Source organism: Plecotus auritus (genome assembly GCF_963455305.1).
Source record: "Plecotus auritus genome assembly, chromosome: 5".
Taxonomy (NCBI): domain Eukaryota; kingdom Metazoa; phylum Chordata; class Mammalia; order Chiroptera; family Vespertilionidae; genus Plecotus; species Plecotus auritus.
In genome coordinates, this window is record NC_137776.1 from 9550116 (window position 1) to 9787989 (window position 237874).

The window sequence follows — 237874 nt, forward strand, 5'->3', positions numbered from 1 at the left end:
AATGACTGCAGAAGCCCTCCTGGGAGGAAAAGCCATGTTTACATAATTATTACTGAGCTGCATTCCCAAGTCTTTGTTGTTTTAGTTGTCTGTTTTAAATCACAGAGAATGGGGAGGAAGTACTTGGAGAACCAGCTGAAAAAGAGGAGTGAGTGGCATGGCCTCACGCCCTGGTTCCCAGACAGTTGGGTTTCCTGGACCAGCAATATGGCAAAAATAAGTTGGGGAACTAAGAGGCAGTTACTAGCTTTTATTTTGTCAAGTAAGACATTAAAGCAACAATACCAAGTCCTATTGTTCACTACCACCAGATCCTCATAAAAGGAGCAACATGGAAATACCAATTAAAGCAGGAAGAACATACTCTTGGAAGGAAGGACTGTTCTTCCAGAGAAAGGAGGGTTGGCGACCCTAAAGAGAGGGAGAGGGAGAGGATAAAGAATGTTTTGTTAATAAGGATATTAAAAGACATATTTATGGGTGTTTTTCTTTTCCTGTATTTATCAGAACAGATGTATTATGAAAAAGTAATGCATGACATAAATTCTTGTTATATTAGCATAAAAATGAAAAGTAACCACAGGAAATGATTACAGTATAAGTATGCTTATAAATTTAATATTTTCTTTGTAAAAGATGAAGGGCATGATTTTTAGTGGGGGAAAAACATGTTTATTTTATGTCTGAAAATGGACTTTTTTAGTATAAAAAAGGACAAAATGTCATATCTGAAAATAGACAATTTTTTTTGGTATAAAAAGGAAAAATATACCCAGGACACTCAATGTGATTAATAGAATTACAATTAGTCAGAACAACTGTCCCTACTGCTCTGAAGCGCTCGCCAAAATGTAACAGAAATGCCACATCTGATGGGCTGTAAATGAGAATAGCCCTGTCCCGCCCCCCCCCAGGATTGTTCTGGAAGATAATACGAGCCAGTAACATGTGCAACAGAGGTCTAACCTGCACCAGCTTAGGGCTTTTCTTTCCAATGACGTCAGCCCTCTGGCTGTCAAGGCCCAACACCAATCACACAATGTCTGTAGGAGGAGGGGTACAAGGGTCTTGGGTCATTGAAAAAGATGGGCGTACACATCAGAGTTTGGATGGAGGTTGGCTGACCGTTGGAGATGTGCCAGCTTTCTGCCAACGGGCAATCCAGGGCACTGTGCAGGCAACTGTGGATGGAAGAAAGATAGCCCACAAGAAAATGAATCAATTTGTAAAAAGAAAGAAACAGCCCAAGGGCTTGAGGCAACAGCTCACATGGCTCCTACCCTGGCTGACAGGACCAGAAATGTCAGAGGAGGTGGAGAGGAGAACTGAAGGCCAGAGCCCTGGGGGCTGCGCCTTGGAGAAGAGAGCTGGTGAGAACTGAGGAGGAAGCGTTGAAAGAATGACTTTCTCAAACACTTGGTGCTTGAGGAAGCTAGAGAGGAAGAGAGGCCCTCAGGAGGCTTCTAAGGGCTGTAAACTGGATTGTAAAATAAAACCGTGCATTCACCAGAAGGTATAAGTTCTTTCAGAAGCACAATTAAAGATGTGAGTGGCTCTTTAATTACCTGTGGGTGCTAGACTGTTTTTTGGATGATCTATTGAGTAACATGGAAGCTGTGGTGTTTAATCAGGTGCTTATTCAGGTACTCTAGCCATAGTACCTCTTGATGGCATATATATTGTCTGCATAATAACATATCACTGACAAAACTCAGATGAGAGATCTAGTGAGATTTTAGTAATGAGACCTACCTCATGTGCCTGAAAAAATTCTTGAAACAACAACTAGAAACTCTTTTGGATTCACACCATGATGTGGAAAGCAAATGGTTGTGTTTTCCACATGAGGTGAGTCTTTCTCAGGAGGCATACAGTATGTTCTAGTAGAAATTCATGTGAGTTGTGAGTGTTTCTATTTAGTTCCAGTGAAACCACAGACTTTTTTTTTTTTTTTACTTTGGCTAAGTCATCCTCTCTGACTCTTTATAACTCTCCCCAAAAAATGTAGTCAAGAGAATAAATCAGATTATCATTTGTATCTCTATCATTTGTGTCATATGAACATTTCAACAAAATGAACAATATAATCACAAAACTGGTATCTTAGTCAAGGTTCTGGGTACCACATAGCCCAGTCAAGTTGACAAAATGAACCATCCCAGCTGGGTTTTTAAAATTATAAATAAAGCCACGTTTTCAGGGGAAAGAGGACATACGTAATACTTTCAACAATGAAGATTAAAGTAAATGAAACCATGCTTTCATCTGATAGAATGTAGTGTGAGATTGTCTCTACTTCTTTGCCTGAGAAGGAGCCAGGAATTCATTGTTTTGACCAAGGGCCTGTCTGACGTTCAGGGATTCCCATCACAGATGTTTTCCTACTTTGAGCGTCGCTCCGGAAGGGCCAGCCTTCCCATGGGTTGAAGTGAATGGATGGCAAATGCAGAGTCAGCAGCAGGCTGGGAGCAGGATGATCAAGGGGCCAGTTAGCTCCTACAGGGGATCCCGTATGACCTTCCCAGACCTCACACCTCCACACCAGAGATCTAAGAGCTGGACCACCCTTTGGGGACATAGAGCTAAAGGAACACGAGTTTGCGCCAAGAAAAAACAAAGGGAGCTCTTGGCTGATTGTTGAACTCATGTGTCAGCCCCTGAGAGCCAATTTCTCTGCTTTGCTTTGTCTCTCTGAGTTCATTTTGTTTTGCAACCAGTATTACATTTCAGCTTAAAACCATATCTGAGCCGCTCTTCCCTCTCCTATATTAGGGTGCACCAACTCTCCCCAAGCCTTAATCAGGCAGTGGTGTGCCTTGCATCCAGATGAGGAATCCTCAGTGAGTATCATTCTGGAGTAATAGCTTCTTTGTAATAATGACTTCTGACTAACTCATTACCTTCTCACCAGCCAAAACTGTGCACTTCTCCAGGGCATATCCACATGACAGTGAGTAAATGTGGGAGGAAAGAATCAACTGCTTTCCATGGAAATCTGTACTGATTTCTCTTCATGGAAATTGGTTTGACATACTGATAGTTCTGCCCTGACTCTTCAATAGATAAGTGTTCTCAGTTAATTCATTCTCATCCTATATATAAAGAGGTAATATGCAAATTGGCCATCACTCCAACACACAAGATGGCCACCCCCATGTGGTCAAAGATGGCCGCCCCCATGTGGACACAAGATGGCCACCACAAGATGGCCAGCAGGGGAGGGCAGTTGGGGGGGGGAACCAGGCCTGCAGGGGAGGGCAGTTGAGGGTGACCAGTCTAGCAGGGGAGGGCAGTTGTGGGGGGTGACCAGGATTTCAGGGGAGGGCAGTTGGGGGTGACCGGGCCAGCAGGGGAGGGCAGTTAGGGGCAACCAGGCTGGCAAGGGAGGGAAGTTAAGGGTGACCGGGCCAACAGGGGAGGGCAGTTGGGGGCAACCAGGCCTGCAGGGGAGGGCAGTTGAGGGCAACCAGGCTGGCAAGGGAGTGGTTAGGGGCAATCAGGCAGGCAGGCAGGCAATTGGTTGGGAGCCAGCAGTCTGGATTGTGAGATAGATGTCCAACTGCCCATCAAGGGATCCCAGATTGGAGAGGGTGCAGACTGGGCTGAGGGGAAAACCCCCCCCCCTGCACAAATTTTGTGCACCGGGCCTCTAGTAACCAATAAGACCCTGGCATACTAGCTCGTTGGCCAGTCCTCAAGCTAGAATTAATTTCTCATTTTTTCCCCTCAGCATATATTTGCACATCTCTTTTGTGGTATAATTATTTAGGTATACTTTTTGTCTTTCCTACTATGTTGTAAGCTCCTTAATCTTTCTGTGATCCATCTTTATACCTTGCACAACACTTAGCACAGTACTTTGCTTTGGGTATGTTCCCTATGAATGTAATCAACATAATAAAAATGTGTATTTGCCATGCAAAAGCCAGTTATTACTTACTGAGCAGCTAGTAAGTAACCAGTATTGTGCTATTCCTATGAAAGAAATGATCTCCAACACAGAGGAATTTAAAATCATAGTGGTGGAGCCCAGACGGCATGGCTCAGTGGTTGAACATCGAGTTGACCTATGAACCAGGAGGTTATAGTTCGATTCCCAGTCAGGGCATATGCCCTTGCTGCAGCTTGTTCCCCAGTTCCTATTACCGTTGATAGTGTATCCTCTGGGCATCATGTGAAACATCATAATCTTCTGTTGGACCTTCGTGTTTACTTCACTAAGCTTTTTAATTGCTTCCTCCATTGTCTGACATGGCAGTCTGGGCATTTCAACTTTATATAGACCATCACTTTTTCCACATTACTGGGAGCCATATTAATAATAGGCTCAAACTGTCTCCAGAAGTCCCTTCCATCTAGTTAATTCTGTATCTTGAGAGAGTGATCTCAAATCAATAAATTCTGCCCTATCTAATCTTATGTTCCTACCTCCTTTATCAAATTCACCCATAATCTTTTGTTGGACCTTCATGCTTATTTCACTAAGATTTTTAATTGCTTCCTCTCATCCCAGGCATATGCTCCTTGCTCAGACTGGTATATGCTTGCTAGCTCTTGTAGCTCCTTTAGGGCATGGTCTAATTGTTTCCCTGATGAGTCTCCTAAAGTTCTCTAGTTGGTTAATATTATGAATTCACCCCAATTATAGGCTGAGTGGTCATGAGAGAGGGTTAAGGACAGATCCTGAGGAGGTACATGCTGTCATGTGGGGGAGAAACACTAAATTGTCTCAAGGACAGGGGAGTGTATTAGTCCTTAATAGGGAGGAATGGGGACTTGAGAAAACTCAAAGGGTTCAGGAATCTGCCACTCAAATTTTAATGAGTGACTCATCCAGATACCTTCATGCCAAAAGTGAGACCCCACTTTTCTTCAAATCGGGCCTGACCTTGACATAGCATACCTGTCTTGGTTGGATGTTTAACCTTCTCTGGGGCTTGGTCACTGCCAGGGCCAGCCTGACAGGTTGAACCGGACTGAGGTAGGGAGGTGGGAATTGAGAAAAGAAAGAAAGACAGGAGAGCGGGATCGGGAGGACTACAGGTAATCGAGAAACTGCAGCAAGTTTATTAACTGCGTAATGCCTTTAATACAAAAAACACTGAATAGGAGGTCTATTAAGAGGAATGTATTCTTTGTTCCTCTTAATCTCTAAGGGAGAGAGAGCAGAAGGACAAATTCTCAGTACAGCAAATCTCAGTAAATAGTTACAGACTTCTTGGTAAGCTATGAAAGGTTGCTCTCATTCTACTGATAACCGCCATCCAAACAAGCCTGGGAAAACTGTGTGGGTAGGGGACCCAGCCTTGCTAGTCCCTTCAGGTGCAAGGACCGTGTCAGCTTACACCTGGTCTCCAACAGGTCACTTGATTAATTCTTGTGCCTGGGGCTAGTCTTCAGCTTTCTCTGCCCCTCTGCTATGGGAGATGAGAGCCCCTTTGTAAGTTACCAGGGAAGGCCTCTGTTTCCATACCTCACTTTTCAATTGCCAGTTCATCATTTACAGCTTTCCATAATCTTTTTTTAGGGCATAAACAGTATTTAGCAAAAGCCATACAATCTCACTGCCCTTAGAATTTCTATTTTCCCACACACTTCTCAACTGTCTATGTCACACCGCTAATACTTCTGGTGAGAATGTTAACCACTGGAGTGCCACCTTCAGTCAGGAACTCCTCCTACCAACAGTGATGGGAGTCTCATTACCAAAAGGGAGGTATGTGATCCAGCTCCAAAACCTCATCTTTATCACCCATTTCCTCTAACTACTCCTTGTACTAATTGTCTCAGATTGGGTTACCTCTGCAGGAAAAATGGGGGTGACAAAGGGGAAGAGCAAATAGATTTATGGAAATGACCAGCTAATGCTCCTGTTCTTGAGTTGGGTGGCAGACTCGTTGTTGTTTATTGTATTATCTCGTAATTTACACATAATCTCTTGGCTAAATATACTAATATTTTTTAAAGATTTGAAGGCAAAAAATAAATTGTTTATTAATTATTTATCTTGCACAACATCTTATGCTACTATAATTAGAAAATTATGAAAAAGCATTACTACATTTAAATTTTTTCTTCTATGCTTATAAATACTTTAAAGCAATACATGTTATTTTGCTGTTTAAAGTATAAAGTATAATCTGTTGGACTTAACTAATAGTAGTGATAGTTCATTATCTTTGTTACTTTTTGTTTTAATCTTGGAAATTATTTTGAATAGAAAAACGGCTCATTTAACTTTTAATGAATATAGTATGCTTTAGCTTTTAACCAATTAATGTTTTAAGTCTCCATTTTGAGGTATAGGTTATATATCTCTATAAGAAATCAGAGTTTTAACAAGGCTCTGAGATAACACTCTCAATGTAATAAAGGATAGTCTCCAAGGTCAAGTTCTACTAAATTGTTTGTGTTGATCTTGACTCATTAAGTTTTATCTTTCAATTAACCTTGTTGCAATATTAATGTAATGATTCTCAATTCTGTGCGTGATAGAATCCTCAAATATTGACAAGATTTTGCATGGAGCAGAGTTATGAGTAATCAACAAAAATCTTGGATGACTTTTTTGTTTTTTAAGCAAGGAAGTAAATGATCGTATCTGTGTTTTTAAAAAAATATATCTTGATGTTCTTAGACTAGGGAATGGGAGAAAAAAATGTAGAAAAGGCAGGAGAGTGACCACTGAGGACTCTTACCGAAGTCCAGGTGACAGAGAGTAAGTGATAATGGAGAGGAAGAATGGAACCCCAAGAGACCTTTGGGATATATCCTAGGGAAGGACTTGGTGCTCAATCTGATATAGAGATAAAGGGCAAGAGCTAGTCAAGGGTGACTCAAGTTTCTAATTGGGTGGACTGGGTGGAGATCGTGCCATCAGCACAGTTTGGTAATCATGGAGGAATTGATAGATTTGGCAAGGACAGGATTAACCCGAGTTTTAGCCATATTGATCTGAGAGGTCTATTGGGCATAGTGGTAGAGCCCTCAGGGATTACCAGGCAGTTACAACTGCCAAAGAAATACTTTGTAAGATTTTAAAAAATCTTTTAAAAACTTCTTCTCTGCCATTTACCTCAGTCTTTTCTTTTTTTTAAATTTAATTTATTGAGGTGACATTGGTTCACAAAATCATACAGGTTTCAAGTGCACAGCTCAATAAAACATCATCTGCACACTGCATCGTGCGCCCATCACTCCAAGCAAAATCTCTTTCAGTCCCCAGTTCCCCCATCTTGGCCCACCTCCACCTCCCCTGGTTCCCCTTTGCCTCAGGCCAACACCACACTGTTGTCTGTGTCTATGTGTTATGTATATATGTCTTTGGCTGTCAGTTATGCCTTTCTATTTTCCTAGAGGAAACCAGATGCAGCTCCTGAACCTGTGGGAAGGAAGAAAAGACAGCCACACAGAAGCAGCCCTAGGCCAATCCCCGTACTCAGTGCCATAGAGGCCTAATATGGAACTGAGGGTTTCTCCATATTACTTTAGATTTTATTCTTTTTAAAATCACAGTACAAAATATTTTTGAAACTGTGTAAAGTTCAATTCTTTGTAAGTTTGGAACATACAGCCCATGTTAAAAATGAATGATAGAAAAAATATGTTGGGAAAAAAAAGAATGACGATACACTGACAACCACAGGATCCATAATTCCCAGTGGGAACAACACAGAAATAATCAACATATAACAACAGGCCTACCAAATATCAATATGCAGCAACAAGCCAACCAGATCTTTTATAAATGGGATATATAAAGCTTTAGCAGCAAGCCCACTTTGGGCTTTTATTTTTAATTCAGCATAGCTGACCTTTAAATGGATTTGCATTGGGAGAAATGTAAAACCTCCTCAAATATCATACTACTTAATTCAACACAAGCTGTGGGGTGAGGGTGGAGGGTTCTATCTCTGGAGAGACTTTTTATATCCTAGTAACTATAAAATAAAGGTTAAATACTAAGCTATTTCTCTGAATTTTTCATAGTTTAGTGAAGTTTATAAATATGTCTTTGGGCTTAATAACAATGCCACCGAGTGGTGTGACCCCCTCACCTCTGGGACTAGATATTTGGCATCTACCCTCAGGATGGTTGTTGTCTCACTTTGAGAGCTATTTCTTCCATTTTGCTATGATGCCACCAGAGGGTGATAAAAAATATACTGAGATCAAACTGTAGACGCTGCACCCCAACCATGCAAGATGGGCGGGCAACTAAAGGGTTAATGGACACCTCTTTCCCACCCATGATTTTAGCTTTTGTAGTCACAATAATACAAATACATTGTTGTGAGCAAGTCTTACGTGAATGAATTTGTTTTCTGAAACCCCAACTTCTCTTCCAGCCCTTTACCAGCCCAGGTATTTCTTCCAACTTCTTGCCCAGTGTCAGTACCTGTCTCTGCTTTCAACAGCAACCCCAAGATCTGTCTATTTAGTAGGTGTCAAGTTTTTCAAATACTGTGTCAGTTATTCTTCATATCCATCTGTGAATAGGAATTGCTATTATTCTTTCACTGAGTATAGTAAGACCAGGGGAAACTATGGATCTAGGCGATTAAATAATTTGCCTGAGGTAACCCAACATATTGAAAATTTTATTCAACACTGGAAAATTTTAAACCAGGCCTAACTTTAAAACCTCAGAAATTATACTAGCTGACCTCATATGTAATCTGTCTGGCTCTTCCAAGGTCTTTAGCGGAAGGGAATCCTTTTGGTGAGGAAAAGGAATTTCCAGTATGCAATAGTTTAGGAGAACTAGAAGATCTCAGAGGATGGAGATTTTTTTTAGCTGTTTTTCTACTGAGCCCCAGATGACATCTTGGCCTACTTGATTCAATTCAACCAAAATTGATTTAAGGCCTCTGTGTGCTAGTAAGTGCTCAGTGTTAATAGCAGAAACAAAGATAAATGAAGCCAAGTGCTACCTCCCAGGAAGCTCATGTTTCTCTCCATCTTTGTCTACCAAGCATCACCGGATGGCATGCTAGTCTCACAGAATTTGTCTTAATCCAGGCAGCAACAACCTAAGGTTTATCAGGTGAGATTAGTACATAGCCCAGGACTTACCTGGATGCATCCCAAGTCCATACCTTCCACATAATATCAAGGAACACATTGAGTAACAGAGGAAGAGTATAAATGGAAAGGAGGAGCTGTTGTTAATCTCCTACTTGTGTTTAACACCGTAAGAGTTTTATGGACCATTTACATGTTGCAGTGTGCATCCTTTTATTTATCATCATCCCTTCCTTGGAAAAATCTACCCCTTCCGTGCATGGTTAGATTCTGACAGAGCTATTAATCACACAGCCCTGCCTCCATTGGCCATAGGAGTGGGCACAGGACTCCTCAGATTATTCAGTGCTGTCCCTTAAGGCATTGTGATTGGTCCAGAGGTGTACATGTGCTTCAAGGAGAGCCAATCAGAATTCTCTTTGGAGATTTATATATGGACCCCAGAAGAAGCTCTTTTTCCCACTGTGATATCTAACCATGGACCGTGGGAAACTCGCCCACCATGTGGAAAGAGACTGCAGCTGGAATAAAGCCAAGAGATGGGGAGAGTCACAGGCTCCTGATGACATCATTTGAACGCTCGGATATGTTTCTTAGACTTTCAGTTGTATAAAACACACACACACACACACACACACACACACACGCAAAACATTTTGTCTGTCCATTTGGGGGGGGGTGTTTGTTTGTTGGATGTAACTGAATGTTTAAGAAGCAGTATGAGAAGTTAGGTTGAGAGTATAAGTATAAGAAGTTCGATTGAGTACCTGTTGCCTAGAACCAGGAATCCTGACTTTAAAAAGAAAAATCGTAATTCATAATTCCCTTAAACCTGGCATGGTGGAGCTGCATCCTTACATCTCTGAGGGTAATGAGGCGTGAAGTCAAGGGCCTGCAGACGCCCTGCTCTTCACAGGCTGTACCCCACACACAGCTCCCTTGGGCCTGAGTTCACTGTGCTCCCGAGGTCTCTTCTAGAAGGCTTTGGAGCGATCTGTCACTCTCGTCAGTATCAAGGATGTCGCCGAAAGCAGCATCTTGAATCCTAAGTATCCAAGGCAGCCTTCACCCCATATCAGCAATGTGAGCTGCCCGTCATCAGGTCTTCGGTCTTGACCCTCCTTTGCTCTGACTCTGCAGATGCTCTGACTCTGACCTGAGATCCCTGATCTATGGTCTCGACCTCCACAGAGAGAAATAGTTCAGCTCATTCTTCCTAGTGATGAACAAATGGGCTTCCAACTATGAGTAATCTGAAAACAGGCATTTTGTGGGCCCTCGGTGGCCACTGTTAAATGGGTAAGTCATTAATCAATTTCAGTTCCCTGGCACGACGGGAGGATGAGGTCTGGAAACGGATATCGGGTCTATAGTGCCCTGGTCTGGAATTTGGCTACTGAAACCATAATATGCAAGAAGTAGCTGAGGTTTCAGCCTCTCAAGCTCTGATCATTTACCGCTAAAAATAAACGTGCTCAAGAGACGCCTACTATGTAAACAGCCGCAGAAAGGTTTTCTCAGCATCTGCCTGCAGAAGCTGCCATCCAATACCCAAGGACGCCGAGGGCACCGCTCACAAAGAACGCTTTCTCTTTGGGGGAGCCGGCATCTGCCGAGCATGAGGGAAAGGCAGGACAAAGAGTCACTTCTCCAGTTCAGGCAGGGAAACCAAACGTGATTCATTGTCTGTCTTAAGCTGTTGACGGTTCCATAACTGGGCTGAATATTGGAGTTTGCCTTTCATGAAACACGCAGCGCCTATCCTTAGCATTGGTGTTGAGCTACCAAATACCTATTGGGAAGCTGAGAGGCCAACTCGCCTTGTTCTCACTGGGTACCCTGTGGTGTGTCCAGCGTGCTACCTGGCACTTAGTAGGCACTTCGTAATTTGTATTTCTTGCCCACCTTTCCAGTAATGCCTACTTTAGGCAAACACAATTTGTAAAACTCAGATCTATAAGGCAGCTAAACTAGAACACAAAAACCATAAGATGAAAAGATTCCTTTACCTCACAGTGATTTTAAACTGAAAGTCCCCTCACTCAGGGTGCATTTAAAATGCATAATTTACAGCAACTTTTCAGGGACACTTTTAATGCGCAAGAAGCAGGGCACACATTTGTGCTTGCCGGTTTGCCTCCATCAGGGTTTGCAAAGGAAAGGCTAGAGGAAGAATTGGCCAAAAGAACAGCTGTTTCAGGAGGCAGGAAGTTGAAATTTTAAAAGCTTTGACATTGAAATTAGGTTTGGGGATTATCGGAGGCCTTTAAATATGCATACGATTTGTATTCTTCATTTTCCCTGGTTAGAGAGGCTGTGCGGTGCTTGGGAATTTACTGCCCGGCACTGTGGCAGGAAACTCCCCAGTCATTAATGCACGGATTTCTGGGCTTTGAAGATGAATTTTTGCCATGGATCACACACTCCTTGTGATGGGGCCTTGCTTTGGACAAGCTGAGTGAGATGCAGAAAACGCTGCCGAGGTGAGGAGGGGTGGGGAACAACACCTGGATGGGAAGGAGCTACCCCCTACTGGATATGCTGCTTCCTCAGCTTTTCTGTAAGTCTGAATGCCACACCTGCCCCAGCACAGATCAGTCTTCTTGGAACACACTAGCCTCCCCGCTGAGCCTAGTTCCTGCCAGCCCCCCTCACCCCCCAGCCCCCGTGCGGTAGGTAATCACATCTGCGCTGGACTTTGTAGTGAAACCCTAGCTCCACCTAAACTTGAGGGTCTCTCCAGATGTCTCTACAGTTATGCTGATGGTTTCGTTTCTTTTCTCTCATTTTGAGTTTGTTTCCGATTTTGTGGTTTTATATAGTTACCAATACACATAACGTTATCTAGGGAGGATTGAGGTTTTCCATGATTCCTGGCGACTTGGGGCCTGATTCTCGCTTTCAGCATTTGCTGAATGATGGCTAACGTTTCTGACTACCAGCCAGCTTCCTTCCATTCTTGTTCCTCACATTAGAATTTATAAAAACACATCACCAAATTCTAGTGCTCAGTAAATCTCTCACGGGGACTCAAGATCGGAAGCCCAGCATTTCAGAAACAACCCAGTGACTAATAATGGACTCTAGAGGCTTGAACAAGTTCTAGACTCCAGGACCATGGTGATGATTAATTTTAGGTGTCACCTTGGCTGGGTCACAGTGCCCAGATATGTGGTCAAATGTTATTCTGGATGTTTCTGTGAGGGTGCTTTTGGATCACTAAACTTTGTGTAAAGCAGATTGTCCTCCATAATGGGATGGGCCTCATTCTATCAGTTGAAGGCTTTAAAAGAACAAAAAGATCAGTCATTTCAATAATATTCTTTTGGTTTTGAATTTCTGCCAGTGATCTAAAAATTGTTAAAGAAGCCCTTTTGATTTTATTTTAAACTAGAGGCCCAATGCACGAAATCCATGCAAGCATAGGCCCTCACAGCCTTGGCTGCCTCGAGGCCCCGCCCCCTGCCCATGGGTCATTCCGGAAGGTCGTTCCACCATCCAGTCTAATTAGCATATTAGCTCTTTATTATATAGGATATGAATTCCTTTTGACTTGATTACCTGTGGCCCCTGGCTTTAATCTGAATTGAATTCTGTGTGAATTTGTAATGCCTGGAAATAGTAGTTAAAAATATAAGCATCAACAACATACATGCAACTACGATCAAGTTAAAATGCTTACTATTTATGCATGTGATTATATATTATTTTAAGCACATAAGCCCTCCCCTTGTGGCTCAGTGGGTTTGGTGTCACCCTACGCACTGAAGGTTGCTGGTTCAATTCCCAGGTTCATGTTTCTTCCTCCCTTCCTCTCTCTCTAAAAATCAATTTAAAATAATAATACTAATAAATATTTTAAGCACTTAAATTTTTTTGTCTTCATATAGCTCTAATTTCCCCTGGAGTTTTAATTTCATTTTCAAGCATATTTACACACTGTTTTAAAAATGGCTTAAAAAAACCCTACATAAATATGTGACTGGAAATTTAATATCTCTTTACATTTATTATACAACAGGGAAAGAAAGGAAACTAACATTTATTATGTGATATGTGCTAATTTGTATGCTAGGTTCTCTCATATATATATTCCCTCTCATTTAATTATAGACAAAAAGCTTATAGTAAAACAAAGGAAAAGTGTAAATGAACTTTAAGGATTTTGCAGAAATATGATGATTTTACTGAATTCCTGAGGATTTTTTCAATGTCTACTTTAAGTTCAAGTTGAATAATGACTATTTGAACTACCTAAGAATATCATCTCTAGTGTATAATTAAAATGAAACCTTCTGGGCTCGCTCACCTTGATAACTAAAAATCTGTTCAGCAATTTGACCCTTCTATTTCTCCTATTCTGTCATGTTAGTGTAATATTAAAATTACATTTTACTTAGTCCCTCTTTGTCCAGCTTATTTTCTAAGAAGTCTGAGAACAGATTTGCATTAAGTGTGATAGGGTCTTCACTGGGATTTCATTTGTATCTAAGAGGCTTCATTGACATAAATTAAAGTAAGACATTTTTAGGTTACCTCTAATTCAAGTTTTGGATTGTTCATGAGTCCTTAGCAAAAATAGCAATTAAAAAAATAGCACTTAAATAGACCCATTTGTACCTGTATTCTGAAATTGTCCTAACATGTTATTGTGAAATAGAAATTATTGGAGAGGCAAACCTTCTTTTAGCCTGATTAGCAATGAATAGTCACTGAGATAGGAGATGTGAAAAATTCATCCTTAGTGTGAAATGCATGTGTTCCAAGAGAAGGAGTGGGAGGAGAAGAGGCAAAGAGGAGAGACACGGTATTCTTATTGACCACTGAGTTTTTGGAATTTCCCAGATCTGGAAATATTATTGTAGCCTGTCTAGTCAAGCTGATTTAAGGTCAGAAAGTTAGCTAAGGAGAAAATCTGAGGTCAGCTTGGAATAGACTGTTTGTGTCCCGCTCAACATTCATATGGGGAAACCTAACTCCCAAAGGGATGGTAGTTGGAGGTGGGGCCTTTGGGAGGTGTTTAAGTCATGAGGGTGGAGCCCTGGTCATGGAATTAGAAGAGACCAGAGAGAACACGGCAAAAAGATGGCCTGCTGTGAACCAGAAAGCAGGCTCTCACCAGACACCAAATCTGCTTGCACTTTGAGCTTGGACTTCCAGCCTCCAGAACTGTGAGAAGTACATTTCCGTTGTTTTTAAGCCACCCCAGTCTATGGTGTTCTGTTACAGCAGCCCAAACAGTGTAAGACATGCAGGACCTGGGGCGGGTGGGGGGGGGGGGGATTGAAGTTCATGTAGTACCATTTAGGATCCAGAGAACACGGGCATCACCTAGTTGGGGAGATCATCCAACCCATTTCTGCCCGGGACACTCATGACTTTGTTGGCACAGGCCCCTGGAAGCTTTGGGAGATGGTCTGAAGGCGCCATCGCCAAGGATACCAGCAGCGGAGGCCCTGAAAAGCTGCCTTCTCCAAGGGGTTGGCAAATAACTGCTTTTCTCACAACCTCAGAAAGGCAAGATCCTAAGAACGGAGCCACCTTGAGATACCACCTGGGGACTTCCAACAGAGGAGGGGGCGGGGAAGAAGAAAACTCAGGGCAATTTCAATGGGGAACAGGGCTGAAATCTGGGAGCAGTATAGGTGGGAATACATGTTATTAATAAACATAACCTCTTCGTGCTCACAGGCTGGTGAGTACTGAGGACGTTCAAAGGAAAGAAATTTTTAAAATGACAGCAATCTTAAGAATACAGATTGCAAGCACTCCATCTTGTGATGGGAATAACTTGGTTGTTTTACTATTAGTCACACACCATGAGTAATTCTAATTGATCTCGGCTGCTTGCAAACGGCCACTTCAACCAACACTTGTTACCAGGCGTGGACCTCCGATGGAAACCCACAGCTCTGGGAGTGTGAAGCATCAGGTGAGCAGGTTTTGCTGAGCTCAGGTTCACTGAGTTGCAGGGGCCATTTTCCCTCCTCCAAGCACATCCTCTTCAGCCCATAAAGTCCACCTCTTTGGTAGTAATGGGGAGACTGTGTCCTCATTCCACTTCACTCCTCTTCCTCAAGGAGACAGAAGTGGTGTCTATAACTGATGAACTTGGAGAAAGAGAGAGAAATCAATGATGAGAGAGAATCATTGATCGGCTGCCTCCTGAACGCTCCCTACTGGGGATTGAGCCCGCAACCCGGGCATCTGCCCTTGACTGGAATCGAACTCAGGACCCCTCAGTCCGCAGGTCGATGCTCTGTTCATTGAGCCAAACCAGACAGGGCAGTTCTTTCTGCCTTTGATATGGCCAGTCCTCAGGAAAAAAATTCTCTTCTGCTAAGAAGGGGTTTGCCCTCCCCAGGGAATATGTTGTATGGTAGTAGTTGGGTGGGTAACAGAGTTCAAAACCATTTACTAGTAGCTGCTGTTTCAAAACACATTATCCCATCAGGGTCCTAATGGAACAAATTTATATTAGGATCATTTGAGGAGGGTATATTTACAAAGGAACAGTTTACAAAGATGGGAGCAGAGTATAGGAAAAGCTCAAGATATTGAACCAGGACAGAGCTCCCCAATGTGGAAGGCCATCATCCAATCCAGTGAGGTCCTCAATGGAACAAAAAGACAAAGAAGCTTGAATTTGCTCTCTGCCTGGCTATGTGGGCTAAGCAATGAGTCTCAGGGGCTTTTAGCCCAGAGCTCTTGTAACTCTTTGCCTCATGGATTTCTCAGGCCAATAGGATCTACTTGCCCTGCACACAGAGCAGCTGAAAGTGCCAGACAGTTGCTTCTGAGAGCACCACTCAACCAATAACTGATGGGAGTTGGAGGATAGCTACCTCAGCCCCTTGTTCAACAATTTCCAGGTATGTCCTACACTATCTTCCAGAGTTTACCAGTAGGGTCAAGGCCAAGGGTCCAGTGGCCATATGCTTGATACCATACCCTCTACTGGGCTCCCTGCCCTTTCCTGTCTCATTTCCCCAGTTCCTACCTGTGCTTCTAAGGATTATCTCCTAAATAAACTATTTTACTCACATCCTTGATTCAGAGTCTATTCTGGGCACGCCCAAACTTCAACAGTAGTGCATCCAGCTGCAAGAAAATGAGATAATTACCCCAGAAAGCATTTAAATAGATGGAGCCCCAAATAACTCTACAAATCTCGACCAGACCCAAAAAGTCTAGCAAAAGTTAAAAGAACTGAACTGAGATTTAAACATTCATCTAAGAATCGGAGTTTGAAATCTGAGTGTAACCAAGTCAATTGCACACTGTCTTGGACAGCCGAATCTCTGGTGCCTAAGAGACGCCCTTCTGAGAGAGCTCAGAGTGACATCCTTACTGACAGGCTACTGCTGAACATGTCCTTACCCCTCGTCACCACGCTTTTTATCACTCGGTCTTAGCATCTGCCAGGGTGGAGGGGACCATGCACACATTTGTCTGTTTGCCAGTGACTGAAGGAGATTTTGGAATTGTAACTGACTGACCAAACCAAAATTTGAACGTGAGAGACAGTAGAAGAGAGTCAGGTAACTGGTAGCAATTGGAGCAGAAAGCAGCTAACGCACCAATATAGTAGAGCACTAGAATAGGGTTAGATACCAATTTCTGAGGCAATTTAAAAAATTGGGGTTTTGAAAGCTCAATTTGAACCAATTTTCAAGGAACTCTCTGAGGCTTTGTGCTCTATCCTCATAAACCTGAGGAAACCTGAGCAGACCTCAGTTCCTCCCAGCCTTCAAATACCCAATCGCATCTTTCTTCCAGTTAAGTGACAGGCATGAAAGGGAAAGGAAACTCATTGCCGCACACAATTGAACAGTTTTGAAGCGTCAAGGGAAGTTGATCTAGCGGTTCAGTTCCATCACCAAGGACTTACTTTCTCACTGACCAGCCCTTCTGCCATCTACAGTGTTGGCTTCATTTCCAGGTTTCCAAGAGAAGCTTTCTTCTCCTGGTGGCAGCAATTTCAGCCTTTTCAATTTTTTAACCCAGCGCTTGGAGAAGAAACTTCTGGTGGTTCCTGCCCACGTCTAAAGATTCACTCTCTGAATCAACAATTCATGTCATATTCCCATTCTTGAACCAATCTCAAGGGTCAGGGGCAGTGAAAGCTTATTTGTCCATGTTCCATACCTGAAGTTAGAGGTGGGCTCAGCTTTTAGGAAACTACATGACTTCCCAAAGATTTGGGAGGCTATGGAGAATGGGATGAAAGGAAATGGATGCTTGGAAGCAACATAGATCTACCTATGTCTACTGCCTAGCCTAAAATGGCCCTCAAAGATAGCCATTGACTTCTTGAGCCCTGACATGCCACGCTTATAAGGTTTTTTGGTTAAGCCTTGGTCTTCCCCTCGTGGGCAAGTATCCCTGTTAATACATTCAGACATAATCATCAGTCCTGGGCAGATTTAGACTTGAGGAAGGGAAAGAGCAATTGAAGCCTAAGAGCCTTGGATGCTTAGAGAGGAGAAGAAACTACCAGAAGGGGAACTGGAGGAAAGAGAGTGAGGGTGCCATTACAAATTGTGTCTCATTTAAAAGGTGGATACTTTTTTAATGGTTCAAAAAGAGAGGATCCTTCCCAATACCAACAGTAAGACGCCTCTCGGCTACACTGAGCAGGCTGAGAATGCCCATCTGTCACCTCAGACCTCAGAATGGCTTTAGGACTTCACAGGCCAATGCAGACATTTGAGACATTTTTTTATCAAACTCTGGTGGGCCACTCCAAAAGGGGAAGATGGGACTTTTCTCTCTACTAAACTAAAATAAACAAAATCTGTATTTAACGACCCCCTTTGGGCCTCCTATAAAAATACACACACACACACGCACACGCACACACACACACACTGTTAAAGATATTCCATTCTTGCAAGGGTCAAAATCCACACAGAAAAGATGCTTCATGCAATAACACTGGAGGTTCCCTAATGTGCCAGTTCAGAGTTCTGAGCATTTTAGTGAGGTATCAATTAGGCATATTTGCCCCTGGTTCATACCTACCCTGCTTCCCATTATTTCTCTCCCACTTGATAAGGCCCCAGAGCTCTCTGGATTAAAGCAAGCTTATAGAACTCAAACTTTATAAACTGAGAAACCAATGGGACATGAGACAGGGATAATGTTGATTGATTTTTTTTTTTTACTATAAAAATAAAAAAGTTAATGTGACACCTCAAAAATTGGTTAAGTAGAGAATACATTTACATAACTTTCATTGCAGTATATTGTTATAATTGTTCTATTTTATTATTTATTGTTGTTAATCTCATACTGTGACTAATCTGTAAATTGACTTTATTACAGGTTTATATGTATAGGAAAAAACATTGTATATACTAGTATAGGGTTCAGTACTATCCGCGATTTCAGGCATCCACTGGGGATCTTGGAACACGTCTCCCAAGGATACGGGGGACTGCTGTGTAGAAGGAGAACGGGACACTGGGAGCGCCAACATTTAAGAGGCAGGAGAAGGAAGACACGCCAGTGTGAGACTGAAAAGAGGCAATCCAAGGGTTTGGATGAGAACGCAGAGGGTAGCATGGAGGAAGAGAGCATCTTCAAAAGGATGACAGAGTCCAGTAATTCAAGGAGGCCCTGGAAGACAGGGAGTGAATAGTGTCCGCTGAATGTGGCAAATAAGAGGTCTCTAGTGACTTCGGTGAGAGCAGTTTGCATGTCATTGTAGAGAGGAAGCCAGACACCCACGTGTTTATATTCTTGCCTTGCACTTTCATTATTGTAGAGAAGCAGTTGGACATTTGAATCATTCCTTCTCGGACAAGACTCACAGCACACTGGAACAATCAAAAAATTGCATTTGTGTATTGAGACTTCTAGCTCTCACTTATCTGCTCCCCTCTTAATATTGATCAGAATTCATGGCAGTCGTCACTTCATTGTCCCTTTTCCCCATCACTTACTAGTAAGCCTCTCGGCCCTTATGTCTTTCTAGCTCCATCTCTCCCCGTCAAGCCGCTGGAAAGAGCGGTCCATGCCCACCATCTCCGCTTCCTCACACCCCCTCCTCTCCTACCATGTTTAGGCACCAGAATACAGTCCTGACATGATGGGGGTTTGTAATGCTAGATAAAGGGGAGCCTAGAGAGTTTGACCCCTAGACGGTAAGATGCCAAATGCGATTGACTTTCCAGGTGAGAACCATACTGACATGTCCGAAACCTTCAGTCCCAGGGCTGTTCACACTTTAGTGTAATGACCGTCTGGTCCCTACCCTGAGACGGCCCCTTTCTGCCCCAGCTCCTGGCTGCTGTCTGTAGACCCTCTGCTACCCTTCCTGTGGCTTACTGGCAAAGGGAATGCTTGGTGGGAGGCTTTCGGGTTTGGATTTAGGTTGTTCTTTCTTTCAGAGCAGTGTTGCTGGTTTGGCTTGTATCTCCTGTCCTAGTCTTAGTCGCTATTCTTCTTCCCTTTTCCCCTTCCTTGTCCTAGAATTCTTGGAACAAAATCCCCGTCTCCATTTCCTATCCCTTAGCACCTGGCTTCTTACTTGGTGATATCAGATGAGAATTTCAGTTGGTACTGAAGCAGGGAATAACAGTGGCTTCAGCAAGATAAAAGCTTAATTTTCTCTCATGTAGAAACATCCAGAGGTAGACAGTCCATGACTGCTATGATGGCCCTTCGTTGGTGAGGGACCAGGATTCTGGCTTTCTTTCTGGAACAGTTTCCTTAGCACTCTTTCTATTTTCAAAGTTGTCATGTGGCCCAAATTGTTTGTTGAAACCAGCCAGCATTGCTGTCTTTCAAGGGAAAAGCTGGAGGCCAAGGGAGCACAGTGGATTTTGGGTAGACGACGAGCAGTCTCTGAGCTAGCTGCTCAGCTTAGAAATGTTTGCCATTCGCATTCTATCCTCCCTCTTGCCCTGTACCAGCGTCCCACCTCATCTCTCTGACCCTAATATCTGCTGATGGACTTCTAGGAATCCAACTAGATGGATTACCCACCTGAGTCTCCACATACTGCCTGCTTCTACAGTTTCTATTCCTATGCTGTGTCGACACCCTGGTTTAAATTACTGGATCACCCCAAAGGGCCTTCCATGCTGTTGACACTAAACTCGGACTTCTCTATAAATTCCTGGTGAATGGTACTTTCCAATATTGCCAAACATGCTTGGAGGTGCTTAGGGAGAGAACGATGAGCACATTGCACAAGGGGCAAGGGTTCCCAACGATCTTGTGGGAGAGAAGCACATCTGGTCTGAGGCCAGCAGCTCCCCCTTGTGAATGGCACTATCTCCCTCTTCTCCTTCCTCTCCTCCTCTAATCAGCCAGCATCTCTGGGATATGCCCCTACATCCAAGGCTCTCATTCCCGGTTAGTAACTAGATGGCTTCCTTCTGAGATGTTTCCTCTCTCTGTCTTCCTTGGCTCAGAATCATTTTTCTGGCTGTAAGTCTTCAGTCTTAAGATCATCTTAGAAATTAGGTTTTCTTGACTACTTTGCCCTTCCCCTGTGCAGGCTGACACTCATTCTCACTAACATCATCTCTAGGCTCTCCCCCGAGACTGCAGGCAAACAGTTTGTTGGTTTATTGCCAGGAGTTTGCTGGACCAGGCTCACTCTAGCTTGAAAGAGACAATTGTTAAATATAAAAATATATTAAAAACAAAATAAATACAAATGTAGAACCTCTTGTTGAACTGTTGGTAACTTGAAACTGGGCATGGTAGAAGTATTTATGGCATGGAAATTGGCAGATGCTACAAATCAGGAACTTTTTTCCCTGAAAGGTGGTTTACTAGCACACTATTGTTTATTTTCCCCCATAATTGCCCTCTGTGCACACGCGTGCATGCACACACATGGTCACACACGCACCACGCATGCACAAGTACAATTCCAACACCAAGTCCTCCTCTCTCCATCCACCTTAGCTTCTGGCTGCAGATAACCCTTTCACACTCACCTGTGTCCAGTGAATTGACAATTTGGCTCCTACCTTAAAACATTCATTTTTTAACATTTGATAATTTGAAAATACATTCTGGACCCTAAATAGATGTATCCACAAAACTGCTGACCACACATTCTGAAAACTGCTAATTAGCCCCTTTAACTTCTGTGAGTTTAATATTTGGAGGAAGAGAGCCAATTAATTACTATAGATATTTCAGAAAACCTGGTGCAAACTGCAGTGATAAAAATGCATGAGCCACCAAAATTATCAAGTTGCTTTGCCTTTGACAAGAATCATTTCAATGCAGATCATGCTGTTACCTTATGTCGATTGGGAGCTCTGTTACATATGTCTTTGATTAAGAAAAATGAATTATTGTTTATTGCTGTATTTTAGCAAATAAAATCATTCAAAACATGGAAGGAAAAATATAAAAGACTAGAGGCCCAGTGCATAGGTAGGGTCCCTAGGCCTGGCCAGCAATGAGGACTGATCTGTGAGGCAACTGGTGGGGCAATCGGGGGGCCCCTGCTGGCACCAGCCTTGGCTGGCCTAGGGCCTGTGGGCTGGGGGCAGTTCCTCATTGAATGTCTGACCCCTGGTGGTCAGTGCGCGTCATAGTGACTGGTCGTTCCACTGGTCATTCCACCGTTCGGTCAATTTGCATATTAGGCTTTTATTATATAGGATAATGAAAGGCTAAGAATCACCAGTCTATGAATTTCTAAAGAACATGCCAGTTTCTTTTATTTTAAAGAGTTAATGTTTAGAAACATGTAGAGGTTGTTAATATAGTGACTAGAAGCACAGGCTGTGGAGACAGACTGTGTGGGTTTGTGTGAGAGCTTTCCCCTCAAGTTACTTACTGCCTCTATGCCTCAGTTTGTGAAATGGAAATAAAAGCCTCTCTCTTACATGATTGCTATGAAACCAAAATAAAATAGCACATAAAGTGCTTAGAATGGTGTCTGGCATGTAGCAAATAATAAAGAAATATTTGCCATCATTTTCATTATTAATGCTCTTTTTGCAGTGCTTATATATTGGGCCAGGAACTGTGCTTCAGGCTTCTCTTCCAATCTCCTGTCACCCCATGAGGTAAAAATTAAGCCTTTATGGGTAAGGAAATAGCCCCTCCCTGAAATGATGCAACTTTTCCAAGGCCTTGTGGTTGGTAAGTGGAAGAGCTTGGCTCAATCGAGTTTGGGAGTTTTAATTTCACTGAGAGAAAGATGCAAGACCACGGCTTGTCCTGGAATCCAAGCCACCCCGATATTTGGTATTCCACTGGGAAATCCTTCCTTCGCAGCCAGCCGGGCCCTTGCATGCTGCAGCATAAACTGCCCTTGTTCTGTCTCCAGCAGCGACAGGAAAGCTCACCAACATGCCTGCGTTTCCACTTGAAGACTCTTATTATGTTGCCCTTCTGACGTGTCTTCCCCAGGTTTTAAACACGCACAACTCCCACAGGTCTTCTCATGAACTCTACTTATTAACCAAAGAATGAGCTCCACAGATGGATTTCCGCTTTGTCTAACTCTACCTTTTAAATTAGACTCTAAATCTCAGGCTCGTTATTCATGTAAGGAGGGCACAGGATCCTTTGGCTGAACTTGCTTCGTTTCTAAAGCAGCTGAATATCAGGGTGCTTTTCCCGGCTGGACTTTTCTTACTCCACCTTCCCATGGAGGAGCTGCTGCCCACAATGTGCCCCGATAAACCCAACAAGGACTGCTCCCGTTTCAGATGTGCTTGTCATCTTGTTTGCCTGTGCGAGTCTAGGTTCACTTCTATGTGGTTGTGCGATCTGGAAGACAAATAGCGGTGTGGACTGCATCCTTTCCAAGGTGAACCTTGTTTCGTTGTCCATCAACCATTCGTTCCCCTTGTCTGGACCAGGCACTGTACTAGGCATCAGAACAAAGGACACTGTCCCTGCTCACAGGGAGTGCAGAAGTCTCCTCGGGGAGATACGTGCAGAATTACCTAATCATGGTGATAGCACAGGAACAGGAACATTCTGGAATCACAGGAACATAGGAGAGGCGGTCAGGGAAAGCACCCTGGAATGAGGGTCTGATAAAAAATCCTGGGTAGCCAGCCAGAGACCCAGGCTCTAACCTCACTTTTATTATTATTAACTTCGTCATTAAGGTTGAATTGTGTCCACTCCAAAAAAATATGTTGGAGCCCTAACATCCTCATACCTCAGAATATGGCCTCATCCTATCTAATGAAGAGGGGATATGCAAATTGACCATCACTCTATCACAAAGATGGCAGTGCCCATAGCCACAAGATGGTGGCACCCAGTCCCCTCAGCCCCACTGGGGGGTGGCAGGCACATGGTGCGGCCAGACCCGCCCTCAGCCCCCAAGCCACTCAGGGCCGGCCCAAAGCACAGGCAAGCCTCGGATGGTGGCTGCCCTGCTACCCAGGGCAGGCCTGAGGCTTAGGTAACCAGGGACGGCCGAGGCTTGTGCTGCCAGCAGTGGCAGCAGCAGAGGTGTGATGGGGCATCGCCTTCCCCTGACCGCCGGGTCGCCTCCCGCCCCTGAGGGCTCCCGGACTGTGAGAGGGGCAGGCCGGGCTGAGGGACCCCCCTTCAATGCATGAATTTTCATGCACCGGGCCTCTAGTTTTATGATAAGTTCAGTAAAATGAGCTCACTAGGGTGGACCTTAATCCAATGCAGTTGGTGTCCTTATAAAAAGGAGCAATTTGGACATGAAGACAGATGCATGCAAAGGGAAGACATGGTGAAGAGATGCAGGGAGAAGGCAGCAGTCTGCAAAGCAAGGAGAGAGGCTGGGACAGATCCTCCCCTCACAGCCTCTGGAGGAGCCGACCCTACTGACCCCTGACCTCTAGGTCTCAGACATCTAGCCCCAGGACAGTGATACAATACATTCCTCCTGAAGCCACCCACTCAGCCTGCCGTACTTCGCTATGACAGTCCGAACAAACACATACTTTGTTTCACTGTCATAAGCATATCTCCCATCTCTGGTTCCACCCCAGGCAAGATCACGCCCACATATGGGAAAACTTGGGCAAAAGCACTCGGGGCACCACCAATGAGAAAAAAGTGCTTGGATCCGCCTTCGACTCATTCATGTGCTATGACCCAGAGGATCCTTAAGGTTTTTAAAATAGTGAGTTTGGGTACAGAACAAGATTCCTTTATCCTCTCTAGTGTGGTATCCAAAAGCAACACAGGATGCCTTTATTTAAAAGGTAAATAATACACAATAATATGGGAATTTTAGAGTACAAGCTATACCCAATAGATAAAACAGAGCTCTCTGGTAAGTAACTGATCAACATGGCACTACTTAAAATAAACGGTTAATAAACGCAGGAGACGATATTCTATCTCACTAGAAATCAGATTTGTGATAAACAGAAGATGTTAATACACACCAGCGAGCAACTGAACACACGCATCCTGAATGCACGATAGCCTATTCACCTAGAACACACACCACTGCCATTAGTCTTCCTGTTGGCACAACTAAGGTTGAATGAACCTGGAATTATCTTCCTAGAACACACAGTGACATGCAATCTTTAAAACAAAACAAAAAAACAAACAGAAACAAAACAAAACAAAAAAACTTCCATTAGGTACAGATCATTTCAGGCACCCGCTTCTGAGAAGGTTGCAACCTAAAACAATCAGAGGCAGTAATATTTAGTTCCTGTAGAGACTATGCAAGTTCAGCCAAAGGACATTGTTTGGTTTTTTTGTTTCCAACATGATTGCCCTCAGGCCAGCAAGGTTATCCTTTCTCTTCTCACCCCAAGCCTTCGTCTTTTCTGGAAAATTTCCAAGCAGAACCCTGGTCCCAGTTCATAACAACTCGATCCGCTGCCACTGGAACTGAGACAGTGACTCATTCCTTTGGATGTGTCTCAGCAAGTCTTCAGCTCGTCTTTGTTCCTCTGCCCATTCATTCCTCAGCCCCCGGCACTGGCCAGTGTCCACAATGGGCTTTTCTTTCCGTCTCTCTTGACTTCTGTGCTTTTCTGTTTTGTTTTCAAATTATAATGATAAAGATGATGTACAAACGGGGAAAAGTGTACCAAGTTAAAAATAAAAATCCCTCACCCCAAGGTTATCACTGTCAATGGTGTCCATTCCCTCAAGAGACAAAGACTTCTGCCTCCCATCCCACCCCCTTTTAGAGCACATACTGTATATATTATTCTCACTTGCTCTTATCACTGAAAAATATATCATTAACACTCTTCCATGCCAACAAGTACATCTCTCTCTCATTTTTAAACAGCTATTATTATTCCAGTGTATATTTATGAAATGTATTTAACCATTTCTCTATTCATAACTGTTGAGCTGTGGTCCAATTTTTGGGGGGGCTCATACAAATAATACTACAATTGACATACATGTAAATATATCTTGGCACACTTTGTCTTTCAGTTGACTAGATGACTTTTAGTGGAAATGCCTGGTCAGCGTGTAAATGCAATCTTAATATTTACAGATACTGCAAATTGCTTTCCTGAAATGTTTATCAATTCTTACTCCAGTCAGTTCAGTATGAAAGTTATTTTTATACATATTCACAAATAGTTGATACTAAAACATTTTTTTTCCAATCCGATAAGTAAAAAATGCTATCTTTTTATTTAGACTCTGATCATTGGTGAGGTTGAGCGCGTTTTTATATGCTTATTAGCGTATATTCTTTGAGAATCACCTCTTCCTATCCTGTGTTCATTTTCTTATTTTACTGCTTCTCTTTTTTTGTCTTCATTTCTAGAAGCTATTTGTTATTTTGCATATTAACCCCTTCCTGTTGTGTATGTATGTTGTATATATTTTCTCCCATTAAATAACATTGTTTGTCATACACTTCACTGTAGAGAAAAGTCTCGGGTGGTGGTTTTTGTTTTTTGTTTTTTTTTTAGTCAAATATGTTTAATCTTTCCTGTTATAGTTTCTAGAGTTTTAATCGTGATATTTCTAACTAGTATTAGAATGATAACCAATATTATAATAGAATCTCATATTTTCTTTTAGTCTTCTATAGTTTTCTTTGTTTAGATTGTTAATCCCTCTGTTTTTTTCCCTGGAATATGGACTAAGATAGTGTATCAGTTATGCTTAGCTCAACAGGTTTCTTTTGTTTGTTTGTTTGTATTTTTACTAAGAAAACATTTCAGTGTGGGTGTTCAGCAAGAGGACACCCCCGAGTTACTCAGAGATTCGGGCCCCTTCCAGCCTGTGTTTCTACCCTCCTCTAGTTAAGGAGTCAACATATTACTACACTCAGAACACAAACCCACTACCTGTTTTTGTAAATAAAGTTTTATTAAAACACAACCATATTCATTTGTCTATGAACTTTATAGTGTCTATGACTGCTTTCCTGTAAAACAGCATAGTTGAGTGGTTGTGATAGAGACCAATGACCCAGAAAGCCTAAAATATTTACCCTATATATAGTCCTTTAAATAAAAAGTTGGACGTCTCAGAGACCTCAATTTCCACATGGCTGATGGAGAAGAGAGATCACATAGGAGGCTTTCCGTGGGTGGGGACTGGAAGTGGAGTACAAAGCTTTCGTCTACATTTCATTGGTCAGAATTGAGTCACTTGGCCTCACCTAATGACATAGGAGGCTGGGAAATGTGAATTCGTTGTGTATCCAGGAAAAAAGAGAAACAGATCTGTACAATTATTAGCCGTTCTGGGCCACAGTGTGCCCTGCAGTTATTTCTTTCTTGCTTGCTGCCTATTTTTAATTAGAATAGGCTATGCTGCAGAAACAAACAACCCCTACATCTCAGAAGGTGAGAACAACCAAGGGTTATTTCTCGTTCATACTGCACGTCCCTAAGGGACAGCAGGGGCAGCGCCGCCCATGGCTGTCATTGACCCAGTCCAGTGAGCAGCCACCACCAGGCGCACCTTGTGGGCTGCAGTTCCAGAGGGAAAAGAGAAGGGGGTCCCTGCACCAGGGCTTAACTTCTCCCCACCTTTCGAGGCTGAAGCAGGTCGCACACTGTGTGCATCATGTGCTTCAAAGGAAGCCGAGCTGGAATATCCGGGAATAGTCCTAACGCACACCGCACTCACACGCAGAGACCACATTGCTCTCCTCCCTCAGGGAGACCACCCAGATTCCACACCGTCCCGGCACCTAGCCAAAGCCAAGGAACTCTCCAAGGGAGACTCTCCACAGGTCTGAAGGGTGGTCTGGAGCCTAGCAAGTCACTCTCTGTCCCCACCGCTGATTCAGATGCCAAAATTCTAATTCAGGTCACAGCCTAAAACAGGCCTCTGAGATCTGAGCGACTCCCAGGGATGTGAGCCCCGCTCTGAATGACCACACCTACAGAATCGGAAGTGTGGCACAATCTAGGGGTGGAAAGGAGAGAGAAGGGCATTTTGCTGAGATTGGGACGGCAGGGAAATAGCCTCATCGGAGGATATGTCATTGCTCCCCCATGCTCACAATGAATAAAGAGTATTGGTGACAACATAGAGGAAAGCAGCAGACACAGATTTAAAAAACTATATGGAGACCCTGCCAGGGTAGCTCAGTTGGCTAAAGTGTCCTCCTGATATGCCCAAGTTGTGAGTTCAATCCCTGGTCAGGGCACATAAAAGAATCAACCAATGAATGCATAAATAATTGGAACAACGAATCGGTGTTTCTCTCTCTCCTTTGTCTCTCTCTAAAAAAAAAAAAATCAATCAATAAAAAAATACCTATATAGAAATATTAAAATATATAAATTAATATTTTGTTTTCTTAAAAAGACCCTCACTTTTCTATTTAGTTTTGAAAATAGTAAAAAGAGATTTGTGTATTTTAATAATGGAGAATTATTTTGAACAACAGAATCATACTACCATTAAACAGATAACCTCCTGATCAAAATTTCAAGTAATGTAATTTTTCAAATATATGTTCAGTATCTGGTGCCAACAATACATAAGCATTTTAAACCCTCTCCCTCAGAAACAGAAATTTTCATTTTTTTTCCAGAGTAAATTAAGCAGAAAAAGATTTGTTTGATTTGAAACTCACTGTCTATAAAACTTTCAAAAGTCTGATTTTTTTTTTTTTTTTTTTGCTAGGTCCCTTAGCTAACGCTTGAAAGCTATAATTATTTCTTTTAGTAACTTCATAATTGTTTTTGCATGGGCCAGGCCTCCATCCCAACAGAGATTAGTTTTAGTCTAGTTTGTGGAACAATGGTTACTACTATATCCCTCTTCTCTGTTTTGTTTTGTTTTTTAATAAAGGAATTTTTTAACATTTTTGCTCTCAACACACATACCAGTTATTCTTATGTGTGGTACCCACTAACCGGGAAATAGCCTTCACCTATAAAGCCATGAGTGTAGTTTCAGAAGACTCTTCTTCCTTGTGGTCATGTCTCTTTCAGACTTGATGAAGAAGCAAGTTAGATTTGGAGTCCCGGGAAGATTGTGAAGTTGTAGAAGAAAGAAATGAAGACTTGAGTTCAATGTTATTTCCAAAACCCTTCTTAGGAAAGCAATAATTTATTCTTTATTTTGGAATTCTAACTATGGGGCGAATCAAAAAAGCTAAAATTATTTTGCCAGAGAACCTAAAAAGCATATCAAATTCCAAGTCAAATTGTTACGAATGATCTTTTCCACCTAAACTTAATAAGCAATAGGATGATGTTTATCCTTTATGCTTATATGTTACGTTAGTTCTGGAAAGCAGGTTTTCCTATCTGCAGCCTCGGCAGACCTAGACATGTAGGTGCAAATCCTCCCTCCACCATGTGCCAGCTACGTTATTTAACCTCTTCATGCCTCAGTTTCTTTATCAGGGGAAACGGACCAAAAAAAAAAAAGGATTGCTTGAAGTATTCATAAAGCTAGTACTTATAAAGCACTTACAAATGCTCGTTACGTAGATCATAGGACCCAGGCACCCATCCAGTATAACAAGAACCACCAGCACAAGTCACACAAGAAAATGCATTCCTTGCCTTTCAGCCCCTCTCTTTCTTATTGTGGCTGTGCTTTGCCAACTGGGGCACATTATGTTAGCAGATCTGAACTTTGCCAGAAAGGTGTTTGTATTTTATTTCAAATGATGACTCCCGAACATCCGGTGATACATATATCATTCCGCCGTACTGCTCAGGAGCCCCTCCAAGGCTGGAGCGTGAGAAGCCTAACTCTGGTCTGATGTTTGCAAGGGGCTCTGACCTCCAAAGAGCCACCGAGACACCGTTATTGGCATTCCGGAAAAGGGAGGCAACGAAGTCATCCTTTAAAAAAATAAAATAAAAATAAACTGAGTTGGAGAGCTGCCTGCATCTCACTCCACTGCCTTTGGAAGAGCGTGTTATCTAAAGCACGTCCATCATGAATAATGACTGAGAAACTGCCTTTCCTCTCCCGGCTGCTTACTCCTAGGCAGAAGCCCAGGGCCCATGCCCAGGTGCCAATGTGGAACTTGGTGATCGCACACCTTTAGGGCGACCACCTTCCAGAAGCTCAGCGTGCACAGGCAGCGGAAGGGCCCGGGTTGGCGGGGTTTCTAAGGTGGGACCCCAGCCCAGCACTTTCCCGCGCCTGGGTCTTCAGGTCCCTCCGGAATCCGCTCCCTTTGTTTACGTTCGGAGCTTGGCTCAGCACTAGAGAGCATTGCTGCCTCCTGCACGGAGCAGCATCTCGCCTCTGTACACAGTGCGGGGGGCGGGGGGCGCGGGGCGAAGTTCACGCTCCTGGGTGTGGGGGATGCCTCTCCGCAACACGTGTCGGTGGTGACAAAATCAATAACGGAGGCAGTGTGAGGCGGAGGCTCGGGGAAAGGCGAGGTGGCTGGTGCGGGGCAAGCAAGCAAAGTGTGGAAGCGATTCTTCTAGAAAGTGGGGTGGGAGAGGAGCTGGGAGGGTGTGTGGAGGGAAGGGATCCGTGTCAGAACGTGCGTGTGAGCGGATACAAACCCGAGAGGCGTGAGCAGCGCCGGGTGCGAGCGGAGCGAGGGGCGCCGCTGGGGAGTGCGCGCCGGGTGAGTGACACGGGGGCGGGCGGGCGGGCCGGGGGCGGGGGCGCCGGCGAGGGGCGGGAGAGCCGGGCGCGGCGGGCCGACCGAGTGGTGTCAGCGAAGGAATCCAGCCGGGGCCGAGCAGGCTGCGCCCTCCGCCGCGAGCGCCGGCAGCTGGGCGAGCTCGGGACGGCGCGCGGCCCAGCCAGCGGCTCCCGCCCGCCCGCCCGCCCACCCTCCGCGCCGCAGGGGCCGCCACCTCCGCGGAGCCTCCCCCGCGACCGCGCCCCCGATCCCCGGTCCCCGGTCCGGGACCGAGTGCCCGGCGATCGGCAGAGAGGTAAGCGCGGGACCCCTGGCCACCGCCTCCGGGATTCCCTCCCCACCCGCCGGGCCCGAGCCCGGATGCGGGACGGGGACGGGCGTGGTGGGGCCTGCGCGGCGGGACGGGGGCTGGGTCCGGGTCGCACGTTCGGCCGCCCGAGCCGCCCAGCCCCCGCCGCCTCCCGGGGCGCTGGGTGTGGCCCGGCTCGGCGCCGACGCCGGCGGGCGGCGCGGACCGGACGCGGAGGTCGCCGTCCTTCCTTTCTCCCGCCCCGCACGGCGCGATCGAGCTGGCGGGAGGGCGGGCGGGAAGAGGAGCCGGGTCCCCCGCACGCCTGTGCGCCCTGAGAGAGCTGGTGGCCGCCGCGCTCCGACGTGGACCCGCCCGCCCCGGATCTGAATCGGCCGCCGTCCCCGCTCTGCCCTCCCCGGCGCGAGCGCCCCCTTCCACTGGCGGAGCGGAGTGCCACCCACCCCGCCCGCCGCCTGCTCGCCCCCGCTCGCTGCCGGTGAGGAGCTGCCCGCCCCGGCGGGACCACCCTGCCCTCGACCGCGGCCCTGGGCACCGGTGGGAGCGGGATGCAGCGGCCCCCCATGCCCGCCGACTCGCTGCGATTGCAGGCGGGAGGACGGAGGAGACGCCGAGCGACCGGCCGCGGGACGCAGCGGTTGTGCCGCGGTGTCCGGGCGGGTGGACCGGAGTCCGCAGGCGGCGGCCGAGCGCGGGACTGTGCAGCGGACGCAGCCCCGGGACAGCGGTCGTTCCCAGGTGCAGGAGGGTCCGTCCTGCTCTCCGCACCCTCCTGCCCGCGCGCACTCTGCTCGGTGGTTAGAACTCACTGCACACGCAGGAGAGGAAGGGCTGAGACTATGCCTGGACCGGGATGCGACCGAAGCCTCGCATCCTCCCGAGCAGAGGTTTCCTGTTCTTGGGGGTTGGTGTGTGTGTTCGTGAACTTCATAAGCTTTCAATTCCCAGCATTCCTGATTTTAGTGGATGCCGAGGGTTTGGAGACCTGACCCTGTAGTGATTCTTTATGTACAGTATTTTCCATGGAGTAGATTACAGAATCTGTGGCTTGAGAACTAGGGAACTTCAAACACAGCCGATCTCTACATAAAATGTTGTGGAACCGTTCCACTTGCTTATTTAAAATGTTTAAAAAGTGTATTAGAAACTTTTACTCGTCCCTTCGCAAGTAAGAAAAAACGACTCTGAAATTTTAGAACCGATGCAGAGGGAGAGGCTGGGTGCCAGTATTTGAAAGAGGAAGGTCGTGTGACCTTTATGACATCGTTTTAGTTCATCTTACAGGAGTGATTCATTGCCGTTCTGATTGATTATGTTTTCTAGAGATAAAGCTGATTGCAATATGGCAGGAGAAAAAAAGGATAGGAAGTCAGAAATTGCTTCATTAAGAAAAAAAAGAATAAGTAACAAATTTGGTTATTTTGAAAGATGCACTGAAAATAAAGACTTAAGTTGCTTTTTGGGTAAAGTATTTCATTGGCCTCAGACAATTGTATTACTTCACCAGAAAGCAGTGTGCTGTGTGGATGGGGGCAGTGTTATCAAGTGACTGTAGTGTTTAAAAATACCTGTGTATGACCGTATTTGTTGGCTCTTTAACTGGGGGGAAATCAACTTTGGGAATGATTTTCTATTTGGATAAGGCATTCATTGCCGCAGTCTCTAATTAGAGTTTTGGATTAAACTCAAGCTTTGTTAAAACCTATTTTATGGAGCAGCAGAACAGAAAGCATGTAAAATTCTGTATCTTTGCAGCTTTAAACACACACACACTCACAAACTAGACTAGCCCCAAAGATAATTTGCATAAAACATGCAATCACTTGAATGCAGAGAATATTTAAGAGGATAGTAAAAACTCAACATCTGGGAAAGGAGTATATTAATTGGCAATTTTCTTTCCTTCTGTAATCCTTGCTTCTGAAAATATTAAATGATTTCCTAGGAATCAACTTCATTTCATATACTTATTTGGACAGGCAGAGTGATCAAGACTCCTTTTGTATTCGTTTTGTTTAAGGGAGGCCCTTAATAAAAGTCCCGTAATCGGTTCTGTGTGCCCACTGATTTTCAAGTGGCCATTGTGGGTATAGGTATCCGTGGGCTCGGAAGCTGCTTTGCCATCTCGGTAATGATGAGGGAAAGAAAGTGCTTGGGCCACATCATTGCAGTCTTTGAAGCACTGCCAATCACAAGCAGCTCATAGGTCACTTTTGCTGTGCAAACAGAAATACTTCTCCATCAGAAGTTAATCTTGAGATATGGCTCATTTTTGGTCCTAAGTGTTATCAGTATCTCAGCTTCTGATCCTAGAATTGTGCTGTCCTTAGCAATGAATATTCATTTATGGCTTTTGTGTTGAAGGTGCAGTAGGTGGTCTTCATTCTACTACCTTTGCACAGTTTTAATCAGCATCTTAGGAGGTGAGCCGGGGCAGGAACTTCTGGTTTTGTTTGATAAAATGGGAGACTCTGAGATTGCTCACGGTAAGATCTAAGCTACCACCACCTGTCTCGCCATGTAAGAATGGGGTGGGTTCTGTGTGCATTAAACAGATACTGCCTGCTCACTGCTCCCTAGTATTTCTTTCCTGTTCTGCAGACCTGTTACTATTGTTTGACTGTGCCAACTGCATCAGAAGACTGCTGTAATTTTTGTACACAGAACAGCAGCTTTTATACCGCGAGGGCAGAAATATAATGTGACAGAGTGATGGAGTCTGTTTATTGATCTCTACCTGATTGTGCATAATTCAGCTAATCAATTCATGCCATCACTGTTCTTGCCGTGTAATCACACAATTAAAATATGATTTTCATGATACAAACAATTAATGACCCAGTACACATAATGATGGAAGAAAAACAAGCCTTTCTTTCTCTCCCCTTTTTGGAAGTAGTCTGCTGTGAAGGTGTTCATTCCTTGACACATCAAAATGGTTATTTTGGAGTTGCGACGCTTGTTATGTAAATAGGCCATATGTTGAATTTCTACAGAACTTCATGCGTTCAGTGTTGTGGCACTGGACAGGATCCACTAAGTACCACATCTAAGAAAAACCATCGATTTCTCTCTACTCTATCATTCCCATTACCTTTGTTTAATTGTATTTCTAATAAGAAATGCTTAATTGTGATGGTGTCATCTGCCCTTGCATCATCCAAATCTTTGGTGCTGGCACAACTATCTGTATTCATTTATGCGCCCGTTTAACAGACTTTTCCCAAGTGGATGGCCTGCTGTCAGGCTAAAAGGCCTTTTGCCTGATAACAAACTTTTCATGTTCTTTGCTAACCCTTTTCCTTGCACAGCGAGAAGACCTGCCTTTTATTGATAGGCTGAGCATTCTCGTCCTCACCCAGACTGGAGACCTAGGAGCCACCCTGACTCCGCTTTCTGAATCCCTCAGTAAAACTCTGCATCAGGTCCTGTTAACTCTTCCTTTGTAACGCTTCCTCGGAGCCAGCCCCACCTTTCCTCTGGACTCTCACTTTCCCTGAAAGCCAGGCCCTCAGCATCGCTGTGCTCTGCCCCCTTCTGCTCACTTCCGTCACATGGACCTCCCTGAACTCTTCTCCAAGAATTGTCTCACAGGAAGGCTGTGTTGAAGTCAGGTTTATCTGATTGATTCTAAAGTGCTCTTTCTATAGTTAAAGTCTTTCCATGCCCTGCCCCCCAAGTTGCCTTTGACATAAAGTCTAACCCCTCAACCTATTTTACGTACCTCATGGTCTTGCCCCAATTTAACTTCCTTCTCTCCAACATGAACCTTTACTCCTACTAACTGGATATCACTGGCCTTCAAAGATGACTTTGTACCCTTTTGTTCATGATCTACATTTTGTTTTTTTATTTATTGATTTGAGAGAGAGGAGGGAGCAAGGGAAGGAGGGAGAGAGGGAGAGAGGGAGGGGGGGAGAGAGAGAGAGAGAGAGAGAGAGAGAGAGAGAGAGAGACTAGTTGTCCCACTTACTTATGCATTCATTGGTGGATTCTTGTATGTGCCCTGACGGCAGATGGGACCTAAAACCATGGTGCATTGGGATGACGCTCTAACCAACTGACCTACCTGGTACGGTCCATGATCTACCTTTTAGAGTGCCTTCCCTTTTTCCTCCGACCTAACCACAGTCTTTAAGTCCAAGTCCACCTGCCCATTCATGTTGCCGTCATCCGTTTCTTTCTCTTCTGCCCTTTTGTCTGCATCATTCCTTTAGACCAGTGGTCGGCAAACTGCGGCTCTATTGACTATTGAGTTTGCCGACCACTACTTTAGACCCGTGGTCGGCAAACTGCGGCTCGCGAGCCACATGCGGCTCTTTGGCCCCTTGAGTGTGGCTCTTCCACAAAATACCACGGCCTGGGCGAGTCTATTTTGAAGAAGTGGCGTTAGAAGAAGTTTAAGTTTAAAAAGTTTGGCTCTCAAAAGAAATTTCAATCGTTGTACTGTTGATATTTGGCTCTGTTGACTAATGAGTTTGCCGACCACTGCTTTAGACCATCAGGTCCTCTCTTATACTCTTGTGTTCTTGATTTTTTCTTTCCTAACTAGATTGCAAGTTCCCTGAGGGCACTGATGTATCGTGTATGCTCTCTTTGAATCACTTACAGGCCCTGGGGCATAGCAAGCACTGGACAGCCAGACTTTTTTTTTTTTTTTTCTGTGATGGGGTTTGATACTGTGTACTGCTCCCAATTGTGTCCCCAGAGCCTAGGCTGCAGCTTGACACCTAGTCCTGACCTCCATACGTATTTGTTAACATGGAAATTAATGTTGACATTGGGTCAGAGGGACAGACAGGCATTTGAAGGAGGCATGTGTCAAGGAGTTTTTCCCATTTTTCTTAGTGGTTCTAATCAGCATCTTTACTCGTCAGCTGTGAGGATTCGGAGGCCTGGCATTTTCCAGAGTGGAGATAACGATGGAGGCTGGCAGTTGTGAGTTGGAATTAAGGAGGTTGTCATTATTTTAAGGGGAGTGATGGGTCCCATTTGTGAGCAAAATAAAGACAAGCAACCAGTATTTTATACATAAAACAATTTAGACTAGAGTTATCAATTGTATAAAAGTTCAGCGAATCGGCCCTAACATCCTAGACTTTTATCACTGGGTTGCCCAATCTTTTCATTTAAAAGCTTCCTTGTAACGTTAAAAATAAATTTATCTGGGGATCCATCTGGGGATGAATGTTGAGGTAGGGAAGAGATGCCACACCCCTCCTATTGTGTTCAGGACAAAACTTTAAACTTTTAATAAGACTCACACAGTACATGGTACTGTTTCTGCCAGGAAGGAGTTTATAGTCAAGAAGGAGAAATAACATGTATCCCAGAAACAAGGGTCTAAGAGAGCTCCGAAGGGAAAATTCCCTTTTTCTGGTGGGGGGCAGGGGTGTGTGGCAGGGACCTGCTGAAGTGTGATCATTGTTTGAGCTGATTATTAACAGGATTGGGGTAAGACTTCAATAGCTGTTACTGGAAATACAAGGGCAGGGGAATGGGGGAGGGCAGGGGCAGTGCCGGGCAGGCAATGCAGAGTTTTTGACTCTACCCTCGGTCGGATGCCAGGGCTCTCCTGGGCGTTGGTGGTCTGCAGGGTTCAATAATGAAACTTTAAGGATATAGTGACACCTGCAATAATTACTTTTGGTGCCAAGTGCTGAACTGACTGTGACATAAAGCTCAAAATAAGTCTTGTAAGCAGTGTAACCAGTACATTCCCGGGTAGCATCCAACTTGCTTAGAATGCTCAGAAAGGCCGCCTGCATCATGGAAACACCGCTGAAGGCTGAACTCTCCCGGTGATGTAGAGAGGGAATGTCTGCCCGATGGTGCTCCCAAGTGGACAGCCATATGGACACTGCCCAGTGCACCTAGCAGAGCTCAGTAAGTGGGCAAACATAGTGTTACAGATAGAACCCTAGCTGTGAGTCGGTAGAACTACCCCCATGGATGTGAAACTAGGACCGATGGGTATAAGTTTCAGAGAGACAGATTGGGGTCAGTGGAAGGAAAGTAGTCATATGATGGACTGCACTATCTCATTAGATGACTGAATGCATTCAAGCATAGGCTATACCACAGGCAGTGTCTCCTTTAAATACATGCATTATCTCATTTCTTCCTCAAAGCAGTACTTTGAAGTATATGTGCTAATTACTCCAGGTTTACTGAAGAGCAGTACTGAAGCCTAGGAGGTTGAGTAAGTTATAGAGCAGGTGCCAAGGCCAGGCCGTCTGAGGGCAGGGACTGAATATGTACTGGATGAAGAAAGGATGCAAACATCGAATGGCCGGTAGGATTTTCAAGGGCCCTTCCTAACAGGATTGATTCTGAAGTTCTCCTTATGGATCCAGGTGCTAACTGTTGCAAAGCACGCATTCATTATCAGCACACCCAATTCCTGCAAATCAGAACACAGTGACTACAATTATCATCATCATCATCATCATCATCATCATCATAGTTAACATGTATTGGTCATCTCATTTAAACCTCACATGATCTTGCAAGGTTGGGATTATGTACCCTTTTAAGAAGGGGACACAAGCTCAGGGAAGTCAGATGACTTGATCGAATCAGCAGAGCTGAGAAGTGGCAGATGAATCTGTTTGGTGTCTGACCCCCCAACCCCAGCTTTTTTCTTACCCTACCCTGTGAGGTAATGCATGGTGACATTGAGAATATTTACTCATCAGTTCAGCCATGGACACCAACCAATCAGAGAGGCCACTCGCTATAAACACCCACGGTGGCTCTCCGGGGTGATGACTGTCACCTGAGGTGATGTTTAGGTGAAGTCAGTCCAAAGGTGTGTGAAAGGCTTGGTAATATTCCAGGACTGCAGCTCTGGAGCTCCATGAAGCTAGTTACATCTACTGACTTTATCCGTAACACATAGAACTATTAAAGGAAAACCATGCCTTCATGTATCATTCTATTTCATTTATATTTCTACGCAAGGAAAATTAGTTTTGCAACGTTAATGTTATATCTTCCTTAGAAATGACCAGCTCTTCCCCACTGCTTTCCTTTCCTGCACCTTCTTCCAATCTGAGGCTAATCTCTCTGGACGCCATCCCCCCTTGCTTCCTCAGGGATCTTGCTCCTTTAATCTTCCTTTTCTTCATGGTCTCAACCAACCCTTTCTCTCAGCGCGTGAGCATGTGTAAGTCCTTCTCATTTTTAACAAAACAGAAGACAAGACAAACAAATCCCCTTAGCTCCTCCTCTCCCTGCCTGGTTATGTTCCATCTCATTCCCGGCCTCAGAAGGCAGCTCCTTGAAAGATAAGTCCTCATGCAATGCCAGCTCCTCCCACCTCATTCTCTCCAACCCTCCACAATCCTGGCCTTTCCTCATTGCCACCTCTGTCCTTCAAACTGCCAGATCTGTTGTCCAGGATTCTCCTTTAATTCTTGACCTGTGTTGGTGTTAATGACCTCTCCCTGCCCCTTGGAACTTTGCCCATCTGTCTTCTGAGACATTCCTCTCTCTTTGTTTTTCCCTGTTGCCCAGTGTTCTGTATTAGTTCTCTGTTGGTTCCTTTCCTCCTCCCAAACCTCAGCATCCTCCAGAGTTCACTCTTCAGCCCCTGCTCACTCTTCACATTTGCCATGTTTTCATCTGCTACCACCAATATGCCATTGATTCCTTCATCAACCGCGAACTCTTCTGACCTCTGCTCCAGGAATCTTAAACTCAGCGAGTTCAAAACTCCACTTGCACAAGCAGCATGTCTTTTGTGTTCTCTTAATTAATGGAACCTACTTCACCAAGTTTGAAATCTGGGAGTTGCTCTAGATTCCTTGCTCTTCCTCAATCCCTACGTTTCATTGATCACCAAACCCTGTGGAAACTACCTTCTCTAACGGTCCTGCACCTGCCCTCACCTCTCTAGACCCGTGGTCGGCAAACTGCGGCTCGCGAGCCACATGCGGCTCTTTGGCCCCTTTAGTGTGGCTCTTCCACAAAATACCATGGCCTGGGTGAGTCTATTTTGAAGAAGTGGCGTTAGAAGAAGTTTAAGTTTAAAAAATTTGGCTCTCAAAAGAAATTTCAGTTGTTGTACTGTTGATATTTGGCTCCGTTGACTAATGAGTTTGCCGACCACTGCCCTAGACCGTTGCCACCATCACTGCCGTGGCTCGTGCCCTCGTCACTCCTCTTGCGGATCACTGCGGTAGCCTGCGCGCTGGTCTCTGCCTTCTGCCTGGCCTGCCTCCAATCCACTCCCCACACTGCTGCCTTTCTAAAAGGCAAATGTAATCACGACTCTGCTGTTTAATCCTCCAGCAGAGTCACTGCTGCTCCGGGATAAAATCAGAGCTCTCTAGCCTGGTACAAAAGCTCCTTGTGATCTGGGCTCTCCCTTCGGGGGTGTATTACAGTCTTCTCTAATGACCCTGGTCCCCACTGTCGGCCCCTGCCTATATCATCCCACTAAAGAGCAGGAGTCATTACAGGGAATAAATGAGAGGAGGGATGGGAGCAGGGGACTAACCAGTACCATAGCCACCAGCTGGATCTGGCTAGTGAGCTCTTGACGTAAGTCTAGTCCAAATCGAGATATGCTGCAAATGTCAAATGCACCATGGGTTCAAAGACTTTATAGGAAAAAGAGAATGTAACAACTCATGAACAAATTTTAATATAGTACAGGTTGAAACAGTAATATCTTGGGTAGAGTGAGTTAAATAAAATGTATTATTGAAATTAATTTCACGTTTCTTTTTTTACTTTTTTTTAACATGACTGCTAGAATATTTTAAATTACCTGTGTGGCTCACATTCAAGTCCTACTGGACAGCATTGTTATAGGACATCTCCTCATTCCCAGGAGATGCTTCCTGCCAGAGCCACGCCCAGGAGCTCTCTGAATGATGATGTCAGCCCTACAGGTATAGAGAAGCAGCAGCAGCCGCCCCGTCTCTTAAATCCAGAGACACAAAGTGCTTCAGATCAGATTCAGAATCGGGGAGACGGACTGTGCAAGCGCCAGGCAGGAGAGCTCCATGCAGCGCTCACAGAGCCGAAGCCACGATGAAAGCACATCTGTCTCCCAGTCACGGCCAGGAGTGGGGAGCAGGGATGCTCGTGTGCCAGCGGGAGGATCTGAGACCCACAGGAGGAGCAAGGAAGGGCACGTGGAGTCACAGCCCGTGGGCGCTCCCAACCGTGAGGCACCAGGCGGGATGCTGAGCGCCACGTCTGTGCCTCTGAGCCCTCCATCCGGCCATTGATCCTTCCCAGTGGCTAAGTCCCGGCTCCCCCACTGTCTCGCTGTAGGATCCTGAGCAAGTCAATGAATCGATGGGTCTTGAGCCTCGATAATATGCACATCCCATGGCCATTGTGTGTCAAACAAAATGCCATGCCCAACAACTGGGACGTGCCCTGCAGACGCGAGGCATGCCTCCAGACCTTGAGGGCGGGCGGCGATCTGCAGCCCTTAGCCCCCGAGGCTTTGAGGACAGGCATCGGGGCCGTCAGAAAGGCCCAGAAGACGTGTTGTACCTACGAGACACGCAGGTTTGCATAGTGGAAAAACCGACCAGTGACAGGGAAGCAGAGCTTATCGTTTGGAGCAGGAGGCAGGAACGTGGAGGTGAGGGGAAGAAGCCAGGACCATCTCGAGAGAGGCTCAGCAGGACCCGGCTCCAGGGAAGGCTGATGGGCAGCGTGACTCGGCGCCCCTCAGCGCGCTCCCCCGGGAGTTTGCATGCCGTGATCTGTTGAACCCTTCGCTTCTGAGCGGTTGTGTTTCTTCGCTTTCACCTGTTAGGCATTCATCTAAGATTCTGTTAAGGGGAAAGATTCTGTGCTCCAAATAAAAAGTATGGAAGTCACACATCTATAGAAATGGCCTGCGAAAGTGGGGGCCACCTGGTGGGATTATTTCTCCCCCACTTGCAGAATCTGAGAGCGGTTTAGGCCCCATGCAGGCGCCTCACAGCTCCCTTAGTGACTGTCCGCCCTGCTGACGGTGCAGCTTGCCTTGCCAGACCATTGACCTGGGAAGCCATAGCGGCCTCATTCTTGGGTGACCAGGTCTTCCCATTGTCTCCCACATTCCCAAGTCCCTGCTTTGAGTTCTTGCACAGCAATCCCAAATTGCTTGGGGATCTCCACGCCTTCTTGGACAGTGGTCTTGCCCCTGAGCCGCAAGGCCTGCCACTCCCTGCTACTCCCTGCGAGGCTTCTTCAGGCCTCCAGCGACGGGCAGGGAACTCAGTTAGTTTAATCATTAGTTTCACAGCTTGCCTGGATGCTGGCTGCTCCCTAACACCAAACACTGCTCACTAATTGGCAGCTCCACTGGTCTGGAGGTCCCATTTGTACCATATGTGCAACTTGGGGAGAAAAGGGAAGGCACATATAGGGCTGAATTTTTCTAAATTGTGATACAGCTGCTGCTTTGTCTCCTGTGGGAAGGCCAGGCTCACGTGTGCATAAGAAAGGCGGCTGCCTCTACGACGTGATTTCAGAATCCGCACCACTCAAAAGGGCGCTTCAAATGTCAGCGCTTCCACTTTCCTGCTCTCTAATATGGGAAACGGTTTATTACAAAAATGCTGGGCTTTTTCCTAAGACCAGTACAGTTTAGAAGAAAAGGAGGACTCATTTGGTCCTTGAATGCCCTGGTTTTGACTCATGTAATTGGCTGGCTCTATGAACTCGAGCAAATTACTTAATTAAGAAACCTCAGTTTTTTCATGTATGGCATGGGACTAATACCTATTTGTTTTGTTATGATTTTACTAGAGGCCCGGTGCACGAAAATCATGCATGGGGGTGGGGGGTCCCATCAGCCCAGCCTGCACCCTCTCCAATCCAGGACATCCCTCTCACAATTCTGGACTGCTGGCTCCTAATTGCTCACCTTCCTGCCTGCCTAGTCACCCCTAACTGCCCCTTGATGCCAGCCAGGTTGCCCCCAACTGTCCCCTCCCTGCTGGCCTGGTCACTCCTAACTTCCCCCCCCCACCAGCCAGCCTGGTCACCCCTTACTGCCCCCCTGATGGCCTGGTCGCCCCCAACTGCTCCCCCCTGCTGGCCTAGTCACCTCTCACTGCCCCCCCCCGCCAGCCTAATTGCCCCCAACTGCCCCCCCGCACCAGCCTGGTCACCCCTAAGTGCCCCCCCCCCCGCTGGCCTGGTTGCCTCTTACTGCGCCCCCCCTGCTGGCCTGGTTGCCCCAACTGCCCCCTCCCTGCTGGCCTGGTCACTCCTAACTCCCCCCCCAGCCAGCCTGGTCACCCCTTACTGCTCCCCCTGATGGCCTGGTCACCCCCAACTGCTCCCCCCTGCCGGCTTAGTCACCTCTCACTGCCCCCCCTGCCAGCCTAATTGCCCCCAACTGCCCCCCCGCACCAGCCTGGTCACCCCTAAGTGCCCCCCTCTGCTGGCCTGGTTGCCCCAACTGCCCCCTCTGCTGGCCTGGTCACCTCCAACTCCCCCCCCCCCCCCGCCCTGCCGGCCTGGTCACCCCTCACAGCCCCCCTGCCAGCCTGGTTTTCCCACGCAGCCTGCTGTTCAGTCATTTGGTCATCCCTCACTAACCCCCCTGTCGGCCTGGCCATAGGCAGCCATCTTGTGAGGGCGTGATGGTCGATTTGCATATTACCTCTTTATTATATAGGATGACTAAATAAAACAGGATAGAAAGTGCCCAGCAGCAGGGCCTAGACTGCAAATGCTATAGAAGCGGTAACTTAGGTCCTTAGGATGAATAATTGTATAGACCCTTCCCTGGGGCTGGTCAGGAAGAAGAGAAGGCATCTGGGTCGAGGGGCCCAGGGCTTTACCCATCCAAGGGCACAAAAGGACCAGAAGGAAATTGCCTTCACATTTTGCTGGAGGCCAGCCTTGCCTAGTGGTTTGCATTTGTGGAAATATTCACCTGGGATTATGAATACCGCATGAAGCCATGGAAAAAAGGCATGTTTACATCTTCTGCCAGGAAAATGTAAGAACAAACAAAGCAAGTTTTTGAATCTCTGAATAGTCAGGTACACCGGCCATCAAAATAAACTTTCATTTCTATTCTTCGCTGACAAATGACAAATAAAGGACGGCACTCAAACACCCGGAAAGGAGGACTCAGACACAAATCAGGTACCAGGGACAGACTTCACACTTATTTTGCCGGAGCCGCTCTTTCTCTAGCTGTGGGTGTTTGGGAAGTTCTTTTGTTGCAGCTTTTGTTGCTTACAGGAAGGGGGAGAAAGCTGTAGTGTACTGAGGAAGAATGGTTTTGATTGGAGGCAATATTGTTCTCAGTGTGGGCTGACTTTCATATATTGCAGTGATTGCTAATACATAACTGAGAAAACCCATTTACGGAAGTGCCATACAGCGGTGAGATGGTCGGATCTGCCACTCTGCCACTGCTGATCAACGAGGGTTTTTTGTGGAAATGTGGGCCGTCCTGTAATTTGTAAAGGGGCAAGTGGAGGCTGTTACGCTGGCTATGTGACTACTGCCAATGTCCCGGCCTGGAGGGTCTTTGTCCTTCCTCAGTCATTCCGCCTGGGGAGGGTGAGTGGTGGCGGGATTCAGTACAGGGGTTGACTCCCCCACTGTGATACCGTGGCCTTAGCGTAGTGCCATATTGAAATTGTGAGCACGCAAGGAGAAAGTGTAAATTTCCTGCCTCCAAAATTAAAAATAAAAACACTAAAAAGCTTATTTAGTGCTGGTTTGTGGCATTGAATATATAAACTCGGTTATTGTTCTGGTAGTCCCAAAGCAAGAACTCTTTCAGCTGTAATGGATGATATCAACTTAGGTTACCATGACAACATGAATTTATCATTTCTAAACTTTGGTAGAATTTGACTCCCGGTCTCCTCTGGATCGCATTTAAATGTAGTTATTTCTCCTTTATTAAGGCCAGGCATATTTAGATATTCCTAACATAAATGCCCTGGGAGTATCTTCAGGGACGTTTCTGATGTGAAGTTAGAAGCATAGACTGTGGGCATTGGACAAGGGTAGTGGATGCTGGGGTCTAAGATTCCCCCCAAATGCATTGTCCAAGTCAGCCAGCTGCCATTTGTCTTTTGTTTGTTTGTTTTTATCATAGTGTTGAGAGTGTTACAAATGTCTCCCCGTTTCCCCTTTGCCCCCCAGCCAGGTGCCATTTGAACCCTGCCAGGGACGAGGAGCTCGCAATCTGGTGACGCCGAGGAATTTTGCTGACAGAGCCTGCAGGGCTCCCAGGCCTTAAGCCCCTTTGGATGTGGTTGGGCCAGAGCTCACTAACCAGCACAGGGAGACAATCACATGGACACCTGCCTCCCTGAGCTCCCCCACTGGCCTCCCGTCACCCTTTGGGGTGCCACGGAATAGACACGTACCTCTGTGTAGCGGCTCTTCACGTATTGGGTCATAGCTATGGTATTTCCTACCATATGTGGTCCCAGGTCTTCCCACAGTTCCCCAGCCTGTTAACACCCCTCCAGGCACCCGCCACTCTGCCTGTGCCCTTTACAAACGAGGCAGCTTGCCCAACCGGCGTGGCTCGGTGATTGGGTGCCCACCTATGAACCAGGAGGTCACGGTTCAATTCCTGGTCACTGCACATGCCTGGGTTGCGGGCTCGATCCTGGGTAAGGGGCGTGCAGGAGGCAGCTTGTCAATGATTCACTCTCATCATTGATGTTTCTATCTCTCTCTCCCTCTCCCTTCCTTGCTGAAACTAATAAAAGTATATTTAAAAAAATAAATAAAAGGGAGTTCCCCGAGGGGTAGAAAGGCAGAGCTGCTGTTGACTGCCTTATTCAGGGCCCCCTTTTATTAACCTAGTCAAGTATTGTGTTGGCCTCCATTTGAATCAGCGGCAGTCCATTGTTAGTTTATATCTAAAGTCAAACAAAACCTCCCCAGTCTTTTTCCGACCAAGTGCTCCTTATCCTGTCCTTGTGCAGTTGGTTCCTGCGTGAACCTTGTCCTTGTTACATTTTGTCTCTTTATGTAGAATTTTTGAATTCTAATCTTAAAAATCCAATCCGTTAGTGGTACGTCTTTGACTTATCAATTACACTTTTGAGAATGGTACTTTCTCTGTCATTGATAAAATGCTGGTCACAGCACAAGCCCTTTGACGTTCTGGAGACTCCTTGACATCCGTCTGTGGGTTTTGTTAGTTTTTTTGACGAACTTGGTAATCTTTGACTTGCGCTTATTTTCCCGTCCCCAGGTTGTCTAAGAGCCAGGAAAGAGTGAGTCAGATGCTTAGTAAAGCTATCATTGTTGATCCACTTATTGCCAATTGTAGATCCTGGCCTATGAAGTGAAATGAGATTAATTTGGAGCCACTGTTAGAATGCATTAATTTTTCTTTAGACAAATTTACTAAAAAGCTTACCCAAACAACCTTATTTTCAGTTTATTTAAAAATAATCTGATGAAATAAATTCATACCTTGCCTATCAGTCCAGTTCCTATGAACCTGTTTGGTTCAAAGGAATTGCCTTTTGGTACATCATTCCGTTCTCATGTGGAGTCATTGCTGTGACATGATTCGGTGGTGTGACAGGAGATCACTCCTCAGGTGTCACTCCGGCACTTCATTATTTTCAAACTCCTGGGAGCGACCACAATCAAGCTGAGGCAGGTCCAGACAGTGCGCAGGTCTCCGCAAACAGCTCTGACAGCATCGCTACATGGCCATGACGGAGCATGCTCTGAGGGCAGTGTCCCCGACGGAGCGTGCTTTCTCTACCTGGAGACTTATATGTTACTTGAGAAGGGTTATTTTTCCCCTTCACACTAACCCTTTGGCTTTTTATATTAATACTAGAAGCCCAGTGCACAAAATTCGTGCATGGGTAGGGTCCCTAGTGGCTGCTGGCTGGGGCCTTCCATTGTTCCGCACCACCCGTTGGTGATCAGTGCACATCATAGCAAGCGATCGAACTCCCGGTCGAACTCCTGAGGGGACATTTTGCATATTAGGCTTTTATATATATAGATCAAATGTCTGTCAGATATACATATGGTGGTTTCTGTACTTATTCATGTACAAATTAGTCCTTTTTTTTTTTTACTTTGGACTCAATGGGAAAAATAATTTAGAGGAATAGTACCACTGAGAAACCCAAATCTACAATAAGTCAAAGGATAAACTGTCACAAGTACTCTCTCACATTTCCTTTTTTGAATAAGATTTTTTTCTAGTTGTGAAAACAATGCACACTCATTGAATTTGGGAAAAAATAGCTAAAATTTCACCACCCAGAGACTGTCATTGTTGGCCTCTGTCATTTATTCCTTCCAGATATGCATGTGTGTGTTGTAGGTATGCGTGTATGTGTACGTGTGTGTGTGTTTAAACAGCCTTACGGTGGACCCAGATGTCAGTACTGAAGCGTCAGTGTCACGTAGTTGTTAAACATGCTCTGTAATCAGACACTTTGAGATTCCAGTCCTGGCTGTGCTACTTAGGCAGTGACTGTAAATCGCGATGATGAAGACTTCAGTTTCTATTTCTGTAAAATGGGGATAATAATATGCATCTAGTAAGTTTGTTGTAAGAATCAGTAAGATAATGCATGCAAAGTATATAGCATGCTGCATGGCTCATAGTAAATGCTCAGTAAATGTGAGCTGTTATTATTATATAGGTTTTCTTGTCTGTTTTCCTCACTTAAATTTTAGGGTAGCAATTTCCCTTGTCATAAAATATGATTTGAAAAATATTTGGAATGACTGCATATATTTCAATATATGAATATACCTAAATGTAATCATTTCTCTATGCTTAGACCATTTCCAATTCCTTGCTATCATAAAGAGCACCACCGCTAATATCCTCTACATTATTTGGGTGCATAGACAACAGATTCAAAATGAAATACTGATGGCATTTCACAGAGAGGCAGAAAAAGAATAACAATCCCTTAGTGTCTACTGATGTACCAGGGTATGTGGCCGGTTTTTTACAGCAGAATTCTCACCAAACTCTTCCACGGCTCTGCTGTGGTGCATCTGTTACCCCCATTTTTCAGATGAAAAGCTCCGAGGGGAGATCAGTAGCTTGCCAAGGTGACGGAGATAACGGTGGTGGAAATGGTGTTTGACCAGCTGTCTGGTTTCAAAGCTTACGCATTTCCATGCTGGCAGGCCGTCCGTGCCTATCTTTTCCAAGGCTGGAGGAATGAATAGTGACCATTGTGCATTTTACAGAATGTCACTCGGTGCCACGTAGAAGATAGGACACTTGGCTGGAACTCCTGGCTTGCTCCGCATCGTACCTTTTGTGTGCGTATGTTCTTATATGTTTTGGAACCGAGCCTCATTAGCATAAGGTGTGAACCAAAGGAAATGAAACATGATGAAAGCAAACCTCAGGGAAGAAAATATTTATTTAGTCAATCACACAAAGTCATCTTTGTTTAGTTGTATGAACTAAGCCAGAATTACTTACCTCCCTCGGAATAGAGAATTTCACATAGATCAACGCAGGAATTAAACAGTAATAACAGCCAGAGTACATTAAGGCGGCCAAAAGGAGTTTTAAGTTTCACTACTTGCATGTGAGGGTTGAAAGGGAAAATCTTTAGCCTTAGCTATCAGGTGATACACCAGTGAAGAGCTGTAATAATTGCTATAGGTCTAAGTGTAGGTATAGGGGAGACATGAGGTGTACTGGGAGGAACCCCTAAAGAATTACTTGGTGAACTGTCAGGTTGTCTTGAAAAAGTCAGCCATTTGGAACATTTATCTTGACAGCTCTCAAGGCTGACTTACAGCAGGTAATGTGGCAATCAATTTTGTAGGAAAAATGCATAATTAACATGAAGATGATGGTATAGGCATTGCCAGTCAGTAGCTAACACAGTTTCTCAGAACAAAGGAACAATTAAAGGTGTCTTTTAATAGGATAATCCTGGTTTGTCATTTTGTAGGTCTCAGTTCTTAGTAAAAATAAAAGAGAAAAAAACCCTAATGTGCAATATTTCGTATCCAAGAGGTACTCTGTTGCATTTTCTAACCAACTGCTGTCTCATCAGGAAAGCTATCTTTGATTTTTGAGTTCTTGAATTTTTATAGCCCTTGAGCTTATCCATTCTTGTCTTTGAATTGTTCTCGTTTCCTTCCGTCATTTTAGTTCTTGCAAGGGAGGGACAGTGTCATTCAAGCCTTCATAAGAAGGCGTGGGATCCTGATAGAACATGACCTGGACCCGTGGAGGGTATGTCCCGCCAACTTTTGCAGGTGGGAAGGGCACAACCAGTTCCATCCGGGCTGTCTGTGCAACTCGTGCGTAGCTAGACCTGTGAGCAGAGACCTGGACGTGAATCTGCAGCCTGGACTCCAGACGTGGCTCCGTTGCTTAGTCTAATGCTGGGCAGTGCTGTGCTATCTCGGAGCCTGGCTCCCTCAGCCCTCACATGGAGATAATGACGACTGCAGTCAAAGGTCATATGGGGGATTACATGTAGTGAGCAAACCACTTGGCTAACTCAGAAGTGCTCATTAATGGTCACTGGTCATCCCTCTTGAGGAGAAGCGATTTACCATCTAAAATATTTTCAAATGAATAATGGGGATATTTGTAAAAAATATATGTATATGTAAAAATACACCACTCCTAGGGCTAAGCTCACCAGACCCTGCTAACCCTTTGCTTACATGGTGTACAGTAATGCGGGGACTGTCTGCCCGACAGCCCCTGCGGGCTTGGAGTCTCTCAGATGTCACGCCCGTGGCTATTCCTCTGATGTGGGGAGGAGGTGCCAACAGGTGGTTCCTTTGAACACATACCTTTGTTAGAAAGCAAGATGTCTCCAGAGTTGGGAGAAGGGAGATGTTAAGTACGTAGTGATTTTTGTTTTTTGCTGCACATTTTACAATAAATTGTACTACATCAAAGTCTATACCAATATTCATTTACGTAGCAAATCCCTTTATAAAGAAAATTCCTGTTAATCTATGATTTGGGCAACATCATCAGAACATAGTTTCCATACAGAAGACTGGACAATCCCTTGGAGTGAGCTAAAATGAGATTTGACCTATATATCAAGCTTTTCATGGTTTTGATATTTTTCATTTCCACATGTCAACAAATACCTGGCTGGATATTAAAGCCAGGTAAATCAATATTTCTTGCTGTAATCAAGGTACAGCAACCTATATCCAAGGGCAACATATCCCCCACAGCCATATTCTGTTGAGTACAGAGATTTATCAAAAACCTCACTGATTTAACTACTCTTGGATGAATAGGTTGAAAATATCAATATAGCCACCATGAAAAAAGAAAAGCCATAGAATCTATAATCTTGTCCTTCCCCCTTCGTTTAAGCAACATCATAATTTATTCTGCCCACTTTAATCATAGGAATGATATGGAAAAGATCTTGATTGTGGTAGCTTGTGGGTCTGCTTTAACCCTTCTCCCAACTCCCATCCAACCAGAGGATGTCTGAATATAGAGCAGCATAGTAGCAGGTACGAGTGAATCCAAGTGTCTCATCTGTGGGAATCTAATAATAGTGATGACTAGGAGAAGGGGGTGGAGCCTATTCCTTCTTACTCCTTTTCTGAACTTTTAACTGTTAGAAGATTTCTGTTAAAAACTCATTCGCTTCTATAAACAAATGGCCTGAAGCATCTATATATATAAAAGCCTAAGCCAGGGGTCCTCAAACTATGGCCCGCGGGCCACATGCGGCCCGCTGAGGACATTTATCCAGCCCGCCAGGTGCCGCTGCCTGTCCTGCTTAGCCGCCGACTCGTCCCGGGCCCGCAGTGCGCATAGGAATTTGTTCATAGTTTTTTTTTAAACTATAGTCTGGCCCTCCAGCGGTCTGAGGGACAGTGAACTGGCTCCCTGTTTAAAAAGTTTGAGGACCCCTGGGCCCTAAGCCACCGAACGACTGGTCAACTGGTTGCTATGACGTGCCCTGACCACCAGGGAGCAGAGGTTCAATGCAGGAGCTGCCCCCTGGTGGTCAACGCACTCCCACAGTGGGAGCACTGCTCAGCTGACCAATGGGCACCAGACGCAGGGCTCACAGCTGGCGGCGCGAACCTCTCACGATCGATCGGGACTGACTGGGCGTGAGCCCACAGCAGGTGCAGCCAGGCTGAGGGACCTCACTGGTGCACGAATTCCGTGCACCGGGCCTCTAGTCAATTTATAAACACCAATGAGTTTATTTACTGTTATCAGAGAAGCCTAACTTCTCCTCCCCATGTACTATGAATAGAAAAGTGATTTATTTATTGGGCCCCTACTCTGTGCTAAGCACTAACAGTATCTCATCTGTAATAGGTGAAATGTTGCTTCAAGGGATGCGTTATTATTTCTTTTTCATGTGCAACTCAGGCTGCTGAGCAACTTATGTGAAGACACCAAGCTAGAAAGGATACAAGCTGGGATTTGAGCCCAAGCTTGTCTGATTCCAACGCCTTTTCACTTTTTACATCAGGCGATTTTCCATAATATAGCATAAGATTGAAAAAACAATTGTTTCAAATTGTTAAAGTCACACATGCTTATAGGAAGTTTGGGAAGCAGATAAAATTATAAAGAAGAAAAGGATCACCCATAATTTTTCAACCCAAAGATAATCACTATTTAAATTTTGATTATTTTCTTTCCAGGCGTAAGCAAGCTATGATTCATATATCCAAGGAGTATTGTTCCTCACATTTGTCATCTTTGAAGTTTATGCATGTGCTCCAATAATGTTGCCATTGCTTAAAACATTTTTAGAATTCCTTTCAGAGAAATTTAGGAACCAAATTCTCTATAGACTCCCATGCACAGGGTGCTTGGACAGAGACAGTATGTCCATTACCTGATTGCCTAGCAAGATAACACATTGTTATATCTTCCACCACTTGGTGCCTTCTAAAGTTATATGCTGCCAGAATTTAACCATCTGTAAAGAATATCATCATTGCCTCTCTAAGAACATAACCATCTTGCACTGACTTTTATTGTGGTATGAGATGGAATTTATTAAAATGGAACTTTCTCCCATGTCAAAGATTGATGGACATTTTGGGGTATGTTGTAAAGTCTTTATTAAAAATTAAATCTATACATGTTTAATATCTCATCTGACAACTCGTGTATTATTTATGACATTGCCAACACAATATTTGCCGTTTGTAGTTCATAATATCAGAAAATTTTGTTTTTCTAAAGTTTGAAAAGCATATTTTAAAATCAGTTTCTTGTTAATGGAAGTATTATACTCACTGAATTAGTCTCCTCCAAGGAGTTTCTGTGAAAGCAAATATATCTAATGTGATGAACTGATCTTTAAGTAAAGTTGGTAGCATCTTGTGTTGAAGTAAATGTTTCTCAAAGGGGCAGTATGTGTGTACTCACACATACAGAAGAAAGATTGCTATCAAAATAGCCAGTGGCACACTTCATTAAGGTCGAGAAAGTCAAGTAGTTATCTGCCAGCTGAGTTCTCATCTCTGAGTTGTTGCATACAACACTGTTGTTACTTTAGAAAACAAATCCAACCCTCTACCCAAGCATCTCACTGGTTGTCTGTTTCTGGCTTGTTTTCCACACACACTCTTTTTTTCTTTTTAATCTTTATTGTTGAGATTATTAAAGAAGTCTCTCTTTTTTCCCACCATAGCTCCCCTCCACCCAGTTCCTGCCCTGCCGCAGGCCCTCCCCACCCTATTGTCTGTGTCCGTAGGTAATGCATACACATGCATATTAGATTTTTGTCTAGTCTCTTCCCGCCCCTCCCCAAACCCCTTCCCTCTGAGAATCATCAGTCTGTTCCATTTCCACGCCTCTGATTCTATTCCATTCACCAGTTTATTCTGTTCATCAGACTTTTTATTTGTTTGATTTTTAGATTTAATTGATGATAGATATGTATTTGTTGCAACTTTGTTGTTCATATTTTTTATCTTTATCTTTTTCTTCTTTCTCCTCTTCTTAAAGAATACCCTTCAGCATTTCATATGATCCTGTTTGGGTGGTGATGAACTCCTTAACTTTTTCTTGTCTGTGAAGCTGTTTTTCTGACTTTAAATTTTTAATGTTAGCTTTGTTGGAGAGAGTAATCTTGCTTATAGGTCCTTGCTGTTCATCACTTTGAATATTTCTTGCCACTCCCGTCTGGCCTGCATAGTTTCTGTTGAGAAATCAGCTGACAGTCCAATGGGCAGTCCCTGTAGGTAACTAACTGCTTTTCTCTTGATGCTTTTAAGATTCTCTCTTTGTCTTTAGCCCTTGGCATTTTAAATATGATGTGTCTTGGTGTGGTCCTCTTTGGGTTCCTCTATGAACTTCCTGGACTTGTAAGTCTATTTCTTTCACCAGGCGGGGGGAGTTTTCTGTCATTATTTCTTCAAATAGGTTTTCAATATCTTGCTTTCTCTCTTCTTCTGGCACCCCCATAATTCGGATATTAGTACACTTGGAGTTGTCTCAGAGGCTCCTTACACTATCTTCATATTTTGGGATTCCTTTTTTTTTTTTTTTCTCTTCTGATTGGGGGTTTTTTGCTTCCTCATATTTCAAATCATTGATTTGATTCTCGGGATCCTAGTCTACTTTTGAATCCTATATATAATTCTTTATATCAGTCAGTGTATGCTTAATGTTTGACTGGTCCTTTTCCTCCTTTTTTTTTTTTGGCATTCTCACTAAGATCCTTAAAAGTCTCACTAAGTCCCTTGAAGGTTTCTAGGAGATTCTTGATTAAAACTGTGATTTTGAACTCTATCCAGTAGTTTGCTTTCTTCCATTTCTTTCATTTGTGACTTGTTTCTTTGTCTCCACATTTTGGCTGCTTTCCTGGTTTGTTTCTATGTATTGGGGAGAGCTGCTAAGTCTCCTTGAGTTGGTAGAGTGGCCTTGTGTAGTAGGTGTTCTATAGGGCCCAGTGGCTCAGTCTCCCCAATCATCTGAGGTGGACATTCTAGGTGCATCTCTTTGAGGGCTGTGTGCACAGTTTTGTTGTAGTTGGGCCTTGATCCTGTTGGTGTCACTGGGAGGAATTGGCTATGAGGCCAGCTGTGACTACAGTGGGAGAGCTGCTGTGCAGGAGACACCCCTATGGAGCAGGACTTGCTTCAGTGGGACTTTGGTGCTCACTGAGTCTGCCCCTTGAATGTGTCGCTTATGGATGTGAAGAGTTGTAATCTGGTATGGTCTGACACTGACCACTAGGTACACTGGCTCTTGGGTCTCCAGGGAGGTGCAAAGTCAGCCACTGCCTGGGGCCATCCAGCAGGAGCTACAGAGAGATCTGCAGATTCCTCCTCTTTGTAAGGGGTTTGGAAGTGCCCAGATGAGGCCCAGCTGTGAAGCAAGGCAGGGTGGTGCTGGTGCTGGGTCTTGGGCCTTTTATTGATAGGTTTGGGGTTCCCTGACCCAGCTGTAGCTTGTTTGACAGGTTTAGTCTGAGCAAGGACAGGCCCTCCAACTGCTCACAGCTTGGATAGTTGTAAATTGGATGGGGCGGGGTCTTAGGGAATCACCAGGGTGGAGCAAACAGAAATGGCTGCCAGTCAGTCCTGGGACCAGGAGGTCCCAGTGTAGGAACAATGATCCCTGCAGGCACCTCTGTCTGGGAGAAAGCCGTCCTGAGTTCCTGCCCGGATGCCAAACGATCCAGTCCCACCTCTTATGTGTCTGGGTCCCCCAATTAAAAAAGCGGCCCATGTGGGTGCCGGACCAGCTCGGTCCGTGCCTCCTCGCCTCCTACCAGTCTCTATTGTGCTTTCTGCTTTACTTCTCTAGACTGCCATTCAGCCAGCTTTCCAGCGGTTCTGGACGATGGTTGTTCTGTGTTTTAGTTGTAATTTTGATGTGGTTATAGGAGGCGGCGAGTACAGGCATTTGCCTAAGCCGCCATCTTGGTTCTCCCAGACATTCTTATCTGTCCTGTCATCTTAGCATGGCATCCCTTCCCCAGATTGCTGGGCACCTGGACACCAGAATCCTGGATTGGGATTGTTACAGACCTGAGGGCCACTCTCAGGGTTCAGACTGGGCATGCTCAGTTGTCCTCAGGATTGTACTCTTCCCCGGTCTTCTGATTGCCAAGATTTCTTACGATAAGATGTCATCATACTCACAGAGCTAATGACAAAGTGAAAAACGAGTCTTCCATGGATATCCTGGGTGCTGTTCACAACGCCTGGCACTGTGTTCAATGCTCATTAGATAAAATAAGAGTTATTATAATACATTCTCTCCAAAGTGGATTGCTGGGAGGAAAAGTTGGTCTGATCGAAAGTGTCAGAATAGGATTGTACATTAGAACCTCAAAGCTGAGGGGCCGCTAGGCCAGCCTTCTCATTTAATTATGAAATCCAGAAGTCAGTTCACTAGAGAAGGTCACCCAGGGAGCTAGTGCCAGAGGCAGGCACAGCATCCAGAGTCTGGGGGTCCTGTCCCAGCCCTTCCATGCTCCCTCCCCGTTGTTGTTCTCCAGTTGCTTCATGGAGGTTGATGTGAGTCTGTGGGATTAGTGACCAGAGCACTTGAAGCCCCACACAGTGCTTCACAGGGCATCTGACACTCAGGCATCCTCAGGGAACCCCTGAAACCATCGTTGACTTAGTGAGTGACTGGTTGGTTTACTTATGATTCTGGCCCCTGTCTCTATGCCCAAGTGGTTCCTAGCTGAACGGTGAGTTCCCTGGAGCTGTGTGGTTGTGTGTTAGAGCTGTATGGTTATATATTCTAGGAGAAGGGAATATTATAACAACAATAACAATAACTAACACTTATTAGTCATGAATTAGGCAGGATATCATTGTGCTTTAGAATCCAGTCTCTGGGGTGAGATGGTCACAGAAGAATCCCTGAACCACCACTTGCCCTGTGTGGTTTGATGAGACAGGTGATTTGACTCTTTGATGCCTCATTTTCTCCATCTGCAGAATACCAGCGTAATCGTGCCTAATCAGTGTTGAAGAGTTAGCCCAGTGGTCGGCAAACCGCGGTTTGCTGCTCTGTTGACTAATGAGTTTGCCGACCACTGTCATATACTACCCTTTACCTCTTTGCACACAATATGCCACAATTGCCTAATCCTCACAGCTTCCAACTACATGGTAACATTTAGTCTAGTCCAGTGGTGGGCAAACTCACTCGTCAACAGAGTGGCAAACCGGGGTCGCGAGCCGCATGCAGCTTAGCGAGGACATTTATCCGGCCCACCGGGTGCCGCTGCCTGTCCTGCTTAGCAGCCGACTCTTCCTGGGCCCGCAGTGCGCATAGGAATTTGTTCATAGTTTTTTTTTTAAACTATAGTCCGGCCCTCCAACTGTCTGAGGGACAGTGAACTGGCCCCCTGTTTAAAAAGTTTGAGGACCCCTGCCTAGAATAATACTAGGCACTTTCTAAGCAAGCCACAGATGTTAGCTATCACTATGATTAAACTATGATTATCGTGTGCTCAATTCGTTGCAGGACTTCTTTAATATCCAGTCTTCACAACAACTCTGCTAGGGATGTAGCATTGTCTTCCACTGTACTATTGAGTAAACTGAGTCACAGAGAGGCTGCTCTGCCCACACAGCTATTGTCACAAGTAAAGGCAAATTCCACGTCTGACTGATGCCAGAACCTCTAGCTGGCTGTGGGTAGGATGGAAGTGGGTGGTGTGGCTGCTAGCTGTGAGGTCTGACCTCCCAAATTTCCTTTTTCCTAGAGCACTCCAGAGCCCAGGCTGCATTCAGGAACACCTCTGTGGATTCCCAGGTGAGTAGCCACGGTCCTTCCCTTCTCCATACCCTCCTCCCGTGCACATGGCCAGCTGTCCTTGCACCTGCAGCTGACTCCCGAGGCCTGGTCACAGCCTGGCCAGCCTTTCAGGGTCTCAGCGCCAGAGTTCCTGTTCATAGGTGTGTAGCCTGAAGTCGCTAGTAGTGGAGTATGGGGGAGGGGCAGTGGAGTATGGGGGAGGGGCACATCTGCCTCATTTACATTCCCCTTCTCCACCCACATTAACATTTCTGTGGGTTTTCCAGGGTAGTGTTATGCATGTCAAATACTTCAAAGTTCCGAAGGAAAGTATTATACAATGTCCCTGTGCTGTAGAAAGGAATTACGGTTAAGAGTGGCGGGCTCTGGAGCTGGACTGCCTGGCTCTCCCTCCTCAGTGATCGCCTCGTCTGCTGTTGTTGACATTGTCAAAGGTCTTGCTCCGGTGACTCTAGGAGTAGGACTTGCAGTCTTCAGGGCTCACTGGGCGCTGGGCGGGAATGGAAAGATGTGGGCATTTGAGCAAGATGCCCGGGGCTGGCTTTGCATCCTGCTTCTGCTGCCGAGAAATCGTGCAGTCTTCCAGGTCACCTGCTTCTCTGAAGCTCCGTTTTCTTCCCTCTAAGATGGGGATAATCACAGCCATCTTGCGGAGTTGTCGGGATGTTTCTAGCTCATGGGCACAGAGGGGCCTGCACGACACAGACTCTCAGTTAAAGGGTACTCACTGTTATCAGTTACTAGTATTTGAAGGGGCTCATCAGAAGTATTGGCTGGGCGGGAAGCCTGTTCTTCCCGGTTCATCACATTTTCCCTGAACTGAACTATTTGTACCCCCACCCCACCCCCCAGGTCGTTTTGCTTGTTTAATTTGCTTGGTGAGCCATATATTTATTGTGAAAAGATCATCTCTGGTTTAGACCCTGTCAAATGATTATAAATTCCAAATTGAGGTAGTCCAAATTAATGGGGTCTCATGGCACCTGTATATTTCCATGAATGTTTAATCTAAACTTGATTTTTTCCCCATAACCCTGAAATTTTACTGGTACGATGACTAACTTTGAAACCATTAATGTTGGTGGGAGCTGGTTTTTTTCCATGAATGGAATAGAATATTTTACTTCCTCATATCTGAATTCTGAATCACCATGAAAAGACTTTATTGTTGTTCAAAGAGGATTATTACAGAAACTCCTGGTCAACCCCTATTCTCTCTCTCTCTCTCTCTCTCTCTCTCTCTCTCTCTCTCTCTTTCGCTCATGCATGTGCACACACACATGCATATACACTGCTTCGTTCTTCTTTCTGTTAGGCAACTGAAGAGTTAGTATGTATATTTGGCAGCCTTCTGCCCATCAAACACGCAAGGGCACAATCAATTCCTGTTTTCTCGGAATGTACCAAATAATCAGAATCTCTGATTATTCTGCTGGAAGGCTTGAACAAACAGCTTGATGGAAAGATGTACCAATTGAAACCAATTCTGATCATATTTCTGTCGGGAGAATGAGAGGCCTCCAGCTGTCTGTCACTAATCATATTAGAGGTAGGAGGCAGGAATGTTGTGGCCTGCGACAGATTGCTCTAATCGCGCGTCGGAACACGACTTCCCTGACTGCTTCTCCCCGAGCAGGAAAGGGACGGCCGTCTGTGAATCCTCTTGCCCGTGGGTGGTAGCCTCCAACATATGTCCTGTGAGCACACTTAAGGAATTTTCTAATTACAATTCAAAGGCTTTTCTTTTAGATTTTTATACTCACTCCGCAGACACCCCTGACTGCAATGATTTCTCCCTCGGCACAACCCTAGTGCCAGCACTTACCAAAGAGTGATGAGATGGCAGATGAGACTCACCATCACTGAAGAGGTGTCCGGATTCAATTAGGAGGAGGCCGCTCCCGTGTGGACGCCTAAACCATATAAACCCGTTTTAATCGTGAGCTGTGGTGCTTATCTGGCCGTGTTTATTTTGGATGCAAGTGCCAGAGCTGGATTTAGACCAGAACTCCACATCTTCGAGCCCTAATGACTAATTTGGGTATCCGTGGAATCCCTTAATTCATTTCTTAATTAGTTCTCTCAGAGTTAGAGCTGCTTGGTTACAATCATTTCCACAAAATATTCGTAAGTGAAAACAAATGTACATAGAGGCCCCCCACCACGGCTCGCACCTTTTGCTCTTGTCTTAAAGAGCTATGCTTACTGTTATCAAAACAGTAACAACCATGACAACAGCAAAAGACGAATGGGCTGTGCAGGCAGTGCAGTGGAGTCTGAGCTGTGACACCAAGGAGTTTGGTTCCCATTTCCAGCACAGCTCCTAACAGCCGTGGGATCTTGGTCTAGCTACTTTCCCTACCTGTGCCTCGGTTTCCCTTTGAAAATGGGAAAAATACCCAGACCTTCCTCCTAGGGCTGTTCTGAGGATTAAACAGCATTCTAACACGCGCTAACATACAGCAAGCTCTATGATAACTGTTAGTTATTAAGTTCCCTATCAATGAGACAGTGGGTGCCCACTGAGGGGTTTCACCGCTGCCACCATGTTGTCGCCCATGCATGTCCCATTTGTGTAGTCCCTGTGCAGATCACTCATGGCTATAACACCGGGAACCCCGAAGTTGGAGTTACCTTTGTCATTTGTATTTGTATTTGGCTGCAGGATTAACATGTTTAGCTTTTCATGCTTGATCCATATGAGGGTTAATTGGAAACTTTTTGCTGCAAAATGGCTTTACATTTTGAGTGGACATTTCATTCTCTCAGTGGACCTGTATTGGCCCTCATTAAAAGGAAAAACTGTGCTTACGATGTAAAAAAAATAAATATGTGGGGGAGGAGATCTGGGGCAACTGGCTTCAATAAATTCAATGGAAATTCTCAAAGTATTTTTTAACACAGTTAATATCATAGTTCAAATTTAATGAATGTGCCAGGCGTGGAAGTCTGGGGAAAGATAAATCTAGTAATTTAATGAGCTCGTGGCTACGTAAGAGTTAGTTAATGTTAAAATTGATTGCCGAGAGTCAAACTAAGTTAGATGGGACCCGTCAATTCCATTCGCCCACACTCGCGTGCACGCACGCACATGTGTGTGTGTGTGTGTGTGTGTGTACATTTTAAAGAAACATATACTCATGTGCATCCATAAATAGGTGCGCAGTGTTCCTAGCAGCATTGTTTGCATTCACCTCAAATTAGAAACATCCAAAATACCTATCAGTAGTAGAATGGCTGACTAAATGGTGGTGTTATCATAGGATAGAATACCATACAGTGATGAAAAAAGAATACCCTAAAAGCTACCCATAACACAGATGTATCTTAGAGATGTAATGCTGAGAGGAAGAAGATACAAAAGAATACATAACAAAATTCTTCTATTTATATAAAGTGCGAAAACACTAAAAACTAAACTCTGTTGCTGAGGGGTGCATACATAAGTGGCTAAAACTATAAAGAAAAGCAAGACATTTATTACCGGAGGAATTAAGATAATGGCTACCTCTTAAGGGAGGGTGTGCTGGGAAAGAGAAAGACCTGGAGGGCTTCTGAGGGTGCTGGCACTGTTCTGTGTTTTGACTGGGCTGCTAGTTACACGGGCAATATCTGTATCGTCTGTTGCATCCAACATTAATGTTTTCTGTGCTTCTCTGGTTGAGTTATTGTTTAAAATTTTTAACTTTTTGTTTAAAAATGCACTGTCGCTGTCTTTTCAGCCAGGGTTGGTTGGTTTTTGTTTTTGTCCTGCATAGTTTTAGGCCTAGAGATTCCTGTGGTTGACATTGGCTCCGGAATTGAGCTACTGCCTTGCTGCACGGCAGAGTGGCCTCCAAGGAGGCATGTGCGCCCCTAGGAGCTCCTGGGACTGACTTGGGGGAAAAGAAATGGGTTAAGACTTGCATTTCCATTCGTTTCATCAGGAAGCATTATGGTAACTGGTGTTATCATGATAGTCAACAGTGACTCCTGACACTGGCATCGTCCCAGGGTCCACATGCCAGGTGGTCGGGTGGCGTCACCTGGAGGGAGAGAGGTGAGGCCTCCCTTTCACCCCGACTTCCCCTCTGGTTCCTCTGCTTTGGTGTGAAATAGATCACGCCTGTGTAACTGGATTTACAAATTCTAGGTTTTAGTTTTAGCAAACCCTCACAAACTAGCAGTTGCTTAAAAAGATTCTGCAAAGAATGCCCATAAATTAAAGGTAACTTGAATATTGCAATCTACAAGAAAATGGCAAAAATTTAGTGTGAACTCTTTGTCAGCCACATTATGAGGTAATGACAGTGACCATTAAATCAGGTCTGGCAAGAAGCTGGCCACAAAACTCTAAATTATCTGGATGACATATGGATTTATAGCTGCTGTGGTTAATTAATCATGAACCTCATCCTGTGTGTATTTGCCTTGAGATAATCATGATTAGCAAAACAGTACATCAATTCCTTTACTCTTTTCCATTTTGTTCATGTTTTTTAAAGGTATAAAAACATGTATATGAATTATGAACAAAAACACAAACATATTTGAGGATACATGCTCAAGACATGTAAGAGGGAAACATTTCGGGGCACCCCTGGCATGCAGTTCAAAGGCCACTCCTTGCTAATAGGGAAAATGTGCAGAAGCTGGCGAACTTCTCTTCATATCTAAAGGAGGCACCTCTCAGCCCTAATTTCTTTTATTAGCAAACATCAACATGATGGCAATAATATACATGTTGCACTTTATTAAAACTTTTCCCAGCCGCTGAGTTGGAGCTGGCGAGTAAGAGATAGCAAGTCCTAAACAGAGTGTTGTCCCCTTTGGATTATCCTCCTATCTAATAAAAGAGTAATATGCAGATTGACCATCACTCCAACACACAAGATGGCTGCCCCATGTGGTCAAAGATCCTGCCCCCATGTGGACACAAGATGGCCACCACAAGATGGCCAGCAGGGGAGGGCAGTTGTGGGCGATCAGGCCTGCAAGGGAGGGCAGTTGGGAGGGACCAGGCCTGCAAGGGAGGGCAGTTGGAAGGGACCAGGCCTGCAAGGGAGGGCAGTTGTGGGCGATCAGGCCTGCAAGGGAGGGCAGTTGTGGGCGATCAGGCCTGCAAGGGAGGGCAGTTGTGGGCGATCAGGCCAGTAGGGGAGGACAGTTGGGAGGGACCAGGCCTGCAGGGGAGGGCAGTTGGGAGGGACCAGGCCTACAAGGGAGGGCAGTTGTTGGCGATTAGGCCAGCAGGGGAGGGCAGTTGCGGGGGACAAGGCCTGCAGGGGAGGGCAGTTGGGAGGGACCAGGCCTACAAGGGAGGGCAGTTGGGGGCGATCAGGCCAGCAGGGGAGGGCAGTTAGAGGCAATCAGGCTGGCAGGGGAGTGGTTAGGGGGTGATCAGGCTGGCAGGCAGAAGTGGTTAGGGGCAATCAGGAAAGCAGGCAGGTGAGCAGTTGGGAGCCAGCAGTCCTGGATTGTGAGAGGGATGTCCAACTGCCCGTTTAGGCCCGATCCTACTGGGACATCCCTTGAGGGGTCCCAGATTAGAGAGGTTGCAGGCTGGGCTGAGGGACACACACCGCCCCCCCGTGCACAAATTTCGTGCACCGGGCTTCTAGTTCACTATACAGCTATAAAGAGTGCAGAAATTCTTAGTTTTTCAAGCACGTCCACATATGAAGTCACCACATCCTATACTGTTAATGAAAAAGGAAATGTCTTAGAGCAGGTGTACCTCGGAAGAAAGAGGTATGGTCATAGCAATCATTATTTTGCTTAGCCTCCGTTTTCCAAAGTGCTGAGTTCTAACGTCATCTACAGTTCATACTTTTGTACCAACTCTCAATACATTACCAACCCGGCGCCTCACCCTGGTTACAAGGATGATTTATCATTCGTTAGACTTTAAGTGCTGACTCATGGAATGCTAAACTTATATTGGCAGCTGTTGTCCAAAGGTCTGCAGATGTCCCGACTAACGCTTTGAAAGACCAGCATTAGCAATAAATCACTGCATGCATAACTTTTCAATAAAGTAATGGAAAGGATGTTGTATTCTGGGTCCTGTAAGCTTTGGTATTTGGAAGTTACTTCACGTAGAAAATTCAAGTAAAGGGGTAAAATCTTTTCAGGCTTTAACCCTTGACCTTTGGGCCAGCCATAGTCAATAGCAAAAGCATCTTGGTAGCTTTGTTCTAACCCTGAGCTCTCTCGGCTCTGAAATCTGACATAATGCCAAGCGTAGGCCTAATTGCATTCCTTGTTACTGAGAAAGAAGAATCTCAAAAGAATTTTCCTTTTATTTCAAGGGGTACCTTGAGCATTACCATTTTCTGGAATAGCAAAATTGTTTACAAGACTTTTGCAAAGCTTTCTGAAAAAGGAGCGTGAAGAGGGCTCCAGCGGCCAATTAAGAGGCATGTGTTGCTCACCTAGAGCAGCAAAGTGTGAGGGCGATGAATCAGAGGAGTAGGAGAGATGGGGCTTTGTACTCTACGAGCTTGATTTCTGACTAATGAGCTGATGTCCTCTTTCCTTCTTTCTTTATGGTCCGCCCAAACACTTAGCAAGCTAGTTCGTGATATATTCTGCTAGCCCCATAACAGACCACTGACTGTCCGAACGTAAGTTCTGCTCACCAGTAACCCCCCCGCCCCCCCCATCGCCCCCCAGTGTTGTGCCCATCGCCTGGTACGGAAGATGTTCAGTGAGGACCTGCTGAGTGAAGGGATATATATATTCAGGCAGATCTTTCTGTGATCTGTACATTAGTGAATTATACATTGGACCAGATATACTCGGGGCCAGACTAACTCTGATTAAAGAATCAGCATCAGACTCTAGGATCTTCCAATACAGGAGCCGGTGCTCTGGTAACAGGTGAGTAAACGCAGTAAGTATAGCTAGTGATAAGAGAGCCGGAAGCCCTCAGCAGGCTGCGGGCTGCGTGCTGCGATGGGGACCCTGGGATTGGAGAAACCACAACCTAGACCAGTGTGGGAACTCAGCAGAACAGAAGGAATTGGTATAACCTCCCAGGAGGCTTCATTTACCCCAGAAGGTAGCGTATCCAGCGGAAATGTTCAGCTTATCGCAGCTTTTCTTCGTGTACATAGGTTGGCAGAGTTCTGACCATACTGACAGTACCACTTTCGACTTTAAAGGAATTTGCTTTTAACACATCAGTTGGCTGGTGCCTGGTGCCAAGGCCAAGGGTGAGCTTTCTGCTTCACTTTCCTTCTCCAGGCTGCAGCTTCTCTCCCCAAGCCAGGCAGCTGTCTCCCAAAGGCATGCTGTCCGTCACAGAGGGAACCAGGGGCCCAAGGGAGGCGCTCGGCACAAATCTGTCGTCAAAGCTGAAAGGGGAAAAAAGAACCTCAACGCGAGTGCCCCGCTGACTGTGGTCAGAGTGATGTCTTTGTTTCTCAAGGACAGGACGTTTGGTGAAGATTTGGTACGAAGTGCACTTCCCGCTCCGGGCCTGCGGAGCTGTGTCCACCGGAAGGCTGTTCCTTAGGGCTCACAAGTCCCCTTTTTCCTAAATGAAAAAATACGAGTGTGAACTCCCGACTCTCAGCAACACATGATATTATTGTATGTGGGCCAAGGAGCCCATAAGACGCGTACTTGCCTAATGACACAGCAGTTCATTTCGACTCAGCAAGCTGGCCGTAACTTTAGCTTGTTTCCTTTCTCCATGCTTTGTGGAAATGGGCCACAGTCATTTTTGCTTCACTCTTCTTCATCACCTTCTCGCATGCTTCCTGTTTATGCCATTAAGAGCTGTTTTTAAAGACCCCTTTAAGGGATATCCTTTAATACACTCTTTTTAAAATAATTACTCATCTATGGTTCCCACTGAGAATATCTGAGAGTTTAGGAATATAGGAACTTCTTAAAGAGAGATGCCTAATCGTCTGCCTAATCGTCTATGCAGAGTATTGCCAATCTCACACCTAGTTCAGTTCACCCAAATTATATTTAATCAGCCATTCTGGAAAAGCAGTAGATATTTAAGAATAGATTCAGAGCCAAAAACCCACCATTTTGCATTTATGTATAGTGTTTATAGATAAACTTCTAGGAGTAGTAGTTATAGATGCAAAAAAACTGTTTGCAGTAACATAAAGTCAGTTCTTAGGGACTCATAATAATATGAACAGCATGTCTTGTTGGGGCCTGAAAAAATTCATGCGGGACAGAAAATCCCTGTTATAAAAGTTCTTTCTCACCTTCAAAGTGTGACAGGTGTGATCTGTTAGTTGTGTCCACACCCTCGGCCTGCAGAGCTGGGCTGACAGCAGTCCGTAACTGGAGTGTCAGTGGTGAGCATGTTTCTGTTTCAAGTGAGATTTCCTCTTTCCCATGTAACTCCTGTGTCCTACCCCGAGTTCCCCATGTGGGCTCCTTCCCACTGCACCCGACTTGAACTCTCCCGCCCACGCGGTGCCACTGGAAGCAGCTTCCGTGTTGCTCTAGAAGGAAGTTTCGTTTCTAGAAGGAACCTCAGCCCCCATCACATCTGAGCTCTACGGATGCACCAGGAGCCACGGCCAGGCCAGCTGCCAGTCCCCCGCGTGTCCTGCTTCACATGTGTGGTCCTCTGTCCCACCTGCTGTCCCACGGCTCCTCTGGCGTGACACTCTCTTTGCTGCCTTGGTATCTTCCGCAGGCTGGTCCTTTTGGGGCAGTTATTCCAGCCGCCTGTGGTCTTTCTGCCCACCTGGTTGGTCCCTCTGTTCCTCCCGAACCTCCCAACACCACATTCTCTGCGCATCAGCCTCCTTTTTGCTCCCACAGCCACACACACACCAACTAGACATTTCAACAAGCGCCAGTTACATTCCTCTGCGGGTTTCCCACCGCCCTCTCCCCTGGGTGACACTGATCTTCCCACAGCACTCCACAGGGGCCCCCATCTTTCTTCTCCTCTCCTCATAGGAGGTGCATGTGCAGGGTGTGGGAGAGCTTGGGGGGGGGGGTGGTTTGCTGGCCCTGAGAAGTGCTTTGCTGTCCACATGGAGGACCAGGCCACGAGCAGCAGACCCCCCTCCCCCCGCCAGTCACCATGAGCTGCACAAATATTACTGCCATTTAGCTTGACCTTCCATTGTGCTCCGAAATGACTGAAAATACTTAAATCACGTGCAGTATTTTTCTGGAAGCGAAAAGAATTGGGGTCCTTTTAAGAAGCCACACTTGAACTTTTGCCCTTTTCTGACTTTTTGAGTCATTATATCCAGTTCAAGTTTTCCTTTTGTGAGAAATAGCTAATTTCTCTGTTGATGAAATGATGAATCATAGGAGCGCAGTAATTGTTAGAGATTAAGGATGCCGCACCGGCTTTCAAGCACTTAGCTCTGGGAACTGAGTCTTGCAAACATTTCTGAAGAGTTTACTGTATGCCAGGCTCCGGCCGACTAACATCCTAGTTCTTTAACTGATTTAATGTATTCACTAGTCCTCACAGCAGCCCCGGGAGGTGGGTCGTATTGTCCCTTGTTCTTGCTTTGTGATGTAGGCACACTGAGGCGGAGTGAAGTGACCGGCCCAAGGTCACTGAATGACCAGTGGTCAGGGCCTGGACTTGAACCTCGGTGTCCGCTTCCATGCCCACGTTCTCACCACCCCGCAAGCCGCCTGAATGACTCAGGTGCGCTGAGGACCCTCGGGGAGAGTCAGCCTTACTAAGTTGTGGTGAGGATCCAATAAAATAGTTATTTGAAAGGGCTCGGTAGACTGTGAAAGGGGAACCTCTGGCGACCTGTCCACACGCCGTTTCCTGTTAGCCAGGGGCCCTTCCTGCGGAGCCTGGCCCTTGCTCCTTGGCTGCACTGCCGGCTCAGATGGAAATGGGCATGTGTGCGTCTGCAGAACATGGGCAGGTCTCGGCATCGAACGTGTCATGTGCCAAGCGCTTTAATGACATTCACCCCCATTCATGTAGCACTTAACACCCCCTCCCGTTTTCTCTAAATCACAAAAGGTTACTTCCTGCCAAGTGTCTGCTCACACATACTGGGGACCTGGCCTGAAGTGCCCTTCAGTGTGTCATATGGGGTGTGGGATCATGTCTTTTCAGCATGCGACCCCGAAACAGAAATGATTTGGGGATTTGGGCAAGATTTTGAGCAATGGAATGGAGGTGGAGAAGAGTCCAAAGGTGAGGACTTAGCAAGGCCACGCACTAAAAAGAATCATGCTTCCACATGCGGGATAGGAGACCAGCGCCGGCCCCTGCGGTGTGGTGGGCGATGCGGGCAGGAGGCCTGGGAAGGAAGCGCAGAGGAGACTGAGGAGGCCCCGTGGGCCGGAGGGAAGGCCCGTCGGGGTTCCATTGCAGCAGATAGTGAGAGGCACTTTCCCGCCCCCTCTGAGGCTGGGCCTGCTTTCCCTGCTCCCGCGTCCTGGCACTTTCGGGTCTCACAGGCTCTCAAGTCAGAATGTGGGAGATCTGACTTCCTCTGGTTCCTCCGGGGAGGTGAGTAGTGCAAAGGCTGACTTTTTTGGATTCTCTGGAGCTTTTTTAATGCAGCCTAGAAATTGAGTTCTTCCTGGGTTTTTATGGGTCTGGTATTGCATCCCCAGGGACTCTCTGTTGAGGGGGTCTTCCAGGCAGGATTTGTGATCATAATGAGCTATTTTTCCCTCTTTTCTTCTGAGAACAATATCCTGCCATTCAGTGTCCAAATATAGCAGGCAGTTATGATAGAAGAATATCCTTATGTTAGGAAAGAAGTTGGCAGCCTCAATGATGTGAAAATGTCCAATTTAGAAAACACATTTAAAAAGAAAAGCTCCTTTAAGTCCTTTTTTTTGGAGTCAGGTGGAATAAATAAAACGCTCAAAAGGCAATGTGTGGTCTGACAACACAGTCCACTTCCTGTCCTGAGTCTTGCAGGTACTTGTTGATTTTGCCTGAACTTCAGATGTTGTTTCTGTCATTTCACTAAAATGTCAAACTGCAAGCTGGTTCTGGCATCTAATCGGGAGCATGATTCGCATGCCAGATTTCCTAGCTGGTGCCCGTAATCAAAGCACTGGGAGCATGTTACCAGGGACTGACCATCTCCAGGGGTGGGCAAACTTTTTGACTCGAGGGCCACAATGGGTTCTTAAACTGGACCGGAGGGCCAGAACAAAAGCATGGATGGAGTGTTTGTGTGAACTAATATAAATTCAAAGTAAAGGAGCGGAGTGGAGAGCAAGAGAACCCTCCGCTCTTTCGGCTCCGCGGGCCGGATAGAACAGCCGAACAGGCCGGATCTGGCCCGCGGGCCGTAGTTTGCCCACGGCTGATAGACTTTTTCTGAGAATGTTGTTAAGTAAGACTGCATAATACAGGGGAGGGCAAAAAAGCATCAAATCCCAAAGGAAGAGTCCGGATGGGACGTGTACGTCGGTTAATGGCTGGCAGTGTATAATCAGGGAGCTCCTCGTGAGCCGGTTGTTTTCCCTGAGCAGGATGAAGGGTGATTTCTTCCCCGGGTTCTTGTCCAAATGAATTCAGAGGATGAAGCCATGGACAAAAGGTGGTAGGTGGAAAGAGTGGAAATTTATTGGAAGCAAGTACAGACTCCCACGTGGGAAGGGGTCCCCAGGGGATAACCCCCCAAGCTCTCTTTTGCTAAGGTTGATAAAGGCCGCAGTTCTCTGTCTCTTCATGCTGCCTTCTGATTGGTAGAACATCAGCTTCAAAGCCCTAACCCCAGTGGTGACTCTCTTTCCCCCTTCTGGGGTAGAATTCTCTACCTCCTGTGAAGATCTGTTCTCTTTCTCCCATTCGTGGGCATGTCTCTGTCCTCTGTGAAAGTTTGTTTCCTTTTCCTCCCCATACCCTGTGCTTTTCCCTATCTTCTGTGGATGGATGTCTTCCTCTCCCCTTGTCCTGGGGCACTCTTTGTTTTCCTTGGTGAATGTATGCCTTCTGGCAACTCCAAGCCCTCACCTCTGCCTTCCTCCCCCATGGACCCTCTTTATTCCTAAAACTCCCTAAACCTGCCTATTTTATCCCTAAAACTCCTCCACTAGTATAAACTCACTTAGTTGATGAAGGTGTCTATAGTTAACATTCATCAGAAGTATAGATGTAAGCATGTCTGTCACACTTGGCCAACCCCAGTGAGCCTCAAGGGTTTCTCTTCATGGAGTGCTGAACCGACCAGTACAAGTGATGTACATGTAACTCAAGCAAATTGAACGCTATGATTCCCATGTAGAGGGTAGTTTGGCAATGTGCTTTTTTTTAATCCTTTAAAATGAGTTCACTGTTCTGTCACAGGAATTTTATTTATAGGAATTTATGTTAAGGAAGTAATTAAGGATGTGTCAGGTTTTAGTCATAACGTTTTTAATCACATCATTGTTTATAAAGGGGTAATGAGGAAAGTGCTTACATGTACAATGGCAGCTGAGTGAAATATATTACGTTACAGTCAAATACGAAATACTATCCAGCTATTATAGGTGATGTAGATAAACACTGATAATGAAAAGATGTTCACTGTATATTGTTAAATGATAAAATCATGTTTAAAGGACACACAACAAGTATGCACAGTACGCTCACATTTTTGTTAACCTGTAGGTGTATTCCTAGAAAGTGACTTGGAAATATAGTTCAGGTTTTTAAAGTGGTTCTCTGGCTTGTAAAACCGTGGGTATTTAAAATGCTCTCCGTTTTTTGTTTATCTCTGTCTTTACTTTTCCTAAGAAAGAACCCACCGAGTTTCTTTTTCTTGGAAAAGGAAAACGAGCCCGACCATCTGAACGTGAGTGAGTCTGGATAACCTCACGGGATGCTGAGTTCTCAGCTGGGCACATTTGCAAACAGATTTCAGCTGGCGTGCCCTGACTTCAGAGCAGTGACTGCTCTTTCATCCCTGAGGTAGCAGAGATTATTCGCGTTCTTCCTAATCTCTGCAAAATGCAGCAACTCCACTCATCAGACCCTCCCTGGGGTTTCTTCCTACTCCCAAACCCCAGGCCCACACTTTCTGGATTTACCTAGAGGAACTGCTGAGTGGGGTATGTCCTGCCTGTCTCATATTCACAAGCTGCCAAGTGATGCATGTATACGAAGAAGAACCCATCTTATTATTTGTCGTGCGCTCAAACCAGCCACTCTGCAAGATTATCCTTGCTTCTGTTTCCTGCCACTTCTAAGAGAGGCCTTTATATGATCTTGTTTTTCCATCACTTGTCGAGTACCCTAGTTTTGAACTTTGGGGGAGAGCTATGGCGAGTGCAGTACGTGGCTGAGAAGTCCGTGTTTCAGGGGAAGGTCAGCAGTAAGTGGGAAGCAGTTGAAACAGTGACAAGGAATTCACTTCCATTTGAAGGAAAGGTCCGAACAGCTGCTAAACCCTGGCAACCTCTTAGCCCCTTCCTCAGGTACCAAGGAGGCCTCTGTCTGTCCACAAATCCTGGGCCCGGTTTAGTTCAGTGAAGCAAGATATACACCGAGTGGCCAGATTATTATGATCTCTCAATGCATAATAATCTGGCCACTCAGTGTGTAAGTGTGTGTGTGTGTGTGTGTGTGTGTGTATGTGTGTATTAGAGGCCCAGTGCATGAATTCGTGCATGGGTGAGGTCCGGCCAGCCTGGCCGGGGGGAGGGGACATGGGTGGTTGGCCGGCCTGCTGATGGTCGAACTCCTGGTCAAGGGGACAATTTGCATATTAGCCTTTTATTATATAGGATATACACTGAGTGGCCAGATTATTATGCGTTCAGAGATCATAATAATCTGGCCACTCACTGTATGTTTTTCCTCATTAATCACTCTTGGCCCATGCCATGGTTTTATAGTTAATTTCTCCTACCTTTGAAAATATAATTTCAGGATGAATTTGCAGTCAACATAGAAGTAAATCACAATACACATCTGGTAGACCAACTTCCTCATTCTGTAACTTTGGAATGGAAATTAATGGACAGAGTATTGCATCACGAGTTAGGAAACCTGTATTTGGATTCTGATTCTGTCATGAACTTGTAGAACGTTAGAGAGGTGACCCATCTTTTAGGTCCTAATTTCTCCTCTGCAAAGGGAGAGGGTCAAATTCAGTGATTTTCAAGCTTCCTTCCAGCTCTGAAATTGTGTGAAAATTACCCACAAAGGATAATTTTATTGTTGCCTACGTAACTCAGGGCTGGAGGCAAAGCCCTGTGAACAGTCCAGCCTTGTGGCCCCTCTGCTTATCTCTCTTGGTCCAACAAACCACTGTTTTCTTGTTTATCTTCCTCTTCTCATGCCACACTAAGTAATTTCAGAGAGAATCTCATTTTAGCATTCTCTATATCCTCTAACGAATGATGTGTCTTTGTGACTAGTGAAAAAAATTCTTAAAAGCAGCTATTTCCATTAATCTCCAACTTTAAAGCTATCCCCCTGGGAAGTAAATGTCAATTCGAAGATACCTACATTTATAACCATTTCTAACCTAACCTGGAGAAGCCGAAGGCATAATTCGAAGCAGAAAAATTCCTGCCCTGAGACAGTGGACTCATAAATATGGAGTGTGATTTATCTCTATAATTTGGGAAGAAATTAGGATATTTAACATTTTTAGCAACATTTTTTTCAGTATCTACACTGAGTATGCCAAATTGGGCTGCTGCACGTGCTTGCCAATCCCACGTTTTTAATTGTAGATACCGCATTTTAAAATTGAATAATAATTTCAAATGAATTTATTATAAAAGAAAAATCAGATTACCTTAATGAAAGATTTTACAAATCAAATACTTGTGTGTGTTTGCTTGGTCTCATACTATATTTATAGATCCTGAAATATGTAATAACTCTCTTACAGAACCTAACCCAAACAGGTCACAAAAGAGACTATTAATTGCCCATCCAATACCCATTCTTTCCTCTTCCTTCCTAACACACTCTGATTTTATTCAGGGAGGCAACATGCCCAGCCAAAAGACTGCATTTCCCATCCTCCCTTGCAGCTAGGGGCCAACAGAGAAGTGGTTCGTGGGACTTCCGGGAACTCTCCTCAGTGGGAGTAGACTAGGTTGTGCATTTCATGACTGCTTCCTCTGGTTCTTCTAGGTTGGCCCTTTCCGAGCTCCTCACGTTCACAAGACGGCTGAGGCCATGTGAGTCCCTCCATCCCCTTCATTAAAGCCTAACAAAGAGAAAGTCCAGTTTCCTTGTAGTCAAACAAAGCCCCAGACTTGCTTCTCCTTGGCCTGCTGTCCGTTTGGAGCTGCCGCGAACCCATAACTGAGACACATGGAATGATGTGCTGGTGGTGCATCCTGGTCACTCGCCCCACCTGAGGCCCATCCTGGAGGTGTCTTCTCTGGCCCCTCCAAAGCAAAATAGAGCTTTCGTGGCCAAAGGAAGTAGGTGGATAAATACCGGATGATAAAAGCACCATCATCCATCACCCCAGCAAGTTTACCAGTGTATTCTCCAAGTTATTACACTCCCCAGTAACCAGGTAAATGATCGTTTGGTTTGCAAAATTATACTGAACAATGATTTGGTCATTGGATTCATTTAGGGTAAGTGAAATCGAAGTCCCAAGCCCACACCATTGACCCAGGTTAGATATCAAAATATATATCTTTTAGTTTTCCAAACTAATTCTTGTAATAAGCCATATAACTTCTCTTCCTCATTACCACACTGTATATGGCTGTCTGAAAGGGTAGAATAAAAGTTTGCCAACAATTTTTTTAAACCCCAACCAACTGTATTCTCCAATCTAGCTTGTTGATGCTGCAGAGGATATTGTGCGTAAGCATTAAGTTGTGTAACAAGTTAGAGCTAGATGAAATTTAGGATGACTTGCAGTAAACCCTGGAAAAGTGGTACTTTAAAATAATAATGTCAGCAAGCCACCTGTTAGGTAGCCACAGTGCCAAGTGCCCCGAGTTTAGACGGAGGAGCTACCGTGCAATGACAAAAAAAGATTGTGTGGTGTTCTGTTCTGTGTGGTGAGCATGGAGAAGTGATTTGGAAGTGATTTACTGCAGAGGCATGTTGGGACATGCTATGCACCAAGACAGATGATAATGGTTACAGTTCTGAAAATGTTCAGATGGCTTTCAATTAGCTTTGGGCAAGGCTGCTTCTCGCAGGAGCCAGTATTGATTTTTGAGACTGCCTCCTAGCTTTCCAGCTGAAGGGCCAATCATGTCAGTCCTTGGGAGCCACAGGAAAGGGCATTGGAGGATGGACTGCGAGAAAGCTTTCTGGCTGAGGCCGGGGGGACTGGCTGGCTGAGCGCAGATCGTGGTCTGCCGCTGGCCCCTCCATGGATACCAGTAGATCACTTAAGCTCTTGGAGCCCCATTTCCTCATTTATGAAATGGGGTACATGAGAATCCGATGAAGAAAGACAGGCAAATCTTCTGGCCCCAGTGCCGCAGACCTACCTTAAGTGTTCAGTAAATGTTAACGATTATTCTGTTTTCAACGTTGACCTTAAAAAGAGAGAAGAATGTTGAGTTTTTCACGCTTTTCTTTTCCTCCTGAGTTTCATTAAGAAAATAATAATGTGTGAAAGAAAGAAGTTGGGTTGGCTCCACCTGGCAATGCTTCCGCTTTGTTATGTGGGGAAATGGAGAGTTGACAGGGGTGTATCGTGGGTGCCTCGGGGTGCTGTCCTGTGCTTGGGGGGGAGGGCTGTTGCGAACAGCCTTTGTGGAAGAATGGCGTCATTGCATCGCCTCTCAGAATGGCAGCCACCTGCCAACAGGAAACCGAGATTAGTTTACCTGTTAACTACTGTCCCTCCCTCCGGAATGTCAACAGCCTTTCCCCCCACCTTTACTTCTCTTCATACAAGGTCCTAATGGACCCACAGTCTAAGGAGTAATGTCTGACCAGGGCTGAGCGCAGTTAATTTTACTTACTTATTTAATTATTGGGGGTGGGGTTGACTTGAGGACCTTGGCCTGGAGTAATACAGAGAATGGGTTCAGGAAATCTCAGTTCTTGTGTGTGAGGAGTTACCCTCCGCAAAGAACACACCATGTGGCCAGTGTCTGCCAAGAACCTTCTGAGAGACAAATCTCAGGTTTGCGTTATCTCCAAAAGTCAGCCTCAGACGTAGCTCACACTCACGTGGAGGGAGGGGTTTTAAACGTGAAATGCTCCGCTATGAAGTCATGGACGGAAACCCACGAGAACTCCCAGGGACAGGCAGGGAGCTGTTCCTTCAGCAGCAGAGCACTTTCGGGGAGGAAGTGCCAAGCATCGCTCCGTGTGTGTGTGTTCCTAGATGCGCTGAGCGGCGTGTACACTTTCCTCCCGGTGCGTGCGTGCGGAATGCGGAGGAATAAATGTTTGCTAAGTAAATAAACTTAAAGCACGGTGGGGGATTTCTGACTGCAGCAGCGTGTTTGCAGTACAAACAGTTGAAGGCAAGATGCTTGTCAAAATCCCGAGAAATAAAAATTCAATGAATGGCCCATATTTTATTTTCCCAAAACTAAAATTTTCCCTTAAAGAAATAAATATATTAGCCCATCAGTAACTTTTCTCCAACACCTGACATATTTTCGTTAATACTGCATTATTCCCGGTGTTGACAGGCATAATTGTTACCAAAGGGATTCACTGATACTGTTTTCGGAATTGATGGCTGACTTACACAGCCTTAAGATGAAGGATGGTGCATTAAAAGTTTTGTACTCACTTCCCCCAGTCCCTCCAGTGAGGGATTATGAACTGAGCTTTTACTCTGATGCAACTACCGTTCAGCCTTGTGAAAGCGTAGCTAACAGTAATGCAGCCCTTAGTGTAAGGTGGTCCTGTGGCCTTTATTCAGGAGGTAGTGGATTCTAGAAATAGCTGGGGAGTTTGGTTATAAATCCCTGCCCCTGGACATAGTTCTTCAAGGGGGGTGGACCTAATTCAGTATCATCCTTCTAATGGTTGCCTTCTATTGCCTTGAATGGATTCTGAGAATGTTGTTACATCTCTTCTCCCGTCTGTCTGGCTACCTTTCTGGTTTGGGGAGTTTCCCATTTCAGTGTCCATCTCAGTTTCGTGTTTATGTGCTTGAAGAAAGAACCAGAGACCAAAGCGGTTCTGTGTCCCACGCTTTCTGTTAATGGCCAGACCACGTGGTTTACAACCCAATGCGTGCTGCCTTTGTGTTCTGAGTCGGCCTTCTCGTGTAAGCAAAGCTGATGGTTTAAGGACCGTAGGAAAGGGCATGCACTTGAAGACATACAATGCGTTTGGCAAGCTCTCTATGAAATAGAAAACATTTTGCTTTGAAGCCACTGTGTAACCAGCAGAAGTTAAAAAATAAAGGCAAAGGCAAAGGGGCCATCTTTCTCTCCCACATCATTCCAGATAACTGGTTGGACTGGTCTCCCACTGCATTGAATGCTCTGCAAACCTGCAAACCGGCGCCCTTCTTTTCTCTCCTAAGCCCCGGGCTTCAGAACGGCTGCATTTCATGGCAGGGGGCTCAGCCTCTGTCCCGAAGGCCTTTCCCTCCCACTCCCTTGGAGAGGGAGGCAGGATTAATGTCCCCCGTCCCTTTTGATTATAGGAAAAGCCGGCTGCACCGTAATTCAGCGCCAGCGCACCTGAACTCAGGGGGCAGCTCCTGGACAATTGCACTCTTGTTCCTTAGTCTCCCGGGCCCGGGGAGCGGTGAGGGCGAAAGGGTAATGAATTCTTCTGGGTGGTGATAAGAGCCACATTCCAAGAGGATTAACAGCACAAAAAGACCTGCTTCTAGAAGGAAAAAGAAACACTGAGAAAGCGGGGGAGGGGGAACACCCACATAGACACGCACAGTGAGCTTCTGAGTGTGTGCTCACAGCCACATTCCACGTTTAGCTTGACCAGAGCATCTACATGCTGCGCATGGCAGGAGCGGTCTCAGGCTGGGAGCGCCTGGATCAGAGGAAGGGGGGTTGGGCTGCGGCCTCTGCCTCGCTGTAAGGATGCCATCTGGCCTGGCCGCTATCAAGTACTTCCCGGATGAAGACCCAGCAACATTTTCAGAATCCCTGGATTTCAGACTTTGCAAAGAAGAGGGGATGAAAAAGCCCATTGTGATTTGTTAGCCACATCTGAGAACGGTTCTGCAAATAGAAATTTGGCTCCATTTAAACTTTCCCAAAACAGCATGAGCACCGCATTGAAATGTGGGATCTTGATTGTGCAACTCAAGTGGAGGTCCCTATGTGCTTCGATGGATATATTTGGTGAGACGTAAAGGCAGTCTCATTCCTGCTAATCAAGGGCCAGAACCAACCCACACACATCTGCTTAGCTCTGCCTTGCTGCCTGTTCGGAAAATAACCTCTCCTTCTGCAGAGAAGTCACTACCCGCACGGGAGAACGAGAGCGCGTGGATGTGGTCCCTGCACCTTCTCACCTTCTTCCCACCCTCCACCACCCTCAGCCCAGGGCTGCGCTGCCCGGCTCTCAGACTTCACATCTCCACACCCCTTGTCTTGCCACACCCCCTCTTTAGCTAAACCCTAAAACAATAATTCTGAAGGTGTTTCCCACTCGGACACATTGTTCTTGAGAAATAAACACATGATCATCTCTCGCTGAAACAGTGACTTTTACAAGTTCTGTGCTACGGTCTAAAAAAGAAAATTGCCAGCCGGTTGTAGGGAACTACAGCTTTGACGTCTTCTTGGCCAAAGACTGGTTTTCTTTCTAGCCAGAAGAGAACATCCCACAGATTTCGAAGTGGGCCTTCGGCAGAGACCCTGATCCACAATCCACGGCTGAGCCCATCGCAAAGCCACCCTCTCGATGGCAGACAGGCTGACTGACGTTAATCATTTCCCAGGGAGTTTGTTTGTGAGAGGAGTCGCTTCGGGAAAGGCAGGTTGGAGCAAACCTTTGCTTAGCTAACCATGAGTAATTATTTGCCTATGTCCATAATTTTAACAATGTGAATTATTAGCTCAGACCCTCTCTTTGATCCCAAATTGGACAAGATCCATTGGCCAAGACCATGACCTTGAGGGAAGGCTCTTTGTTCTTAAGAGAAGAGGCTGTTGATGATCTTTGTGCGGTGAGATGACTTTAGCTTCAGCGTCCGTGACCCCGGAAATGGAGCCACGGGTTTTGTGCAGTGTAGCCAGCTCTGGTAGAAAAGGGGGACATCTGTGATATTCTCAACAATAAAGATAACTTTAAAAAATAATAAATAATAAAAATAAATAAACGGATTAAATTTTAAAAGTCCCGTTGGTCCATCTCCACCTGGCGTACCTGCTTCAGTCCCGTGCCTCTGAAGCTCTCGCCAATGGAGGAGGCCAGTCACTGCCAAGGGTTCTCTTTACGGTCCTTCCTTCCCATTCGGAGAGGGGGTGGGTTGTTTGTAGAAAATACAAGTCGCTTTTGACTGTCCGGGGATGTATTTTAAAGTGCTTTCTGGGATACGCGAGAAAATGCTTTTCGATTTACGAGAAAATAGCCGCGAGTTTGTTAGTTATTTGCTGTGACCAAACAAACCCGGTTTTAGCAACAAAGGCAGTACCTTGACGTCTTGCCAGGGTTGTGTTTCGTAGCTAAACATGACATTTAGGAAATGTCAACTGTGAATGACTTTTTAAAAAATCGTAATAACGTATGGCTGGGTATGCGTACAACCCCCGACTTACAAGAACTTGACAAACAAGTCTCCAGTGGACATAGAAGGCCGCCCTTCCTCCATCCGTCCTTTTCAGGATCCCTTTCATGTCTCCTCGTGGGCCTTCCATCCCCCCTCCCATCCCCGGCCGTGCCAGAGCGGTTCGGCAGCGCCATGGAAACTGCCCGTGGAAAACCTCGGCTCTCTGGGAAAGCTGGTTTCCAAGGCAGGAGGGGACGCTGTGTCCAGCAGGCGCAGTTGGCCCTGACCCCAGAGATGGCTCCTGAACAGGCCCAGCTGGACTCCCCAATATTTCCTCTAAGGCAACATGATTCTTTTTAACTTCGTTTACTTTTATTCACTTAGACTTAAAAGTATCCTTTTTTTTTAAGATCCCATGTCTGTGAGAGAGATGAGGAAAACAACCCTTGTTCATTTACATGTACATGTGAATGGGTTGAGGTATGGTGACCACAGGCACACACACAACCCTCCTGTATGTTTAGTCTTTATATCTCACTGTTACATAGGTGTCCACACACACTCTTCACCTTTACCAGTGGTGCATCTGGGACTCAGAGAACTTGAAATATCTGAGCTGCTGGAAGCAGGACTAGAAATTCAACATTTCATTCTGGATTGAGTTCTCCTGTTATTCCATGGTACATTGTGTGTGCATATTTTTATATGAGTGTTTTTTGTATGTACACACAAATGCTCATATCTCCGCCGCTTTAAACAGTGAAGCAAAAACATTTGCAGATGATTGGCAAACAGTGTAATTCAGAGGGTCTCAGACCGTCTCTGACTTCAGTATCCTGCTATTCAAGACCCTTGAGTCTGGAAGGTGAAGATTAGATGACTGGATCTTATTGCATAAGCTTTAGAGATTGAGGGTCCTGTGTGTGCACCTATATAACACACTTAGAGACCTGAATGGTAAGATATTACACCTTGGCTGAGAAATATCTACGTAGTGGTTGATTAAATGATTAATAAAATTCATGAATTATATTTCTGTTCATAGGCCTAATCCCAACACTAGTAGCATATTTCCATCTGTGCTTTGGACTTACTAATAGTAGTCAGTCCATTCTTAGTAAATGGGTATTATCCATATCTACAAAGTATATTTGAATCTCATATCAAAAAGCTTATTTAATATCATTCGATCTTTTCATGTGGAAACCTTTTGGATCAAAGCTTAAATAACACAGTTCTGATAGTGAACATGATAAACATGTACATAAGCACATTTTACAGCTCTGTTGATAGTAATAATATTGATGGCTCTAGGCAGATTGCTCACGGGCAATCAACACACAATGGGAACGTCATACGAGATGAACTGCTGCTGTTTTCCGAGACAGAAAATTCTCACATTTTACATAAAGCCTAAAGTTAAAATGGCTCCAAGAAAAAAACATGTGTTAAGAATTATAAGTGTTTAGCTTAAAAAGCGGGGGAAAAATTGGGTTATCACAAACATTCCTTTTTTTTTTCTCCCAACGTATAGAAACAGTTTCCATCCTCTGATCCCATGATGTCATGCTCTGAATAAGAAATGGTGAAGGAAATGGAATTATGCAAATGAATGACAAACTTGGTATCAATTAGACTTCATAGCAATTTAAAATTTGAAACAAGTTGGTAAATATTTAATAATGCCTTAAGGAGCATAGAATTATTGTTTGCTAGAATCTTGTTTATGGTTAAAATTGTATCAAGTTCTACCTGCAGATGTTCTCACAAACAATAACTTCATCTTCCAACCTTCTCCTCAGATGTTGAATGTTGTTCCATTCACGTTTATCCTATGGCCAGAGTTTTCGGACACGTATGCACCCTGCTGATCTGCCTCCTTGGGATGGGCTGGCACTGTTTCTGAGGGCCACCTCATGGGCAGTGTCTATGGAATGAGGCTTTGGGCTCCGCTGCAGCCTTTAGCGCTGCTGGCTAAGTGAGGCCCTTAGAAAAGAAGCCAAACCCACAGCTCACAGACCCCAACACTCAGCTCAGCCTTTCATGTCGTTGGGGACCGGGAGGCAGTTCCAGGGACCAGCAATTCCTGACTTATGAGAAACTGGGAAAGGGGGAAAAGCAACTATGAACCGATGTGACTTTTTTCTTCATTGAATGCCTCTTTTCTTAGTTTAAACAGGATGTGAAAAGCCAATCCATGCCACGTTACTTTTTCCACACTTTAGTACACCTTGGCTAAGTTTTATTTTATTTTTTCTTTCATTTTACTTATCCCAAGAATGCAAGGATGACTTATTTTCAAGGTATACAAATAAGTCAATATGATACACTACATTAATTTAACAAAGGATAAAACTACATGGTTATTTCAGTAGATATGGAAAAACACATTTGACGAAAGTCAGCACCTGTCATAATAAAAACAGCAAAATAGGAAAAGAAGAAATAAACATCATCACCCTGGCTAAATTTTAAAGCATAGTATGTATCCTATATCATAAATAGGTAATATGCAAATTGACCATCATGCCCTCACAAAATAGCTGCCTACCACCAGGCCGGCAGGGGGGTTAGTGAGGGACAACCAAATGACTGAACAGCAGGCTGCATGGGGCGACCAGGCTGGCGGGGGGAGCTGTGAGGGGTGACCAGGCCAGAAGGGGCAGCAGTTGGGGGTGATCAGGCCAGCAGACAGGGGCAGTTAGGGGCAATCAGGCTGGCAGGGGGGTGCAGTTGGGGGCGATTAAGTTGGCAGGGGGGGAAGTGAGGGGCAACCAGGCTGGTGGGGGGGGAGGGGGCAGTTAGGAGCAACCAGGCCAGCAGGGAGGGGGCAGTTAGGGGCGACCAGGCCGGCACACAGAGGCAGTGAGGGGCGATCAGGCCAGCAAGGGGAGGCAGTTAGGGGCGACCAGGCAGGCAGCCAGGTGAGTGATTAGGAGCCAGCGGTCCAGGATTGTGAGAGAGATGTCCAACTGCCGGTTTAGGCCCTGACATCGGGCCTAAACCAGCAGTTGGACATCCCCCAAGGGGTCCCGGATTGGAGAGGGTGCAGGCTGGGCTGAGGGAACCCCCCCCCCGCCTCATGCACGAATTTTGTGCACTGGGCCTCTAGTGTTATATAATGAGAATAGGGAAATTTATTCCCATTTTGCATGGGGCTCGGCTTAGGTCCATTTACATTCAAGTAGACCATGATAATGTCAACTGTGAAATAGCACTGGGTTTTAAAGTTTTTGTAGTTAATTTTAGAGCATCGGTATATGTACAAGAGCAGTCCTCGTCCCAAGTGCATTGCAGATGTCATCTTTGAGAGATGACAAGGATAATTGGTTTGACTTCATAGCTGAAAGCACTCAAGCACACAGACTCTGGGAGAAACTTGCTTAGCCACTGAGACCGGGAAACTGCCCTCATGTCACGCAGCTAATGTTCTGTCACTTGCCAGACATTTCTGCTACAGGTTCATGTTCTGCTATTTTCACGAACCAGCTAGATGGACAAACTGTGTGGTCTCGATTAAATAATATCTGCCTGAAGGAAGGAAGTGAAGTTAGCCAGAAGGCCAGATGGCAGCTGCATTTTCTACACAACTCCATTTGGAAAGTAAGCTTTATGTGATTTTTGGTCATTTCTTACCATCGTGGGAGACCATTTTCAGAATAAGTCATTGAGCACACAGGTTTCAAAAAATGAACGACACAGACATAGATACATCATGTGTCCTGCCCACAGAATTATAGTATAGTTATATGATGAAAATGCTTGGGTTTCTTTTTCTTCCAGCATAATTATAACCTACTCCTCTAGTCTATCTTTATTATTTTGCAGCTGACTCAATTATCCCAGAGCTAACCTTCATAGCTTATAGGACCATGGAATTCACATATAGGAAAAACGTGGCTGAAAAGGTCATGAACTTATAACCAGTCCTCAACTTGTGGTTGACTAGATTGTTCACCTGCAGGAAACCAGAAATTGTGACCTGCATACACAGAAACACAGTGTTTCCTTTCTTTCCAAAGCAGTGTCATTTCTAAATTGCATCTTCCAGCAAAGTAAGCCAGTCATAGCTTGGACTCCTAAAGAGTTAGTTAGTCCATGTTCATGTTTAAGAATTTTGAAGTTAGAGGGTGAGCCCCAAGCTTTTAAATAAGCTTTTAAATAAGCGCAGAGAAACACCACCTCACACTGAGGTTACTTACCTTGGGAAATCAGGAGGGAGGGTCATTCTAAGAAGTCAATTAAGGTTGTTCATTTCCCAAGTGATGGGACCATCTCTGGGCATATTTGGTTTCTTCTCCTTCTCCCTCCATATCTTATTGGTTACCAAGGCTTAATCATATTTTTCTCATTGACTTTTAGTTTCATACTTTCTCCTCCATTATCACCTCCATTACTCTAGTCAGATTCCCAGACTCTTCAGAGCTGCTCAAACCCAATTGAAATGTCATTCCATCCAATATGCATCCTACTCCCAGTCTAATCTTCATCAAACATTGATATTATGATGGTGTTTATATCTTAAAACTTTCCATGGTTCCATATTTTGTTCTACAGCAAATCAGATCCAGATACCTCTGCCTAGATTTCATGGCCCAGGGAAACCTGCCACCTTCTCTCTTCTCTCTCTCCTCCAATAAACAACTTCATTTCCTGCCACTCTGCAGTATGTTGGTGCTCAAGTCAGTGTCTGATGAAAGCCATCCTCTCCCCCAGTTCTGTGATGTCTGTCCTTGGAATAAGATATTCCCAGATAAGGCTCACTTAGAGTCCCTCTCCCTTTTCCTTCTGGCTCGATAAACACACCTTTATCCAGGGTTGACTCAGTTCTCACCTTCTCTTTCCAATCGATTCAACACACACTTACTGAGTACCTACCATTACATTGAAAATCACCTTCCAGGGTGTGGTGAGGAGTGCAAAATTGTGCGAAACAGGGTCCCTGCCGTAGTGCTGAGTTGTCTGGATTGTTCTGGACCTCCAGGTCCTTTTCTTCTAAGTGTCTACAGCACTTGAAGTCTAGACCAATGGGTTACAGAGTGGAGTGCTCAAAATAATACACTGGGTGCAGGAGGAACATATTGGAATTTCTAGTTACAATTTTTGTAATGTTTTCAAATTTATTTTAGAGTATTTTTATAAAGTATATAATATATTAGTACAAAGGTACATGTTTAACATTTACAAATACATAATATACATGCATTGGATGTCCATGTGCAAGCATTTTTACTAATGGAGTGAATGATCAAAAAATATAGACAGCCTCAAATTCAGAACAATTTCATCAGGCCTTTAGGTCAGCAAACAGATGCAGCCAGTCTATGCATTCTTTCATTGATTTTCGTTGATAACTTGTTACAAATCCCATACAGTTGAAGTAGAAGCTTGACCACAGGAATGTCTTTTGCTACCATACAGCTGAATTAAAATAGGTTTCTGGGTGAAGTTTCCAGACCAAGTAGGTTCACTATAAACCAAGATCACACCTGGCTGGAGTGGCTCAATGGTTGAACATCAACATATGAACCAGGAGATCATGGTTTGATTCCTGGTCAGGGGCACATGCCTGGGTTGTGGGCTCAATCCCCGGAGGCAGCCAATCAATGATTCTCTCTCATCATTGATGTTTGGATTTCTCTCTCCCTCTTCCTTCTTCTCTGAAATCAATAAAAATATATTAAAACACACACACACACACACACACACACACACACACACACACACACACAAACAAGATCACAACTTTGCTTGTATTTCAGGATACTGAAGTCATGCTCCCTCGTTGCCCCTTGATCTATGTCATCCTATTAGTCTAAGGTTTCCTACACTTTTCTGAAAGAGGCAGTGATATATATTTGGAGTTTGTAATGATAAAAATAAAACTTTTTAAATGCTAGTGAATGAAATTTTAAGTTTAATAAAATTGTACTTCTGCTATCTTGCAAGATCTGCATTACTTTAAGAATGTTCTAGGAAAATAACCATAAAAAAACACATTGCTGATTCCGGCGTTACCCATACTCCATTGGGGACTCGCATGCTGTATTTGTTTACTTGATTAGCCAGGCGTTTTTTCCTGTTAGTGTCCACATTCATCTTTTTCAACTGTAACCCTGGTTTTCATCTCAACCTGACAAAACCAACCTGGATTTTGACAGTCAACACTGATGTTTATCTATTTAAACTGCTGGGAGCAAAATCTGATTTTGTGCCTGGCTTTTGTTATTGAAAAAAAAGTAATAAAAAACCAAGGCAGAATTAGATCAGGGACATCCTTTATTTTAACCAGGAACAAAAATAAATAAATATATAGCTCTACCTGAAAATTGGATTAATTTAAGTATATAGGGGATGCAGAAAAAATTGCGTTTGAAATTTCTCAGCTGATTATTTATTTCATAGACAAAGTTAACATTTCTATTGCCTGTTGTGGAAACATTAATATAATAATGATGAAAACTCTCATTTGTTGAGTGGTCAGTACGTATCTTCCTTGCACTGATTTCTGTGGTCAAAGCTTCCACCTCCACTCAGTCCCACCCGCCCTGGAAGGCTGCGACACAGCAGAGGAAGGAAAATTGTGGGAGATAAACAATAGGTTCTACTTCAGTGTATTATTCCCATTTGAATAGAATGTGCATTCTCAACAGGGTATATTGCACCCAGATTGAAAATTGGTTTTTGGAGAGCGAAAAAAATCAGATCTTCTGGCTGATGTCCGAGGGAGAGGGAGATGTGACCGTGGGAGACTGGTCAGGGGGATGCTGCATTGCTGGCTTTGAAGGTGGAGGAAGGAGCACCAGTGAAGGAATGCGGACAGACTCCAAATCTGAGGGGACGGGGACAGACTCCAGAATCTGAAAAAGGCAAGGAAACAGATCCTCCTCTGGAGCTTTCAGAAAGGAACGCAGCCCCCAACACTGTGATCGTAGCCCCGTGAGCTCCACGTTGGATTCTTTGAAGGCAGCAATAGGAAACAAATACGCTCAGTTACACCTCTCTTCTGTAATGAGAGGAACAGAACGATATACAGCCAGGAGTTTTGTAAGCATTGCGATAAATAATCTGCGAGGAGAACGGAGGGAGCAGTGACTTGCCCTGCCTTGGCAGTGTTCAGGTGGACAAGGTTGGCACTCTGAATGCACCTTGCCCAGTTTAAGTTGGTGGTAGACTTCTTTCTTCATGTCAGTAGTGATAACAGTCAAGTTTTATGCTGGCCCTGTCACGTTAAGGGGACTTTGTCAATTTCCCCTCAGGTTCATCAGATATTGATTTTATATTTCAATTGTGGGAGGGTCCTTTTAGTGCCTTCCACGTACCACCAACTCTCAGTTCCTCCCCCAAATCTATTCTCCCCTTATGGTCCCTCCTTGCCTGTCTCCTGCCCTTTCTGGGAAATGCCTGTAGCCTTGGCCGGGGGAGCGGGAGGGAGGGGGGGGCGCTGTGGAAAGGTGGGGACCCAGGGAGCAGAGAGGAGAGAAGGGCCAGCTGCCAAGGCCCCAGTGAGGGAGTGCAACCCGCGGGGCTGCCGTTCCATTGAGAGGCATTGCACGTTAGAGCCGCCCTGGGCTGGGAAGAAGGAGCTCCGGGTATTGTTTTATTTTTAACTTAGGCAAAGTGTGTGTGTGTGTGTGTGTGTGTGTGTGTGTGTGTGTGTGTGTGTGTTCTTGTTTTCTTAAGTGACTAAGAAAATGTCTCCAAAAATGAGAATCTCACAATGTCCCATCGCTGACTTGCTCCATGAAGTCAGCTGGGTGGAGCCTGGTGTAAATGAAGTGAGAGCCACCGGTTTTTCTCTTCTTTGTTGTCAATTATTTTCACAGAAAACAGCTTCTGCATGGTCACAGGAAAAGAAACCAGCAGAATCGTATTCCTACTACCCAAGTGCTAAAATATGTGCGCTTACATATGTTACCTTTTAATCCTCCCAGCATGGCTGTGAAATAGACATGATTATTCTCATTTCCTGCTGGGGCAGGGGAGCACCCTCCCAATACCACTATGAATAGATTAAGAGATATCATTACCCCACTTACAGCGTAGGACCCCCCGGCTCAGGGAGTGTGGCAGCTGCCCTGGGCCGGCTGGGGACACCAGGGTGGCCACGGACTGGGCTGCTGTAACTGGTTACCTAGGCCGGCAGGACTTCTCGTTTGAGGCAGCGATCCATACAAAACGTTCAGTCCCCGAGGCCCAGGCATTGGACTTTTCCTGTGAGCTCAGAGATGCTCACATCTTGCTGTGCTTTGTTCAGCTAACTATGTTTTATGTGGCCGGTGGATAAATCAGAAAGTTCATTTCTTGATTCTGACTTCCCAAGGGCCAGGGCATCCCCTTCCCTGTATTAACTGTGTGGAATATTTGATAGGAAAATAAAAGGGAAAAAGGAAACCACTAACATGCCAGCATGTGTGAGTGTCAAATGTAACCATTGCAGTAGCTCACACATCATGTCCACTAGGCCAGTGGTCGGCAAACTGCGGCTCGCGAGCCACATGCGGCTCTTTGGCCCCTTGAGTGTGGCTCTTGCACAAAATACCACGGCCTGGGCGAGTCTATTCTGAAGAAGTGGCGTTAGAAGAAGTTTAAGTTTTAAAAAATTGGCTCTCCAAAGAAATTTCCATCGTTGTACTGTAGATATTTGGCTCTGTTGACGAATGAGTTTGCCGACCACTGACCTAGGCTAACTCCATGGAGAAGGAATCCATGCCAGACTGCAAGATTGTATTTGAGCGCCTACGTTATGGAAGTTGCTTCCTTCTACCCATTCCTAAGGCTTATTATCATAGGAATCATAAACCCTTGACCATGTCTCAGGTACTCTTGCTAGTAAATGAAACATGTTCAGATATTTCATTAATATATGTAATAATCTAATGTAGTAATTTACTAAGACATTCTATAAGTGTTATTAATTTCTTCTAAAATTTGCTCTACATTTCCTGGTAATTGTGACTAATTCAAAATTTGAAGATAGACTAAAAAATTTTCACCAATTACTTCTTAACCTTACTGCAAAGTCTTGATCAATATTATTGAAATGATGTCCCTAATGGGGAAAAATATCAGTATTGGAAGTAAACTCACTACAAATGATTTTGATTCCCACTTCTTAATTGAAAGTTTTCTGGCCATTGCCAAATTTCTTTTCTTTGGACAAAACTGTATTTGGCCTAGTTTGTAGGCTAATTAGCATTAGGGTTTTTGGTGTGTTTTTTTTTCTCTCCATCATTTTCATGTGTTATTGCTTACTTAGTAATCCATGATGATCTCTGACCTCCTGACTCAGCAAAGCTCACTTCTAGGTCAGATGGCCATGACCTTGTGTGGACAGAGCATAGTCTGTTAGCAGCACATAAGGAAAACACCAAAGACAAATGGATGTGTTGTTTCTCTTCTGACAAGTTACCATGAGCTCAAATCATGGCCAATGAGAATGATTTGATGACTCAAATAATTGCTACAGAAATTTTGATAAAAATCTATACTTTTCAAGAAAATAAGAGCATCTCTATTTCTTATGGAAAATAAATTATGGTTTATTGGGGGACAGCTTTTGCATTTGATTATAGATTACTTAAATTACTTTGCAGAAAGTAGATTAAATAAATTAAGAAAGGAATGCTTATATTTACGTATGTCTTAGTATTGAAAGTGCATTCCAATTTTCATGCTACTTATGGAGTATATAGACATCTAAATTAAAGTCCAAATCCTATTCGGTTGATCATCAACTCTTCATGTTGATGACCAATTGAATAATACTATAATTTTGGCTATATTCTTTAAAAATGTAAATTATTTCCATCAAGATTAGTGATTCTTAGTGGTGGGTGGAAAGGGATGTAGTTTATAACAATATAATACTTTATTTCATAGCTCTGATTTTTTAAGTTACTGGACTTAATTTCTTAACTTGGCATTTCAAAAAACAGTATAATAAGAAAATTTTTATTACCAAAAGACTGAGAAACCCTGTTTTAGCTAATCTGCAGTTACAGAAAAGGTTGGTCAGTGGCAGAATTTTTGACAGAAAAGAAACAGAATAAATTGGGTTATTCCGGTGAAGCAGGAATTGAGACATTCCAGGATGCAGAAGTGTGGGTATCCAAAAACCCGAGAGAGGGCACACTCTTGGTGATGTTAAAAGGAGGAAGAAAAAAATACAGTGCCCAGAATAGTTTCTTGCACATAGTAGGTACTCAATAGATAGTTTGGAGTAAATAAATGAACTCAGACCACCCAGCATATCAAGCATTAATATAATTTGCTTCTGATACAGCATACCAAGTGACATGAAGTCATTATTAGGTCTTATGAGATGCTTAAGCTATGTGGGCCTCTGCTAGATGTTTTTGTTCATATTTAAATGAAAATAGGGTCTCAGATACTGGTCTACCTCACTGACATATTCATCTCTAAGAAGCTAAAGGAAATTAAGGGAACTGTTATTTTGGATCTAATTTTAACCAAAAAGAGACTGGTTAGTGAAATAGAAGTGGAAGGAGACTTATCCTTTTATTCAATAAGTATTTTTGAATGTCTGCTATGTGCCAAGCACTTGGAAGATTGTGCCATGTCATCATAGCTTTTGTGATACTCAAGGAACAGATGGTGGATACAGCCAGATAGGTATTACCGTCTTCTGGAGGGAAATTTCAACTGTCCAGAGAAGTAGATGTGATTCTATCGACTGAGGCTCTAAAAGAAGATGACTAAAGAAATGAGAAGACCAGCCCTTTAGTTCAGATTAGGACCGTTTCTATGTGCCCCAGAGCTCCTCAAACCTCCCTTGTCAAATTCGATATCATATGGGATCATAAGTGCCTTTGTACTCATCTCAATTTATACTGAAACTGTAAGCTTCAAGACGGCAGTGCTGCATCTATCATGTTTATCTTTGTGTCCCAGCAAATAAGACAATACTTAGCACATAACTGATATATGCATTAAATTACACACACACACACACACACACACACACACACTCACACACACACACGTCTAACAGTCCACAATTTTTTTAATGATTAGAATTAGAGGTATGAAAGTTCTAAAAACCAAAGAAGACAGAGGGTTATAGTAAAAAGGGCATGTTCAAATTAACTGAAATATAAAAGACCATTTAAAGAAGAATGCAAGGAGAGGCACATAACTAAGAACAAATAGCAGAGAAAGAGATAATCCCATTAGAATGATGTCCGGAAGCCTAGAGTCCAGAGTGAGCTGAAGTATGTAAAAAATGCTGAAAACAACAAACAGGGACTTAAAAGCTGGCAAGGAACAATCCTCCAGAAAATGAAATTCTGCAGGAATGAATAAGCCAGACAGCGAAAACTGGAAAGCTCATGAGGTCAAGCGTATTGGTCCCATTTTTTGGATAATAACATAGTTATAATTTTTGTCAAGACTGAAATACTATATTTATCATGTCTTTTATTGTAGAATTTATTTACTTTTTTACTTTTGTAGGAAATAAGAAACAGGAAAGGGATAGGACCTGTGATGGGAAAAAAACAAAGGACTATTCATCTCTTCTTATTCTCGCCTTGTAATCAAGGACCATGATCTCCCACCTGGGGAGCGTAGAACAAAATGTGAATATTAAGGAATTGTGGCCCACAGAGGCATGATGCTGGCTCCTTAGCCCTTCGTCAAGGGTAGGGCTTCCTGGCCCAGATTATATCCACAGGCCTGAAAACCTCACACCTGTCACTCTCCCAATTCAGCCAGCCATCTGGGGATTTCAGCAAGTGGAGAAATCCCCCAAACCTGACAAAAAAAGAAAAACCATGAAATCCCAGCAACATTCTAGAATTTATTTGCAAACTTTTGAGAACACTTAGAAATAAAAAAGTGATCATCATTAGACAACAATGAGAAGTCAAGTAGGACTAAATGATTTTCCTGTTCAATAAAGTAACTGAAATGGAAGACGAAAATGTAGAGATGATGCATATGAGTTTCATGAAGGCAGTTTTCACAATATCTCAAGATTTCATTGTGGATTTGATGGGAAAATAGGGACTGAATAACTGAAGAGTTAAGTGGATTCACAGCTAGGTTTGCATAACCAAACCCAGAGTGCTAGTGTGTCAAACACTTCTATTTCTCTGTAGTGTGTATTTAATTCTTACAGCCATCCTATACAGTTGACACTTCTAACTCTACTTTATAAATGAATAAACTGCCGGAAGAGGGTTTAAATAACTTCCTCAAGATCACAGTTCTCAGGTGCCAGAGCTGAGATTCAAGCCCAGACTGTTCTCTTAATGGCGTAGTTATATGAATGATATCCATCGATTTCTGAATGACCAAGTGAAATGCACAGCTAAAGTGGAAAGTTATAGATTTGGTATTAAGAGAACTAATAGACTGGAAAATTCAGCCAAATTAATGAGGCAAAATTAATTGAGGCAGATATAAACTCATGCACTTAAGTTCCAGTTGGAAAAGGGAAGACTGAGGAAGCAGGACTTACTTATAGGTCAAATGAGGAAGTCTTAAGGAGTTCCTTTACTATAGGCTTATTATGGCTAATGTATAGTGTGATCTGGTTGTCAACAAAATGCAGCCTTATGCCATAGAATGAATATATATGTATATATACATATATACACATATATGGACTTACGTAGGGTGAGAAGACACGACACTTTGCCATATGAGGAATGAGTGGACTCTCAAAAATAAAGTTCTGAAGGCCTGACAATACAAATGAATGTCTTAGCCACAAAATAATGTAGGGATCTATGAAATCCTGTTGTGCTCTGAAGTCCTGTGATTCAGTGAATGGTTTTGTACTAGAACAGACAAAGCATACTTAGGGCAAATCCATTTTGCAAGAGTGGTTAGTCCTGGCGTGTCTGGAGGCAGAACTAGGAGCATTGCACGGGATGTTGTAGGAAGGCAATTAACTCCATTTCATCTAGAATTTACTCACAATTGCTCTTGTGCTGAAGCCACATTGGGGGGCAGTGAGCCTCCATCACGGAACTTGTTTGAGCAGAGGCTGGATGGCCCTTTAGTGAGGATGTTGGAGATGAGATGCGCTCAGAGGTCAGGAAGGTGGGAGACCTCTGAGTCCTTTCGTAACTCCAAGGTTCCAGAAGAGTGGCAATTACTAGACTCTCTCTCTGAATCGAGGGGTGGACATGGAGTTGTGTTGAAGCCGCACCAGCTTGGCAGGACGGTGGGCACGTGGAGACCTGGAGATGCTTTCCATGGGAGGTCCATGGAGTTCTGAACCGAAGCAAACACAAAAAGCTAAGTTATAAGATACTGCTTCGTGCCTTCCTGGTGACAGTTTCTTTAGATTTTGCTTCAAATGGCCGGTCACAAAGCCATCCATTCATCAGGAGACCTTTCCGGCCCTGCCTATCAGCAAGCTCTTCCGGGACTCTCTCAGATTCCTAGGCACAAAAGCCCAAGGGGATAACTCCCGTCTAGGAGTATGCCAGACATCAGCGAGACCTCACATGGTTGGTTTCCATTTCAAACTTTCAGACAAGGCATGAGTCAGACAGAAGGAGAGCACTCTGGCTGCTCCATGGGGAACTTACACACTGAGGAAAGCGACACACCTCATTGTCTCCCTTTTGGAGTCCTGGAGTTAGGAGGATTGTGAGTGAGTCCCCCTTCCAGCACTCCATCCAGCCTCCGCTTGAACCAATTCTGTGACTCACTACCTCCTCAGACAGCGCCTGCTGTCTAGAGACACCAGATGTAACGGGAAGCAAGGGAGGGGAGCATGGATTGCAAGCAAAGGGAAGGGTGAACAGAATATGGAATGGTTTGGGAATGTGTATTCCACAGGGGCTGTCCTCACTGGGAAGATGAGAGGAACATTTAAAACACGGACATAATCTTCTTCTTCCCACTGATCATTTCCCTGCCCCATGTGGCTCTTTGCCGAGCCATCTTTCCATTTCTGATTCCAATTCTCATGAATGCTAAGATTGCTCAGTTGAAATGAACCCACTAAACAGTTTTTAGGCGATCCCCTTTATTAGCATTGAACCTAAACGGACAGCAGACTAGTGGAATGGCATAGCCTGGGACTCCGTTTCCGGGGTCTGAGCCCCTGCCGTGCCGCTGTCTGGCTCAGGCGCCCTGGCCTTGGCCTCAGCTTCTGTTCTCCTAGTTCCCCCATCTATACAATAGAGATGGTAATAGCTACCTGTGAGGACGCAGTGAAACAGACAGACAGCGATAAAATCACCCAGCGCAGTCCTGAGGGGATTTTGTTTTGCTTACTGTTGTATCTCCAAAACCTAGGACAGTGGAGCTGCTTTAAACATTAGTTAAATTAACACTGGATGGATGAATGAATGAATGAATGAATGAATGAATATGCTCAGTATATAATAGCTCTTGTTAAAGGGATGGTAGTGTATCAGACATGAGAGTCTCTGTAAAACAATAGGCTGATTATTCAGAGGCTTGAAGAAGGAGAATACTTTGTCTTAGCTACATTCCCACCCCCACCCCCTGCCATCATGTAGCATAGCTTTAGGATTTTTAAAAAGTTAAACTAAAATTGTGACCATTATGTAGTCTTCGTATTGTTTCCTCAGTCCTTACCCTGTGTTTCCCATGAGGTATCTAGCATGGTCTCATTTTGTCTAGCCGTATTGTTTGAAAGTTTAAAATGAAAAATAGTGAAATAAACCAGTCAGAGAAAGGTAAGTACCACATGATCTCACTCATATGTGGAATCTAATGAGCAAAATAAAGTGATGAATAAAATAGACCCAGAGACATAGAAGCATGGAACAGACTGTGGAATCTGAGGGAAGGCGGGAGGGGAGGATCGGGAGGGGAGTGATTAATCAGAGAACTTACATGCACATATGCATAACCAATGGACACAGGCGATAGAGTGGTGAAGGCCTGGGAGCGGTGGGGAGGGGTAAAGGAAGTCAATGGGGAAAAAATTCACAAACAAAGGGGACATCTGTAATATTTTCAACAGTAAAGATAAATTTTAAAAAAGAAAAACAAGTTAGCCATTCAGAAATAGGTTTTTTTAAGTAGATTAATTTTCAAAGACATTTTCCCTCACTAATACTTCCTCATATTTTTTAAAGGAGCATTTAGTAAAACAAGAGTATCTTTTCAGTTTCTTGTTGTCTCTATTTCAAGACTGAGTTTGGTAATTGTATAATATTAGCTATTGGTCAATGCCCAGGATGTAAAACCAGGTAAAATAAAACCAAATGAAATCTTCAGTGTAATTTATGAATTGCTTTCCTAGAGCTCAGTGAAACTCAGGTACTTGGTTTTATTTGTTTGGGGGCCTCTGATATCAGTCAGATTATAGCATGTTTTCGCAAAACTAAAAGGACAAAGAATCAAGTTGCATCAAGTTGAAATGGTTCAAAAAAAAGATCCAGTTTTCGATTTAGCATTTCAAGAATAACAGAGAAAGTAAGGTCTAGTTTCAGAACCTTGTAAGCAACAATGACAGTGGGTAACGCAAAAACTGGGTGGGGTGGGGGTGAGAAGGAACTCTCCCGTTTGCTAAAAGGAAAAAGAAACAAGGGCGTTATCTCTTTGCTTCATTACGAACAGGACAAGCGTGTAATTGAAACCACACCATCTAACACCTTTCACATACTGCCTTCTGATGTCAGCTAACTGCTTACTGCCTGCTCATCTTATCTCCCGTCGATCTGGTACTGCATTATAATTAGCTACACACACTGCATGGAGCCAGGACACACAGTGCACTCCCAATGAATATTTACTGACTGACGGTGCACTAGGCAGGTAGGTTTTCTTTCTGGCCTCACACGTGACTTGTTTCTGCCAGAGAGGTTTCAACCTTGCTCTTCCTCTTCCCTGGAATGCCATTCCCATCACTGCCTCTCAGAACCCCACCCTAATTAAACCCATCTAAACTGAAGCCCTCTCGCCTCTCTAGAAGCTCCTTTTATAGGCATGGTTAGAGTCATTTCATCATGATTTGTTTAAGATTCAGCCACTGGCATTCTTATTTCTCTTGGTTCTGACACACCCCGTGCCCACAATATACACTCCCAAGAACAGGCATGTATTCAATGGAATGTTACTCGGCCATAAAAAGGAATGGAATCTTACCATTGGGGACAGCATGGATGAACCTAGAGGGTATTATGCTAAGTGAAATAAGCCAGACAGAGACAAGTACCATATAATTTCACTTACACATGGAATCTAAAAAACAAAATGAATGGACAAGCAAAGCAAACAAACCCCAACCTGCCATATGGCTCAGTGTCCAGAGAACATTTTGATGGTAGCCAGAGGGGAGAGGGTCGGGTGGCTGGGTGAGAAAGGGGGAGGGATGAAGAGCATGATGGGGATGTAAAGGACAGCATAGGGAACACACTCTAACATTGTAGTCCTATGTGTGGGCACTAGACTTATCATGGGAGATCACTTCTCAAGTTACATTAATGTCTACACCCTATCAGGGGTCCTCAAACTTTTTAAACGGGGGGCCAGCTCACTGTCCCTCAGACCGTTGGAGGGCCGGACTATAGTTTAAAAAAAAAACTATGAACAAATTCCTATGTGCACTGCGGGCCCGGGACAAGTCAGCTGCTAAGCAGGACAGGCAGCGGCACCCGGCGGGCCGGATAAATGTCCTCGGTGGGCCACATGTGGCCCGCGGGCCGTAGTTTGAGGACCCCTGCATGTAGTACACCAAAATTAACATAATATTGTATGTCAACTTTAATAGAAAAAAAAATTCAATTATTAAAAAAGTTAATTAAAAGAAAGAAAGAACAGGCATTGAGTCTTACTTCCCGTAGGGACACATACACGGATGCCCCTCCGCATGCGGTGTCCGGCTCACAGGGAGCACACTCCCTCACAGACGTGTTCTGCAGCGGGATGACGAGATGTTCAGCCTTAGTTAAACAGTCAGGTAGCACTGCTGGTTTGTCTCCTCTCAGCCTGCCAAGAACGGCTATTCATGGGATCAAGGCTGTGAGAGATGGATCTTTTATACCAACAAGTGATCAAAACCTAATACATTCCCACCTCAGAACTGCTTCCAGGTAGATTGGACGACTAACCAGAAAGTCTTCCAAAGGGAAGTAATGTATGGTGTTATATTTATTTGAGAGGCCTGTACAATGGTTGTACGAAAATAGTTTTGAGTTACTCAATCTTTGGAGGAGATTAAACTACATATCGCTAAGGCTTATAGGCCATCCTAAGCATTGGATACTTTCCGAACGTCCCGCAGTGTGAGTGGAGCCATATGGCAGGTTGGAGCTCAGTGCAAAGTAGAGGCTGAGGTGTCTGCTCCTGGGCCTTTTCTGCTGTAAACCAAAGGAGAAGGCAGCCAGGCCAGGAGGTTGACTGCGAACCCATCGCACGCACGTGTTGTCCACAGCAATAAAGATCCATGTGAAGGTGAGATTAGTGGTTAACTATGTTTAGCAGTGGGTTGGAAACCAATTATTTTTTGTTTTCTCATGCTCCATGGAAAAGGTAAAATTTCAGTCTTTCTGTTGTGAACAGAGCATAGGCTAGTCTAGTGGTTGGGTTCTCCTTAATGCAATGAAGGCTCTGCGTTTAGAAATGAAATAAGTAGAAGCAGTTGGGGAAGTTACCTGGTTAAAGATAAGGACCCATGGGCCCTAACACAGGAAGATGTGGGGGGCTTCGGGGCTCGTGTTAGACCTTGACTCTGAGAATGACTAAAACTTTCGGGGCTGGAGACATGGGGGAGGGAGAAAGGGAGAGGGTTGGAGGGGGTGTAGGCTAGGACAGCATTTGACAGCGCTGGTTTTAAATGGTGGCGTTTAGAATGGTAATCCAGTATTAGGTGTTGAAAACAGGAGAATAAATTATTAAAGACTCGTTGCAACCAAGAAAGGAAAAATAAAATGAGAGGACATTTTATTCCTCTTTTCCCACATGTCTTTATTGAACACTTAATTGTCAAAGGGATTCTACTAGGTACGTAGGAAAAGAGAAAGAAGAGGTGGAATGTATTAGAGACAGGCTTTTGGAAAGAAAGGAATTATTTTTGTATTTTAGTAAATCTATTAATATCTTGTATATTTGAAGCATTTTAAAGTATTTCTTTATTTCCCCCAAATAGCATATTTCAGGTGGCAAATTTCATTTTGTATTACAGTGAGAAATTGAAATGCAATTCACTTAAGATAGTAAATAGGACCTCTCGAATTTTGAACATGTCATAAAATGGTCGAAATGAGTTTTCATTACCTGTGATTGCATTAGAATAAACTCGAGGACATGAAAGTCATGTTAATTCTCTCTTTACCCATCTAACACCAGAACCTGAAGTCAGAATGTGTGAAGAGACTCAGTCGTGTTTAGGTGGTTCTCTTAGTAGCTGCAAAACGTCATTTGAACTTTGCTCTTGTCTTCCAAAGGCAAGCACCTTCGCTATGACGTTGGTCGCTAGGGACTGATCACATCTGGGAGCCACAGGCAGGAACCCGTGAGCTGGCCCGGGTTTCCGAGCCGGTCTGCAGGGAAGGGGGATCGTAGCTTTGCATGGACTTTGCTTGTGCCCGATAAGTTTTCGGACCTTGGGAAACCAGTGACCCTGTGGACACGGCCCTGAGAGTGTCTGCCCGCCTGGCTGTGCGCGGTGGGGAGGAAAGAGCACAGCCGGCGGAGGGTACCTGTAGTCAGGGTTATGTGTCCAGGGCCACCTCCATCACTGCCCAGATGCAGGACCATCAGTCTCGAGGCTTAGTGTCCCGTCTACAACATGAGGACGGTGGGCAAGCAGCCCCACAGGCTGTGGAGCATCTAAGGAGAATGGTTCTCTGCTTCTGTTGTAGCACTTGCTGCGTGTCCAGCACCGTGTTAACCGCTTTACAGATGTGAACTCATGTTATCCTCATTACCACGCTATGCAGTGGTTAACATGATTGCTCTGAGTTCACTGATGAGGAAACGGAGGCATGCAAAGGTTGAGTAAACTTGCTCAAATCCCGAACGTAGTAAGAGGCCACTCTGTTGGGATTTAAAGTTGGTTAGATTGAAATTACTTCTTTTCTATCAGATAAGATAAGGGAGGCTCTAAATAGCAGAATTAAATAGGCAATGTTTCCTTTTTGCCATCATTTCAGGGCCCAAGATACTATGGCTTTTGAAAGAGGCACCTTAATGAAAACGGATGCTATAGGGACTTCCTGGCTGACTTTGCCCGTAAGTGGTTAGTGAGATGGGGACTAAGGGAGCCCTGGCCCTACAGAGAAATACCGCCTGAGAACATGTTGAACTTCCATGTTAGTTTTTAAAACATCAAACCAGAACACAAGTGACATATATAGGTCTAACTTGCCGACATTCCACCCCTCAATCGTTATCCCACCCCCATGCTCCTCACACTAGCTGTTCAGTGGCAGACACTGGACATTTCACCATGAGAACTTCATTCCTTTGAGTGAGAGCACGATCCCTAACACAATGTATACAGCCCTGGACATGGTAGGACATTACCCATTTAGTGCAAAGTCAGCCAGCGGATACTTCCAGGGAAGTCCAGACAGGAACAGGTTTCGGAAGAGCGAGCCTCGGGGTGCCGTGCTCGGAATGTTTGCTAGTTGATTGCGATGCCTGTACTGGTGTCACCGGAAGATTACACGCCCTCGGCCAAGACCACACTCAGAAAGTGACCTTTGGAAGGGTGACTGCAGTCCCAGCCTGCACTATCTCGGCCTCTGGGGCAGTCGATGGAAAGGTTGCAAACTCACTCTTAAAACCGTGGCTCTCCCAAGAGAAGAAGCAGAACTGGGCATTCACTGACGGGCCTGCAGACAGAAGCACTGGCACTTTTACAAAAAGGAAGCGAGCGGTTTCCCTTCAGGTGAGTCCCTGAGCCTCAGGTGGCTGAGGCCAGCAGCTGGTTGCTCAGCCACACCCAGGATCCTGCCACCCATCCAGGTGCCTGACTCAGTTTGCGTCACTTCTAAGATGACTTACTGGTCACCGTAAAGGCAGGTTGATAAAGGAGGCCAGTTGGGGGACAAGGCTTATTTTCCTGTTGGGAAAGCCAGTGGCCGGGCCGTGCACTGAGAACTCTGAGTTGGAGCTTCAGGAAACCTTAAACAGTGAGTTGAAGTTGATTTTGTTGGGAAATCTTAGGCGGCACAGTAAGGGGTGAGCAAGAGGCAGGCGGGGGCTGGCTGCCGAGTTCTCTGTCGCTGGATGCCCAGGCTCTGCCTCATCCCCTAGTATTTCTTGCACCGGGTGAATTAGTACATCATACACTGTTTGCATTCAGCAGCGCCCGTGGCATTTCAAGGAAGCAGGAAGAACCCGGCCCGCTCTGCTGCTTTGAGAAAATCATTAAATGCTTACCAGGAGACTCCTGGCTTAATGAATTAGGAATGCTGGGAGCTTGTTGAAGCCAGAATATGCTGTGAAGAGATGAGGGCTTTCTCCAGCACGTGTTTATTCCATAGCAAACGAGCCACCTTCCCCAGAGCTGGCTCTGAACCTGTCACCTCTGTTTACCAGGTTCTCTCAGGATTGTTCCTGGCCAGTCCAGAGATCCACTGCAGAACCACAATGCATGTTTTCTTTGGAGATGAATGTGCAGTGTTATCCTTAAAAAGGTGCTACAAAACGTTTTTTAAAGCAGACAGCTCTCCCCCCTCCCCGACCCCCTACCCCCGCGAGCCTGCCTCTAGCCCTGGGCTGTACCAGGTCTCTGTGATGAGACTTGCAAGTTGGGCAAATCACAGCCCCGTGTGGCTCTGTCCAGAACCTTGAGCCAGGTCAATTCCAGCTCTCGTTTCCTCAGTCCCTTCTGTGCTTTTCTGTACATATCTGTCTCCATGCGACATAGGAGCTCCTTGGGGGCAAGAGCCCTGGACCGGGAGGACCAGCTCAGTCCTCACCTTAGCATCTTTCTAGCCGTGGGACTTGGGGAAGTACTCAGCTACCTGTGCTCCTGTTTCTTTTTCTATAAAATGAGGTAACGAGCTTCCTAGGGTGATGAGGAGAATTAAATGAGTTATTACATGGACAGGGCTCCGAGCAGTACGGGTATACAGTCAGAGCTCAGTAAGTGTTATTTTGTAACCATTGCCAGAACTCCCGGAGAGCCTGGCCCATTGTGGGTGTTCGGTAACTGAATGTCAAATCAGAGGAAAAATCACTGCCCTTTCTGTAGGAACGGCCCGAGCTAGCTGGGGAGCTGGGGGAGGGGAAGGAAGGGGCGTGATATCCCTTCTTCAGCGTCTGGGGACTTTGTGGTGAGATGCAAGGAGAACTGTGCTTGGTCTTTTGTCTGGACCCCCATGGGACTTGGGATTTGCTCGGCGGGTGGGGGTCTGCCTGCCTGTTATGGTTGCTTGGAGAGGGTGGGATTTATTCTCCTGAACCTCCCAACGTGGCCACTTCACCTTTCCCGAGACATGTCTAAGCACAGCCATGCCTTAGAGACTTGAGCTGACATCATAGCATCTTGAAAGAACTGCACATAATTGAATTGCTGATACAAGTGGCTACTTGCCCCAGGCCCGGGTCGCCCCCATCTCTATGGAAACACGTGTTTGCTTGAAAGCCCGGCCATCAGAAGCAGAGTCAGCGTCAGGTCACTTAAAAAAAAAAAAAAAAGACATTTATTTATATTCTCAAACCATCAGAGACCTACAAAATAAAATAATTTCAAATTAAATAGAAAAATCATGCTGTGGAAGAATGCGAATGGAGCCTCCGCCCGCCCGCCCCTCTGCACGCGGTGTGAGATCCGTGCATTTATTTTCGCTGTCCTTTGCTCTTTCGCTCCCATTTGCATTCTGCTGCCGTGGGGAGCCAGTTTGTCACTTTATGCAAAAATGGTTAATCTTCATTCATACGCACTTGGCAGCACTAAGATGGAAAATTCAAAGCGGGCCTGCCCCGGTGTGCTCCGAGCTGCTCTCGGCCTCGGTGTGGGCGCACACAAGGGCGTGCCGTCCGAGGGCTGCGCCTCCCGCCCCGCACTTAGAGCTGTGCGTGAGGACTTGCTCCCAGAAAGGTCTGAAGCCGCATCAGCACGTCTTGCCCTAGATGTGCTCCAGTGATATTCTTAGTGATTGGGAGCTTTTATCTGGCCCTGGAAGCAGGCCTTTTCAGACCAGTATTGACTGTTAATGACCTGTTTAAATAAAACATTCCATTTTCTTTCTCCCCTCCACAAAGGACTTAGTAGGCAGTGACATTTCCAATCCAAACGCTAACCCTTCTTTTCTAAAGAGGCAGAGCCAGGGCTTTCAAATGGGAAATTTTTGTCTGACATTTGCCCTTAAAATGCTTTTCCGTGAAGTTGTTCTAACAGTGGGTTTGGTGCATTGAAGTGTCTTTGAATAAATATGCAACCTTGAGATTCTCCTCCCCACCCCCCGCCCCCCGCCCACTCCCCAAATAAACAAAAAAGTTTAGGTAGATATCTTTATGTGAAAATCGTATTTCAGTCATCATGCTGTGTGTTTCATGGTTTATGTGTCCTCATTCCTGATAATGAAAGCAACTTCCCTCTACGGAGCAGGCAGGCACGGCACAGGAACTTTTATTAAAACGGGGACTCAGCCCCAGAAGAGTGAGCTGGAGCTCTTGGAACATGAGACTTCAGGACTTCAAAGACCAGACAAGGGACAGCAAAGGCGTTGAGGGGAAGGGAAGGAGGGGGTCAAATAGGAGAGAGATTAGGCAATGAAAAAGTTAAGCAACAGAAAACCTACTTGATGTTAAATTTAGACAAAGCCCCAGTTTTACAGAAGGACGCTTTCTGTCTCAGCTGGCACGCAAGCACCCACGGCGGTGCGAGGTGACAGGACATTCAGTCCTTGGCCAGTTTCAAGGTGATTGTACAGGTGTCAGCATAAAAAACAGCCAAACCCGAAGAGAGTCTGTTTGAGTTTATTTGAGCCAAACTGACAACAATTGCCGGGAAGCAAAATCTCAAGGGCTTGAAAAAAACGCTCCGTCCAGAGAATGGCTGCTTCCTTTCTACATCAGAATCAAAGGAAGAGACATAGGAGGGAGGGAGGAAATCGATGGGTGGTGGATTGGGGAGGTGGGAGAAAGCAAAGCGTGGAAATCTCCAGGAGTGGACGAAGAGGAAACCCGGGAGACACACAGATAGGTCTTCTACCTGGGTGGCTACAGGGTAGTTAGCAATTAACGTTTACAGCACGTAGAGGTGGAATTCGGGAACAAGATAACAGTGAGGTCCAGGCTCTGGGTGCAGTAGGTGTGCCCTGAGGGGTCTGGAACAGGGGATTACTAGGGCATTCCAAAGGTGATGTTATCTTACACGCGGGAGACCACAGGCAGGCTCACTTAATGTAAAACTTGGCCTTTGTCGGGGAAGCTACAGGCCTGGGACATGGCCCGCTTTTGGTTAGGAATGTTATGTTCAGGCCAGCCTATGCGGTAACCTTTGGTCTCGGAGTTTGTAAGGCTCACCAGGCTCCCCCCCAACCCGCCCCTCTCCCCCCACCCCCCGCCACCCCCCACCGCCCCTGCCCGAGCCTGTCAGGTTTAGTATGTGGTCTCTTTTTCGTCCACACAGAGAAATAGCCTAGTGCATGGGAGACAACACCCACACCTTCTATTTTTTTAAGTTGAATTTTCAGCTTTTTGCTACCCCAGTTGCCTGGCACATTATAAGTGCTCCATACGTTTGGCAATTGCTATTTTAAATCATTATTTTAAAATGTTTTCTTGTGTATTTCCTCTGGTTTCATAATTCAATTAAAGAAAAGTGATGTAATACCTGAGAACAGGAAAGTGAATCTAAGAGCAGTAATAGGTTCCAGAGAAACAAAAGCGAAACTTTATCACTACCTGCATAATAAAACTCGAGGAAAAACAGTCATTGGGAAGTCATCAAGCAATTTGGCATTTCAGTACATTGTTTTAACTTTTTTATATTTAAGTGATTGCATGAGAAATATCAATTTATATGTTTTTTTAAACTGTTAATCAGATTGTCACATATATAACACCTCACTGAATTGTCTTCATTAGAAATGCTGAAACAAACATATTCGCCAGAATTGGTATTATTCAGTTTTAGTTTTTATAAAGAATATTTTTCTTTGTCATAGACTAATAGATTTTATGACTGGCATTAATGCATATTAAGTAAGTTCTTTGCATAATGAGTAGCTCAGTTTGCATAACTTTGAGCATGAAGTGATTGGTGGCAACCGTATTTGTGCTGTATTAATTTTCCACTGGAGAAGTGTATAGATGATATATCGGTGATAAATGGTGAAATTCTTTTCTTTGGAATTGATTTTTTTTCTAATAAGTTTTTGATGATGGAAGATATATATCTAGAGAGAAGAGATTAATCTGTTATTTCATAAATAAAATTTCAGTCAACAATTTTCTTGATCTTTATTTTTCTCTAGGATATATATACATATATATGTATGTATATATCTTAGATGACAGCTATATATGTTGGTAATGTTATTACTGAAAAATAAAGTATAATTTAGAGGGAAAATATTTCAAATAATACCTAAGCTACTGAAATGTTGCATGAGTATCAGGACTTACATTTCTGGTTATTTAATTGTATATTGATTTTTTTATGTGCCTGGAACATGTATCATGGCTTTGAATAGTTGGGCCTCAGTAACTGGTTGGTTCCAAGAACAGTTTTAAGTGATAATGGGAATTAGAAACCATGTTCTTTCCCGAGAAGGCAGAGGCCCTTCTTGTGGGGGATGTGCAGCTCTCGCGATCCAGCTCTGTTGGGATATGGGCATCACTCACGTCCAGGAGTGACACTCTGTCCCCTGTGGTGACCAAGCACGATGGGAGGGAACAGGAGTCTGTTAGGCCCGAACGTCTGTCACTCACAGCCTTACAGGTTTCTGGGGTTCACAGGTTTCTGCGCCTGAGGACTGGGCTTTCAGGTTGCTGAACTTCGGGCCTGTCCGTTTGGAAGGGGTGACAATACGTTCCCGAGAGGCAGAGTTCCCTAACTGTCTAACCGTGAAGATTCAGACTGAGTTGATCTGACTGTCCCGATATAGCTCATGGTAGACAACTGAATCCGAAGGGCACAGCACAGTTCACACACAGGTTTGTTGTCACGAGGCGCAAGGAGCACGCAGCGCTGTGCTGGTGTGAGGGGCACTTTGGAGTGTTCTTGAGGGGCTAGCGCCCACACAGGGCCACAGACCCCAGCGAGCCCCTTCAGCACACTGCAGACCAACCTCTCCTGTGCCATAGTTTCCCTAGCATTTGTCCTGACCAGTAGCACCCAACTGGACTGTCTGGTCACTTAAATTCCTAATTCTTTAAGGCAAACCCAATGTATGTTTTGTTTACGTTAAAATCCTTCACCTCGTGTCCACAGCTGGAGCGGATTTCCCAGGCCTCTGTGTCCCTGCCTGCAGGAAGGCTGGACTGCAGAGGGCATTGGAGGTCATGGGGAGGCGGGGCCTGGAGAAGCAGTCCTCCACGCGGGAGAAGAACATTTAAGGGAGTAAAATGAGCAAAGAACAGCTCCCGATAATTATTTTTTATCTTATCTTCCCTGTAATAGCCTCATCCTACCCTCATAGCCAGCATTTTCCTTCCACACACAAAAAAATAATGTTGTAATTAATCTTACTGGTATCAGTGCCAAAAAAAGAGCTTTCCCTGAGTCAGACGTTGAGGTTAAAGAGAAAGAGAATTGCCAAGGGAACATGTGTATATTCCTATGAATAATATATGTGTACATACATTGTTTTGCCCTATGACTATAGCTCACCATTCAGTCCCTCCACGTCCTCAGATCTCAGACATTCCTCCCGGATTCCTCTGTGGATTAAAACACTCTGGCTTTAGAAAACGCTGCACACCCAAATCCTAGACATCAAAGCAAAAAACAAACAAACCAAAACCCACAAAACTTCTCTCGGTTCTCCCAGACCTATAATGGCAAGATTCGATGTCTCCAGGAGATTTAGCCAATCCAGGCTAATGAAAGGAATGTGGCTCACAGATCCATCCTAAGAGATAGCGCCAAATCCAGCCATCACCTTCAAACCTTTATAGGTCATAGGTATCTCTCTTTCATTTGCTCCCTCCCTCCTTCCATCCCTCTCTCCCTTCCTCCCCCATCTTTATTCTCTGTCACACCCACATACCCTATAATACACAGAAAAACACCCAACATATACAGCGTACTAGTACACAGGGTGCCTAAACTCCCGTGTGAAGAAGCAAATCAACCACCCAGATGTCATCAGACAGCACGGCTGCAGGCCGACTTGTGGGCAGGGTGGTGACTGACCGGAGGTTTCGCCTTTCATGTGTGGCTTATAAACAGAAACACCTGGTTCTTTGTCCCTGTGCCTCATAGCCTCTCTGTTCACGGTGACAGATAATCAGAAAATAATCCTGTTGACTTTTACTAGTAACTCTCAGGGGCAGGAATAAATGAGGATGAAATTCCACTCTTCCTTGCCAGCTCGTGTTATTTACTTCCTCCCATATGTCAAGTCAGAGGATAGGAAATGTACCATTTGGGAGTTGTTGACATGGGAGGTGTGTTGAATGGGATGGGCACCCTTAGCAGAGCGTATGGGAAGGAGCTGCCTTAATGCGGATCGGGCGTGAAGGTCTCTCCGGCCACCGTGCCCACGTGTATGTCTGTCAGTGGCTCTAGCATGTGGAAATTATAAAAAGAAAATCCTACTGCTTCTAATAGTGGGTAATATGTAATAGTATACCTGTAAGGATTCCTATTTGAGTGTTACTAGTGTTAAGATGATATATTGCGAAGCTTTCATCCTAAAATCAACAAAAGGTAATGAATCGGAATTTATAGTTTGTTTAAGATCCAGTTTTAAAAGAAAATTATGAGGCCCTGGTCGGTGTGGCTCAATTGGTTGAAGCGCCATCCAGTGCACCAAAAGGCCGCCAGTTTGATTCCTGGTCAGGGTACATGCCCAGGTCGTGGGTTCAGTCCGCGGATGAGGTGCAACCGATTGATGTTTCTCTTTCACATGGATGTTTCTCTCTCCTTTCTTCTCTCTAAAATCAATAAATATGTCTCCGGTGAGGATTAAAAAGGAGCGAAGGAATAGGGAGAAATCCAAGAATTTTTGCAAGTTATCCCTAAAATGTACCAACTCTAGATACACTCTTTGTCAAAAGTCAAAAAGAATATAGAAAAGCGTTTCAGTGGTTCTTGATTTACAAAAAACATAAATATGCAAGTAGGTGGTGTATTGATATCTTAGCCTGTCGAGCTGCTAATCTGAACCAATATGTTCACTCATTTTAAGTCATTTATATTCTGTTTCAAAAAGAGATTGAAACTCTTAAAGACCTAAGATCTAGCTTCCATAATAACAGTGAACGACTTAGAGCAGATGAGAAGGGAAGAGAACACCCGAGCTCAATGTTAAGAATAGACATCTCAGCACGGGCCATTTCCCAGAAAAGATTGGACACCCAAGGCAGGAAACTAAGAGTTAGGGAAACAGAAGGATTATGGGCAGTTGTAAGGATCCATTTGAAACTCAAGAGCACGAATTTATGGTCATTAAAAATATAGTAGTCCTAGCCAGTTTGGCTCAGGGGGTAGAGTGTCCACCTGCAGACTGAAGGGTCCCAGGTTTGATTCCGGCCAAGAGCACATGCTTGGGTTGCAGGCTCAATCCCCAGTGGAGAGCATGCAGGAGGCAGCTGAACAATGATTCTCTCTCATCACTGATGTTTCTATCTCTCTCTGAAATCAATAAAAATATATATTTTTTAAAAATATGGTAAAGGTATGGATGTTCATGATATGTTGGTAAGTGAAAAAGCACGTTTTAAATCTAGTCTATGCATTGTTTCTTATATTTGAATCTGGAATCATTTCTCCTGTTTCTTCCTCGAGTGCATGAGGTAAATACATGCAGGAAAGACTCAATAAATGTTTGTCATATTACCTCTATGCTGATAAGAGCTTTGGGACAGTAAGGGTTGTAATGACAATGCGTAGTTAATGTAGGTGCACCTTTCCTCCTCTCACTGCTCTGACCACCTTTCTTTTGCATAATAAGAAGAAACTCAGTTTGGGTGCATAGCCACCTGTCTTTGTCATTTTTCACGTCAATACGGTATGAATAAAATATTGTGCGTTGTCTTCTAGAGTTATCGTAACATGCTTTTAGAACATATATAAGACAAGTGCTTCGCTTGAAAGTATTTTTACATTCCAAATGGTATTTATGATTATGTCAGTGAAGTTGTTTACTAGGTTGGAAGAAAGCATAAAAATAACATATTGGGAAATCAATTTTAAAACTTTAAAGTTAATCTTTTTTCCCCTGCTTTACAGGGCTCATTCCACTGGAACCAAGATGGCTGAACTCAATCCTCATGTGAATGTCAAGGAGAAGGTAAGATCAAGTTGCAGAAGCTCCACACTGGATGACATAGTCTCTAGCTGGTGCAACTTCAATTGCAATGGAAGAAGGGAAAATGGTTTTGGGGGGCGTGATATTTAATAAGTTTGACACACTAGGAAACCAACAGAATCCTAAGTCCCATTTACTGAATTTTTGGTAAGCATATTAATTCATTTTCTCATTTAAGCTTGACCATAACTCCATAAAGTTAATACTGTTATTATTCTTATTTCACAGAGGAGGGACTGAGACACAGAGAAGTAATTTGTCTAAATTCACATAGGTAGTCATCGACAGAGCTGGGACTTGAACTCAGGTGGTGCCGCTCCACAGTCCATTCTCTTAACCATCATTCTGGTTGCCTCTAAGAGCTGGAGTACTATGCTGCATCTTCAGAAATGGTCTCGTGTAGAGTTATCCCAAGCCTCACCTAGGGGTTGTGCTGTGTGTGTAGCCTGTGAAGTTTTTCAACACTGAGACTTCATGACCAACATTCCCCCTCTGCCGGGGTTCTTTTCCCAGCCTTACAAAGGGTTCAGCAATCAGGAGAAAGGGGCTGATGCGTAGATTCAAGAAGGAGTCCAAAGATGAAAGATAATTTTGAAAGGCATTGGGGGTCAGAGGATCTTCAGCTAAAGGAACTAAAGACTACTTCTTTGTCTAAGGACCCCATGCTATTTATTTAACACAATTTGTCCTAAGGCAAGGTGGAGATAATACACTTCAAAGGGTAGGGTACAGAAGCATTGTCAGTTTGGGGAATAGCCTACAGCTATTCAGGTGTTTGGCCAACAGGAGGCAATAAAATGCCCTGAGCTGTCTGGCAGCAAGCGATTATACTATTCAGGTTTGGGGGAAGTGCTGTTTAGCCATTCCAACAGGTAAACTACATATGTGGCTCACCCTTGTTGAGCCGCCCAAGCTTCACCAACATTTGGTAAAACTCTTGTAATTATTACATGCTGGAATTGGTTCCCGGCACCCCTCCTCATTTGTTGGAGGCTGATTACATTTCAGAGTCCTGCCAAGTCTTGACCTCCTCTGTGAACTGTCTTCCACTTAGGGTCACCAGTCACAACCCCTCACTTGCCACATAGGCTACTGTGCACTGTTAGCTCTTAATGATCATCAACCATAGACCATATAAGACCATACAGAACCCGCTCATCAGGGGACGGAGGCCCTAGAAGAGATTTGCCCCTGGTCATGCAGCAGAGAGAGACAGTGTGGGCGGGAACTCTCTCTGCCTTCCAGGTGGCCATTTCCCGCCTCCACTGGTCTGTAAACTACTTAAGGGTAGGAGTTTGTCTTTCATCTCTTTGTGCCCCAACAGCACCTAAAGCACACAGTGAAGGATGAGAGGAGTGACAGTTGTGGGGTTCTTACTATTTTTCCTTTCACTTAGCAAAGTTGCATCAGACCCCCACTTTGTGCCAGACACCGTCCTCGATGCTGGGACATGGCACTGAGCATGGAGATGAGTCCCTGCTTCCGTGGAGTTCACTTTTTATGGAGGGAAACAGAGAATAAGCACAAGAACATGTATGAACACAGTCATTTCCGATAGTGATAACTACCATGAGGAAAGCAGGGTGGCGGACGATGGGGAAGGGTGGCCACTTTAGATGGTGTTGGTCGGGGCAGCCCTCTTGGAGGAGGTGATTGTTGAGCTGAGATAAGGACAACAGGAAAGAAACCATGCACAGATCCAAGGGCAGAGCGTCCCAGGTAGAAAAACCAAGACAGATGGGCAGGTGGACTAAGCTGAATGTGTTTGAAGAGCAAGTGGTTGGTGTGGCCACCGTATGGTAGGCAGAAGGGATGGTGAGATGAGATGAGGTGAGATGCGATGAGGTGAGGTGAGGTGAGGTGAGGCGAGGTGAGGTGAGAGAGGGAGGCAGGAGCCAGTGCTGGGAGAATATTGGCTCCTTATTGTGCTCCTGGACCGCTAATGGATCCGTGGGTGGAATTCAGGTTCTGTGAACTTTGATGGGAAGAAATACCTTTTCATCTTCACTAACACCTAAATGAAATTTAGCATTTCCTTCAATCAGGAACATAGGCAAAGGAAAAATATAGCCCCAGTAGTGGCAGGAGTCCCTGTGACTCTCGCAGCTGGAAATCAGAGGTGTCTTCACAGCCAGTTACATTTGCAGCAGATCTCCTGAGGACCGTTAGTGCATCACCACTTCACCATCACTGTGGTTATGGAGCCTGCACTTCACCGTGTTATTGGATGTGGACATATTACCGCAGCATAAATTTGTTTTTTCATTAGTATTTTAACTTTACTGCAGCAGGAGGGGTTTCCTTTGTAATCGGATGTACTTTATTTCGCGAATTTTAAGGCATTATTCTTAGAAGGACCCCGCAGGCTTCACTGAGTTCAGAGCCTGAGACACAGCCACGAAGGGCTTTATTCGAAGGGCAGAAGCAGCTGTTGGAAGGTTGCAAGTAGAAGGGACTCGGAGTGAGATTTTCTAAAAGCTCATGCTGGCTCAGCTAAACGCTCTGTCGGCGGCTCTGCGGCATGTTTTCTAAATCTTCACAGTAAGTGGGTTTCCTGTTTGGGGAGGTCACAGAGGCTTGAGGTGAGCCTCAAAGTCAGAACACACTTGTCACCCCAAATCTCGGCGGACATGGTCAAAACCAACTTGCACCAACATACAATTTCGTTGGAGTCGGATGTGTTACCTTAAACGTGGGTGCGTGTCTTTTATCCGTTGTATTCCGTAACATGCTCTGCGTGTTTACTTGTGGACCACTGAGCGCGCAGTGGCAGAAGATGCGCCCCTTTTATATCATGGCTTCAGGTTCCTCCTGACCGACAGTCCTATACTCGGGGGAGACGGTATCGCCCCCAGTTTGACACTCTGGGCCCAGACCCCCTTTTCCTAACGTCTGCTGACCGGTGGGTGGAGCGGCTTCTGCAGGTGGGCTGCGGGGAGGAAAAGCACTTGGAACATCGGCGTCTCAGCAATTGATTCCCTGCACATTACAACTACCGGGCAGACCAGTGCGGTAGTCTCGGCAGTCAGAGGGGGTCCTGCTCAGAACAAAGGTGGCATCGAGCCAATGAGGGGAGGATGGCTGGTCTGCGGGCACGCGCCTCCGAGGCGCGGTGTAAACACTCGTGCATTGCTTTCGGCACCCCATTACCTTCCTGTCGTGCTCGCACCCCATTACCTTCCTGTCGTGCTCCGTGTCACATACGCACAGGAAGGTGAGCAGTCAGTCGGTGGTGTTCCCGCTGTCCCACTTCGGAAGCTGACCGAAAGGTTGGTATCATTTTGAAACAGGGTGCTATTTAAGTTGTAAATATTATCCGTCCACGTGACCAGGGCAGCACTGCCCCTCTAGCTCGGTTAGTAAATTTCGTCTTCCTGGGTCAAAAGGTTAATAGACTTCTCAGCTCAATAAAATAAATCATAATAAACAACTGAAGATTCTGATCATTCATAATTTTACATTGATTTATTTTCAGTACATTTATTTCCTTCAGTTATTAGCTTTTATGGCCTTTTTATGATTACTTTGTTTCTCAATCTGTCACACAGAGCAGTGACATTTTAGTTCGGAAAATTAAGAATAATAACAACTGTTATGTCTTAAGTCTTGAAGTAGAAGCTTTGCGAGATCTGAGAACAGATCCAGGTAGAGTTCTTATACAATGTCCAGTCGAGCGCTGTGGGAAAGGAAATACTCGGTAAAGGCCTTGCAATGGGATGACCCATCAGTTATCCCTAGTGGACCCACTGTCGGACGAGTTGAAAAGGTGTGGGTGCTTTGATGAGGAAATAATTCCTGTCCTCAGGCAGCTTTTAATTCAGAGGAGAAACTAATAACTCGAGGTTTAATATCCAAGACAGCTGACATTTACAGTTGATACTCTGTGACTGTTTTATTTTAAAATATCTCAATATTATTGGATGGTAACTGTAAGGATGTAAATTGGAAATATTGTTGGGGTCAGAGTTCAGTCTCCTTGGTGTGATGTGGGCGATCAGTCTCCTGTGTGATCCGACCCCCATCTTTTTACACCTTTATCTATTGCCGCTTCTCCACGCCCTGCCCTGCAGCTGCCTCCCGACCTCCAGGACTTGGCAAAGGCAGTTTTCTCTCTCGGGTATCCTCCTCACGGGCTAGCCCTCCCTCCCCTCCCTTCCCTGCACCTTTCAGATCCCTCCTTTCTCCATCCTCCCGCCTCACCTGAATTATCTGCGCTTCTACCCTTCTTTTGGCTCCAGTGGGGTTTCTGCATTCTGCCTGCAGACAGCACTCCTTGCTGTGATTGTTAGCTGTCTGTCTCCTCAGGGAAGATGATGTGCTCTGGGGCAGGAACGGGGCCTTTCATCCAGGTGACCCCCAGTTAGAAGCAGAGAGATGAATGGGTAACAAATGAACGGACATGCCTGCTTGAATAGCTAAGTTCTTGAGAGAGGCATTTCTCACTCACACTATTTGTGAAATCGCAAGCCTTCCTGAAAATGGAGATACAGGTTAATGGCAATGTCATCTCATTTCAGTCCTCCCTTTGCTATTAGTAAAGCAAGTTTTAAATTGCTTCTAGAAACAGAAACAAGGGTTACCTAGGTGATTCTGTCAAAAAAGCAGCATGTTTATGAGAGGCTTACCAAATGCGGTTGTTCTCACGTAGGTTTCATGATAACAAGTGATGTCTTTTGGTGTGTAACTAGTCATATCCCACTATGACAAAAAATTTAAAGAAAAACCTGCAAGGGAGAGAGGGAGGGAGAGAGGGAGAAAGGGAGGGAGGGAGGGAGGGAGGGAGGGAGGGAGGGAGGGAGGGAGGGAGGGAGAAAGGAAGGAAGGAAGGAAGGAAGGAAGGAAGGAAGGAAGGAAGGAAGGAAGGAAGGAAGGAAAGGAGGAAGGAGTCCTCATGTGTCATTTTGTTAAGGAGAGATACCAGAACCAAATATTTGGGCTAATGAGGGATCTTATATTTAGGGCATACTCACTTTTACAGCTCTTTTCTAAATGACAAATTTTTAATGAAATTCAACATTGGAAAATCATAGAGAAGCTAAGAATAGGACTCAGTCACTATTTCATTACTTCTCATATGGAACACTAGGGTACCAAGCCAAACTGATTTATAAAATTTTAGATGTAATTCTCAGCTGAGTATGAAAGGATTCCTGGAACTAGCATGGAGAAAGTAAAAATTTTAGTTAGGTATTTTCAAGCGTTATTATAAATCAGTTTAAATAGAACACAAACCAGCAATAAGATTTGGTGATGAAAAGTAGAGGGGCTCCTTGTGTGTAAAATGGGGTTAATATTCCTGAGTGTCCAGCTATGGACTGAGAACTAAACCCTAAATCACCCTAGAGAACCCAGAACACTTGGGAAGTGAGCTCCAGGGAGGGCAAGTCGTGGGGAAAGCATGCAGTTCGGAGACAGAAGCAGAGATATTAGTTCCCCAATTATTAGTTGAGCGGCCTGGAGCAAGTCACTTACCTTGTACGGGCCTCAGTTTTCTCCTCTGTAGATTGGGTATAATAATAATAACACCTACTCAACAAACTCATCAAATGCAGTAATAAATGTGGAGCTGCTTTATGAGCTCCTAATCATATCAACTCTGCAGGATCGGGAGGAACTCATCTGTTTATTGTACAATTTAAAAACGGAAAAGGAGCTCTAGTTAGCATTTTTGTGTAGAACTCAAAATATGTATTCACATGGAACTGAGATTAGAAAGAAAACAAAATAAAAAAACCCAGTAAGAAAAAGAACCGTGACCACAGATGACAGCGTAGTGGGGGCTTGGCGTGGGGTGGGAGCCGGTGGAGGGGGGCAGGGAGGTGAAGCAAAAAGAAAAAGAACACGAAACTGGACTCTGCTCTCTCAAACTCTCTCAAACGATTGCTGAGCCTCGGACCAGAAGACATGCCATGGGAATGAGGAACAGCTCGGTCTAGAATAGCCTCGCGGAGCCGTGCCCCTTGCTGGGAGCAGCTTTTATGGCCGTTCACGTTGCAGAGGTAAACGGGGCTGTAAGCAGTAATCACACAGAGTCATTAAAACAATGCAGGAGGAAGCCAAAGGAGGGGAGAGCCTCTTGTCCGCAGTGGGAACAGGGAGGGGTCACCTCGGCATTTCTGCCAATGGCAGGGACAGGCGGTGTCCGCCTCCGTCCACAGCAGGGGGCCTGTGTGCCATTTCACTCTTTTCCTGGAACCGCCTCGGTCTGTCTCACAAGCACCCAAATGTAGTTCCCGTCTCCCTTCTTCCTGTGGGTGGGGTCTGGCCAGGAAAACCCAAGCGTCTGGTTAAAGAGATTTCAGCAGCACCCGAGAAAGTACAGAAGAGACCCGCCATCCTGTCATCGTCCGCCTTGAAATACTAACTCCACTGAACAGAGAACCCGTTTCATGGGCCTCGGGACAAGTTCTAATGACACACAGTTGTTTCAAAAGACCAGATGGGCAAGCGTTGGGGGCACATTTTACCTTCATGGGTTTTTAGGGGTGTTTAAGTCAATGCAGCCCAAAACTGAAGTTCCAACAGCAAGACCACCCAGCCACACACAGCTTTCCGGTTTCCCGGCGGACAGGTTCTTGTCACCACCTTCTCCTAGGAAAGGGCCGTTAAGCTTCCCTTTTGCAGACGGGAGAGACGTCTGACAACAGGCATTGCCTGATGCTTATGTACAGAGCTTGCTGTTTTTGTTGCTCGGCAACTGGAAGAGAAAGAGACTTGACAAGGAGTCTGAAGGTACTGAATGAATGAGTGGAAATGTCAGCATCCGTTTCAGGGGATGAGAAGAAACCCACTATCTCGGGATTAGCATTGCCTCGCTTTCTCGCAGCTGGACGATGAGATTCACCGTGTTTCTGCCCTGCTTCTCCTGCCCCCTCCCCTTCCAGCCTCTCACGGTAGCCCTCCTGCGCTGTGGCTGAGATACACATGTAACAGCGATGGTTAATGCTAAGGAATACAGGAGCGCATCCAAAATTGAAACCTTGGCGGCAGGAAAAGAGTTACCTCTGTTGGCCACCCCTTGGGATTTATGGGTATTTCACCAGCATCCTAGTTATCTCTCATGATGGTCCTTCACATTAAATTATCCCATTTTCACAGATGAAAATATGAGAAGACCGCAGTGGTTTCTTCTCTCCTGACCTTGAGCACTAAAAACCTGTCCAGGTAGATGAGATCGGCAGATAGCGGAAGGGATGGATGCGGCACTTGGACGTATCCTGACTGTGGGATTATCATTGAAACCACTTCTTCTCTGTGAGCGATTTCTCCACAACTTGATTACAAGCTCCTTATAAAACAAATGGACGTCTTAATTTATTTGTGTACTCCATAGCTCCTGTAACAGTAATATCATAGACTTCATGTCCCCAAATACTTACTAATTAATATGTAGGTAAATGATTGAGCCAAGATTTTATACTGGTGACTCTCAGCTATTAGGACCACAGGAAGAGGAAGTGGGGCGTGCGTTAGGATGGCTTGGGACAAGCATATTTGTGGAAGAAGCATATTTGTGTTCATTTGAAGAAAGGTCCAAGACGCCAAGATCAGGCTAGATGAGGAACAGATTTTGGGGTCAGAGGGAGCAGCTGAGTGCTTTCAAAAGAGAAAATGAGAGGAAGGAAGCACGAGCAGGTAGGGTGAGTCTGCAGACCTCCATGCAGGCCTTGCGTCTTTGCAGGAAAAGGGAGAAGAGAGGAAAGTGGGGGAGGCAGTCTCAACTGGCAGCGTGGTTCTAAGAAAGTTTCTGCAGGCTGCTGGGGAGTCCTTGGGCCGGAGCTGCCTGCATCCCCCACACAGGAGCTTTCCCTAGCACCCCATCACCCCAGGTGTCGGCTGGGGCGTCCTTGAGGGGGGTGGCATGGGTACCGAGGCACCGGTGGCCCACAGGGTGACAGCGGGGCTGTCGGTGCCCTGGGCTTTCCATAGAGGGAGGTGTCCGTAGCCACACAACATGAAGGGGCAATGAGATGTTTTCTTTAGAAAGGAAATTGAAATACCTGTTTGGGAATTCAAACATGTAAGTGATTTATATTTTATTGAAAGGCATTAATAAAAAGTTTGAGAACCACTGTTCTAAAGTAATTAGTAAATTAAATACAAACTGTAGACCAGGGGTCCTCAAACTTTTTAAACAGGGGGCCAGTTCACTGTCCCTCAGACCGTTGGAGGGCCGGACTATAGTTTTAAAAAAAAAAACTATGAACAAATTCCTATGCGCACTGCGGGCCCGGGACGAGTCGGCTGCTAAGCAGGACAGGCAGCGGCACCCGGCAGGCCGGATAAATGTCCTCGGCGGGCCGCATGTGGCCCGCGGGCCGTAGTTTGAGGACCCCTGTTAGACCTTCCTTTCCCTTTAATGAGCTGAGCCATGCTGACACTGGTAGAGGGGCGTCTTCTCAACTTCCAGGGCAAACGATGAGCTAGGAGTCTCGTTTTTTAAAAATATATATTTTTATTGATTCCAGAGAGGCAGGGAGAGTGAGAGAGTGAGAGAGAGAGAGAGAGAGAGAGAGAGAGAGATGATGATGATGATGATGATGATGATGATGATGAGAGAATCATTAATTGGCTGCCTCCTGCATGTCCCCACTGGGACCGAACCTGCAACCGGGACCTGTGCCCTGACCAGGAATTGAACCGTAACCTGGTTCCTAGGTGGATACTCAACCACTGAGCCATGCCGGCCGTGCTAGCATGCCTTTTTTTTAATTGGTAAATCCTATTAAAATAAAAAAGGTATGTGGGTGAACAAATACACTTCCCCAAAAAAGGGAGTGTGTGCCTAGTTTCCGTGGTATTCACATAGTCCCCTTCCTGCATGCCAAGGTGAGGAAATAGCCAAGGTTGATGTAATTGGGAGATTAACTTAACTCCTTCATTCTGGCATCGACTAAAGGGTAATTAACTCCTTTACTCTTGCATTGATTAGCAGGTATTAGCGACTTACACTTTCATGGGACTGTTTATCTGAAAAGTCCTGTGCATGGATGAGGAAAAAACAGCCACAGGGAGAGTGGATGTCGGTAATTACCCTCGCCCCAGCCAAGCAGAGGCCTTAAATTCCAAAGAAGAGGTTTTTACGGGATAGTCTTAAGTTAGAAGCAGAAGATAAATTAAAACTCTCTTACTTTTCCATTCTGATTAAAATACCCAAAATAAGTGTCTGGTAAAAATAATGTCGCCTTTTGTGTCTTGACGAATAAATTCAAATATGGATTTCATCAGAGAAGGTATTTACCGAGGTCCTAAACTGTGTGGGTGTAACAGGCTGGCTGGAAACAGACTTCCAGTGGCCTCAGGGGCTCACGCTGCCCTAAATTATGTGCAAGTCTAACTAGTAGTTCCGGGGAAATAGGAAGAATCAAACACAATTATAGAAAACAGGCAGGATTGCGTGCATGCCAGATGGGTGAGATGAAATGTGCATGAAGCCCGTTGCTTGTTTCAAAAGAGATTAGAAGGGGCAACTGCTACTAATAGCAACCTTTTGAGATATATGCACATGCGTGCGTGTGCGTGTGCGTGTGCGTGTGTGTGTGTGTGTGTGTGTGTGTGTGTGTGTCCTGCAAGTGTCAGATTAAAGGTAAGAATTCTGCTATGAAAAATTTATCATAGACAAATCTTAAAATACAAGATTTAAGATACTTTGGTTATCAGACTTTAATTTTGTGATGTTTTTAGATAGGAGAAAAGTCCATTTGAGTATGTATCTCTTGCTTTACATGTCAAGTTTTTAGGAATTAAAGACGTTATACGACTTTTTAAAAAATATATATATTTTATTGATTTTTCACAGAGAGGAAGGGAGAGGGACAGAGAGTTAGAAACATCGATGAGAGAGAAACATCGATCAGCTGCCTCTTGCACACTCCCCACTGGGGATGTGCCCGCAACCAAGGTACATGCCCTTGACCGGAATCGAACCCGGGACCCTTGAGTCCGCAGGCCGACGCTCTATCCACTGAGCCAAACCGGTTAGGGCTATACGACTTTTTGATGCTATCGATTTTCATTTAGTGTTACAACAACTGTTAAATTATTTTTATTTTTCAAAAGTTCAGTGAATTGACAAAGTCTAGACCCAGAGTTGATGGGAAGAAATCTAGGTGGTGGTTGTTTTTAACCCTTTGAGGGAGACTGTGTTCTCCAGTGGCCACAGCAGTATCCCCATCAGCAGGTGGGGTAGGCCCCTTCCCTTGATTGGGAACTGGGTGGGCTTTTGGAACTAGGTGGCCAGGATAGCAGGAAGGAGGTGGCCCTGTGTGGCTTATGAAGCCAGATGACTGGCTTCTTCCTCACTGGTTGGCACGATGGCTGCAGCTCTGGGCTGCCCCGTGCACAATCTGCTCTAAGGCCGCCATGCTGTGAGGAAGCCCAGACCAGCCCCTGGGGAGAGGCCACCCAAGAAGACCTGAGACGACATGGAGAGAGAGGCCCAGCCGATCTCCAGCTGCACCAGCATCCCTCTCCCCATCCTTACCAGCCCCTCCACCTGCCCAGGTGAGAGACCCCAAGGCAGAGCCACTCAGCAAACTCCTCTCGAATTCCTGACCCACAGAAACATCGAAGACTAGGGGAGGGATTGCTGTTTTAAGCCACAAAGTTGTGGGGTGACTTGTTACTCAGCAGTAGATAACTGGAATAACCTCTCACGAGGTAAAACTGTTGTAAACAAGAACTGATATTTTTGAAGTCATGCATAAATAATGAAAGATGTGGATGAGCAGATGGTGCGCTCAGGTAAATTAGTTGGTGGCGAGTGGTTATAACCAAAAAGAGGTCTGTCCCATGCCACCTCTCTTCCTTCCGCACTGCCCCTCGCCTGTCCGTGACTTCCCTCATGTCTCTCCATCGTGGTTCTCAATTCTGATGCACATTAGGAACACTTAAAAGATAATCCATGTCCAGGCCCAGATTTAATTGTTTGAGGCGGGACCCAGGTTTGGGTATATTTTTAAAACTCACCAGGTTACTCCAGTTTGCAGCCAGGGCTGAGAACCACTGTTTGATGCCCAAACCTGTGTCCCTGGCTCAGGTCGTGCTTGGAGCTCAGATTCCAAGATTCGATGGCTTCCTAGACACCTGGACATGTGCACCTCCCTTCGTGCGTGGTGCTCATTACCCTTTTTCTCTGGAAATGACACCACTGTCCAGGTAAACAATGTTCCCGCCACAAACCTGGGAGCTATCCAGAGTCCCTGTCTTCCTCCGTCCTCGCCTGTAGTCAAACACAAGCCATTCACTTCCTCCCCAGTAATTTGTGAGTCATTCTCTACCCTGCCCCATCTTGGTCCACCTTCTCCTCTGGAATCTGCTCTAGAATCCTAGCTCCATCCATTTGCTCTCCTCCAAGTCATCCACATGGAAACCACAGTGCCCTTCTCAAATGCGGGAATGTCACACTTCTCTGAGGAAAGCCTTCACTGGCTCGCCCTTAGAATAAGGCTCCAGGTTCTAAGATAGCCAGCAGGGCCTTGCCCACATTTGCACCATGCTTCATTGATCCAGCTGCATCTGACATCGCCTTCCCTGTAAGATTTCATGACGCTCCATCGAGCCTGGGGCTTCATTCCTTTGAACGTGCTTCTATCCCTTGGTCCTGTCCATAAGTAGATGTGTGTATCCTTCCTGGGACCCTCCACCTCCTCTCCAGTCCCCCTCTCCTGTCTCAGTCTTGCTTACCCCTCCTCCTCAGTTTAAATGAGCACCAGGCCTGGGAGGGGACTTCCCTGACTGTCTGGATTGGGTTAGGTCCCCCTGTCACAGCACCCAGACCATCTTTACTTTCCTTCTGGAACGCTCACCAAGCATCAGTCTTTCTAGACCAGGGGTGGGGAATGTCCGGCCCGTGGGCCATGTAAGGCCCAAGAAATCATTTGGTCTGGCCCCGCCAAGGTAACCACAGATGGGACTCCAAATTCAATAAATCTAGGAGCTTTAGTTTTTTAGCAACATACATTTATATTAAGTGAATTATATTAAGCAAATTATGTTATAAATATCCAGATGGCCCTCCCTTGGCAGAAATAAAAGGTTCCCTGCCCCTGCTCTAGACTGTCAGTTCTAAAGCAGGTCAGGATTGTATCTGCCGCCGCCCACAGCTCAGCTTCGAGCCGAGTCTGCACATTCTAGTCACTGCACAAGTGTGAGACGGGGTACACTTGTCACAGAACAACTCGGGGCGTGTTAGCCGGAAAGTAAGCTCCCTGGGAGGCAGTCATGGATGTGGCTCCCAGAAGTGCTCATGCCAGCTCAGACTCCTTTCATGGATGTGCGGGGTCCAGCCCAGGCAGGCAGCCCCCGGTCCTCGGCTCCGATCGGCCACCTCTGCTGCACCGCCTTGTTGGCAGGATCGCGCTTCAGCAGGACTCACGCAGAGGGGCTGGACCCGGGCAAGCCTGGGAAGCGCAGCTTATGAAAAACTGCCCAAGAGCCGTGTCTACTACATACAACATGGAGTTCTGGGGCACACTTCATTTCCTGGAAGAACGTGAAAGGCTGGGTTTGTTGGCTTGATGTTTACCAGAGGCGGAACCAGAACCAAGGATTGGCAACGTCTCGCATCCCCTTCCTGGCCACATCCTCTTGTCATCGCCCTCCCTCCTCCCCTCGCTCTCTTTAACATCTGCTGTTTGTTCTCCAAAGAACCTCTCATCGCTGGTCTCCCGCCCACCATCCCCGTCACAGACCACAGGTGCCTTGAGTGGCCACCTGGATGATTCTCAGCCCCCCCCCCCCCCCCCCCCCCCCCCCCCCGTCGCGAAGCCCTAGGCTCCACCGCCGTGATGCTCATGTTGTAACCTGGGGTCCTTCCTTTGCTTTGCTCCTGCTCCTCGCTTACTGAGAATCGCTAGGGAAAGCCATGCCGACTGGCTCCGTGACAGCCCTGTGCTGTCAGTGCTAGTGGGCCTTCGTCCTGCTCAGCGTCCTTCCACTCATCCAGGCCATTTCCTACCACAGTCCCAGAGAGCCGCTCTCAACCTTTTGCCACTGTTTTAGCCCTAAGCGGAACCTAAAAACGCTCACCCAGAGGAAATAGTTGGCTTAAAGTTCCTCTCCACAGTCTCAAAGTGTGACTGTATGTTCGCTCTTCCTTTTTCTCTTCTCCTCCTTTCTCAGAACTCTGAGAACCACCCCCCATCTCCTCCTCCTTTCCAAAGCTTGCTTTCCACGTGGATTTTGGTATCTTTTTCTTTCCTTTTCTTTCCTTTCCCTTTCTTTTCTTTGCATTTCCTCTGAGACTTAGCTGCATAATTTACCTCCTGTCTTCTCCCCCTTTCTTCACATTCTTCCTCGTGGCTGGCCCTTCCCTCGGTTAGAGAACCAGCCCAGTGCTTCGGGGGCATTAATTGTGCTGTGATTGTTTGAGATGGTTGCAGAGAAGGCTTTTTCCAGGTGAGGGGCGAGGGGAATCTGCACGGAAAGGATGGAGAACAGGTGAGGTTCAGAGGGATTTCGTTGTCAGAGTGACTCTTGAGTTCGTTGTTATTGATGACTCTGCCTTCTTTTCCTACTATTCTGTCAGCTCCTGGGGGCAGAGGCTGTCAGATTTATCTCACTTTCCGGCAGAAATACCTGGCTTGAATGAACAGAATTCCTTCAAAACATGTGTGTATGGGGAGAGAGAGCTGCTCTCTGGAAGGGGTAATTTTTAAAAACAGGAGAGTTGACGGGGAAGAGAAAGACATCTTCCCGTTGGAGGACAAAAGGAGGCAACTTTCGTTCCTCAACGTGTGGTCCATCGTGTTTGGTTCCTGTTGCTGCAACAGATGGCCACAAACATAGTGGCTTCGAACAACGCACATTGATTCTCTGACAGTTCCGGAGTTCCGGGTGGGTCTTACTGGGCTGAACTCCGGTACCGGCAAGGCTGCATTCCTCTCTGGCTCTAGGGGAGGATTGTTTTCTCGCCTTTTCCAGCTTCTTGGAGCTGTCTGCATTCCTTGGCTCAGGGTCGCCTCTCATCTCCAGACCCAGCAATGGCGGGTCAAGTCTTTGTCACATGGCATCACTCTGACCCTCTCTCCTTCCTCCTTCCATTGATAAGGCCCCTTGTGATTATACTAGGCCCCCTGAGAGCTTCCAGGATCATCTCCCCATGTCCAGGTCAGCTGACTAACAACCTCCTTAATGCTATCCGCAGCCCTAACTTGCCATGCTACCAGCATGCCCACAGGTTCCGGGAGGTCAGCGCATAGACGTCTTTGGGGAGGCATCTGCCTGCCACCTCCTTGAACAAACAGCCTCTGCATCGCCTGGGAACTTGTTAGAGATGCACAGTCCTGGGCCCCACCCAAGCTTCTGACGCAGACTCTGCATTCTAATCAGCCCCCAGGTGATTGGAATGTACTTTCAAGTTTGAGAAGCCACAACAAGATTATCGCAAAGCCCCACTTGAAACTTCTCACGATTCTATGAAAACTGCATTTCCCCCCACCTTCCAATCTTCATTTTTCCTTCTTATCCTGGTTTCCTGCCAAAAAAAAAAAAAAAAAAAAAAAAGTTAATTTTGATTTGTACCCTTGGTGTTAATTCCCCAAAAGTCAGCCAAGTAGAACATGACAACAATTCATGCATATATTTTTGCTGGCAGACAGTAGATGCTGGGAAAGGCAATTAAATTATAGAATTATCCATGATGCGGAGGTACTGGTCTGCTAAGACTATTTTCTTCCCCAAGAAGATTCGAGGGAGAACTGCCTTCATTAGTGTGAAGATAATGTTAGTGGCCCAGCCAGTGAAGCAAAGCGAGCTATTTCTAAGGCGTCTCTGAGTGGCTCAGCCTTTGAGAAATGTGACCAAAGCTGATTATAAAATTCCTTTCAAAGTTGCGGGGACGGCAAACGCATAAATAACTCTGGTTCTCACTGGTGGGAAAGGAGGCTGCTGGCTGTGTGACCGCTGTCCTTATGGCAGGGATAGGACTGAGCTCACCTCCCAGACCACAAGCTGCTCAAGGCTGGGACCAGCCATAGCCGCTCCTGGGACCTGGGCGCTCTCCATACGTTCTGGGCTTGAGCGCTTTCTAATTCCGAGTGATACTTGTGCTGAATCCAGAGATGCACTGACATAAACGTGAATAAATAAACTGGAATATTTCAGTGGCCATCATATTAGACTCTCTACTTCCTTTTGTTCATTCATTCCTTCCTTTGTTTGTTCAACAAACATTTATGAATCATCTGCTGAATGCCACCCATTGCTCCAGGCCCTGTGGCTATAAAGATAGGCCCCTGTCACTCGGGAACTCACATCCCAGTGAAGCAAAGGGTCACATCAGTGAATAACTGTGGTAGCGTGAGTGCCGGGGGAGGTATGTGAACGGGTCAGGCGCCTCTCTTCTCCCACGTCACTGCCTGTTAACTGGATTTATCTTTAACATTGTCCGTTCCTCCCCTTTGCCAGTTGGACTCATTATTGGGCTTTATTATTTTGTTTTCATCCCTAGCTGCTACTTGTTCTAGAAAGTGAAACACTCTCAAACTAGTGAAAAAGGGGTTATTGCCAAGGTCTGGTAGGGTCTCGTGGGACTTCAGGAAAAGTCCAGGAAGCAGGAAAGGCAGGGAGCGAGGCAGCTCCAGAAGACCCTTGCTCTGCCCCTTTGTGTGGGGTAGAGCAGACCCCATGGCAGAGGATCTGACTGGCCCACGTCGTCTCTTCGGCCAGGCTGCTTCCTGACACCGTGATGTAGTCCCTGTATTCTGATTGCCTCCTTCCTATCACTCACTTAGCATAAATTGCAATTACATATACACTGAGTGGCCAGATTATTATGATCTCTGAACGCATAATAATCTGGCCACTCAGTGTATGTATGTGTGTGTGTGTGTGTGTGTGTGTGTGTGTGTGTATATATATATATATATGTATATATATATATATACTATATTAGAGGCCCGGTGCATGAATTCGTGCATGGGTGAGGTCCGGCCAGCCTGGCCAGGGGGAGGGGAGGGGACATGGGCGGTTGGCCGGCCTGCCTGCTGGTCAAACTCCTGGTCGAGGGGACAATTTGCATATTAGCCTTTTATTATATAGGATATACACTGAGTGTTCAGATTATTATGCGTTCAGAGATCATAATAATCTGGCCACTCAGTGTATATTTAAATTTACATGATTACATCTGTTTTCCTCTCTAGGTATGGTAATGACCGTATCTGTTTTGTTACTGCTCTATCCAACCTTGGGTAAATAAATGAGAGAATGAGAGGGAGAAAAACTAACTGTTGTTAGTGACCCTCGAGATGGGCTTTCTGAGGTCCCAGTCGGCTTGCAGAAGGGGGAGCGGGATGGAGGAGAGCCTTGGGTCCCCTGGCGCTCACCAAGCTGTGGAGGAAGGTGTACAGGGCCATCTCCCCCAAATAAGTCTTGGCCAACACACTAGCCACATGTTCTTTCAATTGCAAAGACACGCCAGCCTTCACACCCAGAGAGCCCTTTTCCTTCGTGGCCCAGTGTAAATGCCCCCATCCTTTTCTTTTTAAAATGTATTGAGCAGCTAATATATGCCCAATTCTATCTCAGACACTTTCATGCATCATGTCTTCATTGTCACAGGGATTGTAACAAGTAAAATCCTCGTTTTCACAGCCCCAGATCCAGATTTCAGTTATTTAAGCAGTTCATCCAAGGTCATAGAGCGGGCACGCGGCAGAGCCAGGATTAGGACCCGGGTGTGTTGAATCCCAAAGCTCCTTCCTTGCCATTTGGCTGCTCCTCCAGAAAGGAGCCTCGCCTCCCCGGCGGACTGGACCGCTGCTTCTCTGGAGCACCACCACGCCTTGTTCCTAGACACACAGCGTGAGCACACACTTCCGGCACAGCCGCCTGTCCCTCCGGGGATGGGGGGGAACTGCGTCTGCTTCCCCTTCGTGGCCTCGGCACCTGTCACTTCTGGGAGCTCACCCAGTATCTCTCTGCTGGGCTGAGCTGCGGAAGGATAGGTAGTTACTATGCCATTTCATATTTTTAAATATATTTTTATTGATTTCAGAGAGAGGAAGGGAGAGGGAGAGAGAGAGAGGAACATCAATGATGAGAGAGAATCATCGATCAGCTGCCTCCTGCAGGCCCCACACTGGGGATCGAGCCTGCAACCCGAGCATGTGCCCTGACCGGGAATCAAACTGTGACCTCCTGGCTCATAGGTCGACGCTCAACCCCTGAGCCACGCCGGCCGGGCTCATTTTATATGTTTAAAACTCCACAAAATACCATGATTACCTTCTAAAGAAAGCAAAATTATCCAGTCTTATAAATATTTTTCCCTCTCTGTTACTGAAATTTAAGGAACATATGTGTATTCTTCCTGCCCATGTAATGTTTAGTTACATCGCAGTCAACAGAGACTCACCCTCTGTTACTGTGGAAGGTAACAATGCTGGTGACTCAAGGCAGCAGTCTGGTATACCTACACATTGGCTTTCTCTCCTCCGAGTAGGCATGGTGATTACGCACCGAGTGTCTGAGAAGAGGATTCTGCGCTCTCTGCCTAGGAGACACAGTGTGTACGCAAACACTTGGATATAAAGGAGCAGGTGCTAATTGTTAAGAAAGACCTACTGCTTCCTGGCCGTGTGGCTCAGTGGTTGATGTCCGCCTATGAACCAAGAGGTCACGGTTTGATTCCCTTTGGGGCACATGCCTGGCTTGTGGGCTCAATCCTCACTAGGGGGCATGCAGGAGTCAGCTGACCCATGATTCTCTCGCATCATTGATGTTTCTATCCCTTTAAAACAATGAGAGAGAGAGAGAGAGAGAGAGAGAGAGAGAGAGAGAGAGAGAGAGAGAGACCTATTGCTCAGGGCTGTGGGAATTGAAAGGCGGCAGGGATGACCTCTGGCAGGGATGGGGAGGCCTTCATGGGACACATGGCATTTCAGCTGGAATGTAAGGTTCAGACAAACACACACTGCTCAGGTCAAAGGCAAAGTGCGCAGAGGTGGGGTGGGAGGCCAGCACTGGGCTGTGCTTGTCCGTGAAGGGCAGAGCAGGAGGGGCCCTTGCAAAGCAGGTTGGAGCCCCGCTGCTGATGGCCCCGAGCGCCAGGTGGTAGGGACTCACTTTATTCTCAGGAAGGAAGGGGGTAAACGGCCACGATTCTGCTCTAGGCAGAGCAGTCTGGCAGCAGGGGGAATGAGTTTGCGGGGGAGAGCCTGGAGCAGAGGGAGTGGTGATTTTATGTTTATTTGATAATACTGGGTCTTTACTGATCACACAGCTGTGTAGGTGGACTGAACACTGGTCAGATCCGTTTCTGAAACTCAGGCACAGTCTAAATGACTCACAGGTGAGGCTGGAAGGATTCTAAGGCGTCACCACAGACAGGCTCAAAAAGTGCCCAGTGCGAAGGAGGAAGCCTGCCAGCAGCTCTAAAACTGGACCACAGGGTCCAGGGGAGGGAGGTTAAGGAAGGAGGCCGCCATCGGAAGACTGGTGGAAGCCGGGCCTCTGCTTAGGGAGGGCGAAATGCCAGCAGGCGGGCCTGAGGCAGAACGGGCCAAAACCTGCCCCGCCAGATAGGAAGCCCCAGAGAGAGGAGGGGAGATTAAAACGCTGAAGGCGAAATCACAACCACTTTTGAGGTGCAAAAGGCAAATTTCTAAAGCAGGGCAACGTGATTTGGGAAAGGCAAGGCAGTTGCTAAGCATACTGCTAACAAGGGCTCCCGATGGTCAGCCTGCGCCCGCTGGCTGCCTGGCGGCCCGCCTGGCCCCCTGGTTCATGGCATCAGCACCCAGAGGGATGCAGTGGAGTGCAGCTCCGAGCAGCGGGCTTGGGCGTGAAGCCGCAGCAGCAGGCACATCAGCCGCTCGGGCTGTGGGGTGCAGGAAGCGCTGTGCACCAGGCCGCGCCAGAAACAGCCTCTGTGGGACAAAGCAGTCCCTGCACGCCTGGATTTTCTGACTTCCCCGGATGCAGACTACCCTTCCTCACACTTTGATTGATCCGTTCCTCCAGGAGCTTCATTTCCAGATGCAAAGGCCGCCTGCATCCCAACCTCACTGCAGCACTGCCCGTGACCCCTTCCTTACAGTTAAAGCGACTTGTCAGGAGGTCCTTTTCAGATTTAAATGTTTAGAGCCCTTAGGATGGGGCTGCATCTTGGATAGTGACATTGTGGGGTTCCTGTATTTTTATGTGCACATGTGCGTGCACACGATTTCACCATCTTTCTCACAGACGTTTTCACAGGAAAATAAGTGTAGTGACTATGGATAAGAAGGTGGTGGAACAATACCACGCCCTTCACATCAGCAGAGTTGGGTGATGAAAGCAGAAACAGTGTGGCCCAGAAATTCACTACAATCCGAAGTCACCACGGAATATCTAAGGATAAGCAGAAGCTATTTTTTCCCTTTCTCTTATTTTTTAAAAAACTTGATATTCCTGCCTTGGTGAAGTGTCTTCCTCTGAGAATCGTATGCAATATTCATAGTTAGATTTGGTGTCAGAATTCCGTTGTTGACTGTTCTAAGGATACGTTCAGAGCTAGGATGTATAAGATGACAAAAATGGATGTTTTCTATATCTGACCATGGTTGTTGTTGTGTAAACATCTAAAAAGGAAGTGTCTGTGAGCCATGGTTGATACTGCATTTTGCTTTAACCTGACACAGTGTATTATGTTCTGCAGAGGAGAGACTAGAAACAGGTAGAACCGTTAGTTATGCTTATTCCATAGCTAGAGGCCCGGTGCACAAAATTCGTGCATGGGTAGGGTCCCTAGGCCTGGCCAGCGATCAGGGCCAATCTGTGGGGTGACCAGCGGGGCAATCGGGTGGGCCCCCGCTGGTTCCCGCCTTGGCTGGCCTGGGGCCTGCGGTCTGGGGGCAGCTCTTATGTTGAACATCTGCCCCCTGGTGGTCAGTGCATGTCATAGCAAGTGGTTGTTTTGCTGTTTGGTCAATTTGCATATTAGGCTTTTATTATATATGATTGTGGATCTTTACTGATCAGACAGTTGTAAAGGGGGGTTGAGAACTCTGGTCTAATGATACTACAGATGACCCTGGAACAACACGAGGGTGGTGGGTTACCAGCATGCCCCTCCCTCTTTCCCGCACAGTCAAGAATTGGAGTGTAACTTTTGACTCCCCAAAAACGTAACTACTAATAAGCCTACTGTTGACCGGAAGCCAATAACGTAAACAGTTAACACATCTTTGTATGTTACATGTATTATTCTGTATTCTTATACTAAAGTAAGCTAGAGAAAAGAAAATGATATCAAGAAAATCATATGGAAGAAAAAATACATTTAGAATATTTATTTAGAAAAATCCAAGTCTAAGTGGACCTGCACAGTTCAAACCCAGGTATAATGTAGTTAATGTCATTAATAATTAAGCATTGTATTATTTAGAAGAGCATGGCTGAAGTGGTAATAATAATGGTGATTATTAAGAAATTCTGTGTAACACTAACCAACTAGAGTGGGTTGAAATGCTAGAATTTTATTTTAAAGAACTGCATTAGAAGGGTCGCATGTAATGTTTAGACATCCAAGGCTCTGGTAAATACGGGGCCACTGTAGTTATAGTTAGGCACACACTGATAATGACTTCCCTGAATTGGATGTAGGTTTGTTCTTGTTTTTCTCCCCATCTTAACTTCTTTTAAAAAGAGGGGGAAATGGGAAGATAGTGGTCAAGGGGTACAAACTTGCAGTTATAAGATTTAACAAGGTCTGGGGATCTCATGTACAGCATGGTCACTGTATCTAATAATACTGTATCTTATATTTGAAAGATGAAAGTAGATCTTAAATGTTCTCACCACAAAATAAATGGTAATTATGTGATGAGATGGAGATGGTAGCTAATGCTATAGTGGTAATCGTTTCGCAATATATAAGTGTATAAAATCAACACCTCAACTTGAATTTACATATATATATATTCATATACATATGAATATATATACACACATATATATATATACACACACACACATATATATACACACACATATATACATATGAATATATATATATACACACATATATACACACACACACACATACACATATATATAGAGGGAGAGAGAGAGCGTGCTATCTTTTTTAACACAATCAATGAATAAGAACAACTTAACAGAAGGTCTAGTCAGCATCCTTGAGGGATGCTCAGAAGACCTGAATCCTTTGCACAGCCCCGCGGGCCCTGCATGATCTGGTCCCTGCCCTCTGTGGCCTGTCTTACCCTCCAAAAGCCCCACCCTCTGCCTCCCTCCTAACTCACTTCCAGCCACTCTCTCCTCATCTGTGCCTTGCTGCTCATTCATGCTGGTCCCTCTGCCTAAAATGCCTTTCCCCTTACCTCCCACTCATCTCTTCTCACTTCAGATCTCAGCATACCTATATAAAGGCATGCATGTCTCCCTGTCATAAGATTTTATAGATTTTATCACAGTGTACTGGTATATGTTTGTGTGATCATCTGATCAACGTGTACATTTCTCTCTAGTCTGTAAGTTCCAGGAAGTTTGATGCCTTGTCACACAATAGACATTCAAGAAATAGTCACTGAATGGATTTTTAAAAAGAGAAAAAAAAAACTTAGATTTGAAGCAGTTACTGTTTTTTAATATGGAGGCTAAAAAAACTAAGAACCATAAAATGTGAGAATAGAAAAAAAAAACACAAGAATCTTGAATCACATACACAAATACATATGTTGTATGAGTCCTCAGTAAACACCACTGAGTGAGCATTTTTTAGTGTTAAGATTCAAAACCAGCTTTCTGATCTACAGTGTCAGAACCTCTCCAAGTCATTCACCCATCGCTTGTACTGTTTGCTCATCATAATCTAATCAGGCGTCCTCAAACTACGGCCCGCGGGCCACATGCAGCCCGCCGAGGACATTTATCCGGCCCGCCGGGTGCCGCTGCCTGTCCTGCTTAGCAGCCGACTCGTCCTGGGCCCGCAGTGCGCATAGGAATTTGTTCATAGTTTTTTTTTAAACTATAGTCCAGCCCTCCAACGGTCTGAGGGACAGTGAACTGGCCCCCTGTTTAAAAAGTTTGAGGACCCCTGATTCTAAATACTCACCTGTACAGCTCTATATGGAGAAGGCTACCTCTTTCCTAACAGAATTGGGAAAGAGGCTATGCTGCCTAATTAAATGTTCTAGTCCAGTGGTCGGCAAACTCATTAGTCAACAGAGCCCAATATCAACAGTACAACGATTGAAATTTCTTTTGAGAGCCAAATTTTTTAAACTTCTTCTAACGCCACTTCTTCAAAATAGACTCGCCCAGGCCGTGGTATTTTGTGGAAGAGCCACACTCAAGGGGCCAAAGAGCCGCCCACATGTGGCTCGCGAGCCGCAGTTTGCCGACCACTTTCTAGTCAATCGAGCCACATTACATCCATACCCATATAATCCATAAGCCATGAATCTGATTACAATAAACTACAGGCAACTCACAAACTCAACGGGTCACACATCACCACTGATGTAAACACTGAAGATGGTGCAGTGATCACCCCGGTGATGCCACTTACCCGGCACCAGGCAGCACCCTCGTATTTGTCCGAAGCAGCTGCGGTAATCTCCTTGACAGGAAGCTGGTGAGCCAGGCTTTGCTGACGTGGATAGAGCACCCTATGGCAATTGCCAGGGCGGTAAAGATCAGTTCTGCTAAGCCAGACCAAAGAATACGTGCTAAATTTGACTAAGAAATACGTACAGGTCATTAAAAATTGACTATCAGCCTAATCTACTGCAGTCCTTTGCTCTCACATATGTATTTACTGTGTTTGAAATGCATGGTTTGCACACGTGTGTTTGGGAGCATTTTCTGCCCTATGGCTAAGACTGCCGTTTCGAACAATGCAATGCCCATGTTTTTCCGTGTCTGTAAACATCAGTGGAGTTCACAGCACACCGGCAGCCTCGGGGTGATGGTTTCCACCGTGCGGAGCGGGATGCTGAGGCACGAGGCCGTTTCTGCACGTTGCTTCCCAGAGATCCCCCGGAGCCAGTGCAGGGAGAGCCTGAGACAGAGCACATCCGTGTCCGCCCTGCAGACACATCTGTGTGCATCTGGAGCCTCGGGGAGGGTAGACGGCTTTTCACATGCGCTGTTGGAGTCCGAACAAGGGGACCTTTGTAAGACCTGTGTGCGCAGCACGGGGGTGTCCAGGTGGTTGCCGGGGTGCACTCCCGCTGGCCTGGAACGCCTGAGCAGGCTGAGGGCCCGAGGCTTCCCGAAGCCTTTCCCACCGCTGTAATTGCGTCCGGTGAGAGATCCCCACGTGGGAAATGTTTAAAGCGCTTCCCTTCCTTTTCCCTCCTCCCCCTTCCAGATCTATGCGGTCCGCTCCGTCGTTCCCAACAAAAGCAACAACGAGATCGTGCTGGTGCTGCAGCAGTTCGACTTCAACGTGGACAAGGCGGTGCAGGCCTTCGTGGACGGTGAGTGCGGCCCCGGACCGAGGACGTCAGAGCTGCCTGTGCCCTGAGCTTCCATACGGTGTTCCTTAAGTGCACTGAATACCAATCCGTTACTAAGAATAGGCATGTTGGAAAACACACACACATACTCAATCAGAACACAACTTAACGTTTTTTCTATCGTTACTAGTAAGAAAACACTGTAGATGTTTTCTAAGTATTTCCTGAAGGATTCCTGTAGTAATGCTACAATCGCACTGCTGCCAATCATGCACGATTGTTACTGAGCATGCGCTTTATTTGACGGTGTCTGTGCCTGGAGGGGGAAGGACTCGTTCCAACCTGGGAAGCTGTCGCTCTCCTTGGCTCTACGACTGGAATCCTTGAATGAGATGCTTTAGTATCCAAGGGGACTGTTTTATTCTTTGATATCCTTACTTTTCTATTTTGAATTTGCCTAATTAATTGGAATATCAGTTCATCTCGTCTACTTCTATAGAACCTTTTTGCCTTTTTTTTTTTTTAATTGTTTTTTAGAAAGCCCATTGCCAGTGATGTTATAGAATCTCAAGTCTCGGAATGTTTTTCCCTGTAAATGTATAAACTACTGCTTTGTATCTCCTGTAAACTAGGAAATTCTCTTCTCCTAATCACATTAAATACGTTTCCTTGATTAACAGAGATCGCGTGCCTGCCCTTGGTTATCATAATGCCTCTGGCCCCGTGTCAGTCAACTGCTGTTTTGTAAATATGGACTGGCTCACCATAATCTGATGGATGAGGTCAGGGAAGACTTAGCGCATCTCTCAACCACATCCTATTTACACTGTCTTTGTTAAGGATAGTGCGACCTGCTCATTTTCCTAGGAACAGAATAATCGTCTGAAGTTCCTACCAGTATAATTGCCTTTCAGACAAGGTCTTGGAACCAGGCAACAGGCTCGCATTCTGATGTCGGCAGCCAAGGTCTAAGGTCCTAAATGAATTTAAAAATGATTATCATTCAAAAGAGACCTGCAAGCAGACCCACAGTGCACCGCTTTCCTGCTGTTCCCTGATTCATGGGCCAGCAAATAGAGAACCTGTAGTCATCGACAACAAACGGTAGAGCGCTCCATATTAACCAGGCGTTGTGGCTTCCAGGGCAATGTGTCTCAGGAAGAAAATGTTGGGCCCTAGCCCGTTTGGCTCAGTGGCTATAGCGTCGGCCTGCGGACTGAAGGGTCCTGGGTTCTGTTCGGGTCAAGGGCACATGCCCAGGTTGCCAGGCTCGATCCCCAGTAGGGGGCGTGCAGGAGGCAGCCTTCAATGATTCTCTCCCATCATTGATGTTTCTATCTCTCTTTCCCTCTCCCTTCCTCTCTGAAATCAATTATATATATACGTATATATATATATATATATGTTTATATTTTAAATATATTAAAAAGAAAATGTTGGAGCCACACACATCCTGGCTCAGACACACTGTTCAGGTTTCCCCTGGCAGCCTCGCTCGAATGGAAAGGGAGCTTCAAGAAAGGGTTAGGGCGACTGTCCCCAACCCCCACTGGCTTGTGGCCCCGCAGTGAAAGTTTCATTACAGAGTGACCCTGAGGAAGCGCACGGACGCCCGGTAACTGATCACTGTCGGAGATCCGTGGTGTTTAAATAGAGCACCTTGCTTGTCCTTCCTGAAATGCTCGCCTTGTCAGAGTCCAGGTCTCATTAAATAAAACCCTCATCGATCGCTGAGCAGCCTCGTGCCATTGTGGCTGGGGACCAATCACACAGCTTGTTTAAAAGCCACGGAGAATCAAAAATATGTGTCAGCAACCACTTACGTGGCATATTAACAGCGCTCCTTCCGAGTGGCCCAAGAAACCCCAAGCATTTTCAGTATAATTAAACTTGAACAGTTACAGTTACTTCTCTGCAAACATGGTTGTTTCTTCTTCAGAATTACTCTCCAGGAGCTCATTTTTTAAAAACTGCAAGTAGAATTTGTGTCAAAATATGAAAACCAGAGGAATAATTGAGTATTGCCATTGAAAGCAGGAAGCAATTCACCTCCTTCCTCTGCTTAAAAAGGACAGTATTTTGACATTTTAAAAATATTATTTAGAAAACTGAAGCTTATCTATGAGTGAGGACTACCCTAATGATTAGTTAGCCGCTGGTGTGACTTACCCCAGAACCTAAGGAAAGTGACTTCCTCAAGTTCTTCCAAAGGGAAATACTGTGAAGCGTTAATTCTCCGGGAAAATTAGAGGAAGGCCGGCCCAGTTAACAGAAAGTCTGAACTATAGTGCACTTTTAAGTGCAATGTTACTATTTCAAGTACATGTAACTCAAAACGCCTGAGAGGGGTGCTGAATCGGAAACTTCGAGTGGACAGGAATAATTAGCCCGTCTCAGCATTAGTCAAAGCAACGCCGCCTCTGCTTACTCAACAATGACAGCAGACTCCATAATTGGGACCCGGCTAATTTGAAAATTCTTACCAAGGCCAGGCTCAAGTTTATCTTTGTTTGGCCAACACACTCCTTGCAGAGAACGGTTACAGTGTAATGAGATTGTATGCGAATGCTTACTCTTTGAGAAGCAACTACTTAATATGAAAAAAAGCTAATGTACTCATTACCAATAAGTTATTGTTGAAATTACCCCCAGCTCAGCTGGAATGAGTGGAAGAACTTTGTTAGAATAGGTGGAAACATTTACTTGAGCAAAAGATTAATACATACCTACAAAACAACAACGTTGTGTAACATACCCGGGTAGGCTTTTCCTGAGTCTGTGTGGTTCCACGTGTGTGAGTGGCATTGACAGAACCTGGCACTCTTGTCATTTGATGAACTTTTGTTTCAAAGTGGGCTCCTGGCAAAGACCACCCCCAGCTTCCCCCCAGTGATGAGCGCAAAGCTTGCATCAGCTCATCTGGCCTGCTATCACCCTGCAAACTATGAACACAACAGAGGCAGGGAAAAAGAGCAGGAATGGCCAAACAAAAACCTATGATTCACATGGTTCATAATATTCAAAACCCCACCTCTGGTCCAGAAGATTAGAGGTATTTTGATTCATCTATCCAACAGAACAATTTTAATTCTACTTACGGCAACGAAGCTAGCAGAAAATGCTCAAGATGTATTTCATCTTCTCTAAGACAACATAATGACCAAACAAAGTAAGCTTCAGGTAGTAGGGCTTAATGTTTTGATAAAACCAAGATCATGCAGTGAATTAAATGAAAATCTGGAAGTAAAACACGAAACTGGCATTTTTATTAAGGTAGGATGTATCGAAACAAATGAAAAGCCGGGGGTGGGGGGGCAGGAATTGCTACCAAGATGAAAAGACCGAGATGAATTTTGTGTGGTGTTTTATTATGTGAATACGCATTAAAGGCCCTTTGTTTCTGTCTAGGCAGTGCAATTCAAGTTCTAAAAGAATGGAATATGACAGGAAAAAAGAAGGTAAGATTAATATTGGTTGTAAATTAGCATCTTCAATCAAAACTTTTATGGTTGTTATCATTTTAACAAGGCTGCCAATTTTATGCTTCTTTCAAATATGATAATACGTACACCCAGAAAGCTTGCAAATCCATGACTCTCTTCCCTTCCCAGCCACCCGCCCCTCTAAGGCCGTTGTTTTCTGTCCGGTGTTCTGACCACCAGGTGTGCTTCACAAGTGCCCGGGTTTTCTTTTTAAGTATTAGGGGAGCCTCGCCTGAGAATTCAAAGGATTCAAGACATTAACTTGCCTGAACAGATCCTGTGGCACAGAGAGGATTAGGAGTGTTTCAAAGATGCTTGGAAACGCTCTAAATATATTTTCACATGTTTTTCCAACTGAAAGAATCTGTTCAAAGCTGCGCTGAGATACCTTTTTGCTGAGTTCTAAGCTAGATTTTCTTTTTTAAGAGAAAAAGAAAATACTTTAAAATCATAGTAAGGGACCTATTTTTTTCTTTTTGAGAACTCTGTCAGACGCCTCCTTGAAAACGGGAGATTTTAATCGGCCCCTTTTACTAGTACATGACTTTGCCTTCTTGTCTCGTCAGCAAGAGTGACTTGTGGACACGCGTGAGGTGTGCGTGCACACACTGGCCTCTGTCTCCGGCTCGCCTTCCTCATCTTGTGAGCATGCTCACTCGCTCCTGGTTCTGCACCTATAACCTGCTTCACGGCCTTCACATGAAGTCTGCTCTTTTCTTTTTTAAAAATAAATCTTTATTGTTTGAAAGTATTACATCTGTCCCCTTTTTTCCTCCATTGACCCTTTCTAGCCTGCCCCCGCCCCTGCCCCCGGCCCCCCTCCAGGCCTTCATCTCCCTGTTGTCTCTGTCCCTGGATCATGCATATATGCATACAAGTTCTTTGGTTGATCACAAGTCTGCTCTTTTCAAAGTCACTGCCCTGCCATTGCCACTGTTTGCCAGCAGGGCCTGAGTCGTGGGCATCCCGGGAGATAAACCCCAGTCTGACCTGCTCCCTGAGGGATGGTCATAGGCCTGCGAGCCAGGTTTTCACCAAAACAAACAAGCAGGCAGTATTACTTCCATACAATCCCGAGACCATGGCAGTTATCCTGGCCCATTTTCTCTTCCTAGCTTCGTGTAGAGTAGGAAGAATTTCGAGCTTTTTTCCTAGTCTTTGTGAGCTACCATCTCTGACAGTCTCCGCTTATCTTTAATCATAGCTCCCTGAGCATTTGTGGGAGATGAAGATGATCCACAAGCGCCTGAAAGGCGGTATTTACTCCTCCATGGAAATGTTCAGAAGTGTGGTTTGGGTATGAATTTCTCTGATGTGAGAAAAGGAGCAGACAGCAGCTGCAGACCCAACTCATTACCGAGGCTCCCTCTCAGAGATTGGGTGGGCCCGTGGGAAAGTGATCTGCCCGGCCTAGTAGCTGTGGGGCTCCCATGGGAGCTGGGACCTGGTGCCGCTGGCCTTGGCCGCCACCCAGTGAATGAATGAATGAGCTCCCTCACTTCTCTAGGGGAGCGCTTTCTCGGGGGCATGGTCGTGGTTTCAAAGGAAAAGAAAGGTAGGAGAATCCAGGAGAGAAAGCTCTTCTTTTTCCGAGTGTGTAGAAGAACAAAGCCAGCTGAGGTTCGGCGGGTACCCACTGATGCAGCAGGCAGACAGGCCGGGTCCTGATGGGTCGGCATCCGTTCTGATTGGCTGAGGCTTGTACCACACTGAAGGTTAAGGACAGTGGATATTCCTCGGTACAAAACCAAAGCAGTGAAGCATACAACATAATTAGGTGCATCATCATAGTACGTTGACCATTAGGACATGTTAGGAGAGAGACAGGAAAACTCTGCCATATTGTAATGAAGGATTTCGGTGGTCTGAAGTGCAGGGTAGGAAAGCCTTGTAAAGCCGGTCAGCTACAGCCGAGAGGTCGGGGGCCCACTGCTTAGTCCAAACCCAGATGGACCAGGTCCATTGGGCCTTACTTTGTAGCCATTGTCTGCTCCAGCTTACAATGTACATGTAAGCTACACACATCCATTCGAGGATGATTTGGGGTCCCGGGTCTCCCTGGAACTCCTGGCAGTGGCAGCAAACAGGATCTCTGCGGGGCCGGTGCCTATTTCACAGACCCAAGGTGGACTTTGGGGATCTGCTGTTCACATCCTCATCTTGCAAGGACTTGCCTGCCTTTTTCATGCCAGTCCTTCCCTCAATCTCCTCTCCTCCCCAGAGGATCAAACCTTAGTGTCCTCCTTGCCTCCCACCCTCATCACCTCTGTAAGAACGAAGAGCCATTCTCCAGGGCGCCGTGGCCACAGGGTCACTGTCACCTCGCGTGGTGTCTCGATTCGCTCAGTATGCCGGTATCTAAGCCATCCCTGCCATGTTTCCCTTTCAGAGGAAGCTTTTTCTTTACTATGTTTATGAAATGAAAGTTGATACAACTTATTGTAAGAAAGAGGATATTTACTTACATTAAGTTGGGTGGTTAATAAAGATGTGTTTTCACCCATTCTATTAGAAGAGCCAGGAAATCATATATATTTAATAAACAATAAGACAAGAATAAACTCTGTGTGTTTCACATACAATTGTAAACCTACTTTTGCCCCACCCTGTGTTTATGTGTGTCTCTATATATTTGTGTCTGTGTGTGTGTGTATATATATATATATACATATATATATATATATATATATATATATATATATATATATATATATATCATCTTATATAAAACTAGAGGCCCGATGCACGAAATTCAGGCCTCTGCCTTGGTCCCCACCCACTGCGACTTTGTCGTGCACAGTTGGGGGCGGGGATGTCCCTCAGCCTGGCCTGCACCCTCTCCAATCTGGGACCCCTCGGGGGATGTCCGACTGTGGGGTTGGGCCTAAACTGGCAGTCGGACATCCCTCTCGCAATCTGGGACTGCTGTCTCCTAACCGCTCACCTGCCTGCCTGCCTGATTGCCCCTAACCACTCTGCCTGCTGGCCTGCTTGCCCCCAACTGACCCCCCTTAGCAGCCTGATCACCCCCAACTGCCCCCCCCCCCTGCCTGATCACCCCCAACTGCCCTCCCCTCCTGGCCTGATCACCCTTAACCGCCTTTGCCTTGGCCCCACCCCCATGGCTTTGTCTGGAAAGACATCCGGAAGGTCTTCCAGAAGGTCTCCGGTCTAATTAGCATATTACCCTTTTATTAGTATAGATATCTTATTTTGGTCTGTCAAGTTCATCTTATAATTCAAGGGTCTGAGTTAAAATCGTATTCTCATTCATTTCTCATTTTCTAGAACAATAAACGAAAAAGAAGCAAGTCCAAGCAACATCAAGGCAACAAAGATGCTAAAGACAAGGCCGAGAGGCCAGAAGCAGGGCCGCCACCCCCACCGCAGGCCCAGAACGGCCACGGCAGTGGCTGCGAGAAGGATAGCTTGTCCACCGACTCCGCCAGCGAGAAGCCAGCCCTCCTCTCTCGGGAGAAGAAGATCTCGATACTCGAGGAGCCACCCAAGGCTCTCCGTGGGGTCTCAGGTCAGTCATTGTTAAGTCAAGTTGCTTAGGAAGACGTGGAAGGAAGGGATGCTGTAGACGGTGATGGAGGTGAGAGGCTGAGCTCAGCGCACACGGTGCAGGCTTCCTGGGAAAGGTGGGGGTGGGAGGACTGACACGGGCCAAAGAACAAATGCTCAGTCTAGCCCTGCACTGAGTCAAAGGATTACCTTTTCTCAAAACCCCCGGTCTGGTCTGTGTTAGGATCATTAGGAAAGTGGAAATTCCAAGTTTAAAGACCTTTTCTTTCTAGACACCTTTGCTGGGATAAGGGAGGGATAACTGGTGACAAGAGAAAATGTTATTTAAAGGTGGTAATTTCTATGATGTGACAGAACGTAACCTTCCAGCGTGTTAGCATCTGGAATGTTAATTATTTGGGCTGAAGCTAGACGTTAGCTAATCTACAAAGGCCACTTCTCAATCAGCTGCCTGGCCTGGGGTACACCTTTCATCTCTACTCTCCCATCTCCTTGCTGTCTGTGCTAGAATGTACTGGGTCAGTGGTCCTCACTACTGCCTGACCCAATGCTTCATTTTTACAACAAATCCTAAACCAAACTTTGTAGGTAATCTACCTAGAATTTCACTAAAGTAACACTAAAATAGAGGCCTAAGAAAATGGCCCGATGTTCACACCTGCTTATACTGAATCCCTTTGCACTACAAGAAATGAGACATGCCTGGATATTGTAGACACCGTTTGTCTGTATTTGGCATGAGAATTGAGAGCTAAGTAAGTATTTTTTTGTATGCAGACCTGGAAGTGAATGCAGCTGCTATAAATGCAGTTGTCAGTTCAAATACCATGACTGCTGGTGTGGTTGGCCATGTGATTTTCTAAATGGTGAGATTCTCCTGGTAAAGTTCTGAACATCGTAAAGTACAATCTTTTCTTACACGGCAGCTGAATCCTGGAAATCCAAGTAAAACAGCGTCCAAAAAAATACCTTTGGGTTTATGTGTAAAGTGATAGAAGGACATAAGCAAGTTCAGGACACAAGGCAATTCTTTGTTGTGCAAGACTCTTGTGACTATGTTAGCCTGTATCCCCACCCCTCCCCCCCCCCGCCCCTGCCATACATCATTTTGATAAGTTTTAAAAATGTCCTGTCACTTTTTCAAAATGCCTCCTAAGAAGTGGTAGATCCCTCGGTGAGATCCAGGACACTAACTTATTCCCAGAGTCCTTTTAGTTATAAAACCCTGAGTCTATTGCATCAGCAACTTTTTAAGCTCCTCTTACATGCAAAGAAGTGCGCTGGGAAGGGTGTGGTGTGGTCCAGGCCCTGGGGAAACCCCACTCTGATCTCTTTAAAGAGAAGGTCGTGCAAACACTGATGAGTTGATGGTTTGGGAAGAGGAGAGCCACAGCCAACTGAGTGATGCAGGGGATGTCATGGGAGCAGTGGGTACATAGACGCAAGGCGGCGGAGAGGACTTGGAGGGTCAGGAAACAGTAGGGGAACTTGACTCAACACGCACCCGCTATATACGATGCTGTGCTATCCTCTGATAAACCCAAGATGAACTGGACAGGGGCCCTGCCCAGGAAGCATTCAGTCTGACAGAAGAGCCACGTACCACGTCAGGGGTGCAGTGAGGCAGCATGAAGTAGCCAGCACACTGCAGCACACGAGCAAGTGTTCCAATGGTCAGTCACAAAGCTCTGCTCGTCTCCCATAAACACATTACCTAACACCTCTGTTCCTAGGGCTGGAGTTGGGGTCATCCTGACCACACAATCATTTCTCAAAGCCAGCGAAACAGCAACAAAGACAACCTATTTCTATTTAGAATCTCGATTTTCCAGGAATTTTTTAAATTCCGTTTTTAAAGATGCCTACTCTTTTGAGAATGTTTTGATTTATAGTCAGGGCAGGAGAAAGAAATTAAATAATCGAGTGGCAGATTCCCAACTTTGCTTGTTATTGCTTTCACATGAATTACTTTCAAAATCTAATTACTCAAGTTGCTGCTTTGATATCAATCATAGACTAAAAGCCTAGCACATATATTTGTTCATTTACTGATAATTTATACCTTCTCCCTAAAACAATTTCAGTAACTCTATCAAGTATACGACGTTAGAGCAAATGCCATATTGAAGAGCTCCCTTCACAGTGGAGAGCTGCCTTGAAAGTTAAGTGCCCACTGGAGTTCTCTGTCCAAGCACTGCTGTAAACCTGCTGGGGTGGTGAACACAAAACACACAGATGATATGTTATAGAATTATACACCTGAAACCTACGCAATTTTATTAACTGATGTCACCCCAATAAATTCAATAAACAAATTCTCCTATATAATAAAAGGCTAATATGCAAATTGACCTAACAGTGGAACAACTGGTCGCTATGACACACACTGACCATCGGGGAAGACGCTCAATGCAGGAGCTGCCCCCTGGTGGTCAGTGCACTCCCACAGGGGGAGGCCCGCTCAGCCAGAAGCCGGGCTCATGGATGGCGAGCCCAGCAGCGGTGGTGGGAGCCTCTCCTGCCTTCACAGCAGCGCTAAGATGTCCACCTGCTGGCTTAGGCTCACTCCCCATGGGGCACGGGCCTAAGCTGGCAGTCAGACATCCCCCGAGGGCTCCCAGACTACTAGAGGGTGCAGGCTGGGCTGAGGGACCCCCCCCCAAGTGCACAAATTTTGTGCACTGGGCCTCTAGTCCATATATATAAAAAGCCAGGGGCCCTAACAACCAAAACAACCGGATGGACGACTGCAGAGCAGGCTGCGTGGTGTGACCAGGCCAGCAGGGGGGGCAGTGAGGGGCGACCAAATGACTGAACAGCAGGCTGTGTGGGGCAACCAGGCTGGCAGGTGGGGTGCTGAGGGGCAACCAAATGACCAAACAGCAGGCTGTGTGGGGTGACCAGGCCAGCAGCGGGGGCAGTGAGGTGTGACCGGGCCAGCAGAGGGGGGCAGTGAGGGGCAACCAGGCCGGTTGGGTGGGGGGGCAGTTGGGAGCGACCAGGCCAGCAGGCAGAGGTGGTTAGGGGTGATCAGGCTGGCAGGAAGGTGGGGGGAAGTTAGGGGTGATCAGACAGGCAGGCAGGTGAGCAGCTAGGAGCTAGCGGCCCCAGATTGTCAGAGGAATGTCTGACTGCCAGTTTAGGCCCGATCCCCGGGGCTAAACCGGCAGTCGGACATCCCCTGAGGGGTCCTGGATTGGAAAGGGTGCAGGCTGGGCTGAGGGGACCCACCCCCATGCACAAATTTTGTGCACCGGGCCTCTAGTATATAAAAAAAAAAATTAAAAAAAAAGAAAGAACAACTAGGGGGGAAGTAATCATAACAAAGCCGTGTAATGATATTCTGTACTTGAGTGGTTTCGAAGTAGAAGCCTAAAAGAAATCTCCATTCTGCTAGCGGGAAGCATTTCTCAAGCTTTCCACTAATGAAACTGGCTCAAGCACAACTGCCCCGAGTGCCCAGCTGGGCAGCAGGCTGTGAACATGCACAGCAGGCGTTTTATCTTTTTATAACACCTTGACATTCAAGATCTCTCTTTTTAAAAGTTTTCCACAGCATTGTTTTCTGGGAGGTGGAGTCAGCTTTAAGAGATAGACAGGTGGCTGAGGGGTGTTAGTGTGACTTCCTACGTGAAAAATACCACCCAGAGCATGTTCAGGCTGTAAATATAGCGCTGCTGAGTGGGACAGTGCAGCCCATCAGCAGATAGCTCCGACGTTTGGGAGTTTGGTTTAAACTTCGTACGAATGCCTTTAAGCCCTGGAGTACTTTATTCTGGGATTCAGAATTTTTAATAATAGTGCCACTGAGCTCTTTTACATAATGCAATCAAGATTCATCCTGCATCCAAGCACAGAGTCGGACAAAGGGCAGATCAAGATTTATTCTTACCAAAAGCAATGCCAAGGATCCTTTTTATTTCTAAGGCCCTATTTAAAGCACATGATGATGTTAGGGTCCAATTTTCCCAAATGTTCTTCCTGGTCTATTTTCCTTAAGGCTTAGATTCTTCACTTGTTTGTGGGGTGGTTTGATTTATATACTAAGTTAATCATTATCAAACAAAGTGCTTTACTGAAAATATGTGTATGGGAGACTATGAAACCATTTTAACTCAATTGGTTGAAGTACTTATTTTAGAAGTACTCTGTATTCAATACATTTCTTAAGGTTAGATTCAAATTTTATGTATACTTCTTTCAGTTTACTTACAAGTACATAAAGCTTTCATTAAAAAGTAAAAACTAAAGAGAAAATAAGTGTTTACAGAAACTTTGAAATCTGAACACATACATGGCTGTACATATATTATGAAAATCTTTGAATCCAAGTACATATATTTCTCCCAAGAGGAACATTTGTTTTTTTTGGTGCTGTTAACAAAAAATGACAACTACCATTTATGTTTTGCTGTGTAAAATAAATCAAGTTAAGAACAAATTAAATTATATAAGTTTTAGTAACTGGAAAATTGAAAGTCCTCAGTATTGAAGAGTTAATTCTGAGAACAATTGCATGCATTTACAGCTGAGTGTAAATGGGCACCAATTGATGGGAAAATAATTCAGCAATGCATATCAATACTTTTTAAAGAAAATAAAAGCATGAATTTATATCTCCTTCATCACAAACTCCACTGACTTTTTGGATATAGAAATCCTATATAATAAAAGGCTAATATGCAAATCAACCAAATGGTGGAATGACCGGTTGCCATGACATGCACTGACCACCAGGGGGCAGACGCTCAATGCAGGAGCTGCCCCCTGGTAGTCAGTGTGCTCCCACAGGGGAAGCACCGCTCAGCCAGAAGCTGGACTCACGGCTGGCGAGCGCAGCAGTGGTGGCGGGACCCTCTCCCGCCTCTGCAACAGCGCTAAGAATGTCCGACTGAAGGCTTAGGGGAGAGGGCCTAAGCCATCAGTTAGACATCCCCCGAGGGCTCCCGGACTGCGAGAGGGCATAGACCGGGCTGAGGGACCGCCCCCCTGAGTGCACGAATTTCGTGCACCGGGCCTCTACTCTACAATAATGAAAAAAAAGGAAAGGAGGGCCTGGCTTAACAGAAGAGGACAAGGAGATGGAAGAGGATTGACAGATGAAGCCAGAGCACAGGATTATGAGCGAGCTTGAGCAGGGAGGAGTATGACTGCCCAGCAGAAAACAGAGAAGCTCTGGATTGAGGGTCAGTAGATAGGATGGAGGGCAAACTTGAGAAGAGGTATAAAACAGGGCAATTGAAGGTATTTTAAGAAACAATCCACTATCCCCATACAATCTCGTCTACTCCAGCTTGTTCTATAAAATGCCTAATATTTACCTTCAAGGCAAAAAAAAAAAAAAAATCAGAGGAGAGAATGGAACATGACCTAGTATTTTAATGACCTATTAGAACAAAATCAAACTATTTTGAGGAAAAAAACAAAATCCAACGTTTCTCAATGTGTCATCCACAATGTTCAATACCCAGTTTTAAAAATTACTATTCATGGGCCCTGGCCAGGTGTGGCTTAGCTGGTTAGAGTGTCATCCTGTACACCAAAAGGTGGGGGGTTTGATCCCCAGTCAGGGTGCACGCGGAAGCAACCAATTGATGTTCCCCTCACATCAATGTTTCCCTCTCTTCCTTTCTCTTGCTCGAAATCAATACTTTTTTTTAAAAAAATTACTATACATGGGAAGAAGCAAGAAAATGTGACCTATAATGAAGAGAAAAATTAATCATGGAAGCAGACCCATAGATAACCCAGCTATTTTAGTCAGCAGACAAGTTTTATAAATATGCTAAAAAAATTACAGGAAAAAAAAAGAGATGGATATAAAGGGTGAAGGGAAGGTAGACTTTCAAAGAGAAAGAAATATGGAAATGGAAATCCTAGAACTAAAAAGTACAATATTGGGCCCTAGCTGGTTTGGCTCAGTGGATAGAGTGTCGGCCTGTGGACTGAAGGGTCCTGGGTTTGATTCCAGTCAAGGGCACATGCCCAGGTTGTGGGCTCGATCCCCAGTGGGAGGGGTTGGGGGGGAGGCGTGCAGGAGGCAGGCAATCAATGATTCTCCCTCATCATTGATGTTTCTATCTCTTCTTCTCCCTTCTGCTCTGAAATCAATAACGATATATTTAAAAAAAAGTACAGTATCTGAAAAAAATATGTTTTTAAGTCATCAGATGTACTTGACAACAATTTAGACAATGAAGAAGAAAGGATCGGTGAACTTTAGGACAGATCAAAAGAAATTATCCAAACTGAAGAACAGAGAGAAAAGATTTTTAAAAGAGAGGCCCGGGAAGAATGGAACACTTCTCAACTCATTTAATGAGGCCAACATAACCTTATCAAAACCTGACAGTCATTACAAGAAAAATTACAGAATGATATTGGTCATGAATAAAGAAGCAAAATTCTCAACAAAATATTAGCAAATTGAAGTATGATTTTATATTTATATTTATATTTATATTTATAGTACATCATGACCAAGTGTGTTTTTTTTCTCAAGGATGTAACATTGGCTTAACATTTAAAAACCAATCCATGTGTCTTACTATATTAGCAAAATAAAGGAGAACAACAAAAGGATTATCTCAAAGTGAAGCAAAATAAAATCACTTGACAAAATAAAAACTCCCAGCAAATCAGAATGTAAGAGAACTTCCTGATAAACGTGAAAAATCTACAGCTAATATCATACTTAATAATAAAATATTGAATGCAATTTCCCTAAGATCAAAATCAATGCAAGGATGGTGATTCTACTTTGTACTAGCATTCTTAACCAGCCCAATAGGGCAAGATTGGGAAGAAAGAAGTCAAACTTCGTTTTCAGATGTCATTATTGCCTATCTAGAAAATTTTTAAGACAAATACATAAAATAGAAATACTAGTAGCTACACTTAAAAAATAAAGAGACAGGTGAATTAAATTGGATAATATGTTTTGTCTAACTTAATATACCCAAAATATTACTATTTTGACATGTGATCAATTTTTTTAAATTATCAAAGATATTTTTCTGTACTGAGTCTTCAAGTTTTAGTGCGCATTTTACACTTAATAGCACATCTCAGTTCAGAACAGCCACATTTTATGTGTTCAACAGTCACCTGTGCTGGTGGCTACCTTATTAGACACTGTTATGAATCAGCTCTGAATCAGCTATAGTCTATTGAAGTTTTCAAGTGGATTCCAGAAAGTCAGAGAATTGGTGCTACTTCTGGCCTGTAATGTTAGAGGAAAACCTCTATATCCGGGAGAGAACTCCCATTTATCCTAATTGTTAGAAATACCAGGATTTGCGGTCAAGATGAACCTAATTCTGTTATAGCTGAATAAGTCTCTACCAGTTTTCATCTGAAAGAACTTCATTACTACATTTGGAGACAGATCTGTATAGCCAATGTAAAACCGTGCAAAATGATTTTTTTTCCTATGAAATCATTTAATTCAGTCACAATTTTACAGATAGCTATTGAGCCAGACACAAGTACCAGTACTGGTGCTTCAAAAATTTGTCACATTTTAATATTTGCCCTCACGAAGCCACAGCCTCTTCAAAGCAAAGGCAAGGGTAGTTCCTGAGAACTTCAGATCATCCCAGTGTTCAATGATCCCACTAATACTGAGACAGTTTTCCAGGACCCTCCTCTAAAAAAAAAAAAAAAAAAAAAAAAATACTGCTACTCAAATTTCTCAATAAATATATGTTGGGTGAATGGTGAAATGAGCTATTGTCCACTTATCAGTTCTCTGATACACAAACATAATATTTTCAGCTCTAGGTTAATGAGCCTGTGCTCATTTGCAAGCTTGTCTTCAGCTTAAAATGTTTTGCATTCAACAGAATAATTTTTCCCCTTCCGTCATTATTTCCATCAGGGTATCATATAAACCCCCTTATTTTTAAGAATAAGACTAGTTTACTACACTATTCACACTAGGATATATATTAGGTTCTCAATTTATAATATTTGATCGAGGCTGAATCTTCACTCTGATTTAAGAGAGGGAGGGAGTTGGAACCAGCCTGTACTTAATCACTGTTAAAACAGTTACAGGCTCATCAAAAAATTAGCTTTTTTAAAAAAATGAGTTTTTCATCTTTCAGAGCAGATTTCCTCCAGGTGGGTGGTGCCACCCATCTTCACCCCAACAGAATCACCTTCGGGTAGAATCCCGGGCCCCCGCTGAATCGGAACCTCTGGGGTTCTCATGAACACGCAAGTTTGACAACCACTGCCCACAGTGAGCTTCCACTTCAGTGTAACTGAAGGCCCCTAAGAACCCTTCCGGGTGAGAAAACTACGGCAGGTGACTACCTGATATTCAGTGTGTTGCCCAGGGTCACCCTGCAAGTGATTCCCAGAGCAAAACACCCGCCCAGGTTCTTCTAAAGTACGAGTTTCTTTCCCTGCCTAGTACATCCTCTGATCTTCCGGGGTGCTGGTAAATGTTTCATTCCTGGAGGAAATGCTGTTTTCGGTACTTAATTACTTCGTTTACTAGCCTTGTTGCACGTTTCCTTGTGAACTGTAATTTCCCTTTAGGTAAATGTTAAAGAGGACTCCTGTTCAGCCCATCGAGCATATACTGTGCTTTCTTGATATGCAGGTTATGAATGATGGGTTCACATTCACACGTCTCATAGATGGGCTAATGTCTAAAGCCAAGCTGACTAGGACCCAGGCCATATTCTTTTGCACTTTCCGATGCTGTCTCTATATTGTTTGTGACAGTGTCAGGAAACTTGGTTTTTTGGTGTGTTTTTTTGTTTGTTTGTTTGTTTCATTGTTTGTTTATTTCATTTTTTTCCTCTGAAATCATTTAATTCAGTCACAATTGTACAGATAGCTATTGAGCCAGACACAAGTACTGGGGCTTCAAAAATGTGTCATATTTTAATATTTGCCTTCAAGGAAGTCACAGCCTCTTCAAGGCAAAGGCAAGGGGCAGACATGTAAATATTGTGCTCAAACATCGCACACTACGTTTTCTGTGAGGCCCTGTGGGAGCAGAGAAGGGAGGCGGGGTGACTGTCTGAAAGGGGGCTGGGCTTCATGGAGATGAGGCTGTTCTCTGTTTGAGTGTGAACCCTCGTCGGCCAGAAAAGTGAGGTCCTTCCTATGGGGTCCTCGGGCCCCAGGAAGATCAGAACACGGGTCTCGGGGATCCCAACCTGCATCCTCCCCACGACACCCAGCTCTGGCCAAGAACCTGGCCTTCAAAAGCACACTGGCTCCCCTTTTTCCACCCCCAGAGCTCTCTCTGGTTGTAAGATGTTAAGGGTGATCCATTTCCTTCTCAGGCCACGAAGGTGCCATTAAATTCACTCCAGCAATAACTAAATCGGAGCCTGCCTTTAGAAGATGCCGAAAGCAACGTGCCGCTAATTTACGGCAGCAACTCTCAGAGCTCCGGAGAGCATCTGACTGCCTGGGTTTTAAATATAGTTGAGATATTATGATGATGTTTCCTGATTTAATCCCCCCATAAATTAGATGAAATGATTGTAATACCTGTTGTCACTTCATTCTTGCCCTCTCTCCAATCACTCTCCCGCCTTCATTAATTCAGAATAAAATACCCCGGGACATTGATGTAGCTCTTAGAGATAGGAGGACTACATTTTATAGCCTCGATACGAAATCACACTCAGAGACATCTAAGCCTTCACTGAATGAGAAAAACAAAAAACCAACCCACCTGACCTCCTCATGTAGCCCAAGGGAGCCTCCTCCGAACTTTCCTGGGTGAGGAAACGAAGGCTCCGAGATGGTAAGTGGCTGCCCAGGGTCACCCTGCGAGTGATTACCAGAGCCAACACACCCCCAGGTCTTCTGCCTCCAAGTACAACCTTCTTTCTCTTTCTCGTATATTCTCTAATCTTCTGGGGACTCTGCTAAAACAACGGCTTGACTGTTTGCAATGAAAGGCATTATTGTCCACATGGAAACAAACCAAAAAAAAAAAAAAAAATCATGGCATTTTCCTGCCCCCCCCCCCCATCACCTTATCATCCATGTTTCTAGTTGATCCCGTCACAGTCATTATTTGGTGTTTTCTTACAGAAGGCAACAGACCACTGCACCAGAAACTGTCCTTAGATGGGAACCCCAAACCTATACACGGAACACCCGAGAGGTCAGATGGCCTGCAGTGGTCAGCTGAGCAGCCTTGTAACCCAAGCAAGCCTCATGCAAAAACTTCTCCTGTTAATTCCAATGCCCCTGCAGCTCATCCTGAAATAAAGCCAGATGAGCTGGCCAAGAAAAGAGGTAAAGTGGTTTCTTTTGCACAAATGATTCAACGTCTCTGACACACAGAGAAAAGTGCCAGGATGACAGGACGTTCCCAAAGACGCCGCTTCGTGGAAGGGAGATGCACGTGAAATTGCGTTTCTTTCTGTGACCCACACACACTGAGAGGCAGATGTGGTTCCGCCCCTGTCAATCCAAGGGTGTAAATGGAATTACATCCCTTTTCTCTGCCTCCCCAGGACCATTCTTCTCTCTGTGGTTATGGGTAAATTTGCAGATACTTTCTACCCTACTGTCTCAGGAAGCAAATGTTAGTGCCAGATCCTTTACCCAGAACTGGCATGAAAGGGGCTAAATCACTTCCTTTCCGATTCCCAGAAGATTAAATAATATTCTTCTCATCCAGCCTCAGTTATATCTGATTTCCTTGGCTTTGGTTTGATACGCTTTCTCGCTTTTCTGGAGGGAGATTGCTTTCTTCCAAGAAACATGCCTTTGTTGGGATACGTACAATTTGCCGATTTGTTTTGCACTATCTGTCAGCCCTGGTGACGGTTTCAGGAAATCGGGCAAGATTGGCACCCACGGAGCCGCTTAAGTGCTGCTGTAATTACAGGCCTGGCCCGGACCGTGGGCCCCAGGCCAGCGTCCCTGGCACCGCCGCTCTGGCCTCTCTTGCTGTTTGTACCTTTCCCAACCTCTAAGGCATTTCCTCCTGCAAAAGCCCGCAGGGTAGCCACGCAGAGCGATGATCACCGCGAGAGCCAGCGGCACAGGCAGTCTTTAGACACATCTCACTCCAAGAAACTGCTGTGTGTCATGGAACATACATGATCAGGACCTTTTCCCAAGAGCAGAGGAGACACGTGTGCCCAGAATGGCCCGGCCAGAGGACCCACTAGTGAAACCCCAGCAGTCTCCCTACCAACCACCCGCTCTGGATATTAAATCCCTGGGTTACAAACAACCTCTTCGCAGAACTTTTCTATTTTTTATTTTTTTTTCTTTGAAAAACAAAAACAAATCTCTCTTTGTTTGGCAGGGGGTGGTGCTGGTGGTCAGTTAGTTGGATTTTGTTGGTATTGTTCAGCTCACAAAGATAAAGTGCTCAAATTAAAAAACTAAAAAACAAACCTTTTTTTCCTTGACATTCATTTTAGGCCCAAATATTGAGAAGTCGGTGAAGGACTTGCAGCGCTGCACCGTGTCTCTAACCAGGTACCGTGTCATGATCAAGGAGGAGGTGGACAGCTCGGTGAAGAAGATCAAGGCCGCCTTTGCTGAGCTGCACAACTGGTGAGTGAGCGGCCGGAACCTGTGCGCGGGGCCCTCGAGCCGTTTCGGTAGGGAGGAGAACACTGTTCGTTTAGGATATAAACTGCGCAGGGCAACTCTTCAGCAGATTTTTTTGTAAGCCCTGCAGGCAGAGGCATGATGTTGGCCCAAAAGTGCATGGATGAGGTGGAACCCAACACAGAACAAAACCTCAACCAGTGGCATTTCTGACAAATCTCTGGAAAGCCAGTAGCACGCCTGCTGCTAAGAAAAGAATTTTCCAGCCTCGTCCTTATCAAAGGACAACTCCCTTACCAAAACTCAGAAGCGTCTCATGCAGACACAGTGAGGGGCCCATGCAGGGGTCTTGAGATGGGGATTAAATGGGGCACCGAGCGGGGTTGGCCCTGCCTTGCTCTGCAGCTGGTTCGATGGGAGACACCCCTTTGAGTCCTGCTCCGTGGCTTGTGTCCACAGCTGGAAGGAAGTATCTGTTAGGAAAGGTGGGGGTTTTTATCAGGAAGAAAATGTTCTCAGGAGATCAGCCAGAACCCTTTCAGTTTTGGGTGACAGAAACCCAAGTCACACTAGTTAAAGACAAATAGAACTTATTGGCCGGTGTACATGAAGACACCAGGAGATTCCTTAAGGCAAATTTGGTTCTAAGCCAGGGGTGGGCAAACTTTTTGACTCGAGGGCCACAATGGGTTCTTAAACTGGACCGGAGGGCCGGAACAAAAGCATGGATGGAGTGTTTGTGTGAACTAATATAAATTCAAAGTAAAGGAGCGGAGGGGAGAGCAAGAGAACCCTCCACTCTTTCGGCTCCGCGGCCGGATAGAACAGCCGAACGGGCCGGATCCGGCCCGCGGGCCGTAGTTTGCCCGCGGCTGTCCCAAATCATGTAGTTTCTCTCTGTACTCCTCACTCCCTTTCCTCCTCCCTCTGTCTCTCCTTTCCTCTCTCGCTGTCTCCCACAGTCTCCTGGTTCTGCTTATTCTTGGCTTCCTTCTCAGGCATGACCTCTCCATGGAGCAGCCAAGCAGACCCCCAGGCAGCTCCAGCTTACATACCCTGTAGCCCCCGTCATCCGAGCGAGGGCTGGTCTCCAGGAGTTCTAACGAAAGTCCAGGGGCTCATTCTCATTGGCGGGGTTGGGTCACGTATCTGTCCCTAAACCAGCCACTGTGGCTAGAGCGACAGTCTCCCTGTCAGCCAGGTGGAGACCGTGTCTACCACATTGAGTGGGGGGCCGAGCCCCACCGGAACCCCATGAACTGGGAGGTGAGGAGCTGTGGTCCCCAGAGGAAAAGCAGGGTCCTGAAAAGAAATACACAGGACAAGGAGAACCCTCAGCGCCCCGATTTGCATAACATGTTCCCCGTATCTCATCAGCCTCCCATGGTTCTAGAGTTTGGTCACGTCTTCTGCATATTTTTTCTATTCCAAGCCCTTTTTTGGCCTCTGATGTGCTTTTTAGCTAATGGTTGAGTTGTGTAAAACTAAGGATTACACTTAACAGTAACCTAATAAATTCTTGAATTGTAAACCATCTGCTACATATAATACAAGATCCCAAGGGAATATAAGAACCCTTCAAAGACATCCACGACCCTGGGTCGTCCTTCAGTGAGGAGCCCTTTCCCCTCCCCCAGTCTCGGCATCTGGACCCTCGTGGATCACTCCTCTGTTTGATCAGATTATAACCTACTTGTTCAAGGCAAACTCCAAGAATATGCTGAAACCATTAGAGAAGATAGGTGCTCTCAAGTGAAAGATGTTACACTTATTCTTGTTGGCTTTTACATTTTCCAATCTATCCTTAAGTTACCCCGATATTTAAAGCGCACTCAACTTCTAGGCCTGTTCTCTCGAGCCCAAGTCAGCAAACTTTATCTGTGAAGGGCCAGCTGGTAAGCGTTGTAAGCTTTATGGGCTGTAACGTCTCCGTGTGGAGGCACGAAGCAGCCGGAGGGATGGAGAAAGGCTGTGGGCCTGGGGGGAGGGGCTGGGAGCTGGCCCTCCGCTGTCTGGGGGCATTAGCTGGTGGGTGGGGGGTGGGAGGGGCTCGGAGCTGGCCTTCCCCTGTCTGGGGGCATTAGCCAGCGGGTAGGGGGTGGGGGTGCTGGGAGCTGGCCCTCCGCTGTCTGGGGCCATTAGCCGGCTGCTCAGAGAAACCCTCCGTCCTCTCCTTTTGTGCGGCATTTTAGAGTAAACTCTTCCTCTGAGGCTCCTATCATACCTTCCGTCGGAGTGACTCACACACTGATTGACAAAGTGTAGCCATGACCTCCAATTACCTCTCCCCTCCAGCTGCTCGGCAGACTTTTATTTTTATTGTTTTACTTTATTTCCTTAGTAAAATGAACATCACATGGGTCACGGGACATCTTGAGATTTATAAAAGATTCTTGGAGTGTTTCACGCCTGACGAGCTAAAAGCTTGGGGCCAGGAAGTCAGCGCCGGGGGAAGTTGTATATCTTGTCTCTGCTTGTAACTCACGTTGTGTTTTAAACTGGGGGGGAAGGCTCCCTTCTGAGTGAGCTCTGCCAAGCAGTGCTGCCGTTTAAAAGTCACCTACGGGACCAAACAGCACTTTTCCTCCAAACTGGAGAGGAAAACATGTAGACCAATCATCTTCTGGATGCTGTCGCTACCCAGTGAGTAAACGCCCTCTTGTTTTCTGATCCAACCTTTAAAAACACAATGCCAAAGCATAACGTAAATGTTAACTTAAAAATAAAACCAAAGTGGTTTTTAATCAGCCGCTTTCATGCATTTCTGCCAAAAGGAAAGACGTTGGCTCTGGTCCAGGCCGGCCCGCAGTCCAGCCGCCCCGGTGATGTGCCTGAACGGAGCCTCCCTCTCGTTTTCTGAGCGATGGATTTTAGGGATTGTGGTGCTTTTGGAAAATAGCAGGTCACAGCCCTGACTGGTGTGGCTCAGTGGATAGAGCGTCGGCTTGCGGACTCAAGGGTCCCAGGTTCGATTCTGGTCAAGGGCATGTACTGTGGTTGCGGGCACATCCCCAGTGGGGGGTGTGCAGGAGGCAGCTGATCGATGTTTCTCTCCTATCGATGTTTCTAACTCTCTATCCCTCTCCCTTCCTCTCTGTAAAAAATCAATAAAATATATTTTAAAAAAAGAAAGGAAATAGCAGGTCACAGAACTGAAGAAGGCAGTTTAAATGTTTTTTTAAAATGAAGCTTTTCTCCTGGTGATGAAATCATGAACAATAGGCATGAGCGAGGATTTTGAATGCAGCACCATTCGTTGAACACAATTGGAACCTCGGGATTACTGTGGGGCAGGTCCTCTGGAGGGTTCTGGAAAGTGCTGTTTCGGAGACGGACGGCAGCTCACCTGGTGCATGCGCGACGGGGACCCAGCCCCTGTGCTCGCCAAGGCTCTCAGCGGCGCTGTGTCTAGTTTAGAAACAAATTCTAGACATTCACTTTGTTACCCAAGTGCCAGCTTCAGGGGGTGCATCCTGCCTGACTGAATCCCCTCGAATTCTGCCGGAAGCCATGGGAATGGTGATGTTGTGAGGCTGGGAGAAGCCACCTGTTGGCACATGCTCAGGACCAAGTGACCTACATGAGTCAGATGGACCACATGCTTATCTTTCCCAGTCTGCTTGTGAACAATACTCCCTTCAGTGCCGTCGGGGGAGAAATCCATTGAGTTGCTGAATTCTGGTATCAGAGTTGGCCTTGGACCCCGACACAGTTGCCTAGGGACCTCGCACGGATCACTGCTACTCCCCCAGGAAGAACCGGGGACGTGAGAGGGGAAGAGGGATGGCTAGAGCTCTCACAGCGCGTCTTGACAGGAAGTGAATGTTGCAGCAGGAGCATCTGTGTGAGAAGTCCCATCAGGAACTAACATGAAACAGCTGGCTTCTTGTCTGCACGCTCGGCCCCCTACCACAACTGGAAAATATTCATTCTTTGGAATTATAGCTGCCAGATTTAATCGCTCTGTGTGCGAACGAGCCCAGCTTCTCGTTGCAAATCTGTGTGTGTGTGGGTGTGGGTGTGTGTGTCTGTGTGTGTCTGTGTGTGTGCGCGCGCGCATGTCCATGTGGATGGCGAAGGCTTAAAATGAGCAATAAAACACTGAATTCAAAAAGCACCAAGGAAGGAGAGCGATGCTGATAGCCGTGTGCTAGGGGAGGCAGCATTCCAAGGCAGAGCTGTAGGGACTGCCGAGGGGCTGCTGGTGACCCACCGGACTCTGATTAACAGCAAGGGGTGGAGTGTGTGCTGGGGTGGGGAAGGCCGGAGAGTGGGAGCTGAAGGGACCACAGCCAAGGCTGCTCGGGCTCCGATAGGAAGAGGGTAGGTCGGGCAGGCCTTCTGTGCACAGAGGCCAGGACTCTCTCTGTACTCACATTGACTTTTTCCTGAAGCAGCGCCAGGTCTGCTCAAGGAGAAGTGGAAGTGGATCCGGAGTCTCCACTCCCCTGGCCCCGGGCCCTGCCCACGCCCTTCTCTCCATCTTGGAGCTTCCCCCCTCAGCGAGGTGGGGAGAGAGGGGGAGAGGGGACCCCCCACTGCCCCTGCAGGCCAGGGCTCCTCGCCCCACACCAACTCCAGGGCGGGACTCCCATTGGGCCCATCCCCCTTCCCTTTTCTTTTTCACCCTTAACGAGCTCATTTTTGTGTCCCTGGTAACTTCTTCCTTTCGATGCCCAGGTGTCATCCCTCCAAAGTGACATATTTGCATGTTAACAAATGTTAACCAAATCTGCTGAGACTCACCAAGCAGACGAGTAACTCTGAGCGTGAGAACTTCGGGCTGCAGGAAAGGCCATATTCAGCTACACCCATCTTCTTCGGCCTCCCCAGGTCCCACTGCACAGGGTCCCCTCATCTGCCAGGGAGCTCTGGCTGGAGCCCAGCACACACACACAGCCCGCCCCGGTGGTCCGCAGACCGGTGTCTCCACTGTGACACCTAACTGTGACCTCTTTCTGGGCTGGGAGCTTGGGGACCCCCCTGCCACCCCCACCCCAAGGGAACTAGCTCTGCAGCCTGCTGACCCGCATTCCCGGGCCCTGCTCCCGGTCCCCAAATACTGTCAAACCCTTGGCAGACACAGCCTGAGAACGACTTCCGTCTGAGTCCAAATAACACCCTTTTCTCTGCCGGTTTAGCACGTACCAGACTCCTTCTTCGTGGGTCGTTTTCCCCCACGTTCCCCAAACTTCTGGCTGCTGCTTGGAGAATGCCTGGCTTTCCACTCAGTGCTGGAAGCCCGGCCTGGGTTCTCCTGTGCCCTGAGGGCTTTCCTTTTCTCCCCTGTGACTCACTTAAGTGACTGGAAGACGGTGCCTATCAATTAATATTAACTCCTTTCCAAACCGAAGTCTATGTGTGCGCACTGTAATTAAAAACTCCTAGAGCGCTGGCCATCCTGGGCTCCGAGACGCTGACATCGCTGGTCTGAAGTGGACCCAGCCGTCGGGGTGTGTGTGTGAGCTCCAGGTGACTCTCTTGTGCGTCTGTGGCTGAAACTCGGGCTCAGAGTCTGACAAAGGGGTGAGTGTATCTGGGGCCAAGCAGTGTTCTCCGCGGGTGGATTATTCCCAGGAGACAGCATGTCTGGAAATACTTGGGGTTGTCACCATGGGCCGCTAGTAGGTAGAGGTGAAGCACGCTGTAGATGTTCTAGAATGCACAAGACAGTCCCCCCCCCCCAATATTACAAAGGATTATCCCTCCCTCGACATCCATGATGCTGAGGAAGCCTGCGCCTGGGAAAGTGAGAGGTCCGTGTCTTCTGGCACCTTCCCCTCGGCCCCGCCCTGCTGCCGGTTCTGCCCTGGCTGGAGGCCTGGAGGCCAAGGTTACGCCCTTTGCACACCCCTGAGTCCCTCCCGCCCCTCCCCCAGCTGCCCTCCCGGTGCACCGCTGCAGACAGAGAGGGGAACGGTCCTCTCCGGACAGGTGCATGCCCAAGCAGCATACCCACCTTGTGCGCCTTGTCTTCTCAGATCAGCGAAGGAGGACTTTTATTTTCCATATTGCCTGCCATGTAAACCTTCTAGCTACGCATTTTAAAGGTCAAATTACATTTTTGTCGTCTGAAGACCAGAAAACCAGTTGTATTGAAGTGGAGAAAATTGAGGGCTTTGCTTTCTGGTCTGTTTTTCATTATAGAATTCAACTCAGTCCTTAGGAGGAAATGGAGCCGTTAAGAACGGACGCTGGTAGCCAATGATAGGCAGTCACTGTCATCAGCCATTCTGTCTCTACCTGAGTCTAGTTCTCATTTTGCAATGAGGCCACACAGCGCCGTGGGGCGGGGTGAGGGTGAGGATCTGGAGCGTTGACAGTAAATACAGCAGGGCAGGCTTCTGGCCAGGCGTGGTTCCTGCCCTCCGGCCTCGGCCAGGCAGCCGTGTTGCTCGGTGCTCCTGGGCACACGTGGCGTCTGTCCAGCTCCTCTCACGCCGGCGACCGTGGCATCCTCAGTGCCAGCCCTTGTGCTCCCCAGCGTGAATGGACACAGGCCTTTCTGTGTATCTTAGACTTCGGTGGTGGTTGAACCCATACTTGCCCTTCGTTTAATTCGCCTCGCTTCATTGGGAGAGTCGTTGAATTGTGGCGCTGTGTGGGCCGCGATAGGTAAATGGAGGGGAAGTGAGTATGGGGTGAAACAGGTCCTGGAATCAGACCTGTGTCACAGAAAAGACGCTGTGACAACAAGCGAACGTGGCGAGTGCTGACAGAAGCATGGAAAATGAGTAGAGACTCCATTTTAAAACTGTGTGGCTGGGCCCTGCCAGTGTGGTCCAGTGGCTGAGGGTCGACCTATGAACCAGGAGGTCACTGTTCAATTCCCAGTCAGGGCACATGCCCGGGTTTCGGGCTTAGTCCCCAGCGGGGGGGTGCAGGAGGCAGCCAATCAGTGATTCTTCTCTCATCATTGATATTTCTGTCTCACTCTCTCCCTCCCTTTCTCTCTCTGAAATCAATTAAAAAAAAAAAACATTTAAAAAAGATCTAAAACCATGAGACTGAAATAGTAAGTATTCCTAGTTTCCCCCCCCCAGGAAGAGCGATGCTTTTCTCCGCCCTGTCCTACAAGGGATGTTGGTCATGGGATCACAGCAGAAGAGCGGAGGGTAGGAACCTTTTCAGCCACTGGGCAGTGTTATGTAATAATTTGACATCAGCCGTGCGTTACATGATCGCTAGGTTATTGCCAGCACCTTAAACCAAGCATGTCATGAAGACAAAAATCAAGATTTTGCATTATATTTTTATGGTATTTTTTGAAGACATTTAATAAAAGAACTCTATGTCCTTTTGCTCTGGACATGAATACAATCTTCCCATCGATCAAAACCTGTGTAAACCAGACTTACCTTCCCGTCCAATGATCTTCCTAAGTGCACACCTGCCTGTGACCTGTACAAAGTACAGCGCAACGGAAATTAACCAGGCCCGTGCCTTCTCCCCACACCCAGGATTCGGGACTTGCCCGCATCTCGGAAGAACGCACCGTACGGAAATGAACATACACCTGCAAAGGATATCAAGAGGCAGTGGCAGAAGAGTCTAATAAATATATTTATGCCTCAAGAGGGCCGTATGTACGGGTTTTTGTTGCTGTCCTAGCCGACACATTGCCTCAAATAGCTGCGTTGCCTTACTCTGCAGCAGCCCCATGAACAGAAACGGGCTCCAGGACCACGCTGAAGCTGTGGGGAGGGGAAGTCACACGCCACGGGGGAGCTCAAGGTGCCTGTGACTTTGCGTCTAGGCGAGCCCCTGAGGTGCCGTGTATTTCAAATCTTGCCTCGTTCGTGAATGTGTCGTTCTAAATAGGTGCCGCTCGCTTTGGGGAGGCGACAGCTTCTCTTTTCCTATTTCCTTCCCTCCCCGAGGTTTGTCTCTGGGTTGGATGTTTCCCCAGGGCCCTGCAAGGACTCAGTGAATCACTCAGCATGAAGGAAGAGCAGACTGGCAAACACAAAACCTCCGGAACTCGCCTTTTCAGCCCCGGCCTCGGCCCCAGGAAACCAGCCTGAATAGCACCTCGAATTAAGAGCCTTTCTGAGCCTCACGTGTGATTACCGCCAGACGTTCTGCCGGCTGCACACTTAGCCTGGGAAGTCGCTTCCCATTCAGCGCAGCCTTCCTTGCAGAATAATAGACACACACACACACACACACAGACACACCCCTCAGAGCTGGAGAGCAAGAGGTTGGTTCTAATTTCAGCTTGAAATCTGAAAAGATTTCTGAACCTTTTCAGCACACGAAGGCTACCAATCAAACAGCTTGGTAACATGCTCCTTGAGTAAGAATTGTTGGTTTCATTACAGAGTGGAAATATAAAAGGGAATTAAGCAAATTGTTCTATCTTCACCATCCCAGTGTACGTGTTATTTGTGTCTTTTTAATTTTATAGTATAATCCATTGTCACTGGGAAATAAGACAAATTTGTTCTTATATATTAGTATAAATACAAGATACATTATTAATTTCACAATTTCTGAATGGACCTTGGAACTTATTTCTTTTTATTAGATGGGTACAGAGTGAGACCAAGGCATCGTTTTGGGGCAGTTGGTAGCGAGGACAGCAGCAAATCATAAGACTATATAAGACACCCCAAGTTACTCTAATAAAGTTCCTTGTAAGTACGTTATGTTATTTCTCCAGTGACTGAACCTTTGGTTCTCAGTAGGCCAGTGGACGCTAACAAAAGTCACATGTTCAAGGCTTATCAACCACTTACCTGGAGGCGTGAGGTGTGGAGTTAGAACAGCGTTTCCATCCCATCTCCACATATTCTAGCTCTGAAGATGGTTGAGTTTCTTAACATCTACTCAGCTACAAAACAGGGGTGTTGCTTTTGTGAAGATTCGGGTACAAGATAGGCATTTCTTAGATTATTCCAGAAAATCTCCAGCCTGCGCATGAGAAAAGTCCCATGTAGGTCAGTTTCTTCACTTCCAGATAAGCATTTAGTGAATGTCTTTCCCTCTAACCCGGGACACTGGGAAGGCCGTCTCCTTCTCCTCTCCGTTTATTCAGCATGTGGGTCCCAGCCTGGAGATACGGATGTGTCGTCACCACTTTTTGCTGCTTCCGGCTCGGTGATGAGAGAAGTAAGGCAAAGGGACCAGGGTTCCGAGTGGCCACTGCTACCACCAGCCCAGCCCTCCTTCCCCTGGCCCGTCTCCCATGCCTTCTCTCTCTCTCCTCCTCCCCTTCCTTCATTCATCCTTCCAGTCGATAGATGAATGTGTGACCAGCTGGTGCCTCTCAGATGTTGGAATCGCAGGGAGCCTCAGAGCCCCATTCATTCCCAGAGGCCCCGGTCTGTGGGTGCGGGGCCCAGGGATACGCATACAGTGGGGACCATCACCTGGAGAACATTGCTGACTGGCTGAGGGATGAGAGAGATCGCTTTCCTAAAAAACATACCAGATCCTGGTGGAGCAGACAGACAGGCTGTGTAGCGTGTGTGGCAAAGCTGTCCTGGAGCGTGCGCGGGGGAGGGCCACGCAGCCCTGGCTGTTACCTCGGGCCCTGCGTGACCAGGTGCTGAGAGACCCCCGCAGAGAGAAATTTGCTTTCTCTCCCATAGAAGTCGTTTTAGGGTTTTTTGTTTTTCTGAAGGGGGTGGTGGTAACTCGTACCGTTTTTGTAGCTATGGAAACTGAGACCGGAAAGGGGCTTTCCTTGAATAGCGATCACCATAGAAAGAAACAAAACTAAGAAGTAATTAGCAAAGCTAAGAGATCCTGTTAAGCAAAATCACATGTAAAATTCTACATGGAGGTGTATAAGGACTACAGTTTTCCTGTTGAACATGTGGAATTCATAGAATTCACAGGGTTTTGCAACTCTTAGAAACTGTAAGGAGAAAAAGGAATCTCTGCTTGTTTCTCAATCGGCGTGTCTGTTTTGAGGGACTCCCGTGTCTCCTGCGTGTTGGGAGTTGGTCCTGGTGCGACATCTGCGTGTGTCTCATCCCAGAAACACATCTCAGACAGCGTGATGAAATGTTCATTAGCTGTGCTGCCAATTATCGTAGGATTCCAATAAAAACATGCTGACTGGGAGGTGCTAACATGAACAGATTATATTACCTCTGATAAAAAAAACAGAAATCAAACCGGCCGGCCTGGTGGACAGGGAGTGCCTTTGAGAGCGCCGTGTGCAGGCACCGGTCGTCAGTGTTGGGCTGCCGTCCTCCCGCCCTGGGAATAGAGACCCTCCCGGGTTGCTGCGTCTGTGCCGGGGAATGGGTCAGCTGAACCCTGACTGGCTTGGTCCTGGGCCCTAGAACGTGTGGCAATGCCTGAGGAGATGGCCTGGACATGGCACCCTGGCACTGGGCACCCCCAGTGTGTACGGGGAACTTGTCTGCCCCCCGCCTGGAGGGGAAGTCCTGTCACTCCAGGGAGAGGACTAGGTGCCTGAACCTGTGGGCCGTGCAGGTGGCCTCTTCCCTCGTGCTCCCTCCTCAGCTCCAGCCTCCCCCCCCACCCACACACACACACATACACACACACACACACACAGGGCGGCCCCTGGGCGCTGCAAGGTGCCAGGAGCCCAGCAGGCATTCCTCTGGGCGCGCACGGTGCTCACCGCTGGTGCAGTGGCAAGGAGGAGCCCCCGCGGGGGGATGTGTGCAGTGTGCGGGAAATATGAGTTCTTTACACGGGACCCTTGCGTTAGAGAGGATCTCACCTGTGTGCTGAGTGGAGAACGTGGAGGCCAGAAGGCGGAGGCAGCGTCAGCATCCCCAGCCCCTCGCCCAGCAGCAAACACAGCCCCTTCCCTCGATGGAGAACAGGCCTTCCTCGGCCTTCAGGGCTCTGACCTCCGGGCTCCTTGCCGTCTCCTTCCAGAAGCTCCACTGGCTTTGCCCTGCTTGGCAGCCGAGGGTTAAGGAAGCTCCAGCCCGAAGCACTTCCTCCACAAGGAGGTTCTGAAGCCAAACTGTGGAGATGAGATGAGATGGGCCAGGCCATTTCTCCACTGCAGGCCCGCGGCAGACACCCCGAGGCCCACGCCCCGAGGTGGGAGGGGCCCCTCTGAACCCCAGCATCTAACTCCGGCTGTTGCTGCCCATGGATGTCTTCACATGCCCTTTGAGATTCTGCGTTTGTGCTTCAGTGTCCCCAGCTGGTTCTGCTCACCCGCTCAGCAGCATGTGGCTGCTCCCGTCCCAGCGCCTTCCTCTCGGAAGAGCCGAGTCCTGACACGACCGACCGCCCCGGCTGCCAACCGAAGCAGCCCGTCCCCTCGGGTCTCGGTCCGGGTTATAGAAGAGTCCTCCGCGGGGCAGGAAAGGGTCGCTCCATCCTGCTGAAGTGCCTTTCCGATTCTTTTTATTATTGTTGTTAGGAGTCCTCTACAGAAAGGAATCGAGACAGTGGGAACATTCTTATAAAATGACACTTTATCTCCGTGATTAACTATATAATAAACCGTAAGGGCTCCGCCATGGTAATCTCCTTCTCCTCACACCTTATTGCTTTAATAATAAAAGCTTTTTTATGGCAACAGAAGAAAACGTTACTGTCCAGAGAGTTTAGGGAAAGCGAGGAGGTGTGTTTTGGAAGGGAAAGGGCGCATCTGAAGCCCGGGAGGTCAGCGTGGCCTTAGGGGAGCTCAGTGCAGGTAGCATGTGGTCATGTGGCTGAAGCCGGTGACCTCAGGGACTGTCCCCGACCCCGGAGAGCCCTTGCAGTGGCCGGCGGACAGCAGTGGGAGAGTTCTGTGTGTCCGCCCGGTTCCGGCGACCACTGCGGAAAGCAGAAATGTTCAAAACTTAGAGTCGCGGGTGATTAGTGGAGAGAGAGCACAGATTTCAATAATTTATTGTCGTCTCAATTTAAGAACAGAATCATTAACTACCTGTTTTGATTCGAAGCCAAACCCTGTGTGGTTTGGTGAATATCGGTGCACTTTTATTCATAAGTTTGTGTCTCAAATGATTAGATTCCGTCAGAGACAAAAATTATATAAATCGTTGCATAAGCGTGATTTATGTGCAAGCACTACAATATACCAATTAAGGAGAAGTTTCATTATTGATGCCACAGGAAAATGAAAATGCTTTCTTCCCTTACATTCATCACTAGCAAGCAATTTTTGTCGAGCAACTCAAAATAGTCTAAGATCCTACAGCTTTTAAACACTCGGAGTTTCCCTGAAGATGCGATGATTAAACAGAGGCCTGAAGGGATACTGGGACTTAATGAGAGGAAGCAGGCAGGGCTGGGAGGAGCGTTGCCTTCCAGCTGAGGCAAGTCCACGTGCCCAGGGGCTGTGGGGAGTAGCGAGCAGAGCTCCTGCCCTCCGGGAAGCTTACATGAGATCACCAGGAAGGTCTTGGCGCTCTGTTCGATGTGCCTGGGACGCAGCAAGCTGCCGGGATGTGCTAGCCAAGACCAGCCCTCATTCTAAGGTAACTGAGGATGGACATGGCCACACAGGTGTACCCCGAAAGCAAGCAGGTGACCGTTGTGCCTCCCTATGGGCATGTGGCTGGTGACACTGTCTGTGACTTTCCTGTGGCTCATCAGCTCTCAGATGGCATTCCTCTCAAAGGCTCTCCCTCCTCCCTCCACCCAGCCTCCATATCTGGTAACTCCGTCCCGGGGTTTTGCCCAGCATCTGGCCTTGTCCGGCCCTCGGAGCTGTCTGTCACCAGGCGGCACTGCAGCAGCTCTCTGTCCGGTGCCTCTAAGATTCAGTAGGACATGCGAGCGGCACTGATGACATTCCTCGTGCAGCCGGATGCGACACCTCCAGGCCCTGTGGGCACCTGAGAGGCTCAGACAGCCTTTCCTCTTGGCCCTTCCTGTGGTCTGGCGCTCACCTTTTGCTGCAGCAGCTGCCAGGAGACGGGCTGGCCTCCACGGCCCAGCCCCTGCATCCACCTCCCACGGCTGTTCTTCCCTGCAGGCCTGCGGCCTTGAATGCAGAGCCCAAGAAAAGGCTCAGGCGCCCCTCTTGCTGTGCCTAAGGGCGGGTCAGTGGGAGCTGTCGGGCCAGCAGCCGATCCTGGTTTGCCCAACGACCCTTGGTTCGAACGAGGGGTCTGACTCAGCAGATTCCTGGCTGCCTATATCCACGGGAGTTTGGGGCACAGAGCAGCGCTTGAATTACTGAGACGCTGAGAACAGTGTTTCGTTGAAATACCCAGAGGAACAGAAGCATGGTTTGGGGGCAGCTCCACAGGCTTTTCACATCCTCACGTGGCCATGAAGCAGATTAACAGCTATTGTGTGCAGCCTCCATTCCTCCAGTGGCTGGTCCGGAGGCCGGAGGCCGGAACTCACCATTGTGTGAGGCCCAGCTTTGTGTCCTATGCGTCAGACAGGGGTGGGGGGGGGGGAGGTCGGGGTCTTGTGCCCCAGATGTCCATCTTCTAAACCCTCCGGGCGCAAAATGATATTAACAGATTTCATCAACAAAAACTGGCCATGACTTTGTAGCTGGCAAAGAATTTGCAGAGGCCTTTCCTGCACTCTTCTCCTCGCCCAACAGACGCAGGCTGCAGGGTCTGTGGCCTCGGGGCGGTCAGAGCGGGTGGAGACTTCGTGAGGCTGTCTGGATACCCAGTCTTGTGCCCCGTGCACGCGTTTCCTTACGTGGTGTACTCTGCGAGCTCTCAAAACCTGGGGACCAGTTAGAAGCCTTCTGTTTGGTGGAGGGTCGGGAGCCCTCATTTCTTCTTCTTGCCATCACCATTTTCTTTCCTCTTCTGTTTCTCACTGTTTCCCAGTAATTTCAGCAGGTCCTCTCACCTCTTCCTCTCAGCTCTCCCAAAAGAATGTAGGCTCCCCAAGGACGGTAGTAATTTTGTTTTTCATTCACAGCGCTATTCCCAGCCTCACCACCCTTGCCTGGCACATGGCAGGCACTCGGCAAATATTGGTTCCGTGGAGGAAGGTTTTGCCAGACTGCCCCTGTTTCTAGTGCTGTCTGTGGCATATTCCTGTGCAGCCGTCCCAAACCCAGGCCACCCGCTGCACACCACTGAGGAAGAGGAGGGAGGACAGGTTACCTGCAAGTCTCCCGTGACCTGCCAGCCAGTAGTCCGCTGGCCTCTTCCCGCGCCTGAAGGCCCAAAGCGTTGTCCGGGACTCCTGTTCCGTGCCCAGTGGAGCAGTGTTAATGTGAAGATGCTTGAAACGCTTTCCCGGGGGAATGAGAAGGCATAGACTCATGTGCTAGAGCATGTGGGTGGGTTGACCCAGCCCGCATTTCTCAATGTGCATGGCCCTCCCCCCACCCGCTGCCAGAGTCTGAGAGGGTGAAGCACAGAGACCCTTGGGAACTTACAAGCCTACATGACCCATGCACCAGATTTTAAAATATGGATTATATTGATAGGGAACTTGGGAAGTCGTAGGGCAAAAATACTCCCCAATTCAAATTCAAAGCGGCGCCATCCTGCAAGTCCGAAAGGCTTTTTTCTGGACTTGCTGACCATGATTCAATCAGCAGATGTCCCCGTGTCATCCTTGGGCGCGTCCCTTCCATGTTGCCTCATTTCGGAAAAGCAGAGTGTGCCGCTGGCGTTGTCGCAGGGAAATAGTTATGGTGATTTGCATTTTGTTTAAGGAAAGTAATCTTTCTTTTACTTCCAGTGCTTATTAAAAGCTCGTCTTTGATTAAGCATCCTTTGCTTTTGTTTTTGTTTTGTTTCCCCCCCAGCATCATTGACAAGGAAGTTTCCTTGATGGCAGAAATGGACCAAGTCAAAGAAGAAGCCAGTAAGTACATTCCTGGTTGCTGGACCAGGGGCCTCTTAGTCAGAAGCTACCTGTAGGTCAGATTCCAAGTTGGGTCCTGAAATCCACACGGTTTTCCGGCTCCGTAACCTTGGGCAGTACGTCACTTAGCCCCTGGGAACCTCCGTGACCTCGTGTGCGAAGGGGCATAGCAGCACCCACTGCGCACGTGCAGAATAGGCCCTCGGCAAGTACCAGCTGTGAGCGGAGCTACTTCAAGTCCAGAGGGACTTTGGTGCGTATAATGGGCTACTTCTAGTTGTTGGATTTAAAATGACATTAATCTTCGTCTTAAACTTTAAAACATGACTTTTAGGCTTTCACAACTTACAATTCTTGCTCTACAACTTGCACAGTCCTCTTCACTTCGTCTTTTTTTTTTTTAGGTTCAACTAACTTAAGTCCAACAAATTTAATTTCCCTGAAAAAATAAGTCCCATTTGAAACTTAAATTCCTCTTCACATCTTAAAGAACATTTATGAATTTAATATATCTGAGGGGTTTTTTTTGTGTTTTTTTTTTTTTTAATCATATCAGGCGTCTGACCAGACAAACTCACAAACCTAATGGACAAAGTACCCCAAGCTTGTCAGCAACTCTTATAAGATTAGCAGTTCAGACTCAGAGATGCACTTAGTGAACTTTTCTTGACCCGCTCCAGCCCCGTTCACAAACGTAGTCGAATTGGCTGACACCTGCCAACGTGACACCTCAAAAGAAGATGAATTGCATGTTTTAAATTGAAACCACAAGTGAGATTGCCCAATGGACCAGACACTAAACAATGAACACACTCAGACGATCTTGATCATTGCAAAACTTTGCCTGGTTTTAACACAAAATATTTGTTCCCTGGGTTTGATTTATTTTGTTCTCTTCATACTGGTCTCTAAACCTTTCCGCTGCGGTGAGTTCCCGAGACAGCCGGTAGGGCAGACTTGCCGTTTCAAATGGGCCCAGGCTCGTGGGTTGGAAATTCCAGCCGAGACAAGATTGCACAATCAGATCCAACACAAGCCCAAGTGGACACGGGGCGGGGGGGGGGGGGGGGGCGAGGAGCCTCTCTTAGCATTGACTGCAGCCTGCTCTGTTCATGGAAACCCTGAAACCATGTTTTTAAGCTGGGATTTACTTTCACAATTCCTGTCTCCTGAGCATTTTAAAGTCTTCATCTTTACTTAGATTTTTATCTCGTGAATTAGATAAATGGCAGTCTGCCACCCCAGCCGGGTTTCAGCTAAATGCCTTTACCTTTGACAGCAATGCATCTCTTTTACCAGAATGAAGGATCAGGCCAGATCCTGCATTCTTTTTACATTTTTCTTGCCTGGCCCGTGTCCGTACGTCAGTAGTCTCTTTATGGAAAATAGCTACTGTTATTTTTCTTACCCAGCTTTTCTAAATAATGACAAGCAAACTTCCAGGATCTAAAATAGAGCAGGTTTGATGAAATAGAACTAAATGTGGTCCAGGGTCAAGCTGTGGGATAGTTAGGTCGGCACACAATCCCTTTGATTGAGGCATTGTTTTATGCTTCTACCACTGGTTGGCTTCCTCGGGAAGAGTAGGATCCCACAGGAGGGGGTGTTTCCTGTGTCTCAGGTAGAGCTTACCTCCCTTTCCCGTCTCATGCCCTGTTGGTAACAACTCTGAGCCGACACAGACACAAATGCTCCTCTGGCACCCAAACAGAAAGCGGCTGGCACATCGCTTTCTGAGGGGTTAACAAAGCACCCGCAATTTCATGCGCTCGTTCTTCTTCTCGGGACAGTGTGAGGTGCCAGGACCTCAGGAACTCGAAGCCTCTCTGGAGAGCCCCCCGTTTTCACAGCTCGCTCGGTCGGGAAACGTTTGCCGTGTGCTGCCCTGGGTGCGAGCATGTTAGTGCCTGGGACAGCAGCCACGGGGGAGGCCTGTGGCCGCTCTCAGGCCGCTGCCCAGAGCTGGGGAAGCCGGTCCCCATGCACTGGAGGCAGCAGAACCGAGTTCCAATCCACGTTCTACCCATTTACTGGCTGTGTGACCTTGAACCATTTCGTTAATGACTCAGACTCTGTGGTTACACATCAGAAAGGGGGGAATAAGACTAGTACCGAGGCCCAATTGGCGTGGCTCGGCGGTTGAGCGTCAATCTATGAACTAGGAGGTCACAGTCAGGGCACATGCCCGGGTTGTTGGCTCGGTCTCCAGTGCGGGGCATGCAGTAAGCAGCCGATCAATGATTCTCTCATCATTGATGTTTCTGTCTCTCTCTCTCTCCCTCTCCCTTCCTCTCTGAAATCAATAAAAATATATTAAAAAGAACAGTACCTATCTCAAATAGCTATTGTAAAGGCGAAATGAGAAAATCCGTGCCAGGCGCTAAGCTCTGTCAGCAAAGGGCAGCCCCGCCCCGCCTGGACGGTCGCACGGTGCAGGTCAGGGGCCAGGCGGCCCCTCAGGTGGCAGGCCTGTGTCAGCCGTGTCTTCTCCACACACAGAAGCTGGGAGCCTTTCTCCCCACAAGGTACTGAACCATCTTTACAGCCGCCACCTTGAGCTTGCTTGTCTACGGCCTCGCAAGTACTTTTCATTTCCTGCACACCGTAGAAACCATATTTCCTCAATTATAACATAAGCTTCTGATATCCCTCATGGCACCTAACACAATACTGAGAAGGCTGTAGGCACTTCCTAACATTTGTTAAACAAACCATTGTAATTCATTCAGTGTCTATATGACTGCAGTACCCAATATCAGTGAACACTGCGGTAATTACAAACAGAGCAGGTATATTCTGGATGAATACATCTCGCTTTATTAGTAATATTCGTAGTGAGCTTTTCCTGAATGTACGGTACTAACCCCTTCTCACGGTTACTGCATGTGGCTTCACAGTGGCCTCGCCAGGTGTGGGGTTATCACACTGCAGGCGCGGGAAGCAGGTGCCGCAGTGCGGTGGCCCCAGACTTTGTCCGTGGACCAGGGAGCGGAAGGCCCACATGGGCAGGCCCTTGGAGGACCAAGTTGACCAGAGATGTGGGAAGAAAACATTACATTCATAGGAACACAGACACATTGTGAAATGAAATGCAAAATTCACAAGAATTTTTTCAGGACTAAAAAGGATTTCAAAGAATCTTTGTGTCTGAAGAGCTACTTCTGCCCCAGCTCCCTGCGTCCCAGGGTTTCAAGGACACTCCCCCGCTATGGAGTTTTATTTAAGAAGCCCTCAACATGTTCCAAGGTCCAGGCACTAGGGGCAAGCTTCCAGTGTGTTTCAGGAACCTGAAGGAATTTATGAGTCCTGTTGAGAAAACGGATTGCGGCATACCAGATGCTGTTCACAAAAGTGCCTAAATAAGAGTCCGCGTGCAGGGGAAACCTAAGGCGGTGTGAACTGTCCCCCCCCCACAGATGTATCAAAGGAGGGTGCTCTCAAAACACACTTGTTACTCTATTTTAAATTTTAGGATCAGGGAATTTTAGGATCCGATCTGGTTTTGTTTTTTTGCTTTTTATTTCTGTGATTGATGTTTTTGAGGTGAAATAAATGCCTCCCCCCAAAGCATTTAGCTTTAGATCCCAAGTTTTAAGGCTTTCTCATCATGAAAGGCTTTGAAATGTTAATGAGACTGTATGTAAAACTCATCGAAACATTTGCTGATGCAAAATTTGCATTCCCTTGCACATCTACAAGAGTGTAAACGAAGACTTTATTGGTGACCTTGCACCTGCATTCCTATTTTAGGGCCCATTTATATCTATTTCTACAAAATCTTTTGTTTGGTGTGAATGCCCAAGTTCTACCTAATCAAAAAGAACAATTGCCCCTAATTGTCACCAGTCTCGTAAATGATCCATTGAGAAATGTCGACCTGCTTAACTGTGTCGTCACTCAGGGTCCCCTGACCCTGTGCTAGCTGCTTGTCAAGTCTGGGCCTTCAGCATTTTTTAAGACTTTGCATGAAGAAAGGACTTTGTTTCATCTTCTCACTCAGAAATAATTTTCCCATGTTCCGTCCGTAGGTTGAATTATACTGGCAAACAAATAATCAAAGGTACGAGTCCTAGACATTGTTGAGTGGCCCCTGTAGGAAAGGAACCTCTGTCCTCTCTGCATATTCCTTTTAAGGAACGGATTCATTCATTCATTCAATCCATTCAGCCAACATGCGTGCCAGCCCCGAGGTGTTACGGGCGCAAACAACGGCATGTGCAGTCTCTGCTGTGATGGAGGATGCCTGTGGCAGAGGCCGGGCAGGTGACATACATTGGCCGACAGGGCAGGGAGCGACCAGGCCCGGTGAGCGCCGAGCTCCGCCGGAAAAGGGCAGCAAGTTCTCAGCTCCAGCCAGTTGCTGCGACAGGGAAATCCTCGCAAACCATGGCCAGAAATTCCCGTTATCTGAAGAGAAGCCAGAAATCCAGCTCTCACACGGGCTCTCCTCGTTTGCAAATGTGGGCAGTTAATTTGAAAAATTAACTTGTCATGTGCAGACCAAACAAAACGTATGTGCTCTGTAGCCAAAAGTGAAAGTGGGCCACCTTTTCGTGTCCTCGGGTCTGACTGGGTAACCTGGGACATCGTGCGGTGATATGCTGTCTGTGGTCAGATGGAAATTCCCTGTATTCCGCCAGGCTACCTGGTATAAGCGGGAGGCGGGGGAGTCCCCGTGAACAGCTAGCGCATGGTTAGAGTAGTTTGGCAATGGTAAGGCTTTAGTTGTAGATTTCTTATTTTATTGACATCTCGGCATAAAAAGTAATGTTTTTCTGTCTGAAGAATGGTTTCTGATGTGCAGGAAGTCTTCTTAACTCTGGACTGCCTCTGAACTTCTTGGGAGGTTTTAAGGTGACTGTTTTTGACATTGACGAAGTAAGACCTCTCACAGTGAGAAGTCACATTGTTTGGCTCTGCGTGGGTGCTGTGAATCAGGTCTCGGGAAGCAGTTGACCTTCGTTCAACCTGGAACGGGATGTGACGTGTGCATAGTATCTTAGTTAGATGGGCCTCTCCTTTCTTACAACTCAAAATATTTGTCCAAATGAATGAAGGCATATCTATGTGGCTTGAATTAGAGAGCTACAAGTCTATCTGTTGAAAGACCAGACTTCATATTAAATCTCACCCCATAGGTTTGTGCTCATTGCTTTTGAGTTTCATGATCTTTCGGGAAACACACACATGTACACACACACACACACACACACACACACACACACACACACACAGATTATCTTGTGGGTTACTACATCTACTTGAGCCGTAGTCCATCTGACAGATGTGTGAAATGTGGTGCCAGCGAGCCCCCTGGTGTCTTCGCTGCGTGTGCAGATGCTAAGGAGTGCCCACGAATCCAGCTCAAAGGGGCTTTGACTCGCCCTTGAGATGTTTCCACGGGGACACCAAAAACAAAGACAGGACACTCTGGTCTGGAACTTCCATCTGATTACAGAATGGAAACATGTCTGCAGAGTGTCAAAAGAAAAGGCATTTTTAGCTCACAAAAATCCAATCAAATGAACCCTTTATGTCATACTCCAGTAACACAGCTGGTTGCCCCGGGGGTGTGTAAAAGTTCAGGAAGTCTGGTGCTGTTAGAATGTAATAGGACAGCACACAGAAGAACGAGTTTGGCTTAGTGGACTCCTATCTTTGTAATGCCATTCAGATAGGATTTTAATAAGTGTCCTTTTTTTGGAATAGCTGTTCTGAGTAACGCACACATTGAAAAGTCCAAATTAAGCCCATGAGACCAGATGCCAGTGAGGAAAATGGAGAAGACTGTGGGTGTGCAGTGACTCAGAGGGATCGCGCTTGTTTGGGATGGGTGGGCTAGGGCACCCAGACCGGGTGGTTGGTGGTAAGCACCAACGCAAACCCACCTCGCTGACCAGCTCAGAAAGCAGCCACGGTCCAGCGAGTGACCACTCTGCAGGAGGAGAACTGACTCCCAAGAACTCAGGTCACGTGCTGTGTTTACATTGCTGGCACTAACGTATTCCCTCTCACTTGGCAGTGGAAATCCTGACGGCTCGTCAGAAGAAGGCAGAAGAACTGAAGAGGCTCACTGATCTGGCCAGTCAGATGGCAGAGATGCAGCTGGCCGAACTCAGGGCAGAGATCAAGGTCAGTTCCCAGCGACCGCAGCCTGGGTCCCGAGCCCTGAGCCCGAGACCTGACCCCATCACGTGTGTATGGCACCCATAGAGCTGCTCTCTGAAGACCCAGCGTCTCACACCCAGCTCCCTTTCGCAGGGCTGAAGTCGAGAACAGGAGGCGGAAAAACCTTCTAATCGCTATATCTACGTATATATGGTTTGAATGGGCATTAATAGAGAGGGAGGTACAAGCTATTTTCTTAGGTGGTGGGGACTGACCTAAATACAATGTATTCAAACGTGAATTACAGCTGGGATGGGGTGTTATCTTCACCTTATGTAACTTGTGTGTGTACATAAACACACCATGTGAACACCCTAAGTGTAAACTCAGTGGAACAGTAAAGATTCTAGAGAATACACAGTGTGTGGAGACCTCTCCCCTACGTCCTTGCCTAGCTTAGTTGCCCTTTTGTTAAGGGCACCCCCCCCAAGTACGTGGTCACTAGCTTTCAGGGGTTCGCAACAGAAACCGACCCTGGCTAACCTCCAGAACAAGTGAGATGGGAAAGAGCGTGAGTGTAGCTCACCAACGCAGAGTGGGCTCTGAAGACTCCAACTGCAGTTGGGCAGAAGCCTGGGCAGTTTGGGTAACTAGGCAGCAGGAATTATCAGACGCTCCTCGAGGCACCATCAGCCATTGTGGCCCATTCGATTCAAGTCCCAGAGAGAAACTCTGACCGGCCTCTAGTGGGTCACAGCCACCATTGAGCCCAGGAGGTCTGATTGACAGACCACCCCCCGCCCCAAGACTGTGGGTCTTTGAAACCATGTTGGGGTACAGTTACCAGAAGGAGAAATGGTTACCAGAAAGGCAAAAACAAGTATCTACAATAAAATAGGAAGTTACAACTTATAAGTTTCCCCTTATTCTCTTCACACACACACACCAGCCTCTGACCTACTTCTTGGGAACGAGAGTACTTTGAAGCTACAGGCTTTATAAGTAGGATTGTCTGCCCATCTGGCATGAAACTGGTTAGGCAAGTGAGTCCCAGTCTCCTTGCTTTGGTTGGGCATGAAAAGGAGCAGGAGAAGGACCCCAAGAGTCCTGGAAGGCTATCGGTCTTTTCTTTCTCAGCTTCTCCTCTGACCTCGGTTGCTTTCCACCCACCCAGTTGCCATGGCCTCCTAATTCATCTTTGTGCCTCCACTGACTCCCTCCAGCCTGGCCGTCCACCCTCACACGGGAGGTGCAGCTCCAGAGCAGGTCTGATCTTCCCTCAGAGCAAACTCCACAGCTGGGCTCCAGTGTCTACACATCCAACTTGTCTCTCCCTCTTATTAGAACACTAGAGGTCCGGTGCACAAATTCGTGCACAGGTGGGGTCCAGCTGGCCTCGCCCCTGGTCGAACTCCCCATCGAGGGGACAAATTGCATATTAGCCTTTTATTATATAGGATGAAGTGAGGAGTATGAAGTCACCAGCTTCCTCGTCTGTTGAAATTATTCATCTCCCAAGTTTTGTTTCTGCCTGTCAGAATCCCCCTGAACATAACATGGTTAATAACACAGGCTTTGGGCTGAAACAGACTAACTCCTACAACCTCAGATAAGTTACAGATTCTTAGAGCCTCAAGTCCCCTCTATGTAAAATAGGGATAATAATAGTACTGACTTCATAGCACTGTGATCAGATGAAAATGAGATTATCTGTTAAGAATTTGGCCCATTTTTTTTTTAATGTTTCAGCTCAAATGCTTCCCTTACATAACTCCCCCTCCCCTCAGTGGGAAATAATTTCTTCCTTTTATTTATTTTTTTCTTCTTCTTCTTCCGCTTTTATATTCCTGAAGCACATCCACGGTCACCCGATGTTGTAGTTGGTGGTATCTGTTTCCCTTGCCACGTGGTAAACTCTCTGGTAAACTCCAGGAGGAACTGAGTCATAGCTATTTCTGCATTTCTCACTCTGTCTTCTGCACATAAATCTTCATTTCAAATGACTTGAAAAATAATCTTTTTCCCACTTCCTCTAACAGCACTTGGAATTCTACCAAGACAGGGGTTTTCTAGTTACTGGAAGCTACTCAGACTTCCTGGTCCCCTATGAACACAGAGAAGGGTGGCCCGACTGGCATGGCTCAGGGGTTGAACGTCGACCTATGAACCAGAAGGTCACTGGTTCGATTCCCGGTCAGGGCACATGCCTGGGTTGTGGGCTTGATCCCCACGGTGGGGCGTGCCGGAGGTAGCCCATCAATGATTCTCTCTCATCATTGATGTTTCTATCTCTCTCTCCCTCTCCCTTTCTCTCTGAAAATCAATAAAAATATATTTAAAAAAAAAAAAAAAACGGAGAGGAGTGTCTAGGGAAGAATGACATGTTTTCTCTTGAGGCGGAGTAATGCCTGAGCAGGCCATCAGCCACATCAGGAAGATGAGCTGGACCCAAAAACTTACAACAGGACAAAACCCTGCAAGGAGGGTGAGGGGTGCTACTAGGTTCAGGAGACGGTCCGGACGCTCACTGTGCCTGGATCGCCGTGTTGTCTAAGCCCAGGCAGGGGAAAGACGGGGCCCACGCGTGTCCCCAGGACAGGAAGGTGATCGTGCTCCAGGCCGGTCAAAGCCAGGTCTGACTCGGGGTCCTCGCAGCTAACACCAGCCGCGGCAGCGGCTCAGCAGAGAGGCGCCTGCCTGAGCCTCCGCCATCTCTGTCGCGTGGGCTAACTCCTGCTCTCCTCTCTTGCCTCCAGCACTTTGTCAGCGAGCGTAAATATGACGAAGAGCTCGGGAAAGCTGCCCGATTCTCCTGCGACATTGAACAGCTCAAGGCCCAAATCATGCTCTGCGGAGAAAGTGAGTTGTGTGCCCTGGCTAAGCGACCCTGTACCAGTGAGCCCGGAGTTGCCATGTCAGGCGCGGTCCCCAGGGGGCTAAAGTGAGGTCCAAGGAGATTTAATGATCTAAGGTCATGACACAAGTCACTGGAAATGTCAAGATCTGAACTCAGAGTCTCCCGATGCCACTGCCCATCTGTAAATTCTCCGGATTTACTGAGCAGAATGGAACAGGTCAACTAGTTTAGACCTTTTGCAAACTTTCCTTAAGCAGAGCCAGATACACTGCCTCTCCCGTCCGAACAGCCTGCTCCGAGGTAGAGACCTGGTCCCCGGGAGTGTCTTCCTGATAAGTCAGGGCACAGCGGACACTGTCCTGAGGGCCCGGCTGGGGGTGCGCTGTTCGGCCGTGCCTGAGCCAGTCCCTCGTTTCTGAGCTGAGTGAAGTCTGCAGATAATGAAAGCCTTCAGTGCAGCCATTAGCGTTCGTCTTGTTCGCTATCAAGGCTTAATTAGAGCCGTTAATGCGCAACCAAACTGGCTGATTCTTTCCCCTCCTGCAGCCACCCACCCGGGCAGGGGCGGGGGGGGGGGGGCGGGGGAGGCGGGGAGCACCAAGGGCTCCAAGGGCGGCCACAGGAGGAAAGAGGACCGTGAGGGACGCGGAGTAGCCACAGCCTCAGAGTCAGCAGAGAAATGGAGATTTGGCTGCACTTTTTTTTTTGTCAAAGTGAAAATGGCTCTTTTTTTTCTGAGCATACAAAATATCAGCTTGATCTAAAAGTCACAGGCCCCCTGTTGGAGAGAATAGTTCTCCAAGGCCCCTTCCTTCTCAGCTGGGTTGAGAGCCCACAGCTACTGAACCAGCAAGTGGTCTCATCTGCGGGGAGTTAGGGCCCCCCTGACACTGAAGCTGGTCAGCACAAGAGCCACTGAAGTCCCCTGGCTGTTTGCACAGCCCCCACCATGCCACCGCCCCTCCGCTCTGAAACCAACGGACTAGGCTCCATCCCTGCCCTTCCCACTCCTCGTGTTCTCTGATCCCCACGAGTCCCCCCTGACCCTCTGGAAGAACCCGAGGATCAAGTCTGAGCCAGCACAGGTAGCAGAGAAAGTTGCTTCTAAAAGTTGGGGACAATTTGACGATTCAAAGGTCTCACTTTCCAGCCTGGTAGTCAAATTCTGGTGACCTGCGCAAGGGACTCGTGCCGTCACCCTTGGATCGATTCCCTCGGCCTCGCGCCAGGTCATCACCCAGAAACCATCCCTGATCGGCCTGCGTGGACTTGAGTGCTGGGCTTGGTGCAGACTCGCAGCGGGGCTGGAGAAAAGGGGGTGATGAAAGGCCAGATCACGCAGCTCGATGGAGTATAAGATGCCTTGGGGCCTCTCTTGGTCTGGCCCCAGGGTCGGGGGATGTGTACAGTCCAGGTGACAAAATCCCCGACACCCGTCCTGCTCTCACAACTTTGCGGCTCTGATGGGCCAAGTGTCCCTGACCTCCCGGTCTTCTGAGACCAACTGGCCAAGGGGTCTGAGGACAGCGACAGTGGGGTTGACCGTGGGAACCAGGAGCAGGCACAGCTGTGGACAGGGCCACGTGGGCACTTCAGGATTCATCACCCATCTTCCGTGTTCTTGACCTAAGGAATGTTAGAGTTGCGCCGATAGGTCTTCTTTCCTGCCAACGTCTCCCAACGTGGATGATCATGCTGGAACTGCAGTTCAGTGATTCTCACAGAAGGAACTTGGTGGTCTCGGGCACCAAGGGTCCTTTCGGATGACCTCTTTACAAATAAAAGCTTTCCTTCGTGTTTTCATGAAGCCCCACGTCCTCGTGGGTCTCGGAGGCAGCCGTGGCCGTGGCCCAGCCCTTGACGCCGCGCTTTCTCGTTGCAGTTACGCATCCAAAGAACAACTATTCGTCCAGAGCCCCCTGCAGCTCTCTGCTGCCGCTGCTGACCACGCACGCCGCGGCCTCTGGGAAACAGAGCAACTTCGCCAGGAAGTCCACTCACAAGCCCTCCGAGGGCAAAGCCGCAACCCCCAAAACGGCCGGCAACCTGCCCAGCACCGTGGACAGCGCTCACCAGGCCACACTGCCCAACAAGCAGGTACGGGCTGGGGGCGGGGCGGGGGTGGTGTGGGGGGCACCTTCTGCGTTCCCTCGGGTCCCACAGATCCTGGTCCTTGGGGCCAGGAAGAAACCACTGGTCCTTAGAGGAAGAAAACAACTGCTGGACTCAGAGCTTCCTGGGGCCCCACCAGGCCCTCCCACCCCCAGCAACTTGGCCTGGCCCCGGAGCCTCCACCCACCTGGCTGGCCCCAGGGCCTCCCCTGGTGCATCCCGTCTGCATGCCATAGGCCCTTCCGTGTGGAGGAAGTGCCTGTTCACGCCTGACACGTCAGAGAAGAGCCTGCAGGAGATGGCTCCCCTCCTCCCTGAGTGCCTCCACCCCCGTCCCCGGGACTGGCCCGCAGGTGGAGGGGACTCGCGCAGACGTGGGGACAAGACTCGCAGCCTGGCTTCTGACACCATGAGGGAGGAAATCCGGCATTTGTTTTTTCAGATTCTTTAATTCCTGCTTATGTTTAGTTTATCAGTAAGAGGCCAAAGTTAGTTCAAACTTCTCTCTCTTCTCTTGGGCCTTCAGGAAAGAGAACGCATTTCAGAATGGCATCATTCACTCTTATCTAGTATGTCCCCTGAAAATACAGTGTCCAAAGGGCAGTCTTCCTGCTGCTTCTGCACTGTCCTTGAGAAGCGATCGCCTCTTATCACTAGAGAAGGAACAAGAAATGGGACTGGACGGCGCAGAAGCTAGGCATGCTCTAAAGACAGTTAAGATTTCCAGGATGCTGGTTTTCTGACAGGTGCCCTGTTGGGTTTTGTGGTCTCAGTCGTTCAGAATTCTCATCAATGACACTGACGGGCGTTTCTCTGGCCCTGAATGTCTTCGTGTACTTGAACATCGGGCTGGAACAGGGATCCTTTCACATGTGCACAGCTGTGCGGTCACGATCAGATCTGTTTTCCTCGTCGTCTAATACACCTTCCCAGCTTTTGTCTTTGCTCATTATTAAACCCCCTGTGAGAAGTCTAAGATGTAGTCTGCGTTTCCCTTTCACAGTTTCTTTAGAAAGAGGCCAGGTTAAATGCTATCCACATAGATCAGCCGTGGGAAAACTACGGCCCACGGGCCGGATCCGGCCCGTTCGGCTGTTCTATCCGGCCCACGGAGCCGAAAGAGCGGAGGGTTCTCTTGCTCTCCCCTCTGCTCCTCTACTTTGAATTTATATTAGTTCACACAAACACTCCATCCATGCTTTTGTTCCGGCCCTCTGGTCCAGTTTAAGAACCCATTGTGGCCCTCGAGTCAAAAAGTTTGCCCACCCCTGACATAGATACTTTTCAGCTCGCTGTCCTTATCGTTTTCAGCAAAACATTGCAGGCGATGGCTCGTTTGAGTTGAAATGTACTTCCATATCCAAGCTAGAACACGGTCTATGGGGCAAGAAGGTCCCGTGTTTTAGAGTAACCCTTCCTGGTCCTCCCCCAGCCATGGCGCTCCCTGCAGAGCAAGACCAAGGAGATGTGCCTACCCAAACCTGTACCTCCCTACTGAAAAGTGCTCTACTACTTGAGATCCTGGAGTTCTCGTCCCATGTGTCCCCTAGCCTGCCTGTCCTGTTTGGACCATTTCCCTGGATACATCACCTTGAGAGCAGACCCCACTACAGTCTGCACACCCCCAGGTCCAAGGGTGGTTATCTGTGGGGGCGGGGGTGAAGCTGAGGTGCAGGCTGGAGGGGCTCCCCATTTGTGGGTGCAGGGCCCCTCCCAATGAGTGGTGGAGCCAGAGGTGAGAAGACCCAACGTCCAGGCAGGTGGGGTGGGGCTGCCTTTGTGCTCTTGCCCTGAGCCCAGAATTATCGGGGCTGCGTCTGCCCTAAACCTCTACCACCCAGTCGCACTGCACCAGCTAAGAACTTTGTGTCCATTTGTAACTCATACAGGTACACATTTCAATAATAGAAGTTTGATTTTCAGTAAAAGTCTGTGTTTGGGTGACAGCCTATCTGTGACTCTTGTCAGGAGAGAGTACGGGAAATGGGAATGGCTTCACCATTTTCTAACCGAAGACCTGGGCAAGCCCCTTAAATGTACCTCCCTCCTCGATAAAGTGAACAAGTAACAGCAACTACCGTACAGGGTGATTGTGATGACCAGTGGGATGGGACCGGCACACTGAACTCTTATTGGCCTCCAGGAATTCCAATATCTTTCTGTTCAACAGGCACAGACATGCTGGCCCCTGCTTCCTCTCTGCTCATCCCTGTGTTCTTGTCTGCCCGTTAGGTGAATGTGGCGTTTTTCACTGCGATCCTTCAAAACTTGTTGGCTGGCAACTGCAGCGTTTAGGAAAAGAACTAATTGCCTCTGTAAAAATGCGCATTACCATCCCACCAAGACTATCAGATACACCTGATCCCTGTGTTCATCCAAGATAACATTTCTGAACTAGGGTATTTATTTTGAAATAAAATAAAAAGAACTGTTCTAGAGCAGAAAAAATACAAATAAAATTTTCCACTTTTCTTCATAAATGCAGTGAAAATTCATATACGTAGTCTATACAGCCTGTCCTTGAAATTTCCATCGTCGAGGATCATCATTGCCCTGCTTCTGTGTGGCCTGTGCTTCTGCCCTATTTTAAGTTTCCTTCGTTTGGCCCGGTTCTCGAATTGCCCATCTTGTACCTCTGTCACCTCTCTCTCGACGTCAGCCATTTCCTTGGAGTTCCATTGACAAACAGTGGGTGTTCTCTTGCGCGAGGGTTTTATCAGCTTGACTCCGTTGCATGTTGTCCTGTTGTGGGTGTGAAACAGCCACCCTGGGGCTTAGAGATGTGCTTCCCTGATGTCTGCTGCTGTCCTCAGTTGTTTGCTGGCCTCTAACACCTACCTCTTTTCTTTTCCTTTATTGTAGAATACGTCTAACAGCCAAAGACGAAGGTTTAATCCACAGTATCACAACCGGCTAAACGCGTCTGCCAAGTCGCAGGGCGGCGGCAATGAAGCTGACCCGGCGGTGAAGGGCAACAGCCGCCACGAACACAGGAGACCCCCGCACAACGGCTTCCGCCCCAAGAACAAAGGCGGCGCCAAGAACCCAGAGGCCCCTCTGGGGACAAAGGCCCCCGAGGCCCCTGCCCATCTGGAGAAGCCCCGGCGGAGGCAGCACGCGGCAGACAGCGCGGAGGCCCGGCCTTTCCGGGGCGGCGTCCCCAGGGTGTCGCAGTGCAACCTGTGCCCCACGAGAATAGAAGTGTCCACGGAGGCCGCGGTCCTCTCGGTCCCCGCCGTGACCCTGGTGGCCTGAGCGGGGAGACAGGAAAGCGCTTCTCCCTCCGTTCCGGCTCCCGGCCCGAGGTGCTGACCCAGTTCGCTGCCAAAAGAGAATCAATCAGAATAGACCAACCCTGCGGGGTGGTGTCATCCTCTCGTAATCGTTTTTACTAATCCTCATAATCAGCTCTAGCTTGCTTCATCCCTCCCATGGCTTTGCTTGCCCCGTTGATGCTTTTTCTCATGGAGACGCTGCAGCAGCCTGGCCGGGCGTGCTCGCTCCTTGGTTCGGAAGGTCGGCACGTGGCTACGTGGCTCACGAGCGATCAGGGCCCGGCAGCAGCCAGCGTAGTAGCCGTGGTGTCATCCATCCGTTGGTCGTGGTTAGAGAGTTGCTGTTGAAACCAGTCTCACCGATCAGACAAACATGATCTGCTGAGGACACATGCGCTTTTGTAGAATTTAACATCTGGTGTTTTTCTGAAATATATATATATATACATATATATACATATATTGCTTTATTTGAAACAAATTAAACTATGCTGCATTTGACCCCCGGCTTGTTTCTGTTCTTGAGGCCCACGTGCTTCTGGAATGTATGTGCAGTGCTTTCGAGAAAACCTGAGCGGCTGGGGCTGTGGTTCGGGGCCCGGAACAATGCTGCTCCTCTTGGGACAAGTGTCCTGAAGGAAACGTGCCCAGCGGTGGCCCCTGCCAGCACCATGCACACACAGATGGAGCTGACCCCATCACCTGAGGTTCTGTGCGGCCAGGTGGAACCTTGGTTGCCAGTAACGTAAACCTCGGCTCAGCCCAGCTCCGTAAACACTGGTCCGGTGACTGAGATGTCCAGGGTCCAAGTACGTTTGGGGTCCAGTTTGACCAGGGCTCTCTCTTGATCTCAGGCCTCCTTTCCCCCTGCGGCTGACATTGTACTTAGAGTGGCAGCGAATGGCCACTTCGCTCCTAAAACTCAAGTCCATCCACAGCGTCCGCATGGAGCAAGTGTCTTCCACATTAGTCCCCGCAAAGGCCTTGCATATCGTTGGCCTAGAAGGCTGGTAGGCTTGTCCCTAAACCAGTCACCAAGGGGGAAGGTACAGGGGAGGGGGCAGCAAATGAGATGTGCTAATTAGCACCGGCTATTCAGCCTCCCCTCCTGGAGCTGGGGTGTAGCCAGCTCCCCAGAAGCATATGGGGCTGTGTAGGGAAGGGCTACTGCGACCCCAAGCAGGGAGAATGGATTCGGGGCGGGGGGTGGGGACCCAAACCCCAAGTTCCTGTCTCTGACTGCAGGGCCGCTCAGTTTAAAGTGCTTCCCAGCAAACTTCCACGTGTCCTACAGATTTGTTGGCCTCTTTCAAGTGCAAATGCTTGTTTTTCAGCTCTAACATTTTCTGGTTCTCTTCCACTGATCAGTTGAGCCTGCACACCACGCAAGCATCCATCTCTTCCTTTGCCAAGTGCAGGAGGATGTTTGCTCTCTCTGCAGAGGGCTTGCTGAGGTCTGGGTGTACCCAGAGATTTAATAGGAATTTTAAATGTTAAGTCACATTCCAGGAAGGAAGGAAGAGCTGTTCGTTCAAATAAGAAAGATAAATGTCTAGGCTGCCTTCCCGTTTATTCCATCGGAGGCCCTGAATTTAAATGTTACAAGAAGGAAGGACTTTGCACCAATTTTGTGTAGCAGGATTCAGCTCGCCACTGACTCGTGTCAGTTTATATGAGCCAGCTCTAAGGATGAGTCAAATCATTCTTGCAGCAGAAAAACAAGGCGTTTGCCAGGTCAGGAGTGCACACCTGCCTTGGGCAGGGTCGGGCCCAGCCACCCCTCAAACACATTCCTAAACACATAGCAAATGCTCCCAGTTCACCGCAAAGGAGCAACAACATCAACAATGCAAAGAGCATTCAGACCTATGTTTTCTTCTAGATTTTGCCTTTCTTGTAGACCCTGTGAACATTTACTAGTCTGCATTTTGAAACAGTAATTTCAATTATTTGGTTCCAATGCCAGCCATTGAAATACTATATTACTAAGTAGTCATCTGTTCTAGTGGAATCATTGGTGTGACCCTGGAGATCTGGGTCAAGTCTGCCATTCTTTTAAAATGTTTTAGTTCAGCCCAGCTGGCGTGGCTCCATGGTTGAGCACTGACCAGGAGGTCACAGTTCAATTCCCATTCAGGGCACATGCATGGGTTTCAGGCTCAATCCCCAGTAGGGGGTGTGCAGCGGGCAGCTGATGGATGTTTCTCTCATTGATGTTTATCTCTCTCCCTTCCTCTCTAAAATCAATAAAAACATATTTTTAAATGTTTTAAACTCCTTTAAAAAATCCACAGGCCATGTGCATTCTAGTCTCTCTTCTTAATGCACAATAGCCAGAAGAATCCACTCCTCTCTCTTGAACATATTTCCTAGCAGAGATTGAGACATTTCATTCCCAGGAAGATGGAATAACTTCAAAATTCACCTATGTTGTACCAAGACTCCATTTGTGAATTCCAAAGCTCCCTGTTGGGGTCCCAGTTACATTTCACATTTACATTTCATTTGAGAACCTGTGTACCCCAGCTCTGTGCTATTGAGACTCCTAGGGGGCTGAATGCTACTCAGCTCAGAAAGTTAAACACCAGTCAGAACACAACTGAGCCTCAGTCAAGGCCAAACAAGAGTTTGGGGGAAGAAACCAGAAACACACCACATCCGACTTAAAGCGCAGTTCACGGGCAGTTCAGTCCTGCCAGCATCGGAAAAAGAGGTTCTGATTAAACATTCTTTGGGAAGCGACATCCAATGAGGAGACTGGGAGAAGTTGCCAGACTACAACTGACCTACATATTTTTGCCAAAGAAGAGATTTGGGGATTTTGACTCTGAGAGCTTAGATTTGAGCCTCAACCTTGATTTAACCGCGAGGGAGAATCGGGGTCTGGACAGTTCTTTTCCCAGGGCAACTGAGGAGAAGGGGAGCAGAAGGGAGATAGCAGCTAGATGGGGAGGTGCCTGAAGGCAACACCCCTAGCTTCCTCCTTCCCTCCCGCCCGCCCTCCTGCTGGTTTACCGCACTGCCTGTGTAGAGTGCCCTCTTGTGTCCACAGAGGGTAAGACTAATTTCCCAGCAGACATTCTCTGACAGCGTCCATGAAATGCCTAATGGCACCTTTTTACCACACTTGCTTCAGAGGCCGTACCTAAAATTCGGGCACTGGTGGGCTAGGAGTCCAGATTGTTCTCAGGTACCAAAAACGAAGCAAAAGAGGAAGAGCCGGTCGCTGGCTCCCAGATTTCCTAAGGAAACAATGAAATAGCAAAGACGATGATTAATAATAACAATAACTTGATTGGCTAATATTGCCCCAGCATTTTCCTGAAAGTACTGAGCTAATTTAACGGCTCTGATCTTGTGAGAAGGAAATCTGAAGTCACTAAATCCCAGGGATTCTCGTTACCTCACCATTTGAAGCGCAATTTTAATCCTTTGCACTGCCAGCTATTACAAAGAATGTTTGTTTGCCCTTCTGCTTTCTACAAGCTTTTAAATCCTAAGGAAGTGTTTTGTCTAGCATTAGTTCCCCCAATCCGGGAGGCAGAGCCACAAAACCAGCGTTTAATGTCATTAAGCAGCCCCTCCAGCACGGGCCTGGGCCCAGTTGTACCATCTGAGAAGCGGTGCACTCGCACCACACCGGGTCCTTACAACGCACTTCTGGGGACCGGTTTTGGGAGCCCCCTTGTCTGTGAGCTCTGCTCCCTGCAGCTCAGCGGGGCTTCTGATGCTACCACGAAATTCAAGTTTCACAGGAAAAACGGCCCCACACAGTGTTTAGAGAATAAATACATTCTAAAGCAAATGTGTCTGTCGGAGAAAGTATGTGCATTTCTGGCGCACACACACACACACATATTTCAGAGCCATGGCTGTAACGATAACCAAAAAAAAATTTCCTACAGAAGTAAGTGTGAAAAGTCTTCTTGTCAAACACAGAAAACTATCCTATTTTTAACGTCAGATATGTCAGTTGGAATTCTATTTACCTATTCCTAGTCTTTGAGAGAACACACTTTCTGGAAATTGCCATGCTTATGTAGCAAGCCAGCCAAGAATGTCATTACCCCTGGACAATGCCTGACACACAGTAGGCACTCAATAAGTACAGGGAAGAGAGCAGATCTGAACCAGTGATCCACTCCAATGCCCCTAGAAAAGTCTGGAGTCTAAATGACTTGTGCAGAGTAACCCAGAGAAGATGGGGAGAGCACAGAGCCGCCGAAGCTGCATCAGGGAGCAGACTGGCCTTGCGTCAGGCCCCATGTCCCCCTGGCTGTCTAAGCTGGGCGCGCTTCTAACCATCCGGTTACCTTGCTTTCTCCGCAGGTACACGGGCTAGTCACCAGGCCTCCCCTGGAGTTGTCATAGGATTGAGGAAGTTAATATTTGCAAAGCACTTGGAATAACGCCTGGCACTTTGCTTGGATCAGGTTCCAATCAGGAGTCAGTAACCAACCTCAGAGTAATGGGGAAGCTTTATAAATGTATATGGGGAAGCTTTATGTCTATATAAATCTATATTTTATATATATACTAGAGGCCCAGTGCACAAAATTCGTGCACTCAGGGGGGGGGGGGTCCCTCAGCCCGGCCTGTGCCCTCTCCCAGTCCAGGAGCCCTTGGGGGATGTCCACCTGACGCCTGGCAGTCGGACATCCTTAGCGCTGCCGTGGAGGCGGGAGAGGCTCGCCAGCCATGAGTCCGGCTCAGGCCTTCTGGCTGAGAGGCGCTCCCCCTGTGGGAGTGCATTGACCACCAGGGGGCAGCTTCTGCATTGAGCATCTGCCCCTTGGTGGTCAGTGCGTGTCATAGCGACTGGTCGTTCTGCCGTTTGGTCAATTTGCATATTAGCCTTTTATTATATAGGCTATACATAAAATTTTATATAGTACATTTATATATTTATATACTGAAGTAGTCATTAGTAACAGGGGATTAGCTACTGAAGTGTACAGGAGTAACAGATACAGGGACAGCTGAGCCTGTACCCAGAGCCGAGGCAGAGTTCCCAAGGGACGAGTTTGGGAGCGCCTCCCCTCCCCCACTCCTGTCCCCAAGGCTGAGATTCTGCCCTTGTGGGAAGGATGTGGCTGTGTCCCAGGAGAGGATAAGCAGCTGGTGAGCAAGAAGCCACCCCCAGGGCACCGGAGAGCCAGGGAGCTACCCCAGAGGAGCCGGCCCATCCCAGCTGCAGGATGCCCCTGGCCGCACTGGGTGCCACTGGTACCTGCAGGAAACCACCTGTGGAATTATCTAGGGAGCCGGCAGGGGGAAGCTGCTGCTGGGGTGAGGGCCTCTGGGGGTCCCACACCCCAACCACGTGCTGCAGGAGCAGGAACACAGGGACACAGACGAAACCAGGAAGAAGCCCCTTGCTCCTGAGTGTCCCTCGCTGACAAGCCGGGGCCAAGGGAGTCTCCTGGGCCCAGCGCCAGGACCGCAAGCAGGCCGTGAAGGTGGGTTTGGAACCAAGAAGAAGGCGTTGGTCACTGGCACACTGTCAGAAAGCGCAGCAGCAATGGTTGACAATGAATGGGCTCTATGCAGCCTATAGGAGTCTCCACGTCCGTCTTGCTCATCTGGGAATGGCGTGCGCCCTGTGAGGAGGCCTACCTGGTGTCCAAGGGCCCAGACTCAGGAAGGTGCGTGCGTTTCAGGTTTTGCCTCATCCTCCCCGCTCCCCCGCGACCCCACCCCCGTTACCAAGCACCTCTGTGCTTCAGTAAACCAGGATAATAGTGCCCGGCTGTGTGGCTCGGCGATTGAGCATCAACCCGTGAACCAGGAGGTCACCAGTCGATTCCTCGTGAGGGCATCTGCCCAGGATGCGGGCTTGATCTCCAGTCGGGGGCATGCAGGAGGCAAGCTGATCGATGTTTCTCTCTCATCAATGTTTCTGTCTCTCCTTCTCCCTTCCTCTCTCTCTAAAACCAATAAAATACATCTTTTAAAATGAGGATAATAATAACTCACCTACCTAATAGAGTTGGTGTATTAAATAAATTAATGCATAAAGGGCTTGGTTTTTACTAGGCAGACGCTTAGAACAGCAAACAAAATAAGTTTCTAATATTACACTGAAACCAGAAATGTAAGTGCGAGCTAATAGGATAGACTGTTTAAGTGACAGACGGGAGGCAGCCTTCCTTTAGTATCATCCTCCCGTCAATTCCCGTGGCTCCGTTCCCGCTGGGATTGACAGCTCCTATGTGCTCTTCTTCATCCACCGCCCCAATTAGGAGAGGCAGTGATGTTGCTCAGATTAAATCACCCAATAAAGCAATGGTTCTTGGCTGGAGGTAATAGATTTTGTGTCCACCCCTCACCCCCCGTGACATTTGGAAAAGTCTGGAAACATTTTATCACAATTGGGGCGGGGGGTACTGGCTTGCTGCTCAACACCCTCCAGTGCACAGCACGGCCACCCAAAATAAGGAACTATCCAGGCCCAAAGGTTAGTGGTGTCGCTGCTGAAAACCCTGACCGCAGGGAGCAAGGGAGTGGAGAAAGGGGCAGAGGGTGGACGAACAAGGACACGTGGCCTTTCCCCCCACGACGCTGGCTTCTTGGTGGGTTCAGCTCAGGTTACCAGGTCCAGACTGCCCAACCCCCAGCAAGGGTCTAAACTAGGGGTGGGCAAACTTTTTAATCAGGGGGCCACAATAAGTTCTTAAACTGGACCGGGGGGCCGGAACAAAAGCATGGATGGAGTGTTTGTGTGAACTAATATAAATTCAAAGTAAACATCATTACATAAAAGGGTACGGTCTTTTTTTTTTTTATTTCAATAGTTTTATTCATTTCAAACATTTGAACAAGAAGAATGTAAACACTAATTATTATAATTTGAAACTTCAAAAAATGGAGGAATCATAGCACAATAACATACCTTATATTGAAGATGGCAAAGGCAAAATAAAATTGCCTAACAAAGGAAAGGTACAAAAGCCTTTCAAATTAAACTTAAATATAATAAAATAATTTAAAACTAAAACAAATAGAAAAGAACAAAATGTGTAAACAGTAAATTAAACATTTTTCTTTAGTGCAACTTCCAAATTATGCCCGGGACGTAGATGTAGATGGCAATGTAGACTGGGTTGAAAGGTTTTTGGTCTTTAAAACATCAACTTCAGTGGGAACAGTGTTGTTGGTCTCCTTTTTAGCTAATGCTCTGATACTGTGCTCTCCAGGGGTGTGTCTCCCTACATCACCACGATAACGTGTCTCCGCATTCCCAGGGTGATGTCGGGGGACCCGTCCGCAGGCATTACCAGGAGCCCCTGGAAGACTGAGAGCTTGTTCCTTCTACTGAATGGGGATATAAATCCGCCCACTCAGAAGAAGGAGCTGCGGCCGTGTTTCCCGACGTTGCCATGTTAACACTGCTGCTGGTGAAGGAGCCGAGGGGAGAGCAAGAGAACCCTCCGCTCTTTCGGCTCCGCGTGCCGGATAGAACAGCCGAACGGGCCGGATCCGGCCCGCGGGCCGTAGTTTGCCCACGGCTGGTCTAAACCAAGGCGGGGAATCTTTTTCCTGCCAGGGGCCATTTGGATATATACTAGTATAACACCATTTTCGGGCCGTACAAAATTATCAGCTTAGAAATTAGCCTGCTCTGTTGGGTCAAACATTTCATTCACTCACCCTGAATGCCTTGGCAGGCCCAGACCCATGACTTCTCGGGCCTCGTAGGGCCCGCGGGCAGGACGGTCCCCACTGCTGGTCTAAGGGACAGTCTCTCCTGTCCTTGGGCTCTTTGAACCATTCCCATAGAAGCCGAGTCCCCACACCTTCCAACCTGAGGAACTAGGGGCTGAGTTCCTGAAAGAGCTGCTCTGGAAACAGAATGTCCAACGTTTTAAGAAATCTGGGCAGAAGGAAGCAATGTTTGCCTTTTTCCCACATTAGCAAATACACTACCTTTTCCTTCCCATAATGTGCTCTCTGTTTAAAACGAGTTTCTCTTCTAAGCGTCAGGCCCCCAATTTCATTCCCGTAACTGAGCAACTTGTTTCTAAGGTAAGGAGGGCTTTGGGGTAAAAGAAGGGAAAGTCTGAGAAGCATCATAAGATGAAAAGTTGTTCAATAAACAAATAGGGCAGAATGCTGACATGACTCGATTTGTTTTAGCCGCAGCCAGCAGACAGGGTGCACATGGCTTGTTAACCGTTTCTCATGCCTTGCAAATGAAATGCCATACTTGTGTTATTTTACTGTGGTGTTTTACTTCTTGGCTGTACCGAAGTTGTGCATGTAGTATGATCATGTTCTTTTTAGCATTATTATTATCTTTTAAAGTGTACGGCTACCTGGGGCCGCAACATGCGAACAATGGGAAAGTGGTTTTTCTGTAACAAAGCGAACCATGTGTCTCCCTCATGACACTGACGAGACTCAGGTGGAACCGGCCCTGCTGAGCTGCCCTACCAACCAGATTCCGTGAAGACGAAGTCCGAAAACAGCTGGACACCAATTCCTTTCGGTTAGCTCTCGGTGACGCTGCCTTTTTTGGCTGTGCTGCACGCCTCAAATCCTGCACGCTCACTGGGCCCTCAACAGAGATCCACTCAGCCACCCTTCACCGACTAGTCAGCGATTTGCTGGCAGTTTTCAGGGGGAGTTCTGGCATCCGGAGAAATGACCTTATTTTCCACAGTTAGAAAGTCCCTCGTTAACGTGGGAAAACACACATGTAAATCATTTGAAAAAAACTTTCCATTTGCCATAGGAGAAGCTCTTTCCCTTCCCTTTGCTAGGTTCCTACTTTCTACTTGGTATCCAACCTCCCACCAAATGCAGACTAAAGTTCTTCAAAGGGATTGCAGGCATTACCATCCTTTGCAAGGCAACCTTACATTCACATGAATGCCAGCATTCTTCCCTTTCCGGGACAATCTGCATATTCAACACGGTATTTAAATCAAAATGTTTTCTATGAACAACTTCTCCGGTAAAGCCAAATGGACTATATGCTCACAGTCAGGTATAGCTGGGAAATAATGGTGCTGTGTTGAACCAGAGACTGGAAAGTGAATCGACAATTTTTTCAATGTCAGTGCTTGCTGAGAAAGCAATAGGTTTCGGTCTGTGAATGAGAAAAAATAAATAAATTTGCATCAGCAATCCTGGCAGGAGCCTATGGCGGGGAGAGGCCAGGCTGCTTCTTCCTTCTCAGAAGTCAGGGAGTATCTGCCAGCGACCTCTCTGGGATCTGGTGATCCACGTCTCTGACTTTCTTTAAACAGCTTGACAAGCTATGGAATGGCTGTAGCCACTGCTAATAGTGACTGTAGCCATGATCACAGTACTAAGGTGGCCCACTTGGTTGTGAGAGTATAAACTCTGCCAGGTGGGAAGTCAGTTCCCACACCCTGAAGACTGCTACCAGATACAGTTTCTGCAATAACTGGGTGGGGGTGAGGGGGCTAACTGTTCAGAAGTTTACTGAAAGCCTGCTGTATACCAGTACAGGGAGACAGAGTCCCTGTCGAGTTGGAGACAGACATGTCATCCAATACTTAATACTTTTTGCTCAAAAACTTTAAATATTAAACAAATTCACATTTTACCTCCACTCCCTCCCTCTAGCTTATCCTATTGTCAGGGACGCTGTGTCATCCTGCAGAAATCAGATTATGGGGCTAAAATGCGGGGAAGGGGGAGCCCAGGTGGAGGGTGGAGGCTGTCGTTATTTTACAGCCTTAGCTTTGCTAAAGCTCGTTGTCTTGATCTTTAAGGACTTGAAAGGAGAGCTGCAGTATGTTGTTGTCTGAAACTAAAAAGCATAATGAACACGAGGAAATGAAATATATGAAAATACTTTACAAACTGCAACATAAGGCAATACTGAAACAAAACGGCTTAAAAATATACACAAAACGAATCCTTCAGTGGGTCCCTATGGCCAGCCGTAGGCTCTCCATGATATAACTAACCAGTTTTAAGTGGGGCAAACCAGTGTTCAACAGAGATTACCTGGAAGAGCGTCATCAATGATCTTTTTTTATATGAGCAATCCCTAATATCCGACTTACCATTAAGAATTTCTATTGTGTCCCCTGATTCAACTACTATATAAACTCCCGAAAAGTAATGATACTGAATCACTCTTTATAAAGCATGCTTTCCTATTATTAATCTTTATTTTTTCCAGGAAGAACAATGGGTTATGATGAGTTACCAACTCTTTCATGTTTGTAGGGTCTGGTATTAGGAAAAATGTGTTTTCATGTGAAATTACCCTAAACCCCACGGAACCACGTCTAAATAATGTATGGTTCATGTTTCTCCAACAGTCTGAATTTGACTTTGACTCCTGATGAACACGATGAAATAAAAAATATGAAGATACTTTATAAACTGCAACATAACGCGATATCAAAACAAAAACACTTAAAAATCAGCTGCACCACAGCCCAGTAGTTATTCCAAAAACTCTCTTCCTAAAAAGGCTAGATGTGCTAAATAGCCTATCCCTGAAACCACCTGATACCAAGAAATGAAGGCTGTTGACTGAATCACCCATGATTAACCTTCAAGATGTTTCCTTTCCAGATAAATGTTTATTAGGTATAAATTAGCATCACACATTTATTAGTAGTATCATATTTTCTTATATGAATCAGCGATTCAGAATGTCCTAGCTCAAGCAGTACTAATAATGCCCTCATTGGAAGTTCTCAAAAGTCACTGTGGTCTTTGATTTTCGGGATGCCTGGATTCTCTATAATAGTATTTTTCAAAAGGAACTGCGCATTTTATATATTCTACAAGGGAATGTCACCCATGACTCTTCAGTTAAATATTCAGTTTTTAGCCAAATAAACCACCTATTTTAAAAGGCTTCCTGTAATTGGTTTCATTATTTCATACATTACCTACACAGGAAAGCAATTTTGTAAGCAGAAATAGATAACCCACACAAACTGGCAAGCTTTCAAATACTAAAGGGCGCCAAGGCTTAAGAATAAGTATAGTAATAGAAAATGTCACTTTTTATGGAAAAGTTTTACTTTATTTTGTAAAAAGTAATGTTTTGAATAGTTACTTTACTCTCTCAAAACAATGCAACGACAAGGAGAAGCACTGAGGAGAAAGTACCCGCTTTGTGAACTTGTTAACACACTGACGCAGGCACACTGCTCACGGAAGCAGCCACATGCGACGCAATCTTGCAAAACACGACATGGATGAGTAAACGCACACGACTGAACAGCTGTGAAGAAGAGGATTAATCAAAAGATTCTGCTTAAAAACATTAAATTCTAGTTATGTGGATCTTTTGTGCATAAAGATCATATTGTATAATCAGAATGACTCTTCAATGGTCAGTTCTGGAAAACAAAACTTAACTTCAGTTAGAAAGTTAAACTGTTAACTTCTCTTTTTCAAAGCATTTTCAAAAAAATATGCCATATAGTTCTTATTCCAAGAAGCCTTCCTGTGATGTACAAATACATCTGCTGATGGAAAAAAGTGAAAAAAGCCAACCTAGATCCTGGCTGGGTAGCTAGATTGGTGAGAGCGTTGTCCTGATACACCACGGCTGCGGGTCTGATCCCATCAGGGCACATACAGGATAACTAATGAAAGCATAAATAAGCGGAACAACAAATGGACGTGTGTGTGTGTGTGTGTGTGTGTGTGTGTGTTTGTGTGTGTGTCTAAATTTAAAAAAGTAAATAAATAAAAAGAAAAGCCAATCTGGAAAACACAACAGTTTAATTAAGTGAACGTCAAAGTGTGGTCTCTATCTTTAGACCCTCCCCGTCTTTCTTCTCATGTTGCCTTTGAGACTGAGAGTAACTTGGGGCGAGTTCCCCTGATCTGCGTTCTCTCCGCCCCTCTCGCTGGTCCAAGGCAGGAGGATCTCAGCCAGACTCACTCCTACCCCTGGGCTGCTATGACAAACATTACAAAGTGCCTACAGCCCACAATTATTTCAGCAACAACGTAAACGTCTCTAGTGATGATGTTGCTGTACTGGTTTGTCGCCCTAATACCAACCAACCATTAAAAAAAATTAAAAACCGGAAATTCAAACTGTCTGTAGACAAGTAATCATTTAAAAGTTGGGAAAATGAGAAGTAACTGTAGTCCCAACCACCTAAAGTCTCCCCTCCTCCACTCTTATGTCACAGTTTCTTTTCCCCGTAATTATCCTGAATGCAAGCATGACGCTGTCACCTCTAGAGCATCGACAGTGTCACTTGTGTATCACCGGGTTGGCAGCCTGGGAGGCCAACAGGGTGTCTGGAGCCCAGTGCTCCCTTCAATCGGTCTTGCCCTGCCTGTTCTCAGTCCGCACATCCAAGGTGGGCGCTTGGGGTGGTGGCGGGGCCCCCGGGGGGCTGGCTGCCGGGCAGGTGGGCGGGGGAGGCCCCGTGGCACACAGTGGAGTCCGCTTCAGCTTTATCACCCGGGGTGGGGTGGCCTTCTTGTCGCACAGCAGAACCTTGGCTGGAGGGGGGGGTGTGGCCCCATTTTCAGGACCCCCGGGCCCATGGGATGGGGAGTGCCCAGGCACCTCAGTGCCCACCAGGGACAGGGCCTTAGACAGTGCAGAGTGCTGAGCTGGCATTCCGCCTGGAGACGGGGACACCCGGACTGAAGCCGAGTTCTTGACCTTGATTTGGGTGCTGGTGGAAGGGCCCGAAAACCTGACAGGTTTAGGACCAGCCTTACAGTCCACGCCTTCCTCCCCTTCATCCAACGCCATCAGCCTCCTGCAAACACAGAAGCATGCCCGTCAGCACATACACGGTCAGCAGCTAATGAAACCAGCTCCGAAATTCGCCTCTAAGGTGAACCGAAAGGTTTCCATCAAGAATGTGAGCCAAGAGGTGGATGCGTATCAATCTGCCTCATTTCTCATGGTCAGTAAGTACATCGGCAAGTTTATAAGAGATTGTTTCAACTTGAATGGGAACCCCTTTAAAAATCACATATAATACGAACAAGTTACGATGTGGAAATGAGATGTTATGTGAGAATTACACAACATATCTCTCTGCTCCCAAGAACCCTGACGCGATCCAGGGGACAGCCAGACACATCCCGAGTGTTTTCCCAGGCTTCCTGAGGAAGAAGAGCGTTTCCAGCCCACTAGACTCCAGACCAAGGTTTCTCAGTCTTGGCACTATTGTCACTTTGGGTCGGCTAGCTCTTTTGCTATGGGGGCTGCCCCGTGCATTCTAGAACATTTAATGGCAATCCTGGCTTCTACCCATTCGATGACAGTAGCATTCCCCGCTCGCTCCACAGTGTGACACCCCAAAATGTCTCCACACCTTGCTTAACACCCCGGGGGACAAAATCACCCCCCGCTGAGAACCGCGGCTCACAATGAAATGGTGTTTGCAAGCTATAGGCTCAGTGGGCAAAATAAATAATGATAACAAAATGAGAGCCTTTAGGGAAATCATCTGTTTTAACAAGAGATAATTACTAAACTCTGAATAAATGCGGCATTTCTGAGGAAGATCCAGAGGGTACAAGTAAGAGAGCGTTCTAGAATTCCACAGAGGCTTTGAATCAAGTTCCAGAGCAGAAATCAGAACATCTGCAAGCCATGAATAATTCCCAGACGATAACAAAGATGATTTTTAAATGTATTTAAAGCACAGCGAACAGATGTGGAGTGAGTTTAATGCTAATAATTTTAAAGAACACAAGAAAATACCATTAACTTAAAATGCTATGTGTGGCATTGAGAAGAAGAAAGGAATTCAGAATAAGTCACAGGAAATTTCAAATGTTAAATTTAACAAATACATTTTTTTACTATTACCAATAAAGCCTGGATTTCACTTCTGTGCGGAAAACTACTTACCACTGTCTCCACTAGTATTATTAAAATCACACTCTCCCCAAAAGAACATACCCTAACTCCATTTTAGAGAATTATTTGTACCTTTTACATAGTTTTGGTAAATTTGCATTTATCGAGATTTATATTTCGGTGGTAAGGCAGAATAGTCATCTACGTGATTAACAGGCTTTTAGTAAGGTCAAGAACTGTTATTCATTTCCCCAATAAAGTCAGGAAAAATCTAGGTCCCAGATTAAAAAACAAACATCAAAAAACATCAACAGCCGAAACCGGTTTGGCTCAGTGGATAGAGCGTCAGCCTGTGGACTGAAAGGTCCCGGGTTCGATTCTGGTCAAGGGCATGTACCTTGGTTGCGGGCACATCCTCAGTGGGAGGTGTGCAGGAGGCAGCTGATCGATGTTTCTCTCTCATCGATGTTTCTGGCTCTCTATCCCTCTCCCTTCCTCTCTGTGAAATATCAATAAAATACATTTAAAAAAATAAAACATCAACAGAGCAGAGTTCACCTCTTCCGAATCGGGGCCATGTGGCGCAGGCTCCCCAACAAAGGCCGCTCCTCCAAGGTCCAGCATTCTATCAGCTCGTGCGGCACCCGCCAGTAGCTGACGCCTGGAAGAGAAAGGCACCATTAAGAGAGCCTCTGTCCACTGCACACGGTCAGGAGCACTGTTTCCCAGAAGATGAGCCAGGGAGAGCGTCCAAGCTTCATGCCTCATTTCTTTCCCTCCTAAGAAATCAATTATTTGCTTAAATTTCCCTTTAGTTTACTATAGTTTCATTTTTCATTCATAAATCTACCTGGGCTAATTTTGATAAATGATGTGAGGTCAAAGATGTTTTTCGCTCAAACAAACTTCTCAATTACATATTAAATAGCCTATCATTTTTTTCACTGATATTTAGTCAATCAACTCTGTGACTTCCTTATTACATCATATTTTTATTCTTATAACTTTATTGGGGTTTACTCTTGCTCTCTGCATCTATTCTTATACCAGGAACACATGGTTTTTATTATTATCTACATCATGTTTTGTTTTTGTTTTTTTAAATATGTTTTTATTGATTTCTGAGAGAAGAAGGGAGAGGGAGAGATAGAAACATCAATGATGAGAGAGAATCATCGATCGGCTGCCTCCTGCATGCCCCCCACTGGAGATTGAGCCCACAACTCAGAATCAAACTGGGGACCTCTTAGTTCATGGGTCAGCATTCAACTGCTGAGCCATGCCGACCAGACTACAGCTTGTTTTATTATCAAACAGTTAGACTCATCCCTCTAATAACCTCTACTTCCCAAAATGTTCTTGGTTATTTTTCGTTTAACCTTTCAAAGGAATTTTAGAATCATTTCAAGATTCCCAAAGAGTCCTGTTGATATTTTGGTAGGAATTGTGTTAAACTTACAATATAATCTCAGAAGAACTGACATCTTTATAATATTCAGATTTTCCTTTCAGGACCATGGCATGTCTCACCATAGCCTTCATGTCTTCATTTTATATGGATGGATGGGTGGCTAAATACATTCTAGCAGCTTTCTTCATAAAACACTCAAGCATTTCTTGGTAGGGCAATCCTAGTTATTTTTGTTTTATTTATTGCTATCGTGAATGGGATTTCCCCTATAATTTCTAATTAATTTATCATACATAAGCTGCTCTTTGTTTACATATATTGTATACAGCTAATTTAGTCTACTAAACTCATCACTTAAAATACCATTAGTAGATTCTTCTGAGTTTTCTAGAAATACATATTGTTCACAAATAACAATAAATGTCTTCTTCCTTCCAACTGGCCTTTCTCTTACTTTTGCTTCCTGACTTGGGGCTTTCCACAGACCTTCCAGAACTTTGTTCAGTAACAGTGATGCTCCACTACACACTCTCTAAAAAGCTAAAGGCAGTTACTCGCTTTGTTAAAGTCGGGGATCGCCGCTCTCTGCTCCAGCTTCCGAAGTCAGCAGAGAAAGAAGCCCGCCAGGCCCTCCGGAGCCTCCTGGGCAGCCCGCCAGGCCCGGGGCACAGAAGGACACAGGACACCATGGGTTTGTCCCTCAACTTTAAGCCCAAGTGTCTCCAAGTCAGTTAAATCTGAAAGAATAAGCTAAAAGAGAATAGCACTCCTTTCATTCTACTTTATCCTGTCTGCTAGAGGGGTATGGAAAGAAAATAAAAAGGAAGAAAAGTGAGGGGAGCAAAGATGAGGAAAGAAGAGGTTGGTACTGGCACCCGTCTAAAGGAGGAACAGCTGATGTAGTTTTTAAAAGCCTCTTCCGCTCTTTTTATTCCATTTTTATAATGACTTGCAATCTCTGTTTCTATCTGCTTTCAAGATTATTTGAGGACTAAGATGTGTGCTATTTATCTTTGGGCCCATTTTTAGGATTTAGTATAATGGTTGCACTTCACACTCAATAAATGCTTACTAATTAGGGGGAAAACATCTTGGGCATAGAACAGTTAATCATCTGTGGTCCTTAAGCAAGTGGCATGGCCTCTCTGAGACTCAGTTTCCTCACCAATAAAATGGGAAAGAGCATAGGAAGTTGTTTTAGGATTAAATAGCATTATTATTATCAATTCTCATATCAGCAGCTTGGTAAAAATGGCCAAATTTCAAAGTGTGTATTTAAAGATTATTTTCATTGTTTTATAAGGGCTCTTTAGGCATCTTACCAGCGTTATTTTCATTTCCTCTGTCTCTTTTTTTTTATGCTTATACATTTTATGCTTAACTTAGAGATACACTTCCTAGGACAATGTTAGGTACATAGTAGGTGCTAAGTAACCTCTTGTTTATTTGAACTAAATAAGCATACTTAATAGAAGCATATTTTCGGTTACTGAATTATAAATTATTAACCATAACTAGCAACTCACAAGGTTTAAAGATTTGTAAGTAAATTATCTCATTGTTAATGACAATAACAGGAAGTGACAAATACCTAGGCCCACACAAAAAAATACTTTCTCAAAAAAAGAAATGCATATCTAAGCTTACTTTATCTTACTAAGGATCCATCCCCCTCTGCCATAAAAAGAACTGGACTGTACCTTTTCCTTCCCAGGCATCAAAGGCATCCATCATTTTCTTCAGTTCTGCTGCTGAATAATAGCTCCAAATGTACTGAACATTATTTCCCGCCTCTCTAGAAAGATTGCAAAAGGTAATGAAAATATACCACCTAGGTATGCATGTGTGTGTGTGTGTGTGTGTGTGTGTACAGCTAACAGACAGTAAGTGCTTGTTCATTAAGGAAAAAGTTTGTTCTGTGACTATTAAGCACATATATAATTCTATATACTATATGAGTATTATATACTAGATCAGCCGTGGGCAAACTACGGCCCCCGGGCCGGATCCGGCCCATTTGGCTGTTCTATCCGGCCCGCGGAGCCGAAAGAGCGGAGGGTTCTCTTGCTCTCCCCTCCGCTCCTTCACCAGCAGCAGTGTTAACATGGCAACGTCGGGAAACACAGCCGCAGCTCCTTCTTCTGAGTGGATGGATTTATATCCGCCCATTCAGTAGAAGGAACAACCTCTCAATCTTCCAGAGGCTCCTTGTAATGCCCGCGGACGCGTCCCCCGACATCACCCTGGGAATGCGTAGACACCTTATCGTGGTGATGTAGGGAGACACGCCCCTGGAGAGCACAGGATCAGAGCATTAGCTAAAAAGGAGACCAACAACACTGTTCCCACTGAAGTGGATGTTGTAAAGACCAAAAACCTTTCAACCCAGTCTACATTGCCATCTACATCTACTTCCCGGGCATAATTTGGAAGTTGCACTAAAGAAAATGTTTAATTTACTGTTTACACATTTTGTTCTTTTCTATTTGTTTTAGTTTTAAATTATTTTATTATATTTAAGTTTAATTTGAAAGGCTTTTGTACCTTTCCTTTGTTAGGCAATTTTATTTTGCCTTTGCCATCTTCAATATAAGGTATGTTATTGTGCTATGATTCCTCCATTTTTTGAAGTTTCAAATTATAATAAGTAGTGTTTACATTCTTCTTGTTAAAATGTTTGAAATGAATAAAACTATTGAAATAAAAAAAAAAGACCGTACCCTTTTATGTAATGATGTTTACTTTGAATTTATATTAGTTCACACAAACACTCCATCCATGCTTTTGTTCCGGCCCTCCGGTCCAGTTTAAGAACCCATTGTGGCCCTCGAGTCAAAAAGTTTGCCCACGCCTGTACTAGATGAATATACTAACCCACATTTGATCTCTTTTACAGTAGTAAAGTATTTGTTAATTTTACTATACATAGACCGTGCAGACAAATCAACAAGTCTTTAAAATAACTTTTCTGAAAATCACCTAACTCCAATAACGTTAGAAAAGTCTCAACTCTGACTAAAACTTTATTAAGTAACACTGAAGCTCCACTACATGCTTTCTAAAAAGTTAAAGGCAGCTGCACGCTTTGGACTTTCCTAGCTCTTTGCCAGGCAGTTATATATATCTCATATAGAAACATCTCTGCCTATAAAGAATTCAGAAAATGGTGACATATTTAACCATCTAAAAACAAACTCATGCCGGTCATGCATTTGTCACTAATATGTGCCCTAATTCAATATCCCACAGAACTTTTTTTAAAATTGCTAAGTGAGTTGACCAGTGCAAATGAGATTACAGGGAAAATATTAAGAGAATAACCCTTAAGAATTGAACATGTTCAAGTCATAGAATTTTAAGGCTGGAAGGGACCAGGAAAGTCTCTCATCATTTCTCAGAGCAGGACACCAATGCACAGGCCAGTCGGGGGTCACTCAATGGGCCTACTGGCTCCCTGGCCAGGGCTTCTGCCCCGAGGCTATGATTGAGACACCTAGGCATGTGGCTTTGCTTTTCTTTCTTCCTTTCCTTTTTTCATAAAGTCACACAGAGAATTCTGCTGTCCACGTCCAGCTGAGATCCACAGTACTAGACCACACAGATAGCCCACAGCTTATTTGTGAAATGGTCTTAATTACAACTTCTGTCTCGACAGCCTGAAAGGCTCACTCTGCGTGTTGAGAGCCGCTGATGGCCTTTTCTGGTCAACCACATATTCCATTCAGTAACACCTCTTAGAAAAGATCAAGACTTAATTTTGTTCCTTTTCATTTTTAAATATGGACATACCTTTTAAAAATGCTTTTACTGTGAATTCTTCCTCCCAGCTGCTTATCAATAGCATCTGTTCCGTCTGTTTTTGTGGCATATACACCAATAATTCTACTCTCACAGCTTGCACCGGATGTGTTAAGATAGTGGAGAACCCAAACTGTTGGTTTGGTGCAAACTAAACCATACGAATCACAGAAGTCTGTTAAAGCCTGGAGCAAAAAAAAAAAAAAAAAAATTATATATATATAACAATTTGAATTTAATTCTGTAGAGTAATTTTTTAATTTAAAAAATTAATTTGCTGCTACTTTCATGTAAAGCTGAAATTTCAGCTGGTCATAACACACACACACACAAAAAAAGATTATTCCTAGCCTTTATGCCTTTAAGAATCAAACATGCATGTGTTGAACTTGGGGTGAGGGGCAAATCCCAAAAAAAGCATCACCCAAAAACCCAACAGCTTCTCATCTAGAGAACCCTTTTCCTGATGGAAATTACATTTTATTCCTCCTTCTTTAACTTCACTACCAGCATCACTTTTAATTTTTAAATCTTCACATAATAACTAAAAGTAGACCTTTTTACTTCTCCCTTTAATTCCCCCCAAACCTCCCACTTGACTCAATCTTCCTTTTATCTCTCTACTGACCCTCCCATGATTGATGCTTATTTTAAAATCCAAATTCAATCATGGATTAATCGGATTTTAACTTGCTCTTTTGCACTGAAAGGTATGAATATATGAACTCAATACAGACTGTCTGAACTCACTTGGCACTTATCTACCTGTTCATTCATCCACTTGAATATTAAGTAGCTACTACGTGCTGAGCACTGTCTAAGGTCCTGGAGATATAATGTTAAGCAAGACAGGGTCCTGGCCCTCCTAGAGTTTATGGCTGATGCAGAAGATAGACATTAAATAAGCCAGCAGCACACAATGTGGTAAGTGCCACGAGGTGAGCCTGTGCGGTGCTGGGGGCACAGAGAAGGAAGGCTTTGCCCAGCGGGGTGGCAAGGGCCAAGCCGGGCAGAAATGGCATCATTATTGCTGTGAGCGCCCTGAGGACAATCACTTTTCTCTGTTATAGCCCAAGTGCCTGGAAGAGTGCCTGAAACACTGCCTGACACAAAGGAGATGCTTAATATGTACTAACTCAGTGAATGGAAACAGGACCCTGCCAGGTCTTGCATTGCCGTCTAATATTGCTGTCAACTCCTGTATTGGTTTTTAACTTCACTTGCACATCTATGAGAATTCCCAACTATATTATAAACTGTTCGAGGGCAAGAACCATATGTTGTATTTCTTTCTGTCCCACACAATCTCTAGAACAGTGCTCCCTATGCCTAAAACATTTGAAATAAATGTGTTGGTGAGCAGAGTGAATGTATGCATGCTATGTCCTTTTTGCATACAAACCAGGAACAAGACTACAGAGTTGAGACTTCAAAAGATGAATGTTAACCCACCCCAACCTTCTAGTCAAGTTTTTTTAGGCTCATTCTGCAAATGTGGCAAAAAGCATCAAAAAACTAACAACTCAATTTATAAGGAACTTCAGTAGCAGAACCCATACAATCATGCAAAATCCTGAAGGGGATCTGGAACCAAGTGAACTTTCTCGATGCTGCTCTCCTAATAGCCATGCATCAGATTGCTGTCCTAAACATTGTATCCAAATCAGAATTCATATTAATTCAGATCCGTTTTCACTATTAACAATTATCTAGGTAAAAGACCTTCCTTAGGTGTCCAAATGTGCTAATTAATAGAAACATAATATTTATCAATAAAGCAAAAGCAGATAATTAAGTAATAAAGATCTTTAAAATGTAATTTAAAATAGAAGCATCTTTTAAAAAATTTACTGATCTCAAAATGAATTAATCAAACAGATGTTCTAACTTAGTAACAAACTTTATACTCATTAAATCGGGTCAGAAATTTTATACAATCTTTTATATATTATGACCATTCTTTAAAAAAAAAAACATTTCAGTAAACAAAATACCACCATACCCTCACTACTACAGTATTGCTCTTAATTCAAAAAGACCTTCAAGAGAAGAAGAGTTCTATAAAATAGCCATCAAAAAGTATTAAATCTTCAATGAAAAACAAAGGCTCCATAAACCTTTGAGTGATGTAATGCATTTTCCCAAAATAGAATTTTGGCCTTAAAAAGTGACTAGTAGTCATTAAGAAATGTCTTCAAAATTATAAAAAAGTAAAACTGCCTCATGTTAGGTTTATGTGACAGCACAGGCTATGCAAAATAACACACATTGCTTTGTGCAGAATAAATAGATATATGTGTATATATATATGTGTGTACATATATATTTTTTAAAACTTAAGAAAATGCCAAGACCTTTTTAAGTTCTATATTTGACCTTAAAGAATATGTCTCCATTTCATTGGCCAAGTGGTCAGACAGGCTGTATGGATAAGGGATGCCAAAGTAATCGGCCTCTTCCTGTAGAGCGACTCGGGTTTGCTCCTCTGTGGGAATGTGAACTTCTCCATGGAGATAATCCAAAAGGTATTTAAACAGGTGTCCATCACGGTCAATAACACAGGCCCCTAGAAAAGATTCCGTTCCAAAGTCATTGCACAGATACATATGACCATTGACAACATTTCCTCATGTCAAACTAAGGTCAGAGGGAGGTAGGAATGTCTCTCACAAGAAAGTTCACATCTAGTTTCAAATAGGTTTAGCCAAATGTGGTGATCCTCTGCACTCTCACCCTCCATATAGGAAAATGCATGCTCTGAGCTCCATTTGGAATTCTGGGTGCAATGACCATAATCCCACTAAAGCCCCTGCAAAAGCTGTGGAGACCTCAGACTGCTGGCAGAAATGGAAAGTTACCCCTAACTTCAGGCCAGCTGGGCCGGAAAGGCCTGTGAGTCTCTCTCTAATGAGGGCTTGCAGGGGCCAGTTACTATGTCCAGTGTTTGTGTTGATCTGCAGCGCTGCCATATAAACCCAGGGTTCCCAGCTCCAGCCTTCCATGTGTTTGGATTTATCAGATTAGTCCCTCTGTACGGTGAAAATCTAAACTTCAAAAAGCAAATGCGACCGGCTGGCGTGGCTCAGAAGTTGAACGTCAACCTATGAACCAGGAGATCACAGTTTGATTCCCCATCAGGGCACATGCCCAGGTTGCAGGCTCAATCCCCAGTAGGGGGCGTGCAGGAGGCAGCTGATCAATGATTCTCATCATTGATGCTTCTATCACTGATGCTCTCTCTCCCTCTCCCTTCCTCTCTGAAATCAATAAAATAAAATAAAATTTTTAAAAAATGCTCTGCTGGTACTACTTTATGATAAAAGGCTTTTCTTGGGCAACTTAGCAGAATTTTTTAAAAAAACAACAGTTCTGTGTGAGTTACTCAGTAATTCCTTTTCTCCCTTGATTAGTTTAGAAAAGAAGGGATTAAGGAGGTAAAACTTGGAGACAGAAAAAAAACTCAATCTCTGCTTATCATCTTCCACCAGCAACCTTTCTGTCCAGATGGACAACGAGCCCTGGGCACCAGCCATCGGTGACTCTGCCATGCTTTCCACTGTCATTCCGCTGGCAAAGCCATCTCTCCGACCCAGGGTGGACTAACAGCCCCTCATGCCCACGACCCCACAAGCCCTCTCTTCTAGCACAGAAGCAAGAAAGGGTACCAGGAGCCCGGGGACCTCTGGGACATGCAAATCCCACCTACTCCAGGTGACAAGTTTAATACTAACTCTACACTAACAATGATGCCCTGTCAGCTACGAGGGCAACAGCTTTTCCAGAAATACATACTTTTTAACTTGAAAAACACAGAGAGAAGCTAATACTTTTAATTGGCCTCAATACCTTTACCCATGGAATTTCATGAACGTAACAACTTTCAAAATATAATCCCCATAAATCAAGTCATGACTGGCCTTTACACACTCTCACTGTTTTGTCAATTTTCAGCGAAAGCATCACAGATTCTAGGAACTGGTATTTAACTTCTCCGTGTATTTAATAAATCTCCATACAGTCCTAATGATCTCACTAATTAGTAAAGTAATCTAATCTATGTCATTGTAATTAGGAAAATCAAAGGGAATTTAAACTAGACTCCTATTTTAATGAATATGCATGATCATGCTTACAGATGGTAGATATTTACCTGACTCATCTGTTTTTAGAGGAAAACGACCACTGAACATGGAAGCCAACATGGAGTCTTTAAATCGGCACAAGGACTCACGCCTGGCTGTGTAAACACAGCCACCCACGTTCAGTCGCAGAATATCTAACATCTCTTCTTCCTTGTGATCTTCCATTGCTCCCGCTGACACTGAGCTGGTGCCTTGAAATGCTTTCAGAAACTGCAAACAACGGTGGTCCCGGTCCCCTCTGTGAAAACAAAGGACAATCACCACTGACATTTTCAAAAATAGATAATAAAATAAATACATTTTACTATGATTTCAAATAAATTCCTCAGCATTGGCAATACTGAATTGAAGGACTTTATACAATATGAAAGAAGTCTGAGATATGCTGAGAATCTGGAAAATTCTGGCTCAGAGGACTTGTAAATAATAATAAATATTATTATTGTAAATATTACCAATGAAATCATAGCTGTGGAGGTGACAGTTTACATAATTAAACAACATAATGCACTGTCATATAAAAAGCAAGGGTGAGGTATGCTTCTGATCCTCAATATTCACGTATCTTTTTAAAACACAGTAAGTCTGGCCATAGCTGGTTTGGCTCAGTGGATAGAGCATCGGCCTGTGGACTGAAGGGTCCCAGGTTCGATTCTGGCCAAGGGCACATGCCCAGGGTTGCGGGCTCGATCCCCAGTAGGGGGCATGCAGGAGGCAGCCGATCAATGATTCCCTCTCATCATTGATGTTTCTATCTCTCCTTCTCCCTTCCTCTCTGAAATCAATAAAAATATATCAAAAAATAATAAAATAAAATAAAATAAAATAAGATACAGTAAGTCTGAGGGGGCCGTCTAGACTGCAGAGGACACAGTGGACATGAAATGAGGCTGCGAAGCTCTACCGGCACTAGCTCGGGGCCTCAGGCAATACTGGTCTTCCTCTGCCTGTATCCTTCCTCTTCTATAGAATGGAGGTAGGGACGGTGCCTTCCTCCAAGGATTAGCAGAGGAATAAGTGACAAGCATGTGATAAGCATATAGAACAGTCTCTGGCTCAATGTTAGTACTTAATAAATGATAAATATTACCTATAATGATATACATTTTACCATAAGGTGTATACTAGGGACTTGATATTGGCTCTGCAGATTTAAGGAAACAAAAGGACAGAAATGATTAACAATAGTAATTGTAATTCTTAAATTGTGTAACTAAGGAAGAAATAATTTATCAACTGAGATCAGAATTCCATGTCTGCCAGTAGCTAGACTGGTCCAGAAGAACAAATAGCATCTCTAAATCATCTGACTTCTGCCTGACTGGCATGGCTCAGTGGTTGAGCATCAACCTATGAACCAGGAGGTCACGGTTCGATCCCGGGTTGCAGGCTCCATCCCCAGTGCAGAGCATGCAGGAGGCAACGGATCAATGATTCTCTCTCATCATTGATGTTTCTATCTCTCCCTCGTCCTTCCTCTCTGAAATCAATAAAAATATATTTTAAAAAATAAAAAATAAATCACCTAACTTCTGCACTCTGAAATGGCCGAAGCTTTATGCACATGCCATAGCAAGGGTAACATGGCTGCCAAGAGGCTTGACTACATCCATGGCAATTCACTTTACCACGTGATCAATCACGATCCTTTCGTAGATATTCCCATGTATCCACTCTCCAATGAAAGGGGGGCAGGAGACAACCAAGTGTGTCAAACGCGGTCAGTGGACAGAAACCATCATGGACCAATGGTCCAGCCTTCAAAAGCCACCTATGGGTGTGACTTCTTGCACTACCTGTGGGTCCTGGGAGCAGCCCCCCAGTGATCCAGGTGAGAGAGCCACCTTGGAGGCTGGGATGGCGCTGGTTCATGCTGCCCGTTACCAGCCCCCTGGAAGCCCATCTATTCTTCAAAGCCCCAGGCAAACCTCACTGCCTACACAACCTTCCCAATCACCCCCAAGTTAGAACCGGGGCACAGTTCTCCAAATAACCTTTGCACCCCTGTCTACGTTTTACCTCACTTACTTGATCCCTAGTTTGGGGGACTATACGCCCCTAGAAAGCAGGGCCTGTGTCACTCTTAATAATTCCCATTTACTGAGTGCTTACTGTGTGCCAGCCACTGCGGGAGACACCGACAGGCCTTACCTAATTCACAGGAAAGCCCTGTTGGATGGGGCTCACTGTGCCTCTGGACAGACGAGGACACTGGGGAAAGCAGTGGAGGGATGTGTGCAGGGTCCGCACTAAGGCTGCCCTGTGTGTGGTAAGTGGTGGGGACAGCCCCCATCCAGGTCCCAGGACCAACCCCCCAGTTCTGCCTGCTGCACCCACACTGCCTCCTCAGCACAGCTTCGCCCCAAGGCTGCTGGCCCGGGCCCTGGCTCTGTGCACCCCGGGAGCACAGCAGCCCCCTGAGTGCTAGGAGGAGATACCCCGGCCTCAGGCAGGCTCTCCTAGGCAGAGGGCCATCACCATTTCACGTCCAGTCACGGTGCCCGTCCTCGAATGCACCCGCTAGGCTCCCTGCTGTGGCGGAAGTGCCCTGCCCTCCGGAGAAGTGTTCCCCCAAGTGCGGACCTGGGACCACCTGTATCTAAACCATCGGCATCGCCTGCTGAAATGCGGGTTCCCGGGCCGCGGCACAGAGTGCGGACCAGAAAGTCGGAGGAGGGTGGGAGTCCGCCCGCGGACCCACTTTAAGAAGCGCTGCTCGAGGGGTTCGCACTTCTCCCACCAGGTGGGAAGGATGAAAGGGGCCGGGACACCAGGAAGCCCGCCGGGGTCTCCCCGCGGCCCGGCTATCACAGATTCAACTCCAAGCCTGGGCCCACGGCCCAGGCCTCCCGTGTGATCAGCGCGGCCCGGGCCCTTTCTCGGGGCGCCCCGCCGCCTCCCGGGTCCGCGGCCCACCCGGTGCCCAGATCCTCCGCACGGGCGAGGCCGGGTAGGCGGCCTCCCCGACTGACCTGCGGCCCGCGCGGCCCTCGGCGCGGCCGCGGGACACTGCGGGGCCCCACTCGGAAGGGAGAGCCTCCTCCGATGCTCGGCAACTCCAGGAGCAGCGCGGCCCTAGTGGCGCCCCCGTGCGGCCCCGCCCGGCAGCGGCGCCCGGGACACCTCCACCCCTCCCCGCCCCCGGACTGGTCCCGCCCAGCCAGCCCCCGCCCGCGGACTGGTCCCGCCCAGACAGCGCCCCGCCCCCGGACTGGTCCCGCCCAGACAGCGCCCCGCCCCCGGACTGGTCCCGCCCAGACAGCGCCCCGCCCCCGGATTGGTCCCGCCCAGCCAGCACCGCCCCCCGGATTGGTCCCGCCCAGCCAGCGCCCCGCCCCGGGACTGGTCCCCTGCTGGCTGTGGGCGAGGGGAAGGCGGGAGTCAGGGGTCTTCAAAGCCCCGCCCTCTGAGTTACATCCTTCAGGGAAAGGAAAGGCCGGCAGAGACACGGGCTGGACGTCGGGGGACAGTCTTGTCCGTCAGCGGCTGCTTTTAAATATGAAGAAAACACCGAAAAGTGTTAATAGTTATAATGAATTAGGTTTTCGCACCCCTGGGTGAGGGCCCTTCCCTCCAAACTGGGCTGCTCAATGCCAAGATTTACTAACATATTACACTTAGATACGCCCATTCGGATAGTATTTGGAGTTTGCAAAGCTTTTTCACACAGAGCATTCTTGTTTCATATGTGAGACAGCCCGATATTTTTATTCCCGTTAGAGCAAGCAAAATTGAGGCAGAAGCAACTTTTATGGAGCATTTCTGTACACCTGACATTCTTCCAAGCCTTTGTGTGTACTATTTCATTTTCTCTTTCATTTCCCAGCTTCACCATGCATCATGCAAAAGACTGCTAGGTATTTCAAGAAGAATAAAACACAGTCCTGTTTTCAAGGTACTTTCCCCGAGTCCATACTAATTGGTTCCTAATTCCTCTGGATCTTAGAAGGGAATAAGACAATGAGAGGTAAACCCACCTACCCCTTCAGATATTAATAGTTGGGTGAGAGATGGAAGGTTTATCCAACCTATAATTATTGACCACTAGCTATGGACTAAGCACTGGGAGTGAAGGACTAAATATGACAATGTCCCTGAACCACGACATAGTTTAATATTACAATTCACAATGATTATATAATAATTATAAATTTCTGTTCACCAAATAATTCAACAACATGTGTATAAAGCAAAAAAAAAAAAAATTCATAGGACATTTAAAGACACACTGATAGCCCTGGCCAGTTTGGCTCAGTGGATAGGGCATTGGCCTGTGGACTGGGGAGTCCCGGGTTCGATTACAGTCAAGGGCACATGCCCAGGGTTGCTGGCTCCATCCCCAGTGGGGGACGTGCAGGAGGCAGCCGATTAATGGTTCTCTCTCATCATTGATGTTTCTCTCTCCCTCTCCCTTCCTCTCTGAAATCAATAAAAATCTATTTTAAAAAATAAATAAAGACACACTGATAGAAATACACTAGTAGTAGGAAAGTTTAATATGTCACTTTTAGCACAACAGACTGGTCAATAAGACAGATCTTATGGATATACATACTTTATACCCTGAAAATAGAGAATACAATAGTAACAACGAAGATAAAATGTTGTTTCAGATTGAAGTTTTCAAGAAATGTGCAAACCTTATATGAGAAAAACTTGAAAGTACAAAAATAGGCTTGAACAAATGGAAAAATATTCCATAACATAAATATATCAATTTTCTCTGAGGTAATTTATAAATTTAACAAATACCAATAAAAATACCAACAAGATTTTTATGGAGCTAGACAAGTTGACATTAAAATTCATATGGAAAAATAAAAATGCAAAAATAGCCAGGAAAACAGGAAAAAGAAAAGTTTATGAGGGGAAGCTAGTCCTACCCATCATTAAAATACACTATTAATTGGGTTTGTTTATCTACTCATGGCAACTGGTGGACGAATAGACCAATAGACCAGTGGAATAAAATAGAAAGTCCCAGAAATATGTCTAAATGCATATGAAAATATAATATGTGATAAACATAGTATCTCGAATTACTTGGGAAGAGATGGGCAATTTAATAAGTATTGGTAAGGCAACTGGCTTGCATTTGGAGAAAGATAAAATTAGAACCAAGTTCCACGCTATAATCAGGAATAAACTCCAAATGGGCCATGGATATAAATGTCAAAGATGAAACCATGTAAGTACTAGAAGAAAGTATGTGTGATTTTCTCTTTCGTCCGATACAGGAAAAGACTTTCTAACTATGACGCAAAATTCAGATCCAATAAGAAAGAAATTAGCTGAATTTGACTATGTCTTTAAAAAAAACTTTTGAACAACAAAAAATAAGCTAAGATCAATTACTAACCAGAAAATACTTTCCCCTTCACACACACACATTTCTTTTTTCTTTTTCTTTTTTTTAAATATATTTTATTGATATTTTACAGAGAGGAAAGGAGAGGGATAGAAAGCTAGGAACATCGATGAGAGAGAAACATCGATCAGCTGCCTCCTGCACACCTCACTGGGGATGTGCCCGCAACCAAGGTACATGCCCTTCACCGGAATCGAACCCGGGACTCTTCAGTCCGCAGGCCGACGCTCTATCCACTGAGCCAAACCGGTTTCAGCCACACACACACATTTCTTACATATTTCTCAAAAATATGAAAAGATGTTCAAATTCACTTACAAGTGAAATTCACATTAAACCTACTCTGATAATACACCTCCAAAAGCATGACAAAGTTAGACATTGTGTTATCGGTGGAAGTGGAGTTCTTGCGGTGCTGTGGGGAAAACAATTTCCTGAGGTCCCCACGGGTGGACGTGTTTTTGTGGAAAGCTTTATTGATTATGTAAAATGAAGGGGGTTCCCCTTCAAAGTCCCATCTCTGTCCATCCCGCCAGGGAAAAAGCCCAATATTGTCTGCAGCAGGGCCAAAATAAAAACCAGTATCCAGCCCTAGCTGGTTTGCTCAGTGGATAGAGCTCGGCCTGCGGACTGAAGGGTCCCAGGCTCCGTTCCCGCCAAGAGCACACGCCTGGGTTGCAGGCTTGATCCCCAGTAGGGGGCGTGCAGGAGGCAGCCAATCAATGATTCTCTCTCATCATTGATGTCTCTATCTCTCTCTCCCTCTCCCTTCCTCTCTGAAATCAATAAAAATATATTTTAAAAAAATAAAACCAATATCCAGAGTTTCTGCTCCATTTTACAATATTGTCCAGTCCAGCATCCTGCCTGTGGAGTCCGCATGGCCATGGCCCACGCAATGCTTAAGGCCACATAGCGGGCAAGTGCGGGTCATGGAGCAAGAGAGTGTAAGAGCAAGCAGGCAGGCAAGGGAGACTGAACTCTTTACCTGGGGATTTTAACTTTCCAAGATTTCATGCTCTTGCCAATGATCTTTTCCCCGGGCTAGACTGACAGCCAAGCACCATCCCTACTTCCCCCAGCTTCGCTGCTCGTCTCCATCTCCCCGTTGGTGCCATCCCTTCCCCAGTGATCTGCAGGGAGTGGGCCGGTGGTTCCCTGGAGTGTGAGCTGTAGCTTCCCGGTGAAGCTCTCCCGATGGCCATGCTTATAATGAATATCTGGCCTCCCCTTTGCTCTCTTCCTATTGTTAATATTGATAAACTAGCTAATTGCCACGATAACTGTTAGGGTCGCAGAAGGAGGAACACACGAGGCCAAAAGGGGCAATGAATTATCCATTTATTAGGTAATCTGGGAAACCAAATGGGCTGAGCCCCCAAATGGCGCCAGCACCCAGGAATGGGGAGGCAGAGGTTTTAAAGGACTCTGGGTAGGCTTTTTCTGGCCTGAGAATTCTCTGGGTGGGTCCGGATTCTGGGAAGGTCCGGAGGGGAAGGATAATGAATGGTCTTAGCAAGTGGAATGTGGTCTAAGCGAAAGGGAAGGTCGACTGTGAAGTGGTTTAAAGGACAGTTCCCAGGGGAGGGAGTATCGATGTAGTATGGATTGCAATTGCAAAATATCAGAGAAAAAAAAAATTTCTATAAATAGGAGAGTATGTGAATAAACTGTGACACATACATACAATGGAGTATAATGAATCTGTAAAAAAGAATGAGGTCATTTTCTATGAATTAATGTAAAATGATTCCTAGGATATTTTTTAAATGACCAGCAGGAAGTTTCGGTCACTGGTGCATCTGGGGATGGAGAGGTGGTGTCAGTTTCAAGCCAGGCAGCTACAGGGACGGCCTGAGTCGGATGGAGTGGAGGTCCTGTTGGACGCTGAGCATGACCCAGGAAAACAGCCACGCTCCAGGGTCGAACTGTCCGATCTCTGAGTTCTTATGGCCCAAGACAGACAGCGGCCCCACTCATGTGGGTGACAAGACTTGTGGTTTTGGGTGTTCCGGGCCCCTCCCAAGGGCATTCCCCTCACACTCATTAGTTCAGCCTTGGGCATACTGCCACTTAACATACTGGTGAATGTCATGGCTGACGGTGACTCCATATCGGATTGTCAAAAGGTGTTGGAAAAGTCTGCTCTGCTCTTGCTCTTTACACAGGCCGTACTGGTAGCATGACTGTGGCTCAGTCCTTCTCTGCTGCCAAGGCCCCCTCCTTTTCGCTTGTTTTAAAGCCTATATTTCTGTCTTCTCCAGCAATGCTTTAAACTACCCATTGTCCTTTTCTGTGTCTATCAGCCTGGGTTACTCAGTGCAATTCAACTTGCCAGGCCAATACAGATGATCAGATCAGATGGCTTCATGAAATGTAAGTCCACTATTTCTATTTTGTTCTATTAGTTTATTGATTTGCAGTGTGTCTTCTATTTGGCTCCTATTCAGGGAAGACATTTCTTGGATGATTTTTGTTTTAGTAATGCTGAGACCTTAAAGGAGATTTTTGTTGTTTCGCTGTTTGGCAGTTAGCCCTCCTCTTTCCTTCCCTCTACTCCTTGATTAGTGTGGGGAGTGTGGGTCAGGATAATCAAATTTTAATACACCAGACTCTACCTTTAGATAGAGGAAATCAGGCACCTAATGAGTGTAAAAATAAAGGAAAATGAAGGGAGAAAAGCAAAATCAGTTCCTCATGTCAGAGAGTATCACAACAGAACTGTGAGCTCATTTAATTTAATTGGTTTATTTTACAGGTAAGGAGTTTGCAACTAAGAACATATTGATAATGTGTATTCAAGATACAAATAACTGCATCTTCACACTCCTAGTCCAGGGCTCTTGCTCTATCCATTATACCAAGACCCAAATGACCTGAAAGCAAGCTGAAATCAGGTTAAATTAATAGCCCAATTAATTATACTTTTTTAAGTTTATCGTTGTATACGATAAGAATTTACATTTTCAGGAGTTTTTGTAATTTAAAAAGCCCTTGGTTTATGAGATTCTCTCAACTTCTTTGAGATAAGATAATCAGCACTTTTTTTTGAAATGCAACTAAGTTTTTTTTTTATTTTTCCCCCATTAATATTTTTTTATTAAATCTTTATTGTTCAGATTATTACAGTTGTTCCTCTTTTTCCCCCCCATAGCTCCCCTCCACCCAGTTCCCACCTCCCCTGCCCTTACCCCGCCCTGCCCTTACCGCCCCGCCCCCGTCCTCATCCATAGGTGTACAATTTTTGTCCAGTCTCTTCCCACACCCCCCACACCCCTTTCCCCCCGAGGATTGTCAGTCCACTCCCTTTCTATGCCCCTGATTCTATTATATTCACCAGATTATTCTGTTCATCAGATTTTTTATTCACTTGATTTTTAGATTCACTTGTTGATAGATATGTATTTGTTGTTCATAATTTTTATCTTTACCATTTTCTTCTTCTTCCTCTTCATAAAGAATACCTTTCAGCATTTCATATAATACTGGCTTGGCGGTGATGAACTCCTTTAGCTTTTTCTTATCTGTGAAGCTCTTTATCTGACCTTCAATTCTGAATGATAGCTTTGCTAGGTAGAGTAATCTTGGTTGTAGGTTCTTGCTATTCATCACTTTGAATATTTCTTGCCACTCCCATCTGGCCTACATAGTTTCTGTTGAGAAATCAGACAACAATCATATGGGTGCTCCCTTGTAGGTAACTAACTGTTTTTCTCTTGCTGCTTTTAATATTCTCTCTTTGTCTTTTGCTCTTGGCATTTTAATTATGATGTGTCTTGGTGTGGTCCTCTTTGGATTCCTTTTGTTTGGGGTTCTCAGCGCTTCCTGGACTTGTAAGTCTATTTTTTTCACTAGGTGGGGGAAGTTTTCTGTCATTATTTCTTCAAATAGGTTTTCAGTATCTTGCTCTCTCTCTTCTTCTGGCACCCCCATAATTCGGATGTTGGTACGCTTGAAGTTGTCCCAGAGGCTCCTTACACTATCTTCATATTTTTGGATTCTTTTTGCTTTTTGCTTTTCTGGTTAGGTGTTTTTTGCTTCTTTGTATTTCAAACCTTTGACTTGATTCTTGCGATCCTCTAGTCTGCTATTGGATCTCTGTATATTATCATTTATTTCAGTCAGTGTATGCTTAATTTCTAGTTGGTCCATTTTTATATCCTCGAGGGTCTCGCTAAATTTATCGGCCTTTTCTAGAAAATTCTTGAAAAACCTTATAACCGTGGTTTTGAACTCTATACCCAGTAGTTTGCTTTCCTCCATTTCTTTCTTTTGTAACCTGTTGCTTTGTCTCCTCATTTTGACTGCTTCCCTGAGTTGATAGAGCAGTTTTGTGTGCTAGGTGTCCTATAGGGCCCAGTGGCTCAGCCTCCCCAGTTACCTGAGGTGGACACTCTTGGTGCATCCCTTTGTGGGCTGTGTGCACAGTCTTGTTGTAGTTAAGCTTTGATTGTTGTTGGAATCACTGGGAGGAATTGACCACCAGGCCAACTGGCTGTGAGGATCAGCTGTGTCTACGATGGGAGAACTTCTGTGCTGGAGACACCCCTATGAGACAAGACTTGCTTCAGTGGGGCTTTGGTGCTCACTGAGTCTGCCCCCCGAGTGTGTCCCTTATGGATCTAAGGAGTTGTAATCTGGATGGTCCCACTCTGACCCCTGGGTACACTGGCTCTTGGATCTCCAAGGAGGTGCTAATTTAGCCTCTGCCTGAGGCCACCCAGCAGGAGCTACAGAGAGATCTGCAGATTCCTCTTCTTTGTTTGGGTTTTGGAGGTGCCCAGATGAGGCCCAGCTGTGAAGCAATGCAAGCTGCTGTGGGGCCTTGGGCCTTCTTCTGGATGTTCTGGGTCTCTCTGACTCAGCTGCAGTTTGTTAGGTAAGTTTAGAATTCAAAGGACCAGGCTATTCATATGCAAAAGCCTCTGCGCACAGCTTGGATGGGGCAGAGTCTCAGGGCTGAGCAACCAGCAATGGCTTCCTGTCAGCCCTGCCCTAAGAGGCCCCCGGGTTTCAGTGTCCCTCGGTAATCGCTGCAAGCACCTCTGAGAGAAAGCCACCCTCGCGTTCCGTCCACTGCCGGACAGTCCAGTTTCTCCCCATATGAGTCTAGGTTCCCAGAGTCTCTCCCAGAGCTGGAGTCGGGAGCTTGTGTCTCCCTGCTGATTGAAAAAGCCAGCCGCGTACTCAGTTGCCAGCCCTTTCTGCACGCGCGCCCCCGTACCTCTGCACTTTACTTCCGCAGCTCCTCTGAGTCTCAGTGTGCTTTTCTCTTTCCTTCTAGTTGTAGAATTTCCACTCAGCCAGCCTTCCTGTGGTTCTGGATGATGTCTGTTTTGTCTTTTAGTTGTAGTTTTGAACTGTTGTATGAGACAGCAAGTTCAGGTGTTTACCTATGCTGCCATCTTGGTTTCTCCCAAGCACTTTTTAAAAAATATATTTTTATTGATTTCAGAGGGGAAGGGAGAGGGAGAGAGAGAAACATCAATCATGGGAGAGAATCACCAATGGGCTGCCTGCTGCATGTCCTACACTAGGGATCGAGCACACAACCTGGGCATGTGCCCTGACCAGGAACAAACTGTGACCTCCTGGTTCACAAGTGGATGCTCAACCACTGAGCCACAGCAGCCAGGTGATAATCAGCACTTTTTAAAAAAGAGATGTTGGTATTCATGTCTTGATAAAAATTTTAACAACTCTCCTACCTCTGACTGCCCTGTCTCCCCTTTTCTACTTGTTTTGCTAATGGAGTTGCAGCCACAAAATGAGTCAGGAAGAAAGCAATCTACATTAATAAAAGAGTAACATGCAAATTAATCATCACTCCACTACACCAAGCTACGCCCACCAGCCAATCAGGAGTGAGTATGCAAATTAACCCAACCAAGATGGTGGCCGGCCACAGAGCTGGAGCAAGCAGGAGGTTTGGGTTGCCCTGGCAATGGAGGAAGCCAAGCTTCTTGCCCGCCCTGGCCTCTGCTCAAGGCTATAAATTTCAATTATAGAAGATAAATAAATCCCAACAAAAATGGTGGCAGCCACAGAGCTGGAGAGAGCAGGAGGCTTGAGTTGCCCCTGACAATGGAGGAAGCCAAGCTTCCTGGCCTGCCCTGGCTGGCCCTGGCCTCTGCTCAAGGCTACAAAGTTTCAATTATAGAAGATAAATAAATCCCAGATACCAGGGCCTCTACTTGGGTCGCCAGGGTGTGTGGCCGGCCTGCAAACCACCACAGGCCTCTCGCCCAGGCCACCCCATGCCCCAAGGGAACCCCCACCCTGATCTGGGACACCCTTTAGGGCAAACCAGCTGGCCCCCACCCATGCACCAGGCCTCTATCCTATCTAATAAAAGAGTAATATGCAAATTGACCATCACTCCAACACACAAGATGGCTGCCCCCATGTGGTCAAAGATGGCTGCCCCCATGTGGACACAAGATGGCTGCCAAAAGATGGCCAGCAGGGGAAGGCAGTTGGGAGGGACCAGGCCTGCAAGGGAGGAAAGTTGTGGGTGATCAGGCCAGCAGGGGAGGGCAGTTGGGAGGGACCAGGCCTGCAAGAGAGGGCAGTTGGGGGGCGATCAAGCCTGCAGAGGAGGGCAGTTAGGGGTGACCAGATCGGCAGAGGAGGGAAGTTGGGGGCGACCGGGCCTACAAGGAAGGGCAATTGGGGGGGACCCAGGCCTGCAAGGGAGGGCAGTTAGGAGTGACCAGGCCTGCAGGGGAGGGTATTTAGGGGCAATCAGGTTGTCAGGGGAACAGTTAGGCATCAATCAGGCTGGCAGGGGAGTGGTTAGGGAGTGATCAGGCTGGCAGGCAGAAGCGGTTAGGGGCAATCAGGAAGGCAGTCAGGCGAGCAGTTGGGAGCCAGCAGTCCTGGATTGTGAGAGGGATGTCCGACTGCCCGTTTAGGCCCGATCCTACTGGAGGGGTCCCAGATTGGAGAGGGTGCAGGCTGGGCTAAGGGACACCCTCTATCCCCTGTGCACAAACTTTGTGCACCGGGCCTCTAGTATTAATATATTTGAACAAAAGGGTCTGTTGGCCAGCCCGCTGTGGCTTGGTGGTTGAGCATCAACCTATGAACTAGGAGGTCAAGGTTCAATTCTTGGTCAGGGGTCCCCAGTAGGGGGCATGCAGGAGACAGCTGATCAATGACTCTTTCTCATCATTGATGTTTCTATTTCCCTCACCCTTCCTCTCTGAAATCAATAAAAATATTTATTTTTTAAAAGGGTCTGTTGATTAGAACCATTATAAAAATATATTAGATGCTGTTATTAACCTCCATTTTACAGATAAGGAAACCTCATATATATATAAAACATATATAACATATGCAATATATAACATAGAATATGTTATATACATATTTTATAACATATGTGACATATATTACATATATATGTAGTTTGTGTATAATGGCAAATGCCATTCTTGTATATTTAGCTAAAACAGACCATTAGTACAAGACCTAAATATTGATGAGATCCAGGATTTACAACGAAATGTCACTGCCGCTTTTCCTCAGAAAGTTAAAAGGAAAATGGGGGGAGCTTTTAAGTGAAAAGGAACGGTGCTGGCATCACAGGGCAAAGCAGCACTAGAAACGCTAAGATGTGGGTGGGCAGTCTCCCAGCAGCGTCAGAGACAACGAAAACTTCCCGGCTGACTTTAGGCGGCTGTCAAGCCTTTCAGACATCCGGCTGATGGAGGAAATTTTGCCAAAGGATTACCTCCTTCTTCCCCCACCAGAGGCCAGCGCCAGGACCCCGGATCAAGCCCGCGGGGCGTCCCTTCCCCCAGGCTGGGTCCGCAGGCGCTCCCGACCACGCCCCCTCCCGTTCCGCGCGAGGTCCCGCCCCTTCCGCCTCCCACTTCCGGGTCCGGCGCTCTTTCGCGTTGGCTTCTCGGGATCTGGTTGGCTGATGTGGCAACCGCCAACGGCCGCGGGGTTTAAACCGGAGCCTGGGCCGCGGCGCGCAGCTCGGGAGCGGGGTGGTGCCCCTCACTCTGAAGAAGCGGTAAGTCGGTGGCCTATGGCTTTCGGCACGGCCGTCCCTTATGGCGGGATCCGTGTCTTTCCCGGGCGGAACCTCCCGGCATCGTCCTCTGGCGTCTTCGGTCCGCCAAGCCCCGCGACCCGCGCTCATCCCGCCCACCCTCCGCCTTGGCTTTCAGAACCGCGGCCCCTGCACCCCTTCGCCCGGCTGGTTATTAGGGGAGGACCTAGTTTGCATCTAAATCGCGGGATTTGAGCGCCCGGCTCGGGGGGAGGGGGCGAGCCGCCTGGTAGAAGGTCAGCTCCCTGCAGGAAGGGATTTATTTCTCTTTTGGCGACTGCTCTGCTCCGTGATGGTGGGAGTGTCTAGCCCGAGGAGCGATGAAGCATCTGCCGAGGGAGCGATAGAGGCTGCTTGCCTGAGTTCTCGAAGGAGCCCCCTCCGTGGGAGGCTAGCTGCAGGAGGAGGGATGGAGACTGGGAAGACCTAGAACTTGAACTGAGGCTCGAGGTACAGGTAGTATTTCTGCAGGGAACGGGGACGATGACTTGTGTGGATAAGGGATCCCATTCAGGAACATTGGGTGTGGAAAGGAGCGTTTCTGATTTAGAGATCAGCGGGGATGCTGGCCAGACAGGAGCCACAGAGTAATAATAATTAGGTAATGTTCAGGGGAGAGATTGAGGCTAGAGGTTCTGATGGGCTGTGAGTTCCAGAGGACTCTGCGAGTTGGACAAGGGTGAGATAGGGAGACCGTTATTCATTCCCCGTGACCGCTGTACAACATGACCGCCAACTGGGTGGCTTAAAGCAATAGGAATGTATGTGCTCACCGTTCTGGAGGCCAGAAGGCCAACCCGAGTGTCATGGGGCTGAAATCAAGCTGTCTGCAGGGCTGCCCCCCTCTGGCGGCCCTAAGGGAGAGTTCATTCCTCACGCTTTCGGGTCTGGTGTATGCCTGCCAGCCTTGGCTTCTGGCCACATCACTCCAGTCTCTGCCCCTCTCCTGGGAGGATACTAATGATGGCATCCGGGGGGCCTGCCTGGATAATCCAGGGTAATCTCCCATCACAAGAGCCTCAATCACAACTGTAAAGACCCCTTTTCCACATTATGTTTATATTGACATAGATTATCTTTGGGGTACCATTTTTCACCCCAACGCAGGACCAAATGAGGGATGTGCAGAACTGGAGGGGGACTAGGGTGAGGGCGATGAGAGTGGCCTGGGAGTCTGGGGATTCTTGTGGTGATTGACCTGCAGAGCATAGTGAGATTAGTCCTGTGGACTCAATAGGTAGGTAGTGGTAGAGAGGCTGAGTATTGGGGGTTAGGCAGGTGGGGTGGCAGGGTTTCTTCTAGATCTCTGCAGGTGGACACAAGGAGGCTTGGGGAAGGGGAGGGGGACTTGGGAGGTTGGTCTTGTCCAAGTAGGTGGCTCGACATCAACTGTATTTTCTAAATAAAACCTTTTCAGGTCTTTTTCCGTTGGACCAGGCAGAGTTAATCACTTTCTGTGCCATTGTGTGTTATATCTATCATTTGAATATCTTCTAGTTAATCAAATAGACCATAACTCTAATAGGCAAATAGACAAGTTTAAATTTCCTGCCTATTCCTCCAACACCCCCTCCCCCAACACCCGCTCTCTTCTGTGCACATCTCTAAGGTTACACTTCGTATATTGTATCAGAAAGTGCCTGTACCCACATGAGATTATGCATTCCATATTCTTATACAGCCATATCCTGTTTTCTGTCTCCAGCTTAGCCTAGCTCCTGGCATGAAGGTAAAATAATACAGGTTTAAATGAAAAACAGTCACTTATCTTTTTTTTTGGATTCTACTTTAAACCATTTTTAATTACATTCATACTCTCCAGTTTTATACAAGGGGTTTTATAGATATGTATGTACAGACAAATTATATCATTTGTCATGATTGTTACTTTTTAGAATGTATCAGTTACTCTTTTTTTCTTTTATTAATCAATACTATGATTTCCTTCCTTTTTTTTTCCAGTGATGGATTATCAAGTAACGGAAATGGGATCACTTTTCCCCTCAGGAATTAAGAGGCATGTGAAAGACAAAAGAATGTCAAAGACCACTAAGTTGAATGTTTCTCTTGCCTCCAAAATCAAAACAAAAATAATAAGTAAGTGCCATTGGTTTTACATGTACTCACATTTTTACTTTTCCCTGGAGAATTGATGAGTTTTTTATTTTATATTTTACCAAGTATAGAAAATGACTATTTGGGTTAACTGATGCTTTTTTCTCTTTCCTTTCAGTCCTTTCTATGTCCTTTAACTCCTACTCGTTGAATGGTTATGATGATTTTCCCCCAGTGGTGACAGCTGAATTTTCAGCAGTGAGCTTGGTGCAGCCTAAGGCAGCTACCTCCTACATGGCAAGGAAAATACCAATGTGCCATTCCTGGAAAATATTTTAAAAAGTGGTAGATCGTGATGGTATGCTGTAGCAATTGGCTGATGGGTAATCTAGAGGGGTTGGCCCACATAGGCTGCTGTAGTGGGTGATCTTATATAGCCAAAGCTCTATTAGGAGGGCACTGAGCCCTTTAGAGATGGGTCTCATGGATTCTGGAATTAGGATGTCAGAAGGGCAAAAAAGAAAAAGAAAGAAAGAAAGAAATGGGGAAAACTCCCCAAGATAAATTTTTAATGCTTTTGAAAATTGTCTCAGTGGGTCATACCCACCTTAGCAGGAGTGGGGAAGGCACCTGCCAAGGGTAACTGTGTGCCTGGGAAACGGCCAAGCCTTCTGAGTATCTTGAAGTCATAATGGTGCTCCTGCCCAGGTGTCCTGGGCTGTGTGTTGTGTTAGACCACCTCCTGCAGAGGTTATTTGTAGAGGTGTTCTCTCTTTTCCGCGTCCAGCACAGAAAAGGAACAGGTCTGGTTCCTGAGTGGAGGAGCTGGGGATTAAGAAATAAAAGAAAGAAAGAGACCAGATAGAAAGATAGAAACAAAGCTGGGAGCCAGGTGGGACGCCATCCTCTCTGATGGAGAGGCAGGGACCCTGGAGCCCACGCAGCACATTATTTTATACCCCCAAATACCAGGAAGTGTCACCAAAACTTAGGGTCAAAGGAGCTTATTTGCATTCTTGAGTAGGGCCTAGTATTCCTGGTGCTTGCCTGGATTTACCTATCAAAGCCCGCTCCCCGGCACCTGGATGAAGGTAAAAAGTCAGTACTGATAACTGCCCCCCACCTTCTTGGGGAGGGCGTAACCCAGACAGGGCTCTGCCAGTCACCTCGGGCTCAGCTGACAACAATTTAAAGAAATGCCCATGTGCCTTCCCAGGCAGCCCTCTACAGTTATTCCCTGTCCTCTGGCAGGACCATTGCACCCCCGCTGCTAAGAAGGAGTGTGCTGACTTTGAGGCCTGCAACAGGAAAGGGCTGTTCTCCTTTAGCTGTGGAGCCCCACGGGTTCTAGTGTGTTTCCCTTCGCTATGTCAGAGGTGGCTGTTGGGAACTGCTTTCTCGGTGCCAAAGATAAAGTACTTTTTTGGACTCTGTTTTTTAGATTCCCAGGCTTTCCCTGAGTATTTTTAAAATATTATTATTTTTTAATAAACATTTTTACACATATACACTTTTATTCAGTGGCATGTAAATCAAAATTATAAAGATATGAGTATGCTCTAAGTGTACCCAGGGAACACACTATATTTAAGGTGAGATTTACCAAGGAATTCACAATTAAATTTCTTTCCTAACAACGGAAAGCATTTCTGACTTAAATTATGTTTACACAGTGCTTGTAAAGAGAGGTCCGGTTTAGAGGGTAGTAGATGCCCGCATATACGAGGGAGGATATTTGGGATGGAGGTAGAATATCCCACAGAGTTTAGGTGATCTATCCAACATTGCAGTAAGTATCCCACAGGGTGTAGGTGGTTATCCAACATTGTAGTAAGTATGCTCCCTTTCACTCAAGGTTTTAAAAAATAGACTTCGGGAGCATTAACTAATGTATTCCATTCTGGAGCCATAGAAACTGGCTTTAAATTTTTTGCAGACTGGCCACCCTCATTTCTATGGGACATCTCCAGTTAGAGCTGCAGGATCAGCTTCTCCATTCTACCTTCTAGTCAAAGGCAAAAAGGAAGGTAGGGCAGCAGGGATCAAGATTTAGTGTTTGTGGCTGATCTAATTGTCTAGAATGCTGTGTCTGTAGAAGAGTCCTCTGATTCCTAACTCTGTATCCACAGACATTCTGCCTTTCTCATGCCTTTTATTCATCACCTTTTATTTCTTCAGTTCTAAACTCTAAGTACGTTTTTTTCAAAACTACATCTGTATTGTCATTCTCTTCTTTTCCAACCTTCAGTTAAAACTTATAAAGTGAAATGCATTTTGTCTAAGAGCTTTACTAAGGCAGTGGTCGGCAAACCGCGGCTCGTGAGCCATATGCAGCTCTTTGGCCCTTTGAGTGTTCTAACGCCACTTCTTCAAAATAGACTCGCCCAGGCTGAAAACCGACTTCTGCGCATGGGCCACGAAGTTTCAGTCGCACTGTATGTGCGCCCGCACGTGGTATTTTGTAGAAGAGCCACACTCAAGGGGCCAAAGAGCCGCATGTGGGTCGCGAGCCATGGTTTGCCAACCACTGTACTAAGGAATAGAAAAATTTGTTAAGGTATATGTTCAATATTAATTATTAAAATTTTTTTTACAGATAATTCTTCTATTTTCAAAATATCTTTAAAGCACAACAACAGGGCATTAGCTCAGGCTCTTAGTAGAGAAAAAGAGAATTCTCGAAGAATGGCAACTGAAAAGATGTTATTGCAAAAAGAAGTGGAAAAATTGAATTTTGAGAACACATTTCTTCGCCTAAAGCTAAATAATTTGGTATGAAAACTATATTATGTTTGAATTCTAAATTATAACTAAAAATCTTAACTATATTACTATAGAAGCTCTAGATATGTTTTTCAAACCTCCAATTATGAAAAATTATTGAAAGAGCATGCATTGCTCATGGGCAAACTAATAAAATAGGTGTCTTAAGTCTACATTCTAAATATTTACTGCACACCAGCATAGCACCTTTGATTAACCTTTGATTGCTTATCATAAGCAAAGCTCTGTGCATTACTACATTCCTCCAGTGAATGGAAAGCAGTTCCTAGAGTATTAGTATTCTCCTCTAGCCCCAGTGTTTCACTGACTTTAAGCCAAATAGAATGAATATTGTAGACGTTGCTTTTCCTTCCAATTTGCAACTCTGTCCATAGACAGGGTAGTAAGTTCTAATGATCAGCTAGGCTGCAACTATAGATCTAACTATAAAATAAGTAGCAATTAATTTAAAGATGGAAAAATGACCTACTACAATTGAAGGTTAAATTCCTGTGGCTGACAAACTATGTTTACTTGCCATATAATGTATTATTATAAGAAGACAGAAAAATGTTTGTAGAAAAATTTATGACTGGTAGTTCAAAAGCATTCAAAATGTGTGCCTATTTGAACTGTACAGTATAGTAACCTTTTTAGCTCAGTGTAATCTCAATTTTTAGTCCAAAGTTATCTCTGTTATTTTTTTAAGTCTTCTCAGCTGATTGTATTCATAAATGTATGATTTAATAAACTCCAAATCTTAATTGTTTAAAAGGGATCTTTTTTTTTTTTACTTATACAGAATAAGAAGCTTATAGAAATAGAAGCACACTTGAACAATAGTTTGATAACCGCAATTGAAATGAGCAATTTTTCTGAGGTAAGTAGAATTGTGTGTAAGTAGTGCAGTTTTTTAGCATTACTGAGAATAGTTGAGGTTAGTTAAGTAGCATCAAGATTAGAGATTCATTTCTTACACTTGGTGCAAAGGAATGATAATATTAATTTTAATAGGCTAATAGAACATCATTTGGTATAATTGGTTATTGTAATTTTTACATAAAATTTAATTTTGATTAAAAGTAACACAGGATTAGACAGCTCAGTGGAACCTAATAGCCCTTAAACACACTAAAAGGTATGAAAGACAATAGTAGAAAGGTAGTACTTCAAACTAGGAAAGAATTTGTGCTATTAAAAACAGATGGACAGGTGGCTCTCCCTCTCGGGAACATTCCTGAGCCTTTTCCTTCCCTCTCCTTTCCCCCAGGCGCATTACCTTTACCATTCTCTCTCCTAAGCTCCCAGGGCCCATCCTTCACCTCTGTAACTTGTTCCTGACGCCACGCAGCCCCACTGGCTCTCTTCTACTACGTCTGTCACTTTCTAAATAAACTTTCTCTAAGATTGGGAAGAAAAAAAAAGATGGACATAATTGAAAAACAATAGGCGAAAAAAAGAGGAAGATCCTACTTTATACCATTCTCTAAAATAAATTGTAGATGGATTTAATTGTAAAAAAAGGAAGTCAAAAAATGAGAAGAAATTACAAATGAATTCACATAGGTAGGAGAGGCCTTTCTATACCTAAAATAGATAGAAACCATAAAGGAAGTTATTAATGGATTGTCTAAAAAGCAAACAAAACTTAGCTAAAAATCATAAAAATGAAAGGTAAATTACAGACTAGGAAAATTAAACATGGCAGAAAAGCGCTAATGTAAATAGTTTTAAATCTTTTATAATCTAGCACAAGGAAAATAAAATAATTTCAGGAAGGGAGTGAAATTTACTCAATTATCTAAATAGGAAAAATAATTTTTGAAGGAATAACTAATGAGAAGGCAAAATATATATGGTACGTAAATGGAAGAAAGGTCAGTGAAGTCCCAATTGTAGGTAAATTTCTTGCTACCTTCTGGAGGCAGGTTAGTGCTTCAGAGGGTGGCTTTTTAAATGGGATTGCCTATATTTAGATCCTAGCTCTGCTACTTCCTGGTTCTGTGACCTTCGCCTTAAAGTCTTTGCACCTCAGTGTCCTCATCTACATGGTATGAATAATGGGGAGTTAGTGTAAGAATTAAATGTCCCTAGCATTTATTTTGGCAATAGGATGAGTGCAGTAAATGTTAGCTATCATTACTTTTTAATTTTCTGCAAATCTGTCCTTTAAAAACTGTTAAAGTCATTTATAAATCTCTTAAATGCATTTTCTTGGTGGTAAGAAGATATGAACTCTTTCAACCTATGTGGTCAATGTGTAGCTCCTTTGTCAGAATCTTTTATAAAAGCTAGCCAAAGAATAGGTACTTTATTGTCTAATGCAATCCACATTTAGATTCAGAAAGGATTTGTTCTTAACAAATGAGAGTGGAAGTCCCCATGTGTCCTTCACTCAGTGCCACCAGATGTCCCAGCTCTCCCCTTGGCCTTTTCTGACAGTACCCCTGGTTGGGAGAAAAGTTGCCTTGGTATATAGCCAGGTGAGTGTGGAAGTCTAGGCCCCCATTTGGCTTTTGCACCTTGTCTAAAATTAATTGACCAAATATATGTGTATCTATTTCTGAACTCTGTTCTATTTCATTGACCTATTTGTCTGTTTTATTTTTTGTATTTAAATATATATGTCTGTTCTTATGCTAATACTATATTGTCTCAGTTACCGCAGCCCTTCAACTTTGTTCTTTTTCAAAGTTGTTTTAGCTATTGTAGGTCCTTTGCATTTCCATGTGAATTTGGAAATTAGGTTGTCAATTTGGCCATACCCATTTATATTGCAGGTTAACACTGTACTAAGAAAACATGTTTGTATGTTGCCTAATTTTATGGTCTTTATCAAATAATTAAAACATGGCCAGAAAACATGTGATTAAAATCACCCAGGCATTGAATTTTAAAAGACCATTTAAAAATATCCTCCTATATAATAAAAGGCTAATATGCAAATTGACCGAACAGCCTTACAACCGGTTGCTATTATGTGCACTGACCACTAGGGGGCAGATGCTCAACACAGGAGCTGCCCCCTGGTGGTCAGTGCGCTCCCACAGGGGGAGCCTGCTCAGCCAGAAGCCGGGCTCACGGCTGGTGAGCACAGTGGCGGTGGCGGGAGCCTCTCTAAGGTGTCAGTCAGACATCCCTCGAGGGCTCCCAGATGGCAAGAGGGTGCAGGCTGGGCTGAGAGACTCTCCGGAGTGCACGAGTTTTGTGCACCAGGCCTCTAGTATATTATAAAATCCAATAATACATTACTTAATACATATGTAGACATAAGCATATTTCATATACAGTTGACCTCTGAACCATGTGGAGTTAAGGATGCCAACCCCTCACACAGTCAAAATCCACATATCAGTTAAGTTGGCTCTTTATCCAACCACAAATCCAAAACACTGTATATGTAGAGATATCATATATATTGAGTGGCCAGATTATTATGATCTCTGAACACATAATAATCTGGCCACTCAGTGTGTGTGTGTGTGTGTGTGTGTATACACACACATATTAGAGGCCCGGTGCATGAATTCATGCATGGGTGAGGTCCAGCCAGCCTGGCCAGGGAGCAGGGACATGGGCAGTTGGCCGGCCTGCCTGCTGGTCGAACTCCTGGTCGAGGGGACAATTTGCATATTAGCCTTTTATTATATGGGATATACACTGAGTGGCCAGATTATTATGCATTCAGAGATCATCATAATCTGGCCACTCAGTGTATGTGTGACTATGCACTGTGTATCTATTCGTATGCATAGAAGAAAGTTTGGGAAGTTATATGCCAAAATGTTAGTAGTGATTCTCTTTGGATGACATAATTAAGGATGAACTGTGTTTAACCTTATTACATTATTCTCATTGAACTATTAAAGACTAATGCAAGAATTACTTCATTACTATTGGTATTCTTGTATAATTTGGTGCTTTAATAGCAAACATGATTTAATGAGATTAGAAATTTTGTTCTTTTTTATTTTCTGTATTTTCCCCCCAAAATAGTTCCATCATAGTTCCTTTCTACTCCCAGCCAGCACGAATAAACGGGTTAGTAAACAGTGCATGTCGACGCGTCTTCCATTTGCAAGGTAATTGCTTCAAAACTTGGTTAAATATTAGCCTGCACACCTCTGAGTGGACTTTGAAAGTTTTTATTTGGTTCACTTCCTTGAAACATAGGGAAAAAAAAATAATAATAATGAAATACTTGTTAAAATTGTACCAGCAAAAGAAATTGGAGACATAATATAATAGAATTTAGTTTTATATTTTGAAATAATAATTCAGCTTTCCCATAGATTCTAGAGAAGAAAGAGGCACAGATGGACCTTCAGTTACATGAATTTAAATTACATTGATTCAGAGTACTTAGATTTGCATATAACACAATAATTTTGTATGTATTATATAATGTTTGGTTTTATCAACCTATAGTTGCCTACTAAGGTAGGAAAGAGATGGTTTGTAGAGTCTTACTCAGATTGTGTCTTGAGGGCTCTGAAGAAACTTACCCTCATTCAATAACTAAATTGTATTTATTAATCCCCCTTTCCCTATGGTTACTACTTTCCATGTTCTTTTAAGAAACTCTTTACTAATTGGAAGGTCATGATGTATTGTTTTTTAAACTCTATTATTTTCCCTCTCACATTTAGATCTTCAGTCTACCTAGCATTTGGGGTATAATGAAGGAAGACTCATAATTTATTTTTTTCATATGGAAATGATACTAACCTGCACCATTTATTTAGAAAAGACCATCTTTTTCCCACCTCATTGCAGTATATCATCTGTTTCATTAGTCAGGTGACCTGATGTGTATGCATCTGTTTCTGAACTCACTATTCTAAGCCTTGGTTATTTGATAGTGTGAATCTCCATTTAATTTATTTATGTTTTTGATCATGAATATTCTTTTGGCTGTTCTTGGCCCTTTGCATTTCCCATGTGCATTTTAGAGTCAACTTGTCAATTTACATAATGCATGTGTACACATACATATTTGATTGGGATTAAAAAATTCACCACATTAATAGGAAAAAAAGAGAGAAGTAGTATCTTTTCAATAGTGACAGAAAAGGCATTTGATAAAATTCAACAGCCATTTATGAAAAACCTTTCAGCAAACTAGTAGTACAAGGGAACCTCTTTAATCTGATAAGGAAAATCTACAAAACTCAAGAGCAAGCATGTTAAATAATGGGAACACAATAAGAATGTTGTAACTTTCTCCTAAAGCCACAAACTATATGTAAACCCAGGGCTTCTACTAGGTACATACCCAATAGAAATGTGTGTATACATTTCAAAAGGCATATAAATAGCAGCACTATTTATAATAGACCAAAATTAGGTATATCACTTACTTGGGTTCATTTGCTGGCCCCCCTCCCACTTTCTTTGATATTACTCTTCATTCTTTGCATTCAAAAAGGTCAGTTTAACAATACATTTCTGTGGATTTCTGTGTCCCTCCCACTCCCATAGATTTAAGTACTGTAGGAATATGGCTTCAGTTTACATGGATGTTTTTGGAAATAGCAAACTTCATCTCACACATAACTTTTTATACAATTGTACTTGTCTGAAACCAGAGGAAGAGTTTTGGGTATTCCATATAATTAATTTAAGGAAAACTATAAATATTATATACAGGTGTTTAAAAGTATGTCTGGACATTATTTATTTCATTATTATTACCCTAATAGCCCAACCAGTGATTGTATCAGTTATCTCCTTTTGGTGCCACTAGGGTTATGAAGATAAGCATTCTTGTTTTACTCCAAGTTCTATACTGTTAGATACTACCTACTTCCTACCTATACTTGTCTTCATTGAACACAAAAAGGTGCCCAGAGGGGTGGGGGAGATTGTGGTTGGTTCTTAAATAAATAGATTATAAAAAGAACTGTCTATGTAATTTTCTAATTTTTGTAAAATGCAAAATTTTTCATTCCTTCCCACTTTCCTTTAGGGTTCCATTAACTTCAAATGATGATGATGATGAAGATGATGATGAAGATAAAGAGAAAATACAATGTGACAACAATTTTATATCAAAGACATCATCTGATGGTCCTACTTCGGTATCAACAAGACAATCTTTATCAGCTCAGTATAATTTGGAGTTATGTCTTAAAGAAAATAATCAAAATGTGTGTGGTTTAAATGACTCAGAACAGATTTCTTCTATTATTGATATACTTCCTAAAGGTGAGATTTTTTTTTTAATTCAATTTGAGTATCAATATTAAATAGTTTTACTCATCACATTTTCTTCTTGATATTCATGGTATATAAACTGTTAAGTTAAATCTTTTATGTTACAGATTTGCTAACTTCTATTGTTTTAAAATGCTGATGAAAATTTTCATTTAAAAGTCAGTATGCTGACAAATGTCAGCTCCACAGTGGCCTGATACTGTTACTCTGGAAGCAGTATTTAGAAATGAGCCAGCTTAAAGAGCTTTCCTTGACATCTTAGCTTATGAATAGAAAGATACCATATTAGTTTCACATATTATTTTCATTTTCTCCTGTTCATAAATATGAAAATTGGGGGCCTAGATGGCTATAGTGACTTTTAGAAGATCATAACCAATTAATAGTAAAGCAAAAACTTGAGCGTGCATAATGGTAGAGCAAGAGAAAATGATGACATATTTTATTTAGATGGTATTTCAAAATAATTGTGTGGTGTAATCTGGCTTATGTATTTGCCATAGATTTTCCAATTGATATATTGAATTTATTTATTTTTTTTAAGTGAACAAATAGATATTTCTTATTCTTTTTTTAAAATATATTTTTATTGATTTCAGAGAGGAAGGGAGAGGGAGAGAGACAGAGGAAAACATCCATGATGAGAGAGAATCATGGATCGGCTGCCTCCTGCACGCCCCCTACTGAGGATCGAGCCTGCAACCTGGGCATGTGCCCTTGACCAGGAATCGAACCCAGGACCCTTCAGTCCACAGGCCGACACTCTATCCACTGAGCCAAACCGGCCAGGGCTGATATATTGAATTTAGACCTTAGAATTATTTTTCCTTTCTAAAAATTTGTATGTGTACATTCCATATATAATTTATAGGAACTAGCTGTCTGCTGATAGCCTTCTGATAGTAGTTCTTATTAGAGTTATCACTGTTATTTGGGGTCATTTGCTGGCCCCCTCCACTTTAGGAATATATATTAATGGCTCTACTGTTGGCTGTACTTCACTCAAACTGTTGGAGCCAAGGTAGAGTGAATTCTCAATATATATTCTCCATTGATACATATGTAAAATGTGACTTAGGACTACTCTCATCATTTCTACTTAATTTTTTTATCAGCATAGATACTGTATAAGTAGTTGAACAGAACACATGGTTAGAAATCCTCTCTGTAAAACAGCTTGATTTCTAATCTAATTTGTTTACAATTATAAACCTGTCATTACTTATTTCTGAATTTTGTTTCCCTTTATTCTATAGAAAACTGTTCCCACTATGAACAAAGTTCCAAGAGTTCTCTAATGAGTGAGATGAAAAATTCCCAGCCTATCATTCACAAAAAGGAGATACCATCTTTTAATAATATAACTAAAAGGAAAAAACTTGCATCATTTCTGGAATCAAATAATCCTTGTCCAGACAATTCTTGTGTGACAGATTTAAATCAAGAAGGGATTTCAAGCCCAGAATTAAATGGAAATAATAACATAAATGATCAGACTAATGAAAAGAATATTAAAATGCAAAGAGCCATACAGTGCCTTCCTGACTCATCTGAGTCTGCAAGTGAACCTACTGCAGAGTGCATGAATCAAGTTCAGGGTAATGATGACATTCAGGAGCAGAAAACTGTGTATGATACTGACATGGATTTAACTGCTAGTGAGGTAGTAAGCCAAATTGTTACAGTTTCAAAAGGCACTAAAAATAAAAGAAATAATAAACCAAATGACTCTGGAATCAAAACTTTCAGGAAAGTGAAAGATTCAAGCTCTGAAAAAAAGAGAGAAAGATCAAAGAGACAAATTAAAAATAGTTCAGAAATGAATATTGAGGAAAAGATTGAAAATGAACCAGAAAAAAGAGCTGTTGGCCTGAATGACAGTGGGAATTCAGAAGATCTAAATTCTATCTTCAGTACTGAACAGCTGACTCAGTTGAACAAACGGAAGATAATAACTCTTCATAATGACTTTGATCAAGATGACAGACAAAGTACAGAGAATGGGAAGAAGAAGAAGAAGAAGAAAAGAATACATGTTACTAATGAGGAAGAAGAAACATACTTCTCCCAAAATTCAGATAAATTCCAGCAGGAGAGTAAACTTGACATATGTCTGACATCTCTAGCTTATGATAAAAATAAAGCTTCTAGACAGACATTTGTGATTCATAAGTTAGAAAAAGGTCACTTATTCCTAAATCAAAAGGATCAAGAAACCATTTCTGAAAACCTAGAAATCACAAATGAATTTCAAACAGCTGACCTTGCCACCCAACATAATGGAAATTTATGTGATTATGAGACACAAAATATGTTGGATTTGAAAAAGCATGTGACTGATGCACAATCTGCTCAGCAACACGAATCAAAAATAATTAAGAAGCTTAGGCAGAAAGTAAATCGGAAGACAGAAATAATTTCTGAAATGAACCAAATATATGGGGATAATAACCAAGATGTGCATGGCCTAGAAAAGGGTAACTTTTCCATCCACACCCAAGCAGATAAAGAAATCATCTCTGGAAACCTAGAAGTTTCAAATGAGTTTCAAAAACCTGCTCTTCATACCAACAATAATGGGAACCTAAGTGATTGTGAGCCCCAGAATGTGTTGGATTTACAAAAGCTGGTCACTGAAGCATTTCCTGTCCAGCAAAATAAATCAAAAGCTAATAATCTTAGGCAGAGAGTAAACCGGAAGACAGTAATAATATCTGAAGTGAATCATTTATGTAAGGACAACAATGTGTATTGCCCAGAAAATGGTAACCCTTTTTGCCTAACCCAGAAGGATAAAGAAATCATCCCTGAAAACCTAGACGACCCAAGTGAGTTTCAAACACCTGCCCTTTCTACCAAAGTTGATAGAAACCTGTCTAATTATGAGACTCGGAATATTTTGGAGGTGAAAAAGCATGCCAATGATATGCAAACTGCTTGTCAAAATGAATCAAAAATAGACAAGCTTAGGAAAAAGGTATGTCGGAAGACAGAAATAATTTCAGAAAACCTAGTACATGAGAATGGTAACAAAGATACGCATGACTCAGAAAAGGGTAACCTATTTTCTCTAACCCAAAAAGATAAAATCATTCCTGAAAACCTGGAGGACTCAAATGATTTTCAGATAGTTGATCCTTCTCCCAGAGGTAATCGGAACCTCTGTTATGAGACTGGAAACCTTTACTGTGAGAAAAAGCAGGCTACTAAGATGCCACCTGCAAAGCCAAATGGATCCAAAATAAATAAGAAGCTTAAAGATAAAGGAAGTCGGAAGACAGAAATAATTTTAGAAACAAACCAAATAAGTGAGTTTAATAACAAAGGTGTGCCTGACCCAGAAAATGGTAACTTTTTTTCCCCAACCCAAAAGGATAAAGAAACTATTTCTGTAAACCCAGAAGTCACAAATGAATTTCAAACAGCTTATCTTTCAACCAAAGATAATGGAAATTTATATGATTATGACACCCTGAATATGTTGGATTTGAAAAGGTATGTAACTGATATACAACCTGCTCAACAAAATGTTTCAAAAATAAATAGGCAGAAAGTGAATCGGAAGACGGAAATCATTTCGGAAGTGCACCAGGTATATATGGATAATGATAAAGATGTGCATGGCCAAGAAAGCTATACAAAAGATCTCGATTTTAAAGTAAATGAATCTAAACAGAGATTTGAATGCCAAGGTATTATCAGTGGATATTGTATGGACATCAATAGTAATGAAAAGGAAAATTGTGAGCAAATTGCAAATCCTTACAAACAAGTTAAAAAGCATGGAAAAGAATCATCAGGCAAGACAAAGAACATTATGGCAAAAAGTAAAAACAAATCTATTTTTCAGTTAACAGATTCTTCACAGACATCTCTCTCCTTAGAATCAGATTTAAAACATGTTGCTAATGAAGCAGATTCTGATTCTGGTAACCAAATGGGACCACATAAAAATCCGAAGCAAAGCACAACTTTTAATAAAAAAAGTGATATCCCCTTTGCAGAAGTGATGAAAGGAGAGTGCCAGGTTAAAAGAAGAAGTAAAATGACATCCAAATCAAAGAAAAGGAAGACTTTAATAGATCCTTCTCCAGATAGCCATGAAGTAATGCACATAATATCTGACACCAGTCAGAGACTGCCAGTTGGGTCTGAACAAGCTGATGAACAAAATTTGGAAAATGAGAAAACTAAGCCAGACTTTTATACAAAGATGTTTAATTCTTTATCTCAGCTATATTCACCCAACGTACAAGATCCTTCCCATAACAGTGTTCATGAGGGTTCGAGACCTTTGCGGATTTCTTCTAGTAAAAATTTGATTAAAAAAAAGGTCCTGCAGAGCTCACCAGTCTTTGCAGTAAGTGATGATGTGCAGGAGGAGATGACAGGGATGACATTTCACGTCACCCAGAGAACACAGAAATCAGGAGCAGGTAGGTCAATGCCTGAAGTGACCAAGTTTTAAAGTGTATTTTCCCCCACTTAACTGGTAAAGTATTTTTATGGAATTTAAAAACTAGCTTGATCCAAGAATTTAAAGCTTAGTACTTTGGAAAGATATTGGTGAGAATGTCTTGGACATTTATGACCTGAAAAACAGATTGGCCTTTCCCACAGAGTTGTCTGGTAATACCATTAGGCAGATAATTTCCTGTTTCATACGTTTGAAGGAAATTGTGTGTTTTACATATATATTATAAGGAATTGTGCTGGATTGATTTTATCAATGACAATTGCAAGTTTGTTTAGCATGGGATTTTGATAATAGTATATATTTAATGTGATTCAAGCTTTATTCTATATGTTTTAGAGAAAAATAAATAGTACCAACTCCCTTTCCTCAGAATACATATATGTAAAAGTTACGAATGCAGTGGTAAATGCTTTACTAGAAGCACACATATTATGCTAAGGGATATAATGGGGAGTACTTCTGACTAAAGGAACTGGCAAAGGCATGAAATAGGTAGCATTTGAGGCCCTAAAGGATAGGTAGGATTTTTACCTTAAGGTTTACTTTTAATTTTCTCCCAGTTATTAAAGTAACAGTTACTGCAGAAAATTGAAAGTAGAGAATCAGAAAATAGTAGGAAAAACAATCACCCAGAACTGCAGTCAACATTCTGGCATATGCATGCAGACTTGAATCTATGGGTTTTTTTTTTCTTAAAATCATACTCTATAAAACATTACTTACCTCACATTTCTCCCTTAACATTGACTTCTACGGATGTTCCTTTATTATTAGAATTTTGTAACATTAGACATTCCCATATCAATTAAAATTTTCTAGTGGGAACCTAACATTTTACTTCATGTGTGTGGAGCCCAGGGATTTTTTCCAGTTTTATTAAGAAATAATTGACATATATCACTGTATAAGTTTAAAGTGTACAGCATGATGGTTTGATTTATACATACTGTGAATTGATTACCACAGATGCAGCTAAACATCCATCTTCTCATAGAGATACATTGAGAAGAAAGAAGAGAAAAAATTTTTCTCCGTGTTATGAGAACTCTAAGGGTTTACTCACTTAACAACTTTCTTACATATCATATAGCAGTGTTAACTATATCATATTGTACATTACATCCCTAGTACTTACTTATCTGATAACTAGAAGTTTGACCATCTACTGCCCATTTCCCATCCTCCCTACCTCTCCGCTGCCTCCTAACCACAAGTCTGACCTCTTCCTATGAGTCTGGGTTTTGTTTTTAAGATTCCACATAAGTGAGATCATACAATATTTGTTTTTCTCTGTTTGACTTATTCCACTTAGCATTATGTCTTTAAGGCTCATCTGTGTGTCACAAATGGTAGGATTTCCTATTTTTTTTTAATCTGGCTGAATAATATTCCATTTTATTTATGGACCACAATCCTATCCATTCATCTATCCGTGGACACTGAGGTTGTTTCCGTGGCTATTGTAAATAATGCTGTTAGGAGGGTGAGGACCCAGGGTTTGATGGATGCGGCTATTCCAGGTAAAAGGAACACTGAAGCAAAGGTGCAGAGTTACAGGCCATGTCAGAGGCGTCAGCCATTTTCATCTCTCTTCTTCATGGTGCCTTTCACAGAGCGGCCAATGAAAGACAAATGTGAATGGATGTAGTAATTCGTGTGATTCTGTGAACAGAGTTGAACCATGAAGAATTTTTCTCAGCCTATAAGTGATTTCTGAATTAAAACTGATTTACGAATAATTGTGGTGCTACTATTATAATTAAAATTACAACTTGATTATTGTGAAGTTTAAAAATTTGCTATCAGTGATTTTTTGCAAACCACTAAATCGCCCATCTCTATTTTCATATTTCTAAATGTTTATAAATATTTGTGAAAATAATATTCTTTTCAGGTGGTAGAACACTACAGGATTTGACAAATACCAATTTTGTTTCAAATAACACTGCTACATCTGAAAACAAGTCAGAAGATCTTATTTTAGAGCTGCCAAAACGAAGAAGGTGCACTCCTCTCAATTTGAAAGAGCCAAGTCTCAGAGAGTAAGTATTTCAGTGAAGTTAAAGTGATTTTAGTGTGATACTATAAAATATATACTCTTCCAAAAATCCCTTCCTGAATTAGTATTTGAACACTTCTGAATGTCAATAAAGTATATATTATTGACATGTAATAATCACAGTATAATCTAAGATTTGAAGAAATGTCTTCTTTTATTCTTTGAACAGTTTTTATAAAATGTTGCCTATAATTTACAAACCACTGTTTACATATTTGTTACTCCCCTCAATTTATTTTCTACCTTCTTCCCTAGAAGTGGTTTTCAAAGTGGTTTATGTGTCCTTTGGCCTCAAAGAATAATACTCTTTTTAAACTTCAAACATATCTCAGTGAAGAGAAACAGTACTTCCCCCATTTACCCATCCCTGAGGTTCACCAGTTATTAATACTTTACCATATTTACTTCATCTGTCTTTTTTTGTTACTGTATTTTTCAAGCAAATAAAGATATATACACTTCTGTGTATATCTCTAAAAAGTAAGAACTTCTTAAAGTTTTTAACAAAACTAGACAAAAATGATCACATCTAACAAAATTATCAATAATTCCTGTTATCTAAGAGCCAATTTTTATTCAAATTTTCTTGATTATCTTAAAAAGGTTCAAATGCCTTTAATATGTGTTTTATTCAAAATTTCATTTTTAAAAAAGATTAATGAAGTAGTCTGTTTTATAGAACCTGATGATATTTAGAATATATTTTTAGAAGGAAGAGAAAAATATCCTTAAATTTTTCTTTACACTGCTTTATTTTTGTGTATTTGTTCTTATTTATTTCAGAGAGGAAGGGAGAGGGAGAGAGAGATAGAAACATCAACAATGAGAGAGAGTCATTGATCGGCTGCCTTCTGCACTCCCCACACTGGGGATCAAACCTCCAACTTGGGCATGTGCCCTGACTGGGAATTGAACCCTGACCTCCCGGTTCATAGGTCGACGCTCAACCACTGAGCCATTCGGGCCAGGCTCTTTACACTCTTAGTGCTTGCTTCTTTTATGAAATGAAACACATGATGGCTTTGACAGGTATTTTAAAATAGTAACCAGCACATGGTCAATAGATCATCCCCATGGCAGTTCTTTTGAAAGAATTAATTAGGTTCTGTCTAATTACCCCAAATAAGGCTATCTTATTGGCTCTGAAGAGGAGTACAGAGGAGGGAAAGAAACCTTCTACCCATTATACCTTCTAATTTGGGACCATGTGTTACATATTTCATCCAAAAAACATATAAATAAATAATATAACTCCACTTCTTGCAACATTATATACTAGGTTAATAGATCAACCCTCTAAAGTAGAATTACTGGACAAAATATTAAAACAAAACAGACAGACAAAATACTCCTTGAATGTATCTATTAGATAGAGAAGTGAGAAAGCTTGGATTAGAGACGAAGCCAGAAATGTAAGTGGAGCCAGAAACTGGCTTTTGCCTGAAGGCGTTTTGCCTAAGCATTTGATTCACAGCCTTATGGGGCTGGGGACAGAAGGCAGATTCTAGGATTTAGCTAAAATTAAGAGTCTAATAGTGGATCTCCCTTAGTAAAGTTGAGCTACTTTCAAATAAAAGAACAAACTAAAAAAACCTTCCCACCAGCTTTTTTTAAGCTCCAGGAAATAACTCTAGTACTGAATTGAGGAGCAAAAAATGTTCTAAGAATTCATAACCAAAACCAAACCCTCATGTATAGCAGCTACTGTAATTCACAATGTCTGGAAGTCACACAAAAGCATCAAGCTGAGGATTAGTATTAGCCCCTGACTTGTAGTGCCCCCTGTTGTCTATTAGAAGCAAATGCAAATATTTTTTAGAGGAGCCCTCCTTCATCTCAGTCCACGGGACATTTTCTGCAGATAAAGCTGCAAGGGAAATGAAACAGCAGCTCACAGCAAAGAACACTGCACTCACGAGGGAACAAGAGACTAGCAAAAACAACTGATAGCAGAATCAGAGAATATACAATAAGAATGTTTAATGCTTCAATAAAGGAGACACTTGAAAATAAGTCAAGGTATTTAGTGATAAAAGGTTATAGAAAAGCACCTACAGAATGACATAAAGGTCACACAGATTAAAGCCAACAATATACATTTTAGGAGTGTAATATACAGATGGTTAAAACTGTAAAGAAAAGCAAGGGAGTGATTAACACAATGTAGGACAGCGGTTACTTTGTGGGGGATTAGCGGGCTGTGATCAGAAATGGACGCCCTGGAGGAGTCTGGGTGTGGTAATATTTAACAGGTGGTACGTACATCAGCATGTATTTAATTGTTTTAAAGTTATACATTTTCATATATGCTAAAGTTTGTAGTTAAAAGGAACTTATAGTAAAACATGTAATGTCTAAAATCTGTTAATTAATATTTCTTACATTTTATTTATAATTCCCACTCTCGCAGGGAGTTTCAGATATATGGCAAATCTTAACATGCCACTAGTATGATACAGCAATTTTCTCCATGCTTCACAGCAAAAGCATTTGTTTTGTGTTGTTATTAATTTTCCCTTTTTTTCTACTTTACAGCAAAATGAGAAGATAAGGTGAATTTATGAATTCTGGTTTTTCTGAATTCTGAAACCATAATGAGTCAAAACAGGGATATAATTAGAAGAGGAAATACATGAAGTTTTTTTTTCATTTTCTGCCTTTTCATGGAGTATTGATTTATCCATTTTTATGTTTATATATGTGCATAATATAGCTATTTTGTAATATTAAATTGTATTATAAAATTTAAAATCTTTTTTGTTATCCTATAACTTATATTCCTGCTCATTCAACTTTTTCAGCGTAATAGATTTAACTAAACAATAGCTGTTAACCTTTTAACCAATAAAACGTATAATAAATACTTTTGCAGTGGTTATCTTGTATATCAAGCTAACTTGTTTAGTTTTGTTTTCAAATCATTTAATATATGTGGACACCTTTAAGATTGTAAAAGTCTCCTGCGCTGGCCAGTTTTCTCACCCTTCATTCTTTCATACTTTCAGAATACTTGGTCCGTAATTACTTAGGTGTCAGGTTCTGTATTACTTCTGTTTTGTGTAATCTGATGACTTGGCTCAGGGGTTAGGTTAACTTTCAGGCTCTCTTGAATTTGGTTTTTATAACTGTATTTTAAAGATCACTTACTAGTGTAGTAAAAGTAATAAATTTTACTCATTTGAGACCAATGAACATAGCTTACTGTATATTCAAATCACTAGTCCAATTCTGTTCTGCCTAAATGGGAAAGCAGAGTATCTGACAACTGACAGGGTAGGCCCAGAAGTCTGCATTTTTAACATGTTTTAGATATTTCTGGGACAGATGTCCTAGTACCAAACTTTGAGAAAAACTGTTGTAGGAGTGCAGAGTCCCACAGAACTTACTCATTATGTCAACAATGTGGGTTGAATGGGGGCCAGAGGCTTTTTTTTAAGGAACTGTTGGCACAGTGGTTAAGAGCTGGTACCCTGGCAATCGTTGTTCCCTTTCCTGTACTCCTGTTACTTATTACTCAGTCTTTGGACCTCCCAGTCATTCTCTGGGATTATATTTTTGTGCCTATTCCTTTTTTTTTTAAAATTCTTTATTGTTTAAAGTATTACATATGTCTCCTTTTTCCCCCATTGACCTCTCAGCCGTTTCCACCCACCAGCACATGGCCTCACCCCCCCACCATTGTCTGTGTCCATGGGTTATGCTTATATGCATGCATATAAGTCCTTTGGTTGATCTCTTACCCCCTCACCCCCTGCCTTCCCTCATAGGTTGGACAGTCTGTTGGATGTTTCTATGTCTCTGGTTCTATTTTTGTTCATCAGTTTATGTTGTTGATTATATTCCACAAATGAGTGAGATCATGTGATATTTATCTTTCTCTGACTGGCTTATTTCGCTTAGCATAATGCTTTCCATGTCCATCCATGCTGTTGCAAATGGTAAGAGTTCTTCCTTTTTTATAGCAGCGTAGTATTCCATTGTGTAGATGTACCACAGTTTTTTAATCCACTCGTCTACTGATGGGCACTTAGGCTGTTTCCAAATCTTAGCTATGGTGAATTGTGCTGCTATGAACATAGAGGTGCATATATCCTTTCTGATTTCTTGGGATATATTCCTAGAAGTGGGATTACTGGGTCAAATGGGAGTTCCATTTTTAATTTTTTGAGAAACTCCATACTGTTTTCCACAGTGGCTGCACCAGTCTGCATCCCCACCAGCAGTGCACGAGGGTTCCTTTTTCTCTACATCTTTGCCAGCACTTGTCCTTTGTTGATGATAGCCATTCTGACAGGTGTGAGATGGTACCTCATTGTCTTTTTGATTTGCGCCTCTCGGATGATTAGTGACTTGGAGCAGTTTTTCATATGTCTCTTGGCCTTCTGTATGTCCTCTTTCGAAAAGTGTCTATTTAGGTCCTTTGCCCATTTTTTTATTGGATTGTTTATCTTCCTTTTGTTAACACATTTCGGACCAGTAGTTTTACTGCTAGCTTTACCCAGTGGCCAGATAAGTTTCTATTGAATGAGTACAAAAAACGTTTTATATAAATGTTAAAGGCACGCTTTAAAATTAAATACCCATTGCATTTTGAAGTTATTGCATGTTCTTACAAGCTAATATCTTTTTAAAGTGTGATACTTTGTAAAACACTGTGTAATATGAAGCAAGAATTCTTGTGAACCGTCCCCAATGTGTTAAGATATATGAATTCCCTATAAATTTTGGAGATTAAACCCTTATCAGATATAACGTTGGCAAATATGTTTCCCATGCTGTGGGCTCTCTTGTTGTTTTGTTGAGGGTTTCTTTTGCTGTGCAGAAGCTTTTTATTTTGATGTAGTCCCATTTGTTTATTTTCTCCTTAGTTTCCATTGTCCTATGAGCTGTATCAGTAAATTTATTGCTACGACATATGTATATCTGATATTTTGCTGCCTATGGAGTCTTCTAAGATTTTTATGGTTCCTGTCTTATGTTTAAGTCCTTTATCCATTTTGAGTATATATTTGTGTATGATGTAAGTTGGTGGTCTCGTTTAATTTTTTCTTTTTCATGTATCTGTCCAGTTTTCCCAACACCATTTATTGAAGAGACTATCTTGACTCCATTGTATGCTCTTGCCTCCTTTGTCAAATATTAATTGAGCATAATGGCTTGGGTCGATTTCTGGGTTCTGTTCCATTGGTCTGTATATCTGTTCTTGTGCCAGTAGCAGGCAGTTTTGAGAACAGTGGCTTTGTAGTATTGCTTGATATCTGGTATTGAGATCCCTCCTACTTTGTTCTTCTTACTCAGGATTGTTGCGCCTATTCAGGGTCTTTTTTTATTCCATATGAATTTTTGGAAAGTTTGTTCCAAGTCTGAAATATACCATTGGTATTTTAATGGGGATTGCATTGAATCTATAGATTGCTTTGAGTAGTATGGACATTTTAATGATGTTGATTCTACCAATCCATGAACATGGTATATTCTTCCATTTGTTTATGTCTTCCTCTATCTCTTTTTTCAACATCCTGTAGTTTTCTGAGTACAGGTCATTTACCTCCTTAGTTAAGTTTATTCCTAGGTATTTTTTTTTGTTGCAGTGGTAAATGGGATTATTTTTTTAGTTTCTCTTTCTGTGAGTTCATTATTGGTGTATAAAAAGGCCATAGCCGAAACCGGTTTGGCTCAATGGATAGAGCGTCGGCCTGCGGACTGAAAGGTCCCGGGTTTGATTCCGGTCAAGGGCATGTACCTTGGCTGCGGGCACATCCTCAGTGGGAGGTGTGCAGGAGGCAGCTGATCGATGTTTCTCTCTCATCGATGTTTCTAGCTTTCTATCCCTCTCCCTTCCTTTCTGTGAAATATCAATAAAATATATTTAAAAAAAAAAAAAAAAAAAAAAGGCCATAGATTTCTGGGTGTAAATTTTGTATCCTGCTACATTGCCAAATTCATTTATTAAGTCTAGTAGTTTTTTTTATGGGGTCTTTAGGGTTTTCTTTCTTTTTTTTTTTTTTTTAATAAATCTTTATTGTTCAGATTATTACAGGTGTTCCTCTTTTTTTTCCCCCCATAGCTCCCCTTCACCTGATTCCCCACCCCACCCCATGCCCTTACCCCCCGCCACTGTCTTCATCCATAGGTGTAAGCTTTTTGTCCAATCTCTTCTCGCACCCCTCACACCCCCTTCCCCCTGAGAATTGTCATTCACCAGTCCATTATGTTCTTCAGATTTTTTATTCACTTGATTTTTAGATTCACTTGTTGGTAGGTATGTATTTGATGTCATTTTGTTGTTCATAATTTTTATCTTTACCTTTTTCTTCTTCCTCTTCTTAAAGAATACCCTTCAGCATTTCATATAATACTGGCTTGGCGGTGATGAACTTCTTTAGCTTTTTCTTATCTGTGAAGCTCTTTATCTGCCCTTCAACTCTGAATGATAGCTTTGCTGGGTAGAGTAGTCTTTGTTGTAGGTTCTTGATGTTTATCACTTTGAATATTTCTTGCCACTCCCTTCTGGCCTGCATAGTTTCTGCCGAGAAATCAGCTGACAGTCGTATGGGTGCTCCCTTGTAGGTAACTAACCGGTTTTCTCTTGCTGCTTTCAAGATTCTCTCTTTGTCTTTTGCCCTTGGCATTTTAATTATGATGTGTCTTGGTGTGGTCCTCTTTGGATTCCTCTTGTATGGGGTTCTGTGTGCTTCCTGAACTTGTAAGTCTATTTCTTTCACCAGTTAGGGAAAGTTTTCTGTCATTATTTCTTCTAATAGGTTTTCAATATTTTGCTTTCTCTCTTCTTCTGGCACCCCAAAAATTCGGATGTTGGTATGCTTGAAGTTGTCCCAGAGGCTCCTTAGACTATCTTCATATTTTTGGATTCTTTTTTCTTTTTGTTTTTCTGGTTGGGTGTTTTTTGTTTCCTCATATTTCAGATCTTTGGTTTGATTCTTGGGGTACGTTGATCTACAGTTGAGTTTCTGTATATTCTTTATTTCAGACAGTGTATGCTTAATTTCTGACTGGTCCTTTTCCATTTTTTTGGCATTCTCATTAAGATCCTTAAAGGTCTCACTAAGTTCCTCAGAGGTTTTTAGAAGATTCTTGAGTAACCTTATAAATGTGGTTCTGAACTCCATGTCGTCCAGTAGTTTGCTTTCCTCCATTTCTTTCATTCGTGACATGTTTCTTTGTCTCCGCATTTTGCTGCTTCCCTGTGTTGATGGAGTGGCTTTGTGTGGTAGGTGACCTATAGGGGCCAGTAGCTCAGCCTCCCCAATCACCTGAGGTGGACACCTTTGGTACACCCCTTTGTGGGCTGAGTGCAAAGTCTTGGTGTAGTTAAGCCTTGATTGCTGTTGGTACACTGGGAGGAATTGACCTCCAGGCCAATTGGCTGTGAGGACCCTCTGTGTCTATAATGGAAGAACTGCTGTGCTGGAGACACACTTATGGTGCAGGACTTGTTTCAGTGGGGCTTTGGTGCTCACTGAGTCTGCCTCTTGAATGTGTCTCTTATGGATGTGAGGAGTTGAAATCTGGTGTATCACACTGACCACTAGGTACACTGGCTTCTGGATCTCCAATGGGGTGCAGGGTAGCTACTGTCTGAGGCCACCCAGCAGGCGCTACAGTGAGAACTACAGTTTTCTCCTCTTTGCTTGGGGTTTGGAGGTTTTGGAGCTGTCTGACCTGGGCTGCAAGTTTGCTAGGTTAAGCTGCGATAAGGCAGGCAATTCATATGCTAAAACCTCTGCTTGGAGCTTGGGGGGTTTGTAGGTAGAGCGGGGCGGGGTCTCAGCACATGACTAGGCTAGGCCATGGCAAACAGCGATGGCTGCCAGTAAGCCGGCTCTGCGTCCTGGGCCCCAGCACAGTAAATAATTATTCCTGTGTGCAGCCCTGCAAGCAAGCCTCCCTCACTTTCCGACCCCACGGCAGACAGTCCAGCTTCTCCCCGTAGGAGTTTGGGTCCCCCGTGTCTCCCCAGAAACTGGAATTTGGAGTAATAGGGAGCTTGTCTCCCTTCGGGTTGAAAAAAGCAGCGCTCCCAGATGCCCGTCGCCAGCCCGATTTGCACGTCTCCGTACCTCAGCTTTTCAGCGCTTGTGCACCTCTCAATGCTGTTTTCTCTTTCCTTCTAGTTGTAGAACTTCCACTCAGCCAGCATTCCTGCGGTTCTGGGTGATAGACGTTTTGTCTTTTAGTTGTAGTTTTGAAATTGTTGTGCGAGGCAGCAGTTTCGGTGTTTCCCTACGCCGCCATCTTGGATCCTCCTCGTCTTTAGGGTTTTCTATGTGTAATATCATCCTATTCCTCATTTTTATTTTTCCTCTTTCTGTGAGTTTGTCTTCTTTTCTCTTCCTATGCAAATTATTTTCCATCTTATGTAGTCAGATTTATCAACCTTTATTTTGTTGCCGGTGGAATTTGGTCACAGTAAGGAACAATTTTCTTGTTCCCAGATTATAAACACATTTCCCTATGGTTTCATTTTGTTTTTACATTTACATTCCTGATTCACATGTATTTTGTTGTATGGTATGAAGTATAATGGTACGGTCTGCAGTATAAATGTAGTTTTTATCTTTTTCCAACTGACTTCCCATTAATTAAAAAGTCCATGTTCTCCACTACTGGTTTGAAATGCCACCTTTTTAAATGCTGTAT

At 45.2% G+C, this 237874-nt stretch overlaps 3 protein-coding genes across 15 annotated transcripts; 2 read left to right on the forward strand and 1 right to left on the reverse strand.

Annotated features, from left to right (window-relative positions):
- The first annotated feature begins 29785 nt into the window (after positions 1–29785).
- SPATS2L (spermatogenesis associated serine rich 2 like) lies at positions 29786–175574 on the forward strand. 11 transcript variants are annotated; one of them, XM_080670618.1, is made up of 13 exons: positions 29786–30007; positions 55004–55053; positions 103927–103987; positions 127326–127434; positions 130822–130871; positions 134184–134424; positions 144492–144698; positions 145841–145976; positions 160663–160721; positions 166744–166853; positions 169586–169688; positions 171569–171783; positions 174661–175574. In XM_080670618.1, the coding sequence occupies exons 3-13, from the start codon at positions 103949–103951 to the stop codon at positions 175051–175053; spliced, it is 1662 nt and encodes a 553-aa protein (XP_080526744.1). In that variant the 5' UTR covers positions 29786–30007; positions 55004–55053; positions 103927–103948; the 3' UTR covers positions 175054–175574. The 11 variants fall into 11 exon arrangements, with proteins under 11 accessions (XP_080526744.1, XP_080526752.1, XP_080526749.1 ...); XM_080670620.1 differs by lacking the exon at positions 29786–30007 and adding an exon at positions 30087–30323; XM_080670619.1 differs by lacking the exon at positions 29786–30007 and adding an exon at positions 30627–30816.
- Positions 175575–185625: 10051 nt separating this feature from the next.
- On the reverse strand, positions 185626–201339 carry KCTD18 (potassium channel tetramerization domain containing 18). Of its 3 annotated transcripts, XM_080670949.1 has the most exons (8): positions 201183–201314; positions 199301–199354; positions 198219–198448; positions 196423–196634; positions 194060–194253; positions 191971–192065; positions 189418–189520; positions 186077–187804 (listed from the first exon to the last, which is right to left on the reverse strand). In XM_080670949.1, the coding sequence occupies exons 3-8, from the start codon at positions 198373–198375 to the stop codon at positions 187351–187353; spliced, it is 1215 nt and encodes a 404-aa protein (XP_080527075.1). In that variant the 5' UTR covers positions 198376–198448; positions 199301–199354; positions 201183–201314; the 3' UTR covers positions 186077–187350. The 3 variants fall into 3 exon arrangements, with proteins under 3 accessions (XP_080527074.1, XP_080527075.1, XP_080527076.1); XM_080670948.1 differs by lacking the exon at positions 199301–199354 and having other exon boundaries at positions 185626–187804; positions 201183–201339; XM_080670950.1 differs by lacking the exons at positions 199301–199354; positions 201183–201314 and adding an exon at positions 200007–200058.
- Positions 201340–211522: 10183 nt separating this feature from the next.
- SGO2 (shugoshin 2) lies at positions 211523–232068 on the forward strand. Its single transcript, XM_080667906.1, has 9 exons — positions 211523–211604; positions 213606–213740; positions 216295–216470; positions 217264–217341; positions 220458–220543; positions 222430–222668; positions 223934–227113; positions 229049–229196; positions 231749–232068. The coding sequence occupies exons 2-9, from the start codon at positions 213608–213610 to the stop codon at positions 231762–231764; spliced, it is 4056 nt and encodes a 1351-aa protein (XP_080524032.1). The 5' UTR covers positions 211523–211604; positions 213606–213607; the 3' UTR covers positions 231765–232068.
- Positions 232069–237874: the final 5806 nt, after the last annotated feature.

What these genes read in the sequence shown, in the direction of transcription:
- KCTD18 (XM_080670948.1), bottom strand. Translation starts at nt 198,375, where the DNA reads ATGGAAGATCACAAGGAAGAAGAGATGTTAGATATTCTGCGACTGAAC. An exon ending in CAAATATAGAACTTAAAAAG is followed by an intron (nt 194,254 to 196,422) that starts GTCTTGGCATTT and finishes TTTTTGCTCCAG; the next exon opens with GCTTTAACAGACTTCTGTGA. An exon ending in TGATGCCTGGGAAGGAAAAG is followed by an intron (nt 189,521 to 191,970) that starts GTACAGTCCAGT and finishes TTTCTCTTCCAG; the next exon opens with GCGTCAGCTACTGGCGGGTG.
- SPATS2L (XM_080670617.1), top strand. An exon ending in TGAGCTGGCCAAGAAAAGAG is followed by an intron (nt 144,699 to 145,840) that starts GTAAAGTGGTTT and finishes CATTCATTTTAG; the next exon opens with GCCCAAATATTGAGAAGTCG. An exon ending in TTTGCTGAGCTGCACAACTG is followed by an intron (nt 145,977 to 160,662) that starts GTGAGTGAGCGG and finishes TTTCCCCCCCAG; the next exon opens with CATCATTGACAAGGAAGTTT.
- SGO2 (XM_080667906.1), top strand. Translation starts at nt 213,608, where the DNA reads ATGGATTATCAAGTAACGGAAATGGGATCACTTTTCCCCTCAGGAATT. An exon ending in AATCAAAACAAAAATAATAA is followed by an intron (nt 213,741 to 216,294) that starts GTAAGTGCCATT and finishes TTTTTTTTACAG; the next exon opens with ATAATTCTTCTATTTTCAAA. An exon ending in ACGCGTCTTCCATTTGCAAG is followed by an intron (nt 220,544 to 222,429) that starts GTAATTGCTTCA and finishes ACTTTCCTTTAG; the next exon opens with GGTTCCATTAACTTCAAATG.